We start from the raw sequence: 288,358 nt of genomic DNA on the forward strand, positions 1-288,358 counted from the left end.
TGAAGCCAAAGTAGGAGCAGAAGGGGCCCTGAGGGCACTGGAGAAAACCATGATACCTTCCTATTTAAGAAGGCCTACGAGGGGCTAGGAACTTTACAGAGAGGTAGTTCAGGATAAGTAGCTGGTAAGTTATACTATTATATGATAAAATGGTATAATTTTCACTCTCAGTGTTCCACCCTGGCACGGTTGAACTCAGGAGTAGCTGTCTGACTTGTGTTGGCCAACACAATGTAGGCATAGCCAACATATGCTCCACCACTTCTACTATGCCATCTTTCTTTTCTTCTTGCTGCCACAGACTGACAATGTTCTAGGTAAAGGCTGCCCTGGGTCTCAGAGAAAGCTGACATTTGGGGAAGTCAAACAATTAGGATTCAGCGCCGTGAAATTGCATGAGCTCCCATGGGTGGTATACTCCCCATGGGATGGTATAATCCATCTCCAACATTTAATGAGTGCTTCTTAAGTGCACACGCTATGCTAAGTGCCTTAATGTATATTATTTTAATCAATTCTCACAATGAGCCTAGAACATAAATATATAATTCTCAGCTCTGGTTTTGAATTAAGGACTGTCTTAGTTCATTCAGTTGCAATAGTAAAATACCTGAAACCAGGTGACATATCAAGAGTAGTTTATTTGGTTCACAGTGGTGGAGGCTGGAAAATCCAAGAGCACGGTGGTGGCATCTGCTAGCCCCTGGTGAGGGCCCCTGCTGCATCAGGAGGGTATCACATGGCAAGACAGGGCCAGCACGCTAGCTTGGGTCTCTCTCCTTCTCATAAAGCCACTAATGCCCACAGGGACTCCATCTTCATAACCTCATCTCAGCCAATCACCTCCCAAAGGCCCTGCCTTCAAACACCATTCACAGATGAATTGGGAGATTGTGTCCAGTGCATGAACTTTCGGGAGATACATTCCAACCTTAGCAAGGACACTCAGCCCAGAGGGAGCAGATCCAGGACTGGAGCCCAGCGTGCTCTAAATCTGCGTCCTAAACTCTGAATCACTAAGCCATGTTCTCTTCCCAAGGGCACAGAACTTGAGAAGCTGGAAAAAGTAGAAGGAATTTTCCAACCACTGTGCGACAGTCAGATAGTACTCCAAGTCAATGGAATCACATGAGTGGCCCCCAACTTATGACCAATTACCTGGTAAACTCACTACGCAAGGGGAAAGGAGGTGGGAGTGCTTGGTGCTTCCTTGGTACGCACCTCCTCCCTCAGATGCTCATCCGGGGTTCTTACCATCGCTTTTATTAGCAGATGAACTAAGATAGGAGCAGCTGCCTCCCACTCTGCGGTGGAACCAACAGTAGCATGGGGAACAGAAAGAACACCTTTGGAATGGTGTAACTCTGAGTTCAAGTTCTGGCTCGACCACTTCTTCTATAAAATGGGATAAATATGAGAATGATGTCTACTTCCCTGGATTATTAGGGAGAGAAAATGGATCACTCTGACAAGTGTTTGGTGCGGGGTCAGGCGTGGAATAGGAACCCAATGCCTGTTACTCTCATGAGAGTTTGCCAGAAAGCCAGTGTGTGTGGACCCATCTGGTTTTCTGTCTGCTCTGGCCATTTGCTGCTGATCTCCCTACACTTCCATGCTGAATCCAAAGGAGCTACTGGGTTCCTGGATGGATGTGTTCCCTGATCTGACTTAGACATGATCATCCATCTTTCTCATGGAATATAATTTGGAAAGAAAGATCGAGTGATTTGAAATCACTGTTTGGCTTGAAAAACACGAAGTGTTAAGTCACAGCCTGGTCTTGGAAACAAATTACTTTGGGGAGTATTTTTTACAAGGTAAAACATGAACAACTTCAAACATTGAGCTCCTAACAAACACATGAATCACCATCTGTTGCAAGGGAGCGCACTTGATCTTGACCAAAAGGCCGAGAGGCTGTTGGAAGGGACCAGTAATTAGATGTGCAGGTCTCTATTTATTCTCATCATTTGCTTATATGTATTTACCCAATTACGAAAGAAGAACTAAAACTTTGGCTCTTTCCAACTAACACTTACAGATATGAAGACATTTTCGAAGTGACCAAGAGAGCATTATTTTCATCTTCAACTCAGCCTCTTGACCCTCCTTTCCTCTGTGGTTGACGTGTGGAGTTAGGGACCCAAAACTCAATGTCAAAAGCCTATGCCCTGTGTGTCCCTCTTTTTCGTAAAAGCGACAGGGTATGGAAGGTTTTTCAGATGTGCAACTCCTTCCACAGTGGAAAGTTGAAGGTCAGAGCTGAGCTGGGAAATCTCTAGGTTGCCCCAGTGAGAGAATAGATGTACCATTGGACCAATGACATATTGAACTTTTCTCTCCACTCACAAAAGCTTCCAAGTTAACAATAAAGCATTCTGTGGTTCCTTACCTGTTTTGTTTATATAATCCAAGGCGCTTCTGGTCAAAAACAGTTATGACTGAGAGGCTGAGAGGGATAGAAACAGATATCAAGGAGTCATATAGAACCAGGTTCAAATCCTATCTGATTGGGGTCTGTGCAGTCGCATAGTGGGTAAAGTCACTGCCTGCAGTGCCAGCATCCCACATAGATGCCGGTTTGAGTCATGGCAGCTCCACTTCTGATCCAGCTCTCTGCTATGGCTTGGGAAAGCAGTAGAAGATGGCCCAAGTCTTTGGACTCCTGCTCCCACATGGGAGACTAGGAAGAAGCTCCTGGCTCCTGGCTTTGGATTGGTACAAGCTCTGGCCTTTGCAGCCACCTGGGGAGTGAACCAGTGGATGGAAGACCTCTCTCTCTCTCTGCCTCTGCCTCTCTGTAACTCTGCCTTCAAATAAATAAATAATTAAGTCTTAAAAAAAAACTAGATCTTTGTGTAGATTAATTTTGTTACTCTAAACAGCCTATTTACCTCTCTAGGAAAAATAAAAAGATTTAAAATTAATTATACTTTAAAGAAAACAGAGAGATGGAGGCTAACACAAGGTGAATTCGATTGCCAAAAATTTGACTATAAATTTCTACAATCTCTTTATGAAATCCTCACTGTAATGTGATTTTACCCCTCCTTCCATCAAGAGCAAATATCAATTTGTCTACCCCTTGATTCTAGGCTTAGTTATGTGGCTTGCTGGGGCCAATAGAGCAATAATGAGGGTGATATAAACAGAAGCAAACTGGGGCCTCTCCTCCCTTACTTTACTGAGACCATTGTATAAAGAAGTTAAGCTTAGCCTACAAAAAACCAGAAGTCTCTGAAGTAACAAGGTCACATGGAGTAAGGGTTTGTTATCAGACTTTTCTAGATGGTGACAAACACCAACTTCCAGACATGTGAGAGAAATCATTTTGCATCATCCAGCTGAACTGAGCTGTAAGATAGCCATAACCATAAGAATGAACCCAAGTGAAACCTACTGATGAACCAACCAGCTGAGCACAGCCCAAATGGCTGATCCAGAGATTAAGAAACAGGCAAACTTACTGTTTTAAACCACTTCTGAGGTGTTTGTGTCATGACACAGTGGGATAAACTGCTGCCTGCCATGCCAACATCCATATTGGAGCACCAATTCAAGTCCTGACTGCTCTGCTTTCCAATCCAGCTCCCTGCTAATGTGCCTGGGAAAAGCAGCAGAGGATGGCCCAAGTCCCTGGACCCCTGCCACCCGCATAGGAGGCCTGGATGGAATCCCAGGCTTCTGGTTTTGGCCTGGACCAGCCAAGAGGCCATTGTGGCCATTAAGGAGTGAACCAGCTGATGGAAGATACCCCTCTCTCACTTTTACTTTTGCTCTCGCTCTCACTCTCTGTCACTTGGCCTTTCAAATAAATAAGTGTTTTTTAAAATTTAAAAATAATAAAACCACTTTTGAGGTGATTGGCGTGCACAAAATGTACCTGATTCTCAAGATCTGTAACAGGTGATTCTGGGAGTGGTGGCTGGGTTTACAAGAAATCCCCATTCTCCATGTACCATCTCCGAAGTTGCAAAGGCAGGCTCCCAGCACCTCTAGTTCCTTGACTATGCTTGCTTGGTCAAGAATGAAATCTTTTTAAGGATGGACCAGTCGTATTCCCTCCCGCGTCATGACAATGACCTAGAAGGGTGGCCCACAGATCCTAGCTGCTGTACTCTGCAAGGTGGTGATAGTCCTGCTTACCTCAGGCCTGGTTATTTTGCAGTTTCTCAGCTTCCGTGAGCTTCCCTGCTCTCCTTCAGACAAATTTCATTATCCTTGAGATAACTGCAGCTGGTTTCTGTTACTTGTTCCCTCAAAATTCTTGATGGAAAACAAAAGTCCAGTGAAGAGCTTTGCCCTCCAGATGATGAGGGCTATCAGTGAGTGCACTTGAACCTTCGTTATGCACCGAGCACCATGCTGGCTTGTGCAGGGGGAGAATAAGTGAAGAGAAAGCAGCAAACTTGCCCTCGTAGAGTCTCCAATGTGAGACTCCCCTTGGCTCAATTTTCTGCCTACTTTTTCACTTGATTTGCTGACCAGACAACTAAAGAAAGTTCTGCCAACACAGTGGTGTTTGAATTAGTCCTAATTCACTTGAATTCTAGAACCATGTGTCATCCTGGACTCTACCAGGAAATCCCACAAGCCATCTGAGGCTTCACTACTTGCCTGAAGCCAGTCAGATCCTGGAGAGATGAGGAACTCAAAGACACATTTCTTCCTGCATGCCCCACAGCCCTAAAGGGGTCTACTGATTGTTCCTCCTGACTTGCAGGCAGACTTACTTTCTCTCTCTCTCTCTCTCTCTCTCCCTGTTTCATTTTTAATTGAGCCCATTGCAGGATGCAGGTAATAGAACGGCAAGCATTCACCCAACCAACTCCTGCTTTTGGTTTTATCTGGAAGGGAATGGCTTAGAGAAGACCACAGAGTGAGTTCTGCTAGGATGGTGACGTCCTGGCCCAAGTGACACTGAGAAAGCAGAGAGGAGCAGGAAGGGGGAAGGCACTGACACGCTAGGCAATTTTATCTATCAGATCCAGACGACGCTGTGAAGTAGACACCAGCGGTCTCATTTTACAAATGAGGAGATGGAGGCCTGGAGAGGGGGTCTAGAATCACAGGCGTCTTGATCCAAGTCCTGGCATGTGGCTGCCCAAGCTCCTGCATTTTCTACTAACTGGCTGCTTTTCCAAGAAGAAAGCAAAGGAAACTGAGTTGAGGTAGGAGTGCTTAGTGTCCCATCCCTTATTGAGAAGCCATTAGGAATGGTGACTCCAGTCTTCCCAGCTACCAAAGTGAGTCTATCCCACACCTTCCAAAGCAACCTTATTTTAGGGCTGTCTCTGGGAAGAACATTTTTCAAAGTGTGCACATCAGTAACTATTCCACTCACAGTACCAAAATACAGTTAGACAAGAGTAACACATTCTACTGCACGGTAGGGTGGCTGTCGTTTACTGTAACCTGTTACATATTTGAGAACTAGAGGAGAGGAGCTTGAAGCCTCTACACATAACAAAATGATAAGGAGATGGAAATGCTGATTTGATAATTACACACTGAATGCATGTATTGAAATATCACGGGACTGGTGCTGTGGTATAGTAGGTAAAGCCATCGCCTGCAGTGTTGGCTTCCCATATGGGCGCTGGTTTGAGTCCTGGCTGCCTTACTTCCAATCCAGCTCTCTGCTACAGCCTGGGAAAGCAGTAGAAGATGGCCCAAGTGCTTGGGCCCCTGCACCTGTGTGGGAGACCCAGAAGAAGTTCCTGGCTCTTGGCTTCAGATCAGCACAGCTCCAGCTGTTGCAGCCATCTAGGGAGTGAACCAGCAGATGGAAGACCTCTCTCTCTCTCTCTCTCTCTCTCTGCCTCTGCCTCTCTGTAAATATGCCTTTAAATAAATAAATAAATAAATAAATAAATAAATCTTTTTTAAAAAAAGAAATATCACACTGTATTCCGTAAAGGTTTACAATATCAAGTCTTAATTAAAATGTAATTTAAAAAGTAAATATTCCACCAGAAAGAGAGATTGTCCTGGTAAATGAGACTTGAGCTGATTTCCGCACTAGAAGACACCTCAGAATCCTCAGTGTGTTTACAGTAGTTCCATGAATCTTGAAAGAGCAAGACAGTTAGCATATACTCTAGGCTGCTCCAACGGAGAGCCCTAAGGCTGCAGTGATGGGAATAGGGGAATTAGATTGCCTCTCCTATAGCAGTACACAGGTGAATGGCCGAACGCTGGCCAGGTGACTCGCCCAGTCTTTTTTTTTTTTTTTTTTTGAAAGTTTTTATTTAATACGTATAAATTTCATAGGTACAGCTTTTTGGAATATAGTGGTTCTTCCCCCCACACCAGCCCTCCAACTCCCACTCCTGTCCCACCTCCTACTCCCTCTCCCATCTCATTCTTCATTAAGATTCATTTCTAATTATATACAGAAGACCAACTCTATACTAAGTAAATATTTCAACAGTTTGCACCCACACAGACACACAAAGTATAAAGTATTGTTTGAAGACTAGTTTTACCATTAATTCTCATAGTACAACTCATTAAGGACAGAGATCCTACATGGGGAGTAAGTACACAGTGACTCCTGTTGTTGATTTAACAACTGACACTCTAATTTATGGCGTCAGTGATCACCGGAGGCTCTTGTCATGAGCTGCCAAGGCTATGGAAGCCTTTTGAGTTCACCAACTCCGACCTTATTTAGACAAGGCCATAGTCAAAGTGGAAGTTCTCTCCTCCCTTCAGAGAAAGGTACCTCCCTCTTTGATAGTCCCTTCTTTCCAGTGGGATCTCACTCACAAAGATTTTCATGTAGGCCATTTTTTGCCACAGTGTCTTGACTTTCCATACCTGAAATGCTCTCATGGGCTTTTTAGCCAGATCCAAATGCCTTAAGTGCTGATTCTGAGGCCAGAGTGCTGTTTGAGGTGTTTGTCATTCTATGAGTCTGCTGTGTGGCCTACTTCCCATGTTGGATCATTCTCTCCTTTTTAATTCCATCTATTGTTATCAGCAGACTCTTGGTCTTATTTATATGATCCCTTTGATACCTATTCCTATCTTTATGCATTTAAAATGATCACTTTAACTAGTATGATGGCATTAGTACCTGCTTACTTAATGGGATTTGGAATCCCATTCACCCAATCTGAATGCATGCCTTCTCTCCATGATAGCACGTGTGGTCACCGTTTTCCACACTGGGGAAGCTGTAGCAAAGTCCAAGGCAAGAAGCTGTCTCTTGAAGGAGACAACAGCGGATTTTGCACATCACTCGTGCTTCATCTCGCAGGTGTGAATCCAACCATATGTACGAAAGGAGAAAGCAGGAAGGCTGGGAAAGGCTGTCTGCACCAGGGTGCACAGCGTCAGGTTGAAACTCCCACTGCTCTGTTACCTTAAGGCCCAGAGGGAGAGCAAGTGGCAAAGGACAGCTGACAGTCTCTCACTGTTCCCAGTTTATTTACCCACAAAACTTGTTTTACATGATGTCCCCCAGCAGTAGTATCTCATTAAACAGCCCAAAGCCAACGGTCCCACTCAGGCCCCTAAAGTGTCCTAGCAGGCTGACAAGGATCTGGATGAGGAAGGACAGGGAGACGATCTTGTGCCTGGGCTGAGCGGCGTCCTATGGATGAGTGGGACTCGCAGCATGGTGCTTCGCATCACTGGATCTCAGCTTCCAGAGCTAAGGGACCAAGGATAGTTAAGGGCTCGTCTGGGGTCAAATATTTATTCCATCACCTCAATTCAACAGGAATTACTGAAGTCAGGAATACATGGGCAGCCACCAAACATGAAAGAAAAACAAATGGGCCAAAATTGCTAGGAGCAGGCATTTGGCCTGGCAGTTGATACCGGCTAAGATTACTTCATCCCACATCAGGGTCCCCGGGCTCCATACCTGATACCTGGCTCTGGCTCCTGACCCCCTAAGGCAGACCCTGGGAGGCAGCGGTGATGACTCAGAACTTGGGTCCCTGCCATTCACACGGAAGACCTGGACAGAGGTTACAGCCCCTGGTTTCAGGCTGGCCCAGCTCCATTGTTGTAGTTGCTTGGGGAGTGAATCACCAAATCTCTGACTCTCTCTCAATGTCCCTCTACCGGCGCACCACACTGATCTGAAGCCAGGAGCCAGGTGCTTCTCCTGGTCTCCCATGCGGGTGCAGGGCCCAAGGACTTGGACCATCCTCCACTGCACTCCTGGGCCACAGCAGAGAGCTGGACAGGAAGAGGAGAGACGGGAACAGGATTCGGCGCCCCGACTGGGACTAGAACCCCTAGAACCCGGGGTGCTGGCGCCGCAGCCGGAGGATTAGCCTATTGAGCTGCAGCGCCGGCCAGTTATAATACTTTTCAGAAGCACAATCCAGTTAAGCGAAGCAGCGGTGGCCCCCTCATCATCCTTTTCCCCTCTGTGATTTGTTTCCCTGGCTGCTCTTAGGTACAGCTCAGGTCTCGGATTTCAGGATGCACTAAGGAAAAACAAGAAGCGAGAAAGCTTCACTCTCATTTGCCTGCACACAGAGCCATCCATAATCAAAGCGCTTCCGAACTCACACTGCCCCCCCCCCCCGCCCCCATCAAAGAAAAAAGGCTATGTCTGCGTTTCTCCCCTTGGAGAGAATGTTGAATTTCTTCCTCTTTGTTTTGACACTTTCACTTCCCCTGCTGGCAGGCTAAGCAACTGTCAGCCCCCGGAGGGAACAGACGAACTCTTTCTACAGAGCCCCAAGGAGAACCTGCACCCCCGAGGGCTTCTCTCTGCGATGATCGGACTGCTCCACCCAGCAGTGTTGAGGTGAGTAAAGGCTCCATGTCACATCATGGTGCCCGCGCCACTCCTGAGCTTGCTTTAGCTCGCGACTTACAACAAAGTAGCTTATGACCCTTGCTACCAACTCTGCCCTTGACATCTCGTCCGGGCCAGGTCCTGGTCACGCTGCCGTGGGTCCAGGGAGGCCACAGATGATGCAGTTGCAGAGTGAGCCCGGGCTGTAAAGGCAGAGCTGTCTGTGCCGTGAGCTCTGCTCAGTCTCTTGGGCCCCTTCACGCCTCCTCACATCTTTCCAGCCCCGTAGTTACTTTTGCTCAGCCCTGCAGAGAACCACAAAGAATTTTCTAGAATCAAAGGCACCCATGGTGGCTTTCGGAGTTTACAATGCTAGATGCTGTCTTTTTAAATAATGTATCTGTTGGCAGGTGACATTGGTCAGGTTGCTTGCTGATATGGAAGCAGGCTGCTCTCTCAAAGTATCATGCTGGGTACTGCTTGTCTGCCAAGTGGTCCATCTAATTGAGAAACAAGAGCGGTACTCATCCATGCCTTCATTCATGCATGCATACATCCATTCAATACCCAACTGCTAAGCACCTGCTGTATACTGGGTACTTGGGAAACAAGGCAACTGGTTTCTAAGCTCTGGGCTCTGGCCCCCAGAGCAGGGCTTTGGGAATGAAGTTAGAGAGTTTAAGAACATGAATTATCATAGAAAACCTTAAAGTTGTGTTAGTTGTGCAAGGGCAGATGTGATTCAGGGCGTAGGCACCAGCCGAGTGACAGTGCCTGCTGTGGACGCCCAGGGTGCTAGCTGCCTCTTGCTACTGGGTGGGGAATGAAGACTTCACCCCAAACCTTTAGGCAAAAGTGGGTTTTTGTTTGTTTGGTGTTGGTTTTCATTTCTGTTTTTCCTCTTGGGATTTTCCTTTTGCATTTTGCATCATGATGGTTATTGTTGTAGCCACAGGCATGACGGGCAATGAGCAGGCGAGAACCAGTGGGAAAGTGTTCAAAAACTCCTGTATTCGCTAACAGGCTTCTGAATGCATTGTTGCGGTCCACAGAGAAGGCTGGGTGGGGTGGCAAGGAGATGCTGTATCAGCTACCGAAGCCGCAAAACAAAGTTGCCGTCTCTCAGGACTTTAAAATTGTTCCTATGCAGCTTATTTTATTTTTGTTGAATCAAATAAACAAGAGGGTTTTTCCATGGGAAAAAAAAAGAATATAAATTAAACACATACAATGGCAAAGGTTAGCTCCAGAAAAATGGATTAGGAATGATTACAAAACGGTCTTGGATATGTGAATCATCTGGGTTAGGCAAACCGGGGAGAAGCTAGAATCCTCCCATTCTTCCATTGCACATCATCAAATTCGAATGAAGAGCCCCATACCCACTTTATTTATTTATTTGACAGTCAGCGTGGACAGTGAGAGAGAGAGACAGAGAGAAAGGTCTTCTTTTTGCCATTGGTTCACCCTCCCAATTGCGGCCGTGGCCAGTGCGCCGGCGCACAGCGCCGATCCAAAGCGAGGAGCCAGGTACTTCCTCCTGGTCTCCCATGGGGTGCAGGGCCCAAGCACCTGGGCCATCCTCGACTGCACTCCCGGGCCACAGCAGAGAGCTGGCCTGGAAGAGGGGCAACCGGGACAGAATCCGGCGCCCCAACCGGGACTAGAACCCGGTGTGCCGGTGCCGCAGGCGAAGGATTAGGCTGTTGAGCCGCGGCGCCGGCCCCATACCCACTTTAAATGCTTGTCTCTTAGAGTTGAAGGGGAGGCATTTTGAGAGGGCCTAGAACAAAATGCTGTAAAAATGGAAATTAAGGGTCAGTACTGTGGCACAGCGTGTTAAGTCATCACTTTGAGTCGTCATTTTAAAAATAGAAAATGAAATCTAGAAAAGAAAGTCCAAGAAGCAGAATGAGGCATAACTAATTTTTTGAATTTTTTTTTTTTAGTTATTTGAGAGGCAGAGTAACAGAGTGAGAGGGAGAGACAGACACAGAGAGAGACCTTCCATCTTCTCATTCACTCCCCATTTGACCACAAAGGCCAGGACTGGACCATGCCAGAGCCAGGATCCAGGAGTTTCTTCTGGTTTTCCCATGTGGGTGCAGGACCCAAGGACTTGGACCATCTTTGGCTGCTTTTCCCAGGCCATAGCCGAGAGCTGGATCAGAAGTGGAGCAGCCAGGACTCTCCAGCACCCATATGGGATGCTGGCATTGCAGGCAGAGGCTTTACCTGCTACGCCACAGCACTGGCCCCATGACAGGAAAACATAAGGGCAGGTGTGAGAGGTGTAGGTTGCCTCTGTGTGACTTGACCAACTACTAACTTTTGTTAGCTGGGATTTTATGGAACCGGAATTCGTGGGACCCTAAACATTCCCGAAGGTTAAGCTATACCAGTTTTCATGCAAGAGGTAGCACCACCCAAAGAATGGGCTTAGGTCTAAATTTTGCCTTGGACACAAATTAGCCATCAGGCAAGCGCCTCATCTCACCACACAGCGACTCTTCCCATCTCTGCGCTGAGAATGGTAATACTTCGCTTCCGCAGTTGCTGTAAGGTTTAGAGGCACTTCTAGGTAAGGCGCCTGGGATGTAGCAGAAACTCGGGAAGGGTAGCTGCTGTTTTGGGTGGTGCAAGTGATAGTTTCTATCAATACCAGGTGTCTTCAACAAGTTTATGTAGGATATGAACTATGGAAAAAACATGCAAAGATTCCAAAACTATTTGGGCACAAAACAAACTTATCTTTTAAGCCACTTTTTGAAGTCCTCTCATACATGGTTTCCTGGCTTGAGTTAAGGACCTGGGTCTGGGTCACGACTCCTCACCTAGTAACAGTGAGATCTTTAAAAAAAGAAGATTTATGTATTTATTTGAAAGTCAGAATTACACAGAGAGAGAAGGAGAGAGAGATAGAGAGGTCTTCTATCCCCTGGTTCACTCCCCAGTTGGCCTCAATGGCCCAAGCTGAGCCGATCTGAAGTCAGGAGCCAGGAGCTTCCTCAGGGTCTCCCACGCGGGTGCAGGGGCCCAAGCACTTGGGTCATCTTCTACTGCTTTGCCAGGTCACAGCAGAGAGCTGGCTCGGAAGTGGAGCAGTCGGGACTCCTTGATTCGGTACCCATATGAGATGCCGGCACTGCAGGCGCCAGCCCCCATCTGTGAGATCTTGTCAAAGGTGTTTGATGTGGTCCATCCTGCCTCCCTTCACATGGAAAAATGAGTCCAATTTTCCTTCCTGTTTTTATGTCAAAATTCATAAAAATCTCCTTAGATATAAATATTCTTTAAAGATAGAAAATTACAGCTACTAATTCTCTGGAAACAAATCCTCTAGATTCAAATAGAAACGCCCCTACCCCACGAACAACATAGCCCTGCGATAGGGATACAGGGCAGAACGCCATCCAAATGTTGGGAAGGCCTAAGAACAGCCGCAGAATCTCAAATTACAACAAGGAATGTATAGTTCACGTAAGAGAGAAGTTCTCCATGCGAAGGGAGAGGAACGCTCTGAACAGGTCGTCACAGACCACCCACGCCCAGGTGACAAGGTTACAAGGACTGAGCAGCTCCCTGTGTCAGCGAGCTTGTCAGAGACCCTCGGAGCTCAAAGGGAGCAGAGAGAGTGCAGTGCAGCCTCCTCTCTGGACAAAAAGGAAACCCAAGTCCAGAGGGGTGAAGTGTGACACCCCCTGCGAGCCTGCCACCCGCCTTCTGCCCTGGGCACAGTCGCTGCTTTCCGTGACTGCACCGTGGGGTCTGCTCCCATGCATACCCTCCATGGGCTCTCAGAGCCCCCTGCGAAGCCGGAGGCTAGCGCTGCCCCCAGAATGTCTGGCTGCAAGGCTGAGCGCAGTGAGGGGCTGGGGAGCAGCATCCTGCCATGGTCCCCTGCATCCTCCTGCATTCATGAGCTCATCCCAGGAAACATTGCAACCACACACATGGAACGAAATGTCTTGCCAGGTGGTAGCTGTGCTGCATACACACAGGCGCTGACTCGCAGACGACAGAGGTCCCATACAGGCCAACAGCTGCCGCCACCCGCAGCTGCCAGGGGCTGTGTGCAAAAAAAATTCTGAAAAGAAAGGGGACAGCAAACAACTTGGACCACTTGCAGATTCCGCACATTCAGAGGCTGGGGAGGGGAGGAAATTGTGGAAACCGGAACCAGGTAAGGGAACGGACTGGCCACTCATGGGTGATCTGACAGCAGCCCCGGCTCTGCAACCCCCAGGAGGGACTGTCCCCTCCTATCCATGCTGCCAGGAATCTTGTCGGTGTTGCGGTCTAGCCTGGAAGGCTTTCGAATAGACAGAAGGCAGAAAATTAGAGATAATTCATTTGCATTTGCTGTTAGAAATCGCTTTTGGAATGTCGCCCTCCTTTGTGAGTTAAGAATATCTACCTCATGGGGCTGATGTGAAAACAAAGCAAATCAACCAGTAGAAGTCCTTAGTACTGTGCCTGACATATGGTAATGCTGCTAAATGCCAAATTCTCTTCGTAACTGCAATTACTCCCATTTTACAGATGAGAGAACTGGGTTTAGGAGATCTATTATTTATCTAGGCCCAGGACTTGGAGAGAGAACCAGAATTCAAATCCAGCTCTGTCTCAGAGTCGCAATGTTAACTACTGTGCTATCAGCAGTCCTGAGCCCGCCGTCAGGGTGCGGAGTGGGTAAAGGGACTTCAGGGGCAATCATTCACAAGTTAGCAAGAATTAACTCCAACAGATGCTTTTCCCGCTGAAAATCGGTTTCACCCAGGAAAGGGGAACTTTGATGAGAGGAGCAACAATTGAGGCTAAGGATCTCACTGGGATCCGAGACAGCGACGACACAGTCGGGAGATAAAGGGAAGAGGACAGTTTGAAGGGACTCAGAGATGAACTCTGACCCGTGTACAGTGTCAGCTCGGTCTTGCCCTACACCCTGCAAAGCAGAAGAAAGATTCCTATCTCTCTCCCCACCCACTTCTTGTCCCACCCACAGCTCCAGAAAACTTCTGAGTGCTCGCGGGAGGCCATGCAATGGGTTAAATAAACTTCTGTGGGCTGGTTGGAAACACAAGGCTTCCACTCTCATTTGTAATGCATTGCTCTTGGGGGGAATGCGTGCTGAGTTCCAAACAAACGACTTGTCATTTAATAGCACGCATGTATACTCCATGTCTCCGTGGGCTGGGCACTAAGTGCCGGGCTATCAGAATAACTAGGGCAGGTTCCCTGGCCTGGGGAGGGCTGAGACAATGTGAGAGACAATGTGGTGAGATAGGAGAGGTGTGTACGCAGCACCACCGGCAGCCCCGGAGAGGCGTCCTGGGAAAACGCTTTGAAATGAACCTTTGGAATCCAGCCCCTCTGCAAGGTGGGGACCACATGCATTGGGAGAGACGCTCTTCCCACTAAGTTCTGAATCAAGTCCTCCTTTAACATGATGCTGGCTGGTGGGCTGGCTTCCTGGCAAATGGTGGTATCTGTACCTGTGCTCCTTTGCTCCAAGAAGTGGGGGAGAGAGAGAGAGAGAGAGAGAGAGAGAGAGAGAGATGGCTGTATGGATTATGAGCTCAGACTGTTGAGATTGGAATCTGGGTTTCACTTGCTAGCGATATGACCCTTGCCTCTCTGAGTCAGTTTCCTTATCTGTGAAATGGGGCCACTGATAATACATTCCTTACAGAGCTCCTGGGAAGACTGATGAGCTAACGCACGCACTGTCCTGAGTCCAGGGCCTGACGTGGAGTCACATTCTCACCCCGGCCAGGCCCCTGTTAACAGCAAGGCCAGGTGAGGACGCGCACTTCAGACAACCGCATGCAGGAGTGATGCGGAAGTGAGCATTTTTTAAAACTGGAATAGCATATGTTTATCTCCCTGTTTTAGGAGAGAAATGCACTTTATCATACACCAAAGCCTAGATTTCAGAGATATCACTGCCTAAAAATAAATAAGAAATTTTAGAAGGTGAATCCACTTAAAGAAGACTGGTAAATAATAAAAGGAAGGGGATATGGAGAAAAGACACTGCCGAGAGGAGAGCAGGAAATGCGGGGAGTGTGCCATGGGCTCCCTCCGGGTGTTTTCTCGCTGTAATGAAATCCGAAACTTTGCGGCTCTGGGCAGAGGCCCCCGTCTTCTCCAGCCTGGACTGGAGGGAGAGTAGAACCGCAGGGCACGGAGCGTGCCTTATGCAGACCCGCGTGGTCCTGGCCCACATTGCAATCCTGGTGGAAAAAACTCCCTGAAGCCGACAACAGCTGAGCTCCGCGCCTGGAATTCAGAGGTTCAGAGCAGGAAAATGACACGCTGAGGTTCCAAGGGCGCCCTGACAGCTCATGATGCCCACAGAGGCTCGAGAGCAGCCCGCCACCTGTCCGCCTCCGCCCCACACACCGAGGGAGGCTTAAGCTAGAGGGGATTCCAGTGGGGTGGGGGTTGAGGGGGTAGATGGGAGGAGGAGGCAGGGAGGAAGCAGGGAACAGAAAACCAGAGGAAGGAGCAGAGAGATCCACATGGGCTCCTCCCCAGGTTCCCCTGGCATTGCCCTGAGATCTCTGGGGCACCCACCACCCCCAGTTCATTCGAAAAGAAAATTCACCTCCAGGAAAGTCCCTGTTGTCTGAGGCCGGTGGAAGAACGGGGCCTAGAAGGGGTTTCCCTGGGGTCAGCGTCTCCATCCTGGCCCCACTTGGCCCTGTGCTGTCACTCTCCCCAACCCCCACCCTCAACACCACCAGATGGAGTAAGCACTGTGTGTGTGTGTTAAGGGCACACAGCAAGGGACATGGTTTCCAAGGTCTTTACAGATGTCCACCCCACCCCGAATCCAAGCGTTAAACTCAAGGAATAGACAGGTGCATATGGAGGACACTGAGGCACTCTCTAAGGAGGTTGGGGAGGTTCTCAGGTGCCTATCTCACAGCAGAGATAATCAGTCCACAGCGATGGAATTGAGCTCTCGCCACACTTGGTAGCTAAACACTTCTCCATGACTATTATCTCCCCTAAGAAGAGGCTCATTTCCCACTCCGGTCTCAAGTCCCCTCCAACACTCCCCTTCGGCGCCTGCAGGGAGCACTTCACCCCCAGTGTACAGGCTGTGCTACGTGAGGTCATGGGACACAGCTCCAAAAGAAGCTTCGAGTCATGTTGCAGTCATTAGCACACGAAGGAAACCCACAGGAGTGAAGGAACTGGCCGGCCCCAGCAGCGAGCCAGGCCTCTCTCTTGGCTGGCCGGCCTTCAAACTCAGCCTGCACAGCCCAGTTGCCTTGCTTGAACCGGGCCACCTCACCAGACCCGGAAGAAATCCGTCTGGGCTCCAGCTTGCGTTATCCTAGAGGGGTACGGGGGTCCCTGGGAACTTTTCTCTTGATGGAAGATGGGGTTCCAAATCCCAGTCCTCCTTCTCAGACTTGGGAAGGTCTGTGGGTTTGCACACAGGGATCCGCCTGGGATACACGCAGCCCCTGGCTGCCCTGGGCCACACGGAGAACTGCTGGGGCTCTGTGCCTAGGGGAACATCTCGGCCTCTCCTGGAGGAGCCACGGGAGAGGGGAGGGAAGTGGAGCAAGGAAACTGACATCGAAAGAAAATCTGCTTGGGCCGGTGCCGTGGCTCACTAGGCTAATCCCCCACCTGCGGCGCCGGCACACCGGGTTCTAGTCCCGGTCAGGGCGCCGGATTCTGTCCCGGTTTCCCCTCTTCCAGGCCAGCTCTCTGCTGTGGGCAGGGAGTGCAGTGGAGGATGGCCCAAGTGCTTGGGCCCTGCACCCCATGGGAGACCAGGAGAAGCACCTGGCTCCTGGCTTCAGATCAGCACGGTGTGCTGGCCGCGGCGGCCATTGGAGAGTGAACCAACGGCAAAAGGAAGACCTTTCTCTTTGTCTCTCTCTCACTGTCCTCTCTGCCTGTCAAAAAAAAATTTTTTTTAATTAAAAAAAAAAAAAGAAAATCTGCCACCAGCAACAGCTGTCTTACCCCCATTTCCTTTATTTTCTGACCATCAAAGCATAAATGCTCATTGTACAAAGGTTTTCAAATGCTAAAAACTGTAAGAAGAGCAAAGTGACGACCCCGGTGTCGTGGCACGGAAACAGAGCTTCGGAAATCTCTTTCGAGTCTCTGTGCACGCCATGAGCGTGATGGAGCTCTTACATCGTGGCGACTGTGCCCCACTTCCCTTTCTAACCTAACAAATCATGAACGCTTCAAAGGCTCTATGGCTTTGATGACTGCAATGAACACGCTGAAACGGCCATCGCGTATTTAACTCTCCCCTCCTGAACATGTCCGTTATTCTCCCTAACAGAAATAGCCTCGCCGTGAACGGCGCCCTCACACACATCTGCAGGCAACCTTGCACCTGCCCCCCCCCCCCCAAGGCTGGACTCTAATGGAAAACGGCATGTGCTCTGACCCCAAAGCGCGTGTCTTATCTTCACCCTCCTCCAGGGAGAGCACCGAGGGCCCGCCATGCAGCCACACAACGTTTTGAGAAACCTCTGGGATCAGTTAGAGCAAGGATCCTGAGATTCCCTTGCAAGTACAGGAGGTTGCTGTTAGACTCAGGCTATGGGAGAGAGAGAGAGAGAGAGAGAGAGAGAGAGAGAGAGAGAGAGAGAGAGGCAAAACACCAGGAACAATTTTCAGAGAAACCAGCCCACAATGTAATTCCGCCTGCAACACAACGATAAAAGGCCTCTGAACTGCGCCGCTTGGTATTTTTACAGAACCATTGCTTGCTGATTTAGTTAATGATACTGTTGGGTTCCAAATTTCCTCTTAAAGGGAGTCTTAAGTGTTCTCAACTTGGACGGGGCTTGCTTAAAAATAAACAAATAAGTTACATAAGCCCACATTTCGGAGGATTGGGTCTGGAGGCCAAGGCCGAGGTGCAGCTTTAAAGGGTCCTTCTCCCCTCTTGTGCCTGGGCCCCACGTGCTGCCTGCCGGGTGGAGCAGCAAGGGGGCAGCCTGTAACCAGAGCCCCGACACCCAGTGGTGCAAAAAGCAAAGGCAACCGCCGGTGGAGGTGGCAGGCGGGCAGGCGGCTGCTCCTCTCCCTCCCTTCAATGGCAGATGTCTTGAAAGCATCAGTGGTGTGGCACGGGGGCCGGCCATCGTCTTCCGCTTGAGGGCTGGCTGCATTTTGGCAGGAGGAGGGGTGCTTTCTCTGTATTGTTGTCTTTGGAAAGCTTTGTGAGGGCTCCTCTGGGAAGAGAGGTGTCTCCAGGTCACCAGTGTGGCCGGAGCCCCCACAAGGAACAGAAGTGGCTCAAGGCTCAGATGGGGTCCAACTCCTGCACAGACTTCTAGGGTCACGTGAAGTCTGTGAAACGTTGACCATGAACCTGATCACTCAGCTGTGTATATGATACAAGTATTCAGATCTTAGGGAAGGGGTGGTGTTGGGCCCATCTCAGTTGCTTGTGCGGCTATAATAAAACACCATAAATGAGCAGCTTATACAGAGAAATTGGAAGTCCAGACAGCGGCTTCACCCACTATGCCACAATGCCGGCCCCCATGCATCACGTTTATTGTAAGGAGACTCCATGTTCTTAGATTGGGACAGACAGAATATTATGAAAAGTTTAAGAAGTAAGAAAAAGAATTACATGATAGTAAGAATTATTAAAGACATAAAGCCGTTTGACTAGTAAGAACATGGGATACTCACAACCTCAGAGACGGAGGGACACTCACTAGGGGCCTTATAGGTGTTAGCCTGTTTATTCGCCCAAAGTCAGTATTATGGGATGGAGGCGGTAAGGCTTAGGAGATTTAAAGAGCTTCCCTAAAGTCACAGAGCTCCTAAGGAGCGGGCATTCAAACCCAGCTCATCGGCCTCCAGAGGCTGTATTTTCTCCCAACCTCAAGCAAGAAATCACGAGAAGCAGAGTGAACGGGGAAGGTCGGGAGGACGGTGGCATTTGCTCTGGGCTTTGAAGATCCTGGAACCCCCTGAAAAATTGTGCAGGCAGGAAGGAAGCAGCAGCAAAGGAGAACGGATGACCCCAAGGCTGTAAAAGTCCCGATAAAGAGGGTTGAGATAATGATTTGGAGGCAGAGTCGGAGTACAAAGTCCAGCTCAGGACCAGAAAGGCTCCATACAGTTTGTTTTTTTTTTTTTTAATTTTGGACTATTCACACATTCATGAGATATCTTGGGGGTGGAACCCAATTCTCTTTTTTTTCCATATTATTTAAACATTTAAATACAGTACACATACCAGGAAATGCATGTAAGTATACAGATAAATGAGTTTGTTTGTCCTCTATGCACACTTTTTTTTTTTTTAAGATTTATTTAGTTGAAAGGCATAGTCACAGAGAGAAAGGGAAAGACAGAGAGAGGGAGAGGCAGAGAGAGAGGTCTTCCATTTGCTGGTTCACTCCCCAAAGTGGCAGCAATGGCCGGAGCTGGGCTAGTCAGAAGCCAGGAGCCAGGAGCCAGGAGCTTCTGCCAGGTCTCCCACATGGGTGCAGGGGCCCAGGCACTTGGGCCATCTTCTGATGCTTTCTCCAGGGGCATTAGCAGGGAGCAGGATCAGAAGTGGGGCAGCTGGGACTCGAACTGGTTCGCTTATGGGATGCTAGTGTCACAGGTGGTGGCTTTACTCACTATGCCACAACACTGGCCCGCTCTGTGCACACTTAGAACCAACAATCAGATTAAGAACAAAGTGGTACCAGCACCCCGAGAGTCCTCCCTAGCCCCCATTTATTTTCTTAACATGAAGAAACAAGATGTATCATCATTTCCATCATGTGACTCAGTGAAGCAATATTTACAGCTAAATCCCAAATGAATGACATCCACATAATTTTAATATTCTTTCTATGTTACCTCCCACAAATAGAAAACCTGTGATGTTTGTCTTTCCGGATCTGGCTTATTTCTGTTACCATACTGATCTCCAGTTACATCCATTTTGTTGCAAATGTCAGGATTTCATTCTTTTTTACAGCTGAGTAATATTAATTCTAAACATACTATCCATTTATGTTTCATGTATACCTTATTATGGGGGTACTTTCAAAAGTTCATGGACAATGGAATTAAAAGATACTGCACATTCTCCACGAACCTTAGGAGGTACCCTGTACACACAACCAGAAAGGGACTTCATACGACACTTGGCGTGCCCCTGAATTGTCACGGTGATCCATCATGTGAGGTTAGGAGTGGAATTTTCCACTTGTGGCATCAGGTCGGTGCTCACAACTTTTCGGATTTTGAAGCATTTGGGATTTGGGATTTGGGGGTTAGGAACGCTCACCCTAAGGGACTGGACTCTGGATCAATGGGCACAACTGGCTTTTCCAGTACTAGAGTGCGACAGGTGTGGTGGTGTACGCAGGTGCAGCGGTGTATGCTGCCGAAACAAAATATCACCGATAGCGACGTAAACAAGAGAAAGTTACCTTCTCGCACTTTGAGACAAAGTCTGAACTCTAAGGGTCGGCAGGCTTCCTCTGCAGCCTCTCTCCTCGGCTGGCCGATGGCTACTTCTGGCTGTGTCCTCATGTGACCTTTCCTCTGTGCAGGTGTGCCCGGGGTGTCTCTGCCTCCTCTTATAACGGCACCAGGCAGGCTGGGTTAGGGCCCACCCTAATGGGCTCACACCTCCTTAAAGGCTGCACAGGCAAACACTCACATTCGGTGGTACTGAGGGTTCAGCCTTCGACCTAGGAAAGGGAGGGGAGAGGGAGGGGATGGTGATTCAGCCCAAAATGCAGGTTGATGCAGGCTCAAGTTCAAATGCTGCCTCCACACTTGCTACTGCATGTGGAACCCTAAGCGAGGCACTTAGGCACTTTGCACCTTCTTTCACTAAAAAAGCAGAAAATCTGCAACTCATCTGCACTGTGTGGCTCTAGCGAGATAATTCATGTGAAAATCCTTTGTTTCCTATGGGGGCTCTAGTCAGCAGTCACCACCTAGCATTTCACCAAATTAGACATACTGCTCTGCATAGGGTGAGGCCCCAAATAGTCGTTTAATGAAGAAACAAACACTGTAAAAGCTCCTTTTAAAGCTGAACGTGGCGGGAGAGGCAAAGAGAGCTTTACCCTGTTGGAAGGATTTCATAAAAATACATTTGTTCAACCTTATTTTTAAAACTACTGCTCAGATATTCCATATGTATTTTTGAACTCACTTAAAAGTTCAAAATATGCTTGAATTTTTATTTTTTAACTTTTTTAAAGATTTATTTTATATATTTGAAAGGCAGAGTTACAGAGAGAGAGGGAGAGAAAGAGAGAGATCTTCCACCTGCTGGTTCACTCCCCAAAGGCCACAACAGTGACATGAGCCAGGCTGAAACCAGGAGCCTGGAACTCCATCCGGGTCTCCCACATGGGTGGCAGGGGCCCAAGCACTTGGGTCATCTTCCGTTGCATGAATTTTTAATTTATTACACTCAGTCTAAGCCATTTTAGGGCACTTTCACTTCAACAAACATGCATTTAAATTTAAATTTTAAGCTGTAATTCCTCATGAATAGGCATCTATTGAAAATCTACAAGGCAGAACACTGAAGGCAGGAGTCTCTCTCATCTGATTTGATGACGAGTTACATGGGCCGTTTTCAAGGGCAGAGGTCGGGGAGGGGTTCGGATTCAGCTATTGCAGTAGATGAACTCCATCTGCCCGTTCCGTTTCCTGCGGTACAAAGACAGCCTACCGTGCCCCCTTCACCATCTCTGCTCTGAAACCCTAGAAAGGTACCTGATCGGCGGATACGTGTTTTGAATTATCAGTAAGGGTTCTCTCGTGCTTTTTCTGAAGCTCATTCTCATTGCAACTCTGCCCGGCCAGTCCAGCATCAGCACCAGCTAACATCCAAAGAAGCACAATCTAAACAGCCAGAGGAAACTTGGGAAAATGTCTTAATCTCCGCTTTACATCTTTCAAATCAAAACTAATGAGGACCAACTCATAAACCCCAGCAATACTTGTCCCTCCTCAATTCTCCCACCCCAAGGCTACGCCGTCTCCCTGTATAACCTTAGCCCACAAAGAACATTCTCTCTCCTTTCCCTTCTCTTCAATCCCCCCACCCCACCCGGCTACCATGTTTTATCATTTAATTCCTTCTTACAGGGCTGGGGACAGTACAGGGTCAGAACTCGAGTTCACAGTAATAATTGCCTACAGAATCATCCACAGGTCTGTCTCATTGTACCTGGCACTGGCATAGCTCTTTGAAAAACAGGGCCCTCCTTATCAAGACTCATAGCCTATGCTGGTTTATCCTGTTGTCCTGTTAAAGAAAAAGTTAAAGTTTCCAAACACTCGTTAAAGATGACAAGGCAGGGGCCAGGGTTCATAATGTTAAAGACATGGTTGGGACACCACGTTCTTTACTAGAATGTCTTGATTCGAATCTTGGCTCTGCTCCTGATTCCAGCTTCCTGCTGATGGACACCCTGGGAGGCAACAGGTGACAGCTAAATGTTTGCGTGCCTGTTAGGTTGGATGGGGAACCCAGATTGGGTTCCCAGATCCTGGCTTCAGCCTGGGTCAGTCCTCGTTGTTGCAAGCATTTGGGGAATGAACTAGCAGATACATGAGGGCTGTCTCTCTTTCCTCCCTCAATTAAATCAAATTAAAATAAATTAAATTAAATATTTTTTAAGAAGCTTTTAAGAGGATGGCGGGGGCCAACTTTATCGAAGAGAGTCATGGCTGTAGACATAGGAACTGAGGCCATGCAGTGAGGGAGTGAGTTTGAACTCAACTCATAATCCAACAAGGATGAGTAGGGATTTATAACCAAGGAGCAGAGTGGGGGAGGGCAGAGAATGGAAAATCACTGAGAGAAAATAGCAGGGTTGGGGGTTCCTATCTAAACCGGCTCAATAGGATTGCTGCGGGCAGACCAGGTGATAAGGAGGGAGGGTGAGGGACCTTTGCATCCGCAACTGAGCAGGGATCTCACTAGATTCTGCAAGGACAGAGGAGGAAGCCCAAGGGGAGGCTCAGTCAAGCAGAGACAGAGAGGAGCCTGGCCCAGTGTAGGTCAAAGGACAGAGTCTTTGTGAGTCCCTAGAGCAGGTTGGTGCGCGCAGCCCCAGGCCAGGGTGTGGGGTGGACCCCATTTGGTTCACAGCTCTGAGGGTTGCACGGACATGTCCCTGCTAGCTCGCCAGAAAGCACGGGGGTGGAGTCCAAGCTATCTAAATACTCCGAGAAGACTGTTAGGTGGTCGAGCTGCGTTAGGGAGAGGGGATTATTTTTTTAGGAGATGGGTGGTATTCTCAAAGTGGTTTTCCTTTGGCAAAGCAGCCGGCTTGCTGAGGTCTCCTCCACCCTCCAAGTTCTTGCCTGCTTTGGACACAACTGTCTGTGTCGGGGGCAGCTCAGGGCAGGAGAGCGCAGAGAGCATTTTTTTTTCTTTTCTCCTCGGCCGCAGCGTCATCAGGGTGCAATGTTTTCCTCATTATTGTAAAGGGAACCGTGAGGAGCGTTTTGCCCACTGCAAACATCTGAGATTGGAATTAATGTGAGCTTGTACGGAGGAAGCCAGGAAAAAGAATTTCTTGGGATGCTCTGGTGTTTCTGAGGCTTTTTACCAGTGACCTGCAATACCAATTACCCAGCCTTCCCCGGGGGCTCCACCCCGGCTTCTGAGGGAGGCGTCCGTAGGATGACTCAGAGCGCCAAGGTCAGGGTCCATCACCAGGTCACTGAAATTCTGCTCCACCGGCATCTCAGAAGGCTAGTCTCAGGATGCCCACAGTCAAGCCCGGGCACCAGTCAGCCAGGTAGGGGCTGGCTGCAGAAACAGGAGCAGGGACGGCTCCGGCATAGGAGGTTGGGGCGGGGGTGCAGCTGATGAGTATCCCCTGGAGTGATGGATGCAGGGAGTGGAGTAACTCTATTCTCTTCCCTTTTCCAAAAAAAGAGATCACTGAATTAGAAGTCCTGCGTCTACCCTATGCTAGCTGTTTCGTTTGCTCATCTGTTAAATGGAGGAAAATCTGTACATACCTCATAGGGTTTTTATGAGGCTTAAAAGTCCCTGCACCCCATGGGAAACCAGGATAAGTACCTGGCTCCTGCCATCGGATCAGCGCAGTGCGCTGGCCGCTGTGGCCATTGGAGGGTGAACCAACGGCAAAGGAAGACCTTTCTCTCTGTCTCTCTCTCTCACTGTCCACTCTGCCTGTCAAAAAAAAAAAAAGTTAATATTCTAAAACAATTAGAACAGGCCTTGTTAATGCTCTGTGTGTTTCATGTGAATGCTTTGAGAAAAGAGTCACGTTTAGTAAAATCAAGCAAAGTATTCTGAAGGGCAATGTTGATTGACTATGCTCTTTGTCCTTCCTTTTTTTTTTTTTAAGATTTATTGATTTGAAAGTGACAGAGAGAGAGGAAGAGGAAAAGAAGTAGATACGTATAACACAGTAGTAGTCACACATCTAAGTATAAAGGCATGGTTAAAAAATGAAATCCTCTGCCTGTCAAAAAATAAATAAATAAAATAAAATCCTAGGCCACAGGAACTTGTCATGCCCTTTATAATCTCATGAGACCACCATCGTCTGTGCAGTTCACTGTTGACCAAAACATTCAAGCACTGACCATCAAATCTTTGAACTCCTTCTGCATGGTATGCCCAAACCATAAAATAATTCTTAAAGATCTAGCACTTTACTTAGTTCTTCCTTCAATCTTGTTGAAAGGAAATAATTGGAAACCAGTCAACTTGAGAAAGTATTTATTATTCAGAAGTTACGTCTTGCTCTGTGAAGTTTATGAAAAAGGGGGTTCCTTTTAAGTGCTACCTGTTATCCTTTCGCTTAGAGACACTTTGTTAAATTAGTCTAGAGTGACTCAAGAAAATTGAAATGGTTATTTCTATGTGTCTTTTATGGTAGAGTTACATCAATGCTTTCATCTCAATATGTGCCTTAAAGAAACCTTTGTCCAAATCTTGGAGCTATAGATTTGGCTCATTCAACTGATGAGCATTTTCCTTAAAATGACTTAACTTTCAAACCAATCAGCCAAATTAGATCTATTTCTTGTCATCAAAAGAATGACTTTACATTCAATTTAAGTATCTAAAGATTCATTTTGGAAGATCTTATAATAAAAATCACTGAGGAAAAAACTATAGAATGCATCATATAAAATAGGTTACTAAAAAGCCATCAAGTTTATATTGATGTACATTTGATATAATTAATTTTGTATCTATAAAATAGGATAACAATGCTGTTTCTCATGACTTGCTTTGCAATAAATGAGCTATGTATTGCTAAAATTATATTATTTATGGAGTCAGAAAAGTGAGAGAAGACACAATATTTTTCCTTAAGTTGTGTGAGTGTGTGCCTAAGACTGAAGTGTGGCTTTGAAGTAATTAAGAATTGCATTTAAAAATCAGAAATCATTTTATTAGCCTGCATATTCAAACTTTTCTCTTTGGTAATAGGAAAACACAGTTTATCTGCAAACTGCTTAAACTAATCAGATCAGCAAGTATGAAATAATTATGTATTAATAGAAGGTAGAAAATTCGTGATTTGGTAAAATATGTTCTAAGTCCCCTCAGGGACTAGCACACATAAAATGTGAAATATCTGACCTAAGAATTCCTACCTGCATGTCTCATCCAATGGGTCACAGAATTCCTAGTAGTCCCAGAAAATATGCCCCATCACCAGGATGAAGAGTCGGTGTCCTGAATTAGCCTGTGGCTCTCAGCGGCTGCAGGTGTGTTCCTTCACAACTAGTGGCAAGCTCTAGGGATGAGTAGTCAGACTTTCCTTAAGTCTACAAATCCCCCCAACACACACACATACACATGCACACACATGCATGCCAGCACACATACGCACATGATGTGCGGGCACCTGCACAAACACACATTCCCTCCCCCCCCACCCCCCAACACACACACATGTTGTCGTCAATGATCAAAGTCTACCACAGGGAAACAAAACAAATAGATTATATGCTGTCTGTCAATCAGATAATGAGGGCTAATATTTAATGAGCACTTACTCTGTGCTGGCCACTGTTCTAGCTGTCCAATAACTGCAAACAATGGCTTGTCCTTAAGCGTATGGACATACGCTGCTTTGAGCGTTTGCTGCCTTCTTTGCTTTGCTCTCGCAGACATCTCCCTCTAGAGCAGCAAATCTTCCGGCAGTAACACCGCTTTAAAGATGTGGCAGCACCACAGCCCGCCGCTCCACAATTCATCTTTATTTACAATATCCCTTCACAAGGCAAAGTATCTGACCTGGAGAGCGAAAGCCGGCCCCTCCGGGAAACCTGAGGAGGAGGAAGGCAGTCCGGAGCAGATTTATGGGACTTTGAGTAATAATTACATGAGGCGTCCCCAAAATGATAGCTCCAATGGGGCCTGAGGTTGGGTCCCCAGGAGACTCTCGCACCGTGGAGCAGAGCAGCACGGAGGGACGGGGCGTGGCTGGGAGCATCCGCCTGCCTTGCACGTACGGAGTGCGAGAGAAGGGCACAGAAAAGGAGAAACCGAAGGAGTGCAGCCTGGCCGTGAGAGCTGGGAGGAGGCTCTGAAAACCGTCCTTGCCCCAGCACTTGTGGGCAGTCTCACTAACCAGTGTGCAGGCCCCTTGAATGCAGGAGCGCCTCTTTGGCTGTCTTGGGTCCCCTCCTTAACAGCAAAAAAAGCATTCCCTTGGTGTGTATACAGTAGGCCATCAATTAATGCTGATTGCATGGAGTAAGGGCTGACCGGGTAGGTTTGTGTGCATTTTGCAGATCAGTTTTTTGAGGAGTAGCGAGCATACAGGGAGGTGCTTCTAGTGCGCCGCTCAGTGATATTTTTATGTGCATGCGCACTTGTCTGCCTCCAGTCAAGACAGACAGCATCCTTAGTGCCACAGGGATTTCCTCATATCTCTTTTTATTTATCTTTTACCTTTTTGTAAAGATTTATTTTTATTTATTTGAAAGGCAGTTGAGAGAGAGAGAGAGAGAGATCTTCTCCCATCTTCTGGTTCACTCCATTCCTGGCTGCAATGGCTAGGTCTGGGCCAAGTCAAAGCCAGGAACCAGGAACTCCATCTGGGTCTCCCACTTGGGTGCAGGGGCCCAAGTACTTGGGTCACTTTCTGCTGCTTTTCCAGGCACATCGGCAGGAAGCTGTATCAGAAGTGGTGTGGCTGGGGCTTGAGCCGACATTCTGATGTGCGGGTGGCAGCTTAATCGCTTTTTGCGCCACAGTGCTGGCCCCCTCATGTCCCTTTTTAAATCTTGCATTTAAATTTTTCTTTGCTACAATTTTTCTTTGCTACAATTAAACAGCCAAGAGGAACTGTTTAGGAAGGAAGAAGGGTTATTGTTATTTTGGTTTACAGTCTTGGAGGTTCACGGCCCAAGAAGGGGTTACCCCATTGGCTTAGGTATCTGGGGAGGCCAGAGGATGGCAGATGGCAAGTCAGGAAGCAGAGAAAGATACTTAGCCCAACTCCCCTTTGTAACTAACCCTTTGCAAGAACGATGTCCTGAAGACAGGCGTCCAATGACCTAGAGACCTCCCACGGGGCCCACTTACCAGACAGCAGGATTGCACCAAGTCTCCACCCTTAATCCATTGACCATTAACATTAATCCATCAACCATTAACCTAAGACTTTAGGGACCACCAAGTCTTCCACATGTGGGCCTTTGGGGGACACTAAATTACGAATCTTTTATCCACCTCCACCCCAGGCAACTGTCTATGTTGGGGGTCCCCAAGACCACCTCCAGGTTCAGTGATCCACCAGAAGGACTCATGAGACCTAGACACAGCTGGGCTTTATTACAGTAAATGGATACAAAGCAAATGCAGCACAGGATAAAGTCGCACGGGACAAATTCCAGAGGCAATCAGGAACCAACAAGCCAAGTTCCTCTCTATGGAAAGTCACACAAGGTGTGCACTTAATTCTCCCAGCAATGGGTGTTGACAACATGTGTAAAATGTGACCTACCCGGGAAGCTTATTACAGGCCCAGCATCCAAGGTTCTTCCTGGGGGCTGATCACGTAGACGCCTTCTGCCTCCCACAATCCCCAAACTCAAGACAGACATTCAGCCTACGCCAGACTGTCCAGTCAGTGACCCACTCCTATGCTCTGGGAGCACTCTGGAAGCTAGGTTCTCAGATGCCAGTGAGGAATCACCCTGCAAGCTGGCCTTGCTGACGAGACTGGCCTCAGGCCTGCTGGGTACCTCTTTTCTGTATACCATGGTCCCGTGCCTACATTTGTTTGTGCTGTTCTCAAACTTCGAAAACAGACTTACATAGTGTTCGCTCTTTTGTGTCTGGCTTCTTTCCCTTAACATGATGTTGTAATACTCATCCAACCACTTTTTTTTTTTTTTTTCTGACAGGCAGAGTGGACAGTGAGAGAGAGAGACAGAGAGAAAGGTCTTCCTTTGCCATTGGTTCACCCCCCCAATGGCTGCTGCGGCTGGCTCTCCGCGCTGATCCAAAGCCAGGAGCCAGGTGCTTTTCCTGGTCTCCCACGCGGGTGCAGGGCCCAAGGACTTGGGCCATCCTCCACTGCACTCCCGGGGCCATAGCAGAGAGCTGGACTGGAAGAGGGGCAACTGGGACAGAATCTGGCACCCCGACCGGGACTAGAACCCGGTGTGCCGACGCCACAGGTGAAGGATTAGCCTACTGAGCGGCGGCGCCGGCCTCAACCACTTTTCTTAAACATGGATTCTCCCAACTAATACAATACAGACATTGCCACTAATCATCAGATTCAAACACAGTGAGGAAAAAAGAGTCCTATCAAACCCATTCATCAGATAACAATGGCCCATATCTTAGGAGAACTTACTATGTGCCCACCACTGTTCAAAGTTACTGGCGTAGACTAACATGTATTAGGGCCTCACAGCAAACTCTGTGAAGTGGGTTTGACTCACATCCCTGCCAGACAGAAGAAGGATAATTGAAGTCCGTAGGGCTAGCAGTGGCGGGAGGCAATGCGCAAAGCCAGGGACTTGAGATGGGGAGAATGTCCTGGATTAGCCAATGGGCGTGATGTAATCACCAAGATTCTTCTACCTGGAAGGGGAACAGGGTCAGAGAAGCCAATGTGATAACCGAAGCAGAGGTGGGAGTGACGCAACTTTAGAGGGGGAGGAAGGGGCCATGAGCCAAGGAATGCTGGCCACCTGCAGAGGCTGGGAGAGGGAAAATGAAGAATTCCCCCCGTGAGCATTCAGACAGGAGCGCAACCCTGCTGAGAGGCTGACTGTAGCGCCGTAAGATCCGCGCTAGACCTCTGCTCATTTGGCACCAAAGGGCTGGTGGAAGGCGTGGATCAGAGCAACGCTGAGCTCTCACAAGCGTTGAACAGAAGCCAGGGCAGACGGTCGAGGGGCTGAGGGGCACACAGGAGTGTTTGCTGCCCAGCGGAACATGAAGGCGCTGCTTGTCTCCGTTTTGGAAAAAGGAACGTGTGTCCATCAACATGCGTTAACTTTCACTTTCACAGGGTTGATGCTGGTGGTTCTTTTTAAGAAAATTTCGCTCTTCTTCTTTGTTTCCATGTCAATTTTCTGCTTAAAGATTTTTCCGCTGGGGTGGAGCCGTGGCTCTGCCACTTAACTTGCTCCAGAAGGCTGGCATCGGGATAATTGCTGGTCTAATAAATCATGGAACTATTGCCCTGTGCTCTGTGTAAGCACCTTTTCCACTCTTACTCAATTGCAGTTCTGCCGTGGGATTGTCTCCCCACAGCTCAAGCCGTGCACGGCAGCCAGAGGAGCATTTTAACCCCCAAATCAGACAGTGTCATTGCTGGCCTTGTTCCTTCCCTGAGCCCCGGTGACACTCAGGAGGACGAGCAGAAAGCCACGCCTGACGCCCACGTCCACGCGAGCTCCCGCACCAGGTCCCTTCCCAGACTCACCTGCCATTTCTCTCCTCCAACAATCTGCCAAGCTGTCTTCCCACCAAGCTGCCCATTGCTCCAAAACGTGGCGGCTTCCCTCAAGCCCGTCTCCTGCCCGTTCTTCTTCCTTAACCCAGGGCCACATCTTCTCCCTTTTCCATTGACTAATTCCGCTTCCTCCTTCTTTGGCGTCTTGGTACGTCCAGTTGTGTCGGTGTCACCTGCAAGGACACGCGCACGGACCATGCACACACAGGTGTTCCTTCAGAGCATCTGTCCTGTTTACTTCATTTTTTTTAAAGATTTATTTATTTATTTGAAAGGCAGAGTTACAGAGAGGCAGAAAGAGAGAGAGAGAGAGAGAGAGAGAGAGAGAGAGAGAGGTCTTCCATCCGATGGTTCACTCCTCAATTGGCTGCAACGACTGGAGCTGTGCTCGTCCAAAGCCAGGAGCCAGGAGCTTCCTCTGGGTCTCCCACACAGGTGCAGGGGTCCAAGGACTTGGGCCATCTTCTACTGCTTTCCCAGGCCATAGCAGAGAGCTGGATCAGAAATGGAGCAGCCAGGACTCGAACCAGTGCCCATGTGGGTTTTCGGCACTGCAGGCCACAGTCTTACCAGCTACGCCACAGTGTTGGTCCTAAGGCATTTTTCTAAATGCTGTATGTCTTTAATTTAAAAACAAAACAAAACAACAACAACAAAAACAACCTCTCATAAAGGAGGTACTGTTCTGTTCCTATAGGCAGATGAGCATCCATACAAGGGAATATTATTCAGCAAGAATAAGGTTCATTAAGATGGCCTAACCTGCCCGACATCATGCAGGCACTAGCAATGGGGCCGCTGGCTTTGGAGGCCCTGCTCACATGACTTCAAGAGCTTAGGTTAGCAATCGTCCCCAGCACACTCCTCCTGGCCTGTGGGCCCCACTCCCCACCACCACACTGTGAAGCCCTGCTCTTCTCAGCTGCCAACACTCTGTGTTTCTTCCACTGAGTTTTGAATGTGGGGAACAAGCATCACCCATCAGAGACCACGAGCCTGTCCTTCACCTCTGAGCATACAATAGACACCCAGAAGAAAGTGTCTGCCTGAACGGGTGACTATCACCGGTGTGAGCCGGCTTTGCATACCCTCCAAACCACATGCGTGTCTATCTACCCAGGATGTTGGCCTGAAGTGCAGTTCTCTTACTGGGCTTCTTAGCTCAGGGTCCTGGTCCAACACTGAGTTCTCTTTCTGCACTGATTCTTGGGAAATAAAAGGGAGTTTTATTTATAAATGAATGTATGTTTATGTGGAAGTTTGATAAAATTCTAGGAAAGTTATGAAGCCAGAAAAATCCATGATTTTTTCTTCCCTTTTTGCAAACAGAAGTAAGGTCTGTATTAAACTGGGAAGGCTGATCTCTGAGTATGATTTTTTGTGTTTGGTCCACATGACTTCATTTTATGCATAATTATGCTTATTTATTTATGTTTGCACACATACAGGAAGAGACAAAGAGAGTGAGAGAGAAGAATTAGTTGGTTCTAATTCTGTTGAAATGCTGAATTATCTGGCAGCCTTTAGACATATAACAGAGAGAAACAAAATAGCCGCATATGCAAAAATTTGTACATGAATGGTCATGGCAGTATTACTTAGAATAACCCTGAAGCAGCTCAAATGTCCACCAACCAATGAATGGCTAAGTGGAACGTGGTGCATCCATACAAGGGAGTAGTATTCAGCAAGAAGAAGGGATGGGTTACCAGCAGGTGCTGCAGCATGGATGAACCGTGAAAACTTTGTGCTCAGGGAAATCACCGAGTCACACCAAGGCTCCAAGTTGTACGATTCCACTCATAGGAAACATACCGATTAGGCAAATCTACAGAGACAGAGCGTAGACTGGTGGGTGCCTGGGGCTGGGAGAAAGAGGCCTGAGGTGTGACTCCTAATGGGTGTAGGGTTTCCTCTGGAGGCTGAAAACATTCTAAATTTGATTGTGACAATGATTGTACAATTTTATAAATACACTAAAATCACTGAATTATTTATTCCATATATATTTATAGAAATGCATACACAGGTTTAGTGTCCCTTATCCACACTATTGGGACCTATATTGTCTCAGATTTCAGCATTTTTTTTCAGGTTTTGGAAAATTTGCCTCTGTATAATGAGATTTCTTGAAAGAGGACTCAAGGTTAAATATGAAATTCATTTATGCTTCATATACACCTTATTCACACCATTTGAAGATAATTTTAGAAAATATTTTTTAAATATTTATTTATTTATTTGAAAGGCAAAGTTACAGAAAGGCAGAGGCAGAGAGAGAGAGAGAAAGCGAGAGAGGGAGAGAGAGAGGTCTTCCATCTGCTGGTTCACTCCCCAAATGGCTGCAATGGCTTGATCTGAAGTCAGGAGCCAGGAGCTTCTTCCGGGTTTCTCATGCAGGTGCAGGGGCCCAAGGACTTGGGCCATCTTCTACTGCTTTCCCAGGCCACAGCAGAGAGCTGGATGGGAAGTGGAGCAGCTGGGACTCCTGAAACCAGCACCCATATGGGATGCCAGCACTGTAGGCAGCAGCTTTACCTGCTATGCCACAATGCTCAACTTGAACTTTTGTATGTGTGAGTATGTGTGTGTATGTACGTGTGTATGTGTGTGTGTTCATGTGTTTGTGTGTATGTCTGTGCAGACACAGCTGTAGATGTAGAGAGATGAGAAGGGCGAGCCCACATTGCTGTGAAATTCTGGCAGTTATTGGACGGCTGTCACTCATCGGTGTCCATTCTCCTTCCAGTTCTCCCCAGCCCCCTCCACGCTCTCCTAAACCCCAATGCCCAAGTTTTATTCACTTTCCTCAGTTCTGTTTTCTGACTGGCCCAGGCCTTGGAATTTTCTGTTCTAGACCTTCTAAAATCTCAAGTTGAACAAGACATCAGTAGATCACCAGCCCAACATCCCCACAAAATAGTGCCACAGTCCTCCCCCTTCACAACCCGGGAGTCCCTCTGCTGAATGTCACCCTCCACCTGAGGCCTTCAGTGAGGGGCCAGCCCATTGCTTTTGTTCTATTGTCATGACCCTTAATTACCTTTCCATAATGATTCTGACTCTAGAGCATCACAAGAAACCTGCAAATGATTGCTCATTATCCACATTCTACAGGTCAGCATCTCCAGAACTTAGGTGGTCTGTCCAGGAGGTCAGATTATCTAACTTCAAATCTTGTGCCATTTTGGTATGAAATATTTCAAAATCATGAAAAAGTACAAAATCACACAATGGCTACCCATGCACCCAACACTGAGATGGAAGAAGTCAGCATTTTTCCTGGTTGGCTTCCAAGCGCCCCGGTTCCCTTCCCACTGCGTCCTGTTTGCTATGGCATTCTCATTGTGAGCAAAATCTGCCAACCTGGAGAGTGCGCCACTGTCATGAAGGACCCTGCTGGCTTCAGCATCTCCCTGGTACACAGGAATCAAGGCCCAAAGGGAACCATGGTGTAGAAACACTAGGTGAATGTACTGTATCTGGTTTTGCTTTTGTTTTTATTTTAAAGATTTATTTATTTATTTGAAAGGCAGATTTACAGAGAGGGGAAGAGAGAGTGAGCAAGAGAGAGAGATTGTCCACCAGCTGGCTCACTCCCCAAATGGCTACAACATCTGGGGCCAAGCCAGGCTGAAGCCAGGAGCCAGGAACTTCATCCACGTGTCTGACGTGGGTGCAGGAACCCAAGGACTTGGGCCATCTTCCATTGCCTTCCCAGGAACATTAGCAGGAAGCGGGATCAGAAGCGGAGTAGCTGGGACTCAAAGCCACACTCTGATAACGAAACGCCAGCATCACAAGCAGCCACTTAGCCCACTGCACCACAACACTGGCGTCTTGATGAATGTTCTTAACACCTGCCATCTATATCCTTCTCCCTCTCTCTCTCTTTCTTATTTTTCTAACAACTGTTTAACTCTCCTGTTAAGATCTCTACAAGATGGCCCCGATGTTTTGTTATCCTAAAGAGCTGTATTAAATAAGGGCTTTAGCCAAGGTGGGCATTGGCAAGCTAGGGTTACCAGTGGTGCAGCTGTCCTGGGGCTGGTTGGGGAAACAGCATGACAGCAGGGTGGAAGAATCCAAGTCACCTTAGCTGCACCGCTCCTTGGCTGCAGCTCATGCAAAGGGGTCACATCCATCCGTGAAATGGACACAGCCACACAACTGGGAATCTGCATGCCCTGCCCCGTCCTGTCTGCCAGCCAGCACGGCTAGGGAAGCGTCACCCCGGCTCAGGAAACTCAACTCATTTCACGAGCTGAGTGCGATCAGGAGACCGACGGCTGAGGAGCCAGCTCAGCATGAGTCATGCGGCTGCAGAGAACGCTGTCAGTGGTCCTAGCAACACACCCCACCACCAAGAGCCCTTTCATTGGATCTCTGAACTGATGCTCAAACCGCAGATTTCCTGGGCCCGCAGCCTCCCAGGAAATGGAAGCCGAGCAGTGCATGAATCATGTTTCCTCTGAAGAGGCAAGAGAGAGACTTCCCGCAGAAAGTGCAACCTCCGGGGCGCCCTGCACTGAGCTCCCAGCCCCCTGTGCTGAGGGGCTCAGCTGGTTGCTCTCCAAAGCCAGAGAGGAAGCGGGGACAAAGGAGAGGAAGAGAGGGAGACGAAAAAAAGAAGGCAGCTTTTCCTGCAAATTTTATTTTCTTATTTCTAAAATGTATTTGAAAGGCAGACAGACGGAGATCTCCCACCTGCTGGTTCACTCCCCAAATGCCCACAAGGGAGGGCCAGGGCTGGACCAGACTGAAGCCAGGAACCAGGAGGCCAAGCTGGGTCTCCCACCCAGGAGCTGTCACCTGCCACCTCCCAGGGATTGCGTTAGCAGGAAGCTAGGATGGAGAGCAGAGCCAGGCCTCAGAGCCAGGACTCTGATAAGGCCTGGGGGCATCCCAAGTGACATCTTAACCATCGTGCCAAACACCTGCCCTGGGAGGACATTTTTAAGTGTGTCTTTTGAACAAGATCCTGATGACACCATCCCCTTCAGACAGATGGCCTCATGCGATTTTCCCCACAGCATTGCACAGTAGGCATTGGTTACACCTGCCTTCCTGCACACTTGCTTGTTTACCGTCTGTTTCTCTTCCTAAGGGACACGCTCCGAGGGGGCCAGGGCCCTGCTGGGTCCATGGTTCCTATTTTTTTTTTTTTTTGACAGGCAGAGTAGACAGTGAGAGAGAGAGAGAGACAGACAGAGAGAAGGGTCTTCCTTTTCCGTTGGTTCACCCCCCTATGGCCACTGCGGCCGGTGCACCGCACTGATCCAAAGGCAGGAGCCAGGTGCTTCTCCTGATCTCCCACGCAGGTGCAGAGCCCAAGCACTTGGGCCATCCTCCACTGCACTCCCAGGCCACAGTAGAAAGCTGGACAGGAAGAGGAGTGACCGGGACAGAATCCGGTGCCCCGACCGGGACTAGAACCCAGTGTGCCGGCGCCGCAGGCAGAGGGGTCCATGGTTCTTCCTCCAGTTTCTAGACTGGATCCTAGCATGTGGCAATAAATAATAATTATAGGTAGCATTTCTCTTATGCCAGAAACTACTGTCCCAACTATTTTCATGCATTAACTCAAGCAAAGAAATCACGAATGGGGCCGGCTCTGTGGTGTAGCAGGTAAAGCTGCCGCCTACAGTGCCAACATCCCATGTGGGTGCCAGTTCAAATCCTGGCAGCTCCACTTCCAAACAAGCTCTCTGCTATGGCCTGGGAAAGCGGTAGAAGACGGTCCAAGTTCTTGTGCCCCTGCACCCACATGGGAGATCTAGGCCTCTCTGAAGGCAGGAGCCTGGAGCTTCCTCCACCCATAGATACACACGGTGTCAGAATGGAGCCCAAGGCAGCACTGCCGTGGGACAGAGCTTCAGGTCACGGGGATGGAAGGTCTCGCATTTGTCTGCAGGTGTGTCTGGAAATGAGCTTCATCCTTCAGATCTCAGCCTGTTATCAATGCCTTGATCACAGATCCTTTATTTCTACATCAGCCGCTCTGGCACAGACTTACAAATTTCAAAAACCTGGAAGTGGTTTCTCTCTGAGGGTGATGAAAACATTCTGGAATCAGAGAGCGATGGCGGTTGCACAATCATGTGTGTGTACTCAAAACCTTGAATTGGTTCTCAAACACTTTGAAAGATGAATTTATGATATGTGAGTTGTATCTCAATAGATGCTTAAACACAAACACACATACATACGTACACACACACACACACACATACACACACAGATGCAAATCCTGGCCAGAACCCTGTAGTCTTGGTGACCCTGCGGATTCTTCTCTTTCGTAAATGTTTTCTGATTGCACTATGTCCTATGATTTAATTCTGATGTCAGTGGCTGCGGAGGGTACAATCCACCCTCCCACAACCTTTCCACATCCAGTTCTGACTTTCTCATATCCTCTGGCATCTTTCTCAATCTCAAGGGGACAGTCTATTGACCCAGTAGCAGGTACACTTGCCACTGAGGATCTCAAGACATTATGGGAAAAGAGGGCATTGGATGAGGTTGGCAATGCCCTTATAAATAAATTTACCTTTACAAAGCACAGTCATGAAACAGAACTTTAAGGAGATATCATTGACATTTTACTCAACTTGACCTCTTAATTATGGCTAGAAATGGCACTTAATGTTTTCTGGACTGACTGTGTAGCCATTGCAGCAGCTCCCTGAAGTGGGCAGTGTTTTTCTCTCTTGAAGATACAAAGGCATAGAAGGATGACTAACTTTACCAGGGTTCACAGCTAGTGGCAGGGTCCAGACTTAGCCCCCGGCAACTGGATACCTATGCCCACCGTATATCTCTCCTCCCAGATAGCAGATGCCCGTAAAGCACTCCATTGTCTTCATGTCCAAGTCATAGACACTACTTCATCTCAGAAGCTTCCTTGACCTCCTCAATCTGATTGGGTGCCTCACCTCTATGAGACACGAGAGCCCGCATTCTTCCTCTGACATTGTTTATGGCACTTGGCTGTCAAGCCCTACGGACTGTAGCTGTACCTAGTTTGTAGGTGGTGTGAGGGCAGGGATCACACACACCTGATCCCTTGTGTGTCCCACCACCTGTCAGTGGCTATCCATTTGCCATCTCTCTCTCAAGAGCCTCTTCAGGCCACCCTACTGTAATTTTCAGAAACGGTTTGGAAATTCATTTTGCTTTGTCACCAGCAAAGCACATAGTATAAAGCTCCCCTCCCCCAATGGGTTCTCTTTCCCAATGTTTGATGCATTTCTGAATTTGTGACTCAGATTTGTTGACTGGTTTTGGCAATCAGGGTCTCTCCTCCTGGTTTTAATTGTGGTCCCAAACCTGTGGTGTCATTAGGATGTTAACAATGGCAAAAGGATGATGTAACTTTTACTTAACTGGTGACAGAGCTGAATGGCTATTTCCTAATTCCCTCTCTGGTATTCAAGGTTAAAGAACTTTGGCTCTTTTGTAACTTGGTGCCAAAAGCAAGTCAAGGACCTCCCTTTACAAGGCTTCAATCTCTCCCCAGCACACAGAGTGACTCCACAGAGCAGATGGGCTTGACCACCCATGTCCATTTTCATTCCCATGACTTGATCACAAAACCCCTATCCTTACCCTGCCTTCGCCTCTGACTCCCACTTCTACCCTCAACAGCCACGACCCACGATTCACAGCCCCTGGAAAGAAAATGTGCACTGAAGTAAACTTCAATGCAACAGGTACACTGGTCTGCAAACCATGGAGTATGAAGGGCTATATTTCCTTCATGTTCTAAACAAAATTAAACCTATTTCATGACCTACACTCGAAAGGGTCAAGAATTGCAAAATCCCCCAAATAGTCTGTGGTTTATTCTTGCCCCCTGTCTCACATGAGAAACTCAGAGCTTCACCCCATCAGAAGTCAGGTGGAGGACTCTGGGCCTCCATTCAGGGTTTCAATGATCCCATGAGTTGCCAGTTGCAAAATCCATTGCTAATTTTTCAGTCTTCATCTTACTCAAGCCACCAGCAGCATTGGCCATGGTTGATTTCCCTATCTTCCCTAAAAACATTCTTTCTTTCCCCATCTCCACCTTGTCCTTTCTCTTTTCTGGTGAGTCCTTGTCAGTGACTTTGCTGGTTCCTCCTTATCTTCTCTAACTTTCAACTCAGGCTGCCCCAGGGCTTTTCCCTATCTGCACTCATTCCCTAGATGAGTTCATCTGGTCCACAGCTGTAAATACCATTGGCCTACAGAGGTCATTTCCAGAGGTCTCATTTCAGGGTCTCCCTTCAACTCGAGACTCCTCTAACCGACTGCCTACTTGACATCTCCACTCAGACGACCAAAAGACACACATTTTACAAATCTAAATCCTGATCCTGTTCCCTCACCCTGGTTCTGTCCTCATTAGTAAATAATATATTGTTATTGTTATATATTGTTATCTATTGTTCTACATGTTTACGCTAAAAACCTTGGAGTCATTCTTAACTAACATCTCTCCTTTTAAAATTCTACTTTCAATTCACAACCAAGCTAGTTGTCTCATGCTGAAAAATATAATTTCTCACCTCCTTCGATACCCTAGTCCCAGTCACCAGCATACCAAGAGTCCCCAAAATATTCATAGAAAATGTGTATTATGAAAAGCTAATGCTTGCATTCTAAAACTTTTTTTGTACCAAAATAAGCTTATCTTTTAAATCCTTTTTCCATAAACTTGTTGAAGTAGTCTCATGTGCTTGCCATAAAGGATCTGCCTGCTTTACTTCCATCCTTATCGTGTGAATGTAGTCACCACACAGTAGCGAGCGATCCTTTTAGATCAAAACTTTCCAGTAGTTTCTCATTCACAGTCAAAGCAAAAATCCAAAGATGTCACAGTGAAGGGCAAGTACTCACAGGGTGCGGCCCTGTATGCGCACAGCGCTCTTCCCCAGGCACCCACAGGGCCCCGGGCCCTGCCTCCTTCGTGTCTTCACTCACACACAGCTTTCCAATGCTGCCCTCCCTGACCATCCTCCAAACAGCTGCGTCCTCACACCTGCACCTCTCTCTCTGTCCCCGTGCCGGCTTTATCCTCCTCTCTCCTCTCAACACTGAGCTCCATGAGAGAAGGGCCTTCTGTCTGTTTCGCTAACTCTTCCATCCTCCACTCCTAACAGGACCTGGCTCAGGTCACAGACTCTGTTTGTTGAGCAAATGAATGAGTGGCTGCCGCTACTCTGTTACCTGTGGAGCTGTGTAAAGTGGAGCTGCCAGCAGCCTCGCTCTTCCTAACCTCCGCCAAGGCTCCCACACTCTGGGCTTTGTCCTCAGCTCTCCCCACACAGCCCTGTGCCCCTTAGGGCTTCTACACTGGCTGGGGGCATAGGTTACTGCCTACTCCACGCCTCCTTCCCATCTGGCAGCCTGCGGTTTCACCACCATCTTTCAGAAACACATGCAAACTGCCTCCTCCTTGGGGAAAGGACAACCCTGGGAGACAGCACGGAACGAGGCTTAGCAGACTTCGCACGAGAGCTGCTGGTACCCACAGGGCCCTGCACACTCTGCTCAGCCTTTGGGAAATGATTCACAGAGGCAGGAGGAGCTGCACGTCCTTGGGGGCAGAGAGACGCCACCCAAACAGCTATACGGCCACTCAGCTGGGGGTGGGACTGCAGGTGGAGAACTCTGGCTGATGTGTCGTAGGGTGGGACAATTTGACCTGGGAGAGGTCAGCTCCCTGTTGTGTCCGAGTTAGCAGTGGCACAGTTGGCCGCTGAGACCCAGTGCAGTTATGAGCTGCGAGATGCCCAGTCTGAATCTGCTCAGTGCCAACATCATGCTGCTTTCGTAAAATGGCCTTAGGGGCCAATAAATTCCAGCAAGCCACATGTTTCACACAAAGCCTAGTAGACAGTAAGTACTCAATAAATGTCAGCAGTATCCTTGTTTCTTGACTGATAGTGTATGGCCTGGTGCATCCCTCCTGAGTTGGGCCAAAAAGTAGTCCCACCTCCTGCATTCATTTCACTCCCTACATTGGTCAGAAAAACTCCATGAGAAGCTAGCTGGCAAGCTCCAAGTTGGCCACCTTTCCAAAGGGATGTGCCAAAGTCCCAGCCTCGGTGCCAGGGGTCACAGAGCTGGAAGGAGATGTTTCTGGTAGCAGAGTTGTGACTGAGGGTTACGGAAAGGATCCGGGAAGAGCCAAGGGTTGCCACTGGCCACCAGGAGCACAGGGAGGTCAGCCAGCAGGTCTTCAGAAGGGACAAGCAGTGACAGCACTTGGCTTCACTTTCCCAGACAGTGACAGCAACGCATCCGTCTTTAGCAAGGAAAGGGACATGGTGGCAGCTCCAGCCCTCGCCCGCTTCCACTGCCAACAGTTGCTGTAGAATTCAAGACGTGGCTTCCCTCTCTTCACACTGCCGGAGACCCCGGAGGGGACCACAGAAGACACCAGAGGCTGGACTAGCTGCTGCAGTCTGGAGTCTCACTCAGAGGATAACGATGGAGGATTCCTTTATAGCCTTCTTATTATCCACTTCCCCTCCCCACCCCCCACAGCCCCAGATTGCTCCAATGATTCAACTGACATGAAAACCAAGATCAAGATTACAAAGAATAAACCACCCCACTGGGTCTGCTGAGTCAGGTATAGCAGGCATGCTCCATGCGCGTTGGCTCCACAGCTATGCATGTAGGGAACAGAGCCTTCTACCCAAACAAAAAGATACTTCGGTGGTGTCAAATACAAGGCTGGAAGCTTCACTCCTCCCGTCTGTCAACATCCCCGTCACCACTGCTCCCCCAAAACGACAAGACGTCGGGCAGTCTAATGCAGACAGTCCCATAGTGCCTGCCTTGTGGTTATCATCTTTCCAAGCCATGGTTTCCATTTACTGAGTGTGATTGATTCTTGTTTAGTTCAGTGTTTTTCACCCTTCATGTGCCGAGTCTGAGTGTGAAGAGCTGAGCAGAGAGAGGGCGTGTGACCTCCCATGTGGGATTTGGAACTGCTCCAGGCCACGGCCCTCCTCCTCCATGGGCTGACGCTTCTTCTGCTCCCTCTTCCAGAAGCTCACGTGGTGGCTGCTTTCCGAGAGTTGATGTGTAACTTCCTTTGCCGTGGAGGCCGGCCTCTAGGTTAACTTCTGGAAGTATCTTTGGAAACCAATTCTCAGGCAGAACTCCAAGAAAAAGAGACACATGATGAGGAACTGACATAATTTTTTAACACCACAACCAACATATTTCTGCAGGCAACAGCAGCCAAAATGGGTTGCCAAGACCAATATTGATCTAGCCCTTCATCCAATCAACAAATGCCATTGTTTATAAGATAGAATTTTTCTTGGTTAAAGTTCAAAGTTAAACTCCAAGGATTTTCAAAACGATAAAAAGGAGAGGCTCTCATACCCTCAAAAGAAAAAGAGAAAAATCCTGTCCAGTTCTCTTCTTTCATGGGCTGTCACAATCACTATGAGAAACAGCCAAGAAAAAGGTTTTGGGTCTGTTTTCTGAATGCTGGTAGTTTTTGGTGTGTGTGTGTGTGTGTGTGTGTGTGTTTAAAGGAGGAGGATGTTAAACTTCTATGTAAAATTCCCTACATCTTTGCACTTTTCCAGAAGATCGTGAGGATCAGTTGCACAGGTGACCAGTGTTCCTTTCTCTTAGGCTGCCCCACCCCGCAGAGCTCTCTAAATCAATTCAGCATTTTCCCAGTGTAGATCTGAGCCGTCTTGTCCCTCCCACCCACTTCTTCTAAACATGGACGAGAGTCTTTACTGAGCCCCTTGGAGTAGGCGCATGTTCTGTGGTTCCTGTCTGAGTCCAACATGGAAAACCTCAGCACATAAACGGTGAGCAGATGGCACCGTGTGAGCCAGCTCTTTCTGCTTCTTCTGCGTCCAGATAAGCATCCACTTGCAGGAGCTGGGGTCAGGCTGAGGACGTGGAACTGGGGTGAAATAATAATGATGGTGTCTTGTTTGTTTGTTTTCAAACAGTGAACAGAGGTTGTGCCTTCTCCACCACTGCCCCCTCCTCAAAGGACGTGGCCAGGTGGTTTGCACACACACGGTGCCAGGTGCTAGCTGACTGATGGATGGGTTGGTTTACCCTGGGATGCTGGCAGGACTCACGTACCGGTTCCTTCCTCTCTAAAGGTCTCTTAGCTCACACTGTACTTTGGAAGAAATGACAGCTCTGGGCAAAGGTGAGCTCCTATCACAGGCCAGGCTGCTGCCCAGGCACCTGGGGTCCACCCATGAATGAAACAGACTAGCAGCCCAGTTCTTGGGGAGCTCACCCCCTGCTGCTGTGAGGGGAGCAGGTAGATTCTAAGTAATCAGTCCATCATTTAGAGGAGACACTCGGAGTAGGTTTACAGGGTGTTATTTCAGAAAAGACAGGCAAGCCGTGACCTGTGCTCTTGAACTCAGCAAAGTGATTCTGGAGGTCACAGCAGCATGCCAGACTCGTGGCACAGCACAAAAACCAGAATCCAGGAGCTGATTCGGACCAGAAGCGTTTGTGTCAGCATTGACAGCTCATGCTTGGACAAAGCTGTCCAGTTTGCCAAGGGCTCTCTACAGCCACTGTTTCCTCCTCCAGGTCCTCACAATAGCCCTTCAAGGTGATGGTCATGGTCATGTCAGTCCTAGAGATGAGAAAACCAGGGTTTCAAGATCAAGAGACATTTGCCCAAGGTCATGCAACCTACCTGGTATGGCTGGGCTCCAGGCTCCGCAGAATAATAGCGACAGGAACTAGCAAGCGCCTGTCTACTGCAAGCTTGTTGTTGTTCTAAGAGCTTTGTTTGAAGAAACCCGTTGCAGTCCTCAAAACAGTCCAGAGAGATAGAGAAGGCATTTGCTCATCTTTCAGATGAGGTCATCGAGGCACAGATTGAGTCACTCAGCTAAGGGCACACTGGTGAAAGGTGGCAGAGCTTGGATCCAACTCAGGTCACTGGAACCTAAGCAACCTCCCCAAATGGCAGCTACAGTTCTGGGCCCAAGGGCAGTGCACTCTCTCAAATTGCAGGAAAGAAGACTCATCTATTGATTGACTGGCTGGGAACACATGAACAGCCACACTGCCAGAGATGTCACCGTCTATCACAAAGAACAACGGTCTCTCTGTACCAATAATATGCTTCAAGAGTGATCATGATATTAAGCAAGTGGAAGACCAACTCAAAGGATTTTTTTCAATGGTCTGAGGATTCCCTTTCCACAAGCCAAATATTCCATTATGGTGAAGCCAGTTTATGTGTTACTCCTTTGAATAATGGGGAACAATGGTTTGCACATTTTTCCTGCTCAATTTTAACGACCCTGTGATCTCTCTCTGAATTACTCTGGCCTCAATTTTTTTAAGATTTATTTTATTATTTATTTATCTGAAAGAGTTACAGGGTAGGGGGAGGGAGAAGAGAGAGAGAGATCTTCCATTCAGTGGTTCACTCCCCAAATGGCCACAATAGCCAGGGCTGGGCCAGGCCGAAGCCAGGAGTCCAGGGATTCTTCCAGGTCTCCCATGTGGGCCACCTTCCACTGCTTTCCCGGATGTGTTAGCAGGGAGCTGGATCAGAAGTGGAGAAGCCAGGTCTCAAACCAGCGCCCTCAAGGAATGATGGCACCACAGGCAGAGGCTTAACCAGCTGTGTCACAACACTTGCCCTTGTCCTCAACCTTTAAAAGGCAATGTCAAGTGTAATTATACCTCACTCTGTACTCTTAATAATTACTCCACGTATGCCCATCTTGTCTCCCCCCCAAATTATAAGATACTCGATGCCTAGACTCTAGCGTGTCCTTTGCCGCCAGCAGCCCTTCAGCCCTAACCTGGGGTAGCAAGGACAAGACAGTAGATAATCAATCAGTATTTGCCAACTGATTAAATGACAGTCTTTATGATGGGTTCTGTGATATTTGTGTTTATCCCATCATGGCTGGCCAGAAATATTTTTCCTTTGTTTTGTTACTCTAGACCTATAAATATTCATATATAAAGATAGTGGCCAGGAAATGTTTAACAACAAGCATTCTAGGGAAAAAACAAACCAAAAAAAAACCCTTGATGTGTTGCATTTACCACGGAGTAAATACTTTCACCATGACCTTTTTCAAGCTACCAGCATGATGTCAACTGGCTTGCAAAATTCCTGGAAGTTTAACAATGGAGTCTATTAAACTGGTACAAATGGCTCCCAAACACTACAATTTCTTTCCCTAAAATAGGAGTAGGATTGTTGCTGGTTATAGTGACTTGGGCTTTTCTATCTCAACGAAGGCTTTCTTAGTGAGACGTTCTATCCGTTTGCCTTAAGTGTAAAACTTATGGTTTGTGTTATGATCATTTGCAGTACAAACCTTAGCAAATTAGAAACCATTCATCTCATCATTCCAGGGTTCAGTTGTGGAAAAGGTTTTATATTTATATTAATGGAGCTAAAGAAGGAAAATCTACACTGTTAAGTGATGTTCTATCTCCTGCCTTCTTTCCACCTCCCTCTCCTCATCCTCACATCACCTCACCTCCTTTGTCACTCACCTCATTTCCATGCTGGGTGGTAGGTTTTGCTCTTAATATATGGTGACATGGCTAGGACAAGAAAACACAGCTGAGGTCAAAGACCTTGCCAACCTAAACCCGTGTGACAACCCACTGTAGTGCTTACAGCAACTGTTGGGTTGGTTTTCACTGCAGCCAATCTTCCAGAAAGTCCTTCTACTTGAGCTTTTCACTCAGGGCTCCTCAAGTGTCCTTAATGGAATGTGCTCTGGGCAAAGTCACGTCAGAGGAAAAGAGATGACTCTCAGATAGACCCCGGAGCCCAACAGCCTCCCCCAGCCTGCTTGAAGATCCTAATGACCAATTTCCTCCCCTTCCCCATTGGTCATTCCCTCCTCTTCATTGAATCTCTGAGTATGAGAATTTCTATTTGGTGTGTGTCCAGGGAGGGAGGAGAGGAGGTTCAGGTCAATTCAAATGTCGAAACTGGCTCCTTCACAACTTGGCCGATGGGGCCTGCCGGGGAGCAGAGCAATTGTGCTGATTCGAAGTTGTTCCTGCCATTGTTAGTACTTTTGTTTTTTTTCATTTTATACATATAAATATATATTATACACACACACATTTGAGAGAAAGAGAGACAGAGATAGAGAGCTCCCGCCCACTGTTCTACTCCCCAAGTGCCAGCATCAGCCAGTGGGAGCCAGGAACTCAATCCACGTCTGCCGTACGGAGGCTAGGAGCCCAAGCACTTGAGTTATAACAACTGCCTCCCAGGGGCTGCATTAGTGGGAGGCTACAGTCGGGAGTCAAAGCACTGGCACTCTGAGATGAGATGTTAGCACCTTAACTGCTAGGCCAAATAGCTGGTATACCCATATGGGTACCAGTTCATGTCCTGGTTGCTCCACTTCCAGTCCAGTTCCATGTTAATGAACCGGGAGGGCAGTAGAAGATGACCCAAGTGCTTGGTCCCCTGCCACTCATTTAGGAGACTCAAATGAAGCTTCTGGCTCCTGGCTTTGGCTCAACCCAGCCCAGGCCATGACAGCCATTTGGGGAGTGAATCAGAGGAAGGAAGATCTCTCTCCTTCTGTCTCTCCATCTCTAAGTCATCCTTCCTTAACAAGTAAATAAAAACAGAAGTTATATAACAGTAATGGTTTTGCAAAGCAAGGTCATAAAAATTATTTTTATTCAATTATCATTGAGATTTTGTTAATTTACTGTGGCAAAATCCATTTGTATTCATTATATCGGTTTTCAAACCCGTAAGCAAGCTTACTTGCTTTTTCTCTCCTTTCTTTCACATAGTTCTGGCTCCCTGATCTGTGTGCCAACAGAAAGCCGAGTGATGGATACTCTCAGCCTCAGAGCTCACACGAGAGCTCTCTCTGATTGTCCTGGATGGACTTCTCTGCTTAGTTTGGGTTATGTGAATTTTTTTTCTCTCCAGGTAGATGATAAACTCTGTGTTAACAGGAGCAAAGCAGCTCCCTTTCCCAACAGCTCTTCTGCATTCTGTAGAGCACTGTCATGTTGAGTCCGCATTTTCACAGGTAAACACGTCTTTGGCAAGGTCTTCCTGTCTAGGTCTTGTTACTTTGGTCCTTACCCAAGGTGTCTGCAAACCCTCTGAGGTTGTCTAGAAGGTACTACCTGCAGGTGTGCGTGTGTTTTGTCTACTCATGTGCGTGTGCCTATTGGCAATTCTCTTACCAGGGTGGGCATCTGGCCTTGTGTCTAAGATGCCTGTGTTCCGTATTGGAGTGCCTGGGCTTCGTTCCTGACTCAGCTCCCAATTCCAGTTCCCTGCTAATGTAGACATTTGGAGGCAGCAGTGATGGCTCAAGTAGTTAGGTCCATACCACCCATGTGGGAGACTTGAAGTGAGTTCCTGCTTTCTGGATTCGGCCCCAGGCCCAACCCCGGTCAATGTAAATATCTGGGGAGTGAACCAGCCAACGGGGGCGGGGGTGCTCTCTCTCGCTCACTCTCTCTCTCTCTCTCGTTGTCTCTTCCTCTTGAATAAATAAATAAAATATTGAAAATAAAAAAGTGTTTGGGGCCAGTTTGGCTCAGCAGTTAAGATGCTGCTCGGGACACCCACATCTCCTATCCAGAATGTCTGGCTTGAGGTTCAGTTCTTTTTCCAATCCAGCTTTCTGCTAATGCACACCTTAGGAAGCCACAGGTAATGGCTTAAGTACTTGAGTCCCTGCCATGCACATGGGAGACCTGAACTGAGTTTCTAGTTCCTGGCTTTGGCCTGGCCCAACCCTGACTGTTACAGGCATTTGGGGAATAAACCACCAAATGGATGATATCTCTCTCTCTCCAACTTTCAAGTAGAATGAAAATCAATTAATAATTTTTTTATCTTTCAAATAAATAAAATAAATCTTTAAAAAATAATAATTAAAAAATAAATATCTATCAGATTCTTAAAAATGCTAAAGACCCAACACTCTACCCAAGGATCACATAGCCCCGAAGATTTGCTGTGCAATTGTTAAGCTGTAGAGAGCTAGATACAGCAGAGAGAGGAGCTAAGTCCCAGAAAGAACTGTCATTTACACAGCAGATACTTATTGCACCCATGTCATTTACTATTTCTTTATATTTGAGACGTGTCACATACTATAGATCCACCCCTGTAAGCATACAGTCCAGCAGCTTTTAATATGCTCACATCCAAAGGACTATTTATTGAGGACTTTGTGCCAACACCTCCCCTACTGAATGCAGCAGCAGGAACAAGAGGTACAGCATCTCCACCCTCCAAAACCGCCTTCCCTTGGAGCAGACAGTGCACAAGTAATCAAATCACTTTGCCCTGTTATAGAAAGAACCGCCCCAGCACAAATCCGTATGTTGAACTCCTAACTCCTAATACCCCACAAAATAGCCTTCTTTGGAAATAGAGTCATTGTGATATAATTAGCTAAGGTGATGTCAGATTGTGGTGAGCTAGAACCTAATCCAATAGGACTGCTGCCCTTATAAAAGGTGGAAATTGGGACACAGAGGAGCACAAAGGAGAACGCAGGTGAAGGCAGAGCGGGGGTAACTTAGCAGAAGCAGAGGATGTGTAGGAGAAAGGCCTGGAACAGGTTCTTCCCTCCCACCTCCCCAGCACCTTGATCTCAGACTTGTGCTAATTTGTTACAGCAGCCTTAGCAAACTAACGCACACCCTCATGTCAGCCTGTGACCTCACCAGGACGGAAGTTGTAAGGGTGCCATGGATTGATGGGAAAGGTACTACTTCTTATGTAAGTAGTCAAGGAAGGCTTTGCCGAGAAAAGCCTGGCATGGGGGAATGAGAAGGAGCCAACCACATGCAAATCATAAAAAAACATTCCTGATGGAGGACGCAGCAAATGCAAATGCCCGGAGGCAGGAATGTGACTGGGACTTCTTCGGAGGGGCAGAGCAATGATAAGGGAGGCTGTAGTGATTCCAGATGAGGAGAGAAAGGGAGATGGCAGCTGGATCCAGTGCAGTCTGGGAGGCCACAGCAATGGGCTTGGGTATTTTTCTAAAAACAGCAAAAAGCAATTGAGGGATTGAAAGTCTTATCAAGATAAGATTCCTTTCTGGAAAAGTGACCTTGGCTGCTGGGTGGAAACTAAGCTGAAAGGGAGTGGGCTGTGGTTCTAGTGGTAGAGGTAGGTGATGGTGGCTTGACCTTGAGTGCAGCTTGGAGATGGAGAGGCAGACCACCCGGAAACGCGTCTGGAAACAGAATCGACATAATTTGCAAAAGAGAAAGTGAGCACCTCACTTAAGTTTTGGGTTTTCTCAACGGAGCGATGTCTTACCACAGTGGGGAGACTAGAGAAGGCACAGAGTTCAGGGAGAAAATCAGGAGTATGTTCAACACATGGGGTATTTCAAGGTCGTCTTATAAATACTGAAATGTGCTTGTGAGTTGATTGAAACATGTTTTATTTTTTTAAAGATTTATTTATTTATTTGAAAGTCAGAGTTACACAGAGAGAGGAGAGGCAGAGAGAGAGAGAGAGAGAGAGAGGTCTTCCATCCGATGATTCACTCCCCAGATGGCTGCAATGGCTGGAGCTGCGCTGATCTGAAGCCAGGAGCCAGGAGCTTCTTCCAGGTCTCCCATGCGGGTGCAGAGGTCCAAGCACTTGGGCCATCTTCTACTGCTTTCCCAGGTCATAGCAGAGAGCTGGATCAGAAGTGGAGCAGCCAGGTCTTGAACTGGCGCCCATATGGGATAACGGCGCTTCAGGCCAGGGCATTAACCCACTGTGCCACAGCGCTGGCCCCTGAAATGTGTTTTAAAATATACAGTTCCCTACTTAAAATTAATTAAACTCAATCTCGCTGCAAGGACATTTCTGCAATTTTTCTAACACCTCCCGAGATCACACGAGACACCTTGGAGTGCTGTGAAAACAGGGTTGCTGCTACAGTTTGAAGGCGTTCCCCCAAACTTTCATGTGCAGGAAACTGAATCAGCAAGTTCATGTCCGACTGGCAAAGGGAGACCTTTTGGGAAGTAATTAGAGTCCATGTGTTCATGAGAGTGTGGCCCCCATGGTGGCACGAGTGACCATGCAAAAAGACGAGAGGCCAGGGCTGGCGTGCTTGCTCCGCCTCACCCTGCGTGATGCGGCAAGGAGGCCCGCACCAGAGACCAGCACTGCGCTCTTGGATTTCCCAGCCTCCAAAACCGTGAGCCGAATCAACTTCAATTCTTTGTGAATGATCTGATTTCAGGAACTTTGTTATAGACGAAGTTCAAATCACACACTCCAGTGCTCTCACCCAAGAGACTGACACCCATACACAGAAGGGCCTCTGGAAGTTGCTAACCTTGAGAACCTGTTAGGCCAACTCCCCAGACCCCCACATCCCCTTGCTAGTCTCTGCCACTCAGTTCCTTAGGCAGTTCCTGTGTTTCCTTAGTGCTGGGCAGCATTTTAAATGCAAGGAGTGCAGCACTGTCTTTTGTTTCCTGGGGCTACTGGAACAAATGGCCATCAACAAGTGCTAACAACTAGGCAGCTTAAAACAACAAGCCAGCACCGCGGCTCATAGGCTAATCCTCCGCCTTGCGGTGCCAGCACACCGGGTTCTAGTCCCGGTCGGGCACTGGATTCTGTCCCGGTTGCCCCTCTTCCAGGCCAGCTCTCTGCTGTGGCAGTGGAGGATGGCCCAAGTGCTTGGGCCCTGCACCCCATGGGAGACCAGGAAAAGCACCTGGCTCCTGCCTTCGGATAGGCGCGGTGCGCTGGTCACAGCGCGGCCGGCCATTGGAGGGTGAACCAACAACAAAAGGAAGACCTTTCTCTCTGTCTCTCTCTCTCTCACTGTCCACTCTGCCTGTCAAAAAACAAACAAACAAAAACCCAGAAATCCATTCTCTTGGAGTTCTGGAGGCTGGAAGTCCAAAATCAAGGGGCGAGCAGGGCCACCCCCACTCTCTCCCAAAGCCCTAGCACAGATTCAGAGCTTTCACTCCCCCAGCTTCAGTGAGTCCGTGGGCTGTGGCTGCAACTCTCCTGTCTCTGCATCCCTCTACCGTCTCCACATGGCCTCCTACTCCATGTGTCCCAACTCCCCTGCCCTCTTTCTCTTATAAGGACACTTGTCATTGGAGGCAAGTCCCATTCAGGTAATCTGACGTGGTCTCATCCAGAGATCTTTCAGTTACTTACGTCTGCAAAGACCCTTTTCCCAGAGTAAGTCGCGTTCACAAGGACTGGATAGACACATTTTGGGGAAACCACGTCTCAACCCGCTGTAAGTAACAAAAGAGAGCCTTGCTCTTTCTCCTCGTGGGGCAGTAACTTAACTCTGCAGGGCGGTGTGAATTAGCAGAGGCAAGAAAAACAGAGAGAAGCATCTGGGCAGAGTTCCCTGCAGGTTTGTTGACCTTGAAGAGAGAGTATGGAGAACCCAAGGGCACGTGTCGACTAGAAAAAGTGTGAGACGAAGCCAGGTCATGAGGTTCCCCAAGCTCTGGAAAGATGTGGGACTTGGAGCACTTTAAACAGGAGTGGGTCACGGGTAGGTGTGCCTTTGGGGGAAAGACATGTGCTTCGGGGTAATGGATGGAAGAGAGGCAAACTAGGGGTAGATTGGTCAGTTAAGCTGCCCATTGGGAGTTAAGACAAAATGAGCCTGCACTTTGGAGGAGATGGGCAGCAGAGGTATTTTAGAGCAGACTGGGTGGACCAGAACCACCAGCTGGTACTGGATCTTGTCTCCTCCACCACCACCACCAAGATTGGAGCAGTCATATTGCAATGGCCAGAGGCTGGTAAAACCATTTAAAAAGGGAGTCAACCTTTATAAATCATTCTGCAAGGCTTGAAGAAGACTTTTTTAGGAGAAGAAGTGAAAGCTTACACTGCTGGGTGCTGAACTCATCCTGAAACTATCCCTTGCTTTTCCATTCAGCTGTGCGCTCTTGTGGCCTTGAAGAGCAACACTGGTGTAACTTGAAGGTTTTACCAGCCTGTGCATGGAATATGTGGCTATGCGGTTCTTACAAGTATTTTCATTCTGGTATTTTTATGGCCTGTACTATTTTAGTCCGCATCACAGTGCCAAGCGTAGGCAAGCAGACCCCAAAAGCCCAGTTGTCATCTCCTGTGAGTGTGTGAGAGGCAGCTGCTGTAGAACGCAGGGCCGTGCACCCTCTCTCTCTCCTCTGAACTCTGGACTGGGCCTCCTGGCGAGAAGGCAAAGCACCCTTCTTCTCTTGGCAATGCCATTTGCATTCAAGGTAAAACCCAAAGTGACGGGAAAATCTGCCCAGCTGGAAAAAAACAACAAAAATGCAAATGAAATATTTGGTATTTTCACCTAATTCCTTCCACTATGACACAAAGTTTCTAACTTCCCTCCTAAGATTGAGCCAGCTCTGGGGCTGGGGCTGTCCTCGGGTCAGTTCTGGGTTCTGGCTGTCCTGGTGCCAAGGGTGGACCTGAGTTGTCCCCTACTGTTCTCTGGGGGTCTCTCAATCCTTGTAGCTCCTGCAGGGTTCCACAAGTGCTGGACACATAGACGTAGATTCCCACGGGCAAGCAGATCTGTACCCAAAGGTTTCAGAAAGGGAAAAGGACAAAACCAAAGGCAAAGGGCATTCTGCCTTATAAAGCAGTGGGGCCATCTCAGTGGAAGCCCTGCCCAGGGAGTAAGACTACTCAAATTCCCCTCGAGGTTCTTTCTGGTTGTGTGACCTTGAGCAAGGCCAGAGTCCTGTCCGACCCTCATGGCATGCTTGTCATAGGAGGCCCCATGCAGTGGCAATCAGGGCACCAGCTGTCACCCTCGGCCGTGTGCTGTCGCTGATGGGGAAATAACCACAGCCAGATTCTTGGTGATGTCACCGAGACGAGACCACACGGGTGACTCAGACGACAGAAGTGAAAGTCCACCCCGGAGCCGTTGCTGCCTGAGGAAACTCCCTCTGATGCATCCTGATGGGCGCCAAGGTCCTGCTCGCCCCACCTCCGTACCCACAGAGGGGCCCTCACTCCCGAAGCTGACAGTCAGCAGCGTTCACAGCGGGACGAGCTCGGGGCTGCGGGTTCAGAACTGGCCAGCGGGCCATTCTGTGGCTGTCGCGGTTGCTGTCCCCATTGTCGCCCCCATTGCTGTCTGTGCCAGGAGTGCAACCCACCCCGAGGGCTCCTGGTTCTCCCCACTGTGCCCTCCCCACCCACCCCTCACTCCTCCCCACCCACCCCTCACTCCTCCCCACCCCCACCCCACACTCCCCCCACGCCCCGCCTGGTCTCTGCGCACAGCAGGCATTCCATAACCACTTGTTGATGAACCCTCATTATGACAGCGAAATAAGCTGCGGCCGGGTGCCGGGTGCTCAGAGCCGGGAAGAGCATGGGGGGAGGGGGATGCAGGGAGGCACACGGAGCCGGGGCCTAACGAGAACCAGGCCTCGGCGCTGATGAGAAATTGATTGCCCTGCCTCTCTCTCCAGCCCTCTCTCTGGAGCTGGCCTACAGATGGCTCAGACAGAGGATGGACACTTCAACCCAAGCCTCTTGCAGGGCTGTCTACCCTCCAAGTCTCAGCTTCCCAGGGAAAGATTTCAGCGTTGGCCCAGCTGAAAGGATTGTCCTAAAGTTGGAGGTGACACCCTTAGGGGAAGTCGATTGAGAGGGAAAAGCAAAGGGAACTATGGGTGGGATCCTGTGGCAGAGCCAGTTCTGAGAGTCTGCCTGAAGTCATCTGGGGGTGGTGATGTTTTGTGTTTTAGCTTCAGGCATGGTGATTGTGACAACTGTGAGAGCAGAACCCTTGGAAAACAGGGATTAGGGCAAAAGCACCTTGGAAGTCAAGGAGAGGGTGTTGGCGCTGTTATCACTGGGAAGTAGGGTCGTTAAGCCCCAGGGCCCTGGGGTGGAGAGCCAAGAGTTCAAGTTCTGGCAACTGCTCCTGACCTTCATTATGGAGCTTCTCTTAAGTTCAGGGGTCAAAGAGCTAAGGTGAGCACCCGAAGGCCCCAGACGTAAAAGTTTACGTGACCCATCGTGTCGCAGGTGCTTCCCTAAGCAGTCACACGTGTGAATCTCTCCAACGCTGTGCATAACACTGTGGGGTCCATGGGTGCTGTTCTCCTCCAGAAAGGTTAAGTAACTTAATCTAAGTCACAGGTGGGTATATGGCACCAGCATACATAATAAACGACAGCTACTACTGCAATATGCAGGCCTACAAAGTAAGCACGTGAGATGAATAACATCTAATCAACTCCTGGAAGGTAAACGTTTGTATTCTACCTGCGAAGAATCAGATGTGTGTTTTTATTTTGTTATTATTTTTTTAGTTTGCAAGGCTTCAGAGAGCAATATTGCTTGGATAATCATCCAATCTTTAGAGATGAGGAATTAAAAATTCAGAGTTAAGGGACCTGCTCCAGAAGCCTCACCTCCTTGTGCCGGGCCGAGCCAGGAGCTGAGTTCCCCTGGCCTGACGTCCAGTGCTTATGTGCCACACTTCGGTGGTTAGGTCACTCTAAGGAAATTCATCTGGGGCCTAAACACATATTCTGGCCCCCAATCCTCTAGCCCCTACGGATTGCATCGTTCATTGGGAACTCAGAATGCTTGCCCTGATTCTTACTGCTTGCTTCATATGTACTCATTAGTTTGTAACTAGGACAGACATTACTAATGTCTTAATATTCATAATATTCCCCTTTCTCTTAAATAGATTCTAAGGCAGGGGAAGAATCTGGCCCACTAGGACAATTTCTAGACTATGACTTATCAAGGGAAAATCCTGGCAATGGTCAAATAGAGAAAGCTAAAGAGGCCAGAAAAGCTAAACTGACCTTTAGAATAAAGACCATTAGGGGCATGAGTATAGGGGACAGATAGCAAGATCCTTGGGCTAGCTCTTTGGAGGGAATTTTGAAATTTGAAAAGTGAGAGAGAGAGAGAGGACATTTGGGAATAAGCAATACTCATAAGAGTGCCTAGAGTCCAGTGGGTTCTCAGCCGATGATGTTTACTTATTGAAATCAGTGAACAGTAAATGACTGAGTAAAAGACTATTGCCATGTCCATGAAGGTCGCCAGAAGCGGCAGAGATGAGGAGGTGCATTTGCGCAAGGCTTTCCCAGTGCACAATCCTCTGCTGGCTCCTTAAGAGACTAAGAATTACAATACTTCAATTAATTTTTGACGATGAATGTGCTTCTTGGAGAGGCATGCCATGAGATTCAGACCACAGACTTCCTATGGATTGCACATCGAGGGACAACCGTGGAAACTGGGCACAGCGACAGGGAGAGCACACAGAGGCGAGTGAGATGCTCTCCCCGACACTGAGGAAGTCATGGACAAGTGATTCCAAAAAGCAAAGTTGTGGTATACATGCCACAGTGAAGCATAGAGCTAAGTCTAAACAACTAATGACAGCAGACTTGGGAGGCTTCATGTATTAGGAAAAAATTGATTCAATAGAAGAGGTATAACACAAAAGAAAATGTTAAGAACCATACGGAAACAAAATGTTAACAAACTTGGATTGGAGGTAGCTGATACGAAGAACAACAGAATTTAAGAATATGCATTTACTTGTGGTAGGAACTAAGAGTAGGCTATAGATATTAAGTCTTTATTTTGATAGAAAAATTTAGATTAACATGTTTTTTAAAAATATCAAGGGCGGGGTGAGCGTTTGGTGTAGTGGTTAAGATACCATCAGGGAACACCTGCGCCTCATATTGGAGTGCATGGGTTTGAGTCTCTCAATTCCACTCTCAATCCCAGCTTCGTGCTAATATGCACTCTTGGAGGCAACAGATGATGGCTTCAGCAATTTGGTCCCTGACACCCACATGGAAGACCTGGATTGAGTTCCAGGTTCCTGGCTTTGGCCTGGCCCAGCTACAACTGTTGCAGGCATTTGGAGAGTGAACCAGCAGATAGAAGATCTCTCTCTGTCTTTAAAATAAAATAAAAATTTTGGAAAGTTTTTTTTAAACCAAGAGCAGTATAAATATATGGAGAAAACTTAATTGTGAATAGCTACCCCTACCCCTATCCCTATTGCATGATTCTAACTACACTGTATTCTGGAAAAGGAACAAAACATCAAGGAGGACTAGGGAGCACGGAGATTCTGAGGGTAGAGAACAGCATGTGTGATACTGCAATGATAGACAAGCGACATCGTTCGTTCCTTGACGCCAACACGAAGAGTGGAACTGAATTGAATCTATGAACTTTAGTGAAAATCTTGTATCACTGTTGGCTCATCAGTTGTGACAAAGATAGCATGCCAATGCAAAATGCTACGAACAGGGGAAACTGGAGTGGGGGGATATTTGGAAATGTTATAGTTCCTGTTCAGTATTTTTGTAAACCTAAAACTCTGCAATTAAAAAAAAAGGGCAAATATGAGTAAACTAGAAACGGGTTGTCTTCACCCACCATCCCACTGATTGATGCAAAGAATTAGGAAGAGGAGGAGGAAAAGAGGAGGAGGAGAAGAGGAGGAGGAGGATGAGAAGGAGAAAATTCTGGATCCATCCACTGCAAATCAGGGTGGGACAGTTAGAGGAGCTAACTACTCCAGTTCTGCAGTTCATGAATGGGTAAACTGAGGTTCAGAATGGCCCTGTGATGATCATCTCCCCAAGCAGGTTCACACAGAGCCTAATTTTCATCCTTTCCAGGACCCAATAGGCACGTAATTCCCAACATGGCCTTGGTAAGAGTGCTGATTTGCTTCTGTCTGTGGGAAACTCATTGATCTAGAACATCAGCGGCACAGAGCTGGGCTGGTTAATTTCATATTGTGTTTAAGTGAGGGTTACCATGGATACCATACATAGCCACCAGTTTTCTCCGAATCCCAGCACGCATGGTGAAAACTGGTTGAACAAGAAAACTAGGCAGGAAGATCATATACATTTATTCGGTGATGAATCTTTGGCAATGGCTAAGGCACTCCAGGATCCAGCAGGGTTCCAGTGTCATTCCGAATGCCATTTCTCCTATTCAGAACTACAGAGACTTGGGGGCGAGGAGAATGGAGAATCCTCAGGGACTATAAGGTGGAGCCTTGGAAGTGGCCATCTTGCATGACCCCCAAGACATGCGCACTTGTGCTGGTCGTTTGTCTCTATCTCTAGAAAGCAGTAGAGAAAACGTGCATAGTAACATCAGAAGAATGGGAAACCTTTGGCTGGCGTCATCTGATGGTTGCAACCCGCGTGGCAGGCAGCCATGTCTTTCTACTACTGGGACGCTTTCCTGGACCCCGGGTCATTGCAAAGACTTGGGTAACAGCTTCCCTGAGGAAGAGTTCAGGACCTCAGTCCTTTGGGTGGAATGGTTAAGTGGGCCTTAAGTAAGCTCTGTGGAGCCCAGCCTCTGGCCCCGTGGCCAAGTGCCTGTCATCTATGCATATGTAGGAGTTGGAACATAATAATGGCCACTTTGCAGAGGAGCTGCGAGGAGGCATCAACAAGAAAATGCAAATAATGAGCTTGGACCACAGGAAAGGACAATATTTGTTAGCAACTGCAATGATCATTCTTACTGTTCTTTAGTCCGTCAAAAAGACCCACAGTGAGATTCTGCATTTGGATCTAAGAGAGGTTAAATTAATCCCATCCCCACCCTGAGCTGGGTCGAATTTTACAGTCTGAATGCATTCATAGCCTTGTATTCTTTTTGCTTTGGAGTTGCTGCTATTTCAGACCATCAGTGGCAGCAGGCCCAACCCCCCACCCTCCTTGCCAGGCTCTGTTGCCTGGGATGTAGGAATTCATCAATGAAGAGCAGCCTTTGCACCTGAGTGCAGCTGTGGTGCCAGACACCAGCTCACTGCTCCGTGGCCCTGCTGGCCTCTGCCTGCGCTGGCTGGGTTTCCTACTCCGTGTGCCCAACTCTCCCAAGACGATGCGTCTGAACATCCCTGGTTTCTGGGCTTCCTGAGCTGCTACTTGTTTCCAGGTCTCATGGGCAGTTCTTGGTCCGGTGTGAGTCCCACTGTGATTATGGTGTGCAGCCATTGGGCTAGGGCCCTTCAGGGCCAGCTCAGGACTTCCCTGCTCCTGCAAGTTACTGGGAACACATTGCCTCAACGTTGTATGCCCTCTCCTTAACCGTGTCTCCCTTTATCTGGATGCAAGGTGTAGATACGATTTTGCAGGTACACTGGTAAAGCCAATCTGCCGTATTTATTTGCTTTTCCGAGACAATCTGGTTGTGATTTCAGCAGCAAGCTCTTGGTTGGCTGTTTTATCCATTGTTCCTCCTCTGCCATTTTGCTGCATGGCTGCCACGCTGGCTCTTTCTGTTTGGATTATATTTCTTGGTAAATAGACATTCAACGATGCAATTGTGCACAAACACGCAGTCATATCCATGTGTAGACACACAAAGCATCTATCCTGCATGAGACCTGGTATGCACTCCGAATCTAAACTTTGCTGCCACTAGCATTTGTCTTTTATAGTGAGGCTTCTGTTTGGATATCTGTGATTTACACGACTTTCGGTTCCCTTTCCAATTTGTGTTTTGTTCCACATTTCGCAAAGTTCTTGATTTGAGTCTATGTATTTCTGACTTGCATCTTGTTTTCAAGTCTTACAATCCTCTCTTTTGAAAAGCAATAGAAGAAAAACACTACAAAAGAACGCAACATATAACTCATCAACAAAATCCTAAGTACAACTCAGATTTTGAAGTGAAATTGGACAGAGTGCAGGGACCTCCCCACAGGGAGTAAACTGTAGCTAGGCGGAGTGGAAGCCACGAGTGACAGGACTGTCCCTCATAGGGCGGCTCTGTGAGTAGCTGGCTGGCAGCTGTGGACCAGATGCTCGCCATTCATCCGAGCAGAACTTGGGCCTGCAGAGTGTGCCACAGATGCTCCCTGTTACCTTTGAACTTCAGATTTCCCATCTCAATGGCCCCTTGTTTGGGCCTGACTTCTCCCCCACCTCCATTAACCCGGATCCGCAAGGGCGAACCAGCACTCAACAAAACAACGATTGCCAGATGGTGCCAGTCACGGGAGCCTTAGAGCTCTTCTTGGCTTTGTTTTTCCATGTTTTACCCATGACCTTAGCCACGCAAGTCAGCATCTAGCCGTGGGCTCTCTCAGGAGAAGTTAATACAAGCCAGGCAGTAGGATGGAGACGGGCAGAGAGCCCAAAAGTCATTCAGTAACCCCCAGGCCTCTCCACCTTTCTTCTGGGGAGATTTTCCTGATTGTAGCAGAAGGTTCTGCGGGTGTTTGTGGTGGCCCAGTTGCCTCCTCCTTTGAGTTGGGGTGCAGTGAGAAACCCATGTTTGCTAAGGGCCGTGGGAGGAGTCCAACGTGAGTGAGTCCATGTGCAAGCTGTAGGCCTGAGCCCCGGCACGGTCACCAAGGGGGCGGTCACCACAGGTGGCTTCCATTGTAGTGTCCTCTTTAGCACGCCTTCTGGCTGGTCCTGCTCTTCACTTGGTCATTTGAAGAAACTGCACCCCATTCCCGTGACCACTCCCATCCAGAAGTCTCCCCCTCCCCCCTCACTCCTCCATTCTGACTCCTTGGCATGCAAATGGTTGCTGCTGGCATTTGGGGAGAGAACCAGCACATGGAAGATCTCTCTCTCTCTCTCTCTTTTTAAAAATAAATAATTTTTAAAGTAAGTATCCCCTTCCCCCCAAAGAATGAATGAATAGAATTTCCTGTTCACGTTTGAACACAGACCTGGGTTCAGATTCCCTCTCTGCCACTTCCTGTCAGCGCATCCTCTGAGTTTCAGTTCCCCTTCTCTTTAAAGGGTGCATCAATAATAGTTCCATACGTATGCGCATCCTTACAGGATAATAACGGGAGGATGGGAAGAACAATAAGATCAGTAAGATAATAAACGGAGAGCAGAGTCGAGCTGAGAACACAGAGAGTGACTGCAGAGACGTACACTGGACAACTGTGCTGTGCCATCTCCTGCAAAATGGGTGGAGAGGTTGTCATTCGAAGCAGCATTATTCACGACAGCAAAAAGCTGTCCGACTTTTCTCCATTATTAAGCATCACAATTCAGGTGAACTTAGCTTTTCATTTTATACTCACAATGTACTAGTGATGATAACAACAATCACAGCAGCTTCTAACACTGAGGTGAGCATGCCACTGGCTTGGCTCTGCTCTAAGTGCTTTATAAGTACTTACCCTATGTTTAATCCTAGGAGTTGGGTACGTTTTCATTCTTTTTTTTTTTTTTTTTTTTTTTTTTTACAGGCAGAGTGGATAGTGAGAGAGAGACAGAGAGAAAGGTCTTCCTTTGCCGTTGGTTCACCCTCCAATGGCTGCCACGGCTGGCGTGCTGGGGCCGGCGCACCGCGCTGAACCGATGGCAGGAGCCAGGTACTTCTCCTGGTCTCCCATGAGGTGCAGGGCCCAAGCACTTGGGCCATCCTCCACTGCCTTCCCGGGCCACAACAGAGAGCTGGCCTGGAAGAGGGGCAACCGGGACAGAATCTGGCACCCCGACCGGGACTAGAACCTGGTGTGCCGGCGCCGCAAGGCGGAGGATTAGCCTAGTGAGCTGCGGCGCCGGCCTTCATTCTTTTTTTATAGGTGAGGAAGCAGGCACGGGGAGGTTGGTAATAAGTCTATGCACATGGAGCAACTGTGGCAAAGCCAGCTAGAAAGATAGATTCACTGGAATCCTGTGCTAACCAGTAGACACTACCGCCCACATATGAGTGATCCATTATATAGATTCGTTGTTTTATTAAATGACCTCTATTTCTGATGCAACCAGAGGCATATATGTTTCCTTCCTTACAAATAATTCCAGCCCATTTCTCTTCCATGCTTTCTTCAAATTGCCATGAGCTTTCCACACTTTTGCCCTAGCATCAAAATGGCCCACGGAATGTGCAGATATGCATAGTAAAATTATAATAGTAAGTTCAGCTTGTGGGTGCTGCACCTTGTAATGAAATAGACGACATATATCCCCACTGTTAGATTTTGACATCGTGAATAAAGTGCTCCTCCTAATTGTCATTTTTATCACCTGGCCCAGGGATAGTGGCAGGCGAAAACCCCTCTCCCAGGCTCTTGGACAATATCCACCCAGAAAACCCATCAGCAAACTCTGCAAACATCAGCCAGAGTGATGGATTCTGAGCATAAAAATGCATAGGAGGAAGAATCAGGCATTTCTGGGATGCGACCAGCTTTCAAACCCATTTATTGATTGAAAGAGGAAGTTCAATATTTTAGCTGTCTTATACCCAAAAGAACCACAAAACCAAGGGTGAAAGGCTGGCACTTCCGGAGCTAATAGGTTAATTATTTGAGATAGCGCTAAACAATTGATTCAGCCGAGCCATTAGCGTGAACAGCTGTTTTCATTTAACAGGACAGTTTTTGGGGGGAGAAGAGCAGTTAATTCAGCCCAGGTATAAATCTAGGGCATGTGACCTGAGGGAGATTTCTACTCAGTATAATTTCGAAGCCTCTTTCTATATCAATCTCAGTTTCCCTGGCATCTGAATGTTACCTGGAAATCTTAAAGGAGCAATTTGTAAAGAATCTGCTTAAGTGTAAAAAATAATGCCTCTCTTTCCTATAACAACAGCAACCAGGGTAACCATTGATTGAACCCTTAGGTGGGCTTTCCATACATCATTAGGAAAATGTTTTAGGGTGACAACCAAATATGGGACTTCACCACGGGGTAGTTGTAAGTCAATGGCTGGCATCTCTTCGTGTTCTCTCATTTGTAAACCATACTGGAGTCATTGGATTGTTATTAGGCTGAAAGAAATGCATATGTGTAAAGGGTTAAAAAGAGCGCCTGGGCTCTGCTATAACTTGGCCATTGACATGTCCCAAAACACCATCTAAATGTTGGACTATTATCCCCGTTTTACTGTTAAAGGAAGTAAAGTTCAGAAAGGTAAGTAATTTGGCCAAGGTCTCACCTACAGAGAGAACAATGGCCCTTCCACCTCCAGATATTCTAGTGGTATTTTATGTACTATAGGACAAATAAGGACAATCCCGGTTTCTATGGCTGACATCCTGAAATGATTAAGATTCATGATTGCTGCTACATGATTATACTTCTCTGTCCCCAGATAGTGAGTAAAAGGATTCATGAATATATTTGAGAGCTATTAATAAGAGAATTGTGGAACCATAAATTAAAGATACTGAAAAAAAAACAATCAAATGATTGTACCTCTATTATTCTAATGTCCATTCTTACAGGCCTCTGTGTGGGCCACAGGTGCCAAGTAGCAACCTCTTTCTTTTCCTATTTGACTGCCTTATTACCTGCCATCCGATTTGCTTCTGATCACAAAGTTTTCTTTCCAGTTTGGGGCTAAATTCAGTTTCCTTTAGAAATGTCCATGCCCTGACTCCCTAATCCCTTCCATTTCATGCAGACATTGCTTTGTCTACACTTCACATGGGCTATGTGACTCATCATGCGATCAAAGTCTTCTGACTTTGACTTTATGTTCAATTTTCGGCAGTGCCATTATCACTGAGGTCCTTAAGATCTTCACCATTGTTATAACTCCTTTTCATTTTCAATCTGTCTCCTCAACACATTCAGAGCAGATAAAATAGGCATCGGCTATGTGCTCTTACGGAAAGCGCTGGAATCAAACACAGTCAAGATCTCATTGATATGAAAACTGAGAATCCTGCCCAAAAGGAAATTGGAAAGCCCATCTGTAAAGTGTCCCTTTTTGCAAAAATCAAAGAGGAAACAAGATACCAGCCACAATTGGTTCTGTCCTTAGGAATTTAAGACACCTCAATATTTAGGTGGCATAGAACATTATTAAGAATAACAGGATGTCTCTAGCTCAGGCAGGAAACTGTTTTCAAAAGATGTCAGAGCTCATTGTACAAAGAGATTGTAATTGCAAAATAGTAATGGTAGATTCCAGCTTGAGGTTTGGAGGTGCATAAACATAGTGGAGAGACTATAGGGTCTTCCTGTTTTGAATTTAAGAGAAGCCAAGACTTTTGCAAATATTTTTAGATGTAATGTTTATGGAAGGCAAAGACTATTAACCCAGAATGTTGGACATTACAGTGGAATGTTGGTTGGTACATTCTAAGTAATTTAGACTATTGGACACAGTGCAGAACTACTGTAGTTTCCCCTTCATTTCTTGCCTAAAAAGGGCAATAGTGAGAAAATGGCTTTAACCAAAATATTCAACAAGCATTTATTAAAAGCCTCTGGTACAAATAACATTCTGCAGAAGGCACTTAGATTAGACCCAAAGGAAGCAGGAGATGAAATATACACTCCTAACAATTTAGTTGAGGACAGAAGAATAATAAAATTGCAGGCATGAAAGAACCAGAGAATAATTCCCTGGTAATATATCAATTAGTGGTGTTCTCTTCCCCCAGATAACCACATGGCTCACTCCCTCTCCCCCTCCAACTCTTCACTCAAATGTCACCTGTGCAGTGAGAGTGTCCCTGATGCTCCTGATAGAAATTGCTCCCCACGTCTCACCTCCTGTCTCTCTGCTCTTTCCTGGGTCATCTTTCCTCATCATCTTTTGGCTTATTACATAATTTTTTTTATCATCTTACCATGCCCCTTCCCACCTCTGAATGCAGCCTCCATACAATCAAAGGAGTTTTTGTCTACTGTTCATTTCAAATCTCTAGCAGGTAGAAGAGAACCTGGCTCATTGTATGTACCACAAAAATCTTTCTTTAACAAGGTATCTCATATTGTATGCAGGCTACATGTTAGTGCTTAAAACTATACAAAATAAGAAACTTTGGCGATGTTGATGAAGAAAAGCTTCTTTAACAAGGGTGTGTATGTGTGTGTGTGTGTGTGAATTTCAAGCCAAACCAAATTGATTTGATTGGACAATGTGGGTTTGGGATACCAGACCAAGCTCTGCCTACCTAGCTATGAGACCTAACACAAGATACTTAAGTCTGTTTCTTGTGAATTTCCAAAGATATTCATACCTGAGGCCAAGGACTTTGCCGCTAAATGAGTGTCAAAAACAGCCAAAAAACTTGGAAGAGAAGTACTGCATTCTTTGTCTCTCCGGCCAGCACTGAATCTGCCAGCATTCTTGAGGATGCTTTGCACCGTGGTTGTCCTCGCTGATGTGATTTGAGTATGGCTGGCCTTAGGCAAATCTGCAAATCTGCAGCTCCTGCGCCCTAGCCTGCCTTCCTGGGGCTCTCATGCTATGTCTTCTCACTGCTGAAAAAAAATCCCCTGGGGCACCCAGCCTGGCCTGCCTGCTCCCCACGCAACCTACACTCAGAAGTTATGTCTTCCTGTCCTTTGCTCTCCAAGCAAACCGCCTGCCTGCTCCGTCTGCTGCCAGTTAGGACTGGATCCTGATGAGCTAATTCCCTCTAGGGTGAGGATGACAGATTGTTGGCTGGGAGAACCTCTTTTCCTCACCCCTGAAGTGAGGCCTGATGCTGGAGGAGGAATTGAAAGGGAAGGCAAGATCCAAATATCCGAATACGCCTAGAATCTGCCTGAACTTTGAAGGATTAAATCACCCTGTCCACTACCAGGTAGATGCTATTACTCTCTAAGGAACTGAGGTTCACGAGAGGTAAAGCATGGACAAACTGTGAACCTTCTGCGTTATCATCACATCACCGCCTTGAAGAAATGAGCCCAGAAATAGAACTTTGGATGCTGCTGCTCACTTCTGGAGCCGTGTGTGGGGATGTCAGAGAGGAGTGCTTGCTGGCATCCCCTGGCCCTGTGACCTTGATGGAGTAATGTAGCTCCTTTGACCGCTTTCATTTCCTCCTCTGAAAAACAAGGGCTAGGAATAGTATCCGTGTGGATCATCTCCGTATAGTCCCAAAGCACCCTAAAACTTAGTGGCAGGGTGGACATCGGCACAGTGGTGGACGTATTGCTTGGGGTTCCTGCATACCCAAAGGGCAGCACCTCAGTCTGAGTCCCAGTTCTGCTTCCAGTTTCCAGCTTTCTGCTAACGCACACCCTGGAAGGCAGCTGTGATGGCTTAAGTAGTTTGATCCCTGCCACTCATGTCAGAGACATGGATTGAGTTCCTGGCTCCTGGCCCCAGGCTGGCTCAGCCTCAGCTATTGCAGGCATTTGGGGAATGAGTTAGCAAAAAGAAGATCCGTGTGTGTGTTTGTGTATGCACGCATGCACTCATGCCCGCATGCTCACACCCACATGCTCACGCCCGCACGCTTTTCAGTTAAATAACAACATTTTTTCAATTAATAAAATGTAGTTGCTAGAACAGCAGGAGTCTTCCCATGGGGCCAGGAACTGGGGAGGTGCTCAGGGAGAGGAGTTCTCACTCGGATGTTTCAGGAGGCTGCAGTCAGAGCAAAGCAGCCCAGGAGCCCAAGACGCAAGCTGCAATGAGACTTCATGCCACCCTCGGAAGTCACAGCTCTCTCCTCGTGATATTCATTAGATGCACAAGGTAGCCCCTAATTCAGCGTGGGGAGGGACCCCACACTCGCCCTCCGGGAGATCTGCACAGCAGTGTCTCCCCTGTGGGACTTCAGTGTCAAACCTGGCACACAGCAGACACTGACCAAATGGTAGCTATTATCACAGAGGTCTGAAAGGGCTAAAAGCCTACCTACACTGCTAAATACACTATCTACACCTACAGGCTGGTGCTGAGTCGAATCTCTGTCCTGAGTTTGATTTTTGTTGAATCTTAATAAGAGGCCACCTAGTAAATTGGTAGAACCCACAGGAAGAAACCAGAAAGCCACAGAGCTCAGACCAGACAGCAGTATCTACAGTACCGATTCCAATAATGGATTCCAGGCTCCCAAGAACCAAAAAATCAGTGGCTTGGCCTTGGCGGCCTCAACAGCTCAGCCAGCCTGGGAAGCAGCTGGAAAACTTTGTCACGGCCTCACGACTCCTCAGGGGTGGCAGCAGCAATGGATACGTTGGCCCATCCTTAACTCTATGTGCGTTATCACTTAAACTGGCTGTGCAAGGCTTTCCATGTTTGTATTCTGGGAAACACTACTGCAAACAAGGGCTAATAGGTGGATCTCAAAAAATAATAATAATAAAGAAGAAGGGGGTGGAGAGAGAGAGAGAAAGGAGAACAGAGGAGTGGAGAAGAGAGGAAAGGATTATGGTCAAATAAATTTGAAAAGCCCATCTATGAAATCCTTTGGTGAAGACTCTCCATGCACACTTTGCATGGGGTTACAGGCTCTAGGAAGTGCTAGCATTAAACAGCCACAAAGCCAAGGGGGAGAAAGAATTGGGCTGAAGCTGACCCAGCATTGCCAGCATTCTGCAAACTTTGTTTGAGGTCAGCACTTGCTTCCCAGTTCTCCCTAGCCCCTACTGCAGGTGATGCCTCCTATCTGGGAGACGCTGGTGCCGGGTGGAGAACTGTGGTCTTAGAGGTGTGGTGTCTAGGCTACAGTGAGAGTTTGGACTGGCAGTTTGAGCCTTCGAGTTCCAATCCTCCATCCCTGTTTGACTTTAACCAAGTTCCTTAACCTCTCTGAGCCTCGGAGAGCTTGTCTGTCATACCAGAGGGATGACTGGATATCTCATAGGGGATAAAATGAGATTATAGCTTGTAAAGTATTGAGCACAAGAACTCTATGGTTGCAGACTAAAGGTCACCAAGCCATAAGCGCCAGGGGCAGCAAATGAAGCCTGTCTGACTCAGAGCGCCTGCGCGTTCCCCTTGGAAAGAATCAACAGAAATGAGGCGCGCTCGGCTCAGAGTGGCTGGGCGGAGAGAGCTGTGCCAGCAGTTGAAGGCAAGTGGGTGGCACGGATTCCAGAGGGCATCCCGTAAGTGGCGGGGTCGCAGGAAGCTATTTCAAGACAAGGAGGCAGGTGGCTGGGCAGATGGGGGTGGCAGGCTGTACACACTCAGGACAGCCGCCACAACAGCCTGGAGGAGTGAGCGGCGGCCGGCTGCAAGACGCCAGCTTTGTCAGGACAAAGCAGCAGGTGAGGGCCAGCACGGCAGGCACCCAGGGGCAGAAGCAAACATTCGGCAGGGAGGGCGCGACCCCATTTGCCTTTTTCAATCAATCAGCCAACAATTGAGGGATGGCCCTGGAAGCAAAGCCCTGTTTCCTCCCTTCCCGCCCACGCCCGCACCACCACCACCAGGCGAGCCCTGGCAACACAGACACTGGTCTAATTTCTAAGATCTACTCCCCCCTCCCGGAGCCAGTAGAGGCACCACCAGCCGGACAGAAACTTGAGTTTTGTATTCCCGCCAAGTGCTTTTCATATTTTCCAGATCGCTCAAAAGCCTGTATCCGCTGCCTGGAGCAGGTTTAAGGAACAATCTGAGATTTCTTTCTGAATAAGCAGTTATTTGTACTTTGTTTTTGCTTTTCTTAGTTACTGAAGAGAAACAGTGGCATAAAGCAAGCCCTGGTAGCACTTTGCTTTGAACAGCACAAATGTCCATGGTGGTGACTTCGCAAATAAATAGTTACATTGTCAGCCGCACAAGAGTCGCATTCAGGAAACCCGTGCTGGGACTGCTAACCCGGTTAACACTTTAGGCACGAGGTGACCCAGGAAAGACGGAAATTTCGCTCAAAGTGACCTCTGTCTGTACTAAAAGCAAAGGCCAGCCAGGGATCCCCGGAGCAGTTGTGATGTCACTGATGGACTAGTACACGAGGGCACTTTGAAAAGTTCATGGAAATGGAATTAAACGATACGTTTACTTTGGCACACACACAAAAAAAGACATTGAAATCTATGTATACAAGTGGTCTCAAAAAGTTCAACGAATGAAAAACGAGGCATGGATTTCATTACTTTCAGCATCCAAGCAAACCTACCTTTTAATCTTATTTTCCACCAATTTTTGAAACACCTGTGTAGTGCCGTGGAGGGAGAGACAGAGACAGAGACAGAGAGGCAAGCACACAGAGAACAAGACAGCAACCAAGAGAGGGGAAGTGGAGGGAAGGTGGGCAGAGTGAAACCTTTGTTTGTGAGGTGGTAAAGAAAAGCCTCTTGAAGTTTTTCAGCCATCATGATATAGACAGTTATACTGTTTCATTCTCTGTCTTCATTGTGGTTCCACTCAAAGCTCAGATTTTTTTAAGATTTTATTTATTTATTTGAGAGGTAGAGTTACAGACAGAGAGAGGGAGAGACAGAGAGAAAGGTCTTCCTTCCCCTGATTTACTCTCCAGATGGCCACAAAGGCCAGAGGTGGGCCAATCCAACACCAAGAGCCAGGAGCTTCTTCCTGGTCTCCCATGTGGGTACAGGAGCCCAAGCACTTCAGCCATCTTCTACTGCTTTCCAGGCCATAGCAGAGAGAGCTGGATAAGAAGAGGAGCAGCTGGGACACGAACCAGCACCCACTTGGGATGCTGGCGCCGCAGGCAGAGGCTTAATTCACTATGCCACAGTGCTGGCCCACAAAGATTGTTTTTTAAATCAGACATAAAATGTACCTTACTGCTTTGTAATATTTTCCTTGTAAAGGGTGCCAAAGAGAATAAGTGGATTTGAATTTTAGATAAATTACAAGTAGTTTTAGAATAACTATGCTGCAAACATGGCACATGACCTGCTAAGAAACTATTGCTGTTAATCTGAATTGCAGGTGTAGCTGAGTGTCCTGCTTTTCACCTCACAACACTGTTCTCGTTGCCTCCTCTTCTTTCTGACTTTGGATTTTACTTCCTGCTGTTCAATGGGATACCCTGGCAGGGTCATACCTCCTTTCAGATAGTTTATGCTGCCAATCAGTTCTCTCTCTTCTCTAGATCAATAATACTCAGTCAAGAGAGATGACTCTGGGTGTCGCTCCTCCATTTGCGGAGGAATGACACCGGACCCTGCGCTGTTCTTTCTGCCCGGCTCTTCCGGGTTAGCTGCCGCCCCTCCCCCCCCCGCCTCCGCAGAGGGGCGGCACCCCCCCGCCGCTTTCCCCGCTTCCACGGAGGAGCGGCACACCGCCAGCCAGCTCTCTCGGGGGCTGCTCAGATGTTCCTCAGGTGTTCCTTCAGATGTTCCTGGTGCATGTTCTCTCTCTCCTCCTTTACAGTCCTCTTCCACCAATCCATGCTCTGCTGCCCACATGCCGAGCACGCTGCTCTCCTCCAATCAGGAGCAGGATCAGCTCCTGCAGTTTATTGGTTGAACTGGAGGCAGCTGCGTAGAAGTTGTTTGGTCTCTCTCTCAGTACCATATTGTGGGAGATCAGATGCATAGAATAAGTCTTAATTCCAGTAACTTAGTCTAGTCTCAGTTGCTCCCCACATCTGGGCCAGACATTAGAGGAAATTCACCCAGATACGTAATTACTTCTACAAAGTGCCAGTTGTAGTGCCAGCATTGAGTTAGAGAAGCAAGCTTCATACTCCAGTTGATAAGGACACACTTAAGAAGTGTACAGGGCAGGCAATCAAAGCCAAAATAGACAAATGGGATCATATCAAGCTGAGAAGCTTCTGCACTGCAAAGGAAACACTCAGCAAAGTGAAGAGACGCCAACAGAATGGGAGAAAATATTTGCAAACTATGAAACTGATAAAGGATTAATACCCAGAAACTACATAGAGCTCAAGAAACTCAATAACAATGAAACAAACAATCCAGCTAAGAAAGGGCAAAGGACTTGGACAAACATTTTTCAAAAGAGGAAATTCGGGCCAGCGCCGCAGCTCACTAGGCTAATCCTCCACCTTGCGGCGCCAGCACACCGGGTTCTAGTCCCAGTCGGGTGCCGGATTCTGTCCCAGTTGCCCCTCTTCCAGGCCAGCTCTCTGCTGTGGCCCGGGAAGGCAGTGGAGGATGGCCCAAGTGCTTGGGCCCTGCACCCCATGGGAGACCAAGAGAAGCACCTGGCTCCTGCCATTGGATCAGCACGGTGCGCCGGCTGCAGCAAGCCAGCCGCAGCGGCCATTGGAGGGTAAACCAACGGCAAAGGAAGACCTTTCTCTCTGTCTCTCACTATCCACTCTGCCTGTCAAAAAAAAAAAAAAAAAAAAGAGGAAATTCAAATGGCCAAAAAAAAATAGACACATGAAAAAATGCTCAGGATCACTAGCCATCAGGAAAATACAAATCAAAACCACAATGAGGTTTCACCTCCCCCCAGTTAGAATGGCTGTCATATAAAAATTAACAAACAATAAATGCTGGCAAGGATGTGGGGGGGAAGGTACCCCAATCTACTGTTGGTGGGAATGTAAACTAGTACAATGATTGTGGAAGACAGTATGGAAATTCCTCAGAAAGCTTAAAATAGATCTACCATGACCCAGCCATCCCATTCCTGGGAATTTACCCAGGGAAATTAAATTAGCATATGAAAGAGTTATCTGTACCCCTATGTTTATTGCAGCTCAATTCACAATAGCTAAGATATGGAATCAGCCCAGATGTTCATCAACTGATGACTGGACAAGGAAATTATGGTATATATATTTTCATTATTTTTATTGCTGAGTAGGATGGACTACTACTACTCAGCCATAAAATAGTAGTGGTAGTCCATACTACTCTGCAACAAAATTCATGCAACTGGAAACCAGTTAGTGAAATAAGCCAGTCCCAAAAAGACAAATACCATATGTTTTCCCTGATCTGGGATAGCAGAGTACCAAAAATGTAATGTGTACAAATGAAATTGACATTTTGAGATTTGATGATTGTTTACAGTCCTTATCTCTTCTGTTGAGGAACAGTGTTTTTTTCTTCTTACTATTTGTTGAACTCTTTACTTAGTGTATGGTTAATCTTATGACTATGAAGTAGACTGAAAGTGGATCATTATAAAAATTAAGAGAGGAAATAAAAGAGGAAGAGGGTAGGAGTATGGGCAGGGGGAGGGTAAGGTGGGAAGTACCCCTATGTTCCTAAATCTGTATATATGAAGTGCATGAGATTTGTTTACCTTACGTAAATTTTTTTAAATACCTAAAAAAAAAGCAATGCATGGGGATGAGCGTTGTCACGGGCTCTGTCTCCAGAAGAGAGTCCTCAGATGTCCTCAGAGCTGAAAAGCAAAGTGGTTACTTAGATTCCAGAAATGCCCTTGAACCAATACTACATTCTAACTTTACCATTGGACCTTGTCAGTTTTCTTCCTAAAGTTTTCACACTGAAGTAGGAGTAGGTTTGGGGTCCCAGGCTGCCCTAGTTTTGCACACCTTGCAATCCGCAATTCAAACTCTGGTTGACGAGGAAGAGGGGACGAGGCCTTTAATCCAAATGAGGATTCCCAGGGCTATTTGCTAGCATGGCCCTCACCTTTAGGACAAGGTAGATACAGGAAGAAAGTTTAGGTTTTCTATTGATATTGAACTTTTAATGTAAAAACTAGAATTGAGGTTTGCCAATCTGTATTTACTATACACTTGGCAACAATACATTATCCATACACACACGTGCATGCACACACATACACATACATGCATGTGTATAGAAGATAGATGAAAGAGAGATAGCCATAGATTTGCACAGATTCTACATCCATGGATTCAGCAAACCATGGATCAAAAATATTCAGAAAAAAAAAGTCCATACTGAACATGTGCAGACCTTTTCATTATTAACCCCTAAACAATATGGTATAACAACTATTCCCACAGTGGTTATATTAGTTGTTAAACATGACCTAGAGATGATTTAAAGTGAATAAGAGGATTGCATAGGATCTATGCAAATGCTATGCCATTTTATTTAAGTGACTCACCTGCAGATTTTAGTATCTGCAGGAGTCTTAGAATCAATCCCTTATGTGTTTCCCAACTCACAAACACACATACAACTCTGTTGTATATATACACAACCACACACACACACACACACACACACACACATGCTCCAAAAATCTCTCATACACTAAATTGCAAAATGTTAAAAAGTCCTAAAGAAATGACAGGAGGTGAGCACCGAGCCCGCACTGCTGAATGCTTAGCAGTGCTGTTTCGCTATCTGAGCGGTTTGCCAAGTTAGTTCTGGTGAAGTCTTAGTGTGAAAAGAGAGTGGAGATTTAAGCAGAGGGGTTGAAGAACTGACTTGAAATCAGGCATGAAGAAAATCCCAGGCAAAACCACGGAGGCAGAAGGGCAGTCCATGTTATCTGTGCACAAGAAAAGAATCAGGTCCGAGCATGGGCCCTTCAGGAATGTGCAGTTCCTTGATGGGGAAGAGGGGCGGCCTATAGCCCATATCAAGAGTCTGGGTTCAAGTCCCAGCTCTGCTTCTTGCTGATGCAGCTCCTGGGAGGAAACACATGAAGGCTCAGGTAGTTGGGTCTCTGCCTCCCACATGGGAGCCCTGGATTGAGTTTCTGGCTCTGGGCTCCTGCCTGAACCAGCAGATGGGAATTTCTCTCTCCCTTTCTCCCCCCCCCCCACCTTCTCTCTGTCTCCCACCCCCTTCAAATAAATACATATCCAAATACAGGAAATTAAAGGGTTAATTGTCAGTAAATAAACAATACCTCTCTAAGTTTTTTCTAAACTTTTCTACATTACACTATTTTTCTAAGTTACACTATTTCTAAGTTATACTCTGTTTCCTAAAAGGACTTGAGACAGTCTTAATGTGTTTCACTGATTCGTGTTATCAGTGAGTTTTCGAAGTGCTAAATACCATGAGATCCACAGTCTAACCCGAGAGAACACCAAGTTGAATCCTCCCCAGGATTCACTCATATATTCAATCATCTATTTACTCATCAATAACAACAAATAATTATTGAGGTAATCCTTTCTTGTCCAGCCTTTTTCTTATGTCTCTGGCTGGATACCGCAGGGAACCGAATCATTAAGCTCCCTGCACTCTGCCCTCATGGAAGATATGGTCCAGAACGCAGTTTCTCAAAGTGTGGTCCACAGACCCCTGAGATTCATGGAAGTCCTTTCCGGTGGGAGCAGAGGAGAGAACTTGCAGTCATAACTATCCTCATACTAATACCAAGATGTTGTTGGCCCTTCGGGTTGGTTAACACTTGCCCTGCAGGCACAAAAAACAATAGTGGATAAACCACTAACACGTCAGCACAACATAGCAACATGGTACAAAACCATCTCCATAGTCAAGGGAGCCACTCACAGTTTAAAAATTAAGCCAAGCTCATTTCAGGATGTCCTCGATGGGATGGTCAAGAGAAGTCACTTTCTTGAACCACCAGCATGCAGTACAAGTCCTTCGGCCAGTCTGCATGGCGGAATGGGAAGGCCCCAGAATGCACCGTCCTGCACACTGGAAGGGTGGCCTGCAGGACAAACATTGTCGCAAGAGCTGGAGTCGTGAGCTGACCCAGCCACTCTAGAAGGATGCCCTATCGGCCGGCAGACAAACTAACGTTACTCAGACATCATTAACTGCCAGACGTCTTCAGGAAAATGAGGTGATTCTGTCAGTTCAATGACAACCACCAAGCGTATTTGCTGCCAAGGATAGAAAACTTGACCTTTCAAGGGAGCGTTGGAATTGTGGGATGCTTGTATCGGCTCTAATGACTTTGACAGCTTCTTACTTTTTAAGACTGTCTAGTGAGATTGGTTGTGTTATTAAAAATGAAGTTTTAAAATTAAAGTGAAACTTATCAACATTTGAATGATGTGCATAACTTAGTAAACCAGTACTTTTCAATATGAAAACATTATGCTATAAAAGGTCACTTAAAGTGTCAGGTGGAACAATGGATTTTAATTTATTAGACTATAAGAGGTCATTATTTCTGATGGTTTCAGATTTCACATTGTAACAAACCTTTAAAAACTATTACTTATCAACTTTTGGTATAGTGTTAAAAAGAATATCCATTATCATCTTAAAAGTTATTAAAATGCACTTCCCTTTTCTTTTAAGACTGATTGATTGATTGGTTTAAAAGAGAGTTCGAGAGAGAGGAGAGACAGAGAGAGATCTTCCAAGTACTGGTTCACTCCCCAAAAGGCCGCAATGACCAGGAATAGGCCAGGCTGAAGCCAGGAGCCAGGAGCTTCTTCCTGGTCTCCCACGTGGGTGCAGGGGCACAAGGACTTGGGCCAACTTCTACTGCTTTCCCAGGCCATAGCAGAGTGCTGGATTGGAAGTGGAACCGGTGCCCATATGGGCTGTAGGCACTGCAGCCCATGGCTTTAACCTGCTGTGCCACAGCACCAGCCCCATGCCTGCCTTTTCTAACAATGTATCTGTATAAGGCCAGATGTGATTCATAACATCCAACCCAAAGGACACAGCAACAGATTGAAGGCAGCAGCAGACATGAGAACCAGCTGTGTTTGATTAAATCAGATATTATTAAAGAAATTTCCAAAAATCTCAAACCATGCCAATCCTTTTATTACATGTAATTGTTTTTGCTACAATTTGGATATGGCTTGAGTGTGGCCCCCAAGGGTTCCATATGTTGGAGCTCAAGGACGCGATGCAACAGTATTAAGAGGTGGCGCCCAGGCTTGAAGGAGGCATTTCTGACATGTGGGTTTTCTCCCTGAGGCACATTACTGCCTTCTTAAAGTCACAAGACAGCTCCCCAGGACTATACTTGGTGGCTATGTTAAATAGCAAAGTCACCGACAGAAAGCACACACAGACAAATCATGACATGAAATAGATCATCAGAAAGACACCTGTGTGCAATGTAAATGCTGAAGAAAGAAAGCAGAGCGAGACCTTGCTCAGCCTAGGAACACACACACATCAGGGCTCTCAGATTTCCCCCTGAATTGTTCAAGTCCTCAAGTGACTGAAAACATGCAATCATTGATGGGAGGGGTTGAAATAAATATTGGCAAGTAAATGAATTTGTAAACGTGGGACCCACCAAATATGAGAATTGACTGTCCCGTGATTGTCTATCCAATCATCAGTTGATGGATAGTTGGGTGTCTGGTCCACTTTTTGGCTACTAAAAACATTGCTATTTTGGATATTTATAAGCAACAACTTTCCATGAGAAGTTTTACATGAACATATGTTTTCAGTTCTCTTGAGCACGTACCTAGGAGTTGAATTGTTGGGTCACTTTGTAAGCAACTGTTGAATAGCTTTGCAATGGCTGCACCGTTTTCTGTTTCCACCAGCAGTGGGAGGCTTTCGGTTTTTCTGTATTCCACCAACACTTGTCCACGTCTGTCTTTTTGACTTTGTTTTGGGCGTGAAGCAGTGTTTGCATTGCCCTGACAGCTGATGCTGCTGAACATTTTTTTCATGGATCTAGTCGCCGTTTGCATACCTCATTTAGAGAAATATCTGTCCAAATCCATTTCCCATTTTTTTAAAAATTGGGTTTGTCACGTATTGTTGTGTTGCAAATTGTATTTTTGTATTCTAAATACTGGATCTTTTTTCAAATATATGGTTTTACATATGCTTTCTCCCATACTGGGGGTTCTCTTTTTCCTTTTGTGATGGTATGCTTTGAAGTACAGTTTGATTTTTGTGAGGTTTAATTTATCTATTTTTTTATTACACTGCCTATGATTTTAGTGTCGTATCTAAGAAGCCATTGCCCAGTCCAGAATCTTGCAGTGTTATTTCTAAGTTTGTTTCTATGAGCTCTAAGTATTTTAACTCTCATAGTATGGCTTATGACTCATTTTCAGTGAGTTTTTGTGAGGGAGGGGACAACCTCATCTTTTTGTTTGTGGGTATCAAATTGTCCCAGCACCTTTTGTTAAAGAGACTATTCCCCCCTTGCATTGTCTTGGCGTCCTTGCCAAAGTCAATTGATCATAGATGTGTGTGTGTGTGTTTATTTCTGATCTCTAAGTTCTATCCTGTAGATCTGTGTCTATCTTTATGCCTGTACCACATAATCTTGATCAGTGTAGTTCTGTAAGAAGTTTTGAAGTGGGAAAGTGAGTTCTCTAACCTTGTTTTTCTTTTTCTTTCTTTCGTTTTTATTTACTTGAAAGGCAGAGAATCAGAGACAGAGCTCATCCATGCATTGCTGTGCTTCCCGGAGGCCTGCAACGGCCAGGTTGGACTAGGAGCTGGGAACTCAGTCTAGGTATCCCACATAGTTAGCAAGTGCCCGGCAACTTGAGCCATCATCTACTGCCTCCCAGGATGTGCACTAGCTGGAAGCTGGTGTCGGAAGGGAATACAGGCATCCAAGTGGCATCTTGCCCATGGCACCAAACGCCTGTCCCTGGTCTTTATTAAAGACTGCTTTGGCTCTTCTATGGCCTTTCCACTTCCACATGAATTTCAGAATCTGCTTGTGAATTCTTAAAAGAAACCAACGGCAATTTTGACAGGGACTACACTGAACCTGTGGATCAATTTGAGGAGTATTTCTTTCTTCCTTGAGTGTGCCAATCCATGAACATGAGATGCCTTTCCATGGATTTAGCTCTCTATTTCAGTGATGTGTTGCAGCGTCCAGTGTACAAGTCGTGCACTTCTTATGTTACATTTATTCCAACTATTTTATTGTTGTGATGCTATTTTAAAAAGCATGTGTCTTCATCTGCTCTCTGTGGCTATAGCAAAATGCCCGAGAGGTAGTAACCGACAGGGAGTAGAGGCTGGGTTGGCTCACCACTTGGGAGGCAGGGAAGGCCGAGAGCATGGTACCAGCTTCTGCGCAGCGTCTGGTGGTGGCACAGCTGAGACTGTCACACGGTGGGACACAGTGCCCTTGCTAGAGAGGGCGGGCTTGCTCTAACAACAAAGCCACCCCAACCCATCAATCCATTCTTGAGACTGTTTCAGTGAGACGCAATTCACAGCCCAGTTGCCTGCTATCATGATGATAATTTGCTTGTCCGGGAATTGTGTTAGCTTGGCTCTCTGGAACCTGTCAGGTTTGGGGCTCAGGCAAGCCTGTGGAAGTGGAAGGAAGCAAGGCCCCCTGCAGGCAAAACTGCTATGCCACTGGACTTTAGACTGCGAAAGCCCACGGGTGTGCACAGTTCTCTCTAGAGCGCAGTCCAGCGCCTCCTTTCAGTGTGTTATCCGATGCCCTAGTGGAGGCAAGAGGGCAGAATGGCTCGGGGCAGCAAAGATCAGTGAGCTCCCGTCTTGCTTAGGGGCTGCTGATTATTGTTCCTGGGCTCGGGCCCAGCTCATTTACAAGCTCTCTGTTCACACGAGACCACCGCTAGGAACAGGAAAGCATGATCTGTTATCCATAGGCAGTACTGTGCTATGGTTATTGTTGTGCCGTTATATAGTGAAGCAAGTTGTCCTTTATTCTTGTTCAATCTTCTCTGGACAACTTTTGAATTTTTATTTTTTCATATTCTTTTTATTACTAGGTCCTTTGTGGGAATTTAACTGGATTCAGTAACATTTTTAGATTAACTTGGGAAGGACTTTATTTTCGTGGTATTGTTCCCATCTGGGATTTTGGTATGTCTCTCCATTTATTCAAGACATGCTTTGTGGGGCTGCTGCTGTGGCACAGCTGGTAAAGCTGCCCACCTGTAATGACATCATCCCATATGGGCACTGGTTCGAGTCCAGGCTACTCTGCTTCCGATCCAGCTCCCTGCTAATGCACCTGGGAAGCAGTAGAGGACAGCCTGAGTGCTTGGGCCCCTGCACTAACTTAGCAGACAGGGCTCTTGGTTTCAGCCTGGCCCTGTCCTGGCTGTTGTGGTCATCTGGGGAGTGAACCAGTGGAGGAAAGATACCTCTCTTTCTCTCTCTCTCTCTGTCTCTCTCTCTTTCTCTCTGTATCTTTGACCTTAAATAAATAAATATTTTTTAAAGATTGATTTATTTACTTGAAAGTCAGAGTTACACAGAGAGAGGAGAGGCAGAGAGAGAGAGAGAAGGAGAGGCAGAGAGAGAGAGAGAGAGAGAGAGAGAGGTCTTCCATCTGCTGGTTCACTCCCCAATTGGCCGCAACGGCTGGAGCTGCGCCAACCTGAAGCCAGGAGCCAGGAGCTTCTTCCAGGTCTCCCACACAGGTTCAGGGGCCCAAGGACTTGGGCCATCTTCTGCTGCTTTCCCAGGCCATAGAGCTGGATAGGAAGTAGAGCATCCAGGACTCAAACCGGCGCCCATATGGGGTGCTAGCACCACAGGTGACAGCTTAACCTGTTACGCCACAGCGCTCGCCCCAGTAAATAAATCTTTAAAAACAAATTCATCACTGATGATTAGCTGCCATAGTAACAAAATTAAATAGTGAAACAAGATTAATATTAAATGCCAATTATTACAAAAATGCTATCAGCAATCACCTTGTAGCATCAAAAAAAAGACATGCTTTGTGCCCACTTAGTAAAATTTTGCTGCTTTTTGTGTATAGATTCTAAAATTTTCTTGTTAAATTTGCTCAAAGCATTATTTTAAATGATTTATTTTTTAAAAAAATTTATTATTTTATAATAAATTTTACTAATATAAAGTTATTGATTTTTTTGGGAAATTTTATACTCAGTCATTCTGACAGTTTTCTTATTGGTTTTAAATTTTTAATCAAATCATTAGAGATTTCTTGGCACATAATTATATGCAAATAAAAATAATGTGGTCTTTTCTTTTTCAATATTTAAATATTTTTTGCTTCTTTCTTCCAAATAATGTTGAAAATTAGTAGTGCTATTTGTTTCCTTGCTACTGAAGTCGGGGCATTTGCTCTTGAAAATTTTGTAACCAATACACATTTTAACATGAAACAGGAAGGCAAAGTCTACCCCTTTGGGATATAACAATAATTATATTTAGGATATAGAATAGTGAATATGCCCTGAGAGCAGGCTAAGTTTGGGTCCCCACGGGCTAGAAATAGAGACTTGAAGAAATTTCTCATTCCTTAAATTCTTAAAGGAAGTGATGGGAGAGTGAAGCCAGGAAGAATCTGATGGATCCAAGATGGCAGATTAAGAGTTCAAAGATTAGTAACAGCTGGGAGAACAAGCCAGCAGAGATCAGCAAGGAGGATTTCCTTGGACAAAAGCCAAAAACACCAGCTGGGAGGCGCTCACGATGTCAAGCCAGTTTTACGCAGAAGCCAAAGAGGGAATATGAAGCTCTGATAGTGAAGAATCTCGGAGATGAATGGAAAGTCTTGACAAGCAGCTTCTAGGCAGAGCTGTTCCAGCTTCAAACTAGTTGTTGCTGTCTCTCTGTAGGTGTGGAAGTCCTCTGTCTACCACAGGACCTCGAATGCAGGCTGCGTTCAACGCGTGTTTGTTGAATGCGTAGGCCAGGAGACAGAACGCAATAGCATCTTAAAGCTCAAAGAAATGGGAGCCAAGTCTAAAACCAAAATACATGATGCTAAAAAAGTATTTTAAAAAGAAAAGGTAGGGATTTTGTTGAACTAGGACATATATGCTATTTTCTAAGTGCCCAACTGACATAGCTCGACAAATTATCACCCCATATATCATTACCCTACTCCAACCATGATCACAAAAAAAATTAGTTTCAGCCACTTTTTTTTATGATTGAGTTAGACAGTGAGAGAGAAAGACAGAGAGAAAGGTCTTCCTTCCGTTGGTTCACCCCCCAAATGGCTGCTACGGCCGACGCGCTGTGCCGATCTGAAGCCAGGAGCCAGGTGCTTCCTCCTGGTCTCCAATGCAGGTGCAGGGGCCCAAGCACTTGGGCCATCCTCCACTGCCCTCCCAGGCCACAGCAGAGAGCTGGACTGGAAGAGGAGCAACCGGGACTAGAATCCAGTGCCCATATGGGATGCCGGTGCCGCAGGTGGAGGATTAACCAAGTGAGCCACGGCACAGGCCCCTCAACCACTTTTTAACTTAATAAATAACATCATGCAGCACACATTTTTCTATGTCTGCCTTCTTTTGCCCAACATTGTGGCGTTTGAGATTTCTCTGTGTTATTGCAAATAACAATAGTTTGTTTATTCTCACTGCTGTGTAATAGTCCTTTGTATGACTACACCACAGTTTATTTATCCATTCTGTAATTGATGAGTATTTAAGATATATCCAGGGTCAGACTATTATAAATAGCACTGCCATGAACCCTTTGGCGTATCTCTTAGGATGTACGTATAAAAATATTTCTGTAAGACACACGTTGACGGGTAGACTTGTTGGCTCACAATTATCTTTATGCTCACTGTTCCACATGGCTATACTAATTTACATTCCTATTTACAATGGACAGGAATCCTAGCTGTAGCACAGCCTTCCGCATCCCTTTTTACATTTTAATCGTTCTGATGGATGTATTTTGTATCATACTGCATTTTTAAATTTTTTTTTATTTATTTTAATTTGAAAGGCAGATAGAATAGAAAAAGATAGAGAGATATCTTCCTTCCATTGGTTTGCTCCCCAAATGCCCACAATAGCCAGGGCTAGGCCAAAGCCAGGAGCCCAGAACCCCATCCAGTTCTCCCACGTGGATGACAGAGACCCAGCTGCTCAAAGCAGAGTGCCTCCCAGAGTGCACGTTGGCAGGAAGCCGGCTGGCAAGCAAAGTAGCCAGGACTGGAACCAAGCACTCATATGGGGATGTGGGCCTCTCAAGCATCCTCTTAGACGCAGCACCAAACACCCACACCCCACATTTTAGTATTGAATTTCCTTTCTGTGATGACTAATGAGGTTAAGCAAGAATTTCTTTTGGTTGCAAAATTAAATCATAGCCACCGTAAAATATCCAACAATAAAGAAGCAGTCAAAATCAAGCCCCCGGGGCTGGTGCTGTGGTGTAGTAGTTTAAGCCTCCACCTGTGGCGCCGGCATCCCACATGGGCACCAGCTCGAGACCCAACCGCTCCTGGGAAAGTGCCAACCCAGGAGATCCAGAAGAGGCTCCTGGCTCCTGGCTTCAGATCGGCCCAGCCCTGGCCCTTGCGGCCATTTGAGGAGTGAACCAACAGCTGGAAGACCTTTCTCTCTGTCTCTCCTTCTGTCTGTAACTCTGCCTCTCAAATGAATAAATATATCTTAATAAATAAATAAATAAAGGCCCAGGAACTTGTTTCTGAGGGTGGTCATCACTAAACTCCTTGGTCTGGGTGACCCACTCCACCTCTGCTTGTTCCCCTTCAGTTCTGGAGGTTAGAAGTCCAAAATCAGGCTGTGGGCAGGGCCACACCTCCCCTGTAACACGGACGTAGATCCAGCTGCTGTGTTTGCTGGTAACTTTTCCTGACACGCTCTGGTCTCTAATCTCCTTGCCACAAGCCTCTGTCTTGCTGTGATTTCTCCTTGTGCCTCTGTCTTCACGTGGTCATCCTCCTGTGCTGACACAAGTCATATGGAATCAGGGACCCACCATACTCCACCTGCACTGCCCTGTTCCAAATAAGGGCACGCTCTGGGGTTCTAGGGGTTAAAACTTCGAGTCACTTCAACTCCCAACAGAACCCTTCACTCTCAACAATGTAGTGTGTATCCTACAGAAAGTGTTCTGTGCATTTAGAAATGTGAATGTGTAGCACATATAAATGCGTCTTTCGTACACACATTTCAGAATCTTTTTCAAATTTTACTTATTTATTTTCATTTTTCTGAAGGCAGAGAGACAAAGAAGCAGACAGACATTTTCCATCTGCTGGTTGGTTCACCTGTCCAAAAGCGCACTACAGCTGGTGCTGGGTCAGTGAAGCCAGGAGCCAGGAACTGAATCTGGGTCTCCCGGAGGGAGCAGGGACCAAAGTGACATGAGTCATCACCTTCCACCTCCAGCAGACAGCTTCAACATTACTAATCCTAGTCCAGGCTGAATTAAAGTGACTTATACGTGCTTAACTGGTAGCCATTCCGCTTACAGCATGATGAATTGATGGCAATGCTACACACTCGAACTTAGATCATCCCTTATTTCCCATCCTGTGAAAAATGATCTCAGAAAATAAAAAAGGAAATTTCTCCCATGGCTAGAAAAAAAATGAAGTCTACTTAAGTGGCAACGAAGGATTTTAATTTGCTTTTATTTTTTTAAAAGATTTCTTTATTTACTTGAAAGGTGTAGTTACAGACAGAGGGAGAGACAGAGAGATCTTCCATCTGTTGGTTCAGTCTTATTTTGCTTTTAAATGTGTATTTCAAACCCAGTTTTCTAGGTATTGAATCCATAGGAAGGGGCCAGCATTGTGGCACAGTGGATTAAGCTGCCCCCTGTGACACGGCATCCCACATGGGCTCCCCTTCCAAACCTGCTCCCTGCTAATGCGCCTAGGAAAGCCCAAGAACATGGCCCTAGTGCTGGGGCTCCTGCCACTCACATGGGAGATCCAAATGAAATTCCTGGCTTCTGGCTTTGGCCTGGTTCAGCGCCAGCCATTGCAGCCAGAGTGGACCACCAGATGGAGAATCTCTGTCTGTCTCTGTCTCTCCCTTTATCTGTAACTCTGCCTTTCAAAGAAATGATAAGCAAATCTTTTTTAAAAAAATAATAATCAAGGAATTGAAACTCAGAGAGATCAAATGATGAGGTCAAGGTCACATAGCTCAACTATGTGTTAGGAACTTACCCTCCGCCCTCCTGCTTGGTGGATTTATGCCTTAGAATCACACTGTGCTGCTTTTATGAGACCCTGTAGATCCTGCAGCTTTCAATCATATGTACAAACCGAATCACAGAACACGGTGGACTGGAAATGATAGTCGGTCTATTAGCTGAAAAACTACTTTAGGAATAATAGCATTTATTGTTACATTTTTGTGGCAGTAGCTGTTAATAGTTGTTCACCTTGCCCTTGGCTTCTCTACTTGTCTCCTATCTCTCAGCTTGCTCCCCTCCAACTGACCTTTTTCCGTTCCCCTCTTCCACCTGTCTCTCCCGCCTCTGCTCCATGTCTCTCTTCTGCCTCACTCTGTCTTCCACCTGTGTTCTTTCCTGCAGGGCCTCACAGCCAAATCCCATCAGAAAGACAGGGTGTGTTGGGGCACATGAGTGAGTCTATGCGTGCTCCCGGCGGGCGAGGCTCTCAGGTCAGGTCCCTGCGGAGTTTGCAGATGGCTGCTCTTCTCCCCTCCTCCCTCTGCGGGAAGCTGGGCAGATCTCTACGTCCACCGGCTGTAGCCAAGGGATCAGACAGAACGAAGCCTGGATCTCTATGTGTAGAAGGCAGTTTCGTGTGTCTTGTCCAGGACAAATAACAGATCTTCTGTCACTGATGCCTATAAGCAAGGCAAAAGTTCTTGAAGAGAGAAAAACAAAATTAAACTGAAGGGTAAAAATCAAAACATAAAGTGTCACTACTATTTTCTCTGTGTAGACTTTGGCTAGAAATCCATTTATTAGCTGTGCTGTACTCGGAACTGGACAACAGGAACTTTTAATGTTTTCTGTCCTCAATTCTCAATTCTATGCCACTGCCCACCCCCTACCACACCACCAAAAAAAAAAAAAAATTCAGCTGACTTGGGGTACAAAAAACATCTGTTACCATTCTAGTCTGTTATTACTCAAGGGCTCTGATAAATATGACATTTCAAAATGGACAAACAGGGGGTGGGCATTATGGTGCAGTGAGTTAAGCTACTTGGCAGTTCCTGCATCCCATACTGGAGTGCCGATGTCTGTCCTGGCTACTCTGCTTGTGATGCAGCTTCCTGATAATGGGTAGGCAGTGGATGATGGCCCAAACTGGGGTCTCTGCCACCCATGTGAGACCTGGGTGGAGTTCTTGATCCCTGGCTTCCACCTGACCCAGCTCTGGCTGTTGTGGGTATTTGGGCAGTAAAGCTACTGGATGGAAGATCTTTCTCTCTTTCTCCTTCTCTCTCCATCATCCTGCCTTTCAAATAAATAAGTAGAGAAAAATATTTTTTGTCTAAAATAAATAAATATATTTAAATGGCTGACCGATGGAGGTTTTGGAAATAGCTTGTTGGTGCTAATGACTTAAGAGGGGATGGGAATAATTCATACGTGCACTGTTTTGTGTCTTTGAAGTGGTGCTCGGTGAAATGCCACTTGTATGAGTACCTCCCTGGGACCCTGTCTCTGCCTAACCAGAGAATGCAAATCCACATTTTTCTCAAGCCCTGCTCAGGGATGCTCTCCCCTTCCATGTGGGCTTCTCTGGTTTCCACCTGACCTCTGTACCCACCGCCTCCCATTGCCTATGTCTCTGATGCATGACATCTCTTGCTATAGTTACTTTTAGGAAACCACACATTTTTACTTTTTTATAGGAAACAGCTTATGGGCAGAGAAAATTAACAACATCTTATTCTCTAAACTATGTAAACCAGTATCTTATCTGTAAGAAGAATGAGGAAATGGGGGGAGGGACAGTGTCGGGTCCACCCTATAGATGAGGCAGGTAAAACACAGCACTTGGGAACTGAGTTCAGTATTTCATGGGCTCGTGGTGGCTCTACACTGAAGGAAGTAGAACAAGGTGCAGGCACAGACGGAAACTTTTTAAAGGTGGAAAACATAAATGGAGCTTTCCAAAGAGATAAGAATCCATGACCTGGAGGGCTGAGTGAGGAGGGCTGAGTGAGGAGGGCTGAGTGAGGAGGGCTGAGTGAATGGAGAGAAACAGGGAGGAGGAAGAGAAGGGGTTTGTGGTGGTGGTTGTTGTTAAAAGGGGAGGATGGAAGCAGAAAAGCTTGTTGCAGATCTTAAGAAAACACGCTCTCTGAACCAGAGGCGCTAATTCGGGCTTTGGGAAGTAGAGAAGAAATGAGGAAGGCTATATCCTTTGGTCAAAGGTGAGAGAACTGAGAAAAGTAGAGAGAGGATAAAGGGGAAGAAAAGAAGGAAGTGGTCAGATCCTTTTTTGGTTATTAAAATTATTCGGAATAAAATCCATGTCAACAGCTTCACGAAGTCAAAGGGAAAAAACAAAGCCGCAATGGAAGGAACTTGGAGTCCAGATTACACTTGTGTTTTTACAGTGGAATATTTTACCAGACTTTCAAGGTTACTTCCACCTTCTGCTTTAGTCTAGCAACCATGGAGATGCAAATAGCACCCAGAGATATTGAATGTTCTATCCGGACCAAGTATGCGATGCTACAAGGCTTGAAGTCAGAAATTATATGCAGTTTGGATAATTAGAACCAGAACTGTTGACAATGCATTTAAATTCTTATCATGTAAGAACTGTTTCCTGCCGGCACCGCGGCTCACTAGGCTAATCTTCCGCCTTGCGGCGCCGGCACACCGGGTTCTAATCCCGGTTGCCCCTCTTCCAGGCCAGCTCTCTGCTGTGGCCAGGGAGGGCAGTGGAGGATGGCCCAAGTGCTTGGGCCCTGCACCCCATGGGAGACCAGGAAAAGCACCTGGCTCCTGCCTTCGGATCAGCGCAGTGCGCTGGCCGCGGCGGCCATTGGAGGGTGAACCAACGGAAGGAAGACCTTTCTCTCTGTCTCTCTCTCACTGTCCACTCTGCCTGTCAAAAAAAAAAAAAAAAGAATTGTTTCAACCATCTTATTTTTTTGTTTTTGTAAATTTATTATTCTTATTTAAAGATTTATTGATTTATCTGAAAGTCATTATAGAGAAGGAGAGAAAGAGAGATCTCTCTGCTGGTTCACTCCTCAGATGGCTGCAATGGCTGTGCTTGGCCAGGTGGAAGCCAGGAAGCAGGAGCTTCATCCAGGTCTCGCACGTGGGCAGCAGAAGACCAAACACTTGGGCCATCTTTCTCAGGTGCATTAGCAGACAGCTGGATCATAAGTGGAGCAGCCAGGACACGAATGGGCACCTATAGGGGATGTAGGAGCTCTAGGCAACAGCTCTAGCCACTACACCACAACCCTGGCCCCTTTTTAATCATTTTTAACCAACATTTTTTGAAAGAGTTTTTTTTGTTTTGTTTTGTTTTTTAATTAGAGAGAGAAAAAGAGCTCCCATCCGATGGTTAATTCTCCAAATGTCCCCAGTAGCTCAGACTACACCAGGCCAAAGCTGGGAGCCGGGAGCTCAATTCAGGAACCCACGCGGTTGGCAGGAATCCAATTACTTGAGTTATCATCTCTTGTTTCCCAGGTTCTGCATAGACAGGAGCTAGAGACAGGATTCGAATCCAGGCATTTGGATATGGGATGCTAGGCTGGACATCTGTCGCTAAAGCAAAACATTTACATGACTATCTAACCTAGTAACATCTTACAACCATCAAAATCCCTCCTATGACTCAAACTTATCAGGGAAAAATTAATTCTGTGCTTATTTGAATTAAAAACTAAAATAGAGGCATACCATCATTTCTCTTGGCTTTCAGGAGGCCTGTGTCACCCAATTGTCCTCCCACAGCACTGCCTGTGTCATCTCTGCAAATTCCTTTTCTCTTTCTTCCCTTTTGCTTGCGTCCCTTGGGAGTCTGTCCTTGACTCCAGGCTTTTGTGGCCTTCCTCAGTCTCCTCACACCATCAGCTCTGTTCTTGTCTCAACTACAAAACATCTTCAAAATGTTCAGATTACAAAGAAGCTATGCATGGTTTTCAATTTTTTTTTTTTTTGCACCAAGGTAAATTTATCTTTTAATTCTATTTTTATGTGAACTTTTTAAAAGAAGATTTATTTATTTGAAAGGCAGATTTACAGAGCGAGAAAGAGGGAAAGACAGAGAGATAGAGGGATTCTCCATCTACGGGTTTGCTCCCCAGATGGTCGCAATGGCCAGAGCTGGGCCAGGCCAAAATCAGGAGCCGGGAGCTTCTTCCTAGTCTCCCATGTAGGTGCAGGGACTCAAGCACTTGGGCCGTCCTTTGCTGCTTTCCCAGGTGTATTAGCAGGGAACTGGATCTGAAGTGGGTCAACCAGGACTTGAACTGGCACCCATATGAGCTGCCAGCACTGCGGGCAGTGGCTTTACCCACTATGGCACAGCACCCATCCCTATGTGAACTTTTTGAAGTTTCCTAGCATGACACAGAGTGGATGACTCCCCCAAATCTGTCTGTGACCTAATCCCTTTCTGCTAGGCTTCAGAACCATGGTTCCAACAGTCCTGACATGTGTCCAGTGATCTTCAGGCAAGACTAATCTTACCATGTTCCCCTCAAAACCTGCTCTTCACAGTTTACCTCCTGAGGATTTTTGAAAGTGTCCATGTCGGTCTATCCCAGCTAACTCCGACTCATCCTCAGAATTCCACAGTGAGGAGTATGCGTGTAGCCTGGTGGTTGAGATGCCCACATCCCTAGGAGCAGCCATTTGGCCATAGCTTAGGTCACCCCTTAGGATGCCTGCACCCCATATCGGAGTACCTGGTTCCAGGCTGCTCCAGTTTCCATCCAGCTTCCTGCTAAGGCACATTCTGAGAGGCATCAAGTGATGGCTCCAGTACTTGGGTTCCTGCCATTCACATGGGAGACCCGGATGGAGTTCTGGGCTTCTAGCTTTGAGCTGCCCTGGCTATCACAGGCATTTAGGGAGTAAACTAGATGATAGAAAAACTCTCACTCTGTCTTTCTGCCTCTGTGTGTGTGTGTGTCTGTCTGTCTGCCTGTCTGTCTGCCTTTCAAATAAAATAAAATAAAAAGTTACCCACATCCCATATCAGAATACATGAGTGTGAGTCTCCACTCTGGCTCCTGTCTCCAATAATCTGCTAATGCAGACCCTGTGAGGCAGCAGGTGATGGCTTCCTACCACTCACATGGGAGACCTGGGTTGAGTTAGCAGCTCCTTCTTCAGTGTGGCTCAGCCTCCATCTTTGCAGGCATCTGGGGAGTGAGTCAATGGATAGCAGCTCTCTTTCTCTCTCACTTTCTTTATGCCTCTCAAATAAAAAATAAAATAAAATAAAATAAAATTTTCAAATCTGGTGACTTCTGTCTTAAAAAGAGAATGCCCAACTTTCCTCCCCCAGATTATCTCGGGTTCCCCATTTTGCTTTCATTTTGTCCTGTGCCTCCCTTTTGATAATGTATTGCTTCATGTCTGGGTGCTTCTGAAGAAATGCATTGCTGAGTGATTCACTGTTGCACAGGGAACAGTGCAGTGCACCCACGCAAGCTAAGACGGCTATGACATCATTAAGCAATATGACCTCATGAGACCACTGTAGAACATGCAGCCTGCAGTTGACAAGGACATGGCTACATACCGGCTTCTGGTAGGCTAAGCGGATGAAATAGACCAAATATATATTTGCTCATCTATCGGGTGCTATTTCCTGTCCACACAGCTTTCCTGGGCTAATGTTCAGGTTGTGAGTGTAACTTTTCTCCACAAACTTAGGGGGCTGGGCTCCTCTTTGTCTATTGTTCGACCACCCCCATGCCTTCTACTTAGATGTCATTGGCTACCGTCAGTCACAAGATCATCCTCCACTACCTGGGAGCTGGAAAATGCAGTTTGGCTGCTGTGTGTGCACCTGGGCAAAGAGGCAAATACCAGAGTTTGTCAGGAAAGCTGTCTCTGCCACACAGCACCTGTCATTTTCCATTCACTGGTACCACTACGTTATTGATGTGTGCTTCCTCCACCAGGCTTTCAGCTTTGTGAGGGCACGGGTTTTATTTACTACCTGGTTCTAGTAAGGTTCAACAAATAGACATTGAGTTACTCCATGCTGCTTGTGAATTCACACCTCTAGCAAATCCAGGCAGGGGCATGGTGGCAATCCAGTGGTGAACCGTCCCAGCCCCCTACCCCATCTCCCCTGGAGCCTTCCTCACTAGTGCTCTCTGCCCCTCCCTTGCCTTGAGTTTCAGCGTGGTTTCCACTGTCCTGGAGATGCTGCTTGGCCCCCGAGATGTAGTGGTGCTCTGTCCTGGGCCTCCAAGGCTCTCCGCCTACTGCAGCAGGGGTTTCTGCATGTGCCTGAGGCTAGCAAACCCTTCCCCCACAACAAGTGCCCTGCTTCGTCTTATCCCCCATAGTGCACCCAGCACTTTACACAAAGGGCCTGCTCAAAGTTCATAGAAAATGCTTATTCCAAAAAAAAAAAAATGCATGGATTTCCAAAATTTTTTTATTTTTTTAAAATATTTATTTTATTTATTTGAAAGACAGGGTTACAGAGAGAGAAAGAGAGAGAGAGAGAAATCTTCTATCCTCTGGTTCACTCCTCAAATGGCCACACCAGCCAGAGTTGAGCTGATCTGAAGCCAGGAGCCAGGGGCTTCTTCAGGGTCTCCCACATGCATGCAGAGACCCAAGCACTTGGGCCGTCTTCTACTGCTTTCCCAGGCCATAGCTGAGAGCTGGATTGGAAGTGGAACAGCCAGGACTTGAACCAGTGCCCATATGGGGTGCTGGTGCTGCAAACTGAGGCTTTAACCCCTCTGCACCACAGCATTGGCCCTAAAATTTTTTTGCAGCAAATATACCTAACTTTTAATTCCACTTTTCCATGAATGTTTTGAAATCCCCTCATACATTCCTTAGCACAAAAGATGTATCCTGGAAATAAAGATGGCTTGGCTTGTGTCTGGGAGGAAAATACCTTTTCCTCACTCATCCCAGGCTCCCGGCTGAAACCTCCACAACGAATGACAAACAACTATGAGAAAAGTGCAGAAATGTACTTAATATACATTGTAGGTGACACGTACAATGTATCTAGGGGGTAGGCTTGATGAAGAAGTGGGTGACCGTGGAGAAACAGGCTTGGTTGCTGGCAGTGTAATCTACTAGGAGCAGACTGGGGGAAGCTGAGCCAAGCCTGTTCGTCCAGATTCTTCCCTGCCGCCCTCCCTCTGTCTTCAGAGATAACGGTGCTCCTTTGCATCTCTCAAGTGAGAGTCTCATGACTTGCTTGAGGGCAAAGGCAGAAAATCCTCTGTAGGTTTCCATGATGTGTTTAAATAGAAGAGTGTGGCAGAGCAAGGAGAGTGAGAACTTCCTGCTTCTGCTTTCTCAACTGCCAAGGTGCGGTACTTGGGGGTTGCACATTCCAAATCCCACCAGGTGTGTGGATGTGCAGATGGAAGACATTTAGGAGACGGAGAGTTGTGAGTTGCTGAGTTCAAGATGAGGTATCACTGGCCATGTCTGCTAAGAAAATCTCAGTGGCATCTACAAATTGTATTGAATCTGTTACAAATGAATTACAAATTAAAATTAAAAAGTGAAAAAGCAGAAAGAAAATCTCAGTGGTACAAACACCACACTTCCAGGTGGAAGCGTTAATGATCACAAAACTTTCCTAACTTTCTTTCTAGAATTCGAACCTCATAACCAACGTTAAAGCTTTTCTAGAGGTTCTCTTCTTCCCTTCCTTAACTCTGATTTTGTTGTTGTTGTTGAGTGGAGTGGATCAGGTGCTGTGCCTGTCCATGTATTTTATTTTATTATTATTATTTTAAAGATTTTTTTTTATTTATTTGAAAGGCAGAGTTACAGAAAGGCAGAGAGAGACAGAGAGAGAGAGAGAGAGAGATCTTAGTCTTCTATCCACTGGTTCACTCCCCAGGTGGCCACAACAGCTGGAGCTGCGCCAATCCGAAGCCAGGAGCCAGGAGCCTCTTCAGGGGCCCAAGGACTTGGGCCATCTTCTAGGGCTTTCCCAGGCCATAGTAGAGAGCTGGATTGGAAGTGGAGCAGCCGGGACTTGAACTGGTGCCCATATGGGATGCCGGCGCTGCAGGCAGAGGCTTTACCTGCTACGGCACAGCACCGACCCCAACACTGAGTTTCAAAGCTCAGATAGTCTTAAAACTAACACTTCCTGACAATGCCAACAGGTGATAAATTGTCTTCTCTTGATCTCAAGGTAGAGAAGAAGACCAGGTTACAGAGAAGCCCAATGCTTCCCTCGTCTGTTCTTCCTGGGGCTCAGTGGAATCTGTAGCAGCTCTGAATTCAAGCGGTCAGATCTCAGAGGACCTGAATTTCCCCAAGTCGGGTTTCTCTGGGTGTGCTCCAGAGTCTGGGAGTCTGGAGGGCGTGTGGCTTGGAGGTGAGACAAGGCCTGTCCAGGGTCCAGCCTTGCAGGGTGAATGCAATTCAGTGGCCAGAATAACAGACTCCCAGTTTAGGAATTTGCCACGGACACTGCCCAGAGATTGTTCCAGAGTTGCTCAGGGTGTATTTGACTGAAAGAAAAAAAAGCAACTGGCCTTCGTATGCCAATGTCTGTATTCTGTCATCACCTGAGCGAGAACAGAAGGTTTCTAAGTACATCCTAGGTCTGGAGGCAAAGGATTGTATTTAATGAGGCATTCACAGCAAACAACAATTTCAACAGAAGAGTAACCGCTACTTAGAGAAGTCATAATATAAAGATCTTTCCATTTGATCAATCTTCCAACGACACCTGATACTCCTATAATGATAATAAAAAACAATTCAAACATCCTTTTACACCAATACTTGCATTCCAATTTCTTAACACTTTGTTGGATGAAATTTGTAAGGTGTTTTGGTTTTTCTAAGAGGGGAAGAGGAAAAAGACGGGCACATGTTAGGATTCAGCTTAATGTCCCTCTTTGCCTTGTTTTCAGCCAGGTCAGAAAACCATGCTCTTTGCTTGCCTCACTCCTTTATTTTCTCCATACAAAGCATCCTCCTCTTCTGTGTCAGGTTGTGGTCCAAAATCATCGGTATTGGACAGTGGGCTGTTTTTGCTTCATTTTTTTGGCTTGAGTCATTCTGTCCAATACCAGGATGCCCTTAGGGAAGACGCAAAGGAAATGATGCAACTCTCTTTGGTCTCTTTTCATGCTTTGGGATTTTTGTTTTTAACCCGAGCCTTAATGAGTCGGTTTTCTAATCAACCGGCTAAGAGTGCAGTGAGACAGAATGTGCGTCACCTAAATAAAGGCACACACAGGATTCGCTCCTTCAGCAAGCTAAGGTGATTTTGCTGGAATTCATGCATAAATCTTCACAGTGCCTTTGTCCAACAGCTGGAAGCAGAGGCAGTGTTTATTCCTTCCTTATGAAATGGACACCAAAAAAAATTAAATTAAAAAAAAAAAAAACAGTAAAAGGCTTGTCCAAGGTCTAGTGTTAAGGGGGAAGGGCAGCAGACCAGAGGTGTTCTCAGTTTTGTGCACCAAGTAATGTCCTCTCTTGGCCAGTGGGGAAAACAAAGAGCTACATGTAGCCAGCCTCTGTGGAAGAGATTTCAGAAACGAACTTCATGAATGTGCCTGCCGTCCCTGGACGATTGGGACACCGTATTATTTCATAACTATAACTTTGAATCAAGCCTGCTGCTTTTCTCTGATATTCCGTGACTCGGAGGTTCTGGTAAATTGGCAGCTGGCAAATCCTTCCGCTTGAGTTTGGTGGCTATTGGAATTGAGATGCTTGGGCCCAGGTTTGCCCCTGTGCTTTCTACTTGGTTAACTGGAGAAACCAGAGCAGTCAGTACACCTGCTCCTAACCCGTGGCCTCTCTGTTGAAAGGACCTGCTTAGTCTGCCCGGCTCCCCAACCAGACTCCAGCCTCTTAAGGACAGGGGATGTGTCCTCTTTCATTTTTATAATCTCACCACCTTCACTTTAGTAGATGCTCAAGAAATGGCTTCTTCCAAGATTGGGGAGTCTTTTTTTCTGCCAAAGGTCATTTGGATATTTATAACATCAACCACGGGCCATACAAAATTATCAAGTTAACAATTAGCCTGCTGTGGAGGTACTGAATTTCAAGTCCCACCTGCTGTTGCCTTGGCAGGGCTGGACCAGATGATTTTGTGAGCCTTATACGGCTGGTAGGCTGGATGTTTCCCATCCCTGAACTAGTGATGAGGACTGGAGGGAGGAAATATGGGGTAGGGGGGGACTAATGGGTAGAATAGTTGAGTGAAGAAGAGTTTAACTGGCACCCTAAATTACTCAGGCTAAACTAACATTTATTTAGGGAAGGAGTGAGGCCCTCAGCAGGGAGCCACACTTAGAAAAGATTTTTTTTTTAAGATTTATTTATTTATTTGAAAGTCAGAGTTACACAGAGAGAGGAGAGGCAGAGAGAGAGAGAGAGAGAGAGAGAGAGAGGTCTTCCATCCGATAGTTCACTCCCCAGATGACCACAACAGCCGGAGCTGTGCTGATCCAAAGCCAGGAGCCAGGAGCTTCTTCCAAGTCTCCCACATGGGTGCAGGGGCCTATGGACTTGGACCATCTTCTACCACTTTCCCAGGACACAGCAGAGAGCTGGATTGGAAGAGGAGCAGCCAGGACTCGAACCAGCGCCCATATGGGATGCTGGCACTGCAGGCAGTGGCTTTACCCACTGCGGCAAAGCGCTGGCCCCAGGAAAGATTTAACTAAACAAGCAGCAGAAGCAGGAAGAATCAGGATCACAGAGCAGACGTGTTGGCTACAAGACCCATACCCAGCTCCACCTGGGCAACTAACTCAGTCAGAGACCAGGACCCCCAAGATTTTCTAGCAAGGATCTCAGACACGAACATTGGAAAACCATCCATGCTGTCTTTCCTGAGTGTACTTCATCCTCCCCCCATCACATCGAATCGGGATCCAATTAATGTGCAGTGGCTCTCATCTCCTTTCCCCGGGAAACCCAAGTTTGCTCACTTGGAAAGACCCATGGGGTTCAACATCCAAACTATGATGTCCCATTCGCATTGCATGGTGTCACTGCCCCTTGTACACACACGTGTGTTCAGCCCCATGCAGACACACATGGGCATGCATGAACGCGGGCACACATGCTTGTGCTAACTTCCAGACCTCTGCAGGATCAGTGCCTTAGGTCATTTGCCTTGTGCCTTAGAACACCCCCTGACTGGGGCCAGCGCTGTGGTGTAGCAGGTAAAGCCGCCACCTGCAGTGCTGCATCCCATACGGGTGCCGGTTTGAGTCTTGGCTGCTCCAAGTCCTTGGGCCCCTGCACCTGCATGGGAGACCTGAAAGAAGCTGCTGGTTCCTGGCTTCAGATCAGCATAGCTCTGGGCACTGCAGCCATCTGGGGAGTGAACCAGTGGATGCAAGACCTCTCAGTCTCTCTCTCTCTCTCTTTCAAACAAATAAATAAATAAATATTAAAAAAAAAAAAAGAATAAGAGAATACCTCCTGACTAGGGCAGCCCTAACCAGCCCTGAGTCTGGCATTAAGTAGAAGAATCAATGGAAGGGAGGGAAAAAAGCTATTTAGAGCAAAAGCTCTTTGGACAAAATGCCTTAATTAGTCCTTTGACTTCTGGTTCTAGGTCAAACCAATAGCTACTTACAAGGCGAAAACTAAAAGGCTAATTCTGTTTTCTAAAACTCACAGCAGATTCCACCCCAGATGAGTTTGCAGGTTAACCTGTGTTTTTTTTTTTTCTCCAGTGACTCATTCTTCTTGGTCCCTGAACACCTGCTTTATAACAGGGCTTTCTTTTCTCTCTCCTTAGGGCGTGCCAGCCGTGTTTGAAGCCATGAGGTAGGTCTACTTTCAGGGGAAGGCTGAGGGGGTGGAGCGAGGGCCTGTTTGATCTACATAATGTATTCATTGTTTTAAACCATACGTTGCGCAGAGAGCTGTGGTGACATGTGTGGTGTGAAACAGGGAACGCGTGCAACTGTGAGAGCAAGAGTTTCCATGGCCAAACTGAGTGTTTACCTTGCAGACGCTAGAATCCCTGTTAATATCTTGGGTTTTCTTTCCATGAAAATTGCCTTCCACTGGGGGTTTTCTTTTCCTCCAAGTTTGTCAAAGCAATCCTCCATAAAAAGGAAGTTTCAACTAACAGAATTTCCATGAAATGACCGCTGCTGGCCTGTCCTTCCCCGCTGTACCCATTTATGGCGCTACCTTTTGCCGTCTCCCACTTCCCTTCTTCTCCTTTGCCTGAGTCTTTTTTTTTTCCCTAGGTTCCTCATCAGTTAATTCACATTTCCTGATTGGGCAAACACCAGCCCCCACCTCTTTATTTCTTGGGCAAAACTTCCTGAGTTGACATGAAAGAGAACCAGTCCCTCGCCAGAGAGCCTTAGGAGGAAAATGGCATTTAGGTTTAACTACATAAAGCCCCACATTAGTTACCACTTTATAAAGTGCAAGTGACTTCTTTTCCAAGCTCCCTGTTTTCCAAAGCTGCCTGGCCAGCAAGCTCCAGGAGAGGGGAGGTGTCCAAGCCGAGCAGGCCTCCTGGCAGGCAGCGAGGGAGAAGGCCCTTCCGGCCCAGGCTGGCCGAAAGGAAGCTGGCAGCAGAGCAGGTGCACATGTCCAAGACCATTCTGGAAGCTCCGAGAAGGAGGCCACAAAGGAGCCTGGCTTGGTGAGGAAGCACCCTTGGAACCCGAGTGTCCACCCTGCTGCAGCAGAACCTGGAGGGAGTGGGCCTGGAAGCTGGCCACACAACTGCCTCTTTCTCCTCCGCTCTCAGGGAGACCTGGGGAAGCGGGCAGCTCGCTTGCAGGGGTGGTAACCACAGCCGCTCCCTGGGCCCTGCGCAGCCAACTCTCGGAGCTTGCAACTGTTGGTTCCTCCCTCTTCCTCAAAACCGGACACAGCCACGATGCAGTGAGAATCCAGTTAGGCCCAGGTTGGCCTGTCCTGGAGGCTTGTCCTTGTCATCTCCAGTAGTGCAGAGAACTTGTCCTTCATCTATCCCCTTGCCACCCATGAGTCTCTGCTGCTATGTCACCTCCTCAGAGGCGCCTTCCCAGACCGCAGGCGAGGCCCCAGCTCTGACGTGTCCTGCTCTACTTCTCTGCTCTATTTCCCTCCATGGCACCTGTCGTCTGCTGACACACTTTGCACACATGTTAGTCACATTTTTACTTCTTCATTTGGTTTTCATCATCTCTTCTGCCACCTGTTCCATGCCCACACACACCCTGGTTGTCTAGAATGATCTGGAATGGTCTAGAACAGAAGCTCCAGGGAGCAGGAACTTGGACTACTTTGTTCACTGCCACATCACTAACACAGACAATAGTGCCTAGGACGTAGTAGGACATACTGAATGATGAATAATTTCCAAAAGCAGAAAGAAGATACGGGAAGGTATAGATTTTGATCATGGAAGATTCTTCTTAAGTACTAGGGCTGGAGAGATGGGATTCTATGTGGAGGAAGACAGCATGTGTGTGGTGGGGACTTGGCCAAGTTGTCATTTAAGATTTAGAACAAACCATTGAATTCAATGTCATCATTGGCCTTGCATCCATAGCCCTCTGGGACTCTATTCTTACTCCTCCCAATGGCCAGGTAAGGCAGGAAGGGAACAAGTACTAACAACTCCAACAGAAGGAAGGTAACAACTCAGGAAGACAAGGTGACCTAACGTGTGGTTGAGAAACGTGTCAAGCCCGTGGTCGGGTGAAAAACCACCCAGGCAGAAGGGTTGTTTTTGTTGTTTGTGTGTGTGTGTGTGTGTGTGTGTGTTTTTTTTTTGTCACAATTGTCATCTCCTTTTCAAACCACACAGTTGTTATGGCTCAGAAGAGCACTTAAGAGTGACAGCCTAACTTCAAAACTGTTGTAACTTTTACAAATGTCTCCTTTTAACATATCTGACTTGAAAGACCCTTCCCTTAAGGCAACTGAGAACTCACTGGAATGCTAGGCAGGCACTGGGGGCGGGGGGCGGGGGGCTCTTGTGTCAGGGGGCTGGCCATTTGGGACCATGGATGCTCCACGCTCGGGGGAGATTGCTCCCCTGAAACACAGTCACGGATATCGGTGATCTACAGGAAGCCTAACCCTGCCTTGGGTGCAGGCTTGCCCTTGCTTTGCCCCTGGCTCTCTGGATTCTTTTCTATTTTCATGGGCTTACGGGTAAAATACTGGGTGTGACACACCTTACCTCATTTAAATGGGGACTAAAGTGCCTGTCTGCTTCTTCACTGTGACATCAGACCTGCAGCAGAGACTTTGATGGTCTGATGCTTAACGGAGTCCCTGCTGTGCTAAGAGGTTCCATAGGCAAACCCAGTGTGCGGTTCAGTGTGCCTGGCTCTTTGCTGAAGTCTTTCCTCTCTAGCGAAGGTTGAATTGAATAACACTTTCCTTCCTCAAGCCAAATCGGATTTGAAATTTTGTTCCTATTTTGTTTCATGGTGTTCCCTGTTTGCTGGCACAACGTCGTCTGGCTACAACGCTTCCTTTTTTTTTTTTTTTTTAATTTATTTATTTATTTGAAAGTCAGAGTTACACAGAAGCAGAGAGAGAGAGGTCTTCCACCTGATGGTCCACTCCCCAATTGGCCGCAATAGCCAGAGCTGCACTGATCCGAAGCCAGGAGCCAGGAGCTTCTTCTGAGTCTCCCACGTGGGTGCAGGGGCCCAAGGACTTGGGTCATGCTCCACTGCTTTCCCAGGCCATAGCAGAGAGCTGGATCGGAAGTGGAGCAGCCGGGTCTTGAACTGGCACCCATATGGGAGGCCGGCTCTTCAGGCCAGGGCGTTAACCCACTTCGCCACAGCGCCGGCCCCTACAACGCTTTCAATAAGTGAAAAAGCTGAACTTGAGAAAATCTGTTTGTGATCTCTCTCTGTAACGAAAACGTCAACCTTTCCGGGATTCCTCTGCTTATGGGATCCCTTGTCTTGGGCCCAGAATTAGGTGGCACGTCTGAAAGTAGCGAAGCCGGAATTCATCAATGCACTGCTTCTGTAGGTTACCCCGAGGGGTGTGTCGGTGAAGTGCTGGTCTCTCTGAGCTCTTGAAAGCACCACGGGTCGCCTCAGGTGTGAGTGCATCGTGGGGAAGGGGTGGAGGGGGCTGGTTCATGTCCTCTGCAGGATTTCAAACTCTCCAGCATGAGCAGGGTAGCAAAGGTTACTGGGCGGGAGACACTTGGTTGTTCCTGCGGATTCACATTTTTCCCAGAAGGAAATGCCCCGTGGTCCCTCCACAGCCCCTGAGGCCGAGAGGAAGGATTCTACAGCAAGAGTCACCCTTTGAATGCATTACTTTCCTCTGTGCTCTTAAAATTGGCATCAGCATCCGTGCCATTTCTATTCTATTTTATTTATTTATTAAAGTTGATTTTTTTAGATTTATTTTATTTATTTGAAAGACAGAAGTTATAGAGACAGTACAGACATATGGGGGGGGGGTGTCTCCCATCCACTGGTTCACTCCCCAAATGGCCACAAAGGCTGGAACTGAGCCAATCGGAAGCCAGGAGCCAGGAGCTTCTTCTGGGTCTCCCACATGGGTGCAGGGGCCCAAGGCCCTGGGCCATCCTCTGCTGCTTTCCCAGGTGCACTATCAGAGAACTGGATCTGAAGTGGAGCAGCTGGGACTTTCAAGTAAACAAATAAAATCTTTAAAAAAAAAAAAAAGATTATCATGGTAAATAGAGTTTTCCAAAATGTAATAATCGTGACGTTCATTCAAATACAGAACAAACATGTGCTAAAGATTTTCATTTAGCTCATTAATTCATGAGGGACCCAGAAAGATAATTAAACCCGTTCAAAGGAAAATGTGAAGCCCTCTGGATGGCTGAAATGGATTTGCAAATATAAAGGTGCTTCAAAAAGTTCACAGGAAATGGAATTAAGAGAAGTTTATCTTGATACAAAGAATGTTTTAAGTTCATGCATATAAGAGACCTCCAAAAAGTTCATAAAAATGCATACTATGAGAAAAACTGCATGGATTTTGAAATAACATAAGCAAATTTATAGTTTTTTATCTTTTTTTAAGATTTATTTATTTGACAGGCAGAGTTACAGAGAGGCAGTGTAGAGAGAGGTCTTCCATCTGATAAATTCACTCCCCAGATGGCTGCAATGGCGGGAGCTGCGCTTATCTGAAGCCAGGAGCCAGGAGCCTCTTCAGGGGCCCAAGGACTCAGGCCATCTTCTACTGCTTTCCCAGGCCATAGCAGAGAGCTGGATTGGAAGTGGAGCAGCCGGGTCTCAAACTGGCGCCTATATGAGATGCTGGCACTGCAGGTGGCAGCTTTATCCACTATTTCACAGCACTGACCCCAGGTTTTATCTTTGTATAAAGGTTTTATTTACTTATTTATCTACTTGAAAAGCAAAGCATCTCTGAGAGAGACAGGGAGTGAGTGTGTCAAGATCTTCCATCCTCTGGTGCACTCCCCAAGTGGCCACAACAGCCACATCTGAGCCAGGCTGAAGCCAGGAATCAGGAATTCCGTCCTGGTGTCCTACACGGATGGCAGGGATGAGAACTTGGGTCATCTTCTACCGCCTTCCCAGGCATATTTAACAGGGACCTGGACTGGAAGTAACACTCCAGTATGGGATGCTGCCATCACAGGCGACAGCTTAGCCCACTATGCCACGACACTGGTCCCTAGACCATCTTTTAATTCCCTTTGTCCACAAACTTTCTGAAGGTACCCTCATAGATATAAGACTGGTGATATCGTATGGAGCTGGATATGCAGTAATTTGGATCATTTATTGGGTAGAAATCAGCTGTATCGCTACCAGATAAAATTTGTATGCTTTTCCAAAGCAGGAATCATTGGAATCACTATGTACAGGACACATCTGCTCTGCTGTTAATTTTCTACAACTTCCACCCCTACAGAGTCATGAAATAGCCCACTAATCCACGATAATCCAAGGTGCAGACCCCTGCGGAACCAGATAGTTCCCAGAAGCTCTGCTCTATGACAGACAGCACTCCACTGACATGACATCCAGGGACCGCTTTTGTCCCTTTCCAAGTCTTGGCTAATTTCCCTGTGAGGGGCTTTCCAAGGAGAAAATTGAGCTAAATCTTGCCAGTTTTCGGTAAGTCTGAGGTAACCACCATCAGTCCTGGGAGCTCGACTCACATGACATCTGGTAGACATCAGGAAGTGTGGGTTATGGAGTCCATGCCTGAACTAAGGTTCTCGGGAGAACACAACTCCTGCTGGCCTTGAGCAGGTTTGCAGTGTTCCTGTGTGACCTCAGCTCTCTCGGTCACAATGTCCCCCTTTCTAAAAGGAAGACACCAGCGGCACCCATCTCATAGGGTGAGGTTGGGTGTTAGAGGCGCTGATGCACAAGTATCCAGCATAGAGCCTGGCCCGTACCGGATAGTCAGTAAATGAACACTGTGCATTTGGAGTGAATGTCTGTCAACCCTGTAGCCCCTAACAAACCTCTCCGAGTTCCCTCTGACTGAGCAGAGGGTGGCGGAGGTGACAGGGGGAGGATGTGGTTCTGCGTCTCGCCACAAACACAGAGGGACCACTTTTAGGAGAAGATGTTTAGCTTTGCCAAGTGGTCTGCTCTACTGGACGTGTGGAGCCCTTCTCAGAGTCACTTAGATTTGCTGTTAATGTAAGATGATCCTTCAACCTGACTAGACAAGCCGTGTTGCATTTCAATCAAACCTCCCAAGAAGATGACAAGTTTTTGCATGCCACATTCGAACTTGCATTCAGGTGAAAACAGGTGAAAGAGTTTTTGAGAGTGGAGTTGAAATAGTCTTTTCGGGGATCAGAGTCACAAAGAGACATTGCTATTGGCGATGACGAGGTAGAACAGAAAAAACCAGCATTGTTCTTTGACCACGAGAGCCCCATTGCCTTGCTGGCTTCACTGTGGTCCGTAGCTCTTGTCCCAACAGTTAATTCTCTATACCTCAGACAACTGTGAGATGTATTTTTTTAAATTGTTCCATGCAGCTGTTTTAGGAACTTTCCAAGTGTTCCATTCAAACTTATTTTTAGTATTTTTATTTTAAATATGATTTTTATCAAAGCATAAAGCCAAATGAAAATGACAAATTCCATGCATTACACGTAATTATAGTCCGCACATAAAGGCTTAAAACTTTCAGAATTTAGAAGATACTTAATTTCAACCTGTTAAACTTGCTAGTTTTTTAAGAAAAGCAAAATTATTAGCACAATTCTCTTAGTTTTTTTCTTTTTTAATTCTTTTTTATAGTTATTTATTTATGTTTATTTGTTTGAAAGGCAGAATGACACAGAGAGAGAGACAGACAGACAGACAGACAGAGAGAAAGATTTCTTCCATTCATGGATTCACTCCCCAAATGCTGGCAAGAGCTGGGACTGGGCCTGGCTGAAGCCAGGAGCTTGGAGTTCAATCCAGGTCTCTTATGTGGTTGGCAGGAATCCAAGGACGTGGACCATCATCTGCTGCCTCCTAGGCACATTAGCAGGAAGGTGGATCAGAAGTGGAGCAGACTGTGTCCCAAGCCCTGCAGATGAGATGTGGTATACCAGGCAGTGGATTAACCTGTTGCAATGCAACGCTAGCCCCCAGATTTTTTTTTTTTTTTCTACAGGCAGAGTTAGATAGTGAGAGAGAGACAGAGAGAAAGGTCTTCCTTTTTCCATTGGTTCACGCCCCAAATGGCCGCCATGGCCGGCGCGTTGCACCTATCCGAAGCCAGGAGCCAGGTGCTTCCTCTTGGTCTCCCATGCAGGTGCAGGGCCCAAGCACTTGGGCCATCCTCCACTGCCTTCCCGGGCCACAGCAGAGAGCTGGATTGGAAGAGGAGCAACCGGGACAGAATCCAGTGCCCCGACCGGGACTAGAACCTGGGGTGCCGGCGCCACAGGTGGAGGATTAGCCTAGTGAGCTGCGGCACCGGCCCCCCCAGATTTCATTTTAATTTTTGAAATTTGGGATAATGGGGGCCAGCACTGTGATGCAGTAGGTTAAGCCTCTGCCTGTGGCGCAGGCATCCCATATGGGAGCTAGTTCAAGTCCTGGCTGCTCCATTTCCAATCCAGCTCTCTGCAAAAGGCCTGGAAAGCAGTGGAAAATGGCCTAAGTATTTGGGCTCCTCCACCCAAGAGGGTCACCCTGATGAAACTCCTGTCCCCTGGCTTTGGATCAGTCCAGCTCCAGCCGTTGCAGTCATTTGGGGAGTGAACCAGTAAATGGAAGAACTCTCTCTGTCTTTCTGTTTGTAACTCTGCCTTTCAAATAAATAAATAAACCTTTTTTTAAAAGTGGAGATAATGAAAAAGGTTTAGAAATGGATAGTACTGGGGCCGGCACTGTGGGGTAGAAGGTTTAGCCTCTGCCTTAACTGCTGGCATCCCGTATGGACACTGATTCATGTCCCAGCTGCTCCACTTCTGATCCTGCTCCCTGCTAATGCCCCTGAGGAAAGCATCGGAGGATGGTCCAAGTGCCTGGGCCTCTGCACCCACATGGGAGACCTGGAAGAAGCTCCTGGCTCCTGGCTTCAGATGTTCCAGCCATTGTGGCCATTTGGGGAGTGAACCAGTGGGTGGAGGACCTCTCTCTCCTTGTCTCTCCCTCTCTCTCTGTCTGTAACTCTGCCTCTCAAATAAATAAATGAATCTTTAAAAAATAGATAATATTGATGGTTGCAAAACATTGTAAATATGCTTTATTGCCCTGAATTGTACAGTTAAAAATCTCTAAGATGACAAATGTCATAAATACTTTACTATAATAAAAAAATTGAGGAAATATACAGGGGTAGGGCTATGGCACGGGCTGCTGCTTTGGATGCCAGCATTCCCTGTAAGAGCACCCATTAGAGTCCCAAATATCTGTACTTATGTTTTTGTAAGAATTATTTTATGTATTTGAAAGGTAGAGTGACAGAGAGGGAGAGACACAGAGAGAGAGAGAGAGATTCCATCTGTCGGTTTGCTTCCCAAATGACCATGATGACTGGGGCAGGCCAGGTGGAAGCCAGGAGCCAGGAGCCAGGAACTCCATCCACAGCTCCCACGTGAGTCGCAGGGACCCAAACACTTGGGCCATCCTCTGCTGCTAATGGCTTTCCCAGGTGCATTAGCAAGGAGCCGGATCAGAATTGGAGCAGATGGGATTCGAATCAGTGCTCCAACATGGGATGGTGGAGTCTCTGTGCCACAGTGCAGGCTCCCTGCTAATACGTCTGGAGAGGCAGCAGGTTAATGGCCCAAGTACTTGTGTGCTTGCCACCCACGTGGGATAACTCAATGGAGTTCTTGTCTCCTGGCTTCAACCTAGTCCAGCCCTTGATGTTGCAGTCCATTTCAGGAATAATCCAGTGGTTGGGAGATTTTTCTGTCTTTCTGTGTGTCACTCTGCCTTTAAAATAAGTAAATCAGGACCAATAAGTAAAACAGTGGGTTGAGCTGCTGGCCTGCAATGCCTGTGTTCTATGTTGGAGGTCAGGCTCCAGTCCAGGTTGCTACATTTCCAATCCAGCTCCCTGCTATGCATCTGAGAAAGCAATGAAACACGTCCAAGTGCTGGGTCCCTGCCACCCATGTGGAAGACCCAGATGAAATTCCTGGCTCCTGGCTTTGGCCTGGCCCAGCCCCGGCCATTGCAGCCATTTTGGGAGTGAACCAGCACGTAGAAGATCCCCCTCCCCTCTCTAACTCTGCCTTTCAAATAAATTAAAAAAAAAAAAAACTCTTTACAAATAAATAAATAGGCTGGCGTGACGGCTCACTAGGCTAATCCTCCGCCTTGCAGCGCTGGCACACCGGGTACTAGACCCGGTCAGGGTGTGGAATTCTGTCCCAGTTGCCCCTCTTCTAGGCCAGCTCTCTGCTGTGGCCAGGAAGTGCAGTGGAGGATGGCCCAAGTATTTGGGCCCTGCACCCCATGGGAGACCAGGATAAGTACCTGGCTCCTGCCTTCAGATCAGCACAGTGCGCCGGCCGCGGAGGCCATTGGAGGGTGAACCAACGGCAAAGGAAGACCTTTCTCTCTGTCTCTCTCTCTCACTGTCCATTCTGCCTGTCAAAAAAAAAAAAAAAAACAAACAATAAATAAATCTTTTAAAAAAACAGCAAATGTACAGATAGATGCATTGTAAACTAAATTGTACCACCCTTTGAGGAAATTAGTTTTTTGATAGTGTGGAAAATATTTATATATTTTTAAAATTTTCATTAAAATAGAACAGATTTCACATATTTCATAGGTATGATTCTAAGAAGATAACCGTACTTCCTTCCCCCCTCAGTCATCCTCCTTCCTTCCTTTCCTTTTTTTCTTTAATTTTTGCAAAAACACTATTTCAGTTCACTTCATGATTACAGGCTTAATGCCCCACTAACCGTAATATTCAACAAGTAAAAGGTAGAAAGACCACAGTTCCATGGGAGTATAGACAAGGGCTAAAACAACAATTAAATCACAAGGTGCCCATTTCATTCCTATATATTTTTTGTATTCCATATTTACTACATATCAGAGAAAACATGATATTTGTCTCTTTGGGACTGGCTTAATCACTAAGCATAATGTTTTCCAGTAGCATCCATTTTGTTCTAAAAGACATGATTTCATTAATTTTTTATGGCTGAGTAAAATTTGAGGAAATTATTTATGATATTAGAAATAATTTCTGTAGTAATCTTTAAAGCTCAAAACCAAGCAGAAACATTTATTAAGATACTTAGTAACCATTTGGAACAAAAGATTTTGTAGTTAATTTTTCATTTTTTATAAAAATGACCAAAAATTTCAAAATAAAAATAAATTGTGATAAATTGGAGATTTCTTATGTTATTCAGTTTTTATGCAGTCTTCTTTTTTTATTTTTATTTTTTTTATCTTTTGACAGGCAGAGTGGACAGTGAGAGAGAGAGAGAGAGAGAGAGAGAGAAAAGTCTTCCTTTGCCGTTGGTTCACCCTCCAATGGCCGCCGCGGCTAGCGCACTGCGGCCGGCGCACTGCGCTGATCTGATGGTAGGAGCCAGGTACTTATCCTGATCTCCCATGGGGTGCAGGGCCCAAATACTTGGGCCATCCTCCACTGCACTCCCTGGCCACAGCAGAGAGCTGGCCTGGAAGAGGGGCAACTGGGACAGAATCCGGCGCCCCGACAGGGACTAGAACCCAGTGTGCCGGTGCCGCAAGGCGGAGGATTAGCCTAGTGAGCCGCAGCGCCGGCCTATGCAGTCTTCTAAATAAAACATTTCATCTTTCTTTTTTTTGAAGAATATTCTCAGATTGAAAGGTGATTGTTTAAAAACTGTTGCTATTTATAACCACATTTCTATCCAAACAAAACTTTTCTTGACATTTATTAAGTAACCAAAACTAAATACAGAAACAAATTGATGATGAGCTTGTAACTGTTTCATTTCTAAACATCTATTTTAAACAAAAACAGCCTCATGGAATAACATTATCATAAGACGTTTTTATTTTAACATATAAAATATAATTTATATGAAAAATCTCATTTTAATCTGCTGTATTTAGGATACTGTTTCAGTCTCACTGCTTAAACTTAAAAAAATTTGAAATCACTCTAACTCATAATCTTTTTTTTTAAGTTTTTTTAATTTTTTTTTTATTTTTGATAGGCAGAGTGGACAGTGAGAGAGAGAGACAGAGAGAGAAAGGTCTTCCTTTGCTGTTGGTTCACCCTCCAATGGCCGCCGCTGCAGCCGGCGCACTGCGCTGATCCGATGGCAGGAGCCAGGATCCAGGTGCTTTTCCTGGTCTCCCATGGGGTGCAGGGCCCAAGCACCTGGGCCATCCTCCACTGCACTCCCTGGCCACAGCAGAGAGCTGGCCTGGAAGAGGGGCAACCGGGACAGAATCCGGCGCCCCGACCGGGACTAGAACCCGGTGTGCCGGCACCGCAAGGTGGAGGATTAGCCTATTGAGCCACGGCGCCAGCTCCTAACTCATAATCTTTAAACCTCTCTCTGTCTTGTTTACGATAATTGTAAAATACTTAGTGTTCGAAAAATATTTATATTCTATAGTATCTATCCTTGCTAATCGCCAATGGAAAAATTATGTCAGCAAGATGTGTTTCTTCAAAATAAGCAAATCAAGAAAATAGCATTAACCAGCAAGTTTTTCCCTCATCTTTGACTGGTTACATATAAAATAACAGGCTGTGGAGCTCCAATTCCTTGAATATGTCTGGGGAGAAGAGTTACGTTCATTTAACAGTTCTTAGTCCTGGTCTTACACAGTTATTTCTTAAAACTCTGTTATTCGAATTTCATCCTCCTTTCTTGCTTTGAGCTGTAGAACCCGCTCAAATAAAGTACTTTACTCCCAAACTATCTAGACTAGGGAAGATCTACTCCTACAGATGTTCATGCAAACTTTGTGTGTGTGTGTGTGTGTGTGTGTGTGTGTTTATCTAGGGACAGGCTCAGAGTTTTCTCATTGGGATTCTATGAGATGTAAATAATTACATTCATCCTAAATCCTACTTTGCTTTTTGCTCACGTGACTCTTGCCTGTGAATCATCCTCAGAGGAATTTTACTCTGGACACTGGGATCGTGTCTCCAGGAAAAAGAAATCCTTGAAAAGGCGCGTGTCTCTGCCTAGTTCATACTGCCAACACGGTGTCAAAATCCCCCACTGGTAGGAGATCACACTCGGATTTTAATGATTTCCAGTTTAGTAGTAAACATGGGAACACGGAAATTGCAACAATCATCTGATAAGCAAGCAAAATAAACTGGTAAATGTGAGGGAGAGATCTGAATGCCACATTTCATAGTCAAGCAAACATCTAAGAAACAAACTATGATGCATCAAGTAAATTTCATATATTTTATAATAGTTTATTTATTTATTTATTTTGACAGGCAGAGTGGACAGTGAGAGAGAGAGACAGAGAGAAAGGTCTTCCTTTTGCCGTTGGTTCACCCTCCAATGGCCGCAGTGGCCGGCGCGCTGCGGCCGGCGCACCGCACTGATCCGAAGGCAGGAGCCAGGTGCTTCTCCTGGTCTCCCATGGGGTGCAGGGCCCAAGCACTTGGGCCATCCTCCACTGCACTCCCGGACCACAGCAGAGAGCTGGCCTAGAAGAGGGGCAACCGGGACAGAATCCAGTGCCCGACCGGGACTAGAACCGAGTGTGCCGGCACCACTAGGCGGAGGATTAGCCTGTTGAGCTGCGGAGCCGGCATTATAATAGTTTATAATAGAAAGAAGCGCGTAGGGGTGGGTGTTACGGAGCACTAGATTAAACCCCCCCATCAGGTCAGCCCATGCTGGAGCGTCTGGTTCATGTCTCAGCTGCTTCAGTTTTGATTCAGCTTCCTGCTGATGCACACTCTGGGAGGCAGCAGGTGATGGCCCAAGTGCTTGAGTTCCTGCCACCCATGTGGGAGACCTGAATGGAATTTGTGGCTACTGCTTTGGGGTGGCATGGCCCAGCCCTAGCTGCTGTGGACATTTGGGGTTTTGGGTGTCTTAACTGCTGAGCCAAGTGCCCATCCCTAAATAAACATTTTAATACAGTGGTTTGTATGGTTTGGTAAGGCAAACAGAATATATAAGTTAGAGGCACATCTCCATCTTCTCATATCCAAATTACAGGATGAAATATGGGAATGTTTAGTGAAAGTGCTTCTCAAACTGGAAAGTTCTTAATAGAATTGTTGTCTGTTACGCTATTTAGATTTGTTCTTTGTTATGCTATTTAGAATTGTCGTATGCTATGCTATTTAGAATTGTTGTATGTTATGCTATTTAGAAAATCCAAAAATGAGAAAAATGTGGTGAAGAGAATAAAGGCTATAAAATACAGGGCGACTCATCGCCCGCTCTTATGCCTTTGAACAAGCTCTCCTGTGTCTCCTTAACAGTTTGGTTGCTGCATTTTTAAAGGTTGCCTTCTGCTTACTAACACCTACTGCAAGATCCCTTAGCCCTTGGCTCTGATAGCTGGGGGGAAACCCAGTTTGGTTTTGCAACTCACTAACAATTATTTGTCTAAAGACTGGTATTATCAAGCCAGTGCTCCAACGCTTCTCTTCTGCTCTAGATGAGCTCTCCCCTCCCCCTTTTTTTATTTGCTATGATAAAGTCTATTATATGCCCTCGATCCCTAGAACAAGTTCAACTTAACGTGGTTTCCAACTTAGACCTTCAGTTCCAGAGTCTGGAAAGGCACTTCTGCAGAGCGGCCCCAGTCTCCGATCAATTTTCTTCACTTTGGGCCGGTGTTGTGGTGCACAAGGTTAAGCCACTCCTTGCAATGCTGGAGTGCCAGTTCCAGTTGTGGCTACTCTGCTTCTGATCCAGCTCCCTGCTAATGCGCCTGGGAAAGCACTGGAAGGGGGCCCAAGCGCGTAGACCCCTGCCACCCATGTGGAAGATCTGGGTGAAGCTACTGGCTCCTGGCCAGTGCTGTGGCCTAGCAGGTGAAGCCGCTGCCTGAAGTGCCGGCATCCCATATGACAGGTGGTCCACTCCCAATCCTGGCTTGCTCCACTCCTGATCCAGTTCCCTTATGGCCTGGGAAAGCAGCAGAAGATGGCCCGAGTGCTTGGGCCCCTGCACCTGCATGGGAGACCCAGAAAAAGCTCCTGGCTCCTGGCCCCTGGCTTCTGATCTGTACAGTTCAGACCGGTCTGGGCATCTGGGGAGTGAGCTGGTAGACAGAAGTACTCTCTCTCTCTCTCTCTCTCTCTGTCTCTGCCTCTCTGTCACTCTGCCTTTCAAATGAATGGATAAATCTTAAAAAAAAAAGAATTTTTTTAAAAAAGGTAAAGTAGTGCATGTACATTTAAAAAAAAGGACCTCAAAATGTAACAGGTTAAAACAAGAGTAAATTATCCCTCCCTTCCTCCGTTCCACCCAGTGCAGGAACAGCTACATCCACAGCCAGTACTGATATAAACCCCCACTGTCATCTCAGAGAGTCTGCTCTGAGATGTCTGTGCCTTGAAATTTATTTTTAAGTAGTTTAATTTTGATTTTAACTGACAAAAGTTATCCACAATATGGGGTATACATTGTGTAAAGTTTAATCAGGGTAAACATATCTATCCCTTCAAACACAATATTTCTGTTGGGTGAAAACATTCAAAAATCCTCTATTTTTACCCAATTTTTTAATTTTATTTTTTATTTAGAAGGAGGAGACAGAGAAACAAAAAGAGATCTTCTATCTGCTGACTCACTCCTGAAAGCCTCGCAACAGTCAGGGCTGGGTCAGGCTAAAGCCAGGAGCAGGAACTCAGTCCAGGTCTCCCAGGGACCCAAGAACTTCAGCTAGCAGCGCTGCACCTTAGCACCTTAGCGGGAAGCTGGGATCAGACGTGAAGCCAGGACGTGAACCTGGGCACACGACATGGAATGCCGTTGTCCTAAACAGCGTCTTCACTGCTGAGTCAAACACCCACTCCTGCCTTGAAATTTTAACAAATAAATATGACAGTCTGTTTATTCAACAGACTGCAAAAAGAATACAAGGGCAGGGAGTGGGTAGACCAGTGACAAAGACAAGCTTTGCTATCAACAGTCTATTAGAGTCTTGGTTCAGAGAGTCTTGAGTGCCGTCCACGCTGCATTGCACAACAAACCCCTATGTAAAGCGACTTCTGACCAAATGCAGGCTTCAGACAAGTCCTCTGCGTCGTCCCCCAAATAGAATGCAACCCGCTAAATCCCATTTTCCTAGAAATTCTTGGGCCACCCCGTCTGAATATAAACCATTACATAAAAGCTCAGTCTCGCAGCAGTTTCTAGAATATTTGAGTATCTTGAATATTTGGTCTACCAATCTTTGAAGTGTGTGTGTGTGTGTATGTGAATATATATATATATGATATATACATACATATATATTTCCACCCTGGCATATTAATTTAGAACACTGGCTTTCAATAGCGTTCTGGAAGGCAGGCTATAGAACCTCTACTGTTGACTCCCAGCCACATCTATTTTTCTATTTCACGTGTGTTCTGTCTGACCTCCAACATCCCATCATTCATTGCTCTGAGTACAGTTAAAACATCCTGTCCCCACCAGATCGTGAGAACTTTAGGGGCTGGAACTTGGGCTTAATCTTCTGTGACTCGGTATGAGGACTCACAGACAGCAGATGTTCGCATTAATGTGATTCATTTTGTGTGACTTCCTTGCCTGAGAGGCACGCTTTCTCTTGCAAAATGGTGCTATAAACTCAGAGCTCTTGGTTGGCATATTTTCAGGTGAAAACACAGTATGATATCATAGAAAAAAAGTAAGTGTTTTGGATCATTCCACTGTTCTAAGATCTGTACTTAAATATAAAAGAGAGGGGCCGGCGCTATGGTGTAGCCGGTAAAGCCACTGCCTGTGGTGCAGGCATCCCATGTGGGCACTGGTTTGAGTCCCAGCTGCTCCACTTCCACTCTAGCTCTCTGCTATGGCCTGGGAAAGCAGTAGAGGATGGTACAAGTCCTTGGGCCCCTGCACCCATGTGGGAGACCTGGAGGAAGCTCTTGGCTCCTGGCTTCTGATTGACATAGCTCCGGCCGTTGAAACCATTTGGAGAGTGAACAGCAAATGGAAGACCTCTCTCTCTCTCTCTCTCTCTGCCTCTGCCTCTCTGTAACTCTTTCAAATAAATAAATCTTTAAAAAAAATAAAAATAAAGGAGAATTGTTAGATCATTTAAGAAGAAAAGAAGAAAAAGATGACGTCAAATATAAGAACACCAACAGGGGAGGGCCTAACCCTGATTCTGCCATCACTTAAATATCTTAGGCATCTTGAATCTTTCAGCTTCTCAGTTGCCCATCTACAAAATGAAGAAATTGCACGACTCTGAGGTGGTTTCCCACTACATTGTTCTAGGATGATTGGGTACTTGGATTTCCCTTAATAACATCTGGAAAGAGAAGGCTGGGGCTGGCATTGTGACACAGCGGGTTAAGCTGCCACTGGGGACACTCATATCTCATGTCTGGGGGCCGGTGCCACTCTGCTTCTGATCCAGCTCCCTGTAAATGAGACCTGGGTGGAGTTTCTGGCTCTTGGCTTTGGCCTGGCTCGGCCCTGGCTGTTGTGGGTGGTTGTGGGAGTGAACCAGTGGGTGGACCATCTCTCTGTCTTTGTCTCTCTGTCTTTACCTCTTTCTCTCCCCCTCTGTTGTTCTGCCTTTTTTTTTTTTTAATAATTTTTTAGCCTTCATTATTACAGAATTTTTTTAAATAAGTATTTTTTTAAAAAAAGATTTTATTTTTTTATTTGAGAGGTACAGTTACAGAGAGAGGCAGAGACAGAGAGAAAGGTCCTCCATCAGTCGGCTCAACACTCAAATGGCCACAACAACCAGAGCTGAGTCGATCTGAAGCCAGAAGCTAGAGCCTCGTCCATGTCCCCCACACTGGCACAGGGGCCCAAGCACTTGGGCCATCCTCTACTGATTTCCCAGACCACAGCAGAGAGCTAGATCAGAAGAGGAGCAGCCAGGACTAGAACCAGCACCTCTATGGGATATGGGTGCCATAGGCAGAGGCCCAGCCCGCCACGCCACAGTGCCAGCCGCTATTCTGCCTTTTAAGGAGAAAAAAGTGAATAAACATTAAAAAAAAAAAAAGCATGGGAATTAAAAAAAAAGAGAGAGCAAGATGTCCTCAGTAGTTAGTGTTCTTCAAAAGGATTGATAGCTAACTATGGATGTTTTATTGATTATCCAGAGCTTGTTGCAAATTACTCTGATTTAGGAGTTTAAACCAAGAATAAACATTCATTCTCTCACAGAGTTTTTTTGGTGTTAGCAATCCAGCAGTGGCTTAGGTGGATGCTTTGGGCCTGGGATCTTTCTGGACCTTGTATGTACGGTGTTGGCTGGGAGTGCCATCTTGTGAGCGCTTGACTGGGCTGATGGATCTGCTTCCAACATGGCACACTCAATGGCTTCCAGCCACTGCTTCCCTTCCAAATGCCTGCAACAGCCAAGGCTTGGAGGTTGGAGCCAGGGACGCAATTTAGATCTCCTACCTGGGTAGCCAGGACTCAGCTACCTGAGCCATCACCTTCCGCCTTGCATGGTGCACAATAGCGGGAATTTGGAATAGAAAGCAGAGCCAAGATTCAAACCCAGGTACTCCCACAGGGGACATCGGTGTTTCAAGAAGCATCTCGCCCACCATACCAAATGCCTGCCCCAATATTCTCATTTACAACTAGGAAAATGGAGGCTAGATGATGTCTGTGAGGACATTTAGCAAGTTGGGAAGCTGAGAATGAAACTTGGGTTTTCTACACAGTCTCTCCACTGCCCTTCAGATGAGAAATTGGCACAAAGACTTTTGTACAGACAACTTTCATCAGCAAGTTTAGCTATTCCTTACTTCCCAGCCATTGTTTTCATCCACTGTGTTAGTTACAATTTTTATCTTCAACCTCCATGCATCTGAAACTACTTGAGGCAATTTACAAATAAAATATTTAAGAAGAAATACAAAGGGGAAACACTTCTCAGCATAGAGTTGATCAGATTACAACACAAGACAATAAATTCGTTTCATATTTTTCTGGTAGCAAAGTTGAAAAAGGGGTGAGGCTGGCGTTGTGGCCCGGTGGGTTGCCCATACCCCATGTCAGAATGCCAGTTTGTGTCCTGGCTATGGCACTTACAACCCAGCTTCCTGTTAATGTGACTGGGAAGGCAGCAGAAGATGGCTCAAGTATTTGGGGCCCTGCCACTCATGTGGAAGACCAGGATGGAGTTCTTGGCTCCTGGCTTCAGCCTGGCCCAAACCTGGCTATAGCATCCATTTAGGGAGTGAACCAGCAGAGGGAAGATCTCTTTCCCTCCTTCCCTCTCTGTCTCTGCCTTTCAAATAAATTACAAATAAATCACTCTTACAAAAAGGAAGTAGGTTTTCACTTTCTGACCTGAATGATCATACATGTTATGATAGCCTAAATTCCAGAAAGACTTTATCACATGGATCTGTGTCGAGATAATACCACTTGATGTTGTGGTCAATATCTTCAATGCTGCATATGCAAAAGATTCATCAGCCCTGTATACAGAGGACATACTTACCTGTGACTTGGTAACTGTATTTGGTCAGGAGGCTGATGAAAAATGACTCTAGCACCTTGCTGTCTAAGTTATTGCCAAGGGATAGAACTTGGAGAATGTACAAGAATGGAAGCATAATTTGTCTCTCTGAAGTATCAATCATGAATGAGAGTCCCTGAATGAATTGTTACATTTTGTCATTTTTCTTTAAAGATTGATTGATTGATTTGAAAGACAGTTACAAAGAGGGAGAGAGGCAGAGGCAGAGTGAGCAAGCGAGGTCTTCCATCTGCTGTTCACTCCCCAGATGGCCACAATGGAGAGGGCTGGGCCAGGCTGAAGCCCAGAGCCAGAAGCTTCATCCAGATCTCCCATGTGCATGCAAGAGTCCAAGCCCTTGAGCCATGCACCACTGCTTTCACAGGCGCATGAGCAGGGACCTGGATCAGAAATGGAGAGGCCGGGACTTGAACCAGTACCCAAATGGGATGCCTGCATTGCAGGTGGACACTTAACCCTCTGTGCCACAGCTCCGGCCCCTAAATCTTTCCTTGACATCCTCTAATAGGCATTTAGAACACAAACACTCAGATGAGTATCTCAAGCCATTAAGGCCTTGCTACAAGGAGGCAAGAAGTGCCAAGTATAATGTTATGGAAAAGCGTGCAATAAATAAATCGGACTACATGAACCCTTTTTGGACCAATTTGCTGTGATTCTGTGACTTTAAGGACAAGACACCTGGATGCACTCTTGCCCACAGAGAGCCAGCCCACTCTGGCCTGGTGTGAGAAACAGTGCTGGCAAAAGCCTTGGCCAATTTTTCCCCCGAAAGGAATTTCAAACACATCCAAGCTTCTGTGTCAGTGAGTGACTGAAACCAAAGCTTTATACCACATGACATAGGATCTTGGGATAGATAGCTTCACCCTGGAAAAGGAAAAAGAAACACACACACACACACACACATTAATGCAGGTGCAAGCAGCTGTCAGTTCTGCCATGAAAGAACTCGACTTTAGTGTCAGTAAATAATACGCTTTCTTTCAAGCACTTGCGTTCTGTCAAGTTCTCTCCAGTGAGCTGGAAGATGGGCCCTAAATATTCCCCCAAGTGTAAATCACTTAATGCATGCTAAAAAAAATGGTTTTCAGTTTTCATTTTACTTGAAAGGCAGAGAGACAGTTAGAGACTCCCCACCTGCTGGCTCACTCCTCAAATGCCCACCACAGCTAGGGCTGGGCCAATCCAAAGCCAAGAACTCAGAGCCTCATCTGAGTCTCCCACGTGAGTGGCAGGAATTCCAGTATGTGAGGCATCACTGGCTGCCTCTCAGGTGTGCGTTGGCAGGAAGCTGGAATCGGAAGCAGAGGAGCCCAGACTCAAGCTAAGCTCTGCGTATGGATGCAGTCATCCCAAGTGCATCTTAAGGCCGGCGCCGTGGCTCAATAGGCTAATCCTCCACCTTGTGGTGCCGGCACACCAGGTTCTAGTCCCAGTCGGGGCACCGGATTCTGTCCCGGTTGCCCCTCTTCCAGGCCAGCTCTCTGCTGTGGCCAGGGAGTACAGTGGAGGATGGCCCAAGTGCTTGAGCCCTGCACCCCATGGGAGACCAGGAGAAGCATCTTAATTGCTGTGCCAAAGTCGGCCCCCGTGTAATGCATTTTTATTTGGCTCTTCTAGTACTTATGATTCTACACATTAATGGGTCTCCTCCTTGCAGAATAGAATTGCAAATAAAAATATAAAATTAATAGTTTTTATTTCTGTCTTAACCCAGTCAGTCTTCCTCCAAGGAAGAAGACAAATGATAAAACAAACAATCCTTTACTTAAAGAAATAGTAAGTGTTCCTCTTCAGCACTGTTTATTTGCCCTAGGCAATAGGTATTCGCTACCAGGGCTTTGCTCTCTGTTTATAAACTACATTTCTATAGTACCTGGTTGAGAAAAGTTGCAGAGAGACAAAATTAATGTGCCTGGGAAAATGAGTGTCAAGCTTTGTGGAATAATCCAGAGTCCAGAAAAGGAGAGCAATTAAGACAGGGAAGCTCTTTGTCACACTAACTGGTGTATCTGGATGCTCTTTTGAGCTGTGGGTTAACATCTGCGCCATTGAGTGTTATTTGCTTTTCTTATTCAACAGGACATTGTTCAGTATAATCTTTCTCTCTCTTTTTTTTTACATCAAATTGAATTAAAGCATTAATTTTGATGGCATATGGAAAACTTCAAAAGTTAAAGACTACTGAAGGACATTATTACAAACTTGTTCTTTGGAGTCCAAGAATAATCTTCACAATTTTTTTTAAGATTTATTTATTTATTGGAAAGGCAAAGTTACAGAGAGGCAGAGGCAGAGAGAAAGGGAGGTCTTCCATCTGCTGGTTCATTCCCCAAATGGTTGCAACAGCCTGAGCTGGGCTAATCCGAAGCCAGGAACCAGGAGCTTCTTCTGGGTCTTCCATATGGGTGCAGGGGCCTAAGCACTTGGGCCATCTTCTGCTGCTTTCCCAGGCCATAGCAGGCAGCTGGGACTGGAACTGGCACCCATATGGGGTGTTGGCACCGCAGGCAGAGGCTTAGCCTACTATGCCACAGCATTGGCCTTTTTTTGTTTTTTTTTTTGTTTTGTTTTGTTTTGTTTGTATTTTAAGATTTATTTATTTATTTGAGAGGCAGAGTTACAGGGGAAGAGAGAGAGAGAGAGAGAGAGAGAGAGAGAGAGAGAGAGAGAGGAGTCTTCCATCCACTGGTTCACTCCCCAAATGGCTGCAACAACTGGAGCTGAGCTGATCCAAAGCCAGGAGTCAGGAGCTTCTTCTGGGTCTCCCACATTGGTGTGGGGCTCAAGCACTTGGGCCATCATCTACTGCTTTCCCAGGTGCATTAGTAGGGAGCTGGATCAGAAGAGGAGCAGCTGGGACATGAACCAGCACAGACAGGAACCAGCACCTATATGGGAGCCAGCATCACAGGCAGAGGCTTAACCTCCTACACCACAGCGCAGGCCCAGTCTTCACAATAGTACAAACTTCAGAGCAAAGGGGTAATCAAGAAACTAAATAAGGTAGAAATCTATTCTGGGGAGTGGTGTGGATTAAACAAATATTTACTGGGTAGAAAAGCTGGCACAGGTGCTTCTAAGCAGAGGAATTATGTGACAAAGCAAGCAGGCATTACTGCATTTTGCTTTATGTTTTTAAAAGCTTTATGTATTTTTTCCAGCTGTATTGAGAATAACTGATAAATAAAAGTTTATGAAGTTAAGGTGTAAAATGTGATTTGCTAAACATAGATTGTGAAACGATTACCATAATCAAGTTAATTAATGCAGTTACGTTTTCTTTTTCTGGTGCTGGTGAGAACATTTAAGGTCCACTTTCACAGCAAATTTCAAATGCTACCACACAGTGTTTTCACTGAAGCTTTGTATGCTTTGACAAGCACTTCCCCACTTTGTACACAGCCTCTGGCAACCACCGTTCTAGTCTCTGTGTCTATGAGCTCAACGTTTTTAGACTCCACATGTAAATAAGATAATGCAGTATTTGTCTTTCTCTGTCTGACTTATTTCACTTAGCATAATGCCCTCAACTTTTAGCCATGTTGTCTCAAATGGTGGAATTTCCTTATTATTTTTTGGCTGACTAATATTCTATGATGCACCTTTGAAGGCTATGTGATGGGTGTACCTGGAACACTAGATATGGAAGGGGAGGCTGGACAGGTGGATGGAAGCCGTACCCTGAAGCGCTTTGTAGGGCCACCAGGGGTACTTCTGCCCATCCCAGGCCTGTGCTCAAGTCAGCGTCAGTTCCTTGTGTTCTCCTTTCTTCCTGGGCTGCAGTGCCCAAAGGCTCTGCAAGCTTTCCTCCTTGTCCTAGTTGTCACCTCCTACTCTGTGTCCCGCATGAAGAGGGTGGTACCCTCCGATTCCAGCCTCTCTGCTGCCTGTAAGAGAGCACACAGTCTCTTTGTTAAAATGTTTTCACAGCTAATTATGATGGCACAATGGGTGAGGGAGAACAGAAATACTAGACACACACATGGAAAGTTTGCGTTTGAGAGTCCCACAATCTGATTCACAGTTTTCGAAGTTCATTCCAGATGCCCTGCAGAAGATCCACTGCAGGAGCTGGGGGGAGAGTGGAAGCAGGTGGAAGGTGGGAAGGTGCTCCTGGTACCCAGAAAGAAGGGTGGTGCCCAGGACTAGGATGTAATAGGGGAGATGGTAAAAATCAGTAGCTGTAGCAGTTAGCTTGAGAATGGAACCCATAGTACTTGCCACTGGATTGGACAGCGTTGATGCTGCCAAGACGGGATAGAGGGTGAACCCCTAAGCTCCTCCTAGGTGAGTGTCGCTCTGCTCACCAGCCTTTGCCTTTCCTAGGAATGAATCCTGCCAGATGTTTCCTCTGGGTTGACAGGTTTTGGGGATTTGGGATGAAAAGCTGTAAATAATTGGACACATTGAAGCAAGAAATGACAAGGTCATTTTTCTCCTCTTGGATTAGGCTTACATTTCCTCCAGGAGAATTACTTTGTCGGGCGAGATGACAAGTGTGGCAGCTCCCCAGGGAGAAAGCATGTGTGCACATGTGCCTGCACAAGCACATGTGTGTGGGGAGCAGGAGTGCTGCTTCTTTCCCTTTCACAGCGCAAACTGTGGTTAGAAATCGTCCTCAGGAAGCAGAGAGTGGGACACTGATGTCGCGGAGTGTAGGACCAGACCACTGGGGAGATGGCAGGGGAAGGAGAACATGGATCCAGACGGGAAAGAATGTGCAGGCATTCCAAAGGCACGCTGTACCCAGCTACACTCGGTTCTCAGAACCGATCCCGCTAGGGAGGGAAGCAAGTTTTCTGGAAGTCACGTCATCTCCTGTTGGCCTTGCTGCCTGCAGGAATCAGACTCAAAGCTGGCTTGGGGCTTGGAGCCGCGGTGATGGTGGTGACCTGCGGCAGCTCAGAGCAGGCTGCTCCAGTGATTCTAGTGTTCAAGGGTGTTTGGAGGGCAGAAGGTGCCTCCCGGGGTCTCCCCGCCGCCACAGTCTGAACTCATCTGCTGGGTCCACACTCAGATTTCTTTTTAAACAGAGCTGTTCTTATTTCTTTCTTTTTCAAAATGTATTTTTAAATTTACTTACTTACAGTTTATTTGAAAGGGAGAGAGGGACGGAGAGACAGACACAGTTTTTTCCATTGATTAATTCACTTCCCCAATGTCCATAGTAGTCACAGCTGGGCTGGGCAAGGCCAAAGCCAGGAGCACAGAACTCAATTCAGACCTCTCAGATGGATGACAGGGACCCAAATACTTTGGCTATCATCTGCTGCATCGCAGGGTGTGCCTTAGCACCAGCTGGATCAGAGACAGAAGAGCTGGTGCTCCAACCAGGCCCCTCTGGATGGATGCAGGTGTCTCAAGCTGTGACTTAACCAAATGCTGGCTCTATATACTCAGCTTTGGATGCTGTAAAGTCAACCTGTGGTATGAAGTTGGGGGAATCTGATTTAATTGTGTAAGTACAGATAATCACTTCACTTACACAGTGTCCTTTTGTTATTAGTAATTGAGAAAACACATCTCATAGAACTGTTATGAGAGCCCCTGGACTAATGAGCCCAGTGAGTCCACAAAGAGAAGTGGAGAGAAGGCACTGTCTTGTCCCAGGTGGAACTCAGAGGGACTCTTTGCCTCTGAACAGGCAGTTTCTCTTATGGCCAGCTGTGGCCGAGCAGTGTGATTTCATTTCTTGTGTAGAACAGAGGAGTTACTAAGGCTCAGCCCAGTGATCTCCAATGGTAGTTCAGGAACACAAGGCTGCAAGTTATCCTTGCCTGTGCCACCTCTAACGGTGCACTTTTTCCTTTTTTTTTTTTTTTTTTTTTAGCATTATGGAGCTCTGATCTGAACTGAGCTTAAAACTCCACTATTGAATGAGGCTGCTAAGCATAAAGTTGGGGGTGGTATCCTCGCGTTAGGGCAATATAAACCAGGCTCAATTTCAGTCCAATGATTTAGCAGAGGAGGGCAACACTTAGGTCATTTATTTACTCACTCATTCTCCCCTCTACTTCAGAAAAGTTTGAAGGAGGCTGCCTAAATGAACAATTAAGTATCTTGTTCTTCACCTGGATGGGTAACAAAAGATTTTCTTTTAATCAGCTCCATGAATGTTTATATTCTATTCTGTTCTAAGTAGAATATTTTCCTTCATAACGAATATGAGTTTCAGTTGGCTACCTACCACACCCTCTGTGAAGATCAAGGTCAACAATAAAAGTGCTTAATTCAGAGACCCATAATTCATCCTGCATTCTGTTAACAAGCAACATCCATTTAAAATAGCTATCATGCCTTCAAGGTCCTGTTATTATTCAGGCAGAGACTCAGAGCGACCACTTTCTTGGCATACATAGGAGCCCAAATATAAAATATGTTCTGTGGGCAACTGTCTGCTTATTTTCTTTCCTAGACAAGTGGTTAACCCGTGCTGCATATCCTGTGTTTATAGAATTCCAGAAAGGTTATGTCATAGAAATCACTGTGTGTGTGTGTGTGTGTGTGTGAGAGAGAGAGAGAGAGAGAGAGAGAGAGGAGAGAGATTTATAGAGAGAATGTAAACTGAAACATCTTGAGGAGAGATCCAGCAGGTTATAATGACAGAGCATATACACAGAAGATGCCAGCTTCCATGTGTTGTATTGTGTTGTGTTGTGTTGCTGTGTCCTTTCTCTATTTTCCACTCAAAGGGCGTAGCCAAGTGGCAATGGACTAAAGGTCAAAGCATAAAATGATTCAAGTCAGATGCAGCTTTTTATTAAGCCTATCCTTTGTAAAGTTAAAAAACTTCCTGAAGTTATAATCAGATAAATAAAATCTCAATTTATGTTTTTTTAAAGATCTATTTTATTTGAGAGGCTGAGGGATATAGGGAGAGGAAGAGACAAAGAAAGATCTTCCATTTGCTGGTTCCCTTCCCAAATGGTCACAACAGCAAAGGCAGGGCTAGGCTGAAGCCAGGAGCCAGGAGCTTCTTTCAGGTCTCTCACATGAGTGGCAGGGGCCCATGGGGGATGCCCATGCTAAAGCAGGAGGCTTAACCCGCTATGCCACAGCACCAGCTCCAATCTCTCAGCATTCTTTAATGAGCAGAAACTTCTAAAATAAAGAGTATGAGGGAAAAAATCCAGAATTTGTTACAAGGAAAAAGTTCCAGGGGAGTTGTTATATTTTTAATCTTGCCTTAAATCTAAAAACAAAACAAAAGCAAAAATTGTTGTTATACTGTTCATTTCTATGACCTTTATTTTCCTGGAAAGAAGATGCTATTTTAAAATTCAGGACTTTAAAATCACAATTAGCAGAATCACTAAAGAAAATGTTTCATCTGATTTCCATAAAGGAGCTTAACGATTTAAGGTACCTTAACCGCCAACTGAATGCTATTGGCCATTTTGAAAACATTCCCTAATCCTGGAAAATAGCATGTTTCTCTCATATTCTTCCAAACAGTAATCCTTGGAAAAAACATACCTTTTCTCATTTTCTATTCAATGTTTGCTATTGTTGTCATCTAAGTAGGGTCTCTTTTTTTTTTTTTTTTTATCTTTTATTTAATGAATATAAATTTCCAAAGTACGTCTCATGGGTTACAATGGCTTTCCCCCCCATACCGTCCCTCCCACCCACCACCCTCCCCTTTCCCACTCCCTCTCCCCTTCCATTCACATCAAGATTCATTTTCGATTATCTTAGTATACAGAAGATCAGCTTAGTATACCTTAAGTAAGGATTTCAACAGTTTGTTCCCACACAGAAACATAAAGTGAAAAATAATAGATGATTTTTTTTTAAATGATGATGAAATCAGATCAGACCTATTGTCACGTTTAATCCCAGTGAGAGTCAAGTTGGGAATTGATAGTTTCTTTTCTTTTTTTTTTTTTTTTTTTTTTAACAGAAGATCAGTTTAGTGTACATTAAGTAAAGATTTCAACAGTTTGCACCCCCATAGAAACACAAAGTGAAATATACTGTTTGAGTACTCGTTATAGCATTAAGCCTCAGTGTACAGCACATTAAGGACAGAGATCCTACATGAGGAGTAAGTGCACAGTGACTCCTGTTGTTGACTTTACAAATTGACACTCCTGTTTATGGCATCAGTAATCTCCCTATGCACCAGTCATGAGTTTCCAAGGCTATGGAAGCCCCTTGAGTTCTCCGACTCTTATCTTGTTTAGACAAGGTCATAGTCAAAGTGGAGGTTCTCTCCTCCCTTCAGAGAAAGGCACCTCCCTCTTTGAAGACCTGTTCTTTCCACTGGGATCTCACTCACAGAGATCTTTTTGCCAGAGTGTCTTGGCTTTCCATGCCTGAAATACTCTCATGGGCTTTTCAGCCAGATCCGAGTGCCTTTAGGGCTGATTCTGAGGCCAGAGTGCTATTTAGGACATCTGCCATTCTATGAGTCTGCTGAGTATCTCACTTCCCATGTTGGATCACTCTCCCCTTTATTTATTCTAGGAGTTTAAATTGATAAAGAAAAAAGCGGTCTGCACCCTAATGTTTATTGCAGCACAATTCACAATAGCCAAGACCTGGAACCAACCTAAATGCCCATCAATGGTAGACTGGATAAAGAAATTATGGGATATGTATTCTTTAGAATACTATACCGCAGTAAGAAACAACGAAATCCAGTCATTTGCAACAAAATGGAGGAATCTGGAACACATCATGCTGAGTGAAGTAAGCCAGTCCCAAAGGGACAAATACCATATGTTCTCCCTGATCGGTGACAACTGACTGAACACCAAAAAGGAAACCTCCTGAAGTGAAATGGACACTATGAGAAATGGTGACTTGATCAGCATAGCCCTGACTGCTAATGGACAACTTAATACATTATCCCTCATAGTATTTTTTTTTTTGTCTGTTCTACTTAATATGACTGGTTTAATTCTGTAATTATCACACAGTTATTCTTAAGTGTTGAAAATTAACTGAAATGTGATCCCTGTTAAACATAAAAGTGGGAATAAGAGAGGGAAGAGATGTCTAATTTGGGGCATGCTCGGGCTGACTTGCCCCAATTGGTAGAGTTGGAAACATACTAGGGGATTCCAATTCAATCCCATCAAGGTGGCATGTGCCAATGCCATCTCACTATTCCAAGTGATCAATTTCAGTTCACAATTGATCATAATGAAAGGACTAAGAGTCAAAGGGAGCACATAAACAAGTCTAGTATCTGCTAACACTAACCGATAGAATAAGTAGGGTCTCTTTGAAAAAATGCAAAATTCAGTTTAACCCACAATTGAGACTTACATCCTGTGGTCTTGGAATTTTTAAATTTCATTCAAAACACACATTATAAACAAAGTGTCCCAAATGGCCATCTAGAGAGGAATGTGGCAAAAATCCAGAAACTATTGTAATATTTGGAACAAGCATAAGCACAAATAATCAGTGTGTTTTTTCAACAAGGGATTATGGGTTGCAGTTTTACAAACTCTGCAGGGGATTTGCACGAGAGACAGGCAAAGCTAAATCCCACGTTAGTTGTGTCCCTCGAAAAGAAACCAGATCCTTTACGATGAATGAAATGGAAGGAGAGGTATTAAAAGGATCTTCTTAATAACTAATATTTGTTCCTGATAGCCATAATTTGAGGAAACATGCTGGCTTATAAATTCCTACAAACTCAAGTTCAAAGCAGAGTGCTTGACAAGCCTGTTCTTTAACACATTAGTTTGGTAATACAAATAGCGGAGGCTGATGCAGGGTGGAAGGGTGATGTGGAAAGCACAGTGTGACAGTGCCAAAAACTATGTCATCGCATCAGGAAAAATCCAAATTTTAGAAGCAGGAAGATCCATGGAGCTACTGAGAAGCAAAGTAATATTTTTGAAAAAGTGCTATTGAAAAGACAATTCTGAAAAAGCCCTCAAAATTAATTTAAGTAGAATTGAGACCAACTGTTTTAGAGGAATTTTCAAAGAGAAAAGGTGGGAGCAGAGAAAGCTGTATTAGTAGCTGTCATGCAAACAAGTTTCTCTCTTACTCCAAAGAGAGAGAGAGAAGAGACAAAAACTCCAAAAAAGGAATGCAGTCATCAAATACTTCATACCTCAAAAAAATAAAAATAAAAATTGATGTCAGAGGATAGGAGGAAGAACCAATGAAGAAGGCAGAAGCCAATCACATTTCAAGATGATATATATGATATATGTTTAATATGTTTAATATGATATATGTTTCTCATTGGGTACCTCGGCTAATTTGAAAGGTCTTCTAATTCATCAGTTCTGATCTGTTTAGAAGACCTTCCTTAACCAGAAGATTCATAACCCCCCCCATTTCATTCTTACATTTAGTATCTTATTAATGCATAATATAGATCCATAGACTCTGAAGATATCTAATATTTTTCTGTCCATAAATAATTGAATGTGAGTAGAAGTTACCACGTCTGTGATGTTTCAGTTTCAGTTTTAATACAATATTCTGAGAAATTTCTGTGAACCAATATAGCATCTTAGGGTGTTTTGCTTTTAATCACCATGAAAATGCATCATTTCACTGGGAGGAACAAAGGAAAAACATAGCTTTGCATGTAAATTGTAGTAAACTTATAATACGCAAACAGGAATTGTATTTTCCTTGACAAACAAGCAGTTTCTCGGAAAAGAAAGCCAAGACTGCTTTTAAAATAATTTAGTTAATCACTGCCCTTACGAACAGATCGTTATCTCTGAATATTAGCTCTGATAATATGTGACCTAACAGGCAAAATAAAGTAGGAAATTATTGTATTGGATTTTTAACTATGCTGGAAACATTGGTGCCAAAGCTCTCTAACAGATCCAACTCTTTTCACAGTAATTTTTTTTTAAATGCTAAACCTCCTAATGCAGAAGTTTGGTTTTTGGAGGAATGGATACAGTGTGACATTGTAGATTAACTGCTGTTCCTGAGAAGTTCATCTCTCTCGAGCTAGAACAATGGCTTTGAAGCTGGCTTTGTCCACTTCCGACCTGGGTGACCTTGGGAACATCATTTGAACTTTGGGAGCCTCAATTCTTTGGTCTTTAAAAGAAATTAACAGAGCTCCTTTGCAGAGCTGGGTGTGGTTGAGGGAGGGGCAGCTGGATTGCAAATGTTAATAGTTGGTGGGAGGCTTTGCCTTTTTTCACTTGATTGGCACTCAGAATTTCAATGCCCATCTCTCTCCTTTTCTCACAGAAACTTTAACCACAAAAAGGTAGAAACATTCAACTCTATACAACTGAAAGACCTTGGTATCTACATAGCACTAAGGTCTAAAGAATGAACTTAAACATTGTAAACATTGTTATCATTTGCTTGCATTGTCTGAAAACCTTCCTTTAAGATATGCAGACTTAAAGTACTTTGGGCAGCATTAAGTAAGTAGAATTTATTTGTAAGTAAAAGCGATTTACTATTAACCGGGCAGTTGACCTGAATAAAGTCAGCCTCCCTCCCTCCCTAGCATTTTTCTCTCCCAATTTCTTCCAGGGATTGTCTCATTCATTTACCCTTCTGTTCTGGCTCCAGCGCTGCCTCCCCGGAGCCTCGCACAGCACCGGGCTCATATTGGGTGCTCAGGAAATAGCTTTTGAGTCGGGGGATGACAGCAGGTTCATTGAATGAAAGTGGAGGATAGATGATGGCATCAGGGCCCTGAGGGATGAAAGTAGTTGAGGGAGTAGAAGCCGTGAGGACTCCCAGAGGGCAAATCTAGAAGGTTTCTCGGGACAGACTGCTTCTCTGACTTGTGTTTCTAAGACAGGGGTCTTCGTGATTAACTCCTTAAGGAAGTTACAGAAGAAGTCCCCAGAGTTCACACAGAGAATACTGCTGATCTAGGGTCTTCCCTGGGCCAGGCATTTAGTCCTGCGTGTTCCACGTATGGCTTATAACTCCCTTCCCACATACAAGATGGGTATTCACAGCACACTCTCCTTAGGAAATGAACCCAGAAGTTAGGGAACATAACCAGGATTCCGTTGGTGAGAACTAAGATCGAACGTGGCCTCTCTTTAGTTCCTTAGTAACTTACCCCAAATTAAAACACGAGCATCCTAGTAGTTGGTTTAGATTTTTTTTTTCCAGGTTTACTTTGTGCTGGAGCTGGTAACTTTCCTGAAAAGGCATCTGAGTACAGAATATTCCTGGAAGGATACTAAAGATATCTGATAGGATTTTCTTTTGCAAGTGTAACCCCATCGCAGGGACACTGTGGCCAGAAGGAGTCTTAGTTCTTTGTGCACCTAAGAGCTGCCATACAACATATAGAATACCCACCAGTGGGATGTTGAGGTGCAGTGGGTTAAACTACCACTTAGGACCTATCCCTTATCAGAAGGCCTGGTTTGAGTCTCAGCTTCTCTCTGCTTCTGACCCGACTTCCTGCTAATGTGCCTGGGAAGCAGTGGATGATGGTCCAAGTACTTGGGTCCCCGACAACCACATGGGAGATCCAGATGGAGTTCCTGACTCCTGACTTCTGGCTTCAGCTGTTGAAGGCATTCTCGAAAAGAACTGACAGATGGAAACCTTCCTTCTCTGCCTGCCCTCTCCCTACCACCATCTGTGTGTGTGTGTGTGTGTGTGACTCTGCTTTTCAAATAAATAAGTCATAAAAACATATTTAGGATACTCACTGATACTTTAATTTCAGGTAAATAACAAGCAGTTTTTAGTATAAATATGTCCCAAATACCACATGGGACAAATTTATATTGAAAATGTGTTTGCTCTTTATATGAAACTGAAAAGTAATGGTTAGGAAAATGGTGCAGTCTAATCTATGGCACGATCCACACCCTGACACCATCCTGGGCTCTAGCCTCCGTGGCCCCAGGGCCCAACCACGGGTATCAAGCTCCACCCCCATCCTAATGGGATACACTGCTCCTACTTCCCTGCCTGCCCTCCAGCAAAGTTTTAAAAGGACCTGCTCTGGGACACAGCTCCCTCCCTCTCTCTTGCCTGCTCTCTTTCCTTCTCCTGACCTCTGTCTCTCTCCTTCTCCCTCTTTTCCTTCTTTGCCCCTTCCCTCCAGTCTGTCAGGTTTCCCCCCAAAAACTCTCTCCCTTACTCCGGTGTTTGGTGTGTTTTGTGGTGGCCTTACAGTAATTAGGTGTCCTATACTTTGATCTCCTAAATCTAATGACTCTATGTGCATTTCTTTAACACATTTTAAGTTGTGCTCCTTGTGCAACCATCATGCCTTCTAAAAATAAAAGTAAAAAATTAAGAATAAGTATTTTTTCACACTTTTAGAGGTAATTTTGGCTAAGGACTACAAGAAGACATGGTATCGGTTGAAGTTAAATATAAGGCCTAAGGATAATTTTTTTAAAATAAAGAATTTATTTACTTAATTTAAAGGAGAGAAATGAGCCAGCACTGTGGTATAGTGGGTAAAGCCATCACCTGCAGCTTGGGCATCCCATATGGGTGCTGGTTCAAGTCCCAGATGCTCTACTTTCCATCCAGCTCCCTGCTTTTGTGCCTGGAAAAGCAGCAGAAGATGGCCCAAGTGCTTGGGCCCCTGTCACCCACATGGGAGACAGGGATGAAGCTCCTGGCTCCTGGCTTTGGCCTAATCCAGCCCTGGTCATTGTGGCCATTTGAGGAGTGAGCCAGCAGATGGAAGATCTCTCTCTCTCTCTCTCTCTCTCTCTCTCTCTGACTCTCCTCTGTAACTGACTTTCAAATAAATAAATAAATAAATAAATCTTAAAAAGAGAGAGAGAAAGAGCACTTCCATCCTCTGTTTTATTGCCCAAATGTCCCAACAGCCCAGGCAGGGAAAGTTAGGAGCCAGGAGCTCCATCCGGGTCTCCCAGGCAGGTGGTAGGGATCCAATACTTGGGCCGTCTTCTACTGCACAAGTGTTGTCTTAACCTGCTCTGCCTCTGTGCTGGCTCACGCTTCTGCCTTTCTATTCTTTCGTTTCCTCACTTAATTATCCTGGCTAGAACTTGCTGTACAATATTGAATACAGAAACCTTTGCATTCTTCCGGAGGTTTATGGGAAAGTACCAGCCAGTCTATGATGTTGGTTGTGGGGTTTTCATAGATGCCCTGTATCAATTGTCTTACTTTGTCGGGTGCTTGCTAGTATTTTTGTAATTTTTGTAAGGCCACCACAAAACACACCAAACACCGGAGTAAGGGAAAGGGTTTATTGGGGGAAATCCAACAGACCAGAGGGAAAGGGCAAAGAAGGAAAAAGAGGGAGAGGGAGAGTGCAAAAGAGAGGTCAAGAGAGAGAGATCAGGGCCAGCACTGTGGCTCACTTGGTTAATCCTCCACCCACGGCACCAGCATCTCATATGGGCACTGAGTTCTAGTCCTGATTGCTCCTCTTCCAGTCCAGCTCTCTGTTGTGGCCCGGGAGGGCAGTGGAGGGTGGCCCAAGTGCTTGGGTCCCATGCACCTGCATGGGAGACCAGGAGGAAGCACCTGGCTCCTGGCTTTGGATCTGCATAGCTCTGGCCATAGTGGCCATTTAGGAGGTGAACCAGTGGAAGGAAGACCTTTCTCTCTGTCTCTCTCTTACAACTCTATCTGTCAAATAAATAAATAAATAAATAAAGAGAGTGAGATCGAGAGAGAGAGAGATATCAGGAGACAGAGAGAAAGAGTGTTCAGGAACAGATCCTCTTAAAATTTTGTGGGGGAGGGGGGTTGGAGCAGGCAGGGAAGTAGGAGCAGTGAATTCATTAGGATGGGAGTAGAGCTGACACTGGTGGTTGGGCCATGTGGACACCTGGCTTCCAGCAATGGTGGTGGGGGTTGGAGCCTAGGATGGTGTGGGGGTGTAGCTCATGCCACAGATAAGACTGCGCCATTTTACTAACAATTTTGCTAAGGATTCTCATATCCATATTTAAAAGAAGTGTTGATCTAGTTTTTTTGGTGGTATCTCTCATAATTTTTTAAAAATAATAAACACAGTAAAGATTTCAATGGGTTTTAGGTCTTTCCATTGCATTTCCTACCCAAACTCAGTCATTCAGTGTGACTAGTCCATAAGATTTCTCTTAATAATAACAAGCTAAAAATTAAATGTATCAGCTAACTATAAATAAAATAATTTTGCCTTCTTTATCATTTATACTTTTATAAATACCTTATTAAATTTACAGTCTGATACTGTGAGTACTTCACACAAAATACCACTATCAGCTTATATTAAAATAAATTTAAATTTCTATACCTATACAAATAAAGAATTCACTGACAACCATACAAGTCATACCCTCTGAGATTTATCAGTAAAAACAGATAAAATTACCTACCCTCATCATTGTCCTGAGGACTGACAGACATGATTGATGCACAGTGTAGACTCAATCATATATTTCTTTGTCATTTTAATAATTATGTATCATAGCATCCCTTTTAATAGAAAGCTGCTGCCTGTTAGATTGGCATAAAACTGTTAAAAACCCTTTATTCTATGAATTTAAATGAATAAGTTCTATGAATTTAAATAGTATGTAATCTCTTTGAGAAGTTATCTTTCAGTTCTTTAGTGTGTGTGTGTGTGCTTTTTTTTTTTTTTTTTGCCTAGATTCTGTGATTTGTTGCTTATTTCGGAAACTTGGAAAGTACCATGCAAATACAGATATAGCTGTGCTAGTTAAAAATAAAATAGTTAGAGTTTGCTGGCGAAGGAAAATATGATGCTGGGTAGGTAAAAATGCTTGATGAAAATCAGATTTGCATTTCATAAGAATGTTTCTGGAGAACTTTAGACTTGAAGAGAAAAGAAGGAGCCAAGGGCTTAGCTCAGATGATCATTTTTAACCCATATTGAAGTCCAGAGTCATCCTGAGAGTGGAAGGTAGGCCGCCTGTTTGGAAAGCTCAAAGAAGAAAAAGAAGCATGGAGAAATTTCCAAATGCTTCCAAAGTACTGAGATGGGAGGCGATTTGTAGTTAAGATGATTGAAAATGTTTTTTTCACTAGCGGGCTATCCATAACACCTTAACATAATTTGTTTTACCTTTCACAGGATGCTAATCATGACAAAATTTAATCAAGTCACTAAATAGCAAAAACTACAAGCAGGAAAATACCAATTAGAGCTCTAACATGGAGTTTGTAAGGATTCCTTTATATAGAGCTTCTCTATTGCATTTTGTAAGTGAAATACAGACACATCTGCTGTTTAAAACAAAATTTGAAATCAATATTAACTAACAGCTAATGAGAAATTATCTTAAAGACATTTTCCTTGTAATACTTTCACAAGAGTTCCTTTATAAAATTCCCACATGCTGGCATAATGACAATTAAAATTTGAAAAATTAACTGAAAATTTAAACTTGGCATATTGATAACAACAAATATTTTAAAAGAGGATATGCAACTTGGATTATGATGTTCAAGGGATTGTCAGTAAGTCAGTTGTCTGACTGAATTAGGGATTTCACAAGATGAGAACTGTTCGGTATCTCGCTATTTGTCAGTACTTCAATAGACAGGATCCAAAGTCTACCTTCTTAGTCTTTAGTCTATTTTGGACAAAGGTGCTAGCCACAAACATTAAATCTACAAGTTGATGCTTATCATTACACCCCCTGTGACACAAAGCAATACAGATGCAAAGAGAGAAAACTTTCCTGGTAGGTTTTCTTTGAAAAAGTGATGAAGGCCATCTTTATCAAGGCATAAAATTAATAGTAACATAGGAAAGAGGAGAAAACTCTGGAATCTCTTTCTGTTCTGCTGATTTGCTATAGAACCATGATCAACATTTTTTTAAAAGATTTATTGGAAAGAAGAAATGATAGAAAGATAGATAGATCAACACATAAATAGATACATTGATAGGCTGATTAATGGATTGACCTTCCATCTGCTGGTTTGTTCCCCAAATGGCTACAATAAGCCAGGTCCTGGATAAGCTAAAGCCAGGAGTCAAGAACTCCACGATGGCCTATCACATGGATGGCAGGGACCCAAGCACTTGGGCCATCTTCTGTCTTCTCAGGCACATTAGCAGGAAGCTGGATCAGCAGCAGAGTAGCTAGGACTCTAACCAGCACTTTGATACAGGGTGTAAGTGGCAGCTTGACCCACTCTTCCACAATGCTGGCCTGTCACTGTCAAATTTTAAAAAGTAAATGTGCTAACTGAAATGAAATAGTAGGACCTTCCTTAAAGACATTTCTTTCCAGGCCGGCGCCACGGCTCAATAGGCTAATCCTCCACCTTGCAGCGTGGGCAGACCGGGTTCTAGTCCCGTTCGGGGCACCGGATTCTGTCCCGGTTGCTCCTCTTCCAGGCCAGCTCTCTGCTGTGGCCCAGGAAGGCAATGGAGGATGGCTCAAGTGCTTGGGCCCTGCACCCCATGGGAGGCCAGGAGAAGCACCTGGCTCCTGCCTTCAGATCAGCGCGGTGCGCCGGCCGCAGCGCACCGGCCACGGCGGCCATTGGAGGGTGAATCAACGGCAAAGGAAGACCTTTCTCTCTGTCTCTCTCTCTCACTGTCCACTCTGCCTGTCAAAAAAAATAAATAAATAAATAAAAAAGACATTTCTTTCCATTTAACTATCCACACAATTATCTAATTTGACCCATGAAAAAAAGCTGTAAGCATGAGATATTAGTCCATCTAACAGATAAAAAAAACTGAATCTGGATATGAGTAGGAGAATTTTCTAAGGGAAGTAACATTTACTTAGTGCCTACTGTGTACCCAGTTAATTCCAAAATGACCCTATACGATGGGTTTTATTTTATTTATTTATTTATTTATTTGGACAGGCAGAGTGGATAGTGTGAGAGAGAGACAGAGAGAAAGGTCTTCCTTTACCATTGATTCACCCTCCAATGGCTGCTGCAGCTGGCGCACTGCACTGATCTGAAGCCAGGAGCCAAGTGCTTCTCCTGGTCTCCCATGGGGTGCAGGGCCCAAGCACTTGGGCCATCCTCCACTGCACTCCCAAGCCAGAGCAGAGAGCTGGCCTGGAAGAGGGGCAACCGGGACAGAATCCGGCGCCCTGACTGGGATTAGAACCTGGGGTGCCGGCGCCACAGGCAGAGGATTAGCCTAGTGAGCTAAGGCGCCGGCCCGATAGGTTTTATATGCTCCATTGGTAGGCAAGGAAAAATGAACTTGTCCAAAGCAAAGCTGGCCAGCTGGTTAGTGGTGGAAGCCTTAGTAGCTAGTCACTGTTAGTGGACCTGGTGTTACTTCTTACATTTATACTCCAGTTGGTTTTATAACTGTGGGTGTTTAGCATTGGCTTAACACAGAACCCCAGACTGCTGTAGTACATTGATAGATAACAAAGGACAAAAGTTTAAGTATTCAAAACTTAAATGTAGACAGCAATAACCAGGTAACTGGAATTCTGGTGATTCACATGGTGTTGTCATTTCTTCTGTAGATAACATTAACTGGCTTCATCCTGTTCATGTTCTAAAAAAAAAAAAAAATCAATCACATATGGAAACATTCTTTTCCAATTACTTTAGCCACGAACACTGCCGACAAATTACTAATTTTGTACACATTCTTCTACCTAAATGTGCGTTTGATTCCTTTCTCATTCTACATCACTAGAGTAAATCTCCTGTTCGTTCTTTTTTTTTTTTTTTTTCTTCACTTCCCTGAATTGCAGTACTTGTTAGCCAGCTAGGCAAAGTTTCACTTGGGCCTGAAAAAACATCAAATTGCTGGAGCCGAAGAAGCCTGTGAAGTCAAACACAACTGGAAAGAAAAGGGTGACTATTTATTTTTGTTGTCTCAAGTTCACCCAAAGCCTACCCTGTGACTTGTTTTCACTGTTCTCTTTATTTCTTTTAATCCTAGCGTTAGAGCTTATTTTCCTTATAGAATTTTATAGTCTGATGGGATCCTTCTTGGCACTCTTTGAATCTCCTGTACATGTTATTAACCTTGATTAACACATAGTAGAAAACAACAGGGGTGATGTCAGGAATACAAGGGAAGTATAAAGATGAATGAAAAACCATGAGCTAAGAAATTTTGTGGAGTAAAAGGCTCCTAATTTCTGAAGTGAGTTATCAGTAGTTATCAGTAAGGCTTTCTAAGGCACACAGCCACTGCATGATCTGATGGCATGAAACCCTGCTTAATATCTTCAGAGGCTCCCACTGGCCAGCTACCTGCAGCAAGTTTCCCACTTTTTGGACATGTGAACCTCTTGGAAATGATATTGTCACTTCTTCCTTTGTAACAAGATTTATTTATTTATTTGAAAGAGCAACAGGGAAAAAGCAAGAGAGAGAGAGAGAGAGATCTTCCATTTGTGGGTTCATTCCTTAAGTGGCCCAAAAGCTGAGGGTGGGCCATGGGAAAGCAAGGAACCAGAAACTCTATGTTGTTCTCAACACGGGTGGCAGGAACTCAACCACGTTCTTGGGTCATATCTGCTGCCTCCCAGGCTCATTAACAGGAAGTTGGACCAGAAGCAAGGCCATGACTCCATCCCAGGCACTCTGATATGGGATGTGAGTGTCTGAAGTGGCAGTTTGAGCTGCACCATAAAGGCTACCTCAACATGCTCTCTTCTTTGCGGGATATGACAAAGAAATGAATTAACAGCAATCTGGATAAACTAATCACTATGTTTGGCCATTTTAAGTTTGAAGTTTAGAGTGTTAAGGACAGTCTGACATGCTTTCAAAAATGCTTATTTATTTTTATCTACTTGAAAGGCAGAGAGAAAGAGAAAGAGAGAAAGAATCTTCTATCCACTGGTTCACTCCCCGGATGCCTGCAACAGTTGGGGTTGGGCCAGACTGAAGTTAAAACTCCATCCAGGTGTTCCATGTAGGTGGAAGGGATCCAAGTACTTGAGCCTTTATCTGATGCCTTCCAGGATGCATTAGCAAGAAGCTGGAACAGAAGTGGTATATCTGGGCCGGCGCCGCGGCTCACTAGGCTAATCCTCCGCCTTGCGGCGCCGGCACACCAATTCTAGTCCCGGTCGGGGCGCCGGATTCTGTCCCGGTTGCCCCTTTTCCAGGCCAGCTCTCTGCTGTGGCCAGGGAGTGCAGTGGAGGATGGCCCAAGTGCTTGGGCCCTGCACCCCATGGGAGATCAGGAGAAGTACCTGGCTCCTGCCTTCGGACCAGCACGGTGCGCCGGCCACAGCGCGCCAGCCGCGGCGGCCATTGGAGGGTGAACCAACGGCAAAAGGAAGACCTTTCTTGATGTCTCTCTCTCTCACTGTCCACTCTGCCTGTCAAAAAAAAAAAAAAAAAAAAAAAAAAAAAGAAAAGAAAAAGAAAAAGTGGTATATCTGGGACTTGAAATAGGCACTCAGGTATTCGAGGGGTTGTGCTAAGAGGTGGCTTAATTTGCTATGCCACAACACCTGCCCCTTTTCTTTTTTAATGTTTATTTATTTATTTTCATCCATGAGAGAGGGAGAGAGTGCAAAGATTTTGAGAGGAATACAGGTTATGGATTTGTACCTGAATAACAATGATACAAGCTAACAAGATAGCTGTTATGTTATAGTGTTGCTCTATGTACTTTAAACATAGTAATACTTTGAATCCTCATGAATTAGAGGCTTTTATCTCCACTTTCAGTTCAAGAAACCAAGGCTCTGATAGGTTAAAGAACTTGTCCAAGGTCTTAGGATAGGGACCCAGGCAAAGTGGCCTTGCATCCTGTGCTCTCCACTATGAAGCTGTCTGGTAAAGTCCTCAAATGTTTCAGCGTGGTTCATTAAGATGAGATCTTGGCATAACTTGATCTTAGAAGGAAAGCAATGTTGAAACCTGTCACAGTGTTGCAACTACTAGCACAGCAAAACCAGTAACTCCTGAGCTGATAACTGATAACACACTCCCGATCTCATACCTTTTACTATTTAAATATTTTGTTCATTGATTTACAAAAATAAATTCTATGCCATTACTCTTTAGAGTGGCAATCCTGGAGACAGATTATATCCAACTTTTGCAATAAGCATTCTCAAAGCTTGGTTCATGGACCATTTGCATGCGAATCCCCGATCAGCCTGCTGTAAACACCTGTTCCTCAGCTACCTGTGCAGAATGGAGAGGGGGCACCAAATGATTCTGTTACCCCCCAGCTTTGGAGGCCCTTATTTGGACCCTGCTTAGGATGCCTGCCTCTCAGCTACCTGCGTCTGGGAGGTCTGAATACAGAGGCTCTTTCACAAGCTGAGCCTGACATGCAGTTTCCTGTTCTTGTCACACTTCCTCCTCCTCTTATTGTCTTCTGAACTCCTGCTACAGTACGAGCCGGCTCAAAAGGCATCTCTGCAAAGGCTTTCCTGGGCCTGCCAGGCAGGAGTTGGGTGCTGCTTCCACTGTACCTATCCTAGCACGGCATGATGCTGCAGCGGTCTGCACATTCTGCTAGCAAGAGCATCCTCTGGGGCCAAGGTCTTTGTGTTTCCATCTTCTAAAACACCAAAGCTGATGCCTGACCTGCAGTGGGAGGAACTGAACATGCTGTTTAAACAGACCATTTTAATTTCTTTTTTAAATATTTATTTTATTTGAAAGAGTTACACAGAGAGAGGAGAGGCAGAGAGAGAGAGAGAGAGAGAGAGAGAGAGAGAGAGGTCTTCCATCCACTGGTTCACTCCCCAGTTAGCTGCAACAGCTGGAGTTGCACTGATCTGAAGCCAGGAGCCAAGATCCTCTTCCGCTCTTACATGCGGCCTCATTTACAGGGATATCCCGGAAAAGAGAGCCTTTTATTTTGCATTAAGTTCTACAGGCTGTTTTTCTCTTCCTCAGGAAGGCTGCTACTGGGGTATTCACTGCCAATCCAACCCCAACACTGTTTATTTTTAAAAATTTATTTATTTTCATTATATCTGAAAAGCAGAGAGATACACCAAGAGACATAGACAGAGATGCAACTGGATGCTTCTCTCCCCAAATGTCTGCAATAGTCAGGGCAGGGCCAGGCTAAAGCCAGTAGCCTGGAACTCAATCCACATCTCCACGTGGGTGGCAGAGACTCAAGTAGTCAAGATACCACCTTCTGCCTCTCCGGGTGTGCATTAGCAGGAAGCCGGATCAGAAGTGGAGGAGGCAGCGCTCAACCCCAGGCACTTGGATATGGGTATCTGCTGCACCAAATGCCTACTGCCCACGACTGTTTTTTTAAACTCTGTAAGGCTTAGCGAGGCTTCAAAATTATTTCTACTAGAAAGTGAAAGACACCTTATTCATTCTATAAATACTTACTGAGTGCCTACCATGCATCAGGCATTGTTCTAGTGCTTGAGGCCTAGACAATGAGCAAAGTAGAGCAAAGTCCCAGCCCTCATTAAGATGACATTGTCATGGGAGGAGGCAGACAGTAAACACCAGACACAAGCATGACGTACAGTATGTCAGTGAACGAGAATCACCATGGGAAACATAAGGACGAGGGTAACGAGGATGGGAGTCACAAAGGGTGATGGGGAAGACCTCCCTAAAGAAGCCATGTTTGACTGAAGACCTGAAAGGAGTGAGGGAATGGGCTATAATGTAAGATTTCTGAAGGAAGAACATTCCAGACAGTGCAAAGAGCAAAGGCCTTTGTGTAGCAGGAACAGCAAGGCAGGCAACTGGTTGGAGCTCAGTGAGCCAGGGGAAGCGGAAGAGGGGGTGAGACCAGAGAGGCCCGGAGGCTTGGCAGCAGGTCACACCGTGTGAGTTCTCACGGTGAAATGGGAAAGCCACTGGAAAAATCCAGAGGGTTACTTAGTATGCCTCACCAAGGACAAAGCAAGGGAGGCCAGGTAAACCAGGTGGGAAAAGGGCCGCTAGCCCAGGAAGTGTGGATGTGCGTGGACTCCGGGTATATTTCAAAGGTGCAGTGGTTTGGAATTGATGAAGTATCTCCCAAAGCTTCGTGTGTTAGCAGCTTGGTATCCAGTGCAGTCATGTGAGAGGTGGCAGAACCTTCAAGAGATAAGCCCTAGTGGGAAGAAGCAGGAGGTGGTGAGATGCCACCTCCCAAAGGAACTGATGCCGATCTTGCCAAGTGATTTGGTTCTTCCAAGGCTGAGTTATAGAAGAGGAAGACTGATCCCTTCTGGGTCTCTGGCTTTGTCTCCCCTACGAGATCGCTTCTCCATGTTCCCGCCATTGGGATGCCATGCACCACACGCCTTCACCGGAGTTGAGCAGATGTTAACTCCAGACATCTCTTCCCTTTATATGCTATTTAGCCTCAGGTATGTTGTGATAGTAACTGAAAACGGGACTAGCATGATTTTCTGTCTGATTGGATCTTGGGTATGAGAGAAGGCAAGAATAATTCCAAGGCTCTTGGGTTAGGTAAGCGGAAGGCTGGAGTTGCCACTTACTGAGATGAGGAAGGCTGAAGGTGGAAGGTGTTTTAGGGTGAAAATGGGGAGTCGTGATTAGATTTGCAGTTGCCATAGCATCCCAAGGTTGCTGGAGCCCTCAAATGGCCATGATTCCAATTATAGCAGTAGCCTAGACTAGACCAGGCTGAATCACGCAGGTATCAAGGCTCCAAGGAATATGTGCCCCAGGACTTTGAGCTTCTGAGTTCTCCCATTCTAAATCAGACTTGCACTGTTTGCACTTGTTTCTGTGTGAAAAATATAATCAAAGAATAGGCAAGCGCGTGTGCGCGCGCACACACACACACACATACACACAATCTCCACTCCTTAAAACATCTTAAGAAAATCTTGGAGCCGGCGCCGTGGCTCAATAGGCTAATCCTCCACCTTGCGGCGCCGGCACACCGGGTTCTAGTCCCGGTTGGGGCGCCGGATTCTGTCCCGGTTGCCCCTCTTCCAGGCCAGCTCTCTGCTATGGCCAGGGAGTGCAGTGGAGGATGGCCCAGGTGCTTGGGCCCTGCACCCCATGGGAGACCAGGAAAAAGCACCTGGCTCCTGGCTCCTGCCAGGATCAGCGCGGTGCGCCGGCTGCAGCGGCGGCCATTGGAGGGTGAACCAACGGCAAAGGAAGACCTTTCTCTCTCTCTCTCTCTCTCACTGTCCACTCTGCCTGTCAAAAAAAAAAAAAAAAAAAAAAAAAAAAAAAAAAAGAAAATCTTGAACTTATGTCTACTATATAAATAGCACAACAGGAGCCTCTATTACAGATTCATTGGCCCTCCAAATAAATATCAAAATTCAATTCAATTCAGTTGCACATTTGCAAGTCTGTGATGTCAGCGGGGGACAGCAGTTCCAAGACAGAGTCAGACTAGGCTGATTAGAAACCACACCAGGCCCAATAAGAAATGTGGCTGTTCGTAGAATGTAATCAGGAACTCAAAGGACAAATGAATAATCCAAAAAGAAGGGATGCATTTAAAACAGTAGTCACTAGAGCAGCCGACGCACACAATACCGAAGATGCCATGAGCACTGCAACACCAGGATGGTCAGGGGAAGGAAAGCAAAGCCAGTACTTGAAAAGTGATATACAGGAATTACTTCTAAAGCATAGGCAGTGCTGGGGAGGAAGAAGCGGAAAAATCGCTTCCTTCCCATCCAAGGCAGCAGTGTGAGGGCTCGGAAAACGGCTTTTCCTCCCCGTCGACCCTGCTCGCAAGGGCAGAGTGCAAAAAACAAGCCGTTGGAGGGGAGTAGGAGGTGAGGGACGCCCATCTGCCCTACAGCAGAGAGGCGGTGGCCAGACGAGGTGACTCAGAGGCGTGACTCAAACCCGGCACTGGGGTCTGTCTGTCAGCTCCCGGAGGCCGGGGGCGCGGCGTCTAACACCTCGAAGGAAAGTACCGGGCTCGGGGCAGGCGACAGGAAACCTCTCCGGGCGCTGGGCCCGGGGCTCCGCCTGCCCCCCGGCCTGACCTCGGCCTCTCTGCGCCGGGCGCGGCGTCCGCCCTCCCGGCCACCCCCGCCCCACTTCTTCCCCGACTCATCAGGGGGCGTGTGCGCGAGCGTGCGAGACGTCGGGGGCTCCCGGGCCCCGCGCTCGCCGCCACGCGCCCGCCCGCGCCCGGAGCCGCACCAGGCGAACACCTGTCCCGCCGGGGCTCTGCGAGACTTGGGGCGAACGCCTAGGCAGCGGAGGGGGCGGGGGGGGGCGCGTTCTCGCGAGGTTTAGGAAATTTCCCACGGCCCGTGTTGTGTCTGAGCCGCGTAGTGGAAGGCGGTGGGAAGGAGGTGTAGCGTGAGACTGGGCTGCCCGCATTGGGCGCATGCGCAGTGCCGCGCGCGCGTGTGCGCCGCGCCAATCCTGCAGCGCCTTGGGCAGGTTTCGGGCGGCGGATTCCAGTTCTCCGGGTTTTGGGGCTCCCTGCGGGAGGCAGTGCTGGATCTGGGAATCTCTAGAAAGGAGAGGGCAAGGGAGGGGAGGGGGGGCTGCAGGTACGGAGGAGGGGGCGGGGTTCGGGCCCTGCACCTTGCGGGTGGATGCCCAGCAGGCTGGGCCACGTTGGCTGGGGCTTCGTGCTGAGGCCGACCGCAGCGTTTCGAGCAACGAACAGCGTCCTGGGCAATGCCGGGCCCACGGGAGACCCAGTCTCCTGTGCAGAGTCGGGCCCCGCGAGTGGCTGGGCGGGCACAGCACACGCAGGTCCCGGGGACTGTCCCTCCGCGGGCAGCTCCGCGCCCCGAGCCCCCGGCCGGAGCCGGGGGTGGGCGGGTGTGGTGCTCGACTCCCACGCAGTCCTCATTCCTGGGGGAAGCCGCCCGGGCGCCCTGGCGTGTGCAGGCGCGGCGGACACGAGGGCCGTCTTTGCCACAGGCCTTGGGCTGACCTCGTTTGGCAGCCGGCGGCAGCAGCAGCCGCGGCCACGGCGCTCCCTGCAGCACTTCCCCGTCCGCAGAGCTCGGGAAGGGCCGGCTCGCTCGTAACCGTGTCCGTGTGCCCCTCAGATGGGGTGGGTGGGTGTCGGGTGACTGAAGGTAGTTTCTGCCGCGTCCCGCGCCCGAGCCCCCGGCAGCTCGGCAGCTCCCGCACCCGGCGCCCGCATTAGCATAAAGGAGGCGTCCAATGAACATCTGAATGAATGAACGGGGCTGGGAACCCGGAGTGAGCGGGAAGCCACTTGGAAAACACCCATTTGAGGAGGTGTTTCGTCTAGGCCTGTGAGACGCGGCCGATTTTCCCAGGACCCCTCCTCCTTTCCCCTCGGCCCCGCCTCCTGACCCCTCCGTTCCCCGTCCCCGTAGTAATCCCCTCCGGTTTTCCTCAGTCTCCACGTCCGTCCCTCAGGGCGCGTCCCAAAACCCGGAAAACCGGAGCGCTCCCCATGGACCACACGGAGGGCTCGCCCGCCGAGGAGCCGCCTGCGCATGCTCCATCGCTTGGGTACGTTTCCAGGGGAGGCGGCGGGCAGGCTCCCCTGGTCCGCGGGCGGCGCGAGGCGTCTGCTGCTTCGCGGCGGCTGCGAGGGGCGAAGGCGCGCGGGGGCTGGGAGGAATCGAGGAGTGAGGAAAAAGGAAAGGGGCGGGGGAGAGGCACTGAGGGAAGGCGTCGGGGGGAATCTCGCGAGGGTTGGAGTTTTGGCGAGAGTTTGTGGAAGATGGCGCCTGTTGTGACAGGGTAAGTCTCAGGGAGCCGGAGCGCTGGGAACCGGGAAAGTTGCGGGCGTCTGGCAGCCCCGCGGCGGGCGGCGGGCTCGGGGGCCGCGGCGCGCCTGGCGGCCGGGGCCCGCGGGGGGCGGCGTCGCGCGCGCCGATCGCGGCGGCGTGTGGCCGTGCGCTGCCCGCTCCGCGCCGCCGTGGCTCGGGCTCCGCGGCGCGTGAGAGGGCGGGCGGCGGCCACGGCGAGGCCGGCGGGTGCTGGCGTTGGAGTGCGGCCCGGCGCGCGCGGGGCCCCCGCGGGCGCCGTGCCCGCCGCGCGCGCCGCTGCCCCGCGGGCCCTTACTTCGGGGGACCCGCGCAGCTTTGTTCCTCGCGGCCGCCGGCGCCTCCTCGCCCTGCGGGTGCCCCTGGCCCCGGGCGCTTTGTCTTTCCCCGGCTGCCCCCCGCGACTCTCTACCCCCCGGCCCTTTGTTTCGCCGCCTTGGGCGCTTTGTCCGCCCCGTGGCGCCCCGCATCCCTTCTCCGTCTCCTCCCCTCGGCTGTCCATCCTCCCGTGACCCTTTGTTGTGCCCTCTCCCCTCGGGAGCTCAGTGACCCGCCGCGGCCCGGGCACCAGGTTCCTGTCCCGTTTTCCTTCCATTGTCTGTCTCCCGTGGATGCCCTCCCAGCCCCGTGTTTGGTCCTCGGTCACCCCTCCGGAGGCTTTGTCTTCCCCCCACCCCGGGGCTCGTCCTCCGAGCACCCCCTTGCGCGCCCATCACCGGTTGATTTATCCGCTGCCTGCGGTGTCTGTGTACTGAACTGTCTCAGCCCCGGGGACTCCATCTGCCGCTTCCAAGTGCGCACAGACTCCACGGTTTGTTGTCGTCTCGTGAGTCTGAAAGATGCCTGGGGATGCTCCGCGTCCTCCTCCGCACCCCGTGTCTCTTGGGATTACAAGTACACCCCTCCCCCAGTACACACCTCCTTCTCTCGGGATTCAAGCATCTTCCGTCTCCCGGCCCGCGGTGGTTTTGTTTGGAAACAGTAGCCCTGGAAAAAGATCGGGTCTCGCGGTGGTCATCCCCTTGCCGCCCCCTCCCTCCCCCGCCCCGGTGGCTGTTGACGGCCTAGGCCAAGGGCAAGTGCCCTGGCCTTGCGTCTGGGTAACCTGAGGGTGGGTCGGGGTTACTGTAACGTTTACAAGTAGACACAAGGTATCTATCCCCACCCCACCCCCACAGTGATGTTTGCGAATAGTTTCAGATATCCACAGTGGATAGTCATTGGATGTGCCGAGTGGGAATTTTGATGTTGAAAACTTGGTGAATGTTGGGGCGGAGAATTTCAGCATTTTCTAGAATTTAGATCTCGAGTTTAGTTATGTGGCCAGTAACTTCTTTCTGCAGTATAAGGAGAAGTGCCTACTTGGGAATTTGGTGTAAATGCCTTTTTCTTAGTCATTAGGTTTTACCATTAGAGCTTAGCATTACGTTTGCTTTTTGCGCCTGTAGACGTTTGACAACACTTCTGCCCTGTCACTGGGGTCAGAATGAGGAAAGCCCGAGGAGTGCAGTTTCTGGTGATGAGTACTGCTTCAGGGATCTTTGTGGGATGTATTAATGAAATAATTAGAAGACTCAGAAACGAGCCTTTAGTGGGGTCATTCTAAAGGCACTTCCTAATGTCTAAGGAGTATTAAACTGTTGCCAGTTCTTACTGTTATGGTAATGTTAAAGGCTCCGGGTACTGCTTGTGAGGGCGTGGTGTGGTGGAGTATTTTGTGGCCTGAATTATTCTGGTTTTAGAAGTAAGAAGTATTAGAGTCACCCCGATTACCCTCCTGAATGTATCTTTAAGGGTTTCTTTTTCTTACTGGTTGATCACTACTTTGCCCATTTAGTTACACACCCAACTCCACATAAAGTGCCCCTGATATGCAGAATCTAGTATAAGAAATGGTGGTGCGTTGAAAGCATTTTTTAAAGGCTTGCTTAATTTAGAATTAGTACTTCGAATTTTAGTTAGTGGAAAACCATGGGTTACACGATTGATAAGTGAGGTTTTTGTATAAATTGGCAGTCTGGTTCCGGAAGTGGATTTTATCAACAATTATTTGTCCTCCTTCTCTTAGTACATAACCTTTTTTTTAAAGATAATATCTTGGCACACTTGGCACACTGTAAGCAAAGTAAAAATGAAAGGTATTAAGGATGAGCACACAAATGTTTAATAAGCACTTTTACAGTTTGAGTTTTTGTAAATCATGTAAGACCTTTGTATGGTGGCCAGATAAAACAGCCCCTTTAAATTATATCAAGCAACAGCATATTTAGAAATATATAGGGTGAATTGTGGCTGGGAAACTTTGATTATGAATATTGACTATTAAAGCTTTAAATTTATCCATCTGTATTGTAGATGGCTCTGTAGGGAAACAGACTTTCATAAGAAGATACAAATATCTCACAGTAATTTCAGATTTTTTTTAAGGTTTATTTATTTGAAAGGCAGGGTTACAAAGAGGGAGAGGCAGAGAGAGAGAAATCTTCCATGCACTGGTTCACTCCCCAAATGACCACAACTACCAGAGCTGGGCCAGGGGAGGCCAGGAGCTTCATCCAGATCTCCCACGTGGGTGCAGGGGCCCAGGCACTTGGGTTATATGCTTTTCCAGGCCCACAAGCAGGGAGCTGGTTGGAAAGTGAAGCAGCCAGGACTGATGGCACTGGCTGGGACTGTTGTCCATATGGGATGCTGGTGCTGCAGCCAGCGGCTTCACCTGCTATGCCACAGCACTGGCCCCAGATTTTTTTTTTTTGACAGGCAGAGTGGACAGTGAGAGAGAGAGAGACAGAGAGAAAGGTCTTCCTTTGCCGTTGGTTCACCCTCCAATGGCCGCCGCGGCCAGCGCGCTGATCCGATGGCAGGAGCCAGGTACTTATCCTGGTCTCCCATGGGGTGCAGGGCCCAAGCACTTGGGCCATCCTCCACTGCACTCCCTGGCCACAGCAGAGAGCTGGCCTGGAAGAGGGGCAACCGGGGCAGAATCCGGCGCCCCGACCGGGACTAGAACCCGGTGTGCCAGCACCACAAGGCCGAGGAATAGCCTAGTGAGCTGCGGCGCCAGCCCCCAGATCTGTTCTAATCCATGCTGATAGGCATAGATTTCAAATAATTAGCTTTGTTGAAAAGTTGACTATCAACCTATACCAAAGATTCTATCAGTGTCTTTTAAGTAGATAAGATAAAATGGTTGGGGGTAGGGAAGCAACTCTTGCAAGATATAATTCATTAAATCTTTGGCACTTTAAATGGGTAGGGCATAAGTTAAAAATGGTTTTATTTCTTACAAATCTTAATTCTGGCATTGAGTCATTTTTAGAAGTAAGACCTGTAAGACTTAATTATTTTGCATTTGCTTCCTTCTAACACTAAAATTCACATTGTTTCAACTAGGGGCAGTATTTTCTCATGGATTGACTAAAAGTTGTTATTTTTGGCATCTGGCTCTGTGATTATTTCCAAGTTAACTTACTTCCCCTGGGCCAGTTTCCTAACTCTGTAGTAAAATGGGAGTTGTAAGAAGTTGCCACATCTTCCCAGAACCTCTGTGCTTTAGGATTTGCAGAGAGCATCCTTGGCTGAAAGGTGTGGCTGAGGTCTAGGAATTGTTGCTGAAATAAGCTCATGTGGAGCAAGTCTTGCTTTATAGGAAGTCAAGAAGGAGGTTATGAACCAAGTTCTTGGCAAGTTACAGTAGTGATAAAGGAATGAGAGAAAACCCAATAACACAGTAAAGCCTGGGTGATAAAACAGGTACATTTTCCCCCATAAGCTTGGAGAGTGACAAGCAAAACAAATGACAGAGTGGTATTTGTGTGTGTGCATGTTGTGTAGGAGATTGAAGATTCGTCTAACTCAATTGTAGTAACACATTGTAAAATTATGGGATGCCTTTCCTCTATTGATTTGTTTTCTGCACATAGTTATATTTTAAAAAAATGGGACCACAGAATGTTTTCATTGGACTGTAAGCCAAGTCTGTTAATAGTAATGGCTAATTTTAAATATGCCTTATACTTTTTAACTGCTTTACCATTTGCTCTCAAGGATACTTTGTAACAACCGGACTGTAATTTCAGACTTGACTGGTGGCCTAAGTGTTTTGCACCTGGGGGATACTCTGTAGCTACTGAACGAGTGAAACCTGTTAAACTTCTCCCTTCCTGGTAGATGATACCATGTCCTGTATGGTTCCCCAAGCCAGGATCCTGGATTCCTGTCTTCAAACCTTTCTTTTTACTCACTAAAACTAATAGTTTTCCCTCCTAAAACATCTTCTGACTCTACCTCCTTCACCCTCACTGCCACAGTTCATGCTCCATGGTTTCTCACCTGGGTTACTGCAGCCATTGGCAACCTCTTTCTGTTTCTAGGCTTGCCCCTTTTATCCAGCTCCCACAAAGCTGGAGAGCAGTATTGCTGGAGAGCAAATCTGATCAGGCCACTCTTTGGTTTAAAACCCTTTCAATGGCTCCCCCTAGCCTTCAGTAAGAGAGGCAGCAGAGTGGAGAGTTACAAGCTCACACTGAGGATTTAATCTGAACTAGGTTGCAGTTCTATCTCTGCCACTGAAAACTTCTGTCACATTAACTCAGTCTCTCCTTGCCTCTTCTTCCATCTGCTGCCAGGTTATTATTCCTAAATCATAAGGTGGTCGTTGTGAGGATTAAATTAGATAGTGCGTGAAAGCATTTACTTGGCATATAGCAAATACTTAAAAAAAAAGTTGGGTCATGTAGTGCAACAGGGTAAGCTTGCTTGCTGCACCGGCATCCCATAACAGAGCGCCGGTTCTAGTCCTGGCTACTCTACTTCCGATCCAGCTTCCTGCTAATGTGCCTGGGAAGGCAGCAGAAGATGGTTGAAGTACTTGGGCTCTGGCCACCCACATGGGAATCTGGATGGAGTGCTGGATCCTGGCTTTGTCCTGATCTGGCTTTGTGGCCTTTTGGGGAGTGAGCCAGTGAATGGAAAGTCTCTTTCTCTCTCTGTTACCACCACCCCTGCCCCCAGCCCTATCTCTGAGACTTTCAAATAAATAAATCTTAAAAAAAAAAAAGCCCATGTGGCATATGGAGTCCTCCTTAACTATTTCATCTTCAGCTGAATTATTTGCCATTTGTCTTCATTTTTTTTTGTTAAAAGAGATTTATTTATTTATTTGAAAGGCAGAGTGATATAGAGAGCTCTTTAGTCCACTGCTTCACTGTCCAGATGCCTGCAGTAGCCTGGTCTAGGCCAGGTTGAAGCCAGGAGCCAGGGATTCTGGGTCTAATGTGTGGCTGGCAGGAATACAAATACTTGGGCTGTCAACTGCTACCTCCCAGGCACACTAGCAGGAAGCTGAGTTGGAAACAGGGTAGCCAGGCCTCGAACCTGAACTCCATGGGTGATGTTAATATCATCACAAGTGCTGTGCCACAGTGACCACCCCTCTTCCTTCATTTTCAGTGTTCTAGCCATATTTAAGAACTTGGAGTTCTAGGCATCAGCCTGTCAGTGTGGCGCCTCTCCATGTCTGAGAAGTGCAGGTCCTCAGTAGGTTATTATTTGAAGCTAAGTCCAGGGGATATCCTCGCTAGATCCAACAGGGCAGTATGTGTTTTTAAAGCGCAGTATGTGTTTTTATAGCACAGTATAACTCTCTTGGAAGCATTGATACTAAGTTGTCATTATCACACTTAAAAGCTGTTAGTTGCTTGAAGGCAGGTATCATTTTCTTAATCATTTGTATATTTTAATATTCAAAACAGTGCTTAGCATGGTAGGGACAGAGTACAAAGATGTTCTTGAACAGAGGACTCAGTACTTTGAAACACTGATGTAACATGATTCATGTAGGCAGAATTTGAGATGTACATACAAACATATGCATGTGTATATTTGATTCTGTAGGAAATAATTTCTGAACTACTCAGAGGAATTGATTTTTTCAGCCATAGGCGATCATATAGTCCCTGGGAACAACATTATAGTAAGATTCGCAGGCAGATCTTTTTAGATTATTAGAAAATACTATATTGTAATGCTCATACAAAACTGACAAGCTTAATTTTCACATTTTGCTTTTTATCTGATTGATTGTCAAGTTTTTGTCAAAAGGTTCTGTGATTGTCAAATGTTTAAGTACTTAGATGTGTAAGGGGTGGGGTGCACATTAAACTTTGAGACGCTGTAGACTGCCTTTTGGGGATCTATGCAGTAGAACCAAATAAGTTGCTACAGGGAGACTCTGTGGATAGATTACTTATAGGTAATTTCTCCAGCTTCATACCTCTAAAATAGGGACTAGTAAATTCTTAGTGCTGTTGTCTGGTAGGCAAATTGAAATTATAAGGTTCAAATAAAACAGTATGTGTGAGATTTGTAACTAGTAAAGCACTCTTTACAAATATTTTAATTACCATAGCAGTCACTCTCTTCTGGAAATCTTTGAAGGGCTGGGTTCAAGATGAGTTTTTCATATTGCAGCCTGTGGTTGGTTGGTCATGTTTTAGGAGGGCACCAGCATATTTACCACAGAGGACTGCAACCTTTGAAATATGCGTGGTGGCACTGAAGCAGATATATTTGGTAAGTTAGTGCTTGACCGCAGATGCTGTCATTGAGCCCCCGCCCCACTTTTCAGGGTGTGCTGCTTCCTACTGCTCTGTCTTCTGCCTGGACAGCTGTAACGGGGTAGGAATGTTGAATGCCCAGCTGCTGCCATCTCTCAGACACTTAGGCTGCCCACAGTTCTGGATGTCTCGTAGGCCTGGCACAGCATCATGGTGTTACTTATGTCTCATTCTGCTTCAGAGAATGAAATGGTATCCTAATGATCTGAAAAGGTAATGCATTTCCTGCAAGGTTGAGGAGCAAGCATCAGAGGCCCTATAAGTTGCAGTAATCACCTGTCTGTGTCATATATTTGTGTAAGTTTGTAGAAATAATCACGAGAGTTTTCGGTCAAAATAGTAAGGCTCATGGCAATGTTGGAATACTTACATTATTTTAAATTTACAAAAAGAGATAGAAAACATGGCTTCTTGGGCATCCTAAGTTGCTGCAACAGCCTTGCAGTGAAAGTGCTACATCTGTTGGCTGTGAGGTAGAATACCTTAAAAAAATCAGTTGACCCTTGCTTTTATAATTGCTCTTCCATTATTCCTTTTCTATAGTCCGTAGTCTTAACTGAGCCCTCCAGCTGAAGTGCACTAATTAAATGATATTCAGAATAAGAAGTTTCTCATTAAAAATTTGTATAACCAGGGAAAGTGTTTATCACTCTATAAAACCATGTTATTTTTATAAGTGTGGTAAAGACTGTTTTTTAGAAGTACAAGATTTATTGCCTGAGTTTTCGAACCAGTGTTGTAGATTTTTAAAAATAGCGTGAACAACTTATTTTGGACACAGCCTAACTAACTTTAGTTGGGATGGGATGATTGGAACAATGCTTTTTGTTCCCCTTTGGGGAAACTGTGGGCCTACTAAGAATTTATTTATTTTTTTTTTTTTGGCAGCATATTCTTTTTAAGGTTTTTGTTTGTTTGTTTGTTTGTTTTTGTTTGAGTGTTAGAAAACTTTTCATGCAAAAAATGCAATAGCTCTGCACAAAACACTGAGGCTCCAAGATATGAGGGGAAGGTTAAGGAAAATGAAGAGTATAATCATGCTTGGTAGCTCCTTTTCAGTTGTTTTAATAGCAATGTATTTAGTAAAGAAGCAGTTGCTGAGTGCTTATTGGGTGTAAGAAACTGATATCTTCTTATCCAGAAAGGTAGTTAAGAAATGGAGCAGTGAAGCTCACGGTGTAGTGGAAAGTACACAGAGAATTACAGTTTTTGCAGGATTCTGCTAAGTTCTCTGTGGAGGGATTGGTGGGAACGCAGGTGTGACTGATTATCTCCAGTTGGAGGTGAGTTCATGGAAAAGGTGAGAGCTGATAGGGGGTTTTAATTAAACTGTAGAAGTGGTTGGGGGCCTCTTGAAGGACCTTGCAAGCTGAGAGAGGTGCGTGTCAGCCAAGGATGCAGAGGATAGCGCTAGGACTAGGGCGTTGATTCAGTGAGGTGAGGTTGGGTGCGAACAGTGCCACATAGGTGGGAGTTGGTCTGAGCTTGGTAGGCCTAGGAAAGGAAAGGCGAAGCAGCCGGGTTTTGGGCAGGGTGGTACTGGGAGCTTTGTAATCAGTGTACTATCTGTCCCTAAAGTAGATGTGCAACTGTGAGTGTGCTTCTTAATCTAAGTCTTCTCCTTTGTGTAAAAATGAGAGGAAGTAAACCTTGTGGTACTTATGTGAGAAATAAGATAAAGGACATAAAATGCCTAGCTTGGTTCTGGTAGCAGTTGGAAGCAGGAACAGGAACCATTGCTTGAAGTACAGAACTTAAAGGCTGAGATGGGTGTAGGGGGCAGTTCAGAAGGGAAGGTGAAGACAAACCCTCAACAGTGGACTCCTGAGTGATGAAAGGAATAATTAGAGATGGAAAAGTCTGAGTGAAGTGAGCAGGTTTACCAGAAACTTCTCAATAAAGTGTTCCTTTTTTTAAGGTGTTCAGTGTTGAATACATATTTTTGTATATCTGTTATAATTTTTTAAATCTTTTTTTTTAAAGATTTATGTATTTCCCTGAAAGTCAGAGTTACACAGATAGAGAATTAGAGGCAGAGAGAGAGAGAGACAGACAGACAGACAGACACGGGTCTTCCAAACGCTGGTTCATTCCCCAATTGGCTGCAACGGTCGGAGCTGCACTGATCCGAAACCAGGAGCCAGAAGCTTCTTCCAGGTCTCCCACACGGGTGCAGGGGCCCAAACACTTGGGCTATCCTCTGCTGCTTTCCCAGGCTATAGCACAGAACTGGATCAGAAGTGGAATAGCCTGGACTCGAACTGTCGGCTATATGGGATGCTGGCACTGCCCGTGGCAGCTTTACCCTGCTGTAATGTTTAACGTTGTTTTGCATGTTTCATCTATGAACTCCATAAGGACAGGAACACCTCACATCTCACTGGACAAATGAATATTACTTGAATGGGTTTAATAATATAGTGATATAACACTTGCCACTAGGTGGCACCCAGCTTAAATGTTAGGCTGCTGTATAACATGAATTGATTGTTCTACCTGGATAGAGCCCATGTAGAAGTTATCCCCCTGGGTTGCAGTCACAGTTGTAGAAACAAGCTGATGTGCTTTAAAAGGCTTTGCTACGTGCGCAATAAACCGAGTTCTTGCTTGCTTGGAAAAAAAAAAAAAAAGGAAAAGAAACAAGCTGAAGGGAGGGAAGCACAGTGAAGTTTACAAGGGACAAATTCCCCTTCTCTAAATTTGCTTAGGGTGAACCTTGGTGGTTTGATTTTAGGCAGTGCTTTTTGTTAAGATTGTTGATTGCTTTAAAGAAGGAAACAAGTAGGATTTGTTTCTTAGAGGATTTGCTGAAAGATGATGAAATGTGGTCTGTACTGATGCTGTCTAGGATTCTCTGTTCTCTCATACTGTTCCCTCCATGTTGTGGAGTATCAGCTATTCAGTGGTACCTACCTCTTGTGTGACTGACAGGTTATATGTATTATTAAATGTTACATTCAGGATCTTTCAGAGCTGGAAAAGACCTTACAATCAAAAGTGACCACTCATCTAGAGAGGCACAGACAGGTGAGGTCGTTTCCAGCTGGCCAGTGGCTGGGACACATGCAATGACTAAGCTACCCTGCTTTGTGTTGGGGGAGGGAGAGGCCTAAGCTGATCTCTTTACTGTTTTCTATTTATACCGCTCAGCTGCCTTTAAATGTTACATTCTCTTTTTAAAATAATAGCCCTCTTGTCTTGTGTGTATGGATTTAGAGCAGGACTGCAAGTCCTTCAGCACTCAAGCCTGGGCTTACTGCTGCCTGTGTCGCGTCCGAAGTGGTCAGATCAGAGGCTGCCTGTTCGCGCCTCCCTTGCTGTTTTCCTGGTCTTGGTCTTGGTCTTGATCGTGGAGCGGTCTCTTTAGGAATATCATTGTCCTCACCGCACACCTTCCCTCCCACGTTGCTTCCTCCCAGTCGAGAACTAGCTGAGTGCAGTTACTCTGCCTCACCCCGGTCTCTACCTCTTGTCTCTCTAACTTCTTAGTGCTGCCACCTGCACAGTTGCAGCTGGCTGTTTCCAAAGCCTCTTGAAGGAAGCTGGGAGGACAGAAAGGAGAATGAGAAGGAAGGTTGTAACGGGGAGACAGGCAACACCCAGAGATTTTATACTGAAAGATGGGCTGGCTTATGAATTTGAGGGTGGACTTGCAGATTTTTCAAGTATATTTGTCAAGACATTGCACTCTTGACTATGGAATTCAGTAAATCTGTTGTCTGTCACCCCTGCTTATTCACATGTCAATGAAGTGAATTAAATCCATTTCAGCATTCCAAAGATAGTAGTTGTAATATTTGGTAATTTACTTAACAGCTTATATTAATAACTGATAAAATGGCTAATACTGAATTAGTGAGATTTGTTTCTGCCTATTGTGATATTTAAAAACCAAACCCAGATAGCTGCAGCTTTCGAAGGTTATTTCATATTTAATGGTAAGTAAGCCATTCTTTGTCTTGACCTTCCTCTGCTGTGCTCACTATGATACAGACATTTTGCAAGCATAATTTAATAACAGGTCATTTGCTAGACCTAATAGTTTCTTAGCTAAAACTCCTGGAAATTGTCAGTTGATAAATACCTTTTAAATAGTGTTGGAATTTAAACCAATTTACACGGTAGCCTAGGTGTGCAGTTGATTTTTTTTTTTCATTTTTAGCTTTTCTTAGTTATTTCAAGGAATTGATTATCTTGATGTGGAAATTTTCCTTTAGGATTATTAATGTCACATCTGTTTATACTCACCTTGATTCTTTTTTCTGATTAGAAAAATAATGCTTGTTATAAGAAACTCAAAAGTCATGTAAATGTATCATGTAAAGTGAGCCATTGTAGTCTTACAGGAAACAGCTGCTGCCAACAATTGGGAGTATATCTTCAATTAAGATTTGTCTAAAAAATATATTTTAAAAGTTTTTATTTATTTGAAAGGGAGAGAGAGAGATCACCATCCTTTATCTGCTGGCTTACTTCCCAAATACCTGCATCAGCTGGTACTAGGCTAGGGCATATTCAGGAGCCTATGCCTTCATCTGGGTCTCCTGCATGAGTGACAGGGACCTAAAGTAAAGTACTTGAGATGTCACCTGCTGCCTGTCAGGTGCATGTGAGCAGGAAGCTGGACTCCAAAGCAGATTTCTGCTTCAAAAGTGGCATCTTTTTTTTTTTTTTTTTGACAGGCGGAGTAGACAGTGAGAGAGAGACAGAGAGAAAGGTCTTCCTTTGCCGTTGGTTCACCCTCCAATGGCCGCCGCGGCCGGCGCGCTGCGGCCGGCGCACCACACTGATCCAATGGCAGGAGCCAGGTACTTATCCTGGTCTCCCATGGGGTGCAGGGCCCAAGCACCTGGGCCATCCTCCACTGCACTCCCGGGCCACAGCAGAGAGCTGGCCTGGAAGAGGGGCAACCGGGACAGAATCTGGCGCCCTGACCAGGACTAGAACCCGGTGTGCCAGCACCGCAAGGCGGAGGAATAGCCTAGTGAGCTGCGGTGCTGGCCCCAAAAGTGGCTTCTTAACTGTACCAAATGCCCACTCCCTTAATTAAGAAAAAAAAAAAAAGATACTAACGTTTTACTTTATATTAAGGATGTCAACCACTTAGTGAACATAATATTAGAATTAGGGAAATTGCATTTTATTGAATATCTGTTGAGTCCTCAACTACATTGTGAGGGAGGTGGTATCTCCATTTTATAGGTGAAGTCCGAAGGTCAGAAAGTTAACAGTTTTACTTTGCCTTTGCTAAAATTGCATGCAGCACTGCATACTACAAGAGCTTTTATCTTTCTACTTGAACGCATCCACGCTCACTACTAGGTGGCAAGACAGCCCCAGACAGAGAGAGCTTTAAGGAAAGGGAGATTGTATTCTTTATTAGATTGCTTTAAAAGAAAATCTGTTTTCTAGAAATGCATTCAGAGTCATACCTGATTAAACTAGTCTTTGAACTCAAAAGGTTCTCCGAAATAGCATAATTCATCTTTAGGTTAAAAATTTCTATTTAATTAAAAACGTTGTCAGGCACTCCTGGGATGTTGCTTCATCAGTTCATTCTCCTTTTCTGCTTTGTATTTTCAGTTTGTTTCTAATATTTATTTTCTGCTTACACACCAAGTTTCAGGTCTTTTGATTGTTCTGTCTATGTACTGTGTATCCTTGGGGCAAGTTACTGAATGGTGCTGTAACTTAAGTTCCCCCATTTGTAGAGTAGAGCACATACCTCAGTTCTTGAGAGGATCAGATATATATGTGCTGCAGGAGTGGGTCTTGTCTGGAAGAATTGCTTAGTGTCCTTTTCCTTCCTTACCTGTCACTCGGTATGTGTCATTTGTTTTACCACTTAACCTGGTCTCCTTTTGTTTTTCCAAGTTTCTGTTTGTTTATTTCTTTGAGAGGACGAGAGACACAGAGCTCTCATCTGCTGGTTCACTCTCCAAATGCTTGCAACAGCCAGGGTTGGGCCTAGGCTGAAGCCAGGAATCTGGAATTCAGTCCAGCTCTCCTACTTAGGTGGCAGGAACTCAAGCACTTGAGCCGGCACTGCTGCCTCTGAGAGTCCGCTTCAGCAGGAAGCTGGAGTCGGCCGGTGGAGGCGGGTATTGAATCCAGACACTGCAGCGTGGGACACAGGCATTTTAACCACTGGACCAAATGCGCTCCCAGTCTCATTTTTATGTCTCCTGTGTCCCATGTTAAAATCTGATTTTCAGCCCAGGCCATTAGTGAATAACCTTTCACCAAATTCTAAAACTCATTTCAGTCATCAGCCTGTTTGATTTTGCAGCATGCTTTGTTGTCCCATATGGGCATTGGTTTGAGTCTCAGCTGCTCCATTTCTGATCCCACTCTCTGCTAAGCCTGGCAAAGCAGTAGACGATGGCCCAAGTGCTTGGGCCCCTGCACCTGCTTAAGAGACCCCAATGAAGCTCCTGGCTCTTGGCTTGCAATTAGCCCAGCTCCATCCATCGCAGCCATTTGGAAACGGAAAGTGTGTATGGAAGACTCTTTCTCTGCCTCTGCCTCTCTCTAACTCTTTCAAATAAATAAATAAATCTTTTAAAGAAAATTTCTGTCTTTTGAACATTCGATTTTTCTTTAATTTCTTATTTATGTTTCTAAAGATTTATTTAATTTGAAAGGCAGAGTTACAGAGAGAGGGGGAGACAAAGAGAGAAATTTTTCATCATCTGGTTCACTCCCCAAATGGCCATAACAACCAGGAGCCTGGAGATCTCACATGGGTGGTAGGTGCCCAAGCACTCGGGCCATCTTCAGTTGTCTTTCCAGGCACAATTAGCAGGGAACTGGGATGGTTTAGCCTTCTGTGCTGCAGGGCCAGCCCCTTCATCATTCCATTTTTCCTTTGCTACTTATTTCTTTTCTGGTCTTCGATATTATGGTTTGTAATTATTTTTTTCCTTTTCTGGTCTTTGACCATACATCTGTATCATTAGCTGGATGCTTAGATTCACCTTTCTAAAACTCCTACAGGTTGATCTGTAGGCTCAGAGAACATGGTTTTCCCAAAGCGACTTGTTCTTTTTTTATCACCTGCATCTATTACATTCTGTAAGAAATAAGCCTGTACCTGGCAGTAGTACTGTTGTCTATCAGCTGCCACATGTCAACATTAAGATCCCCTCGTTTTCTCTCGTGATCATTTCTATTTGTTGATGAGCACATCTTTTCTTTCTGCTCCCAGTGCCTCTTGTCAGGTATGCCAGGCTCTCCTCTTAGTACCATTGCCATATATTTTTGTTGACACAGCCTTGTCAAGCCCCTCAACCCAATGGCTTTCTGTCTTAGTCTGTGGCCATTGGTGGTTTGTCTCCTAATGGTTTGTGGGGATACTTGGCAACCTTATTTTGTTATAAATGATGTCTGTAATTTTTGCTCTCTGTTTTGTGTGGGAGAGATTGAAAAACTGCTTGTTAGATTTTTTGTTTTAAAGATTTTTGTTTTAAAGATTTGTTTTATTTATTTGAAAAAGTTACAGAGAGAGGTAGAGCTAGAGAGAAAGAGAGAGGTCTTCCATCTGCTGGTTCACTTCCCAATTGGCCAAATTGGCCAGAGCTGTGCTGTTCTGAAGCCAAGAGCCAGGAGCTTCTTCCAGGTCTCCCATGTGGGTTCAGGGGCCCAAGGACTTGGGCCATAGCAGAGAGCTGGATTTGAAGTGGAGCAGCGGGGACTTAAACCAACACCCATTTGGGATGCTGGCACTGCAAGTGGCGGCTTTACTCACGATACCACAGCGCCGGGCCAAAAAGATTCTTTTTTTTTTTTTTAAATTTACTTGAAAGGCAGAATGGCGAGTGAGATCCCAGTGGAAAGAACGGGGCCATCAAAGAAGGAGGTACCTTTCTTTGAAGGGAGGAGAGAACTTCCACTTTGACTATGACCCTGTCGGAATAAGATCGAAGTCGGCGAACTCAAAAGGCTTCCATAGCCTTGGCAACTCATGAGTAGAGCCTAGGGAGATTACTGATGCCATAAACAAGAGTGTCAAATTGTTAAGTCAACAACAGGAGTCACTGTGTACTTACTTCTCATGTGGGATCTGTCCTTAGTGTGTTGTCCAATGTGAAGTAATGCTATAACTAGTACTGAAACAGTATTTTACACTTTGTGTTCCTGTGTGGGTGCAAACTGATGAAATCTTTACTTAATATATACTGAATTGATCTTCTGTATATAAAGGTAATTGAAAATGAATCTTGATGTGAATGGAATGGGAGAGGGAGCGGGAGATGGGAGGGGTGTGAGTGGGAGGGAAATTATTGGGGGGGGAAGCCATTGTAATCCATTAACTATACTTTGAAAATTTATATTTACTAGATAAAAAAAGAAAGAAAGGCAGAATGGCATAGAGAGCAGGAGGGAGAGAGAGACACACACACACACACACACAGAAAGAGAGAGAGAGAGAGAGAGAAATAGATCACTGGCCACTTTCCAAATGTCTGCAACAGTTGACTGTGCCAGGAAGAAGCCAGGAGTCAGGAATTCAATCGGGTCTTCCACATGGGTGGTAGGAATGCAAGTACTTGAGCCATCTACAGAAGCTGGATCAAGCAGAGTAGTGGGGACTTGAAGCAGCCCTCCGATAGCGGGTGCCAACATTGCAAGCACTGGCTTAACCCGCTGCACCATAGCACCATAATGCCAGCCCCAACACTTTTTTATTTTTGCTTACATCCAAGGATAAAATCATCATCTTTAGTATTGACTGTGGATAGTTTTTTTTCCCCAAAATGCTGCATATGTTTCTCTCCTGATAAGGAAAGTAGCAATATTTTAAAAAGCGGAAGATCATAATAACTGTTAAATTAAACAGAAGTAATATTTTAACGTATATTTATAACTTCTCAGACTTTTTTATTTTAAAGGTATTATTTACTTTTATTTGAAAGAGTTACACAGAGAGAGAACAGGCAGAGAGAGAGAGGTCTTGCATCTGATGGTTCACTCCTCAATTGATGATTCACTCCCCAATTGGCCCCAAGGGCCAGAGATGCGCCGATGCACCGATCTGAAGCCAGGAGCCAGGAGCTTCCTCTGGGTCTCCTATGCCGGTGCAGGGGCCCAAGGACTTGGGCCATCCTCCACTGCTTTCCCAGGCCATAGCAGAGAGCTGGATTGGAAGTGGAGCAGCTGGGTCTTGAACCAGCGCCCATATGGGATGCCTGCACTTCAGGCCAGGGCTCTAACCCATTTTGCGCCATAGCGCCAGCCCCAAGGGGGTGTTTTGACACTGAATTTCAGTATATGATTTTGGAAGGAAGGTTTATGAGAAGAACACAAGATCATGAAACATTTTATTAATTGCTAGCTAATTTGGTGATATCTTTGCTTTACTATTTTTTTACCATAAATGGTATCTCTGACATGCCAGTGAACGTAGAAAATTATTCTAGCACCATGTAAACGAAGGAGAGTACTACTGAGAATGCTTCAGTATTCTTTTTTTGACGCTATAGGTAGCATTTTTTTTTCTGTGATACTGGAGTTCTTTTTATTTTATGTCAAACTGTTGTAAAAATGTCATTTTAAAGTATTGCTGTCATTTTGTTATTTTTCTAACTAAGATAGCAGCTGTGGATGTGGCTCAGAAACTGATGAGTATCTACAATGATGAGCCTTTCTGGAGCAATGAAAGACTGCTTACAACCGATTGCACAGTTGAAATGAATTAATTCTGTGTTTGTTATTTGTGAGTCCCTGAGGGCGAATGCTTTTCTGGGGGTGTGGGGTAAGTTACCATGATGCAAACTGAAACAATGATTCTATTCTGGTATCTTTGCTGTGTTCTTTCCTTAGGAGTTTGAAGGAACTTGGAATGTTTTTGGTTGAATGTTTTTATGATATTTTCTCCAAACATGTAATTCAGATGTGTGTGTGAAAGTAAATTCTAAGATTAGGGTGTTTTATGGTCGTAGTTTCTATCATCAGATATTTTCTCACAAGAACTACTGTGTGCGATAGCACTTAAGGATGAGCTTTACCTCCAGCTGTGGCCTAAGACTATACATGTGAATTGTTTGGAGTCAAGTATTTTCTGTTTGATATGATTAGTTCATACGTCTGGATAGTTTTAGGCACAGTGCTGCTTATGCTACTTTTGTTATTTTTTTGTTTTTTTGACAGGCAGAGTGGACAGTGAGAGAGAGAGACAGAGAGATACTTTTGTTATTTTTTAAAGATATGTTTATTTATTTGAAAGTAGAGTGACAGGGAGAGACAGAGATCTCTCTTCCACTTGCTGGTTCACTTCTGGAATAACCGCAGCATCCAGGGCTGGGCAGGCTGAAGCCAGATCTAGGGACTCCGTCTGGGTCTCCCAATGTGGGTGGCAGGAACCCAAGTATTTGGACCACTACCTGCTGCTTTCCCAGGCAGATTATAGGAAGCTATATTGGAGGCAGAGGAGCTGGGACTCAAACTGGCACTCAGATATTGAATGTGAGCATCCTAAGAGTGACTTCTCCAACTATACCACAATACCCAACACTGACTTTGTATTTTTAAATAAAAAGATTTAATGCATTATTGAGATGGATAATAATTATAAGTGGTGAGAGTAGATTTACTCTGAGATTTAAAGAGTATTGCCTGTAGCTAAGCTAAAGAAACTAAAGGAGCTGTGGTATTTTTCATAAACATACTGTTGATATTTTTTACGCTTACAGCATAACTTATGATACATATTTCATATGTTTTAAGTCAAAATATCTGGAAGATGTTTTTCTCAAAAATTTTTAGAAAATGTTTACTTAAAAAAAAGGAAAAAGAAAGAATGAAATGCTAATAGAACCATTAAATGTCCATGGTCCAAAAAAATAAAAAACAAAAAACTCTTTGTGTATGTAATCATGGTCAGTATTTGTGAAGTGTTAGAGTATATGTTTGCAATTATTTGAATTATTTATATATGTAAATCATCATAATAAATTGGCTTTCTTTTTAAAGATAGTACATAACATGCTTCCTGCTCATAGGATGTTGAGTATTGAAGATATTAAAAAATACAAATTGAATGTACTGTTAATATTAGCTCCTTTTTTTGTTAAAATTTTATTAAATTTAGTCTAATCCTTACTTACTCTCCTTACTCTTGGTTAAGAGTTTAAATTTTGACTGTAACATCTGTTCTTTCATTGTATAGGACTTGTTTTCAGGAGGATTTTTATGCACATTAAGAATAACAATTTTTGTGAATTGTAGTTATTATCCACAGTCACTTTTAGATATAAAGACATTCCCAATGAGTTACTTCTGATTCATAACCAAATTTTAGCAGAGCAGATGTAGACTACCAATGGAATAATTAGCTAAAAAATATTAGGGGTTAGAGATCCCTTTGTGTAACATTTAACTTTAATATCTTGGCCAGTTTATATGGATAATTAAACTTTTGAGGCAGTTGAAATTTCTTTTCTTCTCTTGGGTCTTCACAGTTGTCACTGATAGCTGTAATCACTAGGGAAGTAGAAATATTAGTTCCATCAAACAGATGGCTTTCCTAGCACTGGTCCCTAACAGTGCCTACTGAGGTTCATGCTTATGTTGGATGATTTCCTAATAACTCCAACTCAGTATACTTTTGAAAGATTGCACCTGGTCACAGATTATGAAGTAGATATTAAAATGTTTCTAAAACTTTGGAATGTATATAGTTTCCATATCCTTGGGGAAGGGGGTCTGTTCCAGGAATAAGAATACTCTTCCTTTTTTTGACTTTTATTAACTTTGCCATCAGTGCCCTCTTGTCATTTCTTCTTCTTCCTTCCCTTTTGAAGGAGAGGGAGAGAGAGAGAGATGGAGAGGTGTCTTCCACCTGCTGTTTCGCTCTCAAATTAAAGGACTAACAGCGGGGACTAGGCCAGGGTGAAAGCCAGGAGCCCAGAACTCCATCCAGGTCGACTCCCATAAAGGTGGAAGGGATGCATATACTTGGACCAACATTTGCTGCCTTCCCAGATACATTAGCAGAAAGCTGAATGAGAAACAGAGTAGCTGGGACTGGAACCAGTGGTCTAATATGGGATGCCAGGGTCCTGAGCAGCTGCTTAGCCTACTGTGCCACACCAGTCCTGCTGTTGTCCTTTCTGCTTGGTCAGGTGACTTCCCCCATCCAGTGCCTTAAACACTGGCAGGTTGTTCTTACATCTAAGGGTAGGTTTCCATTGTGGAATGGGAGGGCTTTGAGACAGTGCTGGGGCTCATGGTTATAAAATCACATGTTTTTTTTTCAGTTCTGTTGTGAAACTTTTGTGGTGATTTCACTTATTATTAATCAGATGTCTTTCTCCTTTTAAATGTGTCTGTTTTCGTTCTCCCATTGGAAATTGAAACAAATGGTATAAGCTGGGAATCTACATGTATACTTATTAAAATTTTAGTAATAGTTAACAATTAAGATTCTAAAAACTTTGTTAGGCATATTTACTCCATGGTGTAAGTAGCAGGTAATGTTAGCTCTGTTATTTGAAGTAATTTCTTCATGATATCTAAAAGGAACCTTTTGCTATTTGAACAGGTTGCCTTCTGGGATAATAAGGTGGGGCTTTATAGTCTTTAACTAGTTGGGGACAGTGGTAAGAGTGATTAGTCACCAAGCTGTTAACAATTTGTCAAGAGTTCTGATGCTTCACACAGTGTTGCGTGGGGCACATTTGTACCACTTACTGAGATGACATGGCACTGAAACAAACATCATAGTGGAGGAGTTGAGTTAGTGCTGGGAGAAATGTTTTTAATCTGAGCATTTGTGAGAGCTATTGAGTCACCATTTGTGGTGAGGCACTGAGTCTTTGTGAGAGGTGTTGAGTCACCATATCCAGGGTTCCTGGAGCTCAAGAGAGGAGTCAAGGTTGGAAACACATTATCTGTAGACTGTTAGGGCCCTTAGGACCTTGGGAGGTGTTATGATCTCCTGTGGAGACAAACTTCTCTCTGGCAGTCCTCAATACTTAAGGAATGGGTAGGGACCCGCAACTCAGGTATCCCATTTGGGTGCCAGTTTGAGTCCCAGCTGCTCCACTTCTGTTCCAGTTCTCTGCTAATGTGCCTGGGAAAGCAGTGGAGGATGACCAAAGTGCTTGAGCCCCTGCACCACATGGGACACTCGGAAGAAGCTCCTGACTTCAGGCTGGCCCACCCCAAGCTGTTGCGACCATTTGGAGGGTGAACCAGCAGATGGAAAATTGATTTCTCTCTCTCTGTAATTCTGCCTTTCACATAAATAAATATTTTCTTTCTTTCTTTCTTTCTTTCTTTCTCTTTCTTTTTTTTTTTTTTTTTAAAGAGAATGGGTAGAGCTATAGAAGCTAATAAAAGAAAATTGATAATAAGAGAGGTGGAACAAAAGCCTTAATAGTGGGGTAGGTGCTGTGGCCCAGCAGGTGAAGCTACTACTAGGGATGATCATAACCTGGCTACTTGCCTTCTGATCCAGCTTCCTGCTAATGTGCATCCTGGGAGGCAGCAGATGGTGGCTGAAGTATTTGAGTCCCTGCCACCCATGTAGGAGACCCACATGGAGTTCCTGGCTCTTGGCTTTGGCCTGGCCCAACCTTGGCTGTTGGGGAGTGAACCAGCAGATGGAGTCTCTCTCTTTCAAATAAATAAAATAAACAAGCAAAACCACCCAAAAACAAAACAAAAAACCAAAACCCAAACTAATGTCACAAAAATGAAGAGGGATTACTTCTAAAATGAGAGTCAGTTCAGGGCAAATGAGATAAACCTAACGTTCATCAGAATTGGGACTTAAAAGACCTTGCCAAGAACAATTTCAGTGAGCTGGTGGGAGCTGTAATGTAGTTTGTCATGGGTTGAGGAGTTGCAGATAAAGAAAAGTAGCAACTCTTTCAAGATCAATGCCTCTGAACTTGGTAGGTGGGAGCCATAGGTGTTGCAGTGGAGCTTTCAAAGGTAGAATAGGTCTGGCGTATTTAGATGCTGACTGGAAGGAGAGGGATGAATCCTAGGTTGAAACTCCTGTTAGTGGCCCTTTTCCCATCCTGTGCTGGTTCTCCTGTATTGACAGAAAGCCTGTGTTATTTTAATAAGGGCACAGACTCAGTAATACTGTGACTGTGAGGACACTCATGATTCTCTGTGCAGAGCCTTCAGGAAAAATATTCTGTTATTTTTCTCCTGGAGGGATGATACTTGTGCTTGGATTCCTAAATATTTTTCCTCAGTGCCTGTAGTGATTAACTGAGGTGATGGATTTAGTTAATTCCTGCGAAGACAAAGAAGGTTGCCTGTCTTTGAGGCCTTACCCGTGTACTCTAAGAGCTAGGTGGCACATGCAGCATCTTGTCATCTCTTCTTTCATCACATCTAGATTTTTTTTTTTAAGATTTATTTTATTTGAAAGGCATGGTTACAAAGGGGGTGGGGTGGGGGAGAGAGATCTTCCATTTGCTGTCTCACTTCCCAAATGGCCTCAATGGCTGGAACTGGGTTAGACCAAAGCCAGGAGCCAGGAGCCTCTTCTGGGTCTCCTACGTGGGGGCAGGGGCCCAAGCACTAGGGCCATCTTTTGCTGCTTTCTTCTTAGGTGCATTAGCAGGGAGCTGGATTGGAAGCCAGGACTCGAACCAATGTCCACACGTGATGCCGGCATTGTAGGCAGCGGCTTGATCCTTTGTGCCACAGCGCTGGCCCCATCCTAGATTTTTTATTGCACATACTATCAGAACATTAAAATATGTACCAAATATGTCATTATGTGTTATAATGAAATATACTGAAATACGTATGTAAATTTGAAATGTTAAAGACACTGGTAAAGATGAGTTAAAGTTATAAGGATACCTTAATAGTCTTTGGTAGAAACCCATTTTGTCTTCGCAAATAGTTTTTTTTGTGATGAGTGTTTAAATGCTTACAAATCACTTTAATATTAAAAATTGTGATAAATATATTCATTTAAAAAAGAACTTTGAACAATTATTGTAATTGAAAGACTGAGATATTCCATTTGGTAATTTACCCTGAAAATGCCTACAATAGCCAAGGCTTGGACCAGGCCAAAGCTAGGTGCTGAAAACTCCATCTGGATCTCCCACGTGGGTGGCAGGGACCCAAGTCCTTGAGCAACCATTTACTGCCTTGGTGGGCATGCATCAGGAAACTGAGATTGGAAGTGGGGGTGTAGCTCCCTTCAGGCACCCATCCTCAATGGGATGCAGGTATCCAAAGCAGTACCTTAACTGTGGTACTTTAACCAGTGTGCCAAAAGCCTGCCCCTTCATTATTTATTTTTTGAAAAGCTTTATTTACTTATTTATTCAAAAGGTGGAGTGACAGAGGACCCACAGAGAGGAAGAGAAGGATACCTACTATCTGTTGGTTAACTTCAACAAGGCTGAGCTGGGCTGAGCAGAGCCAGGAGCCCAGAACTCCACCTGGGTCTCCCATGTGGGTGGCAGGATCCCAAATAATTAGGCCATTGTCTGCTGCCTTCCCAGTAGCATCCGCAGGAAGCTGGACTGGCACTTTGATGTGGAGTGCAGTGTCTCAAGCAGGAGCTCAACCCACTGTGCCACAACGCCAGCCCCTGAGGGAGCAGTTTTGACACACACTCATTATATTCCCTGTAGAATTGGAGTTCATCTCACTGTCTCAGTCATTTGTACTGTTAGAACAAAACACTGTAAACAGAGTAGCTTGTCCACAACAGAAACGATTTCTTTCAGTTTTGGAGTCTGGAAGTCAGAGCTCGAGGCTCCAGCAGAGGCAGTGTCTGGTGAGAGTCATCTTCCTAGTTCATAGGTGATGTCTTCTAACTTCTCCCACGGTGGGAGAGGGCGAGGGGGTCTCTAATCCTATTCATGGGAGCTCAACCCTCATGCCCTAATCGCCTTCTTAAGCCTGCTCCCTTTCTCGTCCCATGCCATCGCCTTGGGGCTTAAGATTTCAGTGAATGAATTTTGGGGAGACACACATTCAAACTGCAGCACTAATAATTAAAGATAAAATGCAGGACAGATGTTGTGCTGCAGTCGGTTAAGCCGTTTCTTGCTCTGCCTGCATCCCATATCAGAGTGCTGGTTTGAGTCCCAGCTACTCTGCTTCTAGTCCAGTTTCCTGCTAATGCATGCTGGGAGACAGTAGTTGATGCCTCGAGTGTTTGGGCCTCTGCCACCCATGTGGGAGACCCAGATGGAGTTCTTGGCTTCTGATTTCAACTTGGCTCAGTCCTGGCTATTGTGGGCATTTGGGGAGTAAGTCAGCAGATGGAAGATCTCTCTTTTTTCTGTCTGTTGTTCTGCCTTTCAAGTAGATGAAAAAATAAACATTAAAACAAAACAGAACTCAGACAAAAAATGACCATGGCATTCTAACAGAACATGAATACTGAAGGTTCACAGATAATGTTTGTCTAATGTATATCACATATACCTCGATAAAGCATCAGTTCTGCAAAATTGTGCATTGGAAGTAATAAGGCTTATGATGAACAAGGGATTGAGACAAACTACTCAAAATTCATGGAAATCTGATCTCAGTTACTAGCAACAACAGCAATCCTAATGAGAAAAGGCTGGCATTTGTGGTATATATTACAGTCTTCAGAGTCCTTTAAAAAAAGATTGATTTATTTGAAAGGCAGAGTTAGGGAGAGACACAGAGAGATCGTCCACCCCCTGGTTCACTCCCCAGTTGGCCACAGTGACTTAACCCACTGTGCCACAATTCTGGCCCCAGTCTTTGGAGTTTTAAACTGTGTACCTTGAGCCTCCTTCTTCTATGTCCTGGAAGGGCATTGGCTCTAAGAGATTATTTAGTTAAATTAAAATTCAAGCTGGTGTGTAGCGCTTGTTTCTTTTTTTTCTAATACAGGAGATTACCTCTTCATCTGCACTGGCAACCCAGTGGAAAGGGTGGCAATTCCTGAGTCCACTAGATCATCAGCTAGTACTTAAAACAAAAAAGGCGCTTCTGTAGATGTTGAGCTCTTTTTCTTAAAATATTCATCTGTTGCTAAAGTTTTTTTCTTTAGTTATAAAAAGCTTTGTTTCCAGTTACTTCAAAACATTAGCATGCTAAGAGGAATGGTGTGTAAGATCACAGGACTTGGGATTGTGCTAGGATCATCCCTTTAGGACTAGCGACCTCTGCTTCATAGCAGGACAGACTTTTGATGTGACTTGTTAAATGCATGGCATGTGAGTGAGTAGTAGTTTTGGAATCACAAAGACCAGGCTTTGAATTCTGGTTCTACCACCTACATGCCATTCTCTGTAAGTCACTTGACTTTTTTTAAGCCCAAGATCTATAAAATGGGATTACTTATCATGCCCATCCCTTAGGGTTGGTAGTGAATAAATGTTATAATGCATTTAAAGTATTTAGACAATCCTTTTTGTATACCAAGGTTACTAATAAATGTAAGTTCTTATTTGCAGTTGTCATTTATAATTTGCAGTGTTCTTTAGAGCATGAAATAGTATATGTCGGCCGGCGCCACAGCTCACTAGGCTATTCCTCCACCTTACGGTGCCAGCACCCTGGGTTCTAGTCCCGGTCGGGGTGCCGGATTCTGTCCCGGTTGCCCCTCTTCCAGGCCATCCCGGTTGCCCCTCTTCCAGGCCAGCTCTCTGCTGTGGCCCGGGAGTGCAGTGGAGGATGGCCCAAGTGCTTGAGCCCTGCACCCCATGGGAGACCAGGATAAGTACCTGGCTCCTGCCATCGGGTCAGTGCGGTGCGCTGGCCGTGGCGGCCATTGAAGGGTGAACCAACGGCAAAGGAAGACCTTTCTCTCTGTCTCTCTCTCTCACTGTCCACTCAAAAAAAAGAAAGAAATAGTATATGTCACTACTAAGGAATGTTTTCGAAGTTATTTTGTATCTTACCAATTTTATTTAAATACAGAATATTTACTGACAGCCAGGATTTTGTTTTACCATCAGATGTAGATCACAAAGGGAGCATTAAAAAATGAAATCAGTGGAAAACTTGTATTTTAATTTTTGAGTGAAAATTTTACACAATAAGACTAATAAATTAATCAGAACATACAGAAACGATAATTGTATTTAGACTCTTGTAATGTAACGTGATGGAGACAAGCCTTTTTCCTTAGGATACAATGGAGTTGAACAGTTAAAAGGCCATTGATAGTCTTTAACTTTACTACTTTGCCCATGAAGTGCAGCAGTTTTTGAGGTGTGTAGTCTCTTCCAACTCAAAGTTTTCTTGTAATCAAATACGTTGAAATAGGTCTCCATTTAAAACTTGTTGTTAGCCGGCGCCGCGGCTCACTAGGCTACTCCTCCACCTAGCGGCGCCGGCACAGCGGGTTCTAGTCCCAGTGGCGCCGGATTCTGTCCCAGTTGCCTCTCTTCCAGGCCAGCTCTCTGCTGTGGCCAGGGAGTGCAGTGGAGGGTGTCCCAAGTACTTGGGCCCTGCACCCACATGGGAGACCAGGAGAAGCACCTGGCTCCTGCCATCGGATCAGCACGGTGCGCCGGCCACAGCGCGCAGGCTGCGGCGGCCATTGGAGGATGAACCAACAGCAAAGGAAGACCTTTCTCTCTCTCTCTCACTGTCCACTGTGCCTGTCAAACAACAACAACAACAACAATAAAAACAAAACAAAACTTGTTGTTGACCCTTACTTGATTTGATATTGCCTATTGACATTTTTATTATGGAGTTAAACGCATACCATCTGTGAACTTCTCTGATATGCAAATTCTGTTTAGGAAATGCTTTGTAAAAATCTGTTTCAGCAGAGAACTTTGAACACCTTGGGTTAAATAAATGATAAGTGTGGTCCTTGGTAGTTTGTGCCTGATGGGGCGGGGTGTCAGTGTACTCACAGCCAAGTCTAATGTAAGGGAGAACAGGTTGGCTCCCATAATAGACCTTTTTTTTAAAAAATATTTATGTATTTATTTGAAAGAATTAAAAAGAGAGAGGGAGAGACAGAGATCTTCTATCCTCTAGTTTACTCCCCAAATGGCTGCAATGGCCAGGGCTGGGCCAGGCCGAAGCCTGGACCCAGGAGCTTCATCCGGGTCTCCAACGTGGGTGCACGGGCCCAAGGGCTTGGGCCATCTTTCACTGTTTTTCCCAGGTGCATTAGCAGGGAGTTGGATCAGAAATGGAGTAATCGGGACACAAATGGGTGCCCATATGGGATGCTGGCATCTCAGGTGGTGGCTTTACCTGCTGTGACACAATGCTGCTCCATAATAGACATCCACAAGGAATGTTGGGCACAGAAAGAGAGACTGGTTACTGCAGACTGAGAGTATTGATGAAGGCTTACTGGAGGATTCTTCTCCCTCTTCCTACTTTTAGACTTTTAAATAATCATAGAAGAAGCTGAGTTCTGGAAATGTGGGGGCAGGAGATTTTGGTTAAAAATACCTGGGGCTGGGGCTGGCACTGTGGCATAGCGGGTAAAACTGCTGCTTGCAGTGCCAGCATCACATATGGGTGTGGGTTTGAGTCCCGGCTGCTTCACTTCCCATCCAGCTCTCTGCTATGGCCTGGGAAAGCAGTGGAAGGGCCAAGTCCTTGAGCCCCTGCACCCACGTGGGAGACCTGGAAGAAGTCCTGGCTCCTGGCTTTGCATTGGCTTAGCTCGGGCTTTTGCGGCCATCTAGGGAGTGAGCCAGGGGATGGAAGGTATCTCTCTCTTTCTCTCTTTGTCTCTGTCTCTCTTTCCCTCTGTGTAACTCTGCCTTTTAAATAAATAAATGAATCTTAAAAAAAAAAAATACCTGGGTAATGACTCTATCTTTTGTCTTCCTGCAGTCAGGGTGTGGTTCTTGTTGGAGATGAGTTTGTTCAAAAACCGTGAATGCCCAATACTTGTTAATACTCTTGTGAGTAGGAACAAACAATGCCAGTCGAAAGGTAAGCTTGAGCCGAGGTCCAGGAAGCATGTGGCTGTTTTCTCAACTCTGGTGCAGCTGGCCTTGCAGAGCGTGTCCTGGCAGCCCTTAGGGAGCCTGGGCCAAGATGAGTCTGTGCCGGGATAGACTTGTGCTTCTGCTCTGTTCATTTAAGTTCTGTACCACTGGTTCAACGCAGAAGGAATGAGGGCGGGCCAAATAGATAGGAGGGAGAAAAGAGGGTCTGCCTTTTGGCCTCTTCCTGCCTGTTTTTAACTCATTGGAAATAGTGTGCAATTGTCACATGAATAATTTCTGTTTTAGCATTGTAATAGGTTAGAAGCCTCAAGTTCCACTGTCTTCCCCCAGAGTAGCTACTTTTAAAAATTTTGGAATATACTCATGTAGAGCAGCCGGGACTTGAACCAGCACCCATATGGGATGCCGTGGTACCATAGTGCTGGCCCCAGTGGACAGATTTCAATAGAGTTGAAAGGAACAGGCTTCTGCACAGCTACAGAAACATGTATAAAAGCAAGGAAGGAAGAGGTCCCTCATGTGCTGTAGGCACGGTAAGGAAGAGGGGAGTGAAGAATCTGCTGTACGGTTTGGGAAGCAGGTGGAGCTTAGGAGCTGAATCCAGAAAGGTCGGTTGGACCAGATAACAAAGTATTTTTTAATGTATTGCTTTCAGTTTAGAAATTGGATAGACACTGAGGGCTTTTGTCAAGGTTTTCCACGCAAACTTTGTTTCAAGAGAATAGCTGCTAATAATTGTGAAAGCTAGGCTTCTGAGGATGGAAGATTGACAACAATTGTCTGTTGTGAGGAAGGACTTACTGAGGGCCATGCTGTCTGAATGAAAGGCATTAGACTCAAGTAGCATTATAGTGAAATCTCTAGGTGAATAGATGGTGTCATTTATGAAGATAAGAAAATTGGAGGAGTTATAGGTTTTCTGTAAAACAAGGGAAAATTTTAGGGGGTGACGCTGTGGCTCACTTGGTTAATCCTCCGCGTGCGGCGCCGGCATCCCATATAGGTGCCAGGTTCTAGTCCCAGTTGTTCCTCTTCCAGTCCATCTCTCTGCTGTGGCCCAGGAAGGCAGTGGAGGATGACCCAAGTGCTTGGGCCCCTGCACCTGCATGCAAGACCAGGAGGAAGCACCTGGCTCCTGGCTTCAGATCGGCATAGTTCCGGCCATAGCAGCCATTTGGGGGTGAACCAACGGAGAGAAGATCTTTCTCTCTGTCTCTCTCTCTCACTGTCTAACTCTGCCTAATTAAAAAACAAACAAAACAAGGGAAAATTTTAGGAAACTTATCAAAATATAAGGAAGAGAGCAACTTATTATCCACTATTTATTTCCATCAGGTATGTTCAGTTTTTTGACCATTTTTCATCTTTTAGTTGAGTGCATTAAGTATATTCACATTGCTGTACAGTCATTACACCTCCCATCTCCAGAATTTTTTTCATTTCTAATCTGAAACTCTACATCAGTTAAGCAATAAGTTTCCATTCCATCTTTCCCCAAATTCCTGTACCATCATTCTATCTGTATGAATTCGACCATGTACCATATATAAGTGGGTCATAAGCTATTTGTCCTTTTGTGACTGACTTATTTCACTTACCACGATGTCTTCAAAGTTCATCCATGTCATAGCGTGTGTCAGAATTTCCTGCCCTGTAAAGGCAGAATAGTATTCCATTATATGCCTATACTACATTTGAAGATCCATTCATCCATAGGTAGACTCTGGTTGCTAATGCTTCATTTTTTTGTATGCTTGTGTTTTTTGGGGGGTGGGGACAGGAGTGTCTTTTTTAGTGATTGGTGGGTGAATTGCCCAATTATTAAAGAGTTTGGTAAAATTCTACAAACCATTGAGTCTTATTGAAACTTATTGTGACTTTTGGGGCTGAATTTGGCACAGTGGTTAAAATGCTGGTTAGGATGCCCATATCTTATATAGGAGTATCAGGGTGCCAGTCCCCACTCTTCTGCTTCTGATTCAGCTTCCTGATAATGTGCACCCTGGGTGGCAGTAGATGATAGATCAAATGCTTGGGTCCCTACCACCCATCTTATGACCCAGATGGAATTTTTGGCTCCTGGCTTCAGCATGGTACAGCCCTGGTTGTTTTGGTCGTTTGGGAGGTAAATGAGCCAGTAAATGGAATAAGCCCTTTTCCGTCTATCTCTCCCTTTCAAATAAAGTTAAAATAAAAAGTAGTGCTTGTTGCATTATGTGCGGTACTTCTCCCCACCAACAAGCAATCAATCAATTATATAGTGGACTCCAGTTGGGTATCCTCTATTTCAATTTAGTTCTGACACTATCTGCTGGGGGAGAGTCAGATCCCACGGGTTGGGGGCTCAGACCCAAGACTGCCTCCATTTCAGGGGCATTTGTGAGTCCAGCACTCAGAGCTTCTGACTGCCCAGCTACCTATTGGAGTTCCCATAGCCCTCTCCTTGGTTCCATTAGTTTGCTAGAGTAGCCCACAGAGCTCAGGGAACACTATTTTTACATTTACCAGTTTATTCTGAAGGCTATTTTAAAGGATGAAGAGAGATAGGGTGAGGTCTGGAAGGGTTGCAAGCACAGCTGCTATCCCTGCTCATGAGTGAGGTTTTTTTTCCTATCCTGCAAACCGCCACACATCAGCTGTCCAGAAACTCTTCAGACCCTGTCCTCTGGATTTTCCTTTTTTATGAGACTTGATCTCATAAGCATGATTGTGGCAGCTACCAGTTGGACAAATGTATAGAAATGTGACTGGACAAAAATTGTCTGGTTTAATGATACTAGGCGAAGTCGGGAAACCCAGGACGACCTGTCAGTTCAGATTCTTCTTGGCCCCTCTGTGCAGCATTTCTTCCTCTTGGATATGGGTCAGGGGCCCTTTTCTGAAATGGAGTTATTAGGATCAACATCAGACGAGGCAGGTCGGGGAATTTCTTTCTGGCCAGCTCCTAGACTTAAAGGCAAGGGGAGGACTAATTTGAGACCTGCATTGGGGAAGAGAAGTGATAATTTGAATGACTTCTGTGGGGGAGAGAAGGATGCAGGTAGAAGGAGGGCTAGGAGAAGGTCGGAAGGTCGGAGAGATTTTGCTTTCTGAGGATTGCTTCCAAGTCCTAAAGCCCTTCAACGTGGTAACAAAAGACTGCCTTTCACCTTTAGTACTCTGAAGCTGCTTCAGGAACCAAGGCTCAGAGACCAAACCACTTTACCTTGTTGTTCTAGTCATTTAGGAAAAGCAAGAGCTATTTGAGAGTTAGGAGACAGGCACCATGGATGAATACCAAAAGATATATCATCATAGTTTCTAAAATTAGAATTTTCTCAAGTATTCTTGTGAGATTATCTTTACTATACAAAATAGATGGATATAGAGGATGCATAATTAAAATATAAGATTCTTAGAGTACTTGTTTAATATACTTTTACCTCATTAGTTTTATAAAAGTTAACTGCAGGCAAGAACTAAGTAGATTGCCTGGACTTGTTATGTATCCATAACCTTTGCAGAAAGTTCTAGTAAACTGTAATAAACTCAACATGGTAGAATGCGTGACATATCCAAAAGCAAACTCATGGAACCCCCTTCTTATACATCTCTTCCTGTAGTCTTTCCATCTTATTTAGGAGTAACTTGTACTTTGGGTTACTTAGGCTAAACCTGTAACCATTGTTCTCTTCTCCCCAACTCCCCAGTGAGCTATCAGGGAATTCGTTAGTTTTGTCTTGGCAATAACTTACATGCCACTGCTTCCGACTCTTCTACCACTTCCGCTCTGATTTAAGCCTGTCCTCTTTAACCTACCCTGCTACGGTAGATTCCTAAATTGTCTTTCCTGCTTTTCCTCACTATAGTCACCCTGATTTCTCTCTAATTAGATGTTGAGTTAACTTTGCTTAAAATTTGGAGTGAAAAGCTTCAAGATCTGTGTGATCATGGCACCCTGAAGAACATGTGTGTGCACACATGGACGCACACGTACACAGGCACGCACACACGCACATGCACCCATATTCCACAACCTCTCATCTCCTGGTGTACCCTACTAAAATAACACATTCTCACCACCCTCGTGGTCGCTGTGTTCTGGCAACACTGGTCTCCTTGCTGGAGTGTGCTCCCGCTCAGAGTCTTTGCAGCTGCTATTTAGCCCCTTTCTGCACCTCCTTCAGATCTTCACTCAAAATAGCACTTCAGTGAGGAGTTACTTAAAATTGTCCTCCACCCATCCCGTCTTCCCTGTCCTTTCCTGCTATTTTGCTACATGGGGTTTACCACCATCTGATATTCTAATTACAATGTAAGCTGTGTACTGCCCAGGATTTTGTTCTTATTTGTACATTGACGTACCCTCAGTGCTTAAAAATGGACTGACAGATTGTAGATGCTCAAATATCTCTTGAGCTAATGACTTTGTCAAGAGAAGGAAGGGAAGGCTTGGAAGTATGAGTTAGAGCCACAGATTGAGTCATAACCATGGAATTGTAGTAAACATGAGTGTGAAATTTCTTTAGCTTAAAGCATAAGCCTTTCTTGAACATTTAATTAAAATTATTAGGGAGATATTTTGATTTAAAGATTTTTGGTGAGAGCAGCAACTGGATTCTGAATTGTGCCTTTAAAGACAATAAGTGCCTGCGCCTACTGTGGCCAGCAGTGTTTTAGATTCCTTCACCCGTGTTAGCTATACTGTCACTGCGGCTTTGTGCGAGTGTCATCTACAGAGAAGTGGAGTCTGGTCAGAAGCTAACATATGTAGTAGATTGCTAGCCTGTGACTCCTGACTGCCAAGGCCAGAACTTGACGGGCACATTCTTGGTCACTCATCTTCTCCTGAGGCACCAGCATGTCTTTTTTGGGAAACAGAGGCTTACCAAATTAAGCTGAAGGAGAAAGAAAATGATGGGGAGAAACTCAATTCATTAATCAACCATTTTAAAAATAAACACATCAAAACTGCATAGAAAGTAAGAGAAGTAAGATCGATTCGATTCAGGCCAATTAGCATTTCTTAGTTCCTTCTGAAATCTTAGAATGGAAAAGCAGTTTCTCTTGCCTTGCTTGTTTTGAGTAAATGTATAGTCACATTTGTGAGCTTATTATGTTTCCTACCCAGAGTCTTCTACTCAGCTCTTTTTTGAATCACTGTTTTTCCATCTCCCTCCCCATTTTCCCCATCCTTCCCAGCTCCGGGCTCCCATGCAGGTGACATCTTATTAACACTAATCCATTTGAAAAGGGTAATTTTGTATTGTACAGTTTTATTCAAATTATGCCTCTCCATACTGTCTCTTCTAGAGTTGGGGGTGAGGGATTGCAAATTTTGCCCTGGGTAAGTCTGAGCCTAGAATTTTTATTAAAGTTACTGAAAATTAGTATGTGTAATTAAGAACAGAGCCTCCCCAGTTGGGAGTACTACCTGAATACTCCCTCTTCTGGAACTGCTGGATCATAAGTATCTGGGGCTCTCTGGAGGTTAGCCTCTTGGCTATCTATTTGAATCCACTGTCCCCAGTTTAATTGGAAAAGGAATAATAGTTTTCCTATCAAAGTAGGAATTAGAATTGTTTATAATTCTAAAAAAGATCCTTTAAAAATTACCGAAAACCAGATTTAGTGTAAAGATTCGAAATGATTATTGGCCTTGTCAATACTTTATAGAGTTGAAATTCCTAGAATATGTGAGTTTCATATTTTAGACAGTACCAACAGTTAATTTTGTAATATATCAAGACTGTTCCCAAGTTTGTTTGAAATGGAAATGTTCGGGTGGCTGTAGTTAAGTCTCTGCTTGGAGTAAGTTAGGTTCTGGGACCCAAGTGTTGAACGTGATGGTTATAGTTAGTAGTAACGTATTGTGGACTTGGGGTTTTCTGAGAAATTGTATCTTACGTGATCTCACTACAAATCAAAAAGTGAATAGGTGGGGTGGTGGGTATGTTAGCTTGACTGTGGTAATCATTTCATTTCATAGTGTCTATGTATACCAAACATGTTGTTTATCTTCAAGATACCTAACTTTTATTTGCCAATCATACTTCAAGAAAACTGGACAAATAATAAAGTTGAAATATATTTTATTGGGGGAAAAAGTTCTACTTGGGACACTCCCCATCAGAGTGCCTGGGTTCTAGCCCTAGATCCTCATCCTGGCTTCCTGCTAATTTGTACCTCTGAGAAGCAAGAGATGATGATGGCTCTGTGGCAGACCTGAAGTCAGTTTCTGGCTCCTGGCTCCTATCAGGCCCGACCCTGGCTGTGGTGGCCATCTGGGTGAGTGAAACAGGAGATGAGGGAGATCTCTCTGTCACATAAAATAAATAAGTAAAATTTTGACAAGTCTGTGCAATTTCATAATGAGAATTTAAACAAAATTCAAGTGTCTGTAGAACATATCCTGTAATTTGCTACACCTAATTTCATATTCATTGGTGTTTAGTGATTTATTTAAATATTCACGAACATTCACTATTTAGTATTTTTAAAAAACACTTATCAGGGCTGGTGTTGTGTAGCTGGTAGAGCTGCTGCCTGCGATACTGGCATCCCCTATGGGCACCGGTTCAAGTCCTGGCTGCTCTACTTCCAATCCAGCTCCCTGCTAATGTGCCTGGAAAAGCAGTGGAAGATGGCCCAAGTGCTTGGGCCCCTGCACTCACATGGGAGACCTGGAAGAAGCTCCTGGCTCCTGGCTTTGGTTTGATCCAGTCCTGCCCATTGGAGCCATTTGAGGAGTGAACTGGTGGATGGAGAGCTCTCTCTCTCCTTTTCCCTCTCTTTCTCTAACTCTGCCTTTCAAGTAAATAAAATAAATCTTTAAAAAAGATTAATTAATTTGAAAGGCAGAGTTAGAGAGAGAGAGATAGATGTCTCTTTAATCTGTTGGCTCACTCTCCATATGGCTGCAATGGCTGGGACTGGGCCAGGATGAAGCCAAGAGCCTGGAATTCCAACTGAGTCTCTGACGTTGGTGTCAGGAGTGCAAGTCCTTGGGCCCCTGCACTGCATAGGAGACCCGGAAGAAGCTCCTGGCTCCTGGCTTTGGATCAGCTCAGCTCTGGCCGTCGCTGCCATTTGGGGGAGTGAACCAACAGATGGAAGACCTCTGTGTCTCAACCTCTCTCTATAACTCTGCCTTTCAAATAATTAAAATAAATTTTTTAAAAAAGTAGATCTACCTAAGTATATCTTAATAACTGAATAGATTTTTTTTAAAGGAAAATTTTTTTTTTTTAAAAGCAGAGTGACAGGGATAGAAACACACACACACACACACACACACAGCAGAGGAGAGAGAGAAAGAGAGAGAGAAAGACAGTGAGAGCCGTAAAGAGAGATGTCTCATCTTTCATTTGCTGTTTTCTCTGCAAATGGCTGCAATGTTCCTTGTGAAACCAGAAGCCCAGAACTCCATCCGGTTCTCCCATGTTAGTGACAGAGACTCAAGCACTTGGGCCATCATCTGCTGCTTTCCCAGGTTCATTAGCAGGGAGCTGGATTGGAAATGCAACAGTTGGAACTTGAACTGATGCTCAGGTATGGGATGCCAGAGTCATTAGCAGTGTCATAATCTACTGTGCCACAATGTCAACTCTGTCTGTCTGTCTGTCTCTGTCTCTGATTATTTATTTGAAAGACAGTGACACACACAGAGAGAAAAAGATATCTCTTCCACCTGCTGGTTCACTCTCCAAATGGCCACAACAGTTCTGCCTGGTCCAGTCTGAAGTCACGAGCCAGGAATTCTATCTGGAACTCCCACGTGAGTGACAGGGACCCAAGTACTTGATCCATCATCCACTGCTCCCAGGTGTATTAGCAGAGAGCTGATCAGAAGCCCTATAGCCAGGAGTCAAACCATATGGGATGCTTGCATCCCAAGTGGTGGCTTTAACCTGCTGTACCACAATGTCCTTCCCTGGCTAGATTTCTATACTGCCTTTTAAGGATCTCTCAAGAAGTTCTGTGCTGAAACTTCTGGTTGCTTATGAGTAAATACAATTTGTAAGAAGATAAAAATGCATATACTTTGTGATACATAAAAAGCTTCTGTAGTTCTGACTTAGATTCTTTAGTGATTAACTTTTCTTGTCCCTTGCTAAGGAAACTAAAATTCAAGGACAAAAATATAGCAGTTATTTATTTATCATTTAGAAAGTGACCCACTGATTGTCATAAAGCAACATTGGTGGATTGAGATCTGCATTTATGTAAATTCATGACATAGAATAGCTTGTGTCTGTAAAGTGTATACAGTAGGTGCTGATCTTCAGGCCTTTCTCACACGCACACCATAGGCTCAATTTCTGGCTTCCTACCTAACACTTCGAGGAGAAAGAGAGAAACACATAGTCATGAAGTGTTGGTTTTAAGCAGAAGTCAGAGAGAAGCCATGAGATGCACCAGTGTGGTAACATCAGCAGTTGAAAAAAATGGCTGTGGCTACAGGCCGAGGTTTCACTGGACCTGGTCTCTTGCTCGTGTTCTGTATTAGTTTTTGTCCACCTACTCGAGCAGAGTTCTTTCCTAGGTATCACCTTCTGAAGAGTGATTTTCATTTTGTGATCTGCATTCTGCACAATCTACAATAAATCTAAATCTTAGAAAGATGTAATTTTTCTGACAGAGGACCTGAAAGATTTTCATCAGTTGAATACCCCCTTCCAGCAGGACGCAGTTTCACTTTCGCCTTAGTGTGCGCTCTTTAGCCCTGACTCAGAGCCAGTCATCTTTCGTTCCTTGTCCGTCAGCTTTTGCATGAGCTGTTCCGCATGCCTGGAGTATAACAGGACCGTTGTTGTCCTTCTTGCCTGGGAAGCCCTTTCTGCTGCTGGACATCATTGAAGACTTCCTGACCAGTTATCCTAAAGTGACTTTAATTGCTTTACAAATGTTAAAATGTATCCACTAATTAGTTGTCAGTTAGTTTTACTTGTTTTGTTTATCTTTCTTGTAACTAAATAGTGGCAAAAGCAACCTGAGTTCTTAAGAGACTAAAAATGTGATACATGGCTTTCCTACTGTGTAGTCTTGGTGGGCTATTTTAAATGTTTTTATGTCAGAAAGTGGGGTGGGATGAAGAAGAACCAGGAACAGATACTTTCCAAGGCAAGCACAGAGCGGCAGTAAAACTTGGTGGGTCACCTTTCCGTAGAAGGAAAAAAGTTTTTCTTCTGCTCTCACACCAGCAAACACAAAAGCCTCCCCTACCAAATGTGCAGGCATTCAGTTCTGCAGTGGTCACTTTCTGAGTGGCCTCCAGTTCAGTTCAGGTCTGATACTTTGCCTGGAAACAGCATCAGATCCTACAGGTTGATGGCCTCAAGGGTCTCCTCTTTCCCTGTCAGTTCCCAGTCGGTAGCTCCAGGTCATTTTCCCCATGCTTCTGATAGATCAGCTGTAAATTGAAGTTCCATTAACTAGCTAGAGTGGCACATGGAGTTCTTGAAAACACACTTCCTGGCTTATAAATGATACTACAAAAGATATCTGTGAACCCCAGATGAAGAGATGGGTAGGGTGAGAGGTGGGGGAAATGGTGCACCAGCTTCCAGGAACCTTTGTGTGTTCAGCCATCTGCAAACTGTCTGAACTTAATCCTTTGGGGTTTTAATGGCTGCCTTATCAATAGTCAAGATTGATTAACCGGTGGCCATTGGTACTCAGTTTAACTTTCAGCTCCTCTCTCTTCCTTGAGGTTGGAGGGTGGGGCTGAAAGTCCTAATTCTCCATTCTTGCCTGTGTCCTTTCAGTGACAGCTGGGATCCTGAAACTACCTGTGGCTGCCAGCATAGGTCAGCTTGTTACCATATAAAAAGTCATTAACCACTTTGAAGAAAGACTTCAGGAGTTGGATGCCAGGAAATTGGGACAAAGACCAAATACTTCACAATATCATAGCCATCTCTGTTCATTTATATGCATTCTGAAGTATGGTCTCTTTTCCATTTAATAACTTGCATACAATTAAATGATTGAGTTGTGTAAATAGCTGGCAGCATGTTTTAAAGGAACCCCCGCCCTATGACCCATTCCCTTTTGTCCAGGCTTGTGGGGGATTTCCAGCTCTCATTCAGAGGTGGACCTAGCTGGTATCTAACACGACTTGAGTCCTTGTTAGGTTACTTTTCTTGGGGAAAAAAATGAAGAAATAATTGGGGCAAAGCAATTCATGGGGCTTTAGCAGAGAGAGAGATGCCTAAAGCAAGCTGCCCCTCAGAGCATGAAGTTGTGCTTCTTCGCTGGAGGCCGCCGTGAGCACGGCAGGTTACATGGTAGGGCAGTAGCAGCACTTTGTTCCTCTTAGTCACTAGCAGTTAACACGGTGCACTAGGGTTTAACATATCAACACTTAAGTCCTTATTTTTTGTTTTTGTTTTTAAGTCTTTGAAATTATGAGACTATCATTCAAATGGAAGCATTATAGTTCTTCGCAACCATTATGATCTCAAAAGGAAAAGAGAATGATACAGATACACTGGCTGAGGTGTTTTGAGGTGCATCGAAGTGTTCCAGGCTGTGACTTTCCTTAACATGTTCTTGAAGGACCATGGCGTGGATTAAAAGGTATGCTTTAGAAATCTCCCAGGGACCCCAAGCTCCGGGACAGAATGAACGCGTGTGATTTCTGTGTTTCGTAGTGCATATTTTAAGATGTTTTAATATTTAGATTTCAGATGTGATTATGGATTTGTGGTAGTATTTTTTGTTAAAAAATTACAAGCTGTCTGAGTGAATTTTTCTTTGAGATAAGGTTATGGAAGACATGGATAGATATTTTCCCAAGGTTTTAATAGTAATGGGCTATACTTTTCTTCAACTAAATACTTTAGCGATTATTCATGTGTTAGTCTGTAATTATCTCTCTGGTTTACATCATAGACTAGTTCTCTGCAGTGCTGAGAAACAGTTGGATAAGTTCCTTTCATTGGTATTAGTTTGACCAAATAAAATCTTATTTGGGCCATTTGTAGTACAGCTTTGTCTTACAGATAATCTCCACTTAGAGGAAAATGAGTGATTATGGCCTGTCACCTCTGTGTACAGCTATTGATTCATGGATTTGTAGTATGTAGTCTTGCTGTTGTATTTTTTTTAAATAATTTATTTATTTGAAAGAGTTACATGCAGAGAGAGAGAGAGAGAAGGAGGGAGGGAGGTCTTCCATACCCTAGTTTACTCTCTAGTTTGCTGGCTGAAATGGCCAGAGCTGTGCTGGTCCAAAGCCAGGAGTCAGGAGCTTCCTCTGGGTCTTCCCACGGGGGTACAGGGGCCTCAAGGACTTGAGCCATTTTCTGCTGCTTTCCCAGGCCATAGCAGAGAGCTGGATTGGAAGTGGAGCAGCCAAGAATCGAACTGGCACTGCAGGCTTTACCCTCTATGCCACAGCGCCAGCCCCATCTTGCTGTTATTTGATTACTAGTAGTGGTAATTCTAGGCTTTATAGTTCTAGCTTAGTCATCAACATTCTTTAAGAGTTTTATGTTCATAAAATTTTGAGTGATGTAGTCAAAACTATTCCTTAATTATTTGAAATCTTGGAGACCTTCTAATTTTTGTGCTGTGTGCTTACTACCTACTTTTTTTTAGGTTAGTAGAAGTGAATCAACTCAGAATGCTGAATTCACTGATATTACATCAAATTCAGAATTCTGTACCTTTTATATATGGAAAGATGGAGGTTTGAGTCACAGATAGATATGTGTATGTGTTTTGTGTTTTGTTTGTTTGCCATCCATTGTTGCAGTTTACTCTCACTTTGCATTGATAGAAATGACCCATGCAGTTAAACACACACAGAAACTGATGGTACTTTCTAAAACCCACTTAAGTTTATTTTGGTTCTTTACAATAGGATTAATTTAACAGGTGCTTTGTTAAGTCAGAAGGTAAATTTAGAGTTCAGTGTTGCAAAAAATTAAGCATAAATCAGATATATTACAAATATTTATATAGTCACTTCTTCAGATGTACAAGCATCTGTTCTGTGAGGTTATTGATAACATTAAAAATTTTATTTTTCTTAGGTTGATGCCTGTGCCTACCACAGTTTGCTTTGTAGAGTTATTGAGAATGGTCATAGAGTTTGATGAATATTTTAACATAAATAAGACTTCAAAGTGGAGCAATATCAGCATATGTAGCTTTTATGATTTTTTTTTCCTAAAATACAGTTTCTTCCTCCCTAAAAAACAGTAAGAGGTTGAAGACTTCTGGTAAATTGTTTCATAGCATTGGAATTTGTACATCAGTTTTCTACACTTGGGAGTTGAAAAAAATAGAATTCTTTGCCAAAAGAGGAAGGCAAAAGATAGTAAGCACAATTCATCTCCCTCTCCACGTTCTTCAAAACTGAGTTAAAGTACACAGTCCTCTAAATTAGGTGTGATATACTCCTCAGAAATCATGTGTTAGCTTGCAGAAGATAAGGTAATACTGCCAGTCGGTTCACTCTCCTGGGGGTGGTTGTCCTAGTACAGATGTGTACAGGCGCACACACACTGTTAGTGTTGGTGGTGGTGTATGGGAGTATGTGGATTCAGAGTATGGAAGAACTGAATTCTTTTTCCCCATTTGTTTCCTAAAATTCACTGCATCCAACTATTCCTCTAGCACCTGCCCCTACCCCCATCTTCTCCCGGATTATCCAATTCCTCTACTCTTTTTCAATAACACTGCTTGCCTTTTGTCACTATTAAGAAGATTGAGTCTTTTTCCCTTCATTCTTATTTACATACTAACTTTCTTCTTCAGTATGTCACCTTATGCTGGTTATCAGCCTGTTGGGAGCCTGAGGAGTCTCCTTGTGGATTTGTTTCTTTAAAGCTGTGTCCCTTTTATTGGTTAACATTATGCATGAAATAGCTTGCAGTCTTAATCTGAGTGTGGTTTAGAAGGAAACTGAACTACATTCTAGTTTAGTTGGCCCTGAATTGTGGTCAGTGGCCAGAGGCAGCACCTGAGCCCACATTAGGATTACAAAAAGAACGTAAGTTATTGCATTCCTTAGATGCAATTCCAGGATACTCTGAGTTACTAAAACAGAGTCAGAATCACCCTCCAAGAATGATTAGCTGTAAGGCTAAAGATGTTTTAGTTTCTGAAGTTAACAAAACTTTAAACATAGTTTGAGCAAATGGCAAAATTTTTGACATTAGGCAACATATTAGACATATATTTTAAAGATTTATTTATTTGTTTGAAAGGTGGAGTCACAGAGTAAGAGAGAGAGAGAGAGAGAGAGAGAGAGACCCTGACCTAAATGGTTGCAAAGGCCGGAGCTGCGCCGATCCGAAGCCAGGAACCAGGAGCTTTTTCTAGGTCTCCCACGTGGGTGCAGGGGCCCAAGCCATCTTCTACTGCCTTCCCAGACCATAGCAGAGAGCTGGATCAGAAGTGGAGCAGCTAGGTCTCGAACTGGCCACCCATATGGGATGCTGACACTGCAGGTGGTGGCTCTACCACACTATGCCACAGTGCTGACCCCGTAGGCATCTCATTACTTTGAAAAATAGTACTGATTTGGATATCTGTGGATTTGGGGTTTCTCCAGGAGTACTTCAGAAAGTTTAAGAAAAGGACCAGCATTGTGGCTTAGTGGGAAAAACTGCTGCATCCCATATGGGTGCTGGTTTGAGTCCTGGATGCTCCACTTCCCATCTGTCTCCCCGCTAATCAGATGAAGCTCCTGGCTCCTGGCTTCAGCCTGGCCCACCACTGGCCATTGCAGCCATTTGGGGAGTGAATCATCAGATGGAAGATTCTCTCTGTCTCTGTCTCTCTGTAACTCTGCCTTTCAAATGAATAGATAGATCTTTAAGAAAAACACTTCAAGGAAAATGGAATTTAAAAATGTTTATTATGACACAAAATTTTGAGACCCATGCTTGCTCCCTCTTTAAAAAAAAAAAAAAAAAAGATTTATTTATTTATTTGAAAGAGTTACACAGAGAGAGAGAGAGGTCTTCCATCCAATGGTTCACTCCCCAGATGGCTGCAACAGTCGGAGCTGCACTGATCCGGATCCAGGAGCTTCTTCAGGGTGTCCCACGTGGGTGCAGGGGCCCAAGGACTTGGGCCATCTTCTACTGCTTTCCCAGGCCACAGCAGAGAGCTGGATCTGAAGAGGAACAGCCAGGACTAGAACCGGTGCCCATATGGGATGCCAGCATTTCAGGCCAGGGTGTTAACCCGCTGCACTACAGTGCTGGCACCCCCCCCCCTTTTTTTTTAAGATTTATTTATTTATTTGAAAGTCAGAGTTACATAGAGGAGAGGAGAGGCAGAGAGAGGTTTTTGTTTTGTTTTGTTTTTTAAAGGCATTTATTTGAAAGGCAGAGTAATTGGGGGGGGGGGGCGAGAGAAAGACCCTCCATCTGCTGTTTCATTCCTCATATGGCTGCAACAAAGCCAGGAACCTGGAACTCCATCTGGGTCTCCCATGTGGGTATCAGGGGCCCAAGTACTTGTACCATCTCTGCAGCTTTCCCAGATACATTAGTAGGGAGCTGGATCAAAAGCAGAGCAGCCAGAACTCAAATTGGCGCTCTGATCTGGGATGCAGGTGGTGTCTTAACCTGCGGCACAGCTTACATTAAATGTTTACTTCATAACCTATCTCAAGTTACAAGCATTATGGAAAACTGGAATATGCTGTGTCAGTACCTGTGTGGAAAGTCAGGGAATGTGCTCCTTTTGGAAAACAGAATGTAGGCCGTTTATCTTGGGTCATTGAATAGTTCAAGAGCATTATGAGGGAAGTATGTAGATGAAGAGGAAGATGTGCATTCTTTCTTCAAAATGCCAAACTTGTTGCTTAAACGAAGACTAGGAGGAGCTTATCAGTCCTGTAGCCAGGTGCTTAGCATTGGGGCCAAGGACCTCTGCTAGGCTGTGTTGGCTGATGAAGGCGCAGCAGTGGGCACAGCCACACCAATGCTAGGTGACCTTGTCTGCAGTCTTTGGGTCTGGCTTAATAACTATCATGTCAACATAGAATTGTTTAAAATAGTGTTTGAAAATGTGCTACTTTGAGCAGTAGTGGTCAGGACAGCTGCTCTGTTTTCCTTCTCACCCCTGTGTGTTACAGGAAATCCCGAGCAGGGAAGTGTTTTGATGGGGAAGTAGATTGAACTCTCACAAAGCATTTACTTTGATTGTGTGCTTGTGTGTGCTGTGTGTTTATCACTACAGCGGTGTTGAAGGTGACTAAAATATATATGTATAAAGGTTTATGGTAGTAGCTTAGTAGCTAGATTAATCAAATGTGCATGAGAATTAGCTGTATTGAAACTCCTTTATTGTTGAAATTCTTGCACAAAAACTAACCTGTGAGAAATTCTGATCCAGTGCTGGGGGCAGGGATGGGATAGAGGCAGGTCAAGTATATAAAACAGGAATGAGTGAGTTGGAGCAGGTAGGAGCCACTGGAAGCATGCACATTTGAAATACACACTGTTGCTCCCTCTGCAGGAAGACAGTTTCTAATCCTTTCTCTAGACTCCCAAGCTGGCTTCTTACCCTGAACCTTTTCACAGGTTTGGTTTGGTTGATTTAGGTGTCCATGGCTCCTGGGACAGTGAATTGTGCTAGGTTTTTAAAACCTACATCTGTCTTATTATGGCAGAAGAGGCCTTACTTATTTTCTAGCCTCTTAATTTACAAATAGAATGACTGGATAGATAAGGAAGTATTCTTATTTTGAAATGATCTTAATCTCTATAAGTTTGCCATCACTGATCTCTTTGTGAGCTGGAGATTGGTAAGTGCAATGGCTGAACAAGCCTGAATGTGTTATTATGCTAACATTTACTGAGCGTTTCTAGGTGTCCCTTACAGCTCTTCAGGTAATGAGAATTAACGTTCCTATTTTATAGTTGTGGAGAGTGCAGCTCCATAATAACTGTGAAGAACTATGAAAGGGCTGAAGTGGCTTTTGTTGGGGGGTAGGAATAGGGGAGGGTTAAGGAAGACCTGGACTTTAGGGGAGCAAAATTTGGAAGTAGTAGAAATCCAAATGTGAGAGCGTTTATAGGAATGACTGACTGATTGTGACCTGTGCTGTGTTTCATTGTAACATTTGGGATTGACCAGATTTGGTATGTTAGGAGGTAGGCAATTGCTGTTTCATGGCCATTAGATTCTCCATTGATCTCTTCACTTCTCCATGGGGTGGCTGTGACACCCCCTCCGTGTTTTTCTCTTCTGCCTTCACTGCTCTCTTGGCTCCTGCATTCTGTCTCACCTATGGTGCCTGTCCCCCCTCCTCCCACCCAGCCTCCTTTTCTTCCTCTTCCTCCCCCCACCCCTTATCACATGCAATCTGTGCAAACAAAGGATTTGTTCTATTTTCTGTCTGAAGAGTATAATAATGTGCACATCAAATAAAGTAAACTTTTGAGTCACAGAACTAGGTAGGTGAGTGAGAAGTAAGCTGACCACACACGGTCAGTTGGGAGGAGGCTATGAAAATAGCAAGGATTAGAGTTCTAGGAGGTTGTCTAGAGTGAAGAGAGCTGGCCCAGGACAAATAGTATCTGTATTTCGTAACAGTGAACTTGTTGAATATAATGAATGGCCAGCCTAGTAGGATTAATTCTTAAGGAAAACTAGAGCTGAACCATGGTTTTGCTGAATGTCTTAGCCTGCTCTGTGTTATCGTTAAGTTGGAACAGAGAGTTTTATTTCTCACAGTTATGGAGGCGGGGACATTGAGGGACTGTGTCTGGTGAGGACCCCCTTGTTGTATCATAGCATGGTTGAAGCTATCAAATGGGGGCGCACAATCATCATATAAAAATGATTATTTTCATCCTGTATTAAAATTACACTCTTTCATGACCTAAACACCTCTCATTAGGTTACACCTACCTCCCAGCAATGTTGAATTGGGGATTAAATTTCCAACACACGAGCTTTGGGATTTATGTATTTACTTGAAAGAGTTACACAGAGAGAGAAGGAGAGGAAGAGAGAGAGAGAGGTCTTCCATCCACTGGTTTACTCCCCAGATGGCCGCAATGGCCAGAGCTGCGCCGATCGGAAGCCAGGAGCCAGGAGCTTCTTCCAGGTCTCCCACGTGAGTGCAGGGGCCCAAGGACTTAGACTCACTTCTACTGCTTTCCCAGGCCATAGCAGAGAGCTGGATTGGAAGTGGAGCCACCTGGACTAGAACTGGCGTCCATATGGGATGCCGGCACTGCAGGCTGCAGCTTTACTTGCTATGCCACAGCACTGGCCCCAAGACACTTTTTTTTAAAAACACTTTTTTAACTTTTATTTAATAAATATAAATTTCGAAAGTATAGACTTTTGGATTATAGCAGTTTTTCCCCCCATAACCACCCTCCTACCCACAAACCATCCCATCTCTTACTCCTTTCTCCCATACCATTCTTCATTAAGATTCATTTTTAATTGTCTTTATATACAGAAGATCAACTTAGTATATACTAACAAAAGATTTCAACAGACTGCACCCACACAGAAACACAAAGTATAAAGTACTGTTTGAGTACTAGTTTTACCATTAATTTGCATAGTACAATATATTAATGACAGAGATCCTACATGGAGAGTAGGTGCACTGTGACTCCTGTTGTTGACTTAACAAATTGACACTCTTGTTTATGACGTCAGTAATCACCCGAGGCCCTTGTCATAGGCTGCCAAGGCTATGGAAACCTCTTGAGTTCACAAACTCCGACCTTATTTAGACAGGCCATAATCAAAGTGGAAGTTCTCTCCTCCTTCTTTGATGACCTATTCTTTCCACTGGGATCTCACTCACAGAGATCTTTCATTTAAGTCATTTTTTCGCTCAGCCAAGACACCTTTTTTTAAAAAAAGGTTTAATTATTTATTTGAAAGTCATCGTTACAGAAAGGAGAGGCAGAGAGAAGTCTTCCATTTGCTGGTTCACTCTCCGAGATGGCCGCAATGGGCGAAGCTGTGCTGATCCAAAGCCGGGAGCCAGGAGCTTCTTCCAGGTCTCCCTCACGGGTGCAGGAGCCCAAGGACTTGAGTCATCTTCTACTGCATTCCCAGGCCCTAGCAGAGAGCTGGATCAGAAGTGGAGCAGCTGGGACTCTTAACTGGCGCCCATATGGGATGCTGGCACTGCAGGCAGCGGCTTTACCCGCTCGCCACAGCACCTGCCCTGAACACCAGTTTTCTTATCATTTGTAGACTCAACTCCATACATGAAGAAACTTAGAAGGTGTATTGACAGCCTCATTTAGATCTTTAAAAATATTTTTTAAAATTATTTGATTTACTTGAATCAAGTAATTACTAAGGGAGGCAGACATAGACAGAAAGAGATCTCCCATTCACTGGTTCCCCTTCAGTGCCCACAACTGGTGCTGGGGCAGAAAGCCTGGAACTCAGCCTGGGCCTCCCACGTGGGTGGCAGGGACTGAATTACTTTATCTGTCACCATGGCCTCCTAACGTATGCATTAGCAGGAAGCTAGAATCAGGAATCAAACCCAGGCATTCCAGTTTATACTGGCATTGTAAGCACTATGCCAAATGCCCACGCTTTCTTTAACTTTTGATGCCACTTCTTCATAAAACATGTCAGAATATGGACTGTCATATTTTGGAAGTGTCAGGATGCTTCATTAAAGAACTTTGCTGCTGTTGGACAAGTAACAACAGTGACTGATAACATTGTGTCTTTGCGGGGCATTTGACAGGCAAAATAGTTTCATTAGGAGATGAAGTAAATCATCATTTTAGCTACTTGAACTTGGTGAAGTAGTTCCCTTTTCTCCTTGTTACAAGGTATATAAAGTTACAGTCAATTTATTTACACTTTTTTCATTGTAGATGTTAACTTATTAGACATTTTAAATCTGATTTTCATAATCATAATTTAATTAAAAAATAGTTGATCTACAATTACAGTTTTTTTGTTGTTGTTTTTTTTTTTTGACAGGCAGAGTTAGAGAGAGAGAGAAAAGTCTTCCTTTTTCCGTTGGTTCACCCCCCAAATGGCTGCTACGGCTGGCTCTGTGCCTATCTGAAGCCAGGAGTCAGGTGCTTCCTCCTGGTCTCCCATGCAGGTGCAGGGCCCGAGCACTTGGGCCATCCTCCACTGCCCTCCTGGGCCACAGCAGAGAGCTGGACTGGAAGAGGAGGCAGCTGGGACAGAATCCGGTGTTCCGACCAGGACTAGAACCCTGGGTGCCGCAGGCGGAGGATTAGCCTAGTGAGCCGCGGCGCCAGCCTACAATTACAGTTTTACAGTCACAATTCCATAACTTTGTTTGTTTGTTTGTTGCCTTTTTGCCCCCTTTTTAACAGATGATTTGCTATTATTATGGCTCATTTTGTGAGCACCTGCTCTATATAGACTTGTATTTGGAAATTTGTTAACATTATATGCTCTTGAGCCAACTTGAAAGTGAATAATACAAATAAATAACTTTGACCATATTTCTCTGGTGTGCATATCTGCTACTTTAAGAGTAACAATGGCCAGAATAAAAGCTATACCCTAAAATAGTCACTGTATATCTCCAATTTAGTTTGGAAATAAGTTACCCTTTTCTTTATTGCAAGGTTTCTTCATTCTCTCAAATGTTTGAATTTGACTAATCCCTAGTGCTGTTAACACAAAGCAGACTTACCTGTTTATTTAACCCTATAGCATAGCTTTATATTCTCAAGTTGGAATACTATAAATTGGATTATATAAGTTATATTACTATATATAAGTTATATTACTATTTGATGCTGAGATAGTTTATAGGTTAAGTGACTTTTCTGAAATTAAATTTTCATATAGTTGGCAGTTTGTTTAATGGGAGAAGTGAATGTGTATCATCAATAAGTTATGCAGAAAAGTCATTTTGGGAAGGCAAGGCAGGAAAAGTGACTTTGGACTGAAGTATGGCTTTCTTGGATTTTGTATGTGGGATTTGGTATCTTCAACCTCAGTGTGAAAATTGTATAATCAGAAGTAGCTGAAAACCTTACCTTGTGACTTTCTGAGCTTTAGTTTTTTCTTGTAAGAATGAGGCTTAAATGAGAGCAAATAAAAAGAGATGTATTCTGTTGCAATATCTTGTTTAACCTGCTGTTATTTAGAACAATTTAAAAGCTACAGATACAGATAGTAATGAGAGTTTTATGTACCCTTATGGAATTAGGGACCGGCACTAGTCAGGGAGAGGCTTCTGGAAGGTAAGGGTGAAGGAAGAAGTCACTATCACTAGAAGTGGGGATACATCACATGGCCTTAGGGAACATGCATGTGCAAAGTTGGTGGGGAAGCAATATTCAGAATTAAGTAGCCACCATGGAGCTCATCCTCAAAGAAAAACTACTCTATTTCCTAATTAAGCAAATCAGTTTAAAAGCCGTTAGATATTTAGTGAGTAAATTAACTCTGTAACACTACAGCTTTGCAATTTGCATAACTTACATATACAGTACAGCAAAGAGCCAAGTAATATATAATATGAATGACCCAAACTGTAAAGTTAACTCTGTATCTACCAGAGGCCTGCCCTTATCTTCCTGTTTGCCACCCCCATGCAGAACCACAAGGCTTCTGCTGCTGTACTGGTGCTTCACAGCCTTGAGTTCTGCTGATCTGTACTTGAGATCACTGCTTTGGGGATCTGGCCATTCTCAGTGCCAGACTCTGCCTTTGCCTTTGCTAAGCTGAGGCTCCTCAGATGGGTGTAGAAGCAGTAGGCTGCACGTGCCATGCCCCAAGTGAAGCAGCTTGCGTCTTGTGCCCCTTTGTGGCTTACTGCCTTTGGAGCTCCATAGCTGTGGCCTGCTGCGAGGCGTGAAGGAGCAGATCCTAGCTGTTGTACCTGCTCTTTTGGTCCTAGCAGTGCATAAAGGCCACAGGACAGGTTAGTGGCTCACTCACATTTTGGCAGAAAGCCATCATGTAAGCATTGCATTGTGGTTAAGATCGCTTCTTCAGAGTGGTTTTTGGCTTTACCACAAATGTAGTTTTGTTCATTATAACATGACATGTGATAACAGAAAGCTGTGTTGCAATTTAAAAGAAATGTTTTGGTTTTTAACACTCAAAAGGCATTTCCTTATTCATGCAATGATGTTATATAAAATGTTTTTTAAAATCTCTTTGTTCTGAATATATGAATTTTTATTCTCATTTTAGTTTATTGAGTATTTCCTGTTTTAACACATGCAGATTATCTGCCATATATTGTTTAACATTTAAAAAAATTTATGTATGTATGTATGTATTTGAAAGGCACAATGAAGGAGAGTGAGAGATTGTCCATTGGCTGGCTCACTTCTACAATGACTAGGGTTGGGCCACGCTACAGCCAGGAGCCCAAGACTCCATTTAGGTCATCCAGATGGATGGCAGGGGCCCAAGCACTTGGGCTATATTCTGCTATCTTTCCAGGTGCATTAGCAGAGAGGGGGATCAGCCAGGACTGAAATGAGCATTCCGGTGTGAGATGCCAGTGTCACAAGTGGCGGCTTCACGTGCTGTGCCACAGCATTGGCCCTAGGACAGGCTCCTTTGAACCAACTTAACCCTTGTAAATGTGAATCTCAGTCTTCCCTTTTTCTTAGATGTTATTTTGGGTATTCCCTCCATAAATACTCTGGCCTATAATTTAAAAGCAAAAATACTAGGTAGTTGCACTGCTGAATTCAAATACAGACGTTCCTCCACTTATCAGTGGGATTACGTCCTGAAAAATCCCTTGTAAGCTGAAAAAATCTCAAGTAAAGGATTCCTTTGGAACACCTAATCTTTTTTTTTTTTTTTAAACAGGCAGAGTTAGACAGTGAGAGAGACAGGGAGAAAGGTCTTCCTTTTTCCATTGGTTCACCCCCTAAATGGCTGCTACGGCCGTCGTGCTGCACCATCTGAAGCCAGGAGCCAGGTGCTTCTCCTGGTCTCCCATGTGGGTGCAGGGCCCAAGCACTTGGGCCATCCTCCACTGCACTCCCAGGCCACAGCAGAGAGCTGGACTGGAAGAGGAGCAACCAGGATGTGCCGGCGCCGCAGGCAGGGGATTATTAGCCTAGTGAGCTGCGGCACTGGCCGGAACACCTAATCTAATGAACACCAAAGCTTTGCAGCACAGTGTGCCGTGGAGTGTAGGTGGTCGCCTCACAGTGTCGCATGGCTGACTGGGAGTTGCAGCTGGCCTGCCCAAAGTCTTGGGAGAATATTATACCACACATGGCTAGCCCTGGAAAAGATCAAAATTCAAAGTATGGTTTCTACTGAATGTTTTATTGTTTTTGTATTATAAAGTCAAAAAATTGTGTATTGGGCATGACTATACTTTACAATACCAAACTGTAAGTCAGAGGTTTGGCAGTTTATGGAATTGTCCAATCAGAATTTCTGATGGAGGTTGTGCTGGTACCGTTCCTGCATGATTTCTGCCAGTAGAGAAAAGAGAATGCAGAAGTTTGTCTTTCAACTGAAGTCCACAATTGTAATTGGTCATGTAAACACCAAAGCCAGGAGAGTCCAGCAGTCCTCACTGCAATTGTAATAGAGTTTCCCTGTGCAGGGAAAATGCAAGAGGAATCCTTTGGGAAAACGGTGTTGAATTTATGACATATGTGTATGCACGTACACTGGTGTCCACATATGTGTAGGTGTGCAGTGATGTGAGTTCCACAGCAGATATCTTTAGATTGCCTGAACATTACCTATTTACAGCTTTAGAAAATCTTTCTTTGCTTTCTGATAATAAAAGCAGCATTTACTTTCATCCTTATAAAATGTAATTGAAGCAAAGCCAATCTCTGCTGTATTACAGAAAGTTTAGGCTCAGTACATTTTTAATTGTATCATAAAAATTCATATCCTGTCACCCTCTTCATATTTTACTATCCAGAATTGAGATGCAGTTGGATTATATACTAATGCAAAGTTTGTAGAAAATCATGAAAATTCAAATCTAGTGACATTTTGAACCAGATTTACCATTATATAAACCCTGGGCAAGGCAGTTTGTGAGCTGGTTTCCTGGTCTGTATCATGAAGTTACTAATATTACACCTGTGTGGTAAGATTGATGTCTGAAGTGAGATTCTCGTGCCAAAGCCTGCCCTCCACTGCTGCTACTGCAGGGCATTCTGTATGGATGGGGACAATAAGCGGTGCTCATTGGCTGCTGTGTTTTCCAAGTGTCTGGTAGCGTAGCTAATGCAAGGAGCCAGAATCTGGGATAACTTATGTAAACTGTTCTGCCTCCTTTCTCTTCGTCTCAGTTTTAGGTGAAATACACGAAGGAAGCCAATTTAAAAATCAACCACAGAAATATTCTGAATCCTACTATATACGTATTCAACATATTTCTGTGATACTGAATAATTGTTGATTTTTTTTTAAATGCAAACACAAGGGAAAAAAGATTTGTCAAACAAAGGACCATGGCTGGTTCCGATTTTCTGCCTAGCAATATGAAAGGGAGACTTTTGGAATATCTAGGCTAGGCTGTTCCAGAAAGAATGTCAATTAGGATTTAGAACCTTACTGACCTAATATCTAACTGTGTACACACACACACACATACACAGAGGAAGAAACAGCTTGTTTAACTCACAGTTTTGGAGGCTGAAAGCCCAAGATTGTGCAGCCCCTTTGTGTGGCATCTGGTGAGGGTCCCCTTGGCTCCATCACATCATGGTCAATGGCATCATGGTGGGAACACATGGAAAAGGGAGAAGTCATAGGACATATTTAACTTTTCTCAATATGAAGCACATACATCCTGCAACGTTACAGCTGTGGGCTCACCAGCTGAGGAAGACAATAGGAAAACAGTCCAGGAAAGAACTTTTATTAAAAAATATACATATGTATTTGAAAAGCTAAGTGTGTGTGTAACACTCCTTTATTACAGAAAAGCATATAAATTATAAATGTGTGGTTAGGTCAGTTTTTACAAAGTGAATATGAATGTGTGACTGTCACACTCATGAAGAAGTAGAATATTACGAACACCCAGAGCCCTTACAGGCAGGCACTCCTGGTCTCTATCCCTGCCTCTCAGATAACCTGTTGGAAGCTAGAAATTAGTTTTGTTGGGTTTGAATTTCATATTGATAGAATCAAACATTTTTGTACCTTTGGGAGTCTGGCATTTGTTCCCAGTAGTCAGTGTTGCACATGTAGTTAGAGTTTGCCTACTTTCACTTCATGGCTGAAGAGCATGCTTTTTTTTTTTTTTTTAATTTTTTTAATTTATTTGACAGGTAGAGTTATAGACAGTGAGAGAGAGAGAGAGAGACAGAGAGAAAGGTCTTCCTTCCGTTGGTTCTCTCCCCAAATGGCCAGCCACGGCTGGCGCTGCGCCGATCCGAAGCCAGGAGCCAGGTGCTTCCTCCTGGTCTCCCATGTGGGTGCAGGGCCCAAGCACTTGGGCCATCATCCACTGCCTTCCCGGGCCACAGAAGAGAGCTGGACTGGAAGAGGAGCAACCGGGACTAGAACCCGGTGCCCATATGGAATGCCGGCACCGCAGGCAGAGGATTAACCAAGTGAGACATGGTGCCAGCCCCTGAAGAGCATTCTTTTTTTTTTTTTTTTTTTTTTGACAGGCTGAGTGGATAGTGAGAGAGAGAGAGACAGAGAGAAAGGTCTTCCTTTTGCCGTTGCTTCACCCTCCAATGGCCGCCGCGGCCTGCGTGCTGTGGCCGGCGCGCTGCGCTGATCCGAAGGCAGGAGCCAGGTGCTTCTCCTGGCCTCCCATGGGGAGAAGGGCCAAAGCACTTGGGCCATCCTCCACTGCCTTCCCAGGCCACAGCAGAGAGCTGGCCTGGAAGAGGGGCAACCGGGACAGAATCTGGCGCCCCGACCGGGACTAGAACCCGGTGTGCCGGTGCTGCAAGGCGGAGGATTAGCCTAGTGAGCCGCGGCGCCAGCCCAGTCCCTGAAGAGCATTCTTACTGTATGACTGCTGTGTGATTTATCCAAGCCTTGGATCATGATCATGTGGGATATTTCTAATTGTGGTTTACTCTGCTTAGTGATGCTGTGGACATTCTTACACAATTTTTTTTGTTATCCATTTGTTCACACTTGGTGGTTTAAACTGTTGTTAGTGGCCTAGTGGTATCACTACTTTCTTAGTTGCACTTCTGTTAAAAAAAAAGTTATGGGCCTTTGTGGGCCACCTAATTGCTTGGTATTGTATCTGAGGCTGTTCCATTCCATTTGAATAATCCAGGAACAGGCCCATTGAACTTTTACAGGGGAACATTTCCTTCTTTCCTTAAAATTTATTTATTTATTTGAAAGTCAGAGAGAGAGAGGAAGAGACAGAGGGAGAGGGAGAGAGAGAGAGAGGTCTTGAAGCATGCAGTATTTGTCCCTTTGTTTCTGGCATATTTCACTTAGCATGATGTCTTCAAGATTCATCCGTGTGGTAGTGTATGTGTGTTTTCTTCGCTTCAAGCTGAATAGTATTCCATTGTATCATGTAATGTGGCACATTCTGTTTATCCATTCACTGTCAGGGGTGCTTGTGTTGTTTCTGCATTACGGCTGTTGTGAATACTGCTGTGAACATAAATGTACAGTGTCTATTGTTTTAACTGCTTTGACTGCTGGGTATATGCCCAGAAGTAGACTTGGTGGTTCACAGGGTAATTCTGTGTTTAATTTTTGAGGAAGCAGGCTGTTTTGCACAGCAGTGAATGCACAAGGGCTGCTGTTTCCCCACATCCTTGCCAACCGCTGTTGCTTTGTTGTTTTTTTGATAGCAATAGCCTGATAGCAATAGCCATCCTATTGGGTGTGAAGTGGTACCTCGTTGTGGTTTTGATACGCATTTCCTCTATTAGTGATGCTGGCATATTTTCATGTGCTGCTGGCCATTTGTATAATTTCCATGGAGAACTGTCTATTCAAGTCTTTTCCCTATTTTTTAGTCAGTTTTTGTGGTTGAGTTTTAGGAATTCTTTATATATTCTAGATGTTAATCCTTTATTAGATTTATGATCAACCAACTATGAGACCTTCAGAAGTTCACAGAAATGCCTATTATGAAGAACATGATGCATGAATTTCAAAAATATATTGCACCAAAATAAACATCTATAAATCACATTTTTCCACATATTTTTGAAGTACACACATACACACACACACATTTAAGGCCATTTATATAAGTACATGTTTTGAAGGGTTCATTTCCATTTCTTGGTATTTTTTATTGTACATGTCATGCAGTAGTCCAGTCTTGAAGAAGCAATGGTGCTTTACCAGGCGCTGCCCGAGTACTTTTTTTTTTTTTTTTTTTTTTTTAACAGGCAGAGTGGACAGTGAGAGAGAGAGACAGAGAGAAAGGTCTTCCTTTGCCGTTGGTTCACCCTCCAATGGCCACCGCGGCCGGCGCGCTGCGGCCGGCGCGCTGCGGCCGGCGCACCGCGCTGATCCGATGGCAGGAGCCAGGAGCCAGGTACTTTTCCTGGTCTCCCATGGGGTGCAGGGCCCAAGCACTTGGGCCATCCTCCACTGCACTCCCGGGCCACAGCAGAGAGCTGGCCTGGAAGAGGGGCAACCGGGACAGAATCCGGTGCCCCAACCGGGACTAGAACTTGGTGTGCCGGCGCCGCTAGGCGGAGGATTAGCCTAGTGAGCCGCGGCGCCGGCCCAGCCCGGGTACTTTGTATATATATGAGCCTTTTTACTTCTCGGAAGAATCATATGTGGAAGTGCTTCCATCTGTGTTTTCAGTTGAGGGTATAGGCACACCAGGTCACACCGTGGTTTGCATTCCTGTAGGATCTATGCTTTAGCAGCCTGGCTCCCGAGTCTGTGTACTTTCCTGAGTGCCTGGCTGCTTCTCTCCAGTCTTGCCTGTATGCTGAGCTGTGGGTGTGCGCTCATCAGATGGTGCCTTCAGGTCTCCAACATGGCCTTACCTCCTGTACCTCTTCCACACATCCTCATCTTTGCTTTCTCTACCTGGAGTGGGGATTGGAGAAGGCAAAACCAGAAGGCTGAGGCTGTCAGGATCCTACCTGGACTAAGATTCATGAAGACCCTGGAGGAGTTACTAGTAAAAATGAAATGGTTAAAATTGGAGCCTCTTGGCCACTGCATTGAACTTCACTTCATAGAAGTCACCGTTTTCTGTATAGCCATGAATTTGACTCTTTGCCTGAGTTTGGGATATATTTTCTTCCTTCCTTCCTTCCTTCCTCCCTCCCTCCCTCCCTCCCTCCCTCCCTTCCTTCCTTCCTTTCTTTCTTCGTTTTATTTGAAAATCAGAGTTACACAGAGAGAGAAGGAGAGGCAGAGAAGAGAGGTCGTCCATCCGCTGGTTCACTCCCCAATTGGCCGCAGTGGCTGGAGCTGTGCCAATCCAAAGCCAGGAGCCAGGAGCTTCTTCCCGGTCTTCCACATGGGTGCAGGGGTCCAAGAACTTGGGCCATGTTCTACTGCTTTCCTAGACCACAGCAGAGAGCTGGATTGGAAGTGGAACAGCTGGATATCAAACCGGCACCCATATGGGATGCCAGCACTGTAGGCGGCAGCTTGACCCACTACACCACAGAGCCAGCCCCAGGCTATGTTTTCTGTTTTTTTTTTTTTTTTTATTTGACAGAGTTAGAGGGAGAGAGAGAAAGATCTTCCTTCTGTTGTTTCACCCCCCAAATGGCCGTTATGGCCTGAGCTACGCCAATCCGAAGCCAAGAGCCAAGTGTTTCCTCCTGGTCTCCCATGTGGGTGCAGGGACCCAAGCACTTGGGCCACCCTCCACTGCCCTCCCGGGCCACAGCAGAGAGCTGGATTGGAAGAGGAGCAACCAGGACTAGAACTTGGCGCCCATATGGGATGCCAGTGCCGCAGGTAGAGGTTTAACCCAGTGAGCCATGGTGCCAGCCGCAAGGATATTTTTTTCTAACATGATTCCCCTGGTGAAGTTTTCTTTTCTTTTTTTTTTTTTTTTTTTTCCCAAATGGCCCCAACGGCCGGAGCTGTGCCGATCCTAAGCCAAGAGCCAGGAGCTTCTTATGGGTCTCCCATGCAGGTATAGGGGCCCAAAGACTTGGGCCGTATTTCACTGTTTTCTCAGGCCATAGCAGAGAGCTGAGTCAAAAGTGGAGCAACTGGGACTCGAACTGGTGCCCCATATGGGATACCAGCACTGCAGGTGGCAGCTTTACCTGCTATGCCACAGTGCTGGCCCCAGTGTTTTTGTTTGTTTGAAAGTCAGAGTTAGAGCCAGAGAGAGCCAGAGAAATCTTCCATCTGCTGGTTCACTCCCTAAATGGTTGCAACGACCAGAGCTGGGAGCTTCATCAGGGTCTCCCACATGGGCGCCAGGGCCCAAGGAGTTGGACCATCCTCTGCTGCTTTCCCAGGTACTTAGCAGGGAGCTGAATTGGAAGTGGAACAGGTTGGGGCTTTACATGCTGTGCCCAGCTCTGGCCCCATGTTATGCATTCTAAAGCAAAAGGGGATGTTTGCAGCTGCCTACCATTATCATTGATATGTGTAGGGTGTGTGTGTGTGTGTGTGTGTGTGTGTGTGTAATATAGGCATGACTGGGAGGTGCTGGGGTTAAGCAATCTATTGCTCAGTATATACATGGGTTCAAAAGTTTTTTGATGTGGGGCCGGCGCCTTGGCTCACTCAGTTAATCCTCCGCCTGTGGCGCTGGCATCCTATATGAGTGCCGGGTTCTAGTCCTGGTTGCTCCTCTTCCAGTCCAGCTCTCTGCTGTGGCCCGAGAAGGCAGTGGAGGATGGCACAAGTGCTTGTGCCCTGCACCTGCAGGGGAGACCAGGAGGAAGCACCTGGCTCCTGGCTTCGGATCAGTGCAGCACACTGTCCGTAGCGGCCATTTTGGGGGTGAACCAACAGAAGGAAGACCTTTCTCTCTGTCTCTCTCACTGTCTAACTCTGCCTGTCCAAAAAAAAAAAGTTTTTTGATAATACAAACAATATTTTATGAAGCATTTTATGTGTATTTTTGCACAGTCCCAAATTATCTACTTCATATAAATTTCCAGAATTAAAATGGCTAGTTTGAGGAAATACAAACCATGAGTTAACAGTAGATGTCACCACAGTGTCTTCCAAGAAGGTTGTACAAATTAAGCTCCCAAAAGTATATGACAGGTCCTGTTTCTTTTCTTGTGTTATCAAACTTGGAATCTACAGCAGATACTTCTTAAATAATTATCTTAATGACATAAAAGCTGTTCCAGGAAGCTGGCCTCAGAGTCACTCATGGGCCACCTCCCTTGCATGTTTTCTTCGGTAGGCTTGTGGCCACCAGGGTCTGCAGCAAGCAGTCAGGCCAGCATTTTGATTAAGAGATGAGTGCCTCTCTGCATGTGGTCTTTTTGTTTGATTTACCAAAAAAATTTTAAGATTATTACAAAGATAGTTCAAATGTTAACATTTACCACAAACACTTTATCCCTGTAATATCTGCATATGTTTACACTTTCCTGTTTGTACACACACACACACACACACACTTTTTTTCCTGGAATCATTTGCTGATGAGATATAGACCTAATACCCTTTTCTCCCTAAATACTGCAGTGAGTGAGTATTTCTCCTCTATGTAATCTCTCTACATTTATCAAGATCATGAAATTAAAATTGATACTATCCTATTTTCTCATCCACAGACTTTATCCAGATTTTGTCAATTATCTAACATCTTTTTTCATTTTAAGATTTATTGATTTATTTGAAAGGCAGAGATACAGAGGGAGAAGGGGAGAGAGAGAGCAAGATCGAGATTGATTGATCTTCCATCTGCTGGTTTACTCCCCAGATGGCTGCAATGGCTGGGGCTGGGCCAGGCCAAAGCCAGGAGCCAAGAGCTTCTTCTGAGTCTCCCACATGCGTGCAGGGGTCCAAGGACTTGGGCCGTCCTCTGCTATTTTTCCAAGCACATTAGCAGGGAGCTGGATAGGAAGTGGAGCAGCCAGGACTCAATATGGGATGTTAGCACTGCAGGCAGAGGCTTAGCCTTTTTTGCCACAGCACTACCCCTTGTCTTAGCATCTTTTGTACTTGCCCATACTAGTTGCCAAATATATACTTGCTTAAGAAGAAACACCTGAGATAAGGAGAGACTATTACATGTACCCTTTCTTGATAGTGTGTTGTAATTGTTGTTTTTTTAAACTTATTAAGCAGCTTCCCAGTAGCATTTAATTTGCTTTCCTTGCTATTTGTTATTAGTGGATGTACTAATAATCTAATACTTCCTTTCCTTCTATTGGAGAACATGCCTGTAGGGTTTGGTTAGCGTTTCCTAATTTTCCTCCAATCAAGTGTTGCTTCATTTCACTCCTATATCATGGCTCAGAAACCTCAGTTCTTTTGAACTGTGTGAAATTTGCTTGCTGTTACAGATTTGGTACAAAGTTTGGTTTGATAATGAATTCAAGTGGTTCATGCTTGCTTTTCTACTTCTCTTCTGCAGATGTACCTCACAAGTGTTTTTTGCATTCATTTATTTTACTGTCACTTCTGTATTAAACAGAAAAGTTGTGAAATGCAGGAAGTTAACTTTTTAGTTTCATAACCCAGTGACAGAATGGTTTCTATATGATTTGAGTTTGCTTCTTAACCTAGCTGTGGGTTTCAAAGTGGTGTTGTTACTAGGTAGTCAATATTCTGGGTAGCTCAGGTTTTTGTTTTGTTTTGCTTTTGTTTTATAGGATAATTTTACTAATTATCCTATACCCTATTTGTTGTGGTTTTTTTTTTTTTTTTCCTCTTCTGTTGGTTTTTGACTTGATTCCTCTTGTGTAGCGTCTTTTAGCCTGAAAAGGTGTTGAGATACTGAAGTTTTTATAGCTTCTATTTTGTATATTTGTGGTCAAATACTTCCTTAACAAATTGGTGAAAAAAAATATATATAGATATATATATGTGTGTGTGTGTGTGTGTGTATGTATTGGTGGGAGAAAACAGTATTACACCTCTGTCATGAGCAGAAAGGAAATAGGCATGTACATGTGTAATGTATATACAGGTTTCTAACTTACTTGGACATTCAAAGTATTGGAGGATATATGGGAGCCTCAGTACTGTAGAGGTAAGAAGCAATATGCTTAATGATAGATTGCAACTTGAAAGAAGTCCTCATACTTGCAGGTATGATGAAATCAGATTTAACTGTAGTAATTAACATTTTCCCTATTAATTTGAATACAAAGTAATTGTTATCCAAGAAGGGGGAAACTAATGTTGTAAAATAAATTGGCTAGATTAAAATTATACTTCTGATATGCACTCTCTGAAGACTGAATGTTCTGGAGCCATAATAGGATATAGGCATACCAGGCAGCATGGGCAAGCAGAAGTTTTATTCGTCCCCACTCCCAGGCTGAGCAGCAGAACACAGAGCAGGAAGGGAAGGCAGGTGTGCAAATCAACAGCATATACTAGCACATTTGGTTAACTGTTGTTTACTTCTTTAAACCAAAAATCCAACATTTTCCTTGGAATATTTAACAGGAATGATTATTGCTTTTAATTAAACAATATTTATATGGTATGCTGTAAATTTGAGAAATCTTTTACAGTAGGATACTGATGATCTATAATTATCAAAAGGGAACTTGGATTGGTGATTATTTGTTACAATGAAGGATTAGCCCAGTAGTTCATGAAATTAAAAGGGCTTCTAGGGTACTTAAAAGTGTAGACTTTTAAAAACTGCCATGTCAGAGTTTATTTTGGGTGCAAACCATTTTGAAACCTATGCATAGTTATTGTCATAATACACACCCCCCCTTTTAAAAAATATTTATTTATTTGAAAGGCAGAGTTATAGAGAGAGGGAAAGACAGAGAAAGAGAGATCTTCCATTCTCTGGTTCACTCCCCAGATAGTCTTAATGGTCAGGGCTAGACCAGGTTGAAAACAGGAGCTTCTTCTGGTTCTCCCACATGAGTGTGAGGGGACTTGGGCCATCTTCTGCTACTTTCCCAGGGGCATTAGCTGGGAGCTGGATCAAAAGTGGAGCAGCCAGGACTCGAACCAACACCTGTGAGGGCTGCTGGCATGACAGCTGGATGCTTAACATGCTACACCACAACGCTGTCCCCATAATACCACATTTTCCACAAACGTTTTGAAGGCTTGTATAGTACCTAGGTTTGACTTTACAGTTTTCTCACCTATAAAAAGGACGTAGTGACTGTGCCATTAGACAGTTTGCTTTTTACATCTTTAAAATGGGGCCGGTATGTACCTTTATAAAATCATTTTATTTTATAATTATTAAATAGGGACTTGTATGGAAAACAGCATGGTACCAGGCACGTGATAAAACACTTGTGAGCATTATTCTACCTCTTGGACTATGAGGGCTTTTCTTAAATGCCACAGATTGTAAAAACTGAGGGCCTTTATAGTTGTTTTTTGTGTGTGTGAGTTATCTGAAAGATAAGAATATTCTCATCTGACCTGGGTCCTGTTTGCCCAGAGTAGAAGATGCAGCCTCCTTGAGCGTGTTGTTTTCATTACGAACTTTGAAGTGTGTGTTTTGTTGTTTCTGGATACACTGGATTCCTAAAGGATTTCTCTGCCTGCTGTTCTTCAGTCAGGTTGAAGTTTAAGTCATAGAAAGGAGATTTTGCAGTGTCTAAAAAAGGTGACTGTGGAATTTGTCACACAGCTTATTTAATTATTATTATTTTTTTTCTTTTTGCAGGAAATTTGGTGAGCGACCGCCACCCAAGCGACTCACTAGGTAAGCATTGCAGTAGTCAGCCTCCCATTCAGGCACTTCATGGAACTGCATATCTTGTCTTTTTAGAAATGGCTAGATGTTCAAGTCTCTAAAGCCTGCAGGTGTTGATCACTAGATTGTACCCTTCCTCTCACGCTCCCTTCCCCTACTTCTTCCTCACCCCTCCAAAACAACAGGAATGAGAGGATGTAGTTCAAGGGGAGAATGAAAGTGTTTCAGATTTAGAAGTGTACACAGGTTGAGCATCCCTAGTCCTAAATCCAATGTGAGACGTAGTAAGTTGCGGATGTTGGAGCATTTTGGATTTTCAGATGAGAGGTGTTCAAACTGTTAAGTCTGCACATGTTCCAAAGTGCACAAAACTCTGAAATCTGAAACGCATCTGGTCTCTAGCATTTTAGATGATGGATATTCACCCTGTACTAAAGCAATTAACTGGCTCAGTATAGACATTGTTATTTACATAAATATTATAACTTATTTACATCAGTGAATCAATAAATAGGTGAAGGGGAAGAATTTTTCCTTACAGGAGACTGTGTCCTGATCAAGGTAAAAGGAATGGTGGGATTAGATAAGCACCATTTGACAGCCACCTTAGTGATAATTGTTTCAGGCAAAAATCGTCAATGGTGACGCCTGAACTACTGGATTAAAATTTCAGTGTAAGGAAACATCAGACAGACACAAATGGAGAGATCTTCTTTAAAAATAAATGAGGCTTACTCTTCAAAAATCATGAGATCATGGAAAACCAAGCCTGAGGAACTACTCCAGATTATAGGAGACCAAAGAACCTAACAATTTGGTTCAAGTCTCTAAAGGAGGAAAGTCCCCCCCCCCCTTTTTTTTTTCCTCCCTTTTTGCTATAAAGCTGGAGTTGGCAAATGTTTTCTATAATGGGTCAGATGGTAAACGTCGGCTTTGCAGGCCAAGCTGAATTGCTGCAACTTCTTAACTGTGCTGTGTATCTCGAGACAGTATGTTCATGAGCAGCATGTCTGTTTTTGAGCACCTCTTTGTTTATAAAAACTAGTACTGATGTCTATACTGACTTGTCCCAAGGGCAGTAGTTTCTCAAGGCTTTCCCTTCCGCAGTAAAGGACATTCATGGGACAGCTGGCAAAATTTGAATCAAATCCGTAGAGTAGTATCAGTGAAAATTACATTGTGTTTGTATAAGTGAATGTCCTTGCTTTTAGGAAATAAACTGGTGTTGTTTGTAGACAATATTCTTAAGTGGCTTAAAAATACAATATGCAAATGTGGTAAAACATTAACATTTGGGAATTCTGAGTGAAATGTAATGAGGAAATCTTGATACTACTTTTGTAATTTTCCTGTAATCCTGAAGTTATTTTAAAATTTAACTTCTGTTTTTTAAAGAAGTATTATAAACATTCCAGACTAAGTGGGCTAAGAAAACATAATGTCTCACAGGTCCATCTAAATATATTTTTGATTACTTGTTTTTATATATCTATTGAATACATTCCAATAAGTGCAATTGCTGTAGTCACATATATAAGCATTTTTTAAAAAAAAGATTTATTTTATTTATTTGAAAGACAGAGTAACAGAGAGAGGTAGAGACAGAGAGAGAGATCTTCCATCCACTGGTTCACTCCTGAGCTGGCCACAATGGCCAGAGCTGAGCTGATCCAAAGCCAGGAGCCAGGAGCTTCTTCTGGGTCTCCCACGTGTGTGCAGGGGCCCAAGCACTTGAGCCATTTTCTACTGCTTTTCCAGGCCATGCTAAGAGAGCTGAATCGAAGAGGAGCAGCTGGGACTAAAACTGGTGCCCATATGGGATGCCAGTGCTTCAGGCCAGGGTTTTAACCCATTGTGCTACAGCACTGGCCCCTATATAGGCTTTTTGAATTTAAAATTTAATATCTATATTTTTTAATTTAATTGCTGATAGCAATAGAGTGACTTGTAGCAATACATTGTATTTGATGAATAAGTGGTTACTTTATTGGATACATCTATAAAAATAACAATCCATATGATAATAAACTTCATAAGGAAGTCTCCCTGTATTTTTCCTAAATATGCAAGTATATGCTGTAATATAGTTAGGTCCTATTGACATTATCATGATTTTCCATCATTTGCCCTTTTAAATAATTTCCCGTTAGGAGAATTTTAATAGCTTTTAGAACTTTTACTTTTGACCAAGATGGAATAACAGGAACTGGAATTACTCTCTGGCCTGACAAAACCAAAAATGTTTTCAAGATCTTGAATGTCAGGCAAAGAAAGGCAGTGGTTCCCAAGAAACCAGAGACGAATGAGTTGAGCCCTGTGGTTGGCCCATCTTGGTGCCTGGAGAGTTTCTGGGCCATACTTGTAGGGAGGGACAACCCACGTGAGGCAAGACTCCTAGGAGGCCAAGAAGGCTGGGTTTGCAGGGCAGAGAAGTAGAAAGGAACGAACAAGACAGAGAGTTCAAGAGATGTCTAGAGGGTGCCTTTCTCGTCTTCAGCTACGTATTCATCAGCACACATGTGTGAGGAAACTACCCATGAGCTGGGGGATAAACATCTAAAAGAATTAGAGCAGGGGCTGGCATTGCAGTATACGGTTTAAGCCACTGCTTGGGGAGCTAGCATCTGTATTATAGTGCTGGCTTGAGTCCAGTTGCTCTGCTTCCAATCCAGCTTCCTATTAATGCTCCTGGGAAGGCAGTGGAGGATGGTTCAAATGCTTGGGTCCCCGTCACCCATGAGAGAGACCTATATGGAGTGCTTGTTTCATGGCTTTGGCCTGCCCCAGCCGTGACTATTGTGGCTATTTGGGAGAGTGAACCAGTGGATGGAAGGTCTCCTCCCCTTTCCTTCCCTCTCCTCCAATCATAAAAAGAAGCTGGGAAACGTGATAAATCGGCCAATTAAAACTAATCCAGAAGTGACATAGATGATGGAAGAAGTAGGCAAGAACAATAAAGCATTCATTATATTTGTGTTTATGTTCAAGGTACTAAGATTAAGAGTTGTGAAATTCTTTAAAAAGTCAGAAGGCAAATATTTTAGGGTCTGTGGCCCATACTCCCTCTGTGGTACTACTCAACTCTGTTGTAGCAGAAAGGTAGCCATAGGCAATGTGCAAATAAGTTGGTGTGTTTCTATACTGGAGTCCTGGAGTCAAACTTTATTTCTTCTTTTTTTCTTTATTTGAAAGGGGTAGGGGAGAGAGAGAGAGAGAGAGAGAGAGGGAGGGAGGGAGGGAGGGAGGGAGGGAGGGAGGAAAGGAGGAAGGGAGGGAAGAAAGGGGGAAGGAGGGAAGGGAGCCTTCTATCTATTGGTTGACTCCCCAAATGGCCACAATGGCTGGAGCTGGGCTGATCAGGAGACAGGAGCTTCTCCCAGGTCTCCCAGGCAGGTACAGGGGCCCAAGCACTTGGGCCATCTTCTACTGCTTTCCCAGGCCATAGCAGAGAGCTGGATGAGAAGTGGGGCAGCTGGGACTTGAACTGGTGCCTATGTGATGCCAGCACTGCAGGCGCAGATTTACCCTCTACGCCACAACGCCAGCCCCACAAGTCAGATTTCTAGAGATGAAAATATAGTGTTTAACATGAAAAAATGTACTTGATTGAATTAATTCTAGTGTGGATGGGAGTATTAATGAACCTGAAGCAATGGAAACTCTAAAATGAATCACACATTAAAAAAACCCTGACAAACACAGGCATTAGTGCATTATGATGTATCTTCTAGCATCCCAGTATACATGGATTGGAGCTATTGAAAGGAAGGGTATGACTAAAACAGTACCTGAAGAAATAATGGCTGAAAATTTTCTAACTGGTGAAAAAGACAGTAAACCTTAAGTAAAAATGACACTGAAGCACATTATAATCAAATTAACCAAAACCATTGATAAAAATTTTAAAAGCAACAGAGAGGAAAGATAAATTATGTACAGAAGAATAAAGATGGGATAACTGTAAATTTTTCATTTGAATTCTTACTGTGGCTAAGACAGTGGAACAAAAGTTTTAATGTGCTTAACGGGAAAAATACTTCGCAGCCTAGAATTCTGTACCCAGTGAAGGCAAAATAAAGACCTTTGAAAACATGGTAAAGAGTGCAGGAAATCATCAGGTTGAGCTACAATGCTACAATAATTTCTTCATTCAGAATGGCTATCATACCAGCTAGAAATTTGATTCTGTATAGATTACTATCATATCAAAAACAAGAAAGGTGACAGCACTGTGGATCCTACACATAATTGAAGGATAGCAAGTGAATGTTATGAACGAGCTTCAGGAGATAACAGATAACCTGAATTGCCCTCTGTCTATAGAAATTGAATTTGTAATCTAAACCTTTTGAAAAAGAAAACTGCAGGCCAGATGGCTTCACTGTTCAATTCTACTGTTTAAGAAAATAATAATAATAATAATGCCAGTTCTATATATACTCCTCTAGAAAGTTGAAGAACAAGGCACCCAACTCATTCTGTAAGGACAGCATTACCTTGCTGCTGAAAGTAAAGCTATCATAAGGAAATGACACTACAAAACAATATCCTTTATGAACAAAGATCCAAAAAGTCTTAACAGATTTTCAAATGAAATCAAACAATATATTAAAGGGATAATAAATACATCATAACCTAGTGGGATTTATCTCAGGAATGGAAAACACTAAATGCAATTCGATATGTTAATAGAACAAAGAGGAAGATCATGTCATTTGAAAGGATTTAGAGAACGCTTAGACATTCAGTCTTTGTAAAAGTCCTCAGTAAAGTAGAAATGAAAAAGGGTGCCTACCCTGTACCCTTTATCACATCTAACTTTGTACTTAGTTGTAAAAGACTGAATGCTTTTCCTCTAACACTGGGAACAACATCAGATCTGCTGTCACTGCTTCCTTCAGCATTGTACTTGAGCTTCTGATCAGTGCAGGAAGTCCTGGAAAGGAAAGAGATCAGAATGAAGTGAAAGTGCAGCCGTCTGTGTTTGCAAATATTATGATCATCTCAAAATAGAAAATTTTATTGCATCTTTAAAAAAACTACTTGAACTACTAGCTTTATTTGCAAGGTAGTAGGATACATGATAAGCATAAAACTGAATTGCATTTCCATATACTAGCAATGACTAATAGGAAATAAGTTTGAAAATAGTATTTGCAGAAGTATCAAAAATATGTAATTCTTAGGGAAAAATCCAGGACTGTAAAATGTTTAGACTGAAATTACCACACATTGCTGGGAGGACCTTAAGTTCTAAGAATGTGTTCTTTCAACAGTAGACAATATTGTTAAAATGTCAGTTCTTCCCAGATTGATCTATAGGTTCAGCACTGTCTCAAACAAAATCCCAGCAGGCTTTCTTACAGCTGTTGACAAGGTGTTTCTAAAAGTGTACGGAGATGGCAAACAATCTAGAATGACCAAAATACAACCTTCAAGTAGAGCAACAAGAACTTAACACTATCAGAATTGAAGACAGAAGGGCTCAATGCAATTTTAGTAGCAACAGTTTCTGTAGTTAACAACAAATGGAAAGGTAGAATCAGTGACCAGTTCTTTAATAAAAATCTATTAATGCACAAATTTGAAAATCAGGAAGTGTTTTTCCCTTTGATAATCTTGCAAATTTAGATTGCAACTTTAAAATTGTATTTTCTCATTTCTTCTTCCTTTTTTTTTTTTTTTTAAAGATTTATTTATTTATATGAACGTCAGAGTTACACAGAGAGAGGAGAGGCAGAGAGAGAGGTCTTCCATCAGATGGTTCACTCCCCAGTTGCCCTTAACAGCCGGAGCTGTGCCGATCCGAAGCCAGGAGCTTCTTCCGGGTCCCCCATGTGGGTGCAGAGGCTCAAGTACTTGGGCCATCTTCTTCTGCTTTCCGAGGCCATAGCAGAGAGCTGGATCAGAAGAGGAGCAGCCGGGACTAGAACCGGTGCCCATATGGGATGCCGGCACTTCACGCCAGAGCGTTAACCCACTGTGCCATAGCACCGGCCCCTCTCATTTCTTCTTAAAAAGAAGTTTCCTTTTCAGGAAATTTTAATGCCTTTTATTCTATCAGTAATTTTTCAAAAAGTTGCCCCCCCCCCCTTTGGTAAGATTTGTTTATTTATTTATTTGAAAGGGTGAAAGAGAAGGAGAGATCTTAAATCCACAACTGCTAGAGTTGGGCCAGCCTAAATCCAGGAACCTGGGACTCCAAGTGGGTGGAAGGGACCCAATACTTGAACTTGCTGCCTCCCACGGTCCATGGTAACAGGAAGCTGAGGATGGAAGCAGAGCTAGTACTCAAACCATGTACTCCAGTGTGGTATGCAGAGGACTGCTAACACCAGGTGCTTGTCCTCCTTGTGTCTGTTATACATGCATTGCTACACTGGTCAGACCTAATGGGAGTAAACCGTTTTTGAAGCCCTGATGACTTGTTTTGGAGATAACCTTTCAGTGAATGATAGCACCTTTGCATGAAGGTTAATAAATAGCCTCTAATTTCTCTGGTTCCCAATATTTCATTACACACAATATAAGGCCTTAAAGTATTGAAATGGTTTATTTCCAAAATAAACTTTCTTTTTCTTTATTATTTATTTTGACAGGTAGAGTTATAGACAATGAGAGAGAGACAAAGAGAAAGGTCTTCCCTCCATTGGTTCACCCCCCAAATGGTTGCTATGGCTAGCGCTATGCTGATCTGAAGCCAGGAGCCAGGTGCTTCCTCCTGGTCTCCCTTGCGGGTGCAGGGCCCAAGCACTTGGGCCATCCTCTGCTGCCCTCCTGGGCCACAGCAGAGAGCTGGACTGGAAGAGGGGCAACTGGGACTAGAACCCGGCACCCATATGGGATGCCAGCACCACAGGTGGAGGATTAACCAAGCGCACCACGGCACCGGCCCCCAAAATAAACTTTCAAAATAGTCAAATAAGTGTTCATACATTGCTCCAGTGTAATGGCTTATGGCCATTTGAGAGGAGAAGAATTTATAAGAATTTGTCTCATAGCTGTGTGATGCGATTTGAAGCAATTTACCTATATATATATATCCACGGAGTTAAGGGACGTTTTACTTCAATCATAAACAGACCGGATATGAACTGGGATTTGCAGGCACCCTCCTCCCCTGGAGTACCTGTACTGTTGTGTGGCTTGCTCACCAATAGATAGGGACATCACCTGAGTAGCCTTACTGCTTGTTAGGTTTGTTTGCTGCCTGCTGGTAGTAACCCTATGTTGTTGTTTTCCGGAAGAGCCCTAGGGGAAAAAAAAACTTCCTTGGAAAAGCAAGATCTGGGTCTGATCTCATGGTGTGGGGAGCAGGATGCAGACCCCTCCCCTTGCTGTTGTTTAAGGCTCTGAATAGTCCTGCAGTGAAGGAAGTGCTTCCACTTTCTCTGGTTTCGCTAAGACTTCTCTAAGAGGGGCGTTCTCTGCTATGAACCGCAAATGCTGTGGTGCTTACTTTGACAGGTGTGGTTGGAGGTGGTATAAAAAGGGAGGCTGGCAGAAGCTGCCAAGCAGTGGGGAGGGTTGGCGGGGCGAGGGTGCTAGGTGTCTGTGGAAGTAAATCCCCGTGTCTTTGGCAGCTTTGTGAAGCAGAAGTGCATGGAGTCTCTGAACTTTCTGAACGCTCAGCTTTCCCTCCAGTCCATTTTGAGGAAGGGTTTTATATATATTAAAAAAAAAAAAAAAAAAAAAGAAATAGAAACTATTGAATGCCACCCCTAAGATGTACTTAATTGACTAAATATCTAGAATATCATTAATGTGTTCTGTTTTGCAAATTTCCCTTTTAAGTAGTTCATTGTTTAGTAGTTGTTATCTGTAAAGGACCAAGTGCAGTAGTTGCCCCTTCTCTGCAGAGGATCTGTTGCAAGGTACCCAATGTAGGCTTGAAACTGCAGATGGTCTGAACCCTGTATGTATGTTTTGTTCCATAGGCAGGTACCAAGGATAAAGTTTATTTTTATTTTTTTTAATTAATTTATTTGAAAGTCAGAGTTAACACAGGGAGAAGGAAAGGCAGAAAAAGAGAGGTCTTCCATCCACTGGTTCACTCCCCAGATGGCCACAATGGCCGGAGCTGCGCCATTCTGAAGCCAGGAGCCAGGACCTTCCTCCGGCTCTCCCACGTGGCCCAAGTACTTGGGCCGTCTTCTACTACTGCTTTCCCAGGCCATAGCAGAGAGCTGAATCGGAAGTGGAGCACCTGGGACTACAGCCGGCGCTCATACTGGATGCTGGCACTGCAGGCCGTGGCTTTACCAGCTACGCCACAGTGCAGGGCTCGAGGATAAAGTTTTAATTCATAATTAGTAACAACAATAACTAATAACAAGCTAGAACATGTGTAACAATATAGTGTAATAAGAGTTATAGCAATGTTGTGTCTCTTGTTTACTCCAGTGGTTTCAATCCAGGTCACCTCATCCTGCCCTCTGCCCCGACAGGTGGCAATATCTAGAACCCTTTTCGGTTGTCACACTTTGAGGAAGGGTGCTACTGGCATCTGCTGGGTAGAAAAAGCCAGAGATTCTGCTCACATACACTGGGCAGTTCTCTGCAGTGAAGTTACTTTGTCCAGTATATCCACAGTTCTAAGATAGAAACCCTACTCTATATGTGAGCTGTCATTCTGTGGGTTCACTTGTATTTATTTAGAGAACACTTAAAAAAAAAAAAAGACTCCTTAAGATGCAGAAAGTAAATGAATTAAGCTTTAATTGCCAAAGAACACCATTTTCAGTTTATTTTTCTTGTTGAAAGAAGATATTTGGCAAATTACTATTACAGGATAAGCTAATATTAATGATTACCTTGAGGTTCTAGTTCTTTTTCAGGAATATACATTTAAATATGACAAAAAAGACCAGGAAAACTGGAGCTGTCACCCGCGTTTGTCAGAAACACTTTGAGATAATGTCATCTTATTTGTGGAGAGTTCCCTCTAGTACTGGAGACAAGCACAGCGCTTGGTATGTAGTAGGTGCTCCCTAAGATGTGTAGGTGTGCAGCTGTCCTGGGATAGTTGTAGAACCTGTGCTGTGCAGGTCCTTCTCCAGGTTGCTCCCCGAGCTTCCGTGGAGGTCTCCATTCTCTCTCCCCTGCACCCTGTGTAGATAGTCCCTTTGAGGAACTGACAGAGGAGCGGCAGTTTCCTGACACTTGCTATGTGTCAGTGTGTGGGGCCTGCTTGGAGTTGCTGTCACAGTAGGAGATACTGCTGCTGTTGTTTTACAAGGAAGAACACTCGGCTTAGGCATGTGACAGAATTTGAGATGCACTTTGCGGTTGGTTTCACACTGAGGCTGTGCTCTTCACTCCGAGGTATCCATCAGTGAAGTGTTCCAGAGAGCTAGACTGCCTGGGACGGAATCCTGGCTTCAGTGTCATCTTGGGAGTTACTTAACCTCTCCCTTCCCCTTGTAAAGTATGCGTAACAGTGTGCCACCCTCAAGGGTGTTGCTTGTTTAGTACATGCTGCGAACAGTGCTGGCACAGTGATTGGCTAGTTGTAGCTCTTTAATGATAGTAATTAACAGCTGACTTTGTAGGAAGGATTGCGAGTGCTTCAGTATTACCAGATAGCAGCCTCTTGAGCTGCTTTGCACTCATTGCCATGGAAGGGGCAGAAGCATAACATGGAGCTCTTGCCCTGAAAGTCTTTGCAGTCTGTTTGGGAAGACAAGAAAAAGAAGCACGAAAGCTGATAAATGTTTAATCAAATAATTACTATCTGGTAGAGAGTATAGATGTAAATAGAATTTAGTTTGGGTAATCCACTTGCCCCTTAGATTTTTTTTTTTTTCCAGTATAAGCAGCCTTTCAGGTTTTCTGCCCGTTATTTCAGGATTTGGCATTCTCCTGGCTTTCCTTCTGTTCCCTTATCCACCCTGCACTCTGGTCAGTGACCTGGCTTAGCAACACCTCAACATCTGTTGGCCGTGTTATCCTGTCCCACCTTCATCTGTAGTGCCCTGCAGCATTGGGAACATGCTCTCCCTGCCCGCCCCCATTTCCTGAGGGCTGTGAGAGTGGTGGTTGGCACCATTATTCTCAGATTCCTATAGTAGTTGGCTCCTTAATACTGATCCTCAGTGTTTTTCTTGTCTGTAGAAGCTTCGTTATACAATGCTGTGGCTCAGTTAAGAAAGTAGAAGTGTTTGTTTCAGTTCCTGACTATCACTCATTCACTTAGAGACCTCAGGCAAGGCAGTCAAAAGTATTAACTACTCTCCTTTTTTGGTTATGAAGATTAAATGAGGTAGTGTACTCAACGTGCTTATTAGTTCAGGGCCTGGCACGTAGTAAATACTCAAGATATATTAGCTGCTACAGTTTTATTGTCCTGGCTGCCTTCTCCCTCAGCCCACATCACTTGCTAAGTAAACCAGTGTGCAAGGTTATCTGTGCCTTGTATGCACTACTTCCAGGTCCTGTGTTTTCCCCCCTCCCACTTCTGGTGTCTGTTGGGCTTTGTTCAAGATTCAACTCTTTGTAAGAAGCGCCCAGCATGCAGTCCTGTACTGCGCTCACTCTTTCTGGACATGTGTGTTCCCTTATTGGTGCTTCTTGTATTTGCCTCCATGTGGATCATTGTGTTTCATTCCAGTTTGGGCCTTAAGTTCCTTTCCAGTGATAGAAATTAGTTCTCAGTCTGCTTACAGCTTGGTGTAACTTACCACCTGCTGTGGACAGGTTTTTGGGTTTTTTCCCCCAAAGGCTCTCACCTAAGGTATCTCTTTCAGTCCCAACAAGCTCTGTGTTATATAATTTGCTCCAGTCTACTTGGTGTGTAAATGCTATAAATCTAGAATTCTCCACATTTAGTGACTTAGTAATATTGTATCTTTGTCCTCTTAAACTTTGTTTTTGTCTTTATAATGGATAGGATTCAGTTTAGTAAAAGTTTTTCTTGTTGGTGGTGTTTTAAGCTTTTATTGCTTAATTTTTTTGCTGTGTAAAAACATCTCAAGAATTGGGATTCTGCTGATTCAGAATTGCTAGTTTAAGCGTCTCTGTAGAGTTTGCTTGCTTTATACTGTGTAATATTGCTTAGCAAGATAATTGGGTGAGCAAATATACTTAAAACATTGAACTTTATAGAACATTTGCTAAATGTTTAAAGAGTCATTTGTACTTGCAAGAATTAGCATTGTATTTTTCCTTAATTTAATTCAGGTTTTCACTAATTTCAGTTAGCTAACCTTTATTATTTAATAACATTCAAATAATTGTTATTTGTATGTAAACAATAGGCCTTTCTTAGTCCTTATAGGATTGTCATTTTAGGATTAAGTGATAATAAATTGGGGTGACCTAATGATTTGTTATGGCATCTGAGTCCAATGAAAAACACTGATTGTTAAAGCTGAGAGGGGATTTTAAAGCCTGGGGAGGGGTTAGGGCTGTAAACTGCAGGAGCAGTTAGCAGTGTATCTGTTGATTGTATTGATTCAAGAATGTGAAATTGTGGTTTGACAGTTACATCATAAATTCTTAAGGATGAGGGTCAGTTTCTTCTTTTAAAGGAAAAAAAATTTCAGAGTTGAAGATAGGCACATTTATTCTCCCATTGTATGGTATTCTTTAAATTTAATTCATGGAGTGCCTTCGATTTTTTTCCCTTTTTTTTTTTTTTTTTGCTTTGTTGGTTTTGTTGTTTTTAGGCTTATGTATAAGAAATACTTAATAAGCATTCTTCTCCTTCATTACAGAGTATAGTATAAAAGCACATCATGAAAAACTTCACCCCTCCAGTAGTAATATTTCTATTTGATTTTAGGGAAGCTATGCGAAACTATTTAAAAGAGCGAGGGGATCAAACAGTACTTATTCTTCATGCAAAAGTTGCACAGAAGTCATATGGAAATGAGAAAAGGTAATATTGTTTTTTTTTCTGGGGGATAGTTAATTGCAGTTATGTGAATTTGCAAATTATCTGTTAATAGCGTGTCAGAAAATGGTTTCTGTTACAGGATTAATTTGCTAGTTCAGAATGAGAAATAGGGGATTTGTCGAAGAGAAGCAGCAGAGAGAATTGTTGTTTATTCAAGCAAGGAGAATATAGTAAAGATCATTTGGCAGCGTCCCTGATTTTACAAGATGAGATCATCCACAGCTTTCTTTCCAGCTACACGATGTTCTTGAAGTATTTCTGTGAGATGTTAGCTCAGAAAGAAGCCTTCCTTTTTTGTGGAAAATACAATTTTATAAATAAATGAGACCTCAAAAGTACCATTTTTAAAAAGGAAAAGGCTAATGAACAAATAACTGGTCTCAAAACTGTCCTGAGCTCAACTTGAATTGGGCTGTGGAGTAGTTGAAAGGAGCTTCAGGCCCTCTGCCCTCATCTCGTTCCTGTTCCCCTTGTTACGGAAAACAGCAGGATGGGGCTCATAGCATCCTAACAGGCAAGTGTGGGCACTGCAGAAATGATCTAGGAAGCAAATCAATTAGCCAAAATGAAAATACAACAAAGTGCAGAGTGGTCTTTTCAGTAACTATTATTTCTCATGGTGCCTTACACATTTTAGTTTCTTTTTCCCTCTTTTTTGGTATAATTATAGACTTCACTGTTAGTTTTTCTCATGGTTCTTGGAATTTTCTTGTTAATGGTTTCTTGACCCCAGTCCAAAAAAACTTGAAGAATGTAATGTTTTAAAGCCTTAAAAAAAAAGATGATGAAAAGGCATACTCTTAAATGTCCAAAGTGGACCTGTATCACTACAATAAAGGGAGTAAACCTGTTAAATGCATTTCATTTCTAAAATAGTAGCAGCAGCAAGGGACTGCCAGTGCTAGACTAGCGCTCCAGGTGCATGGCAGACTCGGTGAGGCTTCTTCATGGGTTAAGAGAGAGACGTGATCCCTGACTGGTTGCTGGAGTGCCCAGCGGGAAAGAGGAAGACCTGCAGCTTCTTGCTGATCCGGGTCCTCGCCTTTTTTGAAGGCACAAGGCCCAAGGTAACCTGGGGACACCACCACAGTCCTCTTGGCCATGTCCTTTTGGTATATAAAGTAGCTCCAGTAGATGGTGCTAAAAATATTTGGTCAGGAAATTTTATCCTAAAATTTTCAACCATTTTTGATCCAAACTTTTGTGCTTTAATCAGTATCCCATTAATGTTAGTGGTTAGTTATAAATTTTCCTTAAAGAAGATCTTCCCAGGTTAAAAAAAATAAACTCTAGAAAGATTGTTTTATCAACAGGATATGTTAATATATTACCATTTGACATAATGTTGAACTTGCTCTTGAGGAAAGGAATTAGGTAGTAGTGAAGTAATGTTACTGAGACAACAGTAAAGCCATTTAGACTGTGATTCTAAAGTCATTTTTGAGAATTGTGTTAATTGGTGTGCAAAAAAGTCCCTGAATATAGTTAACGATTCTGCCAAAGTAGTCAGATAATATAATTGGCATGAGTTTGGCTTTTTTCTTACCTTATTTTATATATTGGGCTGAATAAAAAACCTTCCTTCAATCTGTAAAGTATTTTCCAGACCTCATCTCAAGATTTGAGGAAAAAGTTGTTGAATCGTTCTCTGAAAATAAGGACTGATTGTTTGCAACTCTGGTGAATAAAATCTTAAATGTGTGAATATCGCCACCAAGTGGCGGAGAAAAGCATGGTTTGTCTTGGTTAGAGCTTCAGGAAGAGTGGAGAAAGGCAACATTGTTTCCTGGGAGATTTTTTTTTTTTTTTTTTTTTTTTTTTTTTTTTTTTTTTTTAAATCATAGCAGCTGTTAAACTCCAAAGCTAAGCACTTACTGGTCAGACTTTGTTGATACTTGTTGGTCAACTGTTAGTTCAAAAAGTCCCCAATTTTAGGTACCCATTACAAGGATACCTTTAGATTTTTCTTGTTAATTAGGTGGCCTTTTACGCTTATCCACACTCTCTTTCATTTCCTTTTGTCTGTATCTGTGTACTTACTGTTTTGTATATATGTTTATCTTCTGTTCTGTTGTCATTGCCGCTGACATCTGTGGAAACGAAAACTTGACTGCCTTTTTTAGGAAGTGGAGTGGCAATATTGGGATGGCTAAGTTGTGACTGAGTCATCACCTCATAGGAGTAATCGCAACCTTTGGCTTATAGTGGACGTGCTGTTTTCTTGCATCACAGTTCCTTTTAGTGGTTGTAGAGTTGATAGAAAAAGCCCATGGCTCTCTTAGAGGCAGATCCAAGGTCTTGTTTCTTACATTCACTGCACAATTGGAAAGCACTGTCAAGGCAGAACCTCTGTCAGTGTTCAGAGGAAAGGATTCCTTACCATCCTGTCTGATTTTGTATCCTGATAGCTTCATGCATTGTCTCACAGTATACTTGAGAAAACCAGCTACGTAACATATTCCTGTATCATTTTAGTCCTCATATGTTTCAGTTATGAAATTAAAGTATCTTTAATGATAACCCATTGAGCTCTGACTACTGCATTTGTCATGCAATGCTAAAGCACTTCTCTTTGGCTTATGATAGCCAGCAAATCAATTCACTAAGGAGTCTTCCTATCAGTGTTCAGTAAAAGATGAACAGGAGACAAGTTTCCGAAATTGATGCCTTCTCGGCCTCCTGAAAGTGTGCCAAGCTAGGTATTTGAGTCTGTGCCATGGTAAGTGTTGGCCATCTCCCAGCACTCCGAGCCAGACAGATCCCTCATGTAGACTTGAACTGAACCAACTCCAAAACCAGCCCAGCTAATCCAGGCATCCCTCCAAGTCTGGAGTGACCTGGAGCTGGGCCTACTACCTTGGCTGTGACCTTTATATCCATGGCCTCTGCGTGAGTGTGTGGGCAGGAAGGCAGCTCTGCTCCTTTTCTGTTGGTTTAGATAAATATGGAGGAAGACTACAGATGCTTCCCTCACTCCATGTGCTCCCCAGGGCCCACTTTGTTCAGTTGTCTGTTACCTCTGGTTCCATCCCCTCTTGACCTCTCACCCCCGAGTCACTTCCTCTCTATTCCAGCAACTGTTGTGTTGCTATCTCTGCGCTGTTGACTGCGGGTCCTTCCTGCCTTGGAGCCTCTGTTCTTCCCTCTGCAGAAGTGCACCTGCCCAGATAGCCACGGGGCCTTGGGTTGGGACTGAGCCACTGCCCGAAGAAGCTTTCTGTGACTGCCCAGGTTGTCTGCCTTCTGAGACCCTCCCCTGCTCTACTTTCTCTAGCTACTTAATACCAGCTAATAGAATTTATAATTTATGCTATTTATTTTCCTTTTTTTTTCCTTATGTCTTTCCTGTTGGAGTATAAGTTCCATGTAGACAGGAATTTTGTCTGATTTTTAAATGTGCTTGCTTTTACTGCTATATTCCAGTGCCTGGTATACACTCAGGATATAATAAATTATTTGAAGAATTAATGAGCATTAAATAAATTCAGCTTCTTACAGGTTATATGTTAGTTGCCTCTGAAGTAATCCCCTTAGGATTGAGTAAAAAGTCTGTGCAGTTTGAGTCAGTTCTGCAGATACTATCATAGATGCTAAGTGGGAAGCCAATAGGCAGTAAATAGCAGTTACTTCAGAAAGGCTTGAGAGCCAGTCCAGCCTGTTGGTGTGGCGTGTGCACGTGTGCACACACACACACATGCACATGGACAGTTTGTCTTTTTAGTCCACACACTGTGGCTCAGACGGTATCAATAAGCATAAATTAGTTGCCAAATTAATAAACTTGGAATTGCATGTACAATTGGACTTCACTTGTCTCTTGAGCAATTGGAGGAACTGATCCACACCAGTTCCCCATGCTTGTAGTTCAGCAACATGGGAGTGGTGTACACTCAGATATTTGCCACTCTCCGCGTTTTGTTATTGTTAGCGCTTACTGTAGAATTAAGAAACAATTTCCTGTACTCAACAATCATACAAAACGTGGGAATTACCATCACTGTTGTTTGTATTAAGAAAGGAAGGAACTACTTCTTTAGTTTTTTATACACCTGGTTTGCTCATCTGTACTGCTTACTTGGATGCCATTTGCATTGGAGTTTTCCACCCTTTTGGAGAGTCAGCATGGACATTACTTGAAAGAATACAGTGTTTTGTTCTTCTAGCTAAAATATTTCTCAGTCTTCTGTAGTGTACCAGGGGCTTAGCGTGTGAGATACAGAAGCTCTTGCAGAGCTCTTAATCTAGTTTGCTTTTTTTTTTTTTTATTTTGACAGGCAGAGTGGACAGTGAGAGAGAGAGAGAGAGAAAGGTCTTCCTTTGCCGTTGGTTCACCCTCCAATGGCCGCCACGGTTGGCGTGCTGCGGCCGGCGCACCGCGCTGATCCGATGGCAGGAGCCAGGAGCCAGGTGCTTTTCCTGGTCTCCCACGGGGTGCAGGGCCCAAGCACCTGGGCCATCCTCCACTGCACTCCCTGGCCACAGCAGAGGGCTGGCCTGGAAGAGGGGCAACCGGGACAGAATCCGGAGCCCCTACCAGGACTAGAACCCGGTGTGCCGGCGCCGCTAGGCGGAGGATTAGCCTAGTGAGCCGCGGCGCCGGCCTCTAGTTTGCTTTTGACTCTTATATTCATACTCACGTTTTAAAATTCTCTACTTAGAGTACTACTGCAAAGCTATTTTTCAGATGAATTATCAAGTGAAGTTAAATGTACTATCCGTGGTAGTAATGTCATTAATTAATAATTGTATCATTTGAACAGACCTTAATTAGCAATTGTGGATTCTGTGGAGGTGTTTCATGTTGTATAACATGTTAGAGTGCACTGCATTTCTTGGAACTCCAGTAGCTGAGAACCGTGAGTTATGTGAAAATTACAGAGAAGGTCTCTGCTCTGAAATGTGACTGAATGTGTAACTCCAGTATTTCACCTGAAGAAATGCAGTCTTTGTGGAAGTTTTGACTTCTGTCTTGCGGACATGATTATTTGCTTTGTAAAGGGGCTAACTCAGCTGATTTCAGTACGAGTTTTGTATTCAAATAGTGAAGAAGCAGAGATGTTTTCTTAAATCTAATTCCTTTATGTTTTGTCGTGTTTCCCCACCCCGCCCGCAATCTGTAGGTTTTTTTGCCCTCCTCCTTGTGTGTATCTTATGGGCAGTGGATGGAAGAAAAAAAAAGAACAAATGGAACGTGATGGTTGTTCTGAACAGGAGTCGCAACCTTGTGCATTTATTGGGATAGGAAATAGTGACCAAGAAATGCAGCAGCTGAACTTGGAAGGAAAGGTAAAGCAAGACCTCTGGTCCCTGTAAGGGCACCGTGGTACCAGAATGTGCTTTCCATACTCATTTGTGTGGTGTGATTTTCTTTTTTTAATGACTGTTGGTAAAAATTTCTTGTCTCTATAAATCAGAACCAGAAAGATGCCTCTCAAGTAGTTGTGGTCTGGTCATGATTCATGTAACTCTAGCTGTTGATATCTAACTAAAGGAGGCATACAGTAAGCTTCCTCATCCTGCTAACAGTTTTAACGGGCTGTTAATCAGATTTCTGTTGGAAGCCAGTAATAAATTTAGGAGGCTGATCGCTCCTCTTCTGTCTGATCAGTGAAAACACATCATTCAGAAATGTTTCAGACTACTAGTGATGTAGATACATTCTTAGATGCATTTGCTGGGGTTATAAAGATGGTGATTTACTTAACACCACTGTGGGGCAGGGCTGTGCTGTGGACCAGAGTGATCACATTTGACTTTACACAACGTTTTAGAAGGATTTCTTTGATTAAATTGCTAGAGGAAGAAATTTATCAGTTAGTTTAATTGTATTTTGTGAATTTAGAAAGTAGTTACTGCCTGGCTGACCCTGTGGAGGTGTAGGTAGAACTGCCACCTGCAGTACCCGCATCCCGTGTGCGTGCCTGTTCATGTCCCAACTGCTCCACTGCTGATCCAGCTCCGTGCTAATGTGCCTGGGAAAGCAGCGAAGGATAGCCCAAGTGCTTGCAGCCTCTGCACCCAAGTGCGAGACCCGGAAGAGCCTCCTCGCTCCTGGCTTCAGCGTGACTTAGCCCCTGCTGTTGTAGCTATTTGGAGAGTAAACCAGTGGATGGAAGATCTCTTTCTCTCTCTGTCTCTGTCTCTGTCTCTCCCTCAATCCTCTTTAAAAAAAAAAAAAAAAAAAGCAGTTACTGCCAATATCTATCTTTAGTATTAAAAATAGCCCTTTATTCATTTAGAAATTATTTTTTAATTTCCCCTGAATGTTAATATTTGGAAAATGGTTAGTTCTGATCTCAATTACTACATGGATATCTATTGCAATAGTACGTAGAGAGCTTGTTTCTTAATTAATAACTCTTGGTTGAATGTCACAGTGCTCCTGTGTTGTATCTGGCGGGAAGGAAGATAGTGTGAGGCTGGTGAACAGGAAGTCTCAAATTTAGTTCCGGTCACCTAGCAGATTGTGAATACTGAGAAGCCATACCAGCCTTCTCCAAATTTGGGTATTTATGTACCATTGCTATCTCTGTAACTTTTTTTTTTTTTTTTTTTTTTTTTTTGATAGGCAGAGTGGACATTGAGAGAGACAGAGAGAAAGGTCTTCCTTTACCATTGGTTCACCCTCCAATGGCCGCTGCGGCCGTTGCACTGCGCTGATCCAAAGCCAAGAGCCAGGTGCTTCTCCTGGTCTCCCATGCGGGTGCAGGGCCCAAGCACTTGGGCTATCCTCCACTGCCCTCCTGGGCCACAGCAGAGAGCTGGCCTGGAAGAGGGGCAACCGGGACAGAATCCGGCGCCCCGATCGGGACTAGAATTTGGTGTGCCGGCGCCACAGGCGGAGGATTAGCCTAGTGAGCCACAGCGCCGGCCTATCTCTATAACTTTTATCAGTAAGGCTTGTTGACTTTGTATTTTAAATTAGGCTTGGGGTCATAACTTACTACAGTAAAGGTTGTTTCATCTTAAAAAGAAATAAAACAATAAAACCATTTCTGAATTATGACGCTGAGCTAAAGTGAAGAATGTGTTTTAGTGGTGGGTTGATCTGTCTGATGTTTTCTGCATCTCATCTGTTCCTGTTAAATGGGAAGTCTCAGGGGCTTCTGCCTGCAAGCTGCACGTCTAGACATTCAGTCCTGTGATCGAGCAGATCACCTGGGAAGTCAGATGCCGGGGCTTCCAGCTGCCAGTGTATCTAAGCGTTCTAATTGAACTCCATTGCTAGCTTTACCTAATCGCAGCATCTGTAATTTAAATTTACCAAACTGCCAACCACTGGCCTCAGTGCTTGCCTTTCCGGCACCACGGCTGAGCAGTGTTGTGTTCAGGTTCTGTACCCTTACAGGCTGCCTCAGCATGCAAGTCTTGCACTCTTTCCCTAAGACATAAAACTAGCAAAAGGGGAAGAGAGTACTTGAGCTCTTGAGCATTTAAAAAGCACATATACTGCCAGAGTAGCACAATGTAGTAAGCCAAAATTCTAAAATTAATGTTTCATTTGTGTACTATTAGAGAAAGTAAGACTGGTTGAGACTCTTTAGAGGGCATTCTAGGTAGAAAAACATCATAAGCATGTGCACAGTGCATAGAGATAAAAGAACAGGGGGCTGGTGTTGCCCGCAGCGGGTTAAGCCACAGCCTGCCGTGCCTGTATCCCATATGGGCATCAGTTCGAATCCTGGCTGCTCCACTTCCAACCCAGCTCCCTATGAATGCACCTGGAAAGCAGCAGATTCCCACTCCCTACATGAGAGACCTGGATGAAACTCCTGACTCTTGGCTTTGGCCTGGCCTAGCCCCGGCTATTGTGACCATTTGAAGAATCAATCAGCAGGGGCAAGATCTTCCTCTTCCTCTCTCTTTCTCTCTGCCCCCTCCTCTCTCCGTAACTCTGCTTTTAAATAAATAAATAAATATATCTTTTAAAAAAAGAAGTAATGGGCCAGCGCCGTGGCTCAATAGGCTAATCCTCCGCCTAGTGGCGCCGGCACACCAGGTTTTAGTCCCGGTTGGGGCGCCGGATTCTGTCCCGGTTGCCCCTCTTCCAGTCCAGCTCTCTGCTGTGGCCCGGGAGTGCAGTGGAGGATGGCCCAAGTGCTTGGGCCCTGCACCCCATGGGAGACCAGGAGAAGCACCTGGTTCCTGCCTTTGGATCAGCGCGGTGCGCTGGCCACAGCGCTCTCTCTCTCTCACTGTCCACTCCACCTGTAAAAAAAAAAAAGTAGGAATGAAAATGAGAACCTGTTCAAACACATGAAAGGAACATGGGCCATCTTTAGCTGCTTTCCCAGGGCAGTAACATTACGGGAGCTGAATCAGAAGTGGAGCAGGGCTGGCGCTGTGGCTTAGCAGCTAGAAGACACTGCCTGCAGTGCCAGGATCCCATATGGGTGCCGGTTTGAGTCTTGGCTGCTTTACTTCTGATCTAGCTCTCTGCTGTGGCCTGAGAAAATAGTAGAAGATGGCCCAAGTTGGGCCCCTGCACCTGTAAGAGAGACCTGGAAGAAGCGCCTGGCTTCAGATTGTTGCAGTTCTGGCCATTGTGGCCATCTGGGAAGTGAACCAGCAGATAGGAGATCGATCTCTCTCTCTGTAACTCTGCCTTTCAAATAACTAAATAAATCTTAAAAAAAAAAAAAAAAAAAAAAAGTAGAGCAGCCAGGACTGGGAACTGGTACCCATATGGGATACTGGTATTGCAGGTGGTGCCTTAAGCTGTTACCCCACAATGCTGGCCCCTATTTGCTTAATTTTTTGAATCTTCAGTATTTTCTTAGGATCTGTGTATTTTTCCTTTTTCTGAATGAAATTTGAGTCACTTGGTTGATGGTCCTATAGTTAACTTTTTTTTGTTTTTAGTATAACAAAGTTTTCTCTGACATGATTTTTGTGCATTTAAAGAATCACACTGTAATGTGAGATTTATTTCATTTTTAATTTGTTAATAATTAATCTGAAAGGCAGAACAACAGGGAGAAAAAGAAGGAGGGACAGAGAGAGAGAGAGAGAGAGAGAGAGAGAGAGAGATGATCTTCCATCCGGTGGTTCACTGCAACAGCCAGGTGTGGGCCAGGCCAAGACTCTGATAAAGGATGCCAGTGTTGTAAGCAGCAGCTTCACCCACTGCACTCAGTGCTGACCCAGTTTCCTTTCTTTCCAAGGGTGTGTGTGTGCGCGCATGCTAAACAAAATAAAGTCCTTTGTGCATAAGTTTTATGCTCCAGCCTTCTCTGTTTTTTTTTTCTTTCCTATTTGTCAGTGGATCTTATCATTTAATGCTAGATTTCAGTATTTTCTCTTTCCCGATATAGATCATATCCATTTTAATAATACTCAATTAAGTGATCCCAACCTTTTAAGCTTTCTCATTAAAGCGTTTCATTTTTGCTTCCTGTACCTTCTGCTGTAGTATACTGATGCACCTAGTCATTTGGTATGGAACAATTCATTATTAATGCTGCCACTTTGAGAGTAGAATGGACCTTTAGAAGGTACTCACAGAAAGCCATTGTCTCTTGAGCGTTTAAAGATTCTTGAGTGAATGCTATGGAAAGGCAAAGTACTATTGTTTTCACTTTTCTTCTTCTTAGCTTTGTATTCATTTGCCTTCTGTGAAGCAAAGCTGCCCAAAACTTTTACGAAACTTTTGAGTTTATAAAAGCTTAATTGAGTGTAGGATACCTGTGTTAGTATTTGCATTTTCTTATACAAGTATAACTTAACCATTGAGAAATGAAATGAACTATTGCAGTATTTTTGTCTGCCACTAAGTCTGTCTATCAATAAATTTTAAAGATAAAACAAGTCACTTTTTTTTAATGATAGTATTTTATTTTATTTGACAGGTAGAGTTATAGATAGTAAGAGAGAGAGAGACAGAGAGAAAGGTCTTCCTTCCGTTGGTTCACTCCCCAAATGGCTGCTACGGACGGCGCTGCACTGATCTGAAGCCAGGAGCCAGGTGCTTCCTCCTGGTCTCCCATGCGGGTGCAGGGCCCAAGCACTTGGGCGATCCTCCACTGCCTTCCCGGGGCATAGCAGAGAGCTGGACTGGAAGGGAGCAACTGGGACTAGAACCCAGCGCCCATATGGGATGCTGGCTCCCCAGGCGGAGGACTAACCAAGTGAGCCATGGTGCCCGCCCCAGAAGTCCCTTTTTTTTTTTTTTTTTTTTTTTTAAAGATTTCATTTACTTGAGAGGGAGAGATAGAGAGAAATATCTTCCATCTGCTGGTTTCACTCCCCAAATGGCCACAACGGCCAGAGCTGAGCTGATCAGGAACCAGGAGCCTCTTCTGGGTCTCCCACGCAGGTGCAGGTGCCCAAGGACTTGGGCCATCTTCTACTGCTCCCCCAGGCCCTAGTAGAGAGCTGGGTCAGAAGAGGAGCGAGCCGGGACTCAAACCTGCGTGCATATTAAACCACTGGCGCTACAGCGCCAGCACCTAGTTATTTCTTAAATAAGTGGAATTTGCTGTGCCTTGGATAAGCAACATACAAATGATGTAACTGAAGAAACTTGGTTCACCTTATTTTTAAATGAACTTTAATCTTTAAAAATGTTTTTGATAATTTGCTGTGTTAGAGTTTCATTTATCCCATCTGGAAAAGGAGGTCAATAATTTAGGAACACAGAGAAAATAGGAGAGGGTTTTGAATTGTCCCAGAGAATTGAAGGAGTGGCGGTGGCAGTAGTGTAGAAGTCTCTGGCTGCATAGCGAGTGTTGTAACTCTGGAGTGCCAGCTTCTAGTCGCTGAGTTTATATTCCGGTAAACTGATTTAGTGCCTTGAACTTTTTTCTCTAGTACCTTTAAGTGCAGTTCTTTTTGGTGTTATATGAATGATCCCTTTGGGCACGGTTAAGGCAGTTGTAGAAGATATACTTATAATCCCTTTCTGGTTTAAGATACTTTATAATCTAGGTAATCCAGCCTTGTTTCCTTAGATGTATAAGAGGTTACTCTAGCAGCAGTGCAATGAAAGAGCATTTGTAGTATTTTTGGAAGCACCACTGCTAATCTTTTCTACATAACTCTCTTGAATTCTGATAGCCTGTCTTTTCTTTATAAAAGGATAGTCATTGTTTTTTTTTTTTTTAACTAAAATTTCTAGTGGTGGTTATCACACTATATAAAACAAGGCTTTAAGAACAGTTTTTTTACAAGAGTAAAATGGATCACAACATTATATTTTATAGACTTGATAAGGAATATTTTGTACTTTCTCTTAAAAAATCAATTTCAGTATAATAGTTCATGACCAGAGCTGGGCCAGGCTGAAGCTAGGAGCTTCTTCCAGGTACCCATGTGGTTGCAGAGGCCCAAAGACCTAGGTCATCCTCTGTTGCTTTCCCAGGTGCATTAGCAGGGAGCTAGATCAGAAGTGGAGCAGCTGGGTCTTAAACTGGAGCCCATATGGGATGCTGGTGCTGCAGGCCATGGCTTCATGTGCTGTGCCACAGTGCCAGCCCCAAATTTCAGTAATTTTTACAGTTGGTAATTTTTGCAATTGCTTTCACTGGTTATCCATTGGAATTACCTCATTTAGACATGATCAAGGCCCTTCTGAGTTATGAGTATATAACTGATAATGTGTTGGCACAATTAAAACTTTTCCTTACTTTCACAGAACTATTGCACAGCCAAAACATTGTACATATCTGATTCAGACAAGAGAAAACACTTCATGTTGTCTGTCAAGATGTTCTATGGCAACAGTGATGACATCGGTGTGTTCCTCAGCAAGCGGATAAAAGTCATCTCCAAGCCATCCAAAAAGAAGCAGTCGTTGAAAAATGCAGACTGTATGTATATTGAGGCTTCTTTCTTGTCCCCACTACCACTATGAATTAATAAGACAAACTTGTTTAGATGAAGAATTGGTTTTTAATGGCTAACTCATTTGTTACTAGTATTTTAGTGAGTGTTTTTTTTTTTTTTTTTTTTTTTAATTGGAAGCAGCAACTTCATCAGAACCACTTCAGTGTAGAGTGGGGGAGGGCGATGTCGGTGGGCATGAGACATCTTGGGCCCTTGGTGCTAAGTGTCATGCAGTGCCCTCGCTGGTTTACGTTCCAGAAAGCAGTGATGCACCCAGAATGTGGAAAGCACTGTTTGGAAAAGCTCTATATCAGATGAGTTTTGGAAGGCCATCCTAAAAACCTGAATAAACACTTTTAAAAATGTTTCTTTTCATCTACCTGAAATGCAGAGAGAAAGAGATTTTCTATCTGCTGGTTCACTTTCCAGATGCTTCCAACAGCTGGGGCTGGGCCAAGCAGGAACTCCAACCTGTTCTGCCATGTGGGTGGCAGGGCTCCAGGCCCTCGAGGCATCACCTGCTGCCTCCCAGGATGCTCAGCAGGGAGCTGGTTTAGAAGAAGAGTAGCCGGGAGTGGAACTGTCACTCTCATATGGGATGCAGGTATTCCAAGAGGCAGCTTAACCTGCTGTGTCACAATGCCTGCCCCTGACCCCTGACAAAGACGATTGTCCCCTCAGCAAATTTCATTAAGTTTTATTATGAAAATTTGATATTTATATAAAAGGGAGCAAGTAGTATAATGTTCTCATCCACCCAGCCTCAGCAGATTTTACCAATTCAGTTTCAGTGCCTCTGTCACTACCAGCACCTCTTCTTCCAAACGCTAGACTATTTTAATGCAAGTCTCAAATATCCTGTCACAGTTTCTGCAGTGGTGACTGGCCTGTGGCTTTTCTGTTTATACACATAATGCCCAGCTCAGTTGGCTGTTGTTCTTTGATGCCATCTACTCTCCACTCTGTGGATTTGTCAGTGTCTCAGCAGTCTTTTCTTACAGGGATGTCAGATTTAGTGTCTTCAGAACTGCATCCAAACAAGGTCCATGAGTTTTATTCTTTTTTATTTTTTTAAAGATTTATTTCATTTATTTGAAAGAGTTACAGAGGGAGACAGAGAGAGAGGTCTTCCATCTGCTGGTTTCACTCCCCAAATGGCTGCAATGGCCAGAGCTGCGCCAATCTGAAGCCAGGAGCCAGGAGCTTTTTCTGGGTCTCCCACGTGGGTGCAGGGGCCCAAGGACTTGGGCCATCTTCTACTGCTTTCCCAGGCCACAGCAGAGAGCTGGATCGGAAGTTGAGCAGCCGGCACTAGAACCGGCGCCCATATGGGCTGCCGGCGCTTCAGGCCTGGGCTTTAACCCCATGCGTTTTAATCTGTAATCGTTTCTTCTCCCTGTTCTCCCACCTTTTTTTCCATCTGGTCTTTGTTTGTAAAAGAAATTGGGTTGTATTTTCTTGTGGAATTTCCATACTCTAGATTTAGATGATCACATATTCCTCTGTCTCTCATTTTTTCCGTGAACTGGTGATTAGACCTTAAGACAGATGAGGGACTGTCGCTGTGGCATAGTGGGTAAAGCTGCTGCCTAAGATGCTGGCATTCCATTTGGGCACTGATTCGAGTCCTGCTGCTTCACTTCTGATCCAGCTCCCTACTAATGTGTTTAGGAAAGCAACAGAAGATGGCCCAAGTACTTAGGCACCTCCACCCATCTGGAAGACTCTAAAGAGTCCTGGCTCCTGGCTTCAGTCTGGCCCAGCCTGTCCATTGTGGCCATTTGGGAGGTGAACCAGCAGATGGAAGATCCTCTTTTTTTTCTGCTTTGTTCTCTTTAACTCTTTCAAATAAATAAAATAAATCTTAAAAAAAAAAAAAAAGAAAAGACTTAAAACTGAGCTGGTCATTTCCATCAGATCAGAAGTCAGTTAATATCTGATTATCCCAGTCTATCCATCCAGTCCCTCTGCAGCCTTTGACCTGATGGTTTTAGTTGCCATTGATGATGGCTGCTTAAATCTGGTGTGTCGTGAAGGGATGCAGAATGGTGGTTTTCTACTAACTATATGTACAGCTTTTGCCTTTGTTAGCTATGAAATAATAATATTCTTTGAAAAGCAACCAGTGAGGTTTTAGGGGTTGTTTTTTTTTTTCTTATGAAGTCATGAGTTTTTATTGTGGATGTATTTTATTCCCCTCTGTTATTATTAATGCCATCATTCACATTATGGAAAATTTCACACATTGATACAGGCAGAGTTGCCTAGTGATAGCAAACTTCTTATGTCCATCTTCCAGCTTCGACAGTGGTCTTAACTTGAGGCCCATCTTGCTTATCTTCAGCAGGGGCTAAATACCACTGGTTACCCAAAAACAGCTCTGAGAAGAAATACTTCCAGTATCGTCCAGTCACTGTTCAAACAAAATTGTCCAGTATCAATTTAATCAAAATGTTTGAAACAAAATTCAAATTCACCAGATAACACAATATTTGTTATCTTGGAATGTCCTTGAGTATTCTTTCATCTGTACCCCCAGCGCCTCTTCCCCTCCCACCCTCCGGAGTCTCCCCCCGCATTATAATTTTTTTATTCAAGAAACTTGAATCATTTGGTCTTTGGAGATCTCTGTACCGGATTTCGCAATTTCATTCCTTTGTGTTTTCTGTAGTTTGGTAGTATCAAAAAGAAACAGAGCCAGACATCAGTTAGAAGTGAAACACAATTGCATTCAGTACTGTTACAATAGAGGAAAAGAGACTTCATTATGGAACTGAGTTCAGCTCCCAAGAACAACAAAGATTAGTGGAGATTTTATAACCAAGGAGCAGAGTGGAGACTTCAGTGCCTGGACAGTCAGTAAGAGGAGGCATCAAGACTAGTTTTCTTGCTAAATTGACTTAAAGTCTTCCTGCTGAAGGCAGGCCAAGGAGATCATACATCAAGCATGGGATTATGACTTGGCACAGTTGTTGCTACCATTGGGCTAAGGAGTTGGACAACAGCCCAAGAATTAAGACAAATCAAGAAAGAGTACGTGGAGTCTAAGTTTTCAAGGAGAGAATGTTTGTGAGTCGTTAATCTTGATGAGATTGAAGTTTGTCCATGGTTCCTTTTTTTGTTGTGAAGGGCAAGGTGGTGTGCTTTTATATACACCAGGGGGCATATAATGCCCTTTTTCTCAGGCTGTCTCCAGTTCAAATTACAAGGCTTTATTTAACTCTAACTTTGTAGTGAAGATTAGATGATGATGATGATGATGATGATTTGGGCAGGCAGAGAGAGAAAGAGACTGAGATCCTCTCATCCTCTGGATCCCCTTGCCTCTTACCCAGTGCTGGCAACAGTCAGAGCTGGGCAAGGCTGAAGCCAGGAACCCGGCACTCTTGCCTAGAGTTTCCCCTGTGGGTGGGAAGAACCCAACTCCTTGAACCATCACCACTGCCTCTCAGAATTTATATTAGTGGGAAGTTGGAACTGGAAGCAGAGCCAGGACTTAGAGCCTAGGCAATCTCCTCTTTGATGTGGTGCTCCCAAGTGGCGTGTTAACTGCTATGCCAAAGCCCACCACAGATATTGGGTTCTTGATGGTAGAGAGCTACTTCAGTTTAAGAATTTGTGATCTCCCTCTGCCTCCAAAAAATTTAAGTACTACGGTACTTTAAGATGTTCAGGTAAAAGAAAAAAAATCTCAAATCACAGTGTGTGGGGAGAGTCACCATCAACTTTGTAAACATCCTTCTAGACCCTTCTCTATGCATATATTCTGTAGGATTCAATGCAGTTACATGGAAGCACTCCTGTAATCAGATATAAAACTATACATATTTGCCAACTGTAACCACAGTGTACAGAATACTTCAGTAATACCCCAGGGAAATATTTCTTATCCATGAATTTAGAGACTTATAATTAAAGTAGGATGTTTTTTAGGCAAGTTCCTCCTCTTGGACATTTGTTATTTAAAGCATTTTTTCCCTTCTGATCATCAATACTACACTGGACATTCTGGTCAGCTCTCGATTTAAAATGACTGTTACGGACAGACGGTGTCATTCACCTTTTGTAGCACCTGCGCTTAGGGGGTTGAACAGTTTCTGTTAATCGCTAAATTACAGTAAGGACGAATCAGACTTGCCCAGCAGAAGTCCCTGTTTGCTGGCTCCCTACCCAGTGACATAAACAGGAGCTGTGTTTTCTTTGCAGTGTGCATTGCCTCAGGAACAAAGGTGGCTCTGTTTAATCGCCTTCGGTCCCAGACAGTCAGCACCAGATACTTGCATGTAGAAGGAGGTAACTTCCACGCCAGTTCTCAGCAGTGGGGAGCATTTTATATTCATCTCCGTGAGTATCAACATATGCATGTCGCATTTTTAGTGTAAATTGTTAAACCTTTTTGAACATGAGAGAGAGCTATATTAAGCTTTATTGTTGTCCTAAGCAGTAACGAAGTCTGTAAGTGATGATTTGATCTTTTCTTCCACCCAATGTAGTGGATGACGATGAATCAGAAGGAGAAGAATTTACAGTCCGAGATGGCTACATCCATTATGGACAGACGGTCAAGCTCGTGTGCTCAGTTACTGGCATGGCACTCCCAAGATTGGTATGGCTCTTCCTTTGCTTCCGCAACATGTGCAAGTTGAAGTTAATTCTTAGAACAGGGAAGTGATGACACTGGAGTGGAAAATACACCTCACTTCAATGGTTTTTGGCTAAAAAACTTATGTCAGTAATCTCTGCTGTTTATAATGAGCAAGAATACCCTACCTTATTTTAGAAATGCTTTAGGGTAATTAGCTGTTCTTTACAAGTACATTCTGGGCTGGTGCCGAGGCTCACTAAGCTAATCCTCCGCCTTGCAGCACCAGCACACCGGGTTCTAGTCCCGGTCGGGGCGTCGGATTCTGTCCCGGTTGCCCCTCTTCCAGGCCAGCTCTCTGCTGTGGCCAGGGAGTGCAGTGGAGGATGCCCAAGTCCTTGGGCCCTGCACCCCATGGGAGACCAGGATGAGTACCTGGCTCCTGGCTTTGGATCAGCGTGGTGCGCCGGCCGCAGCGCACCGGCCATGGCGGCCATTGGAGGGTGAACCAACGGCAAAAGGAAGACCTTTCTCTCTGTCTCTCTCTCTCTCACTGTCCACTCTGCCTGTCAAAACAACAACAACAACAACAACAACAACAACAACAACAACAAAAAACCAAGTACATTCTGAATAATTTCTTCTTGTACTCTTTCTAATAAATTGTGACTGGAGTTTGCTTTATGCTGATCTAGCTGAACACATTCAATAGAGGGCAGTGTGTATTACATCATGCTTCCTTTCTTTACTGCTGCAGATACGCTACATTCAGTTTTTGTGCTGCCTGTTATATTCCAAATTAAGAACAAGTTTTTAAATGCATTGCAATTCTTATTTTAAAACTCTTTATTCTCATAAGAAGATAGCTTTATTAAAAATTAAATGAAATAGATAGTTGTTACTTTAAGAGATTTAGGGTTTTCTTCTCACTTTACTATATCCTGAAACTATAAAAAAAATTTTTATTTATTTATTTATTTATTTTTGACAGGCAGAGAGGACAGTGAGAGAGAGAGACAGAGAGAAAGGTCTTCCTTTGCCGTTGGTTCACCCTCCAATGGCCGCCGTGGCCGGCGCGCTGCGGCCGGCGCACCGCGCTGATCCGATGGCAGGAGCCAGGTGCTTTTCCTGGTCTCCCATGGGGTGCAGGGCCCAAGCACTTGCGCCATCCTCCACTGCACTCCCTGGCCACAGCAGAGGGCTGGACTGGAAGAGGGGCAACCGGGACAGAATCCGGCGCCCCGACTGGGACTAGAACCCGATGTGCCGGTGCCGCTAGGCGGAGGATTAGCCTAGTGAGCCGCGGCGCCGGCTAAAAAAAAATTTTAAATGAAAGTTCCTTCCAATCTCACCTTCCCCCCAATTTCCTCCCTTATTTTAGTTATATTGACGATGAAGGGAAGTTACGAGCAAATCTGAATCAGGTTGGGGGGCAAGTTGAAGAACACCAGAGCCTGGGTTGATCCATAGTTGTCTAAAGGAATGCTTCAGTTCCTACTTTTTAGTTTTGGCTGTTTTGCCTCATTTTCTTGTCATGAACAGAAAGATAGAAGCAAGCAAGTCGGCATTTACTCCATTCTTTGTGTGTCGCTCTCCTGGTGCAGATATGTTTGTACAAGTGAAGGCTCATGCTGTAGAAGCCGGTTTCAGAGGTGTGTGCTTCCCCGGCAGGAGCTCACCTGTGAGCCACTTGGAGAGCAGACTCATCCTACAGCACTGGTGTCACTTCCAACGTGGTGTGAAGTGTCAGTAGTTTCCCTTGCTTCAAGTCATCTTTAATTGATGTGTTTACATTCAAAACTAGGTGGCTGTCATTATACAAATGATATCTAAAAAAATTAACTTTGAAGATATGTTAGAAAAAGTTGCAGTGTCACCAGCATATGGATAAATATGTATTTCTAGAGGTGCTAAGATTGAGAAATTCCAGCTAGTTTCCTCAAACTCATAGGTGGGCTTTGGATGTCTGCGCTACTTTCTTACTCACCTCCCCTGCTCTTCACAATACATCCTGTATTTCTTATTCTGTCTAAAAAGGTGATCTTACTCTGATTATCTGAAAGCTACTTTTAATGCATTCTGCATATCCCGCTCACTGGAGAGCTGAGCTTGGGCAGCAGGAACCCCCGAAGTCCAAGTACAGGAAGATGCGTGGTCCAGTGAACAATCCTGTTTCTTAGGGTCCCCTCCAAGTAGACAAGGCTGCGCAGATCTAGCCAACTGGCAGCTGCCTGTGGGCCCCACCTGCTCATCAGGGCTGTCAGAGACTCCAGGGGTGGGGACAGCTAAGATCTGTCGTTCTACCTGCACACCTGCATTTTCATCAGTGCAGTTAAATACTAATAACCACTACCCATTGTACGGTACCCAGTTGGTGAACAAACTATGACATAATTCAGCCAGCATTTACCAGGCACATAGCAGATGCAGTTAGGAATATGAATAAGAAATGTTTCTTGTTCTTAAAGTGCATACCCATTTCGTCTCAGAAATACAGGGAACCACTATAACAACAGTTTACAAGACCAGCTTAGAGGGAAAACCCTTTGTTTTCTGACAGTTCACCATATATAGCTTGAGTTACAATGAGTTGATACTATCTTTTTCCTCAAGTTTCTTTTCTCCTTTTCTTTTTTTTTTTTAAGATACATTTTCCTACCTGAAGATTGTATAGTCTAATAGAGGAAGACACTTTTAAAGATTTATTTGAGTTACACAGAAAGAGGAGAGGCAGAGTGAGAGGTCTTCCATCTGATGGTTCACTCCCCAGATCCAAAGCCACGAGCCAGGGGCTTCTTCTGGGGCTCCCACAGGGGTGCAAGGTCCCAAGGACTTGAGCCATCTTCTCCTGCTTTCCCAAGCCATAGCAGAGAGCTGGATTGGAAGTGGAGCAGCCGGGTCCTGAGCCAGCGCCCATATGGGATGCCAGCGCTTAAGGCCAGGACGTTAACCCACTGCGCCACAGCACCAGCCCCTCTCCTTTTCTTAATTAGAAATCATGAAAGCAAGAAATATTATAAGGACTACAAACCAAATGTGGCCCATGTTCTCAGTCTGCTTACTATTACTAGCTAGTGGACACACAAGTAATAGTTTTGTAGACACATCGTGATTGTCATGTAGTACAGACATGTGATTCCTGTAGATTTTAGGAAGCTTTAGGCTTATATAATTAAAAAAAATTACTTCTCTAAAATTAAAAACTCGCTGAATTTAAATACAGCTTTAAGACTTTGACATTAAATTGAAATATTTTGCTTAAGTTAACCTCACATATTATCATAGAAGCTATAGTTTTTCAAAGGTATATTGTCTCCCTTTTAAATTTTAAAATTAGTATTAGTAGGATGACAGATTTTTTTTTTTTTTTAAGATTTATTCATTTAAAAGAGTGAGAGAGGGAGAGAGGGAGAGAGAGAGAGAGAGAGGTCTTCCATCTGCTGGTTTACTCCCCAGATGGCCACAACAGCCAGGGCTGGGCCAGTCCAAAGCCGAGAGCCAGGAGCTTCACTTGGGTCTCCCCTGTGCGTGGCAAGGGCCCAAACACTTGGACCATTCTTTTCTGCATTTCCCAGGCCATTTGCAAGGAGCTGGATTGGAAATGGAGCAGCCTGACTAGAACCAGCACCCATATGCCATGGTCGCAGGCAGCAGTTTTATCCATTACACCACAATGCTGGACCAAAAAAGTTTTTGATTATGAAACTGTAGAGTTCCTGCGGTGCCGGCACTCCAGGTTCTAGTCCCGATTGGGGCGCTGGTTCTGTCCCTGTTGCTCCTCTTCCAGTCCAGCTCTCTGCTGTGGCCCGGGAGTGCAGTGGAGGATGGCCCAGGTCCTTGGGCCCTGTACCCCATGGGAGACCAGGAGAAGCACCTGGCTCCTGGCTTCAGATCGTCGCAGCACGCCGGCCATAGAAGCCATTTGGGGGGGGGGGGTGAACCAACGGAAGGAAGACCTTTCTGTCTCTCTATGTCTCTCTCTCTCTCTCACTGTCTAACTCTGCCTGTCCAAAAAAAAAAAACAAAACCAAAAACTATAGAGCCAAAAATGTGTAAATGTGAATCATGTTAAACACTGGAGCTTTATATATTTATGATTTAGCTAAAGAAAATAATCAAACCTCAGTGCAGTTTGAGTATCTCTCATCTGAGATGCTTGAGATCAGAATTGTTTCAGAGTTCAAGAGTTTTTCAAGTTTTAGAACATTGTCATAAACCAGCCATTGAATATCCCGAATCCAGAAATCTGAGATGCTTTAAAATCCCAGGCTTTTTTTTTTTTAATTTTTATTCTAATTTTTTTTTATTTGACAGAGTTAGTGAGAGTGAGAGACAGAGAGAAAGGTCTTCCTTCCGTTGGTTCACCCCTCAAATGGCCGCCACGGCCGGAGCTACGCTGATCAGGAGCCAGGAGCCAGGTGCCTCCTTCTGGTTTCCCATGCGGGTGCAGGGCCCAAGCACTTGGGCCATCCTCCACTGCCCTCCCAGGCCACAGCAGAGAGCTGGCCTGGAAGAGGAGCAACCGGGACTAGAACCTGGTGCCCATATGGGATGCCGGTGCCACAGGCAGAGGATTTTTTTTTTTTAACTTTTATTTAATAAATATAGATTTCCATACTACAGCTTATGGATTACATTGGCTCTCCCCCACCCCCCATGACTTCCCTCCCACCCGCAACCCTCCCTTTCCCGCTCTCTCCCCCCTTCCATTCATATCAAGATTCATTTTCAATTTTCTATATATACAGAAGATCAGTTTAGTATACATTAAGTAGTAAAGATTTCAACAGTTTGCACCCACATAGAAACACAAAGTGAAAAATACTGTTTGAGTACTCGTTATAGCATTAAATCTCAATGTACAGCACATTAAGGACAGAAATCCTACATGAGGAGTAAGTGCACAGTGACTCCTGTTGTTGACTTTACAAATTGACACTCCTGTTTATGGCATCAGTAATCTCCCTATGCTCCAGTCATGAGTTTCCAAGGCTATGGAAGCCTTTTGAGTTCTCCAACTCTTATCTTATTTAGGTCATAGTCAGAGTGGAAGTTCTCTCCTCCCTTCAGAGAAAGGTACCTCCTTCTTTGAAGACCTGTTCTTTCCACTGGGATCTCACTCACAGAGATCTTTCATTTAGGTCCTTTTTTTTTTTTTTTTTTTCTCACAGGCAGAGGATTAGCCAAGTGAGCCACGGTGCTGGCTCCCGATCCCAGACTTTTTTGAGCATTGGTAATAGTTTGATGCTTAGCAAGTTTCAGATTTTGAAGCATTTCAGATTTCAGATATTTGAATGAGGACTTACACTATAATATTTCATAGTATTGATGCACTGTTCTGTACACTTTTGCATTTAATCTTCACAAAACCCTTTGCATGGTTACTATTTTTTTTAAGATTTATTTATTTGAGGATCAGAGGTAGAGGTAGAGAGAGGGAGAGACAGAGAGAAAGACAGAGAAGTCCTCAATCCCCTGGTTCACTCTCCAAGTGGCCGCAACAGCCGGAGCTGGGCTCAACCAAAGCCAGGTGCCAGGAGCTTCTTCCGGGTCTCCCACGTGGGTGCCACGCCCTGGCACTTGAGCCATCTTCTACTGCTTTCCCAGGCCATCAGCAGGGAGTTGGATCAGAAGTAGAGCCTCGAACTGGCCCCATATATGGGATGCTGGTACCACAGGTGGAGACTTAACCTGCTACGCCATAGCGTTGGCCCCGAGTGGTTACCATTAAGGATAGTGGCACAGAGCATTACTTTGGGACATGCTTTCTGCAGATGGTCCTGAGCACTGCCTTCTTTGTGCCAGCTGCTGTCTGAGTGTTGGAGAGCAGTGACGAGCAAGGCAGATGTCTTTCTCATGGAGCCTGCTTCTTGGTAGGGAGATAGGAAAAAAGAAAGAAAGAAACAGTTGAACTCCTGATAACATTAAGTTGTACATGTGCATTTATAATATAACTGAGGAGCCTGTCTTGGATATCTGAATTTCATTAGCAAGGTGATGAACTCTGAGAACCTGAATCTTTCTCATGAAATGTTTTAAAACATAAGTTTCATCAGAAAAAATTTTGTCAAAAAATGCTTAGACCTCTTCAATACATTGGCAGAAGATAAAGAGAACTGTAACGAGTTTCATGAGCAATTCTCTGAAACTGTGAAGTCTGGAATACATGCAGACGCTCCATACTGAAAGAAGCTTGCTGAGCTCCTAGGATGCCACACGTCTGCTCTGGTGCCAAGGATGGTTCCTCTGTGGGACTGTCGGATAGGATGAAGGAAAGCAGAGTCACCTCTGTGACATCCCAGGGGAGAACGAGGACCAGGTCTTTGGAGAGCATCATCAGAGGCGTGGGTGGCATGGAAGCAAACACCTGGTCGAAGCTGTTGATGAGGAGGGTATCCAACACTGAAAGAATTTGAGGGGAAGACTTCTGTGTCAGCCACCAGGGAGGGCTTGGAACCTCCAAAAGATGAAGAAGAGAGAAAGAAACAGGAAGAGCGGGAAAAAAAAAACAAGCCAAGAACGTTTAAAATCCTCTGTCAGTTCATGAAAGACATGCTGGAGAAGCCGGTTGTTTCCAACCACTCGGTGCCTATCCATGCTGTATTTTTACAGCGCGCATGGTTGGACAGCAAACAAGGGAAGAACCATGAAGCTCAGGCCCTAAGAGACAGCTAAATAGTGCGTTACCTGGCAGCAAAGAAGCACCTGGAGATAAACCGTGACCTTCACCATTGAGACCCTAAGACGAAGGAGAGACTGGCACGAATGACAACTCTGCGAGGCTCGGGTTGTCTTGCCTTCGGAAGCTGCACTCCTTTCGTCTGGCTTCATTCTGAGAGATCCCCAGACCCGTGTTACCAGGACATACAGGAAGAGTAAGCTTGGGCTGGTACTGAAGAAGACGACCCAGCTGCGGATGACACTAATGCTGCCAAGTGCTGCCCCTCTACGGGGACAGTGACACATCACACACAGAAGCAGCAGACAACGCCATGTCTGATGGATGGCGCATATATGTGTTTAATGCCTTACCTTCATTCCCTCTGATCAGATCTTTTCAAGCATTTTTTTCTTTTTTTTTGTTAACATAAAAATCTGTATGACCTAATAATAACTTAAAGGGAAAGATAAGGTTTCTCTGCTTCTAGTGACACCGTGATATTTTAGGCACAAGCAGAGGTAGTAATGCTTTTCTAGTCCCACATTGGCTTACTTTAATAGATCAAGGCAATGTTTGTTGAAGATGTATGTAATTCTTCTTCTTCTTTTTTTTTTTTTTCCTTGCTGAGGCCACAGCACTTTATGTTGTTTTTGCGGGAGTGAGGGAACACTTGAACGTGCACTGGGATTGATTGAAATCTGATGTCCTAGGACCTTGGACAGGACCTTCTTACCCTCACAGTTCCTGAAAGTGTAATCTGGTCAACTCTGTGCTGTAAAGTGTTTATCTATCAAGCTGGATTCCTTAGCAGATTAGATCTTTTGTCATTGAAGTGCTTGACACATACCTTAGTTCTTAAAAGAAAAATATTTGTTAAAGTCACTTGAGTTTCATCTCATAGGATTTACCTTTTAAACTTTCCCCTGTAGTTACCAGTCCTGCCTGTACTTATCCCCTAGAAGCCACTGGATGGGAAGAACTCTCCATGAGGCTTATTGTGCCAAGAAAAGAACTGTTTAAGGGAACACAATCCTAAACCTATGTATGTGTGTTGTAAAGCTATTCTCAAGCTAATTCAGGGAGATTTGTCAATGCAAATGTTGTGCCCAAGCCATTTTGCTTTAAAAGCTCTACCAAATACAGATGAATGGGGAAAAATGTCCATACAAAAGGTATTGGCAGGTCTATATGTTAAGAAAACAAAAGTAGGGGCAAGTCATCTGGTGTAGCAGGTTAAGCCACAGTCTGCGATGCCAACGTCTCATGCTCACCAGTTGGAGTCCTGGCTGCTCCAATTCTGATCCAGCTCCCTGCTAATGCACCTGGGAGAGCAGTGGAAGATGGCCTAAGTGCTTGGACCCCTACACCCAAGTGGGAGACCTGGATGGAATTCCAGGCTCCTGGCTTGGATTTGGCCCAGCCCCAGCCCCAGCCATTTGGGGAGTGAGCCAGCAGATGGAAGATACTGCACACACACACACACACACACACACTCTCTCCCCCTCCCTCCCTCCCTCCCTCTCTGTAACTCCTCCTTTGGAATGAGTAAGAGAAATCTTTACAAAAAAGAAAAAGAGAAAGTAAAACTGGAAAGGAGTAGAGAAGTAGGGGAGTGCTTGGAGGTTTCAGAGCAGTCATTTGAAGTGATGCTGTTTGGCCCGACCAGGATGAAGGAAGGAACGGACCGCTAAGTGGATGAGGAGCTTTCGGGCAGGCTGAGTACATACATAAGGACTGAGGTGGGGAGTGGGTGAGAACTGGGTAAGGAGTCCAGTGTAGCTGGAGTGGAGGGAGGGCAGGAGGCAAGTGGCAGGAAATGAAGCTGTGAGGGTAGCAAGATCTCATAGGATCCCTCTGTGAATCTTGGGTAAGGACCTTAGGTTACCTATGTATAGATTTCTTTTTAAATACACAAGTAGTGAAAATGGTTATAAAATGTCCTCACTGGCTGGGAGACCCACAGTAGCCTTCAAAGTATTTTTCTCTTTGATGTTGGAACATTTGCCATTATGGATTATTGAAAAGATTAGAACTGGGTTTCAAACTGTGGCCCATAGACCAGCAGTATTCCTGTAGCCTAGGGATTTGTTAGCAACGCAGACACCAGGCTGCTGGGCGCCCACAAGAGCCCCAGCTGGTCAGGGTGTACATTCCTGCTTGGAAAGCGCTGATCCAGCTGCTTCCTTGCCCTATTTCTTTCAAATGTTCACGGGGGAAAGTATACTTTGCACATTCTAATGTGCTTGCAACCTAAAAGTGCTGTTTTCTTCCTAGTCCTGTTGTTTGCCAGTGTGTAAATACTGTGACGAATTATTGTATTGTCTGGATACTTTCTGTGTGCTCTTGGCTGTACAAAATGAAAACTGCACGTGCGATGACCTGGTGTTCTTGTTGAAATACAGATAATTAGGAAAGTTGACAAGCAGACGGCATTGCTGGATGCGGACGATCCTGTGTCTCAACTCCATAAATGTGCATTTTACCTTAAGGATACGGAAAGAATGTACTTGTGCCTTTCTCAAGAAAGAATAATCCAGTTTCAGGTAGGTTGTAATCGGAAGTGCGTAGACGGCTAGGTAGCCGCTTCCCATGACACTTTCTTCAGGTATTGACCCGCAAGCGCAGGGTCCTGCGACACACTTTGCATCTTAGCTCTGAGAAAAACTGCGAACGCTGGAAATGTCCTCCAAGGAGTAGTTAACATCTAGTTCTAGGTTCCAAATTGGGAAACAAAGAGCCCCTTCGAATATCCAGCATGGAGGCATCCTCTGAAAATGTGTGTGTGCCTGAAGCTCACACTGGGCTGTCCTTAGGCGGTTGTGGTGGTGGTGGGCCTCAGAAGCAAGCGTTAACTGCATTTATGGGAAGGCTTTCCTGAGGGCGTTTATGGTGATGACGCAGGTGAGAGTGATGGGATATGTAGTTGTAGTTCCATGTGAAATTCATATTCCAGAGAGGTGGCAGCACACACACACACACGCACACGCACACGGTGCTGGGTCCCTCGTCTAGGTGTGTTAGGTAGGGGCATAGGGATTGCAAGGTTAGATTTGGTTCCCTGCTGCTGAGGACGCACAGGCGACTCCCATTCTTGCTGTTTGCTAGCGGACCCTAGAGACTTTTGTTTATCTGTTTACGTCATTTACTGGTAATCTCTTAATGAAATTGTCCCCACTCTGTCATACTCTTCATCATTACTCAAGGAGGTAGGAGTAGCTGTTTAAAATGTTTCTGAAGTATTTCGTGTCATAACAAAACTGCTGATGTCAACATTGTATTATTCAGGAAAAGTAAAGCATCATGCTTTAGGAAGTTTATACATTTTTCCTAAATCCCCTCCTTGTTGATATTAGTCTTTGAGTGTTAACTTTGCTAAAATTTTCTTCAACTGCAATGTATATAAAACTCAGTTTCTAAACGTTCTTTTCTCCTAAGGCCACTCCATGCCCAAAAGAACCAAATAAAGAAATGATCAATGATGGCGCTTCCTGGACAATCATCAGCACAGACAAGGCAGAGTATACCTTTTACGAGGGCATGGGCCCTGTCCTGGCCCCAGTCACCCCGGTGCCTGTCGTAGAAAGTCTTCAGGTAAGACCGCTCCCACGCTGGCCATGAGCTCTGTGCGGCCACTCTTGACTGGGGCTCAGCATAATTGTATTCCACAGTAATTTTAACTGCCCCCAAATCTTGTGATTTAGCGTTTTTGTTCTACTTCTGTTATTGATAAAGAAAAAGAAAACAGGAGGGAGGGACTTGCATGCAAGAAAATGCAAATTTAAATCCCCTTGCACTTTAATCATGAAGTGATTTAGCGAACTTTGTAATCGTGCCATTTGAAAGAAGCGTTTGTCAAGCTGAACCTTTTACACGCTTTCACGAGTGAAATGACAGTTGAATGAGAATCTAATTTGTGTGCTTTAATGAAAAATGGGGTTTTCTGAGTGTTGCGATTTTGCTGTGACTTGCAGCTGAACGGCGGCGGAGACGTAGCAATGCTTGAACTCACAGGCCAGAATTTCACTCCAAATTTACGAGTGTGGTTTGGGGATGTAGAAGCGGAAACCATGTACAGGTACTTGTTAACACTCGCCTGTCACGGGGCGGGGGTGTGTGTGTGTGTGTGTGTGTGTGAACTGAGGTTCTGTCCTGACAGTGCTTGAGTTAGATGACATGACCTTCGGTGAAGTCTCTGGAACACGCTTTGTTTTCACTGCGGTTTTTAAGTGATTTCCTTGTCCTCACAGGTGTGGGGAGAGCATGCTCTGTGTCGTCCCAGACATTTCTGCATTCCGAGAAGGCTGGCGATGGGTCCGGCAGCCAGTCCAGGTTCCAGTAACTTTGGTCCGGAACGATGGAATCATTTATTCCACCAGCCTTACCTTTACCTACACGCCAGAGCCAGGGCCGCGGCCTCACTGCAGCGCGGCGGGAGCCATCCTCCGGGCCAGCTCCAGCCAAGTGCCCCCCAGCGAGTCCAACACAAACAGCGAGGGAAGTTACACAAACGCCAGCACCAACGCGGCCAGCGTCACATCGGCAGCCACCGTGGTGTCCTAACCACCGTCTTTTTGCTGGGACCTAACTGACTCGAGGGTGGCAAAAAGTTGACAGAAAAAGGAAAGAGAAAAAAAGAACAATCTTTTTGTGGTTTCTTGGGAAAACTTTTCATACCAGGTGATCCTGTTCAAAGCCCCTGTTACCTGCAAGTGCTGATTTGAAATGCAGAAGCCACAGTAAAACAAAAACAACATCCAAATGTACAAACTATTGGAATCGAATTTTTGGCTGTTTTTTTTTTTGTCATTGTTTTTGTGTTGTTTGGTTGGTTGCTTTTTGGTTGGTTTTGTTTAAATGGGCCAGAAATAGATATGTGGCTGGAATATAAGTTAAGCAAACTAGAAGGCAAAAATTAACCTAGTTTTTACGGACCAAGGAACTTGTATAAGCTTTAGTAAAAGGTACATTTTCACCATGCCTTTTTTATATCGCAATATATAGTACACTTTGTTACCAAATAGGCTCTTCTCCCACCCCTTGGAGCTTTTGCTCTAAAGTACATGCAGGTTCCAAGCCTGACCGTGCTTGTTTAATCGCTGATTACCATATTCCAGGTTGTTTTGTTCTGTTCTGTTTTGGTTTTTGGTCCAAGGCTGGAACTTCTTTTTTTCTCGTAAGCTGAAGTCTTAATGACTTTCCGTGAGTTGGAATCGTTTAGATTTCAGCAAGTCAAATCTTGTAAAGGCCTGCATTTTTTTTTTTTTTTAAAGATTAAATGAAGTCTGTGCAAAAGCTTTAAAAGAAATGCCTCTGCCTTGCCTGCCACATGCAGTGGACGTCACCGGAGTCTGTCCTCAACACTGTGGGAGTTCTTCTGCGCGTCCCCCCCCCCTTTTTTTTTTTTTTAAGAAATTGTATTTATAGCAGTAATCCAAGAAGTTCTAACATTGACGTGGGATTCACTGTGGCCATTTAGTTAATGAGTTAATGGCACAGAACACGTTGGTATTTGAAGTGTTGGCTCCCCTTTTCCCGTACGTAAATACATCTGTGTGCTCCAGAATGTGTTCAGGTCCTTCCCCGCCCCAGTATTGTACATAACTTGTATTATGTGTAAGTTAAACGTTTTATTTTGAACTTGGAATGTTCCCAGTGATTTCATTCAGCAGGGTCTTTTCTGCCTTGTTGGCAAACGGAAAAAAATTGCTATCATGAGAATTATTATTTGCTATCAATTGGTAATGGTGCCCTTATGGTAGAATGAGGAAAATCTCAGCCGGAAGCATGCTTCATTTCCTTTACCTCTTGTTTTCATTTTGTTTTGTTTGGTAGCCTAGGCCAAAACATCATTGTAACCTTCAAACATAAGATGCTTTTATTAGGTGATAAACTCAAATAGCTGGAAGACAGTACTTTAGAAACAGATAGTTGTAAGTTTATACAAATGCAAATGTAACTCACGTTTCCGTTTCCCTCTCTGCCTTTTTTGGTCTCCTCTTCCCCAGTACTGAGCACCTCTGCCAATGTCTCCTGCTCAGAAGACGTTCCCTTTCGGTTGCTGCGTGCCTGCACTCGGGGCCGGGTGTTGGCCCTGCACGCTCACCTTGCCGGTGGGACGTTGCTGCCCTTCTCGCACTTTGGTTCTGCCTTTTGTTCAGCTTAGAAATTGCAGCAGACTGGTTGGATGACAGTAGTACAGGAGCCATGTGTGAAATGTCACAGGACGCAGTCTAGTAATACAATCATCCTTCTTAGAGTAAAATCTACCTCTAGATCGTGGTAAGCTTTTACTGTCCCATAAAACAAGAGCCACAAGTACCTTAGGAGTGCGAAACTGTAACTTCCCGCAGCGTCCCCGCGTCTCTGCTGCCCTGGGCTATTTTTCAGACGTTTCCATCGTTAGACTTTGTAGACGTCGTTTGCTAGGAGCCTTCCCCCTGCTTTGCTGTCTTCATCTGTCTTCTGCTTAGACTCTGCCACTGTAAATACTGCTCCCAACAGCTGCAAATTGCCTTTTCCTCCGTTTTCAAGGGGAAAGTCCTTTGTAACACACGAGGTGGTTAAATCTATGTTGTTGCGGTTTTCTCTTACTGCAAGCCTTTTTAATCACCCCAGGCTGCATTATACTATATATAAATAAAGAAATATATATCTCGCCTTTTCAGATCTGCTCCAGTCACTCACTCCTCTCCTGTAAATGAATCCTGCCTCACACCTGAAATCTGTGATCAAGGGCAGAACTCATTGTGGCCTTATCTTTCTTTGTTGTAACTGTTCACTAGCTTTTCCTTGCAAACTTGCTTATTTCTGGGTAGTATTTATTCTCTCTGTCACGTCTGGGGAAGTAATTACTATGCAGTGCTTTGTATTCGGAGTGTGAAGGTGTTTTCCATGCTGCTTTACTTTGAATGGGCCACAAGTTTCCTCCACTTCCTATCGATGGTCAGTCAAGAAGTGTTAACAAAATTAGCTGATAACACAGGAGATGCTTTTGAAGAACAAACTATTCCCTACCCAGCTTTGTAGCTCAAAATGACTTTTCAAGTTCATGGATTTATCAGAATGAACTTCTGCCTTTTTTAAATGTTTGCGTCTTACTTGGGTTCTTTGTTTCTTTGAGCAAGGTAGTTGAAATGTTGGCCTATACACCGCCACCCTTTTATTTTGAGAAGTCCAGGAACAGTCACAGGCATTTCCCCACCTGTGTTCTGCCGCTGTCATCCTGGAGACTTAACGAGCGCAATGACAGGTGTTCATCAGTCATTCTTTTGTCAGCTGCTTTTTCAAAAATAGAAAAAAGCCCTTCCCGTGGGCTTGTGGGTCATTTCCAGCGTGGAGCTGATGGGCGTCCTGTCTGCCAGGTACAGCGGAGTGTGTCTCACCCCAGCGCGGGCACTTCAGAGATGCCGGGGTGTTGACCCTCATGGAGACTCCTAGAACAACGCAGACTTCAGAGAAAGTGTAGGAGGCTAGTTTTTTTTTTTTTTTTTTTTTTTTTTTTTTTTTTTAAAGTGAGATTTCAGAAGTGTATCTTAGGCTCTCACAATCCTATGGAATTTCTACAAATATGCATGGACGCTGAGCTGTGAGCCAAGCCATTGTATCCATTCCATTAAATGTACCACACAGCCTGGGAAGGCGAGCTGCAGACTTCAATGTAAAATGCTCTTTGTACTTGGAATGATGTCAGAGTTGAACACTAGCACAACATTTAACCTGCTGCTGACTCTGCTTAAACTGTGGCAACTACAGGCGTCCTCAGTATACGAGCTCATGGGTGAAATACTTGTCTCTTGTCACTGCGCCGACTCACTTGTGGTCCTGACTGGTTTTGCTTTGTTTTTAAGGAGACTGGTGCCCGCTGTGCCCTCACAGAAAACGTCCAACACCGTTTTTGAGAACTAACCTAACTAGTCATGGAAACCAGAAAATCCGCAGGGGAGGGAGGGTCCTTTTTGAAACAAAATGCTCTTCAATGGTTAACCAAGTTACTTTGATTTCGAAAGCAGCTGTGTTTCTGACGAGTACTGAACAACTGTGTGTGAGTTCCTGTGCCAGCCTTTGGCCTTTGTTTTCAAGCACTGTAATGTGGGATGGATGGTTAGAAACAATAATATATTAGGGTTTCTATTTAACCCTTTCAGGACTGGACTGTATCTCCTGTCATTAATTTTTTCCCTGTGTCGTGATAAATGTTTGCCGGCCTTCAGTACTGTGTTGGTCCAGATGTAGGTCTCTGTGCTCATTTTTAGCTGATTTCTCGTACCTGCGGCATGCTCTATGCATTCAGTCCTTAAGGGGTTTATTTTACAAACTGTGCGCCTGTAAGGTTTATTAGCAATAAGATAGAAAATCGAGCAAGTTTATACCATAATTTTGTAGAAAAAAAAAGAATCTGCTCAGTTCCATATTTCATCCATGAACAACCTGCAATACGGGCAGTTTCCAGGAATAAATAAAAAGGAAAATGTAAACCATTGTAAACGTTGTGCGTTGGATGTCCTGGTGCATGTATTACCGTCTTTGATTCCAGAATATTCCGTAAAGATGCAGTTCACTTCTGTATTACAGTTTGTGTATGACAGTCTTGCCTCTTCCATCCCCTCGCAGAGAGAGCTGTGTTAATTTAATGTGCTGTGCAGTGCTTTCAGGAGAGGTCCGGGTTCCCCCAGCCCCATGTTAATGGAGAAGTGGGCTCAGTCACTCGAGGGGCCTGACTGCCAGTACGGGTCGGATGCAGCTGATCTCGGCACAGCCTTGGGGAATGTCACCTGGCAGCAAGCTGCACCTTACATTAGAGGCCATCATTGGGTCTGGCATACAAAAGAAACCTAATTGTGCCTCAAGCGTCGGGGAGAACATCCTAAGTTTAATATGAAAACAGAAATGTAAAAGTAGAAGAGATGTGATTGCCTTTTTTAAAGGTTTCTTTATTTATTTAAAAGGGAGAGTTTATGCAAAGAGGGAGAGAGAGAGGTCTTTCATCTGCTGATTCACTCCCCAGATGGCCTCAATGAGTGGAGCTGTGCCAATCTGAAGCCAGGAGCCAGGACCTTTTTCTGGGTCTCCCATGAGAGTGCAGAGGCCAAAGAAGCTGGGCCATCTTCTACTGCTTTCCCAGGCCATAGCAGAGAGCTGGGTCAGAAGTGGAGCAGCCAGGCCTTAAACTCCTATAGGATACCGGAACTGCAGGTGGTGCCTTTGCCCACTATGCCACAGCACCAGCCCCAAGATGTGATTTTTAAATCCTAGAAAATTTGATTCTTATCTGTGCTCTCAAAGAAAGGATATAAGAAAAGTTACAAGCATTCTGCTGCTGCATCTTGATATGGAAATGCTGATTGTTAAAAACAGTTTCATTGGAAATTGAAATGTGAGGACTCCACAGGTTGGGATTGGTAAAGTTAGATTCTTTTGGAGAGAGAAGGAGGCAAACAGAGAAATAGATAGCCCATCTTGTGATTGACTCACCAGATGCCTGCAGTGGCTGGGACTCGGTCAGTCTGAAGCCATCAAAGTCACCCCAGGTCTCCCCCATCCCCCGGGTTGCAGGGATCCAGCCGCTTGAGCCATCACTGCTGCCTCACAAGGTCTGCATTAGCAGAGAGCTGGAGTCAGGAGACTAAGCCGGGTATCAAACCCCCAGGCGCTGCAGAGTGGACACAGACTAGGCCAAGCACCCACTCACTCTAATTACTAGAATTTGGAATAATAAGCTTGTGCTTCCTGCTGTAAATATTTACACCATCACTTTCTAAATGATGTCATCAAGATATGTTAAATATGGTCTTTTGTTGTTGAAGCCCTAGATAGTCCAGTTACAATGCAGAAGGTGAGCTACATCAGTTTCCAGACCTAGGAAACTGAGTGAGCACAGAGGAAGTCTGCCCTTTCAAAAAGGGAAAAATCCAGAAAGATAGGAAACCCTAAGACAAACTTCAGTACCAGAAAAATAGTTGAGGGAAGCAGGTGAACCTGTTGTGAATAAAGTACAAGTGAAATGATTTCGATTCATCTTGACCTTGGGTTAGATCCAAAGCATAAGGCAGTTACAAGCCCCGTCAGGAGCTGTAACACTGGACATTTACACACATGCTACTTTGTACTAAGATGAACTATTTGCCCAGCACATAGGTGTCCAATATAGAGTATAGTTAGGGGCCAGCTCTGCAGTATAGCCTGTAACACCTCAGCCTTCAGTGCCAGCATCCCATATGGGTGCCAGATGGAGACCGGCTGCTCAACTTCCACAGCTCTCTGCTATGGCCTGGGAAAGCAGTAGAAAATGGCCCAAGTCCTTGGGCCCCTGCACCTACATGGGAGACACGGAAGAAGCTCCTGACTCCTGGCCTCAGATTGACACAGCTCCAGCTGTTGTGGCCATCTGGGGAGTGAGCCAGTGGATGGAAGACCTTTCTCTCTGCCTCTACCTCTCTGTAACTCAGCCTCCTTAGTGAAAGCTATCAGGTTCACATACATAGAAATCATGGCTAATCTTAGTTTATAGAAAATGCAGGTAAATATTCTGATACAGAAAAAGGAGAAGGTTTTAACTGCCAAGAAACACCATAGGTACGTAGATTATTTTCTAACCATTGGAGTTTACAGAATGTTTTGTTGTGGGGAGGTGGCATGTGAATGCGAAAGGGAACAATGGTGGGTAGGTGGATCAGGTTCTTCCTGGCAGATGGAGTGCAGTCTGCTCTCACTTCCTGCATCAGAGCCCTGCCCATCGGGACATGAACATACAGGTCTGTCCTTGCTCCTGCCCCGTTTCCTCATTTCTACTGCTGCTGGACAGAAGAGGGGACTGCTAGGACCCATCTCTGCAGAAGTCCCAAACCATCAATACAGAAACTGTATTGAATACCCTCTTTATGTAAGAGTAGGGATTGTGACCAGGTCACTCCCACTCCAGGCCTCTTGATGGCTTTGTCTTTTCCTAAATGCCTTCTCCTGCAAAGCTGCTCTCCTCCTCCTTCCTTATCACACAACTCAAAGTCGGTGGTTGTGGGTTCCCTCCTGCTCCTTGAGTCTGTAGCTAAGCTCTTAATGGGATCTTCAGATACTTAGGTGACAGGGTGAAAAGTTTGGGGAAAACATAATTGTGACTTTGAGGACAGCTTGACAATCAGCATAAAAACTGAATTTAAAATCCTGGGATTGATGATCCTTAAGGAATAGTTGTAAGTTTTGAGCTGGGAATATGCTGGTAGCTGCCAGATTCCAAAAATAGACCTAATTCTGTCTTCGGGAAGAACAACAGCTACAGGGTAATGGAATGTGCAGCTATTCACCTGGAGGTGGGAACATGGCTGTCCATTCTTAACGTTTATCTTCCAGTGCCAGAAAGTTCTAAGTGGAATTTTTAAATGTCTGGTTACATTCCGGGCTCTGAACTCAATTCGGGATGTGGCCATTTCCTGAAAATATCCCCTATGAGCTTACATTACTCAACTCTGTCTGCCATAACAAAATACCATCGACTGTGTGGCTGAAATAACAAGCTGGTTTTCTCATAGTTTTTGAGGTTGGACATCAGATCAGGGCACAAGTACAGTTGGGTTCTGGTCAGGGCCCTCTTTCTGGCTCATAGATCTTTGCCTTGCTGTGTCCTTGCGTGGCACCGTGGCTCACTAGGCTAATCCTCTGCCTGCAGCGCTGGCACACGGGGTTCTAGTCCCAGTTGGGGTGTTGGTTCTGTCCCGGTTGCTCCTTTTCTAGTCCAGCTCTATGCTGTGGCCTGGGAGGGCAGTGGAGGATGGCCCAGGTCCTTGGGCCCTGCACCCGCATGGGAGACCAGGAGGAAGCACCTGCCTCCTGGCTTTAGATCGGTGCAGCACACCAGCCGTGGCAGCCATTTGGGGGGTGAACCAACGGAAGGAAGACCTTTCTCTCTGTCTCTCTCTCTCTCTGTCTAACTCTGCCTGTCAAAAAAGAAAAAGGAAGAAAACTGTGTTTCCTCATAAGGCCACAGTCTTAGGACCCCACCCTTAGGACTTCATTTAACCTTAAGTATTTCCTAAAGACTCATCTCCAGATACAGTCACATTGAGCTGCTCTGCAAGTCTAGGTACTATAGACTGTCTAGAGAGACAGTCATTCTAGTTCAACTTTCATGTTTTGCTGGGGAGAAGAACTGAGGCCTAGTGACGCTGGATTGAAATTGCTTTGTAGACTTCCAGTGGTCACTTTTTCAAATTATTTTAACGCCTTACTCTGTTTGCTAATGTTCTTAGTCCCCCTGGCCAGATCTTAGACATAAACATGTGCTAAACCACACAAAACTATGCAGAATGATCCCGGACACAAAATGTCTGTCTTCCGGCTGAAGGTAACTGTCAGACAATTCTAACTTCAGGTTGGACCTCATGTTGACCTCAGGGAGATTAGAACACAGAGGGCCAGAGCATGAAATAATGATGGATTTGTGCTCAAATCGCAACTGCCATTCTGCAGTTGATGTATCTGGGTGGCCGATTCTGCGCTGTGCACCAGTGTTGGTTTCTCACTGGGGAAGATGACGTAGTTACCATGAGACTACAAAGCCCTCAGTCATCCTCGGGTTAGGGGTCTATTTGGTTCAGGACTTCCAAGATCCACACGAGCTTAGTGCGCTGGCCTGAATTTTTTTTTTTTCCTTTTTAAACATTTATTAATTTATTTTGAAAAGCAGGATGATCCAGAGAGATCCTCCATCTGCTGGTTCACTCCCCAAATGGCTACGATAGCAAAGCCTGAGTCAGACTGAAGAAGTCAGGAGCTGGCAGCTTCACTGGGGTCTCCCATGTGGGTGGCAGGGGCCCAAGCATTTGGGCCATCTTTGATTGCCTTCCTGGTACTTCCACCTGGGATGCGGGCATTGCAATAGTAGCTTAACCCCCTGGGCCACAATGCCAGGCCCACATTATGGAGCACTTCAGAACATTTTCCAGCTTAGTTGTCTGAGTCTTATTGTTGGTTAGGAACCGTGTATCTTCTGAGTGGCCCGTTCAGGGGGCTGACATGCGTGCTCTCTCTTCCATCCTTTAATCACCTGCTCAAGGTTCGTTTTGCGGGTGAAGGCAACTGGCCTTGCGAGCCTAGGAGAGTTGCCTGTCACTGGGCTTCTGGAAGGGTCAGCTGCAAGGAGCCGGCCACCATTCTGTGGTTTCCATTATGGGAAGCCTGCACATACAGCCAGTAGCAGAAGTGTGATAACTACTGAAAGGGAAACAGAGCTTGCCGGGAAATGGGAACACGATGGGCAGCTACTCTAGGGGGCTGCAAACAGTAGATTCTACAGTAAATCCCATCCTCCATGTGCTGAGGGCTGTCCATGAGTGTCTCTTGCTTGTCCAACTCCTGTGGTCCTATAACATGAGGCAGCTCTTGAAAAGGGTGCCCAGGTCGTAAGTCATCAGATCAAAGCCCCGCCCATTTCATCTAGCCCGTTCTAGACACGCCTTCCAGGGGCCGGCTTTGTGGCACAATTGATGGTTAAGCCATAGCTTGTGTTGCTGGCATCTATCTCCAATTACAATCCATCTTCCTACTAACGCACCTGGGAAGGCGGCAGATGACGGTCCAAATACTTGGAACCCTGCCATCTATAAAAGAGATTCGGATAAAGCTCCTGGCCCAGACCCATCCATTGTGGCCATCTGGGGAGTGAACCATGGGAGGGAGGATACCTCTCTCTCTCATTCTGCCTTTTAAAAGAAGTATTTAAAAAAAACAAACACCCCTTCCACAGGATGGGCTTTTAGGGCTGTAGGCTGGGTTTGTATCCTTCTCTGCCTCCACCAGTGTGGGCCATGAGTGTTAGGAGCACTGCATGACCAGGGGACAGAAAACAAACCTGGGAGTTGGCATTGGCCTTGGTTTGACCTGTGAAGGGAGGACGAAGAATACAGCCAAAGCAAAGCTGCTTTCGGGGCCCATCCAGTAGTGTTTGGTGAGATTCCTGGCCTCTGCCTTTGCCTCGATGTTGCATGGCCGGGCACTCGGTTCAGCAATAAATGAGACAGCCCTGTACACATGGAGCTTCCCTTCTAGTGGAGAGAAGCGGGCAAAGGATGCTGAATGGAATTCAGAGATGGATGAAATCTGATCGCCTATGCATCCTGCCAGGCAGCATCCGGGGTATGCATGTTACCATATCCTGGAGGGGCTGAGGATGTTATGTTCACAACAACACTGCGTTGTCTTTGGGGACACCGTGCACACATCACCACCAAATGAGGTGGGCTGGGTCACTGACGCTGCCCCGCTGTCATTCTATGGGTCTATTTCAGCCACTTGAGGTGTCTTCCCGGGGATGCCGTTGGACAGGCGGAAGGAGCTAAGACTAGGATCCCTATGGACCCGGAATGCTGTACTTGCAGGGCATCCCAGGAGGCTCCGGGTGGAGGTCCCCTCCTTAGAGAAGGGTCCAACAGGGACAGCCGGGCCGAGGGTAGGAGGGGGAACTGGTGCTTGGGCCGGGGAAGCCCAGACAGCAGCTTCCCCACCACTTTGGTTCAGGAGTGACCTCTGCCTCCTGTGGCTGCAGCTGGACCAAGAAATGGCTCCTAAGGGGGAGAGGGTGCATGGAGGCGCGAGTTGGGGTTGGGAGAGGAAATCTGGGGTTAGTCTCCTGTATGTTAGCTGTGAGATGCTTGTTAGACGTCAGGTCACAAGGAGAAGAAAGCAGCTGGTGCTCCAGGCTTCGAGCTTGCGCTGGACGTAGACATGATGGTCCGTCACATATGGGGGCAGGTCTAGCCCTAATCCTGGTGAGATGCCAGAGGAGGAGTCCAGGGGGCAGAGAGGTCCCAGACCGAGCCGCAGTCTTCCGCTGAGAGCGGTGCTTCTCCAGCTGTGCCAGTGCCCAGTCTGTCCCAGTGCCTGCCTTTCCCGGCCGGCTCCACGTGACGCCCGTGCTGCTGAACCAGGCACTGACTGACTGCTCATACCCCAGACAGAAATGGGAATGATTTGACAAGAGAGTAGAGCTTAACTCCATTAACGTACTGATTTTCAGAGCTAGTGCTGTGGCGCAACGGGGTTAAACCACTGCCTGCAGTGCTGGCATCCCATGTGGGTGATGGTTCGAGTCCCAGCTGTTCCACTTCCAATCCAGCTCCCTGCTAATGTGCCTGGCAAAGCAGCAAAGGATAGCCCAAGCTCTTGGCAAGCCTCAGAATCCATGTGGGAGACCTAGATAAAGCTCGGGGGTCCTGGCTTCAGCCTGGCCCAGCCCTGGAGGTTGTGGCCATTTGGGGAATGAACCTTATCTGTAACTCAGCCTTTCAAATAAATAAACCTTTTTTAAAAAGTAATGATTTGGCTGGTGCCGCGGCTCAGTAGGCTAATCCTCCGCCTGTGGCACCGGTACCTTGGGTTCTAGACCCAGTTGGTGCAACGGATTCTGTTCCGGTTGCTCCTCTTCCAGGCCAGCTCTCTGCTGTGGCCTGGGAATGCAGTGGAGGATGGCCCAGGTCCTTGGGCCCTGTACCCGCATGGGAGACCAGGAGAAAGCACCTGGCTCCTGGCTTCGGATCAGCGCAGCACGCTGGCTGCAATGCGCCAGCCGTAGCGGCCACTTTGGGGGTGAACCAACAGCAAAGGAAGACCTTTCTCTCTGTCTCTCTCTCTCTAACTCTGCCTGTCAAAAAAATTAAAAAAAAAGAAGTAATGATTTGGGCTGGCACTGTGGCGTAACGGGTAAAGCCGTCGCCTGCAGTGCAGGTATCCTATATGGACATTGGTTTGAGTCCCGGCTGCTCCACTTCTGATCCAGCTCTCTGCTATGGCCTGGGAAAGCAGTAGAAGATGGCCCAAGTCCTTGGGTCCCTGCACCCATGAAGGAGACCCAGAGGAAGCTCCTGGCTCCTGGCTTCGGATCGACCCAGCTCTGGCCATTGCAGCCAATTGGGGAGTGAACCATTGGATGGAAGACTTCTCTCTCTCTCTCTGCCTCCCCTTCTCACTCTGTGTAATTCTGAATTTCAAATAAAATAAATCTTTTTTTTTTAAAAGTAATGATTTTCCATTAGCACCATGATTTACAAATCATGGCTAACTCACTGACAGTGGTTTTAGAATTAGTCTTACTGCTTTTTTAAGTGCAGAGTTAAAATTTCTCGTGTTGGCATGAAAAGCCTTGTACATCTCATCACAAATGAGCTCATCAGTCTTATTCCAGGGCCGCTAGTGCGCCTGTCTCAAAACTGAAATGGTCTCATGTAGTTAAGGTCAAGATGCATTGCCTAGCAACGTCTCATAAACTCTAGAGGTTTTGGGCAGTGGAGAGGCTCCAAAGTTAGCAAACACTGAACAACTCTTTGTTGTTGTTTTTAAAGATTTATTTTCTTCATTTGAAAGGCAGAGTGATGGAGAGACAGGGAGAGGGAGAGACAGAGAAAGGCTTTCAATATTCTGGGTCACTTCCCAAATGCCCGTAAGTGGCCAGAGCTGGGCCAGGGTTTAGCCAGGGCCTTGAAACTCCGTCTGGATCGCTACATAGGCGGCAGGGGCCCAGGCACCTGGTTCATCCTCACTGCTTTCCCAGGTACATGAGCAGGGAGCAGCTGGGACTCCAATTCCTGCTCATTGGGATGTTGGCTTCACATAGTCCACTGCGCCACAATGCCAGCCTTAAGAAGTTTCATTTGAGGGAGGAAAGAAAATCTCAATTTTATTTGGGTTTCCCTACTATCTTCAAGAGACTAAAAGTGCGGGGTCGGAGCTCCAGGAAGGCGGCGCTTCCTCCACTGAAACCCGTTTCTAGGTGAAACCAACAAAGATGGGTGCCTTCTAAGACATGGGACTGCAGATGCAAGGTAAGCAGAGAAGCAAAATGGAAGGAGGGGGCCCAGAAATCCAAAGCGCCCAACGGTGTGACGGGGGAAGGACGTGACGGGGGAAGGACATGCCGGCGTGCACTTCCGTCGCGCATAAGGGGCGGAAGGAACCAGTTGGACACAGCTGGAAAAGCGCACGCAGGTGCATGCGCACCAGGCTCTGCCTGGCTGGTGTCTCCGCGAAGCCGAGGCGTCTCCCCTTGGAATATCGTGATGTCCGATCCGACACCGCCATGGAGTGAGTGTGTGTAGAGAGAGCCAAGCTTTGGGCACATTTGCTGGACCTCGCTCCCCTGCGGACAAGGAGACACACTTGATTTGATGGGTGCCGGGGCTCAGGGCAACCTGAGGTTTTACTGCATTTTTTCCCTTTTTAATGTCTGTGAATAACCGTGACATACTTGAACAGACTGAAAGCAGCATGTAAGAGGCATGAAAGAAACACTTCCGGTTTTCTGAGCTGTTAAAAGCCCTGCAAGCCTGCATTCTTTTTGGCGACATGCAGAACTGTTCCTCGTCGCGCTGCCTTGAACGCTTGCCTGTGCCGGCTTTGTGGCACGTGCCGCAGCTGCGGAGCCCCTCGCTTTGGAACGCTTGGCACCGAGTTTCCCGGCTGCTGCCTCTCAGTCTGCTTTGCTGGTTCCTTCCAACTTTTCAATGGTAGATCGCCCCAGGCCAGAGTCCTGGCCACTCCCCCCTCCAGTTGCAACCACCCCCTCCAACCCTCCATCTCTCCCTGCCTCGCGCTGGGAGGCACCCTGCACGCTGCTCCTTGCTTGCTGTGTCTTTAGATGCAAGTGCAGGGCCTGGCCTAGTGGACAACTGTGTCCCCGATGGTGGATCCAATCCACACTGACAACCCGGGTCCCTGCTCTAATTCCGACGCTGCGGCAACAGAAGCGTCTAGAAGTGCAGACAGCTACCGGAGACCAGGGACACACAGAGACAGGAATATTGACACCAGGAGTGAAGGGATTCGTGCAGCCAAGAAGGTGAGGGTTACACAAAATCACTCTGGCGGTTTTTGCACCGAGGGTCTCTGTTAGGTGCAAGGCAGTGGGCAGGACTTCCCACCGATTCTCTCTTGCACAGCTTCCGACTTGAATGGGTGGGGAGGTGGGGTTTGCAGATGTTTTCAGCGAGGATGACCCAGTTTCACTGTACCTGGCAGAATTCAGAATTCCCTGGGCCTCGTATGCCCGCTGTGTGCTGTTGAGCGTGTGCCAGGCCCTCGGCTAAATGTTGTAGTGCCTCCTTGAACGCATCACCGCCCAGAGGGAGAAGCCGTGATACTGCTCGCGTTCAGACGAGAACCTGAGGCAGCACACGGGTACGCACTCGCTCTCAGCCGAAAGGCCGAGAAGCCACAAGCGGGACTTCTCAGTGGCTCTCCATAGAGCACACTTTGGATCTGAGGGCCATCTGTCAGACAGCAGGACGCCCCTGAGATGTGTGATGTGATTCCCTAAGAGGCGGGACTGTGTCGGGACTGGGGAGGCTGGGGGAAGGCTGCCCGGGATGCCTCTGCACTGCCACTAGCATTCCTCACTCTGTGTAACCAAGGTCATTTTCCACTTAGTAATGTGTGTGTATTTTAAACAGAATACTGCAGTCCCAGACTAAAATACGATCTCATAGAAACCGTAAGATGAGGAGCGACCCTTCCTCAGCCCCTCCCACAGCCCAGCGGTGCCTGCTCTCAGCTTCTGAGCAGGGCTGCCCTCCGCATCTCTGGAGGGCACGCGCCTTCTCCTGTCTAGAGCACCTGACTGCTCCCTTCCTCTCTCCCTTTCCTGCGAACGCAGTGATAAGACAACGCGCATTTAAACCATTGCTCAGGGCTGCCTCCACTGTGACTGTGTTTCATGATACACTCTTGAGACTCTACAACAGCGTGTTATATTCTGTAATTACAGTTCCTTTTTGTACAACTGTTTGCTTTTCCTGGAGTTAATAAGTGCTGCATCCCCCCTCCCCCATACACACACACACTCTCTTTTTTTTTTTTAAAGATTTATTTAAAAAAATTTTTTTTGAAAGGCAGAGTTACAGAGAGGTAGAGGCAGAGGCAGAGAGAGAGAGGTCTTCCATCTGCTGGTTCACTCCCCATGTGGCTGCAACGGCCGGAACTGCGCCGATCCGAAGCCAGGAGCCAGGGGCTGCTTCCAGGTCTCCCATGCAGGGGCAGGGGCCCAAGGCCTTGGGTCATCTTCTACTGCTTTCCCAGGCCATAGCAGAGAGCTGGATCAGAAGTAGAGCAGCCGAGACTTGAACTGGTGCCCATATGGGATGCTGACACTGCAGGTGGCAGTTTTACCCACAGCATCACTGCTCCAGTCCCTGTTTTTTTTTTTTTAATTTTTATTTACTTATTTGAGAAGTAGAGTTACAGACAGAGACAGGGAAACACAGAGAAAAAGGTTGTCCATCCACTGATTCACTCCCCAGATGGCCTCAGTCACTGGAGCTGGGTGGTCCAAAGCCAGGAGCCAGGAGCTTCTTCCAGGTCTCCCATGCAGGGGCAGGGGCCCAAGGACTTGGGCCATCTTCCACTGCTTTCCCAGGCCATAGCAGAGAGCTGGATCGGAAGTGGAGCAGCCAGGACTCGAACCGATGCCCATATGGGATGCCGGTGCTGCAGGCAGAGGCTAAACTTACTATGCTTTGGCACCAGCCCCTAAAACCACCTTTTTAGCCCCTTAGTAATCTTCCTTCCAGAGACCTCTGCTTTACCATACTTTTTCTGTGGGTTTTCTTTCTTCATCTGTGTTATCTTCTGGTTCACTTGTGTGATCCTATTTACTATTCCTCCCTCTGGACGATTCTAGAATTTTTTTAAAAACTCCTGGCTTCTGACATTTCGCTTAGCTCTCTGTGTGTTGCAGTACAACACGAGCGCCGGATGTTCACTGGACTCTCCGAACGGTTGCCTGTGAACTTCAGTGGGATTTCTCGTGCTGTTTCTTTGACTGCTTCTTCTGCTGCGTTGCCTCTGTTCATTCTTCCTGGAAGATTCCTACAGCCCAGTGACCCTCTCACCCCTGTCGCCCTGAATGAATTCTTTAATTTCCCTGTCTTTCATCATCTGTTGCATCTCTCTGCCTTTTTTGTCCCTATTCAGAGTTTTTCTGTACTTTTTCTTCGCACCTTCTCTTTCTCACTCTGGCTTCCATATTTAAAAAAATAAAAAAGGTGTAGGGTGTTGGGGAGAGGGTTGGTGCCACCTGGACTTGCTGGCCCCTAACAGAGGCTGGGAGCCCTGTCTAGGGTCTTGGCTGGAACAGGCCATTCTTCTGGAAGCCTGGAGTTTTGCCACACAGGCCCTTTAAAGCCATGGTCATCCTAGGGATGTGGCTTTTAATGCTGGTGTTTGCTCAGGTCTTTATGGGCCAAGCTCAAGGCTGGGTGGAGGAGAGGGCCATCCTCTGCTGCTTTCCCAGGCCATTAGCAGGGAGCTGGATGGGAAGAGGAGCAGCTGGGACTCAAACGGGAGCCCACAGGGATGCTGGCACTGCAGGAAGTGGCTTAATCCACTATGCCACAGTGCCGGCCCCAGCTACCATTTTATTTAATCCCCAAGCAGCCCTGAGAAAGCAGGTGTCGTTAGTTCTACTCTGCAGATGAGAAAGTGATGCCTGCGATTCCACAGCTCAGAAGCAGCAGAAATGGGATGCAAACCCCGCCCTGCTTCCTCCTGGGGCTCCTCCCCCTCTGCCTCCTAGGTTGTCATTTCTGCAGAGGGAGGTCAGAGACCCAGCAGGCTGTGGCTGGCGGCCGCCCATTCACGTCGCGGGGCCCCGAGCCACTCTCCGTGTTGTTAGTGCCCTGGGTTTGCTCCCGCACGCCGGGGGATGCCCAGTACCCAAGGAGAGAGTGGACAGGCCAGGAAACAGTTCCCTGGACAGACTCGGGTCCGGCCTGGCTCCAGGCTTGGCCGTGGCTGCATAGGTAGCAGCAGAGGCTGCCTCTGGGGTGGATGTACAGCAAGGTTACTCGTTCTCCGTGTGAGGGCGTCCTGGGGACTCCAGCGGTGCCGACTACGGACTGCGGTGTGCCGAGATGCCTTCCGTATTTAACTGACAGCAGGGCGCATGCCGTCCGTGACACCTGGCGTGGAGGGACACGGCAGTGATCCGTACAGACACAAGAAGTGTCCCCTGCTCGGCCTCGGAGTGCTCGTTCTCATGCTCGACCGTGCAACAGAAGTGCCTGAGCCTTCATCCAGACTGCTGGCCCTGCCCTGAGTCTCCGATTCCCAGGGTCTAGGTTGGGGTGTAAGAATTGCATTGTAAATCAGTTTTCAGGTGATCTAGGGACCCCATTTTGAGAACCATAGGCTAGGAGTGTTGTCCCGTATACACATCCCCTGTGCAACTTTTCCCCAATTGTAATTTGGTAGCCACTTTCCCTCCTGCCACCAACAGTGAGAGAGAGAGAGAGAGAGAGAGACTTTATATCCACTGGTTCACTCCCCAAATGCTTACTACAGCTGGAGCTGGCCCAGGCTGAAGCCAGGAGCCTGGAACTCATCCCAAGTCTTCCCATATGGGTGGTAGGGACCTAAATACTTGAGCCATCTCTTGCTGCCCCCAGAGTGTGCACTGGTAGGAAGCTGGATGGGAAGCGGAGCTGAGACTTGAACCCAGGCACAAGATGTGGGCATCCAAAGCGGTGGCTTAACCACCGCACCAGACACCAGCCCCTGCCCGATCTCATGTTGAAAACTCACAGCAAGTCCTCACAACAGGCTTCAGGACTTGTTTTCCTCATTTCATGGACGAGGAAACAGGCTCAGCCAGTCCAAGCGACTGATCTAAGGGCACACTAAGGCAGTGTCAGAGCTGGGGAGTGGCAGGTGCGGCTGCAGAGGGGGGACAGACGCGAACCCTCAGAGCACACAGCCTTGCACTTCAATGCACGTGTCCTTCCCGGCCGCTGGCGCTGTGGTCTCAACCACACTTCATTTCTTGGCTCCCAAACTGGGGGATGGTATCTGCCTCGCCAGGGGTGTGGCTGAGCATGAGAGTGAACCTGAGTGTGAAAACTGCCCCTGAGAAAGCGGAGACTCGGGAAATGCTGGATGTGATGGGGTCCCGACAGCCATGCGGTCGGGTGTTTGTGAAGCTAACTGGCTCAGACCCGCCTGAGACTTAGCCCTGGGTCGGGGAGGCAGGGTAAGAACCCGTCTTTGGTCTTCCAGAAAACCACGGCTGTCGTCATGAATTAAGCCGCACTCAACTCAGGAAGCCCCAGAGAAAATAAAAGATGAGTGGAAGGCGTTAGGACAGACCTCACTATCCGTGTCCGGGAAGAGACGCTGGGCTCCAGGGAAGTGGGGCTGAGAAGTTGAATTCCTGTAGAACACCAAACCTTTCACCCCCACGCATGGCTGGACAGAAGGCTTTTCAGTGGAAGCAAGGAATCGTGCAGGGAGAAATGACGAGAGGTGGCGCCTCCCGCTGTTTACAGCATGGGGACTGGCCAGGTTACAGCCAGAAGGTCAAGGGCATAGATGGTGAAGAGCCCTTGAGTTGATAATGGGACCAGGAAGTGGAGGCTGAATAAGGGGCTCACCGCCCCCAGCCAGAGTGTTCTCACCTGCGGGATGGGAGCCACCGTCCCCCAGGGAACAGGTGAGCCGGGCAGAAGCCATTTTTCTAAATAGCCTCATTGGCCCCTTCATCCGCTGGAGTCAGACGGTGCCCTGGTCAGGGGGAGATAGTGCGTGTCTGAGGGCTGCACAGGTGTGTAGGATCTCACAGGTGCGGAACAAGTTAGAAGCGAAGGGCCGCTTGCATCCGGTTGTTCTCACACAGGGCAAGGACAAGCAGAAGCAAATAGTGACTAAATAAATAAATAAAAAGTCCAAAAGCAAATGTTGACATTAACCAGAAGATTCCTTTGAACCAACAGGAAGCCCTAGGTAGCCAGCCACAAGCCAGGCTCAGCTCCAGTGGCCGGTCTCAGCCCTGCAGCTCACAGATTAGCGGTATTGATTGTTCTTTTAGTTTGGAGCTAATCAAGTTACAGGTTAAACATACAATTGCATCTCAGCGGGTGTGCTTTGGTTGTTTATTGTCCGTTCAGCCTGTCTAGGCCAGCCCAGCAGTGGTCATAGGGTGGGCTGTCAGGGAGCAGGTGCAGCACAGGACTCCCGTCTGTATGCGATTTCCTGATGCCACGGAGGGCTCATGAGTCAGGGGCTGTGACAGAAGCAGAAATGGCCACAGGAGAGGCTGGAGCACGAGAAAGCAGGCCCCATGGAGGGCTGGTGCTGTGGCATAGTGGGCTAAGCCTCCGCCTGCAGTGCCCGCATGCCATAGGGGTGCTGGTTCGAGTGCCGGTTGCTCTTCTTCCTAACCTGCTCTCTGCTGTGGCCTAGGAAAGCAGTGGAGGATGGCTCAAGTCCTTGGGTCCCTGTACCTGCGTGGGACACCTGAAGAAGCTCCTGGCTCCTGGCTCTGGCTGTTGCGCTCATTTGGGGAGTGAATCAGCAGATGGAAGGCTTATCTCTCCTTCTGTCTGTCTGTAACTCTACCTCTCAAATAAATAAAATCTAATATATATATAATATATATAATCTAATGTATATATAAACAGGCCCCAGTTCCCATGCTCTGCTCATGCCCTTCCTATTTAAAGCCCATTTGTAGAAATGGATTTGGGGGCTGGAGCTGTGGCGTAGCGGGTAAGACCGCTGCCTATGGTGCTGGCATTTCATATGGGCCCTGGTTCGAGACCCGGATGCTCCACTTCCAATCCAGCTCTCTGCTGTGGCCTGGGAGGACAGAAGATGGCCCAAGTCCTTGGGCCCCTGCACTTGTGTGGGAGACCCAGAAGAAGCTCCTGGCTCCTGGCTTCGGATCGGCATAGCTCCGGCTGTTGCAGCCATTTGGGGAGTGAACCAGCAGATGGAAGACTTTCTCTCTCTCTCTCTCTCTCTCTCTCTCTCTCTCTGCCTCTCCTTCTCTCTCTGTGTGTAACTCTAACTTTCAAATAAATAAATAAATCTTAAAAAAAAAAAAAAAAGAAATAGACTTGGCTCTGGAGTGCAGGGGCTGGACATGAACTTGCCAGGGTAGGCAGGAGGGAGATATAGTAAGAGCTAGTGGACGGAGGCCACAGAGCAGGGCCACTCGGGTGGACAGAGAAGGGTGGGTCACAGCCTTTTTCTGAGGTGCAGATTGAAGGAGAGCCCAGGCAAAGAGCAGCGGGTATTTAGAGCCCAGCATTTGCAACGCCCCCAGCTGGACACAACCCAGAGCTTCCTCAGTTGGTAAAAGAACAAACTGTGTGCATCCATGCTGAGTGGGATGACTGGTGCTCCAAGCCCCAGAGGTTATGTTCATGTCCTTGGAGTCTGCACATGGGGCCTTTTTGGGCACAGGGTCTCTGCAGAGGCACTTAGGGATCTGTGGAGCTGAGATCGTCCCGGACTGTCTGCGTAGACCCCCAGTGCAGTGGGCAGGTGTCCTTGCAAGGGTCGGGGGAGAGGAAGGAAAGGCCATGTGAAGGTGGAGGCAGATTGAGTGATGTGGTCACAAGCCAAGGGCCACCTGGAGCCACCTAGAGCCACCAGAAATGGAAGAAACTGAACCTTCCTCCTGCAGCCTCTAGAGGGAGCACAGCTCTGCAGACCTTGATTTTGAACTTCTGGCCTCCAGAACTGTGAGAGAACAAATTGCTATTGTTTTAAGCCTCCCAGTTAACACAATGCTCCGTGGGAGGCTACTCATCAATAACAAGGAGCAGGCTACTGTGACACGCAACGCTTGGCTTGATAGCAGGTGCACTGTGCTGGTGAGAGAAGCCCCCACCAGTGACTCTGAACCTGGACGCCATCCAGACACCAAAAAAGATTTAATTTTGTGGCTATAAATCATGTAGTTTTTTTTTTTTTTTAAGTGAAAGAATGCCAAAAAGTGTTCTCAAAGATTGTGGAATATTTTTAAACTTCTCATTTAACAAATCAAGACTTTTTTTTTAAAAAAAGATTTATTTATTTTATTTGAAAGAGTTACACAGAGAGAGAAGGACATGGAGAGAGAGAGAGAGAGAGAGAGAGAGGTCTTCCATCTGCTGATTCACTCCCCAGATGGCCACAATGGCCAGAGCTGCGTCGATCTGAAGCCAGGAGCCAGGAGCTTCCTCCAGGTCTCCCATGTGGGTGCAGGGGCCCAAGGACCTGAGCCATCTTCCACTGCTTTCCCAGGCCATAGCAGAGAGCTGAATCAGAAGTGTAGCAGCCAGGACTCGAACCTGCACCCATAAGGGGTGCTGGCACTGCAGGCGGTGGCTTTACCCGCTATGCCACAGTGCTGGCCCCCAAGACTTTTTTTTTTTTTTCAGATTTTTATTTATTTATTTGAGAGGTAGAGTTACAGACAGGGAGAGACAGAAAGGCCTTCCATCTGCTGATTCACTCCCCAAATGGCGACAATGGCCTGAGCTGCACCAATCCAAAGCCAGGAGCCAGGAGTTCCTTCCGGGTCTCCCATGCGGATGCAGGAGCCCAAGCACTTGGCCCATCTTCTGCTGCTTTCCTAGGCCATAGTAGAGAGCTGCATCAAAAGTGGAGAACACGGGTCTCGAACCAATGCTCATTTGGGATGCTGATGCCACAGGTACCGCAAAACTGGCTCCCAAATCAAGACTTTTGTCGCTGCCCCTAACCCTCTCCCTGCTGCCCCCCAACGGAAACAATGATAGTGCAACCCCTCTCCCCACCCCCACTAGAAACAATGGTAGTGTAACCTCTCTCCCCTGCCCCCCCAACAGAAACAATATAACTCCCCCCCCCCCAGTAGAAACAATGGTAGTGTCATGCCTTATTTAGAGATGTATCAAAGGTCTAAATGGTGGCCATGTGTGAAGGTGAGGCCTGGAGGACCCGTCTGTCAGTCATGACCATGGACTCCTGTTGGAGGCCTCCTTCCCTGGAGACTGCTGCCTTCTGTCAGACCTCAGCAGCCTCCCCTGGGAGGAGGCTGGGACGGGAGGAGAGAGCGCTAGGGCCTGGACACCGTTGCTGTTCCGGAGTTAGGGAGGCCTGCTGACTCATCTTGGGCTGGCGTCTTCAAGGCCATCTTCCTTCTCAGGCGGCTCCCTTGTGCCTCAGTTTCTCCCCAGACTCTTGGCTGTATTCACCTCTCCTGGGTTCCTGGATGCTGGCCTCCACCTGTAGCCAGTGCCCAGGACTTTTGCAGACCCTTACAGAAGATCTCTGTCTCTCCCTCCTCTCTCTCCCTCATTCACTATCTCCTTCCCTCTGCCTCCCTGGTTCTCCCTCCCCACTTTTCCCATCCTGAATCTACCATTTCCCCCAAAAGACTTAAAGGGTGGCTTGTCTTGATTCACCAGTCACTAACACAGTTATCAGGACCTGAGCAAAGACTCACGTCTGGGAAACAGGAGTGAGACTTTGCAGACGGGTCCCTGGGGTGATGGGGAGAGGGGGACATCATTCATGTCCTGGACCGAGGCTTCTGGCTCTTGAGAACACAATAGCATACTGTGCCTTGGAATCAGCGCTTGTCCTACATCCCGTGGGACAGGGGTGCTTCCTTCAGCTGTTGTGGCTGAACCATCTACCCCATATTTCTGTTAGACCAGCTGCTTCCAGGCGATGCAGGGTTATGGTGGGGATAGTGGCTCCCCATGATTGGGCATCCATGGCCACACCCTTTTGCCAAACCTTGGTCCCTTAATCTGAAGCCGTGATGGGCAGCATTCCATGCTGTGGCAGGAAAACAAATTTATGTCTGCATAGGCATTTGTTCCAGGAAAGACAGATGGTTACCCCAGCCAGGCTGAAAGGGACCTGGGGAGCTCTGCCTGTCACCAGGTTCCTCAGTCTCAGCTACAGTGTCTGCTTCTCAGAACCACTTCTGGATCCAATACTCTTAGCCTAGTTTCTCTCTCTCTCTCTCTCTCTCTCTCTCTCTCTCTCTCTCTCATTTTTTTTTTTTTTTTTTGACAGGCAGAGTGGATAGTGAGAGAGAGAGACAGAGAGAAAGGTCTTCCTTTTGCTGTTGGTTCACCCTCCAATGGCCGCCGCGGCTGGTGCGCTGCGACCAGCGCACCGCGCTGATCCGAAGGCAGAAGCCAGGTGCTTCTCCTGGTCTCCCATGGGGTGCAGGGCCCAAGCACTTGGGCCATCCTCTACTGCACTCCCTGGCCACAGCAGAGAGCTGGCCTGGAAGAGGGGCAACCGGGACAGAATCCAGTGCCCGGACCGGGACTAGAACCCGGTGTGCCGGCGCTGCTAGGTGGAGGATTAGCCTATTGAGCCGCGGCGCCGGCAGCCTAGTTTCTCTCAAAACCAGAGCCTGAGGGGCTGGCACTGTGGCATAGCAGGTAAGGCTGCCACCTGCAGTGCCGGCATCCCTTATGGGCACCAGTTTGAGTCCCGACTGTTCCACTTACCATCCAGCTCTCTTCCACAGCCTGGGAAAGCAGTAGAAGATGGTCCAAGTCCTTGGGCCCCTGCACCTATGTGGGAGACACAGAAGAAGCTCCCGGCTCCTGGCTTTGGATCAGCTCAGCTCCGGCCATTGCAGCCAATTGGGGAGTGAACCAGTGGATGGAAGACTCTCTGTCTCTCTGCCTCTGCCTCTCTGTAACTGTGCCTTCCAAATAAATACATTTTAAAAACAAAACAAAAAACAAAACCAGAGTCTGAGATGACAGCTTGCAGGTGGATAGTTTATCTTGGGAAATGAACCCAAGGAACAGTAGAGGGAGACTGGGGATGGTGTAAAAAGAAGGAGAAAGGCCACTTAGGGGTGCACCATCTACCCGTGGACAGCCAGGGTTGGATCCCATGGGAGCTGTCTGGGAAGTTGCAAAATGTAGATAGAAATGGCCCTTGAACAGTGGGAGAGAGCAGTATTCACCCACTGGATTCTCACCCCTAGTGGGATGGGGGCCCCCACCCCACCTTTCAAATAAATAAATCAATAAACCTCAAAAACTCCAGTTTTCAAAAAAAGTAAAAAAAAAAAAATCAGAATGCCAAGCTGGTCCCCACAGGTAAGGGCAGAGCAGGTGCAATGCCATCAGTTTCCATCTGTGCAGCAGTGACCCAAGGAAAGAGGTGGTTGAGAGGGGGTGGGGTAAGGCCTAGAGGTGCCCAACGCCAAGCTCTCCCCAGGGTCTTTGCATAGCTGTCTCCTGCCTTCATGCAGGTGCCTGCTCAGATATCTCTCAGAGATGACCACCGGGACAATCCTCTGCCCACCAGTCCCCCAGCTTGTCCACTCTTTATCCAGTCACCTGTCTTGTTTTCAGTGTGGCGCTGACTGCTCTTGTATCTGTGGACTTCTCCCACCAGAAGGAAGATCCAAGCAAGAGGAAACCTGTATTCCCAGAGCCTCGAACAGTGCTGCCACCACTCCATACGTAGGTAGTGGGGGAATTTGTAGAATAAATGAGCTCCCTGGGAATTGCCCAACAGGCTGCGTTGGGTGCCTGGGTTGGGGAGGGAGTTCAGTGATGCTTGCAGTGAGAGTCTGCCAAAGAAGCAATAATTAGATCAGACACCCAGGGGCCAGCATTGTGGTGCAGTGTGTTAGGCAGCTTCTTGGGACACCCACACCCCATACTGGAGTGCTGGTTCAAGTCCCAGCTACTCTGTTTCACATCCAGCTTCCTCATGTTGTAAGTGGGAAGGCAGAAGATGCCCTGAGTGCTTGGGCCCCTGCCACCCACTTGGGAGATGCTGATCAAGTTCCTGGCTCCTGGATTCTGCCTGGCCCAGGCAGAGTGAACCAGTGAATGGGAGATCTCTGGTTGTCTATCTCTTTGCCTTTCAAATAAATCTCTCCCTACCCCTCACTCACACACACACCACCACCACCACCTGCTAGTGGGGAGTGGGGTTGGTGGACTTCTTGGCTCAGCCTACTAGTGGGCAACTACACCTGCCAGGGTTTTCTGAAGTTCATCTCTCAGAACTAATTTGCCTCTCCCCACAGACTATGCTGGGGCAGCCAGAAAACCTGGCAGAAGCAGCACTTCCATCTGATGAGGTATCACATAACATTTATTTTTTACTTTTTTATTTAATTTTCCCAGTAAAGAAACCTTTTATTTAAAGAATACAGACTTGATGCATTTCATAAGTACAGCCTTACAAATATAGTGATTCTTCCCACCATACTCACCCTCCCATCCCTCCTCCTCCTCTCCCATTCCCAATCCTTCTCCACTAAGATCCATTTTCTACTAACATTATACAAAGAAGACCAACTATATACTAAGTAAAGAGTTCAACAATTAGCACAGTAAAAAACAAAACAAAACAAAAAAACTGTTCTTCAACAGTTGAGACAAGGGTTGTTCAAAGTCATTGCATCTTGAAGTTAATTTCACTTTTTTTTTTTTAAGAAACTTAATTAGCTTTAATGAAACACCCAAGAATGATACATCTTTTGGAAGCAGTTAGACATGGTTATAATACAACTTTTTGAAGACAGAGGTTCTGCATGGGAAATTAGTGACCAGTGATCATGTTAATTTAACAATAGCACTCTTATGTAAGGTATCAGTGTCCACCCAAGACTCTTGACATGAGCTTGCTAGGATATGGAAGCCATTTGAATCCACAAATGCTGTTGGTATTTAGACAAGGCCATAAGCAAAGTGGAAATTCTCTCCTCCCTTCAGAGAAAAGTACCTCCTTCTTTGATGACCACTTCTTTCCACCAGTCTCTCACCCACTGAGATCCTTCATGCAGAACATTTTTTGCCACAGTGTCCTGGCTTTCCATGCCTGAAATGTTCTCGTGGCCTTTCAGCCACACCAGAATGCCTTAAGGGCTGATTCTGAGGTCAGAGTGCTATTTAAAGTGATTATCATTCTATGAGTCTGCATGTGGACTGCTTCTCATTGTTGGAGCATTTACTCCTTTTTAATTCTATCTATTATTATTACCAGACCCTTAATCCTATCCATATGATCACTTTAACACTTAAGATGGTATTTTTACCACCCAGCTTAAGGGGATTTTGGGGTCTCATGGCAAGTTTTTAAACTGTACACTTAGAAGTAAGTCTGTAGGAATGTATGCAGAACTATACAGATTTACAGTTATAAACTTCATACACTTCATAATTATAACTTTAGGAACATGGTGATTCTTCCCACCATGCCCACCCTCACACCCATACTCCCAACCCCTCTTCCTTCTCCCTCTCTTATTTCAACTCTTATTTTTTTACTGAAGTCTATTTTCAATGAACTTTTTTCTTTTTTTGACAGGCAGAGTTAGACAGTGAGAGACAGAGAGACAGAGAGAAAGGTCTTCCTTTTTCCATTGGTTCATCCCCCAAATGACCACTACGGCTGGCGTGCTGCAGCCAGCGCGCTGCACCAATCCAAAGCCAGGAGCCAGGTGCTTCCTCCCCGTCTTCCATGCGGGTGCAGGACCCAAGCACCTGGGCCATCCTCCACTGCCTTCCCGGGCCACAGAAGAGAGCTGGACTGGAAGAGGAGCAACCGGGACAGAATCCAGCACTGCAACCGGGATTAGAACCCGGGGTGCCGTGCCGCAGGCGGAGGATTAGCCAAGTGAGCCGTGGCGCCGGCCTTCAATGGACTTTATACACATATGTTTAACTCTATATTAATTAAAGAGTTCAACAAATAGTGTAAAGAAACTGTTCCTCAACAGTCAAGGGCTGTTCAAGTTATTGCTTCTCAAAGTGTCAATTTCACTTCAGATTGCCATTTAGGTGCTCTGTTAGTTATCACATATCAGGGAGAACATATGGTATTTGTCCCTTTGGGAGTTTCTTATTTCACTAAGTATGATGTTTTCCAGATTAATTTATTTTGTTGTAGATACGTCATTTTTTTAACCACTGTGTAGTATTCTTTTTTTTTTTTTTTAATTTTTTTTGACAGGCAGAGTGGACAGTGAGAGAGAGAGACAGAGAGAAAGGTCTTCCTTTGCCGTTGGTTCACCCTCCAATGGCTGCCGCTGCAGCCGGCGCACCGTGCTGATCCGATGGCAGGAGCCAGGTGCTTCTCTTGGTCTCCCATGGGGTGCAGGGCCCAAGCATTTGGGCCATCCTCCACTGCACTCCCTGGCAACAGCAGAGAGCTGGCCTGGAAGAGGGGCAACTGGGACAGAATCCAGCACCCCGACCAGGACTAGAACCCAGTGTGCCGGTGCCACTAGATGGAGGATTAGCCTAGTGAGCCGCTGCGCCGGCCCACTGTGTAGTATTCTATAGTGTACATATCCCATAATTTCTTTAGTAAGTCCTCAGTCGATGGGCATTTGTGTTGATTCCATGTCTTAGCTATTGTGAATTGGGCTGCAATAAACATGGGGTTCAGATAACTCTTTCAAATGCTGATTTCATTTCCCTTGGGTAAATTCCCTAGAGTGAGCTGGCTGGGTCATATGGTGGGTTTATATTCAGATTTTTGTCTTCTATGGTGGCTTTATCAGTTTACATTCCCACCAACAGTGGATTAGGGTACCTTTGCTTTTCGTTCTTTTTCTTTTAAGATTTATTTATTTATTTGAAAGAAAGTCAGAATTACACACAGAGAGAAGGAGAGGCGGCGGGAGGGGGGGGTCTTTCATTGCTGGTTCACTTCCCAAGTAGCCACAATAGCTGGATCTGTGCCAATCTGAAGCCAGGAGCCAGGAGCCTCTTCTAGGTCTCCCACATGGGTGCAGGGGCCCAAGGACCTGGGCCATGTTCTACTGCTTTCCTAGGCCATAGCAGAGAGCTGGATGGTAAGTGGAGCAGCCAGGATTCAAACTGTTGCGCATATGGAATGCCGGCACCACAGGTGGCGGCTTTACCCACCACACCACAGTGCCAGCCCTAGGTTACCTTTTCGCCCACATCCTTGCCAGCATTTGTTGTTTATTGAGTTCTGTATGAAAGCCATTCTAACTGGGGTGAGGTGAAACCTAATTGTGGTTTTGATTTGCATTTCCCTGACAGCTAGTGATCCTGAACATTTTTTTATGTGTGTGTTGGCCATTTGCATTTCCTCTTTTGAAAAATGTCTGTTAAAGTCCTTTACCAGTTTCTTCACTGGCTTGTTTGTTTTGTTATTATTGAGTTTCTTGATCTCTTTATATATTCTGGCTATTAATTAATCATTTATCAGTTGAATAGTTTGCAAATAATTTCTCCCATTCTGTTGGTTGCCTCTTCACTTTCCTGAGTGTTTCTTTTGCAGTACAGAAGCTTCTCAATTTGAGGTAATCCAATTTGTGAATTTTGGCTTTGATTTCCTGTGCCTCTGGGGTCTTTTCCAAGAAGTCTTTGTGTATGCCAGTGTCTTGCAGGGTTTTCCCAAAGTTCTCTAGTAATTTGATGGTGTTGGGTCATAGATTTAGGTCTTCAACCCATTTTGAGTGTATTTTTGTGTAAAGTGTAAGGGAGGGGTGTTCATACTTCTGCATGTGGAGATCCAGTTTTCCCAGCACCTTTTGTTGAAGAGACTGTCCTTGCCCCAGGGATTAATTTTAGCTCCTTGGTCAAATATAAGTTGGCTGTAAAAGTTTGGATTGATTTCTGGTGTTTCTATTCTGTTCCATTGGTCTATCCATATGATTTTGTACCAGTACCATGCTGTTTTGATTATAACTGCCCTGTAGTATTTCTTGAAATCTGCTATTGTGATGCTTCTAGCTTTGTTTTTGTTGTATAAAATTGTTTTAGTTATTCGGAGTGCCCTGTGTTTCTGTATGAATTTCAACATCATTTTTTTCTAGATCTGAGAAGTCTTTGGCATTTTGATTGGTATTGCATTGAATCTTTAACTTGCTTTTGGTAGTATGGATATTTTGATGATATTGATTCTTCCACTCCAGGGACATGGAAGATTTTTCCATTTTTAATATCTTTTTCTATTTCTTTCTTTAATGTTTTGTAATTGTCATTGTAGAGATATTTGACATCCTTGGTTAAATTTATTCCAATGTATTTGTTTTTTTTGTAGCTATTGTGAATGAGATTAATCTTAGAAGTTTTTTCTCAGCTGTGGCATTATCTATGTATACAAAGGCTGTTTTTTTTTTTTTTATCTTTTATTTAATGAATATAAATTTCCAAAGTACGACTTATGGATTACAATGGCTTCCCCCCCATACCGTCCCTCCCACCCACCACCCTCCCCTTTCCCACTCCCTCTCCCCTTCCATTCACATCAAGATTCATTTTCGATTATCTTAGTATACAGAAGATCAGCTTAGTATACCTTAAGTAAGGATTTCAACAGTTTGTTCCCACACAGAAACATAAAGTGAAAAATAATAGATGATTTTTTTTTAAATGATGATGAAATCAGATCAGACCTATTGTCATGTTTAATCCCAGTGAGAGTCAAGTTGGGAATTGATAGTTTCTTTTTTTTTTTTTTTTTTTAACAGAAGATCAGTTTAGTGTACATTAAGTAAAGATTTCAACAGTTTGCACCCCCATAGAAACACAAAGTGAAATATACTGTTTGAGTACTCGTTATAGCATTAAGCCTCAGTGTACAGCACATTAAGGACAGAGATCCTACATGAGGAGTAAGTGCACAGTGACTCCTGTTGTTGACTTTACAAATTGACACTCCTGTTTATGGCATCAGTAATCTCCCTATGCACCAGTCATGAGTTTCCAAGGCTATGGAAGCCCCTTGAGTTCTCCGACTCTTATCTTGTTTAGACAAGGTCATAGTCAAAGTGGAGGTTCTCTCCTCCCTTCAGAGAAAGGCACCTCCCTCTTTGAAGACCTGTTCTTTCCACTGGGATCTCACTCACAGAGATCTTTTTGCCAGAGTGTCTTGGCTTTCCATGCCTGAAATACTCTCATGGGCTTTTCAGCCAGATCCGAGTGCCTATCTATGTATACAAAGGCTGTTGATTTTTGCATATTGATTTTCTATCCTGCTACTTCGCCAAACTCTTCTATGAGTTCCAGTAGTTGCTTAGTGGAGTCTTTTGGATCCCCTGTATACAGAATCATGTCGTCTGCAAATAGGGATAGTTTGACTTCTTCCTTCCCAATTTGTATCCCTTTGATTTCTTTTTCTTGCATAATGGCTCTGGCTAAAACTCCCAGGACTATATTGAGTATCAATCATAAGAGTGGGCATCCTTGTCTGGTTCTGAATCTTACTGAGAATGTTTCCAACATTTCCCCATTCAATAGGTTGGCTTTGTCATGAATTGCTTTGATTGTGTTGAGGAATGTTCCATCTATACCCAATTTGCTTCGAGTTTTCATCATGAAAGGGTGTTGTATTTTATCAAATGCTTTCTCTGCATCTTTTGAGATAATCATATGATTTTTGTTCTTCAGTTTGTTGATGTGATATATCACATTTATTTATTTGCAAATGTTGAACCATCCCTGCATACCAGGGATAAATCCCACTTGGTCCAGGTGAATGATCTTTCTGATGTGTTGTTGGATTCAATTGGCTAGAATTTTGTTGAGGATTTTTGCATCTGTGTTCATCCAGGAAGTTGGTCTATTGTTCTCTTTCTCTGTTGCATCTTTTTGAGGTTTAGGAATTAAGGTGAGGCTGGTTTCAGAGAAAGAATCTGGGTGGATTCCCTCCCTTTCAATAGCTTGAGAAGAATTGGAATTAGTTCTTCTTTAAATGCCTCATAGAATTCAACAGTGAAGCCATCTGTTCCTGGACTTTTCTTTGTTGGGAGGGTCTTTATTACTGATTAAATTTCCTTTTTGGTAATGGATCTGTTTAGGTTTTCTTTGTCTTCATGGCTCAATTTAGGTGGGTTGTATGTATTCAGGAATCTATCTGTTTCTTCTAGGTTTCCCAGTTTGTTGGCATCCAGCTCTTTGTAGTAATTTCTTATGATTCTTTTTATGTCTGTTGTTACATTTCCTTTTTAAAAAAATGTTTATTTATTTATTTGAAAGGCAGAGTTCTAGACAGGCAGAGGCAGAGAGAGAGAGGTCTTCCATCTGCTGGTTCACTCCCCAGATGACCACAATGGCCAAAGCTGCGCCAATCTGAAGCCAGGAGCCAGGAGCTTCTTCTGGGTCTCCAAAGTGGGTGCAGGATCTCAAGGACTTGGGCCATGTTCTACTGTTTTCCCAGGCCATAGTAGAGAGCTGGATCAAAAGTGGAGCAGCTAGGACTCGAACCAGTGCCCATAAGGGATGCCAGCATTGAAGGTGGCGGCTTTACCCACTACGCCACAGTGCCATCCCCGTATTTCCTTTTTCATATCTAATTTTATTAATTTGGGTCTTCTACTTTTTTTAGTTAGTCGGGCCAAATGGTGTGTCAATTTTGTTTATTTTTTCAAAAAACTAGCTCTTCATTTTGCTGACATTTTGTATTTTTTTTTGTTTCGATTTTATTTCTTCTGTAATGTTAATTATTTCTTTTCTCCTACCAGTTTTTGATTTGGTTTACTGTTGTTTTTCTAGATCCTTGAGATGTACTGATAGCTTATTTATTTGGTGCCTTTCCAATTTCTTAATGTAGGCACTAATTGCTATAATCTTTCCTCTTAACACTCACATAACATATTGATGAGCCATTTCATTGAGCTCTAATTTGTAATCCAAGCCTTTAAAACTGATTAGTTCAAAGATGGAATACTACTTTTAAGTCTTTAGAATGGATTATGTTTCCAAAGTTTTCTTTTCTTTTTTTTATCATCTCAAAATGGTTCAGTTAAAATTTGAATGTAGGCAGGGTCTGCATGCAGGTAGTGGTCATGTTCAGTGTTGGCCAGTAGATGGCAGCAGGTTTGAACTTTGCCTGGGAAATACGCTTTTTTTTTCCCAGGTGGAGGCAACGGGCACTGGCAAGTCAGCCTTGACACAGCAAACTTGAGAGTGAACAGCTTTGGATAAAAGCAGGAAGTGAAGCGTGGTCTCCAGTCTCCATCATTATCCTCGTGAATCCATTCAGCTTTCTGTGCTTTTTGGCATTTAGTAAGAAATGTGTATGGAATGCCCACTGGGTATCAGGTAGTCTGGTCATGGCAGATGAGGTGGAAAGTAAAAGGAGGGTACTCTCAGCAAAATAACTCGGTCTCTCATCCCAATGCAAATGGGTTCACAATGATGTTTTCAAACAGGTGCACGGAGGTGCATAGCAAAGGTGCTACAGAGGGCTACGGAGGGCTATCCAGGAGGTTCTTAGTCCAGTTCTCCTCACAGTCGCAAGCCCCTGGCACCAGGAAGGAAAAGCAGATTCCATGCCTCACTGAAGTGACTTCTGCTCCAACTCAAAGGGCGAGATTTGGTTTCTGGAAGGTTGGACCGTATCTTAGAGATGAACAAGCAAACATTCATGACACCCTGGGCTCAGGGCTAGGAGCAGGCACAGCCAAGCCTGGGTTGCCTTTGCTCGGTGAGTCAGAACTTGTCTTCAGTACACTTCTGTCACTAGGGATTGTGTCTGTAGCTGATGGTTCAGAGACGAGGCCACTTCCCACCACGAGAACCCTGTTCTGTTGTCTCTCAGGTTGGGCAGGGGCGCTAGGAAGATGGCAAAACTGTTGCTGTAACAGGATGCAGGAGGCTGAGTAACTTCCAGCTGTGGAGGCTGGAAGTTCAGGCAACACTGCACGGGCTCTGGAGAGAGTCCCCCTAGCTGTGTCACGTGACAACTGAGGGCAGGATGGCAGGAACGCGGGAGGGAGAGAGAGAGAGGGAGAGAGAGAGATCACATGGTAAAATAGGAATCCAGAGACTGAGGATGGCCCAGTCTTGATGTTTTATAATAACTCATTCTTCTGGGAACTATTGGAGTCACACAAATCTGCTTCAGGCAGTGGCTTCACCTGCTCTGCCACAGCACTGGTCCAGGACTCTAGTTTTTTATGTGCTGGTAGAGAAAGCTGGGTATGCACATTTCTATTGGCCCGGTCCTGGGGCAACCATGTCCTTGACCCGTTTTCTTTCTTTTTCTTTTTTTTTTTTTTTTTTTTTTTTTTTTTTAGAGGCAGAGTTACAGACTAGAGAAAGGTCTTCCATCTACTGGTTCACTTCTCAAATGGCTGCAATGGCCGGAGCTGGGCCGATCTGAACCCAGGAGCCAGGAGCTTCTTCTGGGTCCCCCGTGCAGGTACAGGGGCTCAAGGACTTGGGCCATCTTCCATTGCTTTCCCAGGCCATAGCAGAGAGCTGGATCAGAAGAGGAGCAGCCGGGACATGAACTGGCACCCCTATGGGATGTTGATGCTGCAGGAGGAGGCTTAGTCCACTACGCCACAGCACGGGCCCTTCACAGAAGCTGTTTCAATCCATCATCTCAACACTCACCCTTGTACCCTCCTTGTATAGAAGATCACAGTTGGCTGGCGCCGCGGCTCAATAGGCTAATCCTCCGCCTTGCAGTGCCGGCACACCGGGTTCTAGTCCTGGTCGGGGCGCTGGATTCTGTCCCGGTTGCCCCTCTTCCAGGCCAGCTCTCTGCTGTGGCCAGGGAGTGCAGTGGAGGATGGCCCAAGTGCTTGGGCCCTGCACCCCATGGGAGACCAGGAGAAGCACCTGGCTCCTGCCATTGGATCAGGGCAGCGCGCCGGCCACGGCGGCCATTGGAGGGTGAACCAACGGCAAAGGAAGACCTTTCTCTTTGTCTCTCTCTCTCACTGTCCACTCTGCTTATCAAAAAAAAAAAAAAAATCACAGTGAGGATCAGAGAGGTTAAGTAACTTGCCCAGAGCTGAACAGTTAAGTGAAGGATTTGGGATTCAAACCATTAGACTGGCCCAGTGCGACTTGGTTGTTTAATTAATTAATTGATACAAAAAGACCTATTAAAGGAATGTCTGAGCCGAACACAACACAATGCTGTGTGTTAGGGCCGTAAGGTGGACACAACAGGGGAGGCACCAGCCTTTGAGGAGCTCCTGGTGGAGCAGGGAAGGTGGACACTGGCACAAGAAATGGCACCACAGTGAAACCAGATCCCAGGCCCGCCGCATCCCCCTGTGTCCACTGCTGCACCTGGGGCGTGCGTCCCTCCCGGGGGACCTCCTTGTCCCCTGGTCCACAGTGCTCTTCCCCAGGCCTTCATGTGGCCAGTGCCTTCCTCTTCCGCAGGCATCAGCTCCAGTGTCCCCTGCTCAGTGAGTGCTGTGTGGCCTAGTGCCAGTGTGGATGGTGGCCCAACACCCGCGCCTGCCTTCCAGCTCCCCACCTTACTAGCTCACTGAGCTTCCTCCTCTGTAGCAGGGGCAGTCATAGTGCCTACCCCGTGGGTTGCTGGGAGAATTCCGTGAGTCTGTGAGCAGTGCAGACGCTTGCGCCTCTGTTACCCCCAGCCACCCTACCTCGTTGGGTTGCGCCCCCTTTTATCCAAGTGCATCACACAATCCTGTTCACTTGTCATCCTTGTCCTTGTTCTCAAACTACCCCTGCATTTAGCGGTGCGTTGTCTGTCTCTGCACCTGCAGCTCCTAAGCCGGGGGATGGGGGTGGTGTCTTGTACCCCCTGCATCTGCCCATGGAGCTAAGCTGGTACACAGTAGTGGCAGCTCAGTAGTTATCTAAGAACCCACACCACAGCCTCAGCTTCCGCCGTACGGCACAGATGGTGGGGAGAAGTGGCTGGGCTCTGCCGGCCTCCGCTGACCCCTTAGCAGCGCGAGCTTTCCCAGAAAGTCTCTAGAGGCTTTCAGCCCGGAAGTCACGACTTGAACATCTAGCGATGGGAGGTGAAAGCCGCCAGCCTGCCTTGGCTCACACTGTTCATGTCATCCTTTGACGTTAGACTTAAACATGGGATTGTGTATTTAATAAACAAAAGGGCCCTGAGAGAGTCTCTGGAGCCTTCTGCTAACATTCATCATCTTCCGGAACACATCCTGCCTCTTGGACTGGGGATCTGGCCAAACCTGGAGCAGGGAATGGATAGGAGAAGCCCGCACGCACCCACCCAGAACTGCTGAAGATGCTCCAACTTTCTCCCAGGCGAATGACAGAAAGAAACAGACGCATGGCTCGGGCTGATCCCTAATTGCCGGATTTGAGCCTTCCCCAAAAAATCAGCCGTTTGCTGGGAGGCTGCTAGTGTGTGAAGTCCGGAGAGCCAAGGGAGACTGTCTCAGCCTTCAGTGCGCCCCCACCTGCTGGCTCATTCCTGGAATCCTAATGGCAAAGTCTTTCTTTCTGCCAAGAGACAAGTGACTTGAAAAGCACATGGGTTTGGGTGGGAAAAGTCTATCACTGAAGCTCAGTCTAAGAGGCAAAGGGTTGACCTAAGACCATTAGACTGAAAGCTTCTGTTTGGGAGAAGACGGAGGAGAGAGGAGGGGCGGCAGGGAAGCCAAGGGCTGCCTGTGCACCACCGGAGGGTGCAAAGAGCCACAGTGACGTCTTGCGATCCTGTCTGATTCTCAGCTCCCATGCCCTGCGTGCGTCTAAGTGAATGTGTATGAACCCAGCTGCCAGCCAATGGCAAGATCAACACCAAAGGCAGGGGGCTCTGTGCAGGAGCAATGTAGGGCAAAGAAGCTGCTACTGTGGTCATGCTGCGAGACAAATCACCCAGAAGGTGACGTGGAGAAGAATTCAGTGGGTGCTTCTTGCTCACGTATCTATTGTCAGTTTGGGTTCAGCTGATCTGCGAAGGCTCTGCTGGGGCCTCTGAGCTGTTGATGAGCTCCGGGCCTGCTGCACGGGTCTCTCATCCTTCTTGGACCAGCTGAGGAGTGAGGAGTGAGTGGGCACACTCAATGCCTCTGGAGTCATCAGCACCGAACTCGCCCACCGTCTCTTCTACCCCTCCCCCAGCCACTGCTGTTGTTGTCAAGGCAAGGAAGCACAGGTTTCTCACACAGGTGGGGTGGTGATGTCTGCATGAGGAAATTCACTGAGCAATCACTTAATCTTCTACAGGGAGCCTGGGTATCAGCGACCATCTTTTACCAACCTCCTGACGTGCCTTGGATTGCCATGACCCCCTCTGGTTTTCTCGTGCCCTCACAGAGTTAGGTTAACAATCTCGACGGGGTTCAGGGTTCAGGGTTCAGGTCATGGTGCAGCCTCCCCCACGCCCATGTGCCATAATTTTGTTCTGAGAACAGGTCCCTGCTCTCCAGTGCTGCCCACTCTGCAGGACACCAGGCCCCCTCGCTCTGTTTCCTTGGGCTAAAATGGATCAGATTCTACTTCTTTTTCTGGACTATGCATTCTTGGTTCGGGTATTGGGCAGGGAGGGTAACTCTTTTCTCCATAAATAAAAATCCCTCAGGTATGCCTGAGTATCTGAAAAATGCCTTTGTACAAGCAAGGGGTCCGCGGTGTGGGAGCTGGAGCTTCATCAGATTCGCCTTTGTCAGATTGTCTTTCCCATAGGAAATTGAATAGTAAAGGTTATGTTCATAGCTAATAAGTGTATGTTGCTATTGTGGGAGCTGCAAGTAAGTGACAGGTGGCGACTGACCACAGCAAAGCCCGAGCCCGAGTTCCAGCTCACGCTGCACGTGCTCGGAGCCTTTGATCTTGCATTCGCTGGCAGCTGAGTTCACGCTCACCCACTTAGGTAAACAGGAGGAGCCGGAGCGAGAGCTGGAAAGGACTGCCCGGCATGTTACATTCTCAGCTGGTGCTGGTTTCCCACTACCAGGAGCCCCAGCAGCCAGCCCCGTGCCAGCGCTCAGCCCGCTGAAGCAGCAGGACCCAGCAAATTCACCCAGTGGGAGAGACGGGACACACACGCCTTGCCTGGCTCCCCATCCCCTCCCCATTCTCCACGCTGGTGCCGGCGGGACCTGGGTGAGGAAGGAAGCAGGGGCACTGGTGTGCAGCTGTAACGTCACTGCTTGAGCCGTCTCAGAGTGAGGAAGGAGCAACACTGAGTTTTCGGGGGAGGGAAGCCCCGCTCATCTAGTCTTAGAGCCTGAGAGCAGGGCTTAGGGCAATGCTGGGTATTGAAGGGGACTCATCTCCATCCGGGCTTTTGCTCAAGTGACCGCTGGGGGCTGGTCTGTCGTAGGTACCCATCTCGGGCAAATCCTGTGCTGGGCAACTGTGGAGGAAACCACAGGGCACTACAGCTGCCCTTCCTGGTGCTTGGGATCTCCAAGTGGAAACGGGAAGAACGTGCAAGGGAGGCATCAGGTGCAGAGTGACCGGGCTGCAGGTGCAAGTCAGTGTGCTGCGGAACTTCCTGTCGGCATCTAGTGGTGGCAGGTGCAGGGCTCGCTGCATCGCTCTGTGCCACTGTCCTCTTGATGGGCTCTCCAGAAGCAGAAGTGGCAGTCCCAGCCAAGTCTCCTTAGCTGATAACTGTGGCTAAGGCTTTGGAAAACCTCTGACAGGGTAAGTGCTGCTTTTTTTTTTTTTTTTTCGGTAAGTTTTTAAGCATTTTATTCAGTGGGGGAATTGCACAGGAAAGTGAGGGCTTTAATTAGGGGAGAAAGAAGTCTAGAAGCTAAGTTGGGTCCGTAGCAGGCAGAGAGCAGGCCGGGTGTCCTGTGGAGCAAGCGTGCAGGCAGGGAAAGCAGAGGCACCGCGGAGGCGCAATGCAACAAGGGTGCGCAACCAAAACAAAGGAGGGGCCCACTGTGCTCCAGGCCTTTTATCTACTCCCAAAGGGGCGTGGTTATCTAGTCTGACTGGCAGGTGAGCCTCCTGGTAAGTGCTGTTTTAAAAGATGATCTCTTTTGTCCTCTGCAATTCTGTTGGAAATGGCCACTGCTCTCCTCACCAGACAGTAAAACTGAGACACAGGGTGATAGCTTGCCCAAGGAGTCGTAGGCAGCAAGGGTGGGGTGGGGTGGGGTTCGGGGCTGAGGCCAGGTGGGCTGGCCCTGGAGCCTTCTAGTAAGTGCTGCACCCTGAGCCCTTCTCCTTGTTCCCCCAGGAATAGCTGATAGGGGCTCCCTCAGCATCCCTGCCAGCATTGTGCAGTGCCTGGAGGGTGGCACTGGGCCTCTTGCATCCAGTCTCAGAGAGAGAGATGTCCCCTCAAATGCAGATCCTTTCTGTCGCCGGCAAGGCCATGGTTCCCCCTGTGTTCCCTCGTGACTGTGGGACAGGCAGGCTGACCCACCTCAGTCCTCGTCAGCCCCAGCCTGTGGCTCCGTCACCCTCCTGTGTCTCTCAGAAGGGGCCCCTATGAGAACTATGGCCCCATAAACCCTAACTTGGGAAACAGGGAGTCAAAGCTGTTGAAGACAAGAAAACTCCAGAACAGAGGTTCTGAAAATGCACCCCCTTGAAATCTCTGTGCCATTGCTATGGGCTGCACCGGGACTCCCCAAGATCTGCAAGTTGAAATCTTGACCCCCAGGGCCTCCGAAGGTGACCTTCAGTGGATATGAGGGGACTGCAGATGCAGTGTTCAGATGAGGTCATCAGCGTGGACCTAATCCAATAGGAGTGATGTCCTTACCAGGGGAGAAGTCTGGACACAGGGACATGCACGTGGGAGAAGCCAGGTGAAGACGGAGGAAGCAAGTGGGATGATGCTTCCAGCAGCCAAGGAGCCCGAAGACTGCCAGCAACTTCCAAGCGGAAGGGCGAGTGGCAGGTGCTTCCTCAGGGCCCTTGGAGGGAGTCACACCGGCCCACAACTTGGCCTTTGACCTCCAACCTCCCACCTAGTCCTGGGAAACTCCTGCCATCACTGCCTTCTAAAGAGCAAGCGGCCCCTCTCTGCTCTCTGCAAGCTGGGCTGTTGCGGAGTTGGGAACGGGGTCAAGGCCAGGGCTGTGACCTCGAGATGTATTGTGCTGTCTGTGCCCAAACCCAGGGCAAGCTGGTTGAAAGCAATATTCAGGGCGGTCTTAGGGTACCAGAAACGCCCCCACAAGCAGCTGGGGGAGAAGGTGGAGAAGAGACAGGCTTGTCTAGCCCTTTGCCGTGCATCGTCTGTGCGCGTTTATGCATTTTTAGCTCCAAATTTCTATTCTTCCATTAGTGCCGTCTCTTTCCCTTTCACCTTTCACCTCCACATCTAAATCTCCATGGCCCAAAGTGAGAATCTTGATTTGCTGGCACTGTCTATATATGTATCCAGGACCCCAATTAAAGTCTGTTGTTACCTACCAGTAGCCTTGAGAAGGTGGCAATGTCACCGGGAGAAGCACTGTGGGAATTGAAAAGGGCGCCTCCAAAGATGTCCACATCCCAATTCCCAGAACCTGGGTGGGGGGGTTACCATCACCCAGGGAGCGGGACAGGGTAACCACAAGGGGCCCTTATGAAAGGGACATGTGGGAGCTGGCCAGAGAAGGTGACGGGACAGTGGGAGCCAAGAGGTGGGGGCAGACATGGAGATGGCAGGTGACAGAGACGTGGTTGTGGACATGCAGGAGAGGACACTGACTCTTCAGAATGGCAGTGTGTATGGGAGCTTCCCAGGCTACTGTGACAAAGCAGCACAGCCTACATGGCTTAAACAGAGCACATTTATCCCCTGACAATTACAGAGGCTCGAAGACCCAGTGTGGGCTGGCGTGGTTCCTTCTGAGGGCCATGCACCTGCTGCATACCTGTCTGCCTTGTGGAGTTGCTGGCAGCCTGTGGCATTTCTTGGCTGGTAGAATCAGCCTTGAAGATAGAGGAAGGGGCCGCAAGCCAAGGGATTCAGGTAGGAACTGGAAATGTGAGAAATGGATTCTCCCCCACAGACACCTTGATTTTAGTCCAGTGAGACCTGTGACAGCTTCTGACCGCCGAACTGTTGTGTGGTTTGTGCTGTTTCAAGCCACGAGGTTTGTTACAGCCCCTGTAGGAAACTGATAGATCCGGGATTCTTCATCTTGACTCCAACGGAGAGGCTGTAGGGCTGGGCCGGTGACAGAGCCCTGTCACCCAGAAGCACTCCTCTGCTCTTTCTGTGTTGGTTCAGTGACTGCTGTGTGGCAGTCCTGGGCATGTCCTGTGTGTGCGTGCCCCCTCCCCATCATATTTGAATTCTCAACTCTGTCTTCCTGCACAGGGTTGCCAGGTTTAGCAAATAAAACCACAACCTTGGGAGTGAGCATTTGGCCAAGTGGTTATGAAGCCGGTCAGGATGCCTGGGCCCCAGCAGAATGTCTGGGTTTCAATTCTGGCTTCAGCTCCTGACTCCAGCTTCCCGGAGTCTGCAGGGATGCCTCAAGTACTTGGGGCCTTGCCCTCTACTTGGGAGGCCCGGATTGAATTCTGCCTTCTGGCTTTGGCCCCAGCTGGGGGCTGTAACAGGCGTTTGAGGAGTGATTCACGGGATGGGAGCTCTCTCTGTCTTTCATCTCCCTGCCTTTCAAATAAATAAAAACCTCTAACACTGCATGAGATGTGCATGTACCAAGAAATGACTCACGGCTTATCTGAAATTCAGATTGAAGCGGCATCTTGCGTCTAATTTGGCAAGCCCAGCCCTGGAAGATGCCCAAGACCCTCCCCCCCCACCTTGAATTAGGCCTCAGGATGCTCCAGCCCCACCCCTGGAGAATTGTCTCGGTGGGGCCAGAGCCCCTGCACCCTCCAGCTGCCTCCTCACCCCTCTGGTGTCTCTGACTGGCTGCTTTCTTGTTGCAGCTGCCGTCTCTGTGCCTGGGGATTTTACTGAAATCAGACACCAGGAGGAAAAGACGGAAGGAAGCCTGTTGAGAAGGAAGTGATCCTGGAACAGGTGTGAGGTCTTAGTTCAAGGTCTCAGGGGTTGTGGCTGGCCCAGGAAAGGGGCATGGTTGGATTCCAGCCTTTCTCTCTTTTTAAAAAAGTACTTATTTATTTGAAAGGCAGAGTTACATAGAGAGAAGCAGAGATATAAAGAGAGATCGTCCTCCACTGGGTCACTTCCCAAATGGCCGCAATGGCCAGCGCTGGACCGGGCCGAAGCCAGGAGCCTAGAACTCCATATGGGTTTCCAATGTGGGTACAGAGGCCTTGAGCCATCTTCTTTCTCAGGAGTATTAGCAGGGAGCTGGATCAGAAGTGGAACATCTGGGACTCGAACCGGCACATATATGGGATGCAGGCATTGCAGGCAGTGGCTTAACCCATTGAGCCACAAAGCCAGCTCCCAGTTTCCAGCCTTTTTGACCTGCCCTTAGGACTAAGTGAGGCTGTGTGAGCTCTGAACCCAGGAATGAGGGTGTCTCGGTCTGCAAGGACTGCTTTGATAAAGTGCCACCAACTGGGCTCGGGGGTTGCTAATGAAGATGTCACGTCTGACAGTTCTTCGGACAGGAAATGCAGCATGAAGCTGGCAGGTTTGCTTTCTGGTGAGGGCTCCCCCTGTGGCTTGCAGATGGTGCCTTCTGCTGCCTCTTCGCACAGCTGTCTCTGCGCGTAAGTGTGCCGGGCATCCCTCTGTGTGCCCGAATCTCTGCTTCGTGTAGGAATACCAGTCAGACTGGATGAGGACTGGGGCAAGCCCTCATGGCCCTGTTGTAAAGCAGTTCTCTCTTTAAAGGTCCCAGGTGTTACACCTTCAACAGGCAAGTTTTAGGGGCCCGCAGTTCAGCCCATAGCAGGGGGCGTGAGGGAGATACTGGCTAGGGTCTCATAGCCAAGTGCTCTGGCCCATGGACAAAGGATCTATCCATTTCCACTCCTTCCCCTCCTCCCACCAGAAAAAAAAAAAAGCAAAAAGAATGGTATAAGCTGCTGGCTGAGGCCGTGGCTACCCAGAGCCTGGGGACTGACACCTGGTTGCAGCTGACACACTTGGCATCATAAACAGCCCAGTGAGGGCCGGGAGTTGTGGCTCAGTGGTTATGTTGCCTCAGAGGATGCCCATACCCACCCCCACCCCTCCCCCCACCACCAGAGCACTGGTTCAAGTCCCAGCTCCTCAGCTTCCAATCCAGCTTTCTGGGAGGTGATGGCTGAAGGACTTGGGTCCCTGCCATGCATGTGGAAGACCTGGGTTGAGTTCCTGGCTCCTGGTGCAGCCTGGCCCAGGTCTGACTCCTGGGGGTGTTTGGGGAGTGAACCAGTGGGATGCAAGATCCATCTCCATCCATCTCTCTCTCTGCCATTCAAATAAAACAAAAACAAATACTTTTTTTTTTTTTTTCAAAAATAAAATCCCAGTGGGAGGGGCTTTCTGAAAACTTCCACAGGGCTGAGGACTGAAAATGGCTATGGGTTGGGACAGACCTTCAAGCAGAGTTACATCATGGTCCCACAGGAGGTCTGGAAACCGAGAAATCACAGTGCTTGAATGCTGGGAGCCAGCAGAGTGGGGCCTGTGATGACTGCGTGGAGAAGCCGGCCTGGGAAAGCTGAGGGCTGGCCTGGAGACGCCTGTTCCGGCCGCTGCAGAGAGAACAGTGCCCAGCCCCCCGCCAGCAGGCACGGGGCCAGTGAGTCTCTGGCCGGATCCACACAGGGAGAGCGGTGATGCCAGGATGGGCCTGAATGATGCATGAAGGCGTCTGTAATTCGGAGCCTAATGGAAGGTGGTCTGCTCACTGGACAAAGCCAAGGGCACAGCACAGCTGGCGGTGAAGCTAGGCTCACCAATGTCACCGGCAAATCCTGATAAAAAAGACTGACCTCGCAGGCCCCAGGGTACACATTATTGGTCCTGATGTGGATCCAAATTAGAGGTTTGTAACCCACGTTCTGTGGTACCCAAGGGGTCCCACTTGGGATTTCCAGGAAGTGTCCCAAAGCCCCATTCCTGTGACTATACTGTGAACTTGCTTGCATGTTGGACTTCTATACCGAATTTCTTAGGGGAGAAAGAAAGCAGAGATTTCCCTGTGCTAAATTTTTAAAAATGATCAATCTAGTCCAAATACTTTAATTTTTAAAGATTAATTAAATTAATTTATTTGGAAGGCAGAATGACAAAAGAAAAAAGAGAGGGAGATAGAGATACAGAGAGAAAGAGAGAGAGATAGAGAAAATCTTCCATCTACTGGTTTCACTCTTCCAGTGCCCACAGCAGGCAGGGGTAGGCCAGGATGAAGTCTGGAGCCCCGAACTCTGTCTGGGTATCCCGTGTGGGTGGCAGGAATTGAAATACTCGAGCCACCATCCACTACTTCCCAACATTAACAGGGAACTGGATTGGAAGTGGAGCACCTGCGGCTTGATACAGACTAGGGCTTCCGCATGGTGGCTTAACCAGCTGAACCACAATATCCACCCCCTACCTTTATTTTATAGATGAGGGATTCACTCACCGCATGCACTGAGCGCCTTCATGCACGTGCTACTTTGTTCCTGCAGCACAAAGCCACACACCCTCAGCAATGAACCCGGAGACTCCGAGCGGACTTCTCCCATTTCTCGGCCAGAACCAGTGGAGGGCTGCGGTTGGCGGGTGTTGGCTTCAAGGCCAACTGTTCTATTTTCGGGAACTGTAATACATGCTTGAAATGCGTCACTTTCTAGTTATTTTTTACTACATTTAGCTGTTATCTACGCTCTGGATGTTACTCATGTTTCTTGCATCTGCACGGTAGGACATACTGTAGACTAGTACATAGTACATGGTAGGACATACTGTAGACTAGTGTGCTACGACACGGCTCTTCCCAGCGCTCTCTTCACAGATTTCACGCCGGCAACTTGAAAGTGCCCAAGGCAGAGCCCTTTGCACCACAGAAATCAGAAAACTTGCTACAAATGAGGGCTTTGGGTCTGTCTGTCTTAACCAGACAGAATGTGTTCAACTTTAGGGTCTACAAAGACGACGTTGGGGAGTTCCGAGAATTCCTTTCTGATGAGGATTTTGGGGGTTTTATGGGGAAGGCAAAAGCTGAGCTGAGCCACGCCGAATGACAGGATGTCACCCAGAAGAGCTAAAGGGAAGAGGAGATCCAAAAGTGAGGGGTGGGGGCAGGAGTTTAAGGAAGTACTGGCCGGATGGCAAACCTTTCTCTTCTGGAAGGAAGAGGAAACTGACCGATATGCAAAGGAGGTTGACATCCAGTTGCTGGAGACTTTGAGGCCAGGCCAGGGAAGTTGGACCTCCAGTCCATGATGAGCCTCTTGGCCTCTGGGCAGAGAGGGAGGTGACCCCAGCCTTCTGTCTGTAAGCCCCATGTGATGCCAGAGTGCAGGGTAAAGTGGAGGGGAAGGGGAGGTGGCGTGGGGAGGGCACTTGTATGGTTACCATGACTCTCTGAATTCTAAGTAAAAGGGGAATTTTGATGAGAGTGTTCTCAATAAAAATCCAAGACCTGCCAGGCCAGGCGAAGAGCTGAAACAGGTGTCAGGTGTCACTGATGATGGCTGCCATTCACTAAGCACCTGCTGTTTGTCACACTCTTCACATGCTATTAGTTCTTCAAAAGGCGTGGAACAATCAGGAATTAGCTTTGTTTTTCTCTTTGCTCTGTCTTCAATCCCCGATAGATATTTGGTCCCACTCCACTCCGACCTCGGCCTCTTAGCTAATTGTGGGATCACATCTGGTCCCTCCCTTTGCAATGGTGGACAACTTGTCACTCCTTGTCTACAGCCACCGTCTGAGCCTGGAAAAGGGCCCCCTTTTGATACAAGTTTAAATTTAGCCTTAGTTATGTCCTTTAGTATTGTTTGATTCTCACAGAACCTAATGAGGCAAGTCCTGCAGATGGGGAACTAAGGGGGGGGGCTGAGTAGTTTGTCCCACACTAGCTGGACCTGGGACCCAAGTTCAAGTCTTTCTGCCTTCCCCACTTCCTGTTGCCATCTTTGAACAGACAGGCCAGGTTTGGACCTGAGGTTTTGGGAGAGTGGGAAGCCTTTAGCTGTTAGAGAATCAGGAAGAGAAGTGACTTGGTGCAGGACTGGCAGTAAGCGCCCCTGCAGACACCATGCTGGGGCGGGGGCAGTGTGGGACGTCCAGGCATTGAAGTGATGCCCAGTGGGAGGGAGTGGGAATCACACCTGCGCCTGTCCCTGGGGAAGGGGTCCTGCTCAAAGGTGACAGGCGGAAGGGGAAGCCAGGAAGCTCCACACAGCAGCTGATGGAGAGGCCTGAGGTTGTCTCCTTTCTGACCGTTCTGAGAAAGCAAATCTCCCTTCCTACCGCTGGTGATTTGCCAAAGAGGTGAAAGCTCATTTACTGATACCATCGCTTGGCCGCTGTGTGAGGGAGCCGAGGTATTATCTCCATTCTAAAAATAAACAGAGGGAGGGAGAGAGGCATGCGGAATACAAGTGGAAAATACAATCGGATTTGCAAATCCTCCAGGTTCAGGGAGTTCAGTGTGGAGGTCAAAATATGTCTGGGGGAGTGCGGGGCTGGGGGGGGGGTAGTCGTGAGCACACGGGGAAGGGAGGAAGTGGGGGCAAGACAGGCACTCCTCCCCCCTGAAGTTGCCGCTGCCCAAGGACTACGCCTGGAAAGTGTGATAGGAAACCAAACAGCCAGCTATTGATTACTCAGACTAATGAATGACACCTCATCCCACAGCAGCCCCGTGGAATGAGAACGGGGCTCCATCCTGTCTCTGACATTGGCCAGCTGTCTGACCTTGGACAGTCTCTGGTCCTCTTCTTCCACCTGTAAAATGTGGAAAATGCCGCTCCTCCCTTTCTCTCTCTCTCTCTCTCTCTCTCTCTCTCTGAGAATTAAGCAGGAAACCCCAAAGTAACAGTCATTTCTTCTGCCAGTGTTTATTATCGCCTGCTGTCACCAGTGACTCGCTTGGCACCTACCTAGAACAGGCTTGATTAAGTGCTGGTAGCCCGTCTCCAGCCTAGGAGCAGATTCTTACAACTGCGTTTCAGCTGGAATGGGGCAGGCGTTCCAGGCGTGGGCCTCCCGCAGGTAACTCTGGGAAGCCATGACCTAGAAGGGGCCGGGAGCTTGGAGATTGCTCCCTCAGCCCTGTTCTCGGTCTGGCAGCCTTCCTCCAAGGTGGTGGTGTGCTTAGGGATCCCGGAGATTCTCTGATTGCAAAGTCAATGGGAAGCCAACAAAATGAAGAGAGGGTATGGGGTAACCGCAGGACTGAGTATGGTGATGTATCAGAGATGGAGGACAATCTTATCTTTTGTTAAGCACCAGAGAAGACTGAGGCTGGGGAAGGGCTGTGATTTGCCTGGAGCCACACGCAAACTAATGACAGCCACTAAGGATGGGACCCAGATTTCCAGACTTCCGGCCCAGAATATAATCGGTTTATCCGCAGAAGTGGCTTTTACCTAAAAAGCAAGATTTTCTGGACACAATGGAAATAGTATGTGACTGCCCAGCCGACTTCAGCCTTGCATAGGAGGCCTTGGTGTGTGCGTGTGTGTGGTGGTGGGGAGACAACTGCCTCTAAGCTGGTTGACCCATCCACTCATTCCCGGAAACATGGACAGAGCACCTGTTCTATGCAAAGAAGGGTGCGAGTCACTGGATGACTGTTTGCTCTTCCTGCACAAGGACTTGAACTTCCCCCTGGGCTGGGGTAGGTGGCCTGTGAGCTGGCTCTCAGTTGTGAGCAGATAGAAAGCTCCGGCCCACTTGAGGGCGGCAGAAAGCCAGCAAGGTCGGTAACATTTCAACCACGGAAACAGAGGGAGGGAAGCTCCACGCGCAGAGCTGAGAGCCCGCCACAGAGAGACTGCAGGTGTGGCGTGGCTTTGGGTGGCTCAGGGCCTCCTAGAAGGGCCCCGTGGCAGAGCAAATGGAAGGGAGAGAGCAGCCAAGGGAGCCACGTGGGCTTTGATAATGTTTACCAGCCCCGAGCAGTGAATTACCTACCTTCACAGGGCAGGTGTTTGGCACAGCGGTGAAGTCATTGCTTGGGGCGCCTACGTCCCATATCGCAGTGCCTGGTTCAAGTTCCGGCTCCTCTGCTTCTGATGCAGCTCTGGCTGACGTGCACCTCGCGAAGCCGCGGGTGGTGGCTCAGGTACCTGAGTCTGTACCACCCACAGGAGAGATCTGGATTGAGTTCATGGCTCCTGGCTTTGTTTTGTTTTGTTTTTATTCGAAAGTCAGAGTTATGCAGAGAGCGGAGAGGCAGAGAGAATGAGATGTCTCCCATCCGGTGGTTCACTCCCCAATTGGCCGCAACGGCCAGAGCTGCGCCGATCCAAAGCCAGGAGCTTCCTCCGAATCTTCCCACACGGGTGCAGGGCCCCAAGGACTTGGGCCATCTTCTGCTTTCCCAGGCCACAGCAGAGAGCTGGATCAGAAGTGGAGCAGCCGGGACTTGAACCAGTGCCCATATGGGATGCCGGCACTGCAGGCAGTGCCCTGGCTCATGGCTTTGGCCTGGCCCCAGCCCTTACGGTTTCAGGCATTTGGGTAGTGAACCAACAGGTGGAAGATCACCCTTTCTGTCTCTCTGTTTTTCAAAGTAAAATGAAAATAAATTGGAAAATATGACCAAGATGCAAATTTTTTAAAGAAAATATTTGAATGTCAAATGCGTCTCCCAGAGCAAAGACTTAAAAAAAATAGAGAAATAAAAGAAATGTGGGTATGGTTTTTTACTGTCCTCCCTCAAGGAGCATAAGACCCCAGAGGGAGGTGCCCTCTATAGATCAGTGGATCCTAACTCTTTAAAAACACAGAGATCCTATCCATGGACTCATTCGCCAAATGCCCCCAATGGCCAGGGAGCTGGCGGTTCTATCTAGGACTGCATCGTGGGTGGCACAGACCCAATTACCTGAGCCATGGCCACGGCCTCCCAGAGTCTGCATTACCAGGAAGCTGGAGTCTGGAGCAGAGCTGAGTATTGGACCCAGATATTCTGATATGGGAGGTATTTTTTTTTTTTTTTTAAGATTTATTTTTGGGGCCGGTGCTGTGGCACAGTGGGTAAAGCCCTGGCCTGAAGCACCGGCATCCCATATGGGTGCCAGTTCTAATCCTGGCTGTTCCTCTTCTGATCCAGCTCTCTGCTAATGGTTCGGCGCAGCTCCGACCATTGCAGCCATCTGGGAGATGAATCAATGATGGAAGACTTCTCTCTCTGTCTCTACCTTTCTCTGTAATTCTGTCTTTCAAATAAATAAATCTTTAAAAAAAGATTTTTATTTATTTGAAAGGCAGAGTTACAGAAAGAGAAGGAGAGACAGAGGGAGAGGGAGAGAGATATCTTCTACCTATTGGAAAATCTTCTACCCACTAGAACATTCCCAGATGGCTGCAATGGCCAAGGCTCAGCCAGGCCGAAGCCAGTCTCCCACGTGGTTGCAGGGACCCAAGAATTCAGGCCATCTTGCACTGCTTTCCCAGGGAGCTGGACTGGAAGTAGAATAGCTGGGTCTCAAACCGGAGCCCATATGGGATGCCGGCATTGCAGGCCGTGACTTAACCCACCATGCCACAGCACGGGCCCTGGGGTGACTATCTTAATCAATAGGCTAAGCACCTGTTCTCCAAACTTTTTCTTTTCTCTCATTCTGGGTCTTAACACCATTTACAGGTGTAACATGTTCCCACCAGTAAGATCTTCGATTACACTCTCTCTACACCAACGAGAGAAGCAACCACTCACCCATCAGAATCTTGGGGGAGATGCACCGAGTTGGAGAAAGTCTTAGAATGTGTCTTCTCCTGTTGAGAATCACAGCTGTGAATGCAGAGAAGTCGCCCAAAGCATGGCAGGCGGGACGGGAGTGAGGCATGATGTTTATTGAACGCTCAGGGTGTGTGCAGTACTGGGCAAAACACTCCAGGGGAACACAGGGAGGGTCAACAGCTATCACCACTCAGTCTCTTGAAGACAACACTTGACTGGAATGGAGGGGGCGCCTGCTAGGCCTACAAGGACAGGTGTCACCAAACCCTAGAAGTACACACACATGCTCATTCACCGTGTCTGTTTAGGAGTGATTACCATGGTGACAAGAGCACAGGAAGCCACTGAGAGACACAATTTAAATAAAGAACAAAGATATGTCTCTCCATTCCATATGCAAGTTCCAGCTTACCACTCTGGTGATGAGCAGAAGCTACCAGAAGACACTAGAATTCCAGAAAATTGAGGACATTCTTTCTTAACGCTATTGTCCCCCACCCCATTTCAAATACAAATTAGTAACCTGCTTTAGCATGAGATGAAGGCAGTTAACTCAGCAGAGTACAAGAATAATGTACTTTTTTTTCAATCAGTAAGAATCAGACCTTTCCAAAGGTCAGACACAGACTAAAAGTTAATAGCTTTCTCCTTTTTTAATCTCCCACAACGTGAAAGACTTCCGAATAAATTAAGCGAACTTTATTTTTATCTTTCCACATCTGGAAAATCTTGTGTATATTTTTACACATTTTAAAATATTTTAAGGTAAAGTTGCCAGATGAAATACAGGATGTGTTTTAGTACATGAGACATAGTCATATGAAAAATTATCCATTGCTTATCTAATATTACAATTTAGCTGCTCATCTATATTTTTAGCCACTAAATCTGGGAACCTTGCTTTTAGGCCCATGCACCTTTGGAATTTCAGGGGTTCCCAATAAAGGGGAGCCTACTCTATCCTCATTTGTGTGCCAACACTGCCATAAGGGAAGATTTATTCTTTTTGCAGGAAAATTGTAGATAATGTAGGACTCACTCAAATAATGGAGACATTTCCATTTCTTGCCCTTACAATGTTTGCAGCACACATTTCCAGCTGTTGAATCTGCCTTGCACTCTTTGACTGGGTTGCTAGGTGACAGCACAATTAGAGTCCCACCTGGGGACCCCCTGGCTTGAAAAGTACCCCAACCCCAATAGTTTCTTTTCAGCACAGGGCCATGTGTCCCATGGCAGGCAAGTGTGATGGTGACAAATGATACAACACCTGATGCCCTACTCAGATCGCAGCTTGGCACTCCTACGCCCTTGTCCCTCTACATTCATGACCGTGAACAGCTGAGACCAGTGGCCCCTGCACACCACCAGGAGGACCAGGCCTGGCTCAGCAGAGGGTCATGGCCTCAGGACAACCAGGAAAGTTCCCTTCTCAGATGTCTGGGGACAGGAAGCTGCGGGCTCTGTTTACTTCCCACTTGTAAACTTGCTTCTGTCAAAAATGCCCCTGTTGCTTGATTTAATTGGAAAGGACTATGTTGGTCTAAAAAAAGAAACAAAGGAAGAAGTGCTGGTAGACTGGAACTATAGATACTGTTCTAGAAAAGCTCTTCCTAGTAGCTGGCTGTAGAGCTCACATCTTATCTTAAATAGAGATGTCTATTAGGGACTGAGGTTTCAACGCGGGTTTTCAAAGAAATGAAGTTCACATGAAACTCCAGTTGTGGTAGAAGAATGTAAAATGACAACACTTGTTGAGTTGTAACATCCATTAAATATTCTTTTTTTTTAACACACTAGGAGCATCTTTACATGTAAAGAACATATAACTATGTGGTTGGCTTACACATATACATAAACTAGCAAATACATAGATTGAAAAGCACAGACATTGAATCACGTTGGCATTCAAAAGCTGTCTGAGTCCAGCTGTGCCAGTTTCAATCCTGTTCCTGACTATGTGTCTTTGGCAAGGTACACATGACTTACAGCTCTCCTTCCTACCTGGTGGTCTCTGGAAAAAGAGGAAGTACAGGCGACTAAGAGAAATCCAGTGGAGGGAAAGGAGTCGTGAGATGTAAAACCACCGTATGAAGGCGAGTCAAGCAATATATATCATTACAGTAGAAAAAATGATTTCTATGCACCTTCTGCCCCTTCACACTCCCCGGAACAAGAGAACATTCCATCCCTCTGCAGGTCTCCTCTTCTCTTTAGAAACATAGGTACCGCATTCCAGCTTCCGGACCGTGGTCCTTGTGCGCTTCCGATGACCACGTGCTTGCTTCTCTGTTCTTGATCAGCCCCAAGATGAGAACATCGGGCTGTTCATTTATAGCAATAAATAAATGCCCGAGGGGTTTGCTCCTTGTTCCCTGGGTGGTGGCGTTTGAGCAGCAGAAACAGAGCATAGAAGTGTGTTGCTGTGGGGGGCGTGAGAGACCGCCTTAGTTGTTCCAGAACCTTCCAAAAACCTCAGTGAGGTCCACATCTGCATTTTAAACAAATGCTTGCCAACGACACCTGCAGCCTGGGTCCTGCTGGGGTCTTCCTGATGGGGCCCTGTTACTGAAACTGAAAATTGCCTTCCTTGAACTCGCTGGAAACCAAGCCCCGGGGCCCCACCCTGGGGCTGGATGAGGACGGATATGCGCACAACGCGGGGCTCCCGCTGCACCGCTGCTCCTGCTCCCGCTCCTGCTCCTCTTCCTCTCCCAGCCCGCCCCATGCACCTGCAGGGGCGGCCGCGCCGCTCACGACGGTGGCGCGGAGGCGCTCATGTGGCTGTACGAGTACCTGGACAGCGACGCCCGGGTGGTTCGGCCTTCCTCCTCCTCCCCCGCCTCTGCCCTCGGCCCGGGAGGCCCCGGGTTGGGGCAGCAGGGGAAGGTGGCCATGAAGCCGAGGCGGAAGCGCCTGTTCATGAAGCAGTAGATGATGGGGTTGACGCAGGAGGAGGTGTAGGAGAGCAGGAGGATGAAGGAGATGGGCGTCCCGGACAGGCGGCGCTCGGCCGAGACCGTGTCGTAGGCCCGCCAGGCGTTGGCGCTGAAGATGGGCATCCAGCACAGGAAGAAGAGGACCACGATGACCATGAGCATGCGGATTACCCGCTTCTTGGCCATCAGCGTGGCCGCCGAGCTGCTGCTCCGGATCCGGCTCACTCTGCCGCCGCCGCCGGACAGCTGCTGAAGCTCCAGCTGCCTCGTGGGCTTGGACCGCTGCAGGTAACACCCGTCATTGTCCTCGAACCGGCCGCTGCCTGTGCTGGCTTTCCTTTCTGGGTGTTGGGGGCGGGTAGAGGGAGGAAGCAAGGGCCATTACTTAGTGTTCGGGTTGGGACACGGCAGGCGGGAGGCCTGGAGTCCCTGCCTCCCTCTTTCAAGGAGGCCAACCAAAGCAGAACCCGAGGGTTGAACAGGCAACCTGGGACCTAAGAGGTAGGATTCAGTACAGGAGCCAGGACACCCAACCCCTTATCCTCCGCACCAAGACCCCCAGAGGATGCCGGGGAAGCCATACCATGCAGGAGGAGACTTCAAAAAGTTCATGGGAAATCCATGCGTTTCAAAGTAAACTCATCTTTTAAGATTTTACTTTCTGTATTCGAGAGGCAGAGAGAGGAGCAGAGACAGAGGAACAGACACAGAGCGGTCATTTGCTTGCTCACTCCTTAAAGGCTAGCATGGCTGGAGGCTGGCCAGGACCAGAAGGAACTCCCTCCAGGGTCCTTATTGGGTGGCAGGGACCCAGTGACTTGAGCCATCATTGCTGCTTCCCAGGGTGCACACTGTGAAGCTGGAGTCGGGAGCAGAGTGGGGACTTGAACCCAGACATTCTGATGTGGGGGTTGGGTGTTCCAAGCAGCATCTTAACCACTAGCCTCCATGAACTCAGCTTTTAATTCCATTTTTTGAGGGCCTTCAGATTTCTCTAGAAAGGGTGAGTGTCCTTTACCCAGAATGTTGGAGACCAGAAGTGTTTCAGATTTTAGAATTATCTTACGTGCCCTTTACCAGTTGAACGTCCCTAATCTGAGAACTTGAAATCCAATGTGCTCCCAAATCTAAACACAGCACTCACAAAGCTTCTGATTTCAGAGTTAGGAATCTCAGAGTAGGGGTGCTCAACATATGCAAGCATGCCTATGATAATAGAGCTTACTATAAAGTAGGTGGCCGGCACTGTGGCTCACTAGGCTAATCCTCCGCCTTGTGATGCCAGCACACCGGGTTCTAGTCCCGGTTGGGGCACCGGATTCTG

General features: G+C 45.8%; 2 protein-coding genes and 1 long non-coding RNA gene across 16 annotated transcripts in view; 2 read left to right on the forward strand and 1 right to left on the reverse strand.

The window, feature by feature from the left end:
- The first annotated feature begins 8,483 nt into the window (after positions 1-8,483).
- RBPJ (recombination signal binding protein for immunoglobulin kappa J region) lies at positions 8,484-240,387 on the forward strand. Of its 12 annotated transcripts, XM_070068109.2 has the most exons (13): positions 8,628-8,776; positions 92,867-92,895; positions 174,621-174,803; positions 196,912-196,950; positions 208,724-208,819; positions 213,958-214,123; positions 220,470-220,644; positions 224,867-225,004; positions 225,154-225,266; positions 234,306-234,446; positions 235,339-235,494; positions 235,875-235,978; positions 236,151-240,387. In XM_070068109.2, exons 3-13 carry the CDS (start codon positions 174,787-174,789, stop codon positions 236,461-236,463), a joined length of 1,458 nt encoding a protein of 485 aa, XP_069924210.1. In that variant the 5' UTR covers positions 8,628-8,776; positions 92,867-92,895; positions 174,621-174,786; the 3' UTR covers positions 236,464-240,387. The 12 variants fall into 12 exon arrangements, with proteins under 12 accessions (XP_008273001.1, XP_069924210.1, XP_069924215.1 ...); XM_008274779.5 differs by lacking the exon at positions 174,621-174,803 and having other exon boundaries at positions 8,484-8,776; XM_070068114.2 differs by lacking the exon at positions 208,724-208,819 and having other exon boundaries at positions 8,637-8,776.
- A 31,810-nt stretch (positions 240,388-272,197) lies between these two features.
- LOC149127701 (uncharacterized) lies at positions 272,198-279,310 on the forward strand. Of its 3 annotated transcripts, XR_016229579.1 has the most exons (5): positions 272,198-272,462; positions 272,683-273,008; positions 275,123-275,283; positions 276,216-276,309; positions 278,802-279,310. It is a non-coding gene; the product is annotated as an uncharacterized LOC149127701 (long non-coding RNA). The 3 variants fall into 3 exon arrangements; XR_016229580.1 differs by lacking the exon at positions 275,123-275,283 and having other exon boundaries at positions 278,865-279,043; XR_016229578.1 differs by lacking the exon at positions 275,123-275,283 and having other exon boundaries at positions 278,802-279,040.
- Positions 279,311-286,818: 7,508 nt separating this feature from the next.
- Positions 286,819-288,358, reverse strand: part of CCKAR (cholecystokinin A receptor) — a 9,260-nt gene continuing 7,720 nt past the window's right edge. Inside the window, 1 exon segment of the mRNA NM_001082383.1 lies at positions 286,819-287,375. Coding sequence (NP_001075852.1) covers positions 286,849-287,375 — 527 coding nt within the window. The 3' untranslated portion in view covers positions 286,819-286,848.

Source organism: Oryctolagus cuniculus, chromosome 2 (genome assembly GCF_051225735.1).
Source record: "Oryctolagus cuniculus isolate XC-2025 breed Fujian yellow rabbit chromosome 2, ASM5122573v1, whole genome shotgun sequence".
Classification (NCBI taxonomy): Eukaryota; Metazoa; Chordata; class Mammalia; order Lagomorpha; family Leporidae; genus Oryctolagus; species Oryctolagus cuniculus.

What these genes read in the sequence shown, in the direction of transcription:
- RBPJ (XM_051842332.3), top strand. Translation starts at nt 137,404, where the DNA reads ATGGACCACACGGAGGGCTCGCCCGCCGAGGAGCCGCCTGCGCATGCT. An exon ending in TCATATGGAAATGAGAAAAG is followed by an intron (nt 208,820 to 213,957) that starts GTAATATTGTTT and finishes CGCAATCTGTAG; the next exon opens with GTTTTTTTGCCCTCCTCCTT. An exon ending in AAAGAATAATCCAGTTTCAG is followed by an intron (nt 234,447 to 235,338) that starts GTAGGTTGTAAT and finishes TTTTCTCCTAAG; the next exon opens with GCCACTCCATGCCCAAAAGA.